At 50.3% G+C, this 217982-nt stretch overlaps 10 protein-coding genes, 1 long non-coding RNA gene and 6 other non-coding genes across 33 annotated transcripts; 12 read left to right on the forward strand and 5 right to left on the reverse strand.

Moving 5' to 3' along the window:
* Positions 1-6754: 6754 nt before the first annotated feature.
* LOC122374398 lies at positions 6755-11844 on the forward strand. The gene is made up of 4 exons (XR_006255210.1): positions 6755-6894; positions 7120-7272; positions 10013-10143; positions 10568-11844. It is a non-coding gene; the product is annotated as an uncharacterized LOC122374398 (long non-coding RNA).
* A 3880-nt stretch (positions 11845-15724) lies between these two features.
* On the forward strand, positions 15725-30945 carry LOC122374307 (lysophospholipid acyltransferase 7-like). 2 transcript variants are annotated; one of them, XM_043352971.1, is made up of 9 exons: positions 15725-16227; positions 20607-20860; positions 21199-21322; positions 21636-21852; positions 22242-22396; positions 22852-23048; positions 24847-25029; positions 27440-27578; positions 28077-30945. In XM_043352971.1, the coding sequence occupies exons 2-9, from the start codon at positions 20622-20624 to the stop codon at positions 28281-28283; spliced, it is 1461 nt and encodes a 486-aa protein (XP_043208906.1). In that variant the 5' UTR covers positions 15725-16227; positions 20607-20621; the 3' UTR covers positions 28284-30945. The 2 variants fall into 2 exon arrangements, with proteins under 2 accessions (XP_043208906.1, XP_043208916.1); XM_043352981.1 differs by lacking the exon at positions 15725-16227 and adding an exon at positions 19068-19283.
* Positions 30946-31031: 86 nt separating this feature from the next.
* Positions 31032-43916, reverse strand: LOC122374324 (phospholipase ABHD3-like). 3 transcript variants are annotated; one of them, XM_043353016.1, is made up of 10 exons: positions 43613-43916; positions 41046-41080; positions 40581-40750; positions 39294-39412; positions 37880-37986; positions 37451-37563; positions 36825-37004; positions 36090-36147; positions 34666-34831; positions 31032-34095 (listed from the first exon to the last, which is right to left on the reverse strand). In XM_043353016.1, the coding sequence occupies exons 3-10, from the start codon at positions 40739-40741 to the stop codon at positions 33920-33922; spliced, it is 1080 nt and encodes a 359-aa protein (XP_043208951.1). In that variant the 5' UTR covers positions 40742-40750; positions 41046-41080; positions 43613-43916; the 3' UTR covers positions 31032-33919. The 3 variants fall into 3 exon arrangements, with proteins under 3 accessions (XP_043208951.1, XP_043208959.1, XP_043208942.1); XM_043353024.1 differs by lacking the exon at positions 41046-41080 and having other exon boundaries at positions 43613-43890; XM_043353007.1 differs by lacking the exon at positions 43613-43916 and having other exon boundaries at positions 41046-41415.
* On the forward strand, positions 41690-46495 carry LOC122374339 (protein-lysine N-methyltransferase EEF2KMT-like). The gene is made up of 8 exons (XM_043353031.1): positions 41690-41846; positions 42188-42337; positions 42733-42918; positions 43291-43384; positions 44515-44585; positions 44897-45176; positions 45563-45706; positions 46032-46495. Exons 1-8 carry the CDS (start codon positions 41769-41771, stop codon positions 46145-46147), a joined length of 1119 nt encoding a protein of 372 aa, XP_043208966.1. The 5' UTR covers positions 41690-41768; the 3' UTR covers positions 46148-46495.
* Positions 46496-46734: 239 nt separating this feature from the next.
* On the forward strand, positions 46735-71126 carry LOC122374245 (centrosomal protein of 95 kDa-like). 10 transcript variants are annotated; one of them, XM_043352895.1, is made up of 19 exons: positions 47002-47036; positions 47176-47251; positions 47500-47631; positions 47961-48161; positions 48639-48733; positions 49259-49323; positions 49693-50624; positions 50929-51164; positions 51558-51692; positions 52032-52280; positions 54601-54651; positions 55882-56076; positions 56953-57088; positions 58092-58196; positions 65213-65364; positions 69038-69153; positions 69447-69558; positions 69904-70226; positions 70588-71126. In XM_043352895.1, the coding sequence occupies exons 2-19, from the start codon at positions 47218-47220 to the stop codon at positions 70652-70654; spliced, it is 3336 nt and encodes a 1111-aa protein (XP_043208830.1). In that variant the 5' UTR covers positions 47002-47036; positions 47176-47217; the 3' UTR covers positions 70655-71126. The 10 variants fall into 10 exon arrangements, with proteins under 10 accessions (XP_043208853.1, XP_043208830.1, XP_043208809.1 ...); XM_043352874.1 differs by having other exon boundaries at positions 47002-47025; positions 54598-54651; XM_043352889.1 differs by having other exon boundaries at positions 47002-47025.
* On the forward strand, positions 48933-49005 carry Trnav-cac. The gene has a single exon. It is a non-coding gene; the product is annotated as a tRNA-Val (tRNA).
* On the forward strand, positions 56305-56377 carry Trnav-cac. Its single transcript has one exon. It is a non-coding gene; the product is annotated as a tRNA-Val (tRNA).
* On the forward strand, positions 57400-57472 carry Trnav-cac. Its single transcript has one exon. It is a non-coding gene; the product is annotated as a tRNA-Val (tRNA).
* Positions 71127-74486: 3360 nt separating the features above from the next.
* Positions 74487-155188, reverse strand: LOC122374406 (dynein beta chain, ciliary-like). Its single transcript, XM_043353139.1, has 93 exons — positions 155056-155188; positions 152847-153119; positions 152076-152242; positions 151644-151763; positions 151318-151394; positions 150958-151094; positions 150505-150657; positions 150002-150213; positions 149696-149793; positions 144603-144738; positions 144160-144297; positions 143656-143802; positions 143278-143388; positions 142317-142468; positions 140851-141040; positions 140405-140541; positions 139970-140088; positions 139628-139720; positions 139266-139368; positions 138879-138997; positions 138506-138660; positions 138022-138207; positions 137654-137736; positions 137047-137310; positions 136506-136728; positions 135759-135925; positions 133085-133250; positions 132739-132862; positions 130455-130603; positions 126296-126427; positions 125840-125953; positions 125578-125670; positions 125266-125397; positions 123960-124114; positions 123635-123706; positions 123332-123464; positions 122729-122854; positions 122225-122332; positions 121863-121963; positions 121466-121543; positions 114247-114382; positions 112806-112940; positions 112460-112579; positions 111990-112132; positions 111344-111545; positions 110557-110781; positions 109926-110136; positions 109478-109605; positions 108845-108993; positions 108430-108599; positions 108010-108122; positions 107543-107716; positions 106980-107172; positions 106575-106687; positions 106053-106246; positions 104508-104727; positions 104041-104202; positions 100837-100920; positions 100401-100516; positions 98216-98372; positions 97698-97886; positions 97275-97396; positions 96862-96979; positions 96309-96542; positions 95840-95966; positions 95401-95534; positions 94965-95093; positions 88765-88918; positions 88176-88318; positions 87669-87838; positions 86242-86380; positions 85810-85968; positions 85170-85363; positions 84631-84835; positions 84040-84204; positions 82386-82526; positions 81891-82061; positions 81480-81628; positions 81060-81227; positions 80654-80786; positions 80149-80292; positions 79807-79944; positions 79493-79582; positions 79101-79236; positions 78493-78668; positions 78058-78196; positions 77657-77760; positions 77334-77444; positions 77012-77083; positions 76488-76661; positions 75978-76126; positions 75520-75652; positions 74487-75232 (listed from the first exon to the last, which is right to left on the reverse strand). Exons 2-93 carry the CDS (start codon positions 153067-153069, stop codon positions 75071-75073), a joined length of 13410 nt encoding a protein of 4469 aa, XP_043209074.1. The 5' UTR covers positions 153070-153119; positions 155056-155188; the 3' UTR covers positions 74487-75070.
* Positions 119929-120001, forward strand: Trnav-cac. Its single transcript has one exon. It is a non-coding gene; the product is annotated as a tRNA-Val (tRNA).
* Positions 121680-121752, reverse strand: Trnav-cac. Its single transcript has one exon. It is a non-coding gene; the product is annotated as a tRNA-Val (tRNA).
* A 114-nt stretch (positions 155189-155302) lies between the features above and the next one.
* On the forward strand, positions 155303-174942 carry LOC122374416 (mitochondrial uncoupling protein 4-like). Of its 4 annotated transcripts, none has more exons than XM_043353183.1 (8): positions 155303-155539; positions 166790-166892; positions 167773-167837; positions 168675-168856; positions 170186-170308; positions 170669-170866; positions 171356-171448; positions 171920-174942. In XM_043353183.1, the coding sequence occupies exons 2-8, from the start codon at positions 166799-166801 to the stop codon at positions 172092-172094; spliced, it is 930 nt and encodes a 309-aa protein (XP_043209118.1). In that variant the 5' UTR covers positions 155303-155539; positions 166790-166798; the 3' UTR covers positions 172095-174942. The 4 variants fall into 4 exon arrangements, with proteins under 4 accessions (XP_043209118.1, XP_043209108.1, XP_043209085.1 ...); XM_043353173.1 differs by lacking the exon at positions 155303-155539 and adding an exon at positions 163119-163274; XM_043353150.1 differs by lacking the exon at positions 155303-155539 and adding an exon at positions 163611-163644.
* On the forward strand, positions 156781-157959 carry LOC122374422 (histone H1-like). Its single transcript, XM_043353192.1, has one exon. It carries the CDS (start codon positions 157049-157051, stop codon positions 157688-157690), a length of 642 nt encoding a protein of 213 aa, XP_043209127.1. The 5' UTR covers positions 156781-157048; the 3' UTR covers positions 157691-157959.
* Positions 170911-170984, forward strand: Trnai-aau. The gene has a single exon. It is a non-coding gene; the product is annotated as a tRNA-Ile (tRNA).
* A 3255-nt stretch (positions 174943-178197) lies between the features above and the next one.
* On the forward strand, positions 178198-180494 carry LOC122374433. Its single transcript, XM_043353201.1, has 4 exons — positions 178198-178347; positions 178660-178784; positions 179102-179265; positions 179611-180494. The coding sequence occupies exons 1-4, from the start codon at positions 178317-178319 to the stop codon at positions 180125-180127; spliced, it is 837 nt and encodes a 278-aa protein (XP_043209136.1). The 5' UTR covers positions 178198-178316; the 3' UTR covers positions 180128-180494.
* A 157-nt stretch (positions 180495-180651) lies between these two features.
* Positions 180652-193696, reverse strand: LOC122374441 (MBT domain-containing protein 1-like). Of its 2 annotated transcripts, none has more exons than XM_043353220.1 (7): positions 193505-193696; positions 189270-189484; positions 187282-187557; positions 185660-185887; positions 185146-185334; positions 184613-184765; positions 180652-182352 (listed from the first exon to the last, which is right to left on the reverse strand). In XM_043353220.1, the coding sequence occupies exons 2-7, from the start codon at positions 189438-189440 to the stop codon at positions 181171-181173; spliced, it is 2199 nt and encodes a 732-aa protein (XP_043209155.1). In that variant the 5' UTR covers positions 189441-189484; positions 193505-193696; the 3' UTR covers positions 180652-181170. The 2 variants fall into 2 exon arrangements, with proteins under 2 accessions (XP_043209155.1, XP_043209145.1); XM_043353210.1 differs by having other exon boundaries at positions 193495-193693.
* Positions 193697-198518: 4822 nt separating this feature from the next.
* LOC122374453 (major prion protein-like) lies at positions 198519-205636 on the reverse strand. Its single transcript, XM_043353229.1, has 7 exons — positions 205552-205636; positions 203082-203362; positions 202640-202794; positions 201307-201522; positions 200961-201092; positions 200619-200720; positions 198519-199133 (listed from the first exon to the last, which is right to left on the reverse strand). The coding sequence occupies exons 2-6, from the start codon at positions 203359-203361 to the stop codon at positions 200637-200639; spliced, it is 867 nt and encodes a 288-aa protein (XP_043209164.1). The 5' UTR covers position 203362; positions 205552-205636; the 3' UTR covers positions 198519-199133; positions 200619-200636.
* Between the last annotated feature and the right edge of the window lie 12346 nt (positions 205637-217982).

The following is a 217982-nucleotide window of genomic DNA, read 5'->3' on the forward strand; positions in this document are numbered from 1 at the left end:
AGCCAGGCAGTTTGTCAACCACCTCTCTCAAGGTTCTCGGGTGTTCGAGCTCACCTGCAACGTCCAAGTCAGTCATTGCGTGTTTGATTTCAGTCAGGTACAGGGTCAACCTATCTAACTCCTCTACGTCACCTGGAGGGATCCTGCCCCAGTCGTTCAGTCTTTGCACGTATGCATCGACCACCCTGTGTGAGCTGCCATACCTCTGATCTAACAGCTTTCGGGCCTCTGCATAACCACCCTCACTCAGATACATACAGCTCCTAACAATCTGTTTCGGTTTTCCCACAGTCAGCTGCTCAAGGTAGTGCAAGAGCTCGTCATCGTCAGTCGTGCGGGACACAATTCTAGCCTCAAATGACCTGATGAACAGTTTGTACTTCATGACGTTACCATCAAATTTCTCAATCTCAGTAGGTGGCAACAACATCCTCTGCATCTGTGAGTTCAGCACGGATGTCTCATCAGAACGGGGAGATCTCACCTGGTTGTCTGTCTGGATCCTCAATGAGTCAATCACTTCCTCACTTACCTCTCCACTGGGCAACTCAGCCAGCTTTAACTCTATATCTAACTGCTGACGTCTCATCTTAATCCTAAGTTCCTGTTCCTCAAGCTGTTCCATCTCTTTCAAATTCCTCAACTTTGCAATGAGCAACTTAGACGCTTCCGAGCCAGAACCTGACAGATTTTGAGACAAAGTATTGCTATCCAACTGACCTGCTGCCATCCTGACCCGTTCCTGATTTACATCTCCCTTTAACTCAGACATGTCCCTGTCTACACTATCATGCTCATCATCAACAGGCTTGACAACATTCCACAGCCTATCAACAAGCTCCGCCTTTTTACCCAAAGTCGAAAGCCCCCTAGAGCTGAGCTCCTCCACTAACTCTGAGGACTTGAGCTTGGAGAGCTCCTCCCTTGATGCCATTTAGCTACCTTACCCTAATAATGCATCACACAGACTAACAACAATAACACACACTAAACACACAAATGCGTGACACAGTAACACCTTAAAGCTAACCCCAACAGCCCCACTGATGTTCCCCTGAAGAGCACTCAAATTCCTTACTTGAGCCAAAGTTCACTGATACCACTGAGCCAGACTGAGTCTAATCCTGGCACACAGCCAACACAGGGAGAGCGAGTTGGCGGGAGTCCAAGTCCAAAGTTCAAGGCCAAACTGCCCCCGGTTCAAGGCCAAACTATCTATAAGAATCTTGGGCCAAACTACCCGCGAGCAGTAGGTACTCACAGGTCCAAACTCACAGAGGTGAGCCAAACCAAACCAAACCCACGGTCATACCAAACCAGACCCAGATCACTTACCGACTCTGCGCACGTTAGCTCACGCAGAAACTCAGCACGTTGAAACACGCGCAGAGGCCCGGCAGTCGGCACGTGTCGAGCTCTGCTGCAGGGCGAAACACTGTAGCCACTGCAGACCGTAGAAGCTGGTAGAAGCTGCGCGCGTCCGTAGGACAGCGCCGATAGCGCAGCCAGCGCGCGCAGAAACTGCGCGCGTCCGAAGATCCAGCCGGCGCGCAGAAACTGCGCGCTCCCGAAGATCCAGTCAGCGCGCACAGAAGCTGGCGCCGAGCAGCCGAAGACCAGCCAGCGAGCGCAGATGCCGCTCGCGCAGAGCCAGAAACTGGCGCGTGTAGAAACTGTAGCCGCCGACGACCTCAGGGCCCCGGATCTCGCGCCGACCGGTAGTGAAACGCGCTCTCCGCCTGTGCTGACCATATATTGCTCGTAGAGCAGCAAACAGAACGGAACAAAGCGTAGCGGTTTCTGGAATCGAAACAAAGGAAACTTAACATATGACCAAACGAACACCAACCAAACGAATACGCAGACACAACAAAGCAAAGAAAAACAAAATCGGCAAACAATCTCACAAACATGAACTAATTTCCGAGGTCAAAATCGCTCACTCACCTACACGGTGCGCCCTTGTGCACTCACGTCGAACGGCCGAACCAAGCCAAACACGACCAAACCAAACCGATGCGCGGCACGCTAACGCCGCCGCGACAGGCCAACCAAGAATGGGCGCTGCCCCGCCGGCCGCCCCTCCACTGACCCAGAAGGTGACGTGGCAGGTCAGCCGGCGCCGGGTCACGTGACCGTAGAGGTCACGGTCAGTAAATCGAACAAATCCAAATAACTTATGACCGCGGATCACAATACAAAACTAAATTACAAATCGATACCTAAAATAAACCAAAAGACACAAGGCACCAAATCAAAAAATAAACATATCAATAAATCGATAGCAAATGGACAACCGAAAATCACACCGCCATCTGTCAAGCGCCCAGACAACTAAAAGTTACCATCGCCAGGCGCCAACGGCGCCAACAACGTGGAAAAAGGTATTTTAATCCCATCGATGTGTGGGGATCTTTCAAGCGATGGTCGAGGTCCACGTTTGAAGACCATCATGACTGATTTTGGTGCTGACAAAAAGAATCCCCATTTTGTGCACCATTTAACGCAGTGATCAACCACTGTTTGCAATATAGAATCAGCCTGTTTGTAGTTTTTGTGGGATACCCATATTGCTATATCATCAGCAAAAAGCGAATAGCGGACAGAAAATGTTAGAACACGTGGCAGGAGTAGGAGCATATCGTTCAGGGCAATCAAGAACAGCGTAGGTGACAGCACGCTGCCTTGAGGGACGCCATGTTCCATTACAAAGTCGTCAGAAAGTGTCGCTTGGCAACGAACTTTGAAAGTTCGGGGTTTTAGGAAATTTTGAAGAAACGCAGCCAAATGGCCTCTGATTCCGATTGAGTGCAGCTTATAAATTATCGTCGAACTGTGTACCTTGTTGAAGGCTGACATTAGATCTAGGAAAATAGCAACAGTCGGTCGCCTATGTTCCCAGTTTACCTGGATGTCCGAGATAAGGCGAATGATATTGTCTGCCGTACTACGATTTTTCTGAAAACCGCTTTGACATATATCAATGCAATGGTTGCTCTCAAGGTAAAATCGCAGGCGCCTGTTAACCATTCTTTCGAAAATCTTGGAAACACAATTGGTTAGTGAGATTGGGCGATACGAATTTGCGTCGTGCTGGTCTTTGCCGGGTTTGAGGATAGGTATGATTATACTTTTAAGCCATTCATCCGGGAAGTTGTCCTCAGTCCATAGTTTGTTGAATGCTATCAGTAGTGTGGAAAGGTTAAGTTCGTTCAATTTTGTGAAAAAAGAATATGGAATGGAGTCTGGTCCTACCGAAGTTTTAGTGCTTGCCTTTGCTAGGGATAGTTTAAGTTCTCTTAGGGTAAAAGGAGCATTGTATGGTTCAGAGTTTGCAGAAGAAAAATCAAGATTTACTGTTCTATTAACGAGAGCTCGATGCACGCTCAAGGAGTAAATATCTGTAGATGATGTGTTGGCAAAGTGTTGGGCAAATATATTTGTGACGGTAACTGGGTCAGTTACGAATATATTGTTTGAAAGCAATTGCGGAAAAGCACCTGAATTAGTTCGTCGTGAGGCGAAAGCACGAACATGACTCCAAAGTTCGCTGAGCGGGGTAAAACGATTACATTTAGCGGCATAGTTTTGCCATGCCGCCTTCTTTTCTTTGTATATAGTTTCCGCACATTCCTTACGGGCAGCGGTATACAGTTGGGCATGTCTGGGACATATGCATCTCTGGAAGTTTCTGAAAGCTCTTTTTCTTATTGCTTTGGCTCTTTGGCATTTCCAGTTCCACCAGACAAGATTTTTAGATTCATTTGCAGTTCCAATCTTAATAGTTTTTTCTTTTAGCGTTTCACTGGCCGATTTCTTCATAGCCCCCATAAAATTGGAAATGGTCTGAGACAGGCCGTAGGGAGCATGTCTGTTGACCTTTGCGTTAAAGCCCGACCAATCCGCGTTATTTGTTTGCCATACCTTCAGTGTCGGTGCTGGTGACAGCGTGGTTGCACTGGTAAGCATGATGTGAATTGGATAATGGTCTGAAAACAGCGGATCCGATGTTACGGTCCATCTAAAGAGCGGTGCGATCCTCGGGGAAGAAATTGACAAATCAATTGCAGAGGTTGTGTGGTAGCTACTACTGACAAACGTTGGGTTGCCGTCGTTCATAGCTACAAGGGACTGGCGGTTTAGTGCAGCTTCAATTATCCTGCCTCTCGGCGATAAGTGTCGGCTGCCCCATAGTGGACTATGACCATTGAAATCGCCGAGCAGAAGGCAATTTTCTGGCATTTGCTCTAGAAGGTCATTCAGATTTTGCCGGTTTACAACAGTTGCATTTGGCGGCAAATACACTGAAACAACCAACAACTCGCGGTTTAGTAGTGAAACAGTAGCTGCTACAACATTTAGCGGGGAAGCTATGTTTGTTTTCCGTTGTGACACTGAGTTTGCTACATAAAGAGCTACGCCACCCTGTCTATTTGCTAGATTTATGTCCTGTCTGTACAAAGTATATCCAGCCACATTGTAATTGTAATGATCTGTGCTTTTAAAATGAGTTTCCTGAATCGCGGCTAGAAGGGGAGCTTCCTTTTGTATATACTGTTTAAATTCAGACAAATGGGATAGAAGTCCTCCTACATTCCATTGAAGCAAAAAATCCATTGCAGCAGCTATCTAGTTTGTTTGGCGCGCTATTCTGGGATGAAGGATCGTCTGGTCACGACCTGGGTACGAAGGCCCACATTTTTCCTCTCCTTTGTTGAGCGTGCTCGGAGGCGAGTTTTGGGGCCTTCTGCATGGAGGGTGAGCTGAGTGTCGGAATCGCTGTCATCAATGACTGATGGCGATCGCAGGACGGAAGACACGGCGACCATTTTGGGGGTCTCCTCGTCCTCGCTCGTCGTATTGGCATCATAGCATGTGTCGTCGTCGGAATCTGTAGCCCTGGTCCGGTGGAGTGGTGTAACTACGGAGACGCCAGTTGGGTTGCTGGGGGACATTTCACAGGTGCCTGGTGTTTGGGCCTGGTGTCGTGTCCCACCACTTTTGTGCGGGCCTGTTTCTCGCTGATCAACCACGGTGGGAGAGTCAGGGTGGACTGTCTTGGGTGTCGGTGTCGACCGGGCGCAGCCTACATCGATAGACCGAGCGAGTTCCGGCGTCGCGGCCGTGCGCTTCCGAGCATGGGTGCTTGGGTGGTCTGGCGGGCTCGTGTCTTTGCGGGCTGGTGGCGTCAGCTTTGCGTGACGTGCGACATGGGGCAGATCCCGAGGGGGTGGGAGCTCTGGCCACTCCTGTGGGCGGTTTGCAGCCTGGGATATCTGAGCCTGTGTTTGTCCCACATGGCGCGGTACTCCCTCGTGGTGGGAGGTGCTGGGCTGGGTCATGGGGGGTGACCCACCGTGGGTGCCAGCCACGTGTCCAGATCTGCGTTGTGTGGCCTCGCGGAGCTCCTGCACCTTTGCAACCCACACGGGACAGTTCTTGTCAGTCACTGGGTGCGGTCCATTGCATGCAGCACAGTGGGGAGGGGCGACACACCCTGTAGACGGATGCTCCTCTGAGCAACGTTTGCATATTTCAGCACGAGACCTACATGTGCCTTGTCCGTGTCCATAACGCTGGCACTTGCCACAGCGCCGAGGCAGCTGGTGAGATGGCCTGACTTCATAGCGCATGTACACTGCATAAAGGTGTTCAGGCAGCTGTGTGGCCGAAAACCTCACCTTGAGCAGTGGGTTCGGTCTGGAATTTTTTGAAGGGAGGCGTGTGACACTTGTGACACCCTGGTCACGGCTTTCCTCAAGTATGGTTTGAGGAGACTCCATTGAGAGCTCAGGGGCATAGACCATCCCCTCCACCTGGTTTAGGCGGTCTGCTGGAATCACAGAGATGTCCTCCCCCCTGAATGACCTCCAGGCTAGCAGAGCCTCGGTCTGGTACATGTCCCTCGTTTTGACAAGCAGAGAGCCGCTTCGAAGTGCAGAAACCTTAGCAGCTGCATAATGGATCACGTCCAGGAGCTCATCTCGAATTTTGTAAGGGCTGAAGTTCCGAAAGCTTTGGTTTTTTTCCTTAAATCTCACGAGGAGGTAAGCAGGTCCAGTGGGAAGGAACTGACCTTCGTCAGTAGCGGTAACCGCCTTGGAGAACATGGCTGGCATAGCTGGAGAGAACGACACCAAAAAGCGAGATGATCTTGTGAGGAAATTACAAGTCTTGCCAAACAGTAATCGACAAAAAATGAAGACGTGAAGAGGAGGGAAAGCAGACTCACCGTGGAATCTTGCTTTAACAGTGGGAAGCCGATCGGGCAGAGTGAGACGAATGAGACGAAAAGCTGTCGAGACTAAATCCACCAGAATTCAATTTTACGCAAAGACAAGGCTATTTTTGATAAAAAAAAGAAATGCTGAACAGGACGGGAACAGAATATCCCGTAAAAAACACCCTAGCACTTAAGGGAAACTGCAAAAAGTCTACCCCTAATCCATGCCCAATGTATATAAAAACACTACACGCCCTACGCCACGAACAAATCAACGTGCGTGCACGGTTCCGCAAAGCGGTGAGTCACGAACCGACTTTCCGTCAAATTTTAGCCTGAACCTAGCGGCCAAATTATCGTAGTTTTATAAGTAAATATTTTTCCTTTATAATATCGTATCAATTTGCAAACAAAATGGATTAATATTTATCTTAATAATTATCAATAGTCCAAAAAATTAAAAAATACCAAAAATATGAAAATTTTAAAAAATAGACTAGTGGATAAAAACAACACTAAACACCAACCTACAGCCATCAAGTACCTAAGACAGTAATGGCGCAGAGGTGTCAAAAGAAAAAAAAATAAAAACAAGGCCCTACAAAGTGAACAATTTTCGCCATATGAAAGCTTTTATTTTGTTTTATTTCTTTAGGGAAGTTGCTTGAGGGGTAAGGAATAGGCGCTCGGGCAAGAGGCCTTTGGCCCTATCCTCGAAATTAGCTTGCTTCAGCTTCCTTTCACTTTGGAGCACCGATCAGCTAGTGAGGATTGAGGAATACCTATCAATAACATATTCAAGGGTTTTTGTAATTTTCAAATGCAGCATTGTCCATTCTCCCTTATTTCATGTGACTGTATTTTGTTAATTGTTTCCATCATTGTTATGCACTCAGGCGATGGCTGTGTACCGAGGCCAGCATTTGACGACAGCCACTGCTAGTCTGCTGGTGTGTGCGCTGATGCTGTCAGTGCTGGTGGGATTAGAGTTCACCAGTCACCTGAATGCCAGAAGAAAAGAGGACAAGTTTATGTCATATTCTAAAGAGGTTAGTCCACGTTTGGGCGGGATATGAACACAGATTTGCTCTGGGCTGGATCTTCTGAGCTGCTCAAGCTGCTCTTCTGTTTGATGGTCCCAGCTATTATTATGTTATGTTGCATTGTTGGTTAGAATATATTTACCTGATAGTAGCTCATCTCATCTGGAAGAAACACTTCAGGGGCAGCATGAATGGATGTGCAATGTACCTACCAATTGACTAAGCAAACCAACACTCTAGCCTACTGGACTGTCAAAGCCAGCAGTTTCATCTGAGACCAACACAAAAGCTTAATTCTAAATGTACTTAGTTTGATTGGTATATGTCAAGTTTAGGTCCTAACTACAATTGTGACGCTGTTGATACAAATACGAAACAGCAAAAAATTTTGGTTTTAGGTTAGGTTAGGTTGTAGGTTTGTAGGTTTTAGGTTGTAGGTAGGTAGGTTTGTAGGTTAGGTTAGGTTAGGGTAGGTTTGTAGGTTGTAGGTTGGTAGGTTATAGGTAAGTAGGTAAGGTTAGGTCAGGTTTGATTATGTTTTTTTCTTTTATTTGCGAGACATATGAGTATCATTTTTGGATTCAGGATGTCAAATAATGTAAAAATATGAAAAGTTTATCAATGAAATCTTCTTAGGACTTAAACTTGACATTTACCGTTTGATTTACCTTATGAATGCTGTAAACAATAGTGCCACTATCTGAAACAAGCGTGTTGCAGATTGGGATTGAGTTTGTATCGCTGTCTAGTTGTTCTCGATGTCCGGACTGTCGGGAGAGGCCGTCGGTGGGGGCCTCTCCTTGGCTACACTGCGATGATGATTGATATTCGATGCACGGCCGGAAAGCGCACGCTTACTTGTGCCATACATGAGATAGACCGCTATGCCCACGGTTCGTTGGAAGGTCATCTCAGGCTCAAAAGAAACGATATATACCATTCGAAAGCTTACGGTGAGCTGAATCCAAAACTGTATTTTTTATCAAAATCGATCGATGGCCTTTTTTGAAAATTGCGTTTTTCTAAAAACTTCATAATCTTTTATTCAACGGGCTGTCCCGGACATTCTTGAAAACATAAACATGTATTTTTGAGTTCCAGTGAAAGCTGAACGCCAAAAGAACAATATTTAGCGAAGCAATATTTCCAAACATTAATATGCGTCTCCCACAGCCGAAAATAAGGCGCAATCACACAGCTCAGTGTCACGATGGACCAAAGTCAGCCACACAGAAGCGTGAAATGACCCTTATCGACTCGCAGATCCGGCGCTCTCGGCCCGCCTGACCGGCACGGAAAGAACGTTCGGCTCTCGTTTTACTAAACAAATGTCAAAGTTGTCAGTTTAACTGTCCACATCGCTATTAAAGCTATTCAGGATACCTGTGAAGAAAATTCATTGTTCTGTCATCTTCACATCATGCATTAATCTGCATCTGTTCATGTCTACTTTGCTCCATTGAGCTTGGTATCATGCCCATATAAGGAAAATTGGCCGCGCTGAAATGTCAGAGGCTGCACCGGCCTCAGCTCGGGTGGAGTGGGGGTAGCGCCCGGCGGGGCAGGGTAACCTTTGACCGGTCGCACGGCCGAGCAGCTGTCACCAGTACAGCCTCTGACAGTGAAACCCCGCTCACTTCCCCTGCGCGGGCACTGATCGCAGCTGGATGGAACAAAACATGCATAAGAAAAATGTAAATTAAAGCATGTTGTAAATCAAGCAGAACAATGAACTTTCTTCACAGGTATCCTGAGTAACTTTAATAGCGATGTGGACAGTTAAAGTGGCAAATATTACATTTGTTTAGTAGAACGAGAGCCGAACGTTCTTTCCGTGGCCAGTCAGGCGGGCCGAGAGCGCCGGGTCTGCGAGTCGATAAGGGTCATTTCACGCTTCTGTGTGGCTGACTTTGGTCCATCGTGACACTGAGATGTGTGATTGCGCCTTATTGTCGGCTGTGGGAGACGCATATTAATGTTTGGAAATATTGCTTCGCTAAATATTGTTCTTTTGGCGTTCAGCTTTCACTGGAACTCAAATGCATGTTTATGTTTTCAAGAATGTCCGGGACAGCCCGTTGAATAAAAGATTATTAAGTTTCTACAAAAACGCAATTTTCAAAAAAGGCCATCGATCGATTTTGATAAAAAATACATTTTTGGATTCAGCTCACCGTCAGCTTTCGAATGGTATATACCGTTTCTTTTGAGCCTGAGATGACCTTCCGACGAACCGTGTGCCCCGACAGATCGGAAGGGACAAAAAAAGGCGGTAACAAAACAAGTTTCACACTCAAAACGCATTCCGGAAGTGGACTAGGGGTGTTCACGGGCACCGCACACTGCTGCGTGCGGTGTGTGCGGAGCGTCCAGCAGGCGTGGGGGTAGGGGATGGGTAGGCGGCTCTGACGTCACGGCTGCGTGCGGTTGACGGTTCGCTGTGGCCAGTCCCGACCGGCCACAGCGGTCGCTGTGTGCGGTGACGGAAGGCTGACGTAGGGACGCAGTGGGCGGAGCTTGGAGGCTGTGTGCGGTCCGACCGCACACAGGGCCCGTGAACAGCCCTCTGAAAAAACCAGAAGCCATGAAAGCACATCAATACCGTCTACCAACACTTCGATAAAGAGGAAATAATAACGGTACTTAACATCATAAAAGAGCATCTCTAACTGCATAAAATCATAAGATCACAGCATACACCAGCTCTACCCAGTCGCATGACACAGGAAATTATTTCTGTCGTCAGGTGAAGGAGGTAAATGGCATGATGGAGAATCTCGAGGCCCGGTTCGAGATAACCAGTCTGGAGATCCAGGCGCTCCGAAATAGATCGCTACGGATGTCCGGCGAGCTTGGGGCACGCTCAGATGCGGAGAGGTAAGCTGATTGGGGCCTGATTAGGGTCGAGAATAGACCGGGCGATGTTGATTCAATAACGATCAATGATCAAAACAGATTGGGATATGGATGGTACATGTGATCTTGATGTCGATAGTGTCGGGTTTTATTGTGTGCTGGGTTTTGTTTTAACTTGATGCAAGTACCTTTTTATAGCTGTGAAATTTATCATTCTGCCTTGTTCAAGGTTTGCGACCATTGAATGGGCATGAGGCTGTCATTTTGGTGCGGACTAAGTAGGGTACTGTTTGGTGGACATAAGAATGAACGTGGACCAAGAACATGGAGAACGATTTTATATCGGCACCACATTATTGCGTTCATCGTCCACGCTGTCTGACATTTTCACGGTGACTATAAAAAGATATTTTATTATTGACGAATCCCTCCCCTCGCCCGGCAGATGACCCCTCGTCCATCATGCGTCTGTTGGTGCGTAGTTCTGCCGACCGACGATGACAGGTACCGGATGACGTCATTAGGCCTACATAAACACAACGACAGCTGTCCGCCACGTCCTTCCACGTCTCGTGAGGCCGCCAAACCGGTACCCTTGAGGTAGCAATGGTCGAGGTCAAACATTTGTCGTCTGGACGCTGAACTGGTCCCGTTGTGACGTAGATGGTGGACAAAGTTGGATGAATTAGCCACGCCGGCTCAGGATATATGGAATACGGTACTGTTAAATGACATCGAATATGTTGCAATCACCACAACTAAACACCGTTGTTTATGTTACTGGTGTGTTTCCAGGGGGAGTTGATTATATTTAAGTACTTATCGATATTTTGCTGTGTGTATTCGTGCTGTTTTGCGTTTGTTGTTTTGAGTTGTTAATTTATCGTGTTCATGTCTACGTGTTGTTTATAGCCGTTTGAGTTGATCACGTAGTCATTTTCAGATAAGGAAACAATGCTAATGTTTCGGCTGCAAGTTGTGTATAAAAGTCTGCGAGTGATGTTCATCTAACCAACGACACAGCCATAGGAGGGCCAACCATTGCCATCCATTGTTTTTCACTGCAGTGAGGAGTTCGTCTGAGATAACCTGCGCGGGGCAACAAGTATTTGGTAGACGCTCGGCGTTGTTCGATGTTACGACGTTGCTTTAGGGGTTCGTCCATACCGTGTTCGCTGTCTTTAATCAGCCGTCCAGCTGTGTTCCGATTGGGCGTCGACACTAGTGACGTCACGCGTTGTTTCTTTTTTCAGTTCACGTTAATATGTTGTTTTGGCGATAAGAATATCGAAATAGGACGAGTCGTAATAGTGTGTCTTCCATTTCAGAAATGTTGTCGCATGTAATGTTTAGCATTCCATGTTACTCGCTGTGGACGCTTGAAGCTCTGCTAGTAAATTGCCCTTTGATTTGTTGTAGCATGTCCGTCATTATTCGAGCTTAGATCAGTGTCTCCAGAGAAGTTACTGTTATGCTGGTGTCACGCAGTTTGCAGTGTACCTGTTTCTTACCAACTCAAATTGTACGATCGTTGTACGCAGCTTGAGTTCGATATAGCCATCGATTTCTTCCAAGGTCGTGTTCCACAGTTATCGAAAATTGATTAACGTACCAATATGAATTCGTGTGCTGTAGTCATCGTGCTTTCCAAGGTCTTCTTGTGTTTTAACTGTTGCAATAGCTTCATAGTGTCACTGATAGATAATATAAATACTGTTTTCATTATGTGTGTAAAGAATTGCCATGGAGGAAGGAGTACTGGAGTGGCAACTTCATGCTTTTTTGCGACAGACACCTTCCAGCTAGTACCGTTCATAGGTTCTTATCGAAAGCAGAACTACACCATTCAGCCAATCAGCGTTGCCAACCGTCCGTAATTCAACCAATGAGCGCGCTCGTAACCAGCTGACGAATAAAATGACAGACTACATCGAGCAATATCTAATTTTATAAGTTTATAAGTTTATATTTATAAGTTTATTATTATAAGTATAATAATAATATAAATAATATAAAATATTTATAAGTTTTAATGTCAATTTCAACGAGCCGGCGCCTGCCCGTTCTTCCCGTCCTCGTCTCCAGCTGTAGATGTACCGCCCTTCGCGCACCGGATTTGAGATTAATCTGTGAAAGTCGCTAGAACTTGAATGTAACCATGGTCTTCTCCGTTTAATTTCCTGCACGTTGATGTACAAAAATCACACGTAGCGCCCAAAATAATCTTCCTACGCCCTTTTCTCTAAACCGCTGCACGCCATAGCCCGCCATTATAAGCCGACCGCCGCGACCCGCCGATACCAAGGCCATCTATAGAAGGTACAGTCACTCTCCCGCCGACCAATCAGAGACAGATCCTGAGTGACGTCACCCCTGATGCTCGCAAGGGGTACTCCATTCCTTTCAACGTAAGAATGACTAATTTCATTTGAAGATTATTGATGGCACTCTACACATACCGCTCAGCCGTTGATGTCGATGGAAAGCCCAACTAATTTTCCAGCGACAAAAAAGAGCAGCAATATGCTAAGAAATGGCCGGTTTTGAAGATATAGACGATTTAAAAACCCTCTGCAGCAGCAGGAAAGCAACGTAAAAACGCATCGAGCTTATATTTTTACTTTGGATAATTCATTTTTCAGTAAGTTTTTAGATATGGTATAGATTTGAGTTACAACTTTATTACAATATTTTCATAACTTAAAACTTTATTTCAAAATAATATTTTCAAAAATGGCAGCTGTTGGCCAGTAGCTTGGGAGCGATTGTGGCGCACCGCGCCATTAATTGCCCTGAGGCCCCCTTATGATGTCATCAAAAGTGGAGTGACATGGGCCTGGCCGATACTAGCTGGGGCGTTTCGACCCGCTCCCGCTAGGTGGACCCTTTGAATTTTATTTGTAGGCGGAATTCTCCACATAAAAAATGATAATGACGTCACGGGGGCTTTACTCAAAACGACTCAAAACATCGGACCTACCTGTTTCTTATAGGTATCTTGAGGTACGGACCGTGTCTGTCGCTAACGGCCCATGGTAAAGGCATGGAGTTGCCACTCCAGTATTCTCTCCTCCATGGAATTGCCTTCCTTTTCATAGTAGCAACTCGCAACGCATTTTACCTGTTGGTGTCCTGCGTTTTGTTTGTGGAGGCATGGGCACGATATCGTGGGGATTCCAGAAGTGTGAGTTCGGTCCCTGATGCCCGACCCTTATCGAGCTATGATTCCGATAGGTTTTCGCCCGGCTGCTTTCTCGGGAAAAGCAGAAAACAAGTGCAGAACTCCCAGTGCTTGCGTCCTTTCAGAGCCTATTTTAAGGGAATTTGACTGGGGGGGCAACCTGGAAAATTGTCTCTAATAATCCATCAACCCTCGCCCGTATTGGTATTTTCCAGCTGCGAACGTATATAGGGGGGGGGGGGTCCGTTGGACCTTCCCCCTTGCCGTTTCGACCCTGCTCGAGCTAGAGCTTCGTGGAAAAAACGACCGTGTTGCCCGTGATGAAAGGAAGCCGATGATACCCAATTTTAACCCTCGCCGACCCTCGCCGACACAGGGGGGGGGGGGTTGATGCAACCCCCCTAAGGTTTTTTTCGCGAATAACTCGCGTAAAAAGCTGCCGATTGCAACGAAACTTTCAGTACCAGCTCGCATTTATCAATTTTACACCTACCCTGAAAATTGCATGTGACCCTGACCCAAATGACCTTTGACCTGTGACCTACTTTCCGAGACCATGTTTGGCCGGAATCACGATTCGGCGTATGTCGACTCGCATTAGCCGCGCTTTTGCAAGCTTTTCGTGCTTTCAAACGTTCAAACATGTGATTTGATGTTGCTCCCATGCATTAGGGTGGATGTCAAGGTCACCTGAAGGTCAGGTCAGGTCAGTGACCTTTGATGCCCTCGGTTCACTTTTTCGAGTTTTACATGTTTCTAGGCCAGTTTTTGGAGCTGAATTCGAATTTAGCAACCCGATGAACATTTACGAAGCCTAGTTTTAGTGCCTTTACATGTTACGAAGCTGTCAGAGGCGGTTGACACCTACTAGGAATACCCGGCAGGACCCCTACTGGAATTGACCTGACCTGACCTGACCCGACCTGGACTAAATGCATGAAGACATCATCTGTGATCAAAACTCACATGATATCATTCGGATCAGCACCCCGAAAAACCCCATAGCAGCCACACTTTACGACGTTCTAACAGGTCCCGATTTTCCCGATTTTCGGGTCATTGACCTGACCTGGAAGGTCATCCGATGACCTAGGACATTAAACTTGGATATCATCGGCTTCCTCTCGTGACGGGCAGCACGCTCGTTTTTTCCGCGAAGCTCTAGCTCGATCAGGGGCCAAACGCGAGGGGGGGGGGGGGTCGTACCAACCCCCCCCCTTGTGCCGTCGAAGGACGCAAAATGGCCTGTGCCGGCGAGTGTTAAGGTCCTAGGTCGTCATCACTTGACCTTCCAGGTCAGGTCAATGACCCAAAAGTCGGGAAAATCGAGACCTGTTAGAGCATCGTAAAGGGTGGCTGCTATGTTTTTTTCGGGGTGATGATCACGAATATCATGTTAGTTATGATTATAGATGATGTCTTCATGCATTTAGGCCAGGTCGGGTCAGGTCAGGTCAGGTCAACCAGTAAGGGTTTTGCCGGGTGTTCGTAGTAGGTGGCAACCGCCTCTGACAGCCTCGTAACATGTTACGAAGGCACCAAAACTACTTCGCAAACGGTCAAATGGTTGCTAAATTCGAATTTAGCTCCAAAAACTAGCCTAGAATCTTATAGAACTCGAAAATGTGAACCGAGGTCATCAAAGGTAAATGACCTGACCTGACCTTCCGGTGACCTTGACACCCACCCTAATGCATGGGAATTGGGAGCAACATCATATCCCATGTTTGAACGTTTGAAACCACGAAAAGACTGCAAACGAGCGGCTAATGCGAGGCGACATGCGCCGAATCGCAATCCCGGCCAAACATGGTGCCATGGTGCTAGGCCGCCGGTGCATCTGAAAGAACTGTGGGTGCCCCTGACAAGCCTGAAGTTCCAACGACAGGCCCGTGGTGCCCCTGACAGGCCAATGATGCCCTTGCGAGGCCGTTGGTGTCCCTGCTAGGCCGGTGGTGCCTCTGCTAGGCCGCTGGTGCCCCTAGGGGCACCAAGGCGAACCTTGATATCAAGGCGAACCTTGATACCAGTCAGTGAATGTGCGTTGCTGACCTTGCTGACTGCGTTAGAGCCCTGTTCGGCTCCGCGCAAAATATTTTGCAGCGTGTGACGGCACACTTGGATGACGTCAGCCACTGGCTCCGCCCACTCTCCGCCGGGCCGCCAGAGCCGAGGGCCGCGGCGGCCACGGCAGCCATTATTCGACGCGTGACGAACCGTGGCGCGGATGGACTGGTGGTTTTCGTTCAAAAACTGAATAAAATGCGCTCAAATGTGGTTAATAGCAATGTGCCACTGAAAAAAGTGATAATGATACTCAAAAAACAGCATTCAGACCGCTTACAATGTGAAATATAGGACGGTAAACTTTAATTCGCGCCACTTTCGCCTCCTGCAGCTCCTATTTTCTTGTTGCGCAAAACTGAAAGATTTTGCGCGAGCCTACGTCACACGTGTGACGTCATACGCCGAAGGGCGGAGCTTGGCACACGAGAGACCCCAACTGCGCATGCGTGGTGCAAAATTTTGCAATAGGATGCGCTGCCCGAACAGGGCTCCGGGTGCTATTGCAAGATAAACGCAAGGATAAACGTAAATTTGGTCTTTTATTGTGATGTAATGATCAAAATTTGAAGGTAGCTTTGTATCATCGCAAGGAATTGAAGCTGTTCTTGCTTTTGCAGTGAGGTTTCAGTTGGCTTATGGAAAACGTCCAGTTACGGCTGATAAACTTCAGGTCAACTTTCATCATTTTCCATTTTATATTTGGCTACAGCATCAATTAGATTATTGTTCTACAAGGTACTTGAAACTGCCCGAAAAGTCGCTGTAAGGTCCTGAGTATCAAAATAAAAGGAGCGAAAGCACATTGCTGCTTGCCACGGACGTTCAAGTTGAGCTGCGTATTTGAGTTTTCGTGAAAGGTCAGTAGCCGACCCTCATTTATACACAATATCTACATTGTACTATACCTACATTTTCAGTTTTGTGCTTTTGTTTTTTTGATTTTTAGTGTCTGTAATTTGGATAGGTTTTTATCATGGTATTGTATAAAATGTATCATGGTTTTTATCATGGTATCAAGCTTGCGTGGTATCGGTAACCCTGGCGTCACCGGTAGTGTTTTCGTTCAAGGCTAAGGTTTCTTGTATTAGCCTGCCGTGCCAAGCCGAAGCATGCTGTGACGTCACTGGGTAAGAGAAGATAACGTACCACGCCATCAGTATCGACTGAGACTCAGATAGACTCAGACAGACTCAAATTGACTTGACTGACTCAAACCGATTCAGATCGACTCAGTCCGACTCAGAACAACTCAAACTGACTCAGACCGACTCAACCAACTCAAATCGATTCTGGTTGACTCCGACAGACTCTGATTTCTGAACGACTCAGGCAGACTCAAACCGACTCAGGCTGACGCAACCGACTCAAACCGATTCAGATCGACTCAGACCGACTCAAACTAACTCAGATCGACTCAACCGACTCAAATCGCTTCCGATCGACTCAAATCGATTCCGATCGACTCAGAACGACTCAGACAGTCTCAGGCAGACCCAGACCGATTCAGATCGACTCAGACCGACTCAGTTAGACTCAGAACAACTCAAACTGACTCAGACCGACTTAACCGACTCAAATCGATTCCGATCGACTCAGACAGACTCAGAACGACTCAGACCAGGCAGATTCAAACCGACTCAGGCACACTCAAACAGACTCGACTGACTCAAACCGATTCAGGTCTGATGATTCAGGTCAAACCGATGTGTCTGTCTGAGTCTGTCTAAATGGGTTTGAGTCGGTTGAGTCGGTCTGTCAGTTTGAGTCGTTCTGGTCTAGCTGAGTCGGTCTGAGTCGATCTGAATTGGTTTGAGTCGGTCGAGTCAGTTTGAGTCTGTTTGAGTCTGCCTGAGGCTGTCTGAGTCGTTCCGAGTCTGTTTGAGTCGATCGGAATCGATTTGAGTCGGTTGATTCGGTCTGAGTCAGTTTGAGTTGTTCTGAGTCTATCTGAGTCGGTCTGAGTCGATCTGAATCGATTTGAGTCGGTCGAGTCAGTTTGAGTCTACCTGAGTCGGTTTGAGTCGTTCTAAGTCTGTCTGGTCGATCGGAATCGATTTGAGTCGGTTGATTCGGTCTGAGTCAGTTTGAGTCGTTCTGAGTCTATCTGAGTCGGTCTGAGTCGATCTGAATCGGTATGAGTCGGTCGAGTCAGTTAGAGTCTGCTTGAGTCGGTTTGAGTCGTTCTGAGTCTGTCCGAGTCGATCGGAATCGATTTGAGTCGGTTGATTCGGTCCGAGTCAGTTTGAGTCGTTCTGAGTCTATCTGAGTCGGTCTGAGTCGATCTGAATTGATTTGAGTCGTTCGAGTCAGTTTGAGTCTATCTGAGTCGGTTTGAGTCGTTCTAAGTCTGTCTGAGTCGATCGGAATCGATTTGAGTCGGTTGATTCGGTCTGAGTCAGTTTGAGTCGCTCTGAGTCTATCTGAGTCGGTCTGAGTCGATCTGAATCGGTTTGAGTCGGTCGAGTCAGTTTGAGTCTGCTTGAGTCGATCGGAATCGATTTGAGTCGGTTGATTCGGTCTTAGTCAGTTTGAGTTGTTCTGAGTCTATCTGAGTCGGTCTGAGTCGATCTGAATCGATTTGAGTCGGTCGAGTCAGTTTGAGTCTACCTGAGTCGGTACTTTGAGTCTACCTGAGTCGGTTTGAGTCGTTCTGAGTGTGTCTGAGTCGATCGGAATCGATTTGAGTCGGTTGAGTCAGTTTGAGTCGTTCTGAGTCGTTCTGAGTCGGTCTGAGTCGATTTGTATCGGTTTGAGTCGGTCGAGTCAGTTTGAGTATGCTTGAGTCGGTCTGAGTCTATCTGAGTCTCAGTCGATAGTCGATAGCGTGGTACGTTATCTTCTCTTACCCAGTGACGTCACAGCATGCTTCGGCTTGGCACGGCAGCCTAATACAGGAAACCTTAGCCTTGAACGAAAACACTACCGGTGACGCCAGGGTTACCGATACCGCTTGCGTCACCGTCGCCGCTAACCAGACTGTAGATGAAGTTAGAGTAAAAAACATAATCTAACCTGACCTAATTTTACCTACTAACCTACAAGCTACCACCAACCTTCCAACCTACACACCTAAAACCTACCAGCCTATAACCTTGACCTAACCTAGCTTCCTACCGCCGATGGTGATGCCAGTTATACCAATACCCCTATTATTTTCCCATTCCCAGGCTCATAGGCGGTGGAACGGGGGGGGGGGGTACCATCCCCCCTTTGATTTTGGCATTTTAACATTAGCCTTATGGGCGTTGCATGGAAAGAATGGGGCCGAAAGTTCAGCAGTCCCCACCCCCGGCCCCCCATTGAAGGTGTTCCGCCGTCACTGCCCAGGCTGCAAAGCTGAAGCAGGACAGCAAAATAGACAATCGACACCTGCCGGGGTGCCAATTACACACCGGCCCTCACCAACCAGGCTGGAAATATGCACCAGCCTGTCACCACCCTGCATGCACTGAATGTTAACAAGACTGATGATTTCTACTAGGAAGTTGGAGGAATCATTCTTTGTGATGAGAATTATGTAATGAATGGGCAATTACTCTTTAGTTAGTATACCCAAGATTCTTTATGATAGGTATACCCCACAGATGTTAGTAGTTAGTACCTAGTGTGGAAGAAGAGTCCATACCACAGTACCAATCCCCTGGAATCTGGTAAATCAACTCATTCCATCAACTGTAAACCCTCCCTGGCCTATTAGTGGTCTGGAGCACTTTAATTTCAGACTCTCATTACCAGCCCCCCCCCCCCCATCCCCATCACCATTTTTGGGGCTGTGGCATTATGCACTCCCACAGTCCTTCCCTTAAACCTCATTTAGATCCACTATGATGGTGTCTAAGTTAGTGTGAAGTGAGTGGAAAGTGGACAGGCTTCATAGCTCTGCGAATTGCTGCCTTGACCTCACATTCCATAGGTAACTCATTACAAGAGAAGTGCTTTATATTTTTAGCACTACTCAAAGATGCACAATACTTTGTCCATTTTGTTTCATTGTAGGTTCTTATTCAGGTAGGTAAGCACTACAGGAAATAAGGACTTTCGTACTGTTAATTTTTCAATCAATCTTCCTGTTGTGATTGTTTTCTGAATGGATTTCTCACCAAGCATATCAAGTTTCCCAGAATCACACAGCAGTATTGATTGTGACATTGTTTTGGCCTGTGTAATGTTGTTGTCAGGTCCACTGTGCAGCGTCCCTAGCCGGTACGTTCGTTGGCCAACCGAACCGTCACAGACGTGCCCGGGCCACTCCGTCACGAGCTATCGCCGCGAACGGTGCTGTCTCAGCTCCTAGTGCTAACATATACAGCCGACGAAACTAACAAGACTGACCTCGCATAATATTTGCGTGAGTCGACGGTTTTGTTTGCCGAAGTTATTCGCTGATGAGGCCACCGAAGTTGCTATCGAGCGCGTTGATAGGTTGAGCAAACGGGTAAATTTCCAGCGATTTTGGCGCCGGCCACTGGACGTGTCGGTGTATTTTTAGCTCGCCTGTTGGTGTTTCGCTGGACGCTCGTTTGGCACCTGTGGTCAGTATGTATCGTGTGTCGCCGGCGGGCGGTGATTGGCTCGTTTTGCGTCGGTGTTTTGTGGCCTTGGACGTCTGTCATGGTGTGTTAGGGTGATGTTGTTTGTCACGTGGCCTTTTTGCGAGTCAGCCAGTGTTGATAATAACGTTACGGTGTGCTTATTCCTGGCGAGTTATGTGACGAAAGACGGCCCCATCACTGTTTCTCATTATCTTTACGGTCAATGATGAGCTCTCGAAATTGCTCCCGATTCTTATCTTTTCCATACAGGCCTCGTACTGATTTTCCTCTCCCGACGGCGTCGCTCCGAAGAATCGTGGTCGCCGACTCGCTACCTGTCTGTCGAGTCACGTCGTATCTGTCGATTTTGTAAAATAGTCATTACTTCTGACGCTCTCCCCCATCCAGCTCTCTGCCTTGTCCGTGCTCTCTTCCGCGATTGACTGATGGTGCCCGACCGCCCTGGGTCCCTGTCCCCCTGTCTAACTCCCCACTCTCCCCCTCTCTCCACCAGCTCTCTGCCGCCGTCATGTCGGTGCTCTCTCCGTTGATCAACTGCTGTACCCCGGACCCGTCTATGTCTCATGCTGAAGTCCCTGACTCTCCCCTTCTGCCCCCAGCTCTCTGCCGCCACGATGTCCGTTCTCTCCCCTGTAATCGACTGGTGTACCGTGGTCCCCTCTGACTCTCCCTCTCGCCCCCAGCTCTCTGCCGCCAAGATGTCGGTGCTCTCCCCGGTAATTGACTGGTGGACCCCGGACGCCTCCTATGTCACCGCCCTGCTGGTCACGGCCGGCGCCGGGCCGGTGTTCCGCGGACTCGGCTCCGAGACGGCCCGCCGCTGGTTCGGTCTCTCCATGGGCCTCCTGCTGCTGGCCTGCACCTGCGGGAAGGGAGCCGTCCACCCGCTGGCGGCGGCGGTCGGCAATGTGGCCATACTGAAACTGGTCAGCGCCAGGTCAGCCAGGGCGGGCCGGGATGGATGGGAGGGGCCTTGGGCCGTCATTGGATGCTTGAGGATCGTTTTTTGTGTGATCGTTAATTTAATGTGTCGCGCGTTTGTGTATATTTTCGTTCATTCTATTTCTTTCATAATTTTATAAGTATATGCTGACTAATAAGTTGTAAGTCTCTTGACCAGATTTCTTATTAGGTACTCCAACTGGCAACTATGATTACAAACCTGTTTTCGAAGTCAGGTCCTTACCTACCAGCTTCTTCAAGTCCCCTTCACTCTTCTTCCCTTCTCCCTGGCTCTCTCGCCGCCGCTCGCCTAACCTGCGCGTCTCCCCGCAGACACGTCCACGCAGTGAGCTTCGCGTTCTGTTTCGCCTACCTGGCGCTGGTGCGGCTGCTGGATGCCTTCGTCCACGACGTGTCTCCGCTCATCAACGTCATACAGATGCTGCTCAGCCTCAAGGTTAGTGAAAGAACGTGCTGAAAACCGAGAGTGGGGAGACGCTTGGTTTTTGGGGAGTCTTGGTAGCTGTTAGGGCCTTAGTTGTCACGGGAAGATGTTATGCTGGTGATTTTCTTATGCTCTTAGTCGTGTAGTGTGATATGTGGTTGAATAAGTAAGGAAGCACGACCTTCTATATTTTTTGTAGTTTGTCACAGCATCCTCTTCCCGTTTCTTTCTCCAGACGAAATATAAATACAGCATCCTGTGTTTCTTGCTTTGTGAAGTGATACCACCAGCACACCTCACCTCATTTCTTCTCTCTTCACCCCAGTTGGTCGGCCTGGCGTTCGAGGTCCACAACAGCTGGAGGCTCCGTCAGAAGACTGCCACCCCTACCACCCCCTCCCCCACGGAGCCCAGCGGCGGTGAGGGGGACGCTCGGGACACCTCGGCTCGGGACAGGGCCGAGCTGGCCGTCACTGAGGTGACGGTGCCGACAGCCGCCGAGCAGCTCCAGTACGCCTTCTTCTATGTCGGCATGCTGACTGGTGAGACGGGATCGGGTGGTGGGATGGGACCCCATCCGATGGGATGGAGGGTTGGGATGTGATGGTTGGATTGTGGACTGGAAAGGGGCCGTGGACGGGGACGGGGATGGGAGATGATGTGATTTAATCTGGGGGAATGGTGGGGACGTTTGTTTCTCAGGCAGGGCAAGGTGGGATTTTAAATTGGGACTGGGCTGCAGTGATGGCAACCAAGCTGTTGTGTGTTGATTTTTAGGGCTAGGGGAAATTTAAAAGGAAGATGGACTGGGATGTTGATTGTCTGAGGAAGGACTTGCATGACCGCTTAATACGTAATCGCTATGTTACAGGAAATAGAATGGCGTACTTTGACACCACCCCATTCCGCCCCCGTCTCGGCCCGCCCACAGGTCCGTACTACACGTACGTCACGTTCCGTCACTGCATGGAGGGCACGTTTTGGCCGTGGGCCGACTGCGGCTGGGCGCCCGTGCTCCGCCGGGCCCGATTCCTGCCACTCTACATAGTACTGTTCCTGTTCCTGGGCTGGATGTGGCCCATCGCGGTGAGCCGGGCTTGATTGCGGACGCTCTATAATGGTGTTTTGGCAATCGTATGCACTGTAGACGGTAGTTAAAGTGATTGGAAAGTTGTTTGTTGGAAATGAGCTATCGATTCTGTTGAAATGTAACGTAGGCTCGCAGTGTTGGTCTTTTTACTGGAAAATCAGGAGGATATTTCTACCGAGGTGTAGGTTCTGTCGAAGAACTGCTTTCTTTGATATCTATCGATCAACAGCGTGCTCACGGGCGTTTGGGCGGGATCTAAATTGATGTATCTTCTAACACAAGTCAGATATTTCCACGATATCACATCGTATTGATGCACTTGTCACATTTTGCCCCAAGGTTTGCCCGTTCAACCGGCGTGACAGTCACCCTCCGGCTAGCTTGTTCGATTGATCGCTCTTCTAATCTCCAACATCCCCCCTTCCGCTTTCCCCTTCGCTCCCGGTTCCAGGACGCGTCTCGCGCCTCGTCCTGGCTGTACGGCGTGTGGTTCATCTACCCGGTGTTCACCCACTTCCGGATGCGGATGTACTTTGGGTTCATCCTGTCGGAGGTGGCGTGCATTACCCACGGCCTGGGCGCCTACCCGGCCGGCAGCCTGCCGCGGCCCGGCAAAGGACCCACCGACTACGGCAGACTGGTACAGATGTGAGTACTGAGTACACAGGCGGGGCAGGGGATGGGTGGTCAGCTGTGAAGGTAAACAGTGGGATCATTCAATGATAACACGTGCTGGACATTTGTCCTTACGTTAGCCCCGCTCTGCATAAACATCAACGGATGTACTCCCTACCCATCCAGTCAACCATTTTTTTTTTTTTAATGAAATGTTTGTAGCAGCCGTCAAGAGATGAAATGATAGGTGGCGTGATATGAACCTAATTACTCCGCTTCCGACCTTTCACTAGCGTGTGAGGCAGGAATTGCCTTCCGTGTCTTCATACTTTTCACTGTTTTGGTGGTTTAGCGTGTTTTTCTTTTTGCAAGCATGATATTCCTTCCATGAGACACTAAAGTACTGTCTCCACGTGTAAACATTTTCGGTTTTTACGCGTTTTAGCAAACGAGAGTTTTGCGCTTTTTTCGCTTTTTAACAGACGCTTTTGCGAGTTTTGCGAGTTTTTCGCTTTTTACGGTTTTAGTTTGTCAGTCTTTCAGAACAATTACAATTTCAGAACAATTTCAATTTCAGAGTAAGAACGTCTTTCTCCTCCCATCGTGCGCTGTATGCCGTGGCCCTCTTGTCCCACAGGGCAGGTATCTGGCGCACGGCTTCTATTAACCCCTCGATTTTCGCTGTAAAGATACTTATAGGGGTATCATCACGTTACCCTATTGTTATCACCGCTATGACATCAGTTAATTATCAATTATCTGAAATGATCTGATATCGTGATATCTGTTATCCATAGACTCACTATGTAATTATTTGACATCCACATCGTTGGAATAGCAACAGAAGTTATTGGTATGGTTGTCTGAGTACTTGCCATGATCGGCTTAATCAAATTGCGTTTCATCGCTTTCCACACTTTCCATTGCATCTATTTCACCGTAAAATGGTATTAATAGCAGAATGATTATCTCTTAAGCCTTCTCAAAAACCGGAAAACTTTCATTCGATCCAAATGTTTGGATAAAATCGCGCGTTTTTACAAATGAGAGTTTTGCGCTTTTTAAAAGTTTTACGAGTTTTGCATGACACAACTGACGCGTTTTACGAGTTTTGCAGTTTTTTAATTTTATGAAGCCACGCGTTTTTCGATTTTTGACAAATCTTCCGCCGTGGAGATGGCACCGTGTAATTCAATGGTACAGATCAACGCCGGATCATGAAAAACTCGCAAAACATCAAAAAAGCGTTAAAACGTCATTAAAAACGCGCAAAACATGTACCGTGGAGAACGACCTCATCATCAAAAAAGCGTTAAAACGTCATTAAAAACGCGCAAAACATGTACCGTGGAGAACGACCTTAAGAACACAGAACAACTCTGCAGTCGACTTTTGGCCTGTGGGTCATTAATTTCGGGTTCTCAAGGTGAAGCGGATGAGCTGTCTGTGACCACAACTGGAACGCAGAACTCCCCCCCCCCCCCCAGTGCCAGCAGCTGTTCCGACTGTGCCGCCATCTGTGTTGGAAGGGGAGGGGGGCACAGGTGCTCATCGCCATGCGCAAGGGAGAGGATAATAAATTAATGGTGGCGATATGATGACCTTTGATGACCATATAAAGACATCATGTGATATCGTATGTAAGTTTAATGAGCCGTGCATTTAAGGCGAATGCCTTGTGTATAGGCCGGATGTGCCACCACTTTATGACCAGACACAAGTGGCATATTTTCCATTGTGACAAGTAACAACAATCATCGTGGCTCACACTTCAGTCTGTTCCGAGACTGGTACGATGTACACTTTCTAAATCCCTTAATCTTCCCGGCAGCATGGATGACAAGAAAGAGCTGGCTACCGCCGAGTACGACTTCGAGACTGTACACAACATCCGCGAGGGGCGCGTCGAGCTGGACGTGACGATGACGTCGGTGCTCAAACAATGGAACACGACGGTACAGTACTGGCTGTACTACACCGTCTACCGGAGCACGCCGGGCACCAAGGTGTTCAGGTGAGACTGTGTACATACTGGCTGTACTGGTAACTGTGTACAGTACTGGCTGTACTACACCGTCTACCGGAGCACGCCGGGCACCAAGGTGTTCAGGTGACACTGTGTACATACTGGCTGTACTGGTAACTGTATACAGTACTGGCTGTACTACACCGTCTACCGGAGCACGCCGGGCACCAAGGTGTTCAGGTGAGACTGTGTACAGGTACTGGCTGTACTGGTAACTGTGTACAGTACTGGCTGTACTACACCGTCTACCGGAGCACACCAGGCACCAAGGTGTTCAGGTGACACTGTGTACATACTGGCTGTACTGGTAACTGTATACAGTACTGGCTGTACTACACCGTCTACCGGAGCACCCCGGGCACCAAGGTGTTCAGGTGAGACTGTGTACATACTGGCTGTACTGGTAACTGTGTACAGTACTGGCTGTACTACACCGTCTACCGGAGCACACCGGGCACCAAGGTGTTCAGGTGAGACTGTGTACATACTGGCTGTACTGGTAACTGTATACAGTACTGGCTGTACTACACCGTCTACCGGAGCACACCGGGCACCAAGGTGTTCAGGTGAGACTGTGTACATACTGGCTGTACTGGTAACTGTGTACATACTGGCTGTACTACACCGTATATCCCGCGAGTTGCTGGGGGGGGGGGCGTTAAACGCCCCCACTTTTTTCGCCGTGCCATAGCATAAAAACGGCGCGCCGCAGGCGCGCCAAATTTTGGGTACCTGTAGGGAATTGATTGAAGGTTATTGTGACGAAGTTTCAAAAAAATCGGTCGAAAATTTTTTGAGATATCGAGGTTTTAGTGACGTCATGATTTCTGAGTTTTCGACCAAAAACGGCATATGTTCAAAAAATCATATAAAATCACAGAATAATCATACAGACATGCCGTAAACGCCATTAGACTGCCAATACCATGATCAATCAAATGGCTATCTTCGATTATTGATTATCGTTCCGCATTTTCCATAATCTTGAACTGAATCTTGGCAATTTTTCGTGACTACTTCACGACCATGATACATGAATTTATTAAATTGAACTTTTTGAGCCAAACACGTACACATATGATAAAATGAATGTCACCATCGTGTTCTACGCCCCAAATTACCTATAAAACATGTGTCACAGGCTGCGAATATCAGTTTTGATTTTCGGGGATATGTGCCTACCCGGTTGACCTGACCTTGACCCTGACCTATGCTTGACTGATCCCTACATGGAGCTGACACTCTTGTAGGCCTTATAAGATGGATTGTGCACCGTTTTGACACAGTTTATGGCGAGAGGCGCCCATTGCGAAGTCCTGAAGTCCATGCTACTGAAAGCCCGATTTCAGGTGTTTGACCTGACCTTGACCCGACCTGTGACCTCAAAATTCAACTTTAAAGTACTCATCTGAAGCGTCTCGTCGCGCTCTTTCGTTTGCCGCCTCGTGCGTTTCGCTGCGCCTATTGGTTCTCGAGTTATCGGCTGGGGGCGTTTAACGCCCCCCCCCCCCAGCAAACGGTGATTGGCGAAATACCCCAGCAACTGCCGGGATATAGGAGCACGCCGGGCACCAAGGTGTTCAGGTGAGACTGTGTACCTGTACATACTGGCTGTCCTGGTAACTGTGTACAGTACTGGCTGTACTACACCGTCTACCGGAGCACGCCGGGCACCAAGGTGTTCAGGTGACACTGTGTACATACTGGCTGTACTGGTAACTGTATACAGTACTGGCTGTACTACACCGTCTACCGGAGCACACCGGGCACCAAGGTGTTCAGGTGAGACAGTGTACATACTGGCTGTACTGGTAACTGTGTACAGTACTGGCTGTACTACACCGTCTACCGGAGCACCCCGGGCACCAAGGTGTTCAGGTGAGACAGTGTACATACTGGCTGTACTGGTAACTGTGTACAGTACTGGCTGTACTACACCGTCTACCGGAGCACGCCGGGCACCAAGGTGTTCAGGTGAGAGACTGTGTACATACTGGCTGTACTGGTAACTGTGTACAGTACTGGCTGTACTACACCGTCTACCGGAGCACGCCGGGCACCAAGGTGTTCAGGTGAGACACTGGACCGTGGGCTGTACGTGGGATACTTTGTGGCATGACTTGACCTGAACGACTTGGCTTCGAGTAATGAGGTGACATTAACTAGTTACGGCCGGAGTCCCACTCAATCTCAACCGAGCTTGTTGACTCATAATGTCATTGTTATGTCATTTATGCATAATAAATTTACTTGAAGCGTATTTATGATCTTGCGAACGAAGAATTTGGATTTGTGATCGTACCTGCCCATGTCCCCCCCCCCTCCCGTTCGCCCCCTGTCGTCCATCTCATTCTTCATGCCATCGTTCTGACCCCTACCCTCCCTCGTCTCGTTCCAGGGCGTCGGTGACGATGCTGGTGTCGGCGTTCTGGCACGGTATCCACTCGGGCTACTACCTCTCCCTCCTGACCTGCCCACTCTATATGGTGGTGGAGGACCTCTGGGAGCGGCGACTCAGGAGGAGACTGCCAGAGTCGGTGAGTGGGAGGAGAGAGAGGGCGGAGGGAGGGAGAAGAGACACGCAGGGTCGTCGCAGGATCTGGTGGCGTAAGAGTTGTCTGCTAGGGGTGTGTGGAGTGAGTCTGTATCTGGAGAGCTCTGAGGTTGGGTAGTTGACGGTTAATTTAGGAGTTGAACATTGCTGGCTACTTTCTTACGAACATTTTATCAATTAACTTTGTTGGTTGATATTGTCATGTAAATCTCCATGCTACTTTTTGTGCATACCCCTGTCCCCTACAGTAGGATTGTTAAAAACGAATTTTGGAAAAGTACGTAGGCTCATGGCTTACGTGGTTAAGTTTTCTTTTCCGGGTCTAACGATGCCCTTTATAAGGAAAAATATTGAATGCTAGGGGCTCCCCAAACGGCTTGAAGCAGACCATGTTTCGCCCGGCGTGCAGTTGTCTACAGTTGTCAGTCTGCTGCAGTGTTCAGTCTCGGCCATCCCCCTAACCGTCTGTTCTGCCCGGCAGCGTCTGTGGCTGTACGACTGCGTCACCTGGTTCCTTCGGGTCAGCATGTTCAGCTACCTCTGCATGGGCTTCCTACTGCTGCGTGCCGACACCACGCTGGCCTACTGGCGCTCCGTGTACTTTGTCGGACACACGGCGGCGGCAGCGCTGTACGCGCTGGGCCTGGTGGTGCTGCCGCGGCCGCCCCGGCCGCCCAAACCCGAGTGAGACGCGGGAGGGATGGAGAGAGAGAATATGTTTGGAGAATATCGGAAAAGTGATGGTAATGAGACACGGAATATGAGGGGATGGGGGCTGCAAAAGGGGAACATTTGATTGCAGTGAGTAATGGAAGAACAAGGAAAGGGAACATCTCAGAAGAGATGGGGTAGGAGGCGTGCATGCACGGGAAAGGAGTGGTGAAGAGGTAGAAATGGAGAGTTGATGTAGAATGGAGGGGGAGGTGGGAAACTACGTACTGCCAATCATCAGGTCAAGGACTGGTGTCGGGAATGAACTGGGTGGAAATATGAAGTGGAATGGCCAAGATAGGTCGATCACATTGACTCGAGATGACTGACTAAAGCAGTTGAAGGAAACCGCGGACGGAAAGTTGATTGAACTAACCAAGCTGAGAAACACAAACGGTTGCTAACAGCTAGGTGCTGACTTCTGTAGCTATGGGGTATGATGTAAGGCCTCGACCGGTGCATATGCAGTTACAAGTTATCCCAACACTGTCTAGTTTGCCGGCACTGGTTGTTGTTTAGCCAACCACTAACCGTAGCCTGACTATAATAGTTCACAGGGATGTTGCGTTTACATTAACCTTCCTCGGGTGGCTCTGTAACTGACAAGCTGTTCACAGGCCGTCGTATACGCTGACCGTCTCGGATGGCTCTTAAACAGCTATAGTTCACAGGATTGCTGCGTATACGTTAACCCTCTCGGGTGGCTCTCCGTAACTGCCTAGGTGATACTCTGGACCACACTCGGGCTTTCCGAGCCGACTTCTGACCACAGAACTCGTAACTTCCGAGCGAACCGTCTCGCGACCGCCGCGTCTGTCGCTTTCTGCGGTGGCGAGGTTTTGTCGCCTGTCTTGTGGCGCTTTGTCGCCTGTCTTGTGGCGCTGCTTGGCGCAAAGTTTCAGCCAGTTGCCGCTAGGGGAGCCATCGTCGCCGAGGCGAGCGTTTGTGTGTGGTCCCAGGCACACGAGACCGGACTATGGATGTTCGCAGTAAGAATAGAGACCCACCAGGGGAATTGGTTAGTGGTTTAGATGGACCCGTGTTAACCTATGGCATAATGCGGCGAAACTAACCGTTGCTGGGTGTTCGCTAATATTCAGAGTTTGCAGTTAGCACTGTGCTGGCTACCAGTGTTGGATACGTCCAGTGCTAACAGCCGATATGACCTGTATCAGGATTAGATCAGTCTGCCTGGGGACAGTGGTAGACTACAGACTAACCTCTCGCTGAAAAGCGCGGGGCGATTCACTAAGCCAGTAGAGGGGCGGTCTCACGTATTCAATGTAAGATCGTACACTTCCCGGGCGCGTACATGGGGTGCGGGTGCGGCGTTCCGTCCGATTTTCACGCGCCGCGCGCACCCAGCTCCTGTTCAGGTTAGCCGCGTGCGCCCTCTTTTCGGTGTTGGTGTTCGTGTTGTCTGTATTTGTGAATACCGTAGGTGGTTAACTGGGGGAGCTGGCTGGGCATTAGGGAAGATAGTGGGTGTAAGGACGGACTGGGGGTAGTAGGCGGCGTGGTGGTGACGGTAATTGGACAGGGTATGACAGGGACCCACGACTTCACTAAAGTCGCGATGACGACAGCTCGGGAGGAGTTGACATTGGGTCGAGATGGTCTCATGAAGAGCGGAGAGTGTGACAAGGGTCTCGTAATGGGCTGATTTTGGGACAATGGTCTCCAAAGGGCCCGAAATAGGGAAGAGGGTCTTCTAGGTAGAGAGCTGAGATAGGCAAGAAGGTCTCCTATAGAGGGCTGGATGATGGCTGTTGTTGGCTGTACTTCTCACAATCCATTACAATAGACATCAGACTTTTTGTGTCAGTCGAGTCGGTTTTCTGGGTGATATTCCAGGTGGACGAGGTTTTTACTTTCATTGCTGGCATTACAGATAATCCCAATATTATTGTTATATGCCCTAATTGCTTTCATACCTGAAAACAAAGGTAGTTTAATGACAAAATTGTCGCCGTTTGGGGATATAGTAGAAATGAAGCACAGGGACTGATCATTATTTTGGGTTGTGAGACACTTGCCCCGGGGGATGGTCGTCCCATTTCATGGTAGCTCACCTGAATCATAATCTTGCCAATGCAATATGCAAAGCCTTTACACCGTCTGAATGTATAGTCCCGGTCCTGGGAGGTCGCTGCTGTGTAGCCCCGGGGCAATGACCTGACCTGGGGTTCGGGGCGGACGGGCGGGCCGCGCACTGGGGTGGCTCCATAGTCGGTCAGTGGTCGTTCTGTTACGTGTCTGTGCCAAGTTAACTTAACTCCGTAGATTGGGAGGGCGAGGATCGGCTGCGATCGCACTGCTCTTCGTTACCATAGCAACGCTACCGTGTGCTACCAGTGTTGTTGCTATAGCAACTGCGCCAGCGAGTCAGGGCGTGCACGTAAATTCTCTGAAGTTATGTGGTGAGCGGTGGGGACGGTCTACTGGCATGCTAACCCCTCATCAGCATTGGTCGTCACGTAAGCCGTGCCAGGGTGCTCTGTGCGGTCCTGCCGGTTATTTTGTGAGACTGCTGCTGGGTGTTGCCGGGCAGAGGTAGGGCCTGCTCGTGACAGGGAAGGACCGGCAAAGGGAACGTCGTGACGCTGCGTTATTCGGTGTGCAATATATGTTCGTTTGCATTTCGGCGTTTAGAGGGTGTATCAGTGTTTGAGAGGTTAGAAGATGAAGCGTCTGATCAAACATTGGCCGCAGAAAACACCCAGACATAGATGGAGAGTGTATTGCCGAGACAGACAGCGTAACATTGTAAAGACGTGCATAAGAAGGTAGTACCGAAGGGAGTGACGGACACACGAGTCAATACTGGTAAACAAAGTCCTTAGAGTGTATCAGCAACATTACTCCAGTAAAGGTACGGCTGAACGACTGCGGATGTGAAGGTCCTAAACTGGAATGCTACGCTACGTGCTGGTGCATATGCAATCAAATTCAATAGATAAGAGGTGATAATATTCTAGATAATCATTACCGGGGAAGATCGGAGGATCAAATAATATCTATGTGGAATGCCTAGCACGGAGGCATGGACAAGATAGGAACTACTGGGATGAAGCTAAGAAACAACGGATTCCACGAGCACTTTACCCGTTACTACGATTGACGGATCTAAACCGATCGCGGATGACTATTTGTTCTACAAATGTGGAAGCTAAAAGACCTACCTACCTACATAAACAATATTCATGAAGCCTATCTCTCGACAAATACTATCACTCATCTTGTCTAGACGCAATCGGGGACTGTTTATAAAGCACGCTACGCTCAATTTTACTTTACGGTGCAACGTACTTCATTAGCAATTTATTGGGCCAAGAATTATTATCCTTTTACTTGAGAATCGATGGAGCGTGATGTCATTTATAAACAGTCCCCGAAACATGTCAATAACCTATTTCTATCACTGAATACGGCCATACACTTTCAACAGTTTTCATTCACTCTCAGCATCATACGATAAACCCCATGACAGTCGAAATGGCCAAAGCATTGGGATCTGCATTTTTCACATACATACACAGCTGATTATAACACCGGTTCGTCAAACATTACACCCGAGTGTACCTCACGGCGGATTGAAACCCTGAACACCAGATTGAGCTGTGCAAGCCGAGAACAAGCCACGGGCCTCTAGGGACGATCCCGTCCCTGAGAATTGTCAGATACCAGCGCTTCACTTGTATAAACCGGCGATTGAAGGGCCCCGATCCGAAAAAGGGCCCACACAAGGTTGCCGATGTATTTTGTCAAGTCACACCTGACGATTATTTGACGAGCTTTCACCGAACTTGTTAATTATGTTCGAACTTATTTTACAAGGGCATCACTTCTTGATTGCACCCAGGCTCGGCCAGCGTTGGCAAAAAATGCGGTGATATTCGACAACTCAGACAAACTTATGAAATAATGGCACGCCGAAATACCCTTATCAACGAGGCAAGAATCGTCAAATCACTGCCGAACCACCATCTTTCCAGAAATCAATAATGAAGACGTCCAGCGCCTTCATGTCACTTGATGAACACAACTAGTCCGGGACACTCGTATATAGACTAGGTTATCACAGGACACTCTATCACCACACTCAAACGGATACTCAAAACAATCACTCGAAGACTAGTCTGGTGGATCTGACTGACTGCTACCGTCTGCGAGTCTGCCGCTCTTTGCCCGGTCATCAGTTCTCCGGTCATCGATACTACACTTGCCAGCGAAAGAAATTCTCAAACGAGCATGCAACGAAATCGGAAGATACGACACTACATTCTAGGAATCTAAGCATCTTGGCTTCGCTCTACCGCGGCGGAAAATGCCTTTCGCATGCAAGGCATGAGTGAGAAACTCGATCTAAAATGGCACTATCATGCAGATAAATGACAGAACAAGAAGGAATCAAAACCAGATCGAGATACCTGCTCTCGATCGGGTAGTAAATACTAATATTGGCAAAGGTTATTGCGGGCTTCCTACCAGTCTACCCGGCTACTGCTGAGGTGTTTCAGTCACAACCGACTACTGTATCTTCGTATCGGACAAGAGGCATGCTGCTATAGACAGCGGAGTATTTGAAGTATCAACCCACTCTGCAATCGTTCCTATAACCCCCACAACAGCAGCCGGGCAAAACCTGTAAATCCTAACGCGTCATCCTGCCTTCTATCAGCAGACCATCACCCTGACTCATCGTACAAACTAAACTCAAAGTCCGCGAGTAACCTGACTGCGGGGCATACCACGCGGGCGAACCCTGGCGTACCACGCGGGTGACCCCTGCCCTCGGCCGGCGGTGCCCGGTCCCAGGCCGCACCGCGGACCAAAGTCCACCGGCGGCGGCTATCGAGCGAGCCATTTCATCGCCGCCGTCCGCGGAACGTTCGATACGAGCCCGCCGGGCGACCGAAAAAGCCGCGGCGGCGGCGGCGGCGGCGGCGGGGTAGTCTGTGTAAATTTCCCCGCTGCCGGGGGCGCTGGGTGGGTGACAGAAGGTGCAAGGTCCGATGGCCCGACCAGATGACCAGACAGTTTGTTCAGCCAACGTGGTCTGGTGATTGTGGTGGACAGAGCGCATGCTTGGGCGTGGTTGGGGGAGAAGGAAATGAAGGTGTGGGAAAGAACAGTTGTCCTCAGCTGGTCTTGAGCGGTCAGAAATGCAGTTATAATACAAAGAGGAATGGTATTTGGATAAAAAGCGATGTAACTTAACTGCAGAGTTGAAACTGGAGAGAATCGGATGTGCTTAATGGAAAAGAGTAAAGACTACGGCAATGTGTCAAATCAATACTGGGAATTAGGATGACCGTTGGTGGCACGTGAACTACATGTGCAAATGCAACGTAAACAGTTCGAATAAACCAGACGCACTTGTAAAATAAACCATCAATCGAGACTAGAATTCCTACCTACGCTCCAACTCTCAACAAGCTGCTAACATCGACCTAAACTTTAACTGCGCCTACCTAAAACAATCTTTCCAATCACATACGTCCTAGAGCTCATCTCCAACATACCATCCTCCCTCCTAGCTTCACCCTCTCTGCCCCTTCACTCCCTCCTGTCGGTCTTTCACTCTCTCCCCTCAGCTGCCCGCCCTGCCGCCTACTGCTGTATCAGCTCCGGGTTGGCCAGCGCCGCCCGACAGTACTCGGCAAACACGCGGTCGATGTAGTTCTGTTTGAACGGCAGCATCCCCTCCATGAAGCCGATGTGGCCGCCGTGCGAGGTCATCACGATGGCCACGTGCGAGGTCTGCTTCACCTGCTCCAGGGGTACGCCTGGGGGCGGAAAGGGGGAGCGAGAGATGAGGTCGAGGGTGTGACAGCGAAGAAGTGACAGCGCTTCTGGTTGCCGAGCGGGATGCGATAAAGTCGAGCTACTGTGGCAAATTGGTGATTAACAGCTGTTAATTCATTCGAAACATTCGGTGCGTCGTCGACATGCAAGTGCCAGCTTAAAACCGGACTTTTGGACTTCATTTTTTCCGAGCATTACTCAGTCAGCAATATAACTTGCTGAGCATTGCTAACACACGCTTACAGCTGGTACCGAGTGCCTATCGCAGCAGAATGGCACATCGCAATGCTGATTTAGCGTTTATGACGGGTGCTCAACTGATAGGTACAAACAGGTTATCAAACCGATAAAACAATACAGACAGAGCCACTGTAAAACATGAAAGCCCCCTCTGCATGAAACCCTTGCTATATCGCGTCATATAAACATCGACTGTCCTGCACAGCTCAGTAGATCAAATCCCCGCTAGACAATCAAACACCATAAACCCTCGTTATCTCGACTTCCGCCATGTTACCCCGCGGCTCTAGGTGAAGGAATTCCCCTCTCACCGTTGAAGGGAATGAAGGGATCGTCGGCGGCGTTCAGACCCAGCAGGGGCACCTGGATGCGGTGCAGCTTGTCGTTCAGTGAGGCTGCCGTGTAGTAGTCCTCGACGTCACGGAAACCAAACTGTTTGACCACAAACGAGGCGTCGAACTCGCGGATCGTGCGGGACTGAAACGGGAGAATAATTGTGGACTGAGCGCAAAGCTGGAACGTGTTTATGGGTATATTCACTGAAATAACAAGCCACAATAGACTTGAAAATAAAAAAATCGCTAGAATCAAACGATCGAGAAAAAAAAGAGGATCGCGTGATCTTTGGGAAGATGGCAATCATGTGACATTGAACAAGATTGGGTGGAGATGGCGGAAGTTTTAACAGCGAACTTGATAACAGCTGTGGAGGACATGCGACAAGGGCGGTCACGGGATATCGTACGACGTAGGAATTATGTAAGAGCCCAAGAGGACATTTGACATAATCCTAACATGACAAATACCATACAAGCCACGCCCGTCGACATTGAGGCGTTCATGAACTGTAATAAGTTGTCAACTGTAAATAGATAATCGAACTATGAAAATACAGGTAACGAAAGAGGACACATAAACCAGTTTATTATTATATCTCGATAAGCGGACAATTTATTTATCTGGTTACGAGCGAGCGAGCGAGCTCATACTGAATTAAGGGAAAATCCTGAGTATGAGCGGCCGGCCGGCCGGCCGGCCGTGGGGACGCTCTTCAAAAGCTTATATCTTAGGAACGGGACATCCGATTGACAAGCGGTCTTCTTTACTGAATGTCACTTGGACGTAAAAGTTCTGTGGTGTGATGGCCACCATGCGTTCTTGCCAACCACCGCACGTGGCGCGTGGTAAAGTTGGGCATTTTTTTAAGAACCCCAAAATTGCAACCTCAATAACGGCACAACGGTTGGGCCGATTGAATTGAAACTCTGTACACAGTTAGGTCTCCATCAGATAATTCATCTGCATGCGTTAAGGTTGGGGTGCTACAGCACTTGCGCACGTGCAGGGGGCGCTCTTAGATCTCGAGAACGGCTGGGCCGATTGCGCTGAAATTTGGTACATACACGGTTGGGGACCAGTTAGTAGGGTGCCGTGCAAAAGTCAGTTTGGACCCCGCTTGCACGTGCGCACGTGCAGAATGCCGCTTCCAGATCTCAGGAACGGCTGGGCCGATTGCGTTCAAATTTGGCACACCGCTAGCGACCGGTTAGAAGGGTGCTTTGCACAAGCCCGTTGGAAGTACCCTCTCGCCCTTGCGCACGTGCAGGGCTCACTATCTCGCTCGCTCGTTCTTCGCCCAAAAGGCGTTTTACTGGTTTTTATCATCCTAATTTAATATCAGTCATGACACAACTCATTCCCTGTACCTCACAAACCACGTTCCCATGCACCGTACCTTGCAGACCTCCTTCCAGTTCCAGGGGGCGTTCTCGTGATTGATGACGTCCTCATGCCTGTAACAGAAATTGGAGAGGGAGTAGTTTAGTCTGACAGCGTGGTTGGGCAGAGGTCGGGGGCAACTTGTCCGGCCGCGGGTTAGTACCGCCGATAGCAGTTTTAGTACCACCACAGCTGTGAGCCCATCCGTTCGCGGCGCGGACGGATCGAGCGCGGACTCTGCGCTCGATATACAGAGACCAGCAGCTGGCGATAGTGATTGACGTAGGTTCACGCTGACAGACACGTCTAAACGGAGGGCTCGGGGATTTGACGGAGACGTAAACATACCGTCACTGCTTTGTGAAGAGTCGTCCGAAATAGTTACTGCCACGCGATCCATCACATTCAATATCAAAACTCTTAGGTCTTCAGATCTCTTAAGACAGTTGAATCGATAATGTCGATGGAAGTCGATACGACCTTCTCTCTCAACTCTGTTTTGGCACAATTCTTAATTGAATGTTCGGTAATCGACTTCATTAGTTGATATTTAAGTTGAAATTCGACTCAATTATTGGAATTTGACAAAAAAAAAACACCTATCACATGACTAATTGTACATGGCAAGGTGGTTACAAAATTGAGCGACAATCGGTCCTCCCAAAAAAGACATGCAAAACACAGCTACCTCCTATCGCCTCCCCTTCATCCCCCATCTCCCCCCCCCCTTCCGTCAGCTGGCGTTCCGTACATTTTCACCGAGTCGACGAGGCAGTCTGCCAGGTGTCTGTTGAGCATCAGGTTCAGGTGGGGCGTCTCCAGACTGGCGCAGCCCACGAATACGTTCCACGGCACGGAGATGATCATGGCGGCCAGTACCTTGTCGACGGCGGCGGACGACTGCTGCTGCAGATAGTTACCGACGATCATACTGAGGGAGCAAGAACGGGGTGATAATTGTCAAATGTTGCACTGGCCACTTGGGAAATATTTGAAATAATTATCAACGACTGTAAGGGGAAAAGACGTGGGCTTAATGATAGACCATGGTCTTTCTGTGGAAAGAATGGGTAATGCGGACTAATGGGTAATGTTCCGAAGGATACGTACTAACAAAGCTAGCATTGCTAATCTAGTAACGCCAAGGGTGATCGAGAAGTTATGCAGTGGGACTATCTGTCCTGCTTTCTGCTGCCCTCCAGGCTCCAACAGTTAAAAATGAAGCATATTACCCCTTATTGTTCAAACTGCCCGTCACTCTCCCCAATGTGACGGTCAAGGCAGAGTGAACAAAACACGCCCACACACTTCCGAGACTCCCACCTACTCATGACTCAACGGACCAGTCACGACTCAGCGACTCCCGCTCTGACTCACCCTCCCAGGGACACCCCTGTGAGCATGAGTCGGGCTCGGGGGAATGTCTTGTGAAGGTGGTCGATCACAAAGCCGAGGTCCTCGCTGTTGGCCGCACAGTAGGTCCGCGGCGTCTGAAACGGCGGCCAAAATACGGTGACAACCGCACTTTGCGTTCGGTAACTGGATTATGCTGACGTAAACAGTGAGAATGCAAAATGACACAAGCTTCAAACGTTTTGCGGAAGGCGCGAAAGTCGTTAGATAAATGAATCGATATTCGTGGTACGACTCAGGTGGAGCGTGATTTATCGTCCCCGAAAAATATGAAAATTGATTGTTAGTCCAAACACGCTTTCGGGTTTACTGTCCACAAACTTTCAAATATAGAATATCTTATTTGGTAATCCGATACCTACACGTCACACGACTATAGCCGCCGCCACTTACCTTCAGTTTCACGCCGCCGCGACCCCGCTGATTGAGCACCACACAGCTGGCGCCGATCTTCTCCGAGACGTGGATCAGACTCCGGATGTAGTCCGACTGACTGCTGCCTGTAAGGAAAGGTCAGGTCAGACAATATAGTCGGACTGACCAGTGACCACTGCCTGCGGAGAGATCACGTCGGGTCAGGTCGTCTTCGGCATACCCTGTCACCGTCGAGAGATTGGTATATGGAACTTGAGCAAATGACAAATAAGGGGCATAGATATGGACAATCAAGTGAGAAGCGCAAATCCAGCTCCATAATGCCAGCATGCCAATTGCCATGATCTCCGGCGGGGAGATAAGATGAAGTAAAACCCGGTTCGACCGGCACAAAAGCACATGATCATACCCATCCCAGCATATTATCCGAGTCTCAGTCCGTGTAAGGTATTAGGTACAAGGGCGTTGCTCCATGACATTACGTTTCTACTAGCAGTACCATCATGACTCGACGTCCCATCAATATCTCATGTCGCCCTCAAGCACCCGCGCACTTGGAAGTGCTGTCCTAGCGACCGCCGCACCCGCCTAGCAACGGCCGCGTACCTGAGAGATTACATCACCCCATTACCATGACCTCAGGCACTGCGATAGAGACGTCCGTTCGCGCGCAAAAACCCGTGGCGCCACCCGGGTGCAGGGTGACAAAAGCGCGCCGACAAATACACGTCATGATGACTCAGCAGATTGGGCGACGGAAACGGCGGAAATGTACTGATCGTGATCGGGGGGAGGGGGCGGGGCGGGGCGGGAGGCGGGATACTAGCCGGAGATCATATGAGCAGTCTAGTGGGGCGTGTGGAGATCATATGCGGTAACGAAAGATCACTCGGCAAATGAGAGGATATTTGGGAATATTTCCAGAAAAATCCGACCGACGAGGAATGTTTGGAAACCATCAGCTTTAACGACAGTGACTGACGGTAATTTATTGTCAATCACCGGAAAGAGGAAAAATCAAAATTATAGCACGACGGTAATTAGCCCTTCGTGATGAGCTGCGAGGAAAATCACTCACTAAATCCTACCAAATGTCCGTGAGAGGTGCGGTCTACAACATAACTCCATCCAAACAAGATGCAAATCTCGCACTAAAACAAAGCCATAACCAGTTTCATCCAGCTCTCGGCATAGCAACTCTGACAAACAAGTATCGCCCGCTGTAGCCTCAAGGACAGCCGCCCAGCTCTAAGCGGCTTTCCGCTCGTCCGAGCACAGATTTAGCGCTGGATAAATGCGACCGCACCCCTCCCCTACCCTCGCGTCTGGGTTGCGCAACGAACGGACCAGCTTCATCTTCAAGCTTCGGCGTTGGGTAAACACGACCGCACCCCCCCCCTTCCCTCGCGCCTCGATTGCGCAACGAACCTACCTGTGAGTCCGGGGACGAGCAGTACGATCGGATGGGGGTCGTCCTTCTTGGCTCCCTTGAATGAGGCGCGATGCCAGTCCAGAGCCACCACACCGCCGTCAGGAAGGTCCACCAGCTCTCTGAAGAGGAGTAGAGAGGAAGTTATGAGCAACGCTGGGTTGAGATGTCGGAGTTAGGCCATTTGCTCACGGGGTAGGGTTGGGTTACGGTGTGAACCTTTTCACGAGTTTTTGTCCATGGCTACAGTTTTTCGGCCGGGGCTTTTTTCTGCCATGAAGATCGACCGTGACTGTTTGCATTTTCTTGAGGTGGCAAAGTAGAGCGATATAATATCAGCCTAAAATAAAGGTACTGGAAGGTGAGGTGGTGCAGTATAGTTGCCGGATTAAAAAACGACATTTTAATGAATAAAAAGTATAACGGCGGATGGACCTTTCCGAAGAGGTGACTAATCTCGTAGCCATCCGACTGTTAGCTTCGCTAAAGCGCTGCAGATTGTCTGAACGAGCTCAATGGGTCCCGCTCACGAGCGCTGCTTTAGACGCCGCTATTTGAACGTCGTCAGGTCTTCGCAGCTCATTTTGCCAGAGTCATGGCACCTACACATCGGGATTGCTTCAGCCAGTCTTTCAATTTTCAACGACATGGGTATCGTCATCGTCTCACATAACCTTTTCTACAGATTTCTCCATGTAAGGGGCACATAACATACAGAAGCCAACAACGCGACACAGTATTTTTCGTATTAGCGCAAAAATCACGGCATATCGCGGCAAAATCCCTCACCATCGATACCGACTCACGGCAGCGCTAGCTACATTTTAATAGCACACCTTGCTTGACAGCCATACCTGGTCACCGCCTAGGTAAACCGCTGGAAACTACTCAGCCGATATTTCGCATCGCGTTGACCCTCCTGCAACGCCATTCACACGCCTGCAACGTCACGGTTCATATTAGATGCTTAAAAAGCACCAAACACCCCGGGTGTCGCTAAATTCAGTTCCTATGCCTGCGGATTTCGTGAGCTAATATTCCCGAGTGCAATGTCGGTAATGGATGTAATATGATCGGATCACATGTCAATCAGCAATTTTGCGGAGAGAAATCCTGGACCTAAGCTATATCCCACGGTCCTCTCGCCGATTATGGGATCGCGGTCTGACCAAATGTCAACAGGGATTACTCTCCACTTGGCTCATACCGTGTATAACGGAGTCCTATAGTTCTGAGCAGATCCCATTTCGGATCAATACTGTGCCTAGTCACCTTGGTGCCGCCACTGACCTCTGGTAGTCAATGTTGGGCAGCTGGCTCCTGAACAGGCTGCCGAGCACCGTCTGCAGGCGCGCCTCCAGGCACCAGGGAGTGGGCCAGTACTTCTCCTGCAGGACGCTCAGATGTGACGTCAGGAACTGGGCAAACTTGCTGTCCGGATTCACTGCCATCACTGGACGCTGAGGACGGAAGGAGGGAATCAACAAAAATGTTTTGCATGCCCTGTACCACCAAGCCTTGTGCTGAACCTGTGTCCCAAAGAGAAGATGCAGAGTGCAAGATAGAAATATTGGCTTTCAAAGCTCACTTCGATGAGACATACCCAAAATATCTCAGTTTTCCCCCCGGAGAGCTACCTACCTTCACAGCAGCTCTAATCGACCATTCCGAGCTTTGGCACTTGACAAATGACAGCAATAATGAAAAAACAAACAGTTGACAAACTCAGTGTAAGCATGGTACTTATTCGCTCACCTGAACACATTTAGATAAGTAGTAGGTGATGTAGCCTGCCACCGACAGCGCCATCCAGGTACCGCCGGGCACGCCGAAAAAGTAAGAGTAGAATAACGACATATCAGCAACCAAAAACAGAAACCGTGAGAAGCACAACGCCAAGCGGTGCTAGTTTAGGACTGTTCGCACACAGAACCCGAAATAAGAGTGCCAAACCAAGGAAAAGATCCAGCACCACGCGCCACGCGCCTACCGCGTGCACTCCCGCGAACAAAAAGGGACTCAGCCTTGAAAGGAATGTCGATCTCTAGGTCATCGATAATCATGCGCGTATATCACCACACCGCCCACTTTTCCAACTGCGGCTCGACTGTCACATCTGCGCCATAATTTTTAGTAATGCTAAGTTCATACAACGGATATTTGGTGTTTACAAATGACGTAACTCTTTCGTTTAGCACTTAAATTTTGAGTTTTTGGGTGGCATATGAATAATAAATATTCATCCAAATTTTGCTTATGTTAATTTTGACTCCCACCTACTCTATTGCATTTTTTGACAAGAGAGAACACAAAAGGTAGCTTTTAAAAACGCTTGAGGGACCTGCGAGTGTTCGTGATATGAACTTCATGTGAACCAAGCTATTTAAATCGATGAACATGGCTACTAAATTATAGATATTGTTGTGACCAGAATGTTTTGTTGTCAATTTGTTTTGTGTTTTTCAGAGGTGCAGTATCATGCATTCACTCCACGATGAGAAAGGAGTGGTGAAGTTGTTCTTTGAAAATTATTCAAGACAGGAAATTGTTGCAAAGGTGAGCATTACAAATCTGGAGCGAGACGTGTCATCAGTTCAAGGTTTGCATCATTTTATGACACCTGCATAACTAAGCCTTTCTGGCATGTCAATTACCAGAAAAGCCATGTGGCATGTCTTTTCTGGTAATTGGTATGATGTGATACCAATTACCATGATGCTGCCCATTGCTAATGACAGTAATTCATCATAATTTTGATTTCAAATAATAATTTTTAAGGTTTTGGACTGTCACATTGAGTAATTAGAGCTTCAAGTGTCTTATGGTATTTTTCTCATTGAAATCCCTCAGTTGCCAACAAAATATCTAAAACAAATGTATTATATACCTCATTCCAGGCTGCCAGTTCCGTGTCTGGCCTCTGTGACCAGGCATTCCATGATGGCGTGCTGCGGCTTCTGTACCACCTGTACTTCTCCCCACTGGCTCTCAGCTGCCCGCCACCTCCCAGCCTCCGCCTCCGGGTGCTCGGAGACCTTATCAAGGAGGTATTTACTGGATCAGTGTGCTGGGATGGGTGAGGCTACTATAAAGACTAAAATCCTTGTGTATGTTCTCAGAACATACACAAGGATTTTAGTTGCAATAAAACTTGATCAGGCTTCACAGAACATTGTTCTGTGAAGCCTGATCAAGTTTTATTGCATTGTCTCTGATGCTGACCATTCCTTTGACTTCAGTGTAAATAGCTTTAGTGATTGTCAAATGAATTCCTTGATAGCCCTTTCCAGTTGAACCAGTCTATAGTTACACCGCATTTGCTTGCCTTTCACAGAAGTCCTGTATTGTTCAACATCCCTTTCTCAGGCTGCAGATCCCTCATCAACATCCACCCCTAATGTCAACCCCAAATGCGTCCACCTCTTCTCCCCTGTGTTTTCAGCTGGAGACCACGGGCCAGGAGGTGCCAGAGCTGGCGTACCGGCTGCACGGCCAGCTCAGCTCGTCTCCGCGCGCCGCCAGCACCGACGGTCACGTGGTGTATCAGCTGACGCCGGTGGTGTCCGTGCCGGTGTGGGAGAACCGCTGCCTGCTGGCGGCGGATACCACCGGACTGAGGACCTGGCAGGTAATGATGGAGACGGGGTGCAAGGTGTGGGAGAGGTGGGGGCAAACGGACTGTAGCAGGTGACGCTGGGTACAGAGTTAGATGTGTGTGATGTGTGAGTGGTGTGGGGACGGAGAAGGTACAGAAAAGTGTATTACAGACGATAAGGACGAAACTAAGTCGAAAAAGTGCGTTACAGACGGTGGGTTACTAGCTTATTTCTTACGTATCTATTTCGTAGCCATTCTATATTTCTCCGAATGTCATTTAGCAACAGGGCTAGGAGATATGCGGCTACGTCGAACATCAACTTTTTGCAAGCATGTAGAAAAATAACGATAGTCATTTCTTTCCGTCTCGATTTCATCGCACCGTCTCTGTCTCCCTCACCAGGCGGGGAAGGCACTTCTGGACTGGTATATGCTCCGACCTGACGGACTGAAGGACCGGCGAGTGCTGGAACTGGGAGCCGGACTGGGACTCACAGGTCAGTGTACGACCTTATAAATCAGTACAGGACCTCACAGGTCAGGTTACGGTACTTGACCGTTCCTTCGCTGGACCGCCCCTTCACCCAACCGTTCCTGGCCGGACCGTTCCTCACCTGACTGCTTCTTTTATTTATTTATTTATTCGCATAATCACCAACAGGGTGCCAACCACTAATAAGTGAGGTCAGTTTGTCAAACTGTTTCTCACATGCTCATTCACTCACCTAAGAGCTTCTTTTCATAGCCTTTCTTCAGCTGCTGTTCTGCTGTGTGTGCCGATGTCCGTGCCCCCTCCCTCGGACTTGCTTCATCGCGTTGACGCTGCGTCGGGTTTGTGTACTGGAAGTCTTCATCTTCGACCCTTCGATGGTAAATTTTATCACTCGCCACTTTCCATTTCTATCCGACACAGTCCTGTTCCGCGACCGAGCGTCGTATACCCGTTCAGACACCCCGAACCCGGCTCCCGCTCCCGGTCCGCAGCTCGGTGTGGCCCCGGGCGGTGACGTGTCCTGCGGTACAGTCTGACTCCCAGGCGCTTAGGTGCTCGGCGGCGCAGTATCCAACGACCATACCACGCGGTGTTGGTGTATAAGGAAAACCAGCGGGAAGCTCCGACCGCGGTCGTGCTGGAACAGCAAAGCACAGCATAAGAACGTCTCACGCGATGCACAAACATCAAATAAAAATGTGTTTACGCTCTCTATTTTCATTCTCATTATCGTTGTCGTGCATTGAAAGCTGCCATGGAATCGCATGAAAGCCCTCCGTGCCCATGCCAACGACGGGGGCCGGATAGCATCGCTCCCGGGCCCTGTTTCTCCGGTGATAGCAGCTTCCACGGGGACGTCAACAAGCCTATTCCTCCAACACTACCAGAAGTGTGACGTCAGCTCGCGAAATGGAATAGCAGCGTGCTGCTATCACCGGTGAAATAGGGCCCCCGATAATGACCTGAATTTGTGTTGACCTGTCACCCCCCCCCCCCCCCCCCTGCTCTCCCGACTTCCGCTGATCCATCATGATTCGCAATAGTTCGTCGCGGTATGCTCCACTCTGAAACTTGTTTATATCGGTAGTGAGTGTGCCCCTCCCTGCCCTGCTGACCTTGTGCCTGTGTCCCCAGGTCTGGCACTGTGCCGACTCTGCCAGCCAAAGTCGTACAGCATCACCGATGGCCACCCGCTGGTCGTTCAGGTGAGCATCATGGTCTGAAGTCTGAACCCATCCTATCTTACGAATTGGTGGGATTTTGAGCTACTTGTCAGTCATCCGGTTCACCAATGATAGTGTGTCGAACGTTTAACGTGCCACGGGTAAAACAGACAACCAAATGTTGCCCCGGAAATAACGTGACTACAAACTGATCTTGGCTTCGGAATTTCATTGCAATCATTTATTTTAAAAAAAATGGATACCGGCCCTGCCTTCCTGACCTGGGTCATTGACTGTAGGACTGATGTAATGTGGTGTGATGATGTGACTGACTTACCTAATTGTCCTTACAGATGTTGAAATACAACGTCAACAAAACCCTCGAACTAGTCAAAGACAACCTCGTCATGGAAGACGATGCCGCCTGCGCCGAATTCGTCGCATCTGCGGCGGACCTTACCGACCTGCCGGAGGCGTCCGCGGGACCGCCGGAGGGAGGCGACACCAGCGACCCTGGCGGCGACCTGCGAACTACCCTGGACGGCACAGAGCTCACGGTCGGGAAACTCGACTGGTTCAAATTTACCGCCGAGGATGCGCGGAAACTGGATATTGACCTGGTTCTGACGGCAGGTGAGAATGGACGGGAGATCGGGTTGATGATGTCATTGTTCAGGCGGTGACGTCATCGCGAAATAAAGTGTGTTGAGATGGTACTTATATGAACGTTGTGTCTCGAAAATTGTAACGGCTGAATCGGTTCTATGAAGCGCGGTTGGGATACCATGCTAAGCTGAAGGAGAGATCACTAATTTAGCGGCCTTCGCCGTTATTCCTTTGAAATAACAATAATATGCACGACGGCGCAAAATCTGAGACGTCCGCTTAGTTCGTTTCGAGAGTATGTTACATCGTCACTTCATAAATCGTTACATTCGACGTTTTCCTGGCTGAACACTCCCCTTCCCCTCTCAGTATTGACCGTGCTGACCTGTCGACATCCCCTCCTTCTCTTCCAGACGTGACGTATAACCCTGAGCTGCACGAACCGCTGGTACGGACCCTGAGTCTGGTGCTGGACAATGTTCAGCCGGCGCCGCAGGTTCTGCTAGCGTTAACAGATAGAAACGAGGATACCACGGCCAGACTCATGAGGGAACTCGGTGAGTTGAGTGAGAGTTTACCGTCGTTGGTAGATCATTCAGCAAGGGAACAGTGATAGGTTCACTCCTTAGCGATCTTTTCTTCTGATGTTTTCTCCACTGCGTACCTAATATTTTTTTCGAATGATGATTGGTTCCACGAGATGATTTATATAGCCTAGAAATATATTCGTGTGATCAAAGTGTTTTAGGCTTTCTCGGAACGGTTCTATTGTCGCACAAATTCAAAGCTTAGCCGTTTGTGGTTTTCCATTTATGTTACTTGAGTTTTGTTCTCGGACTGTAAAATATACCAAATGTCTGACACCGGTCGCCCTACCCGCAGCGTCGCAGGGTCTGAAGCAGCGCCTTCTGGCCACCCCCGCCAACAACCAGTCGGCCTTCCAGATGGACGAGATGTCCAAGGTCAAAATGTTCGACATCACCCGACTCGAGGAGTAGCCGGAGAGCTGCTGGTGGAAGCGAAAGCGTCAAAGTTGTTCGATGTGATGATGCGGTGTGGTGCAATGTCGAAGTGCTCTAAAACTGTGCCTTGGTCAAAATATGGAAAGTTGTGCTGCTCGGTGCTCAACTCATACCTTGCTCAATGCTCACCGATGATGTTTTCTTGAGGTGACCCGCTAGTCATTTTTGGCTTATTTTCGAGCCCATTTACGCGCTGTTTTGTATTGAGACTTGTGCTGTGATGCCGACCGATGTTTTCTAAATGGATGACCTGCCGTGTGTTTCTACCCGTGCGTTTTTATCAACGCAGTTCTTATTGGAATGTGACAAATACAATGCCCTGTAGGAAGATCTTGCTGTTTAGTAGAAGGTGTTTGTTGTCGGCGAATGCAGCAATGCGACTACGCCGCGTCGATAGCGGCGTGTCTCACAAGTTAAATACGGTAACAGACGAACTTTACATGGTGATTTGCTTTGTTTAGAATTCCAGTAAAGAGTGGACCGCTCACCAGTACCTGCCTCACACATGAACGGTCTCGGCCTATCCCTGCTGCCGCCGAGGTGTCTGTGCCAGCGAGGGCCAAGGAGGTTGAGATCGCGCTGAGGCTAAGAGGGGATTCCGACTTCCCCGCTATTCGCCACCGTACAACATGTTCTTTTCAGTGCACTGGAAACTCCACGATTCCATCATTTAGTTGCGTGATTTGAATTAACAAGTAGCACCTGGCCCAGGACCCAGTTCCGCGATTGAGGTATCCTCCCATGGTGCTCACGTGGATCTGCGGATTTTTCCCAGATTTCCCTTTACAGCATTTGGTAGCAATAGCTACCAAATCGAGGCGCGTCGCTTCAAAAGGTAAACAAACAACAGACAGGTGCGCGAAAGGTGGCGTTTTTCTATATTCTTGCATATTATGGTATTTTGAATATTTATGTATGTGCGAACAACTGAATGAGTAATATCTACACAATGTGTCCCTTCAAAATAGTGTAATCTAATGCAGTGTTTCATGGTATTTTTGCAGGCATTACAGGAATAATTCTGTCATCTTTGATGAAATCCAATCATGAGTGAATCAACAAAGAAAATACGAAAGAAAGGTGAGTTGACAGTGTTTGCATTGTCAGACTGTAGTTTTGTGATGACGGCAACCTTGTGCTGCCAGCTGCATTGAAAGCTGCAGTGTTGACTGTTGTTTTGTTGTAAAATGTAAAAGAATATCATGCTAAATCTGTGAGTAAAACTATTTACTATGCCATTTGCAGTTACGCCAGGTCCCAGGTATATTAAAGTTACTTGAAATTGTGTTTTTAATGCAACTGCTATCAGCGATTCTGTCCTGCCTCAGACTGTGTTAAGCTGTCCAACAAGATCATAGAGCGGTGCAAGCTTCCGATCCCGCGAGTGACCAGCATTGATGGCATTCGCTCCAACCTGTTCACAAGCCTACTGCAGGTGCTTTACCACAGGCTGCCAGAAGGTGGGTAAGAGGGACAGGAGCTGCGCCTTCAGCTGGAGAGTTTGAGATTGTGGATTGCTCTTGCAATATAAACACGTTTTTTGAAACCCCACTTCTGGTCTCCCGTGAGCTTCCAGCAAGTTGGATGGAAACTTTCAAAAAAGGTAGTCACTCGATTTTTCTGAAGTTTGTCTTTCTTGGCAGCTCAAGCAATGCCAAAACAAGCTTACGAACACACATTCGATCAGGATCAGAGGCGATACTGACTGTTAAATAAGTTCATGAGCTGGCCATCAAAATTAACAATTTGGTAATCTATTACAAACTGTCAACGTATCTCCTTTTATCAGGTATTATCGACGACCCGGCGAGCACCGAGGATGAGATCGCGAACGTGCAGGCGATCATCAACCACCTGGCGCTGGACCTGATCCACATTGACCTGTCTCACATCTCTGGAACGGAGGTGATCGCCGGCGAGCCGCGCGCCATCTACAATCTGCTGGAGATCTTCTGCGGCCTGCACAAGTACCTCAGCTCCACGTCCATCGGTCAGTGCCCGAAACCGTGATGCTGAACTCTGAGCATAATAATCTCCCAATCACTGTCTCATTGCTGTATTTATCGGTAAAAGTCTCACAGTCTCATCGTGTGCGTCATGTCACGGCCCCTATAAGCCACACAGATACGCATCGGTACCGGTGCATACGATGTCGCTATTGATGAGCATCAGTACCGACACGTTAAAGGGCAGGCTGATATACGTATGTGCTGCTGGTTTGTTGTATCGTAACGGCGCTTAATACCCGACCAATCCAATGGTTTAATGCCCCTAGCAAGTAAAAGTCGAACCGTAATCTCTCAACGGTTAGATAGGGCGCGGTATTGCTATGGCTGGAAATGGTACATTAAGTTGCTGATGTGTCGTGTCGACTCACTAACATAAATTTTATCCATCTCGATTCTCGACATTTTTGGAGACGCACAACTGGGTAATCAGGAATAATTGGTTATTCTGACATTTACAGGCCGGTGGAACCTGGAGGAGAGTTTATCAGAAGCCAACAGTGAGCTGAGCAGCCAGCCGTCCTCTGAGGAATCGGCAGTCGGAGGACGGGACCAGGTGAGGACTGAGTCCTCACAGAGGACAGAATTGTGTCCTCCTCCCCCCGGCCACTGGGCATTTACCGTGTGAAATGTCTGGTCTGTCTGTCTGTCTGTCTGCATGCATATATGCATGTATGTATGTATGCGATGTATGCATGTATGTATGTATGTATGTATGTATGAATCTTTGTATGTCTGTCTTAAATGATGTCAGCGTTTCCGTAGTGTAGTGGTTATCACGTCCGCTTCACACGCGGAAGGTCCCCGGTTCGATCCCGGGCGGGAACAGCTTCTTGCTCATTTGGAAATTGTTTCGAGGCTGTCAGGGACCTACGTTAGCGGTTTTAACTACTTGGACGTTGACGGGTATAAGCATATGTAGATAATTTGCTGAACGATTTTCAGAAATCGTCCTTGTTTTTGCATTGAAATAGCTATTCATTCGGTCACACGTCCAACTCCAACAGGTGTGTATACGTTTTTACTGTCCCGACCCTTGCCATGCTAATTGCTAACAGCAGCTGGCGTGCGTGTGTGGCAGGACGCACCGCCGGTGGACGCGGACCCGCTTGGAGACCCGGCGGAACAGGACTCCTCGCCGCCTCTGTGAGTGCGAACGGGTGAGGGGAGTTATGGCAGGGGCAGCAGCACCTGCCGCGGGTGGAAGGAGTAGGTTTTAGGTTACGAGTTTACTCACTTTATCGGCCGGAATAGTGTTAGGAAAGGAGAGGATTATGCAGGCGTTTGAATTGTGATGGATCGATAAATGAACTCGTAAAGATGCTTGTGGTTAACATTCAGTCGAAATTGTCAATTGATGACTTAAGAAAAAGGCCCTCTTGCGTCGTAAATGTAAAAGTAAAAAGATGTTTTATCGTAAATGTAAAAGGAGGTATTTCTACTTTTTTTCTCACACCAGATTTAGAAGGCATCACCACCCTACCTCCTAACCCAGCTCTCCCCCCCCCCCCGCAGCACCCGTCCGTCGTCGTCGGTGGCCCGTGCCGGCTCGGCCGGCCGCGTGCCCTCCGTCCCGTCGGCCGGGGCCGTCTCCGCCGGCCGCTCCTCCTCTGCGGCCCGGGTGCGGTCCTCCGCCTCTGGTGTGGCCCGTGCGCCTTCCTCCGCCTCCGCGGGCCGGCCGGCCTCTGGCAGCGGCTCGGCGGCCCGTGTGCCGTCCTCCGGCTCGGCAGGACGGGTCCGGTCCGGCGGGTCGGTGGGGATGGCCGCCTCAGGAGTCGGATCGGTGGTCAGAGTAGCGTCCGGAGCTTCGGCGGGAAGAGTGGCGTCGAGTGGATCAGCTGGAAAAGTGCCCTCCAGTACCTCAGCTGGAAAAGTGCCCTCCAGTACCTCAGCTGGGAAGGTGCCCTCCAGTAGCTCAGCTGGAAAGATTGGCTCGGCTACAAGAGTTCCCTCCAGTGGATCTGCTGGGAAGGTGGCTTCGAGTACCTCCGCTGGAAGGGTGGCCTCCAGCGGCTCTGCCGGTAAGGTACCATCGGCCGGCTCCGTGCCTAGAGTTCCCTCGGGTGGTGCGTCTGTCACCAAAGTCGCCTCCACCACCTCTGCCGGCCGGGCGTCCGCGCACAGCTCTGCCACGCGCGTGCCCTCGTCAGGCTCAGGGCTGGGCCGTGTGCGCTCCAGCGGCTCTGGCTCTCGTCCTACTAGCTCTGGCCCGCTACCCACCAGCTCTATCAGTGCCGGAGGGGAGGCGGAGGCCTCTATGTTCCCCAGTAGTGAGTCGGCCACCGTCCCAGCCGAGAGGAGACGGTCTGCTAGTTCTGGTGGGGGATCCGGCGGAGCGGGAGCCGCCGGGAGCAGCGGAGCCGGAGCCGAGCCCGCCTCATCGCTGGAGGGACTCGAGGGGAAACCGTCCCAGGCGTCACGACACTCGCTGCAGCCGGAACTGGCCGGTAAGGAAAGGGGAAGGAGTGGGGCGATCGGCGCAGGTAGGGAATAGGGAGGAAGTGAGACTGAACGATAAACTTATATAAGGATTAAGCAACGTAGGTCTTTAGATGGCAGATGCCTTACTACGCGCACGAGTAGGACGACCAATTAATTGATAATAGCACGATAATAGCACCTTTTTGTAAATGAGCGAGTGAAAGGAACGCATTCTTTACACAAGCTCCCTCGCTCATTCATTCATTCATTCACTCACTCAGTCAGTCACTCTTACACTCTCACACTCCCCCCCCCCTCCTCCCCCCCCAGCGGTGGACACGGAGACCTCGGAGGACGACCCGTCGCCCATCCGCGCTCCCTCCGGCGCCGCGGCGGCAGCCGGCGGGGAGTTTGACGCCCTGGGCCGCTCGTCAGTCAGCCGACCCAGCGCCGGAGGACTGGGGGCGGCCGGCGGGGGCAGTGGGGCGGCCGTACAGCTGAGCGGCAGCATTGAACACCATCACTATCATCACTACGAGGGAGAGGAGAGTGGCGAGAGCGGGCAGGTGAGAGGGGAGAGAGCGGGAAGCAGGTGAGTGCGTGTTGAATAGTTGCAGAGATGGTATGTGGTTTACCCATCGATGTAGTCATCGTAGATTGCGTGTATACGCACCGTAGGATTGTTGTGCAGTTGTCGATAAGTTCAGCCTCCATGATGTGTGGTAGTTACTACCATACTGTATGACATTCACTTGTATATTTTAGACGAACTATCCAGTAGCTAGTTCATTTTCCACTCTGCTATTCGACAGTGCCATCGACTTACCATAACAGGCGCCCCTGTTTTGCGGCTGGCCATTTCCCGCCACATCCCATAGGCTCAGCAGCTCCGGTGCCAACTACAACTGAACCCCCCCCCCCCCGTGATGACCCCTCTCTACTTTGGTGACGGTCGTCAGCTGACGGAGCTGACAGCGGACACTGAGGAGGAGGAGGAGGAGCAGGGGTACGGCTCCGAGCCCGGGGAGGAGGCGCAGGGGTACGGCTCGGAGCCCCAGGAGGAAGAGGAGGACAGTCAGCTCACAGAGGAACCGGTTAGACACACATCGTGCTACACATGTGCATCATAACATTCACTCGAGAATGCGTGCCGATGAGCGCAATTGACAGTTCGAATCCCCGTAAAACGGAAAAATTATCCTGCGTGAAAACATGGACGGGGTTATAATAACGCTCACTGGTGCCGTCCTACCAGCTGATCACATCACTCTCCTTGTTACTACTTTCCAGCTTATCAGGCTGGATCTATGCATCGTCTGATCTCGATTTCCAGTTGTCCATAACGCCCAGCATTTTCTATTGACTCGTTATTGCGCTCGTTATCGCACACGCCGAGTGTTGAGTAACGCCTGCCTCCCCGCTGTCGCCGGCAGACGGCGGACAGTCCCGAGGAGACCCAGGGAGAGTCGGAGCCCGACTCCCAAACTCCCTGGGAGGCTGACGAGTCCCCAGAGGAGGAGGAGGACGGTCAGGAGGACACTGCGGGGGAGGAGGAGGACGCCGGAGGACACGGCGACGTCAGTCGGCAGCTCAGTGAGGAGATGGAACTGATGAGAGCGGCCGCGTCATCACCAGAGCCCCCGCCGCCGCCGCCCGTGCAGAGGGCCTCGGTCACACAGCAGGTAGGGAGAGGGGGATGGGGAGCTACGGAGAGGGGGGAGGGCTGGTGGATTCGCTTGAGGTAGGCAGGCAGCTTAAAGGGACCCTCCCACCTTAACATTAGTTTTGAGTTGAGATAGCCAAATTGGTGGCCATGGCCTGAAAATACCGGTTTGGGCATTCACAACATCGAAAAATGCTTTAATTCGAAGATATGGAATTTCAAACTTGCAGTTTTCGGATTCTAAGGGGCTAATGCATTGGTATGCCCCCTTAGAATTTGTGACGTCAGCGGAGATCTAACGATTTTTAAATCTTTTACTAAAACGTTTGGCAGCACGCGGTGGTATATGCTGCTTTGCGCGCAACAAATGCCGCACTTTCAAATAAAGTCGCTAGGAACAGCGGAGATCCCAAAAAGTAAACAAAAGTAAAAGTCTAATATCTTGAAAACCGGTGAATATTTTTCGATGAAATTTGGCAGATATTCATTTTTGCTCTTTCTGAACCGAGCGACATCACTTTCATGCCAATTCATTAACTTTTTTGAAGGTGGGAGGGTCCCTTTAAGGTTTAGTTAGGGACGGGACTGGATAGTTTTATTTTATTTTTGAGCCGATAAATGTATCTTGTATTGCTGGCGATTATAATGTGGGGGACTTGTTTATCACGTCAGATGAAAAATAACGAGGGAAGAAATATGTCGGTTGGGGCCAAGTTGTTTTGCCTTGTAGCTCTTCGGGTAGAAAGGTACTCAAGTGCGCAGAGATATTTGCGCGGCAGCATTTCCGTCGCATCTTTTTCTCGATTTGGTGGCAACGTTATAATCAGTGCACGCTCGTGCCTGCGTGTTTTATTATTTTTCGAGAGTGTCACCTTATGCTACGTCGGTTTGCGTCGAGATCGGGCGAATTTTGTCAAACTTTGAGTGTTTGGGCTCTTGGTTTGGGCTTTGGACGGGGTGGTTGGTGGGGTATGTGACATACGCATCTTTTAACTCGTTCATATTGAACTATCCAATGTCAAAGCTCTTAAACCTAGCACACGGTCATTCCAAGTATCAGTGACTTGTTTACGATAAATATTCCGACTGTCAACTGTGAAACAAAGTGTTTGGAATCGTCAAAGCTTCATGTGTTTCGTGCCGGCCTTTTCTGCAAGCGAAGACGTTTGTTGTGTCAATTGAGCTTCAGGGCATTTTAGCAGGTAGATTCGTAGTCTCGAAGCAACTTTCTACGGCGCTGTAGCGTAGCGTTGCTGCTAGCCTGTAGTTGGTTTGGATGTCCCTTGGTATGTCACCTTGGTGTGACTGCTTCAGAGGAGGGGATCTCGGGGTTTCAATCACGAGACCTCTTGTTTTTTGCCTTTTCGCCGTTTCCGCCACATTTCGTGAATTCACTTTAGTTGGTTCTGTTGCTTTATGTTAGCGTACCTTTTTGTGTTTGCTTTTTCATTTGAAGTTATTTTTTACCTTTTGTTTCCTTCTTGGACGTTTCCTAGTTTTATTGGTGCTTAAATTTCACGTGTTTCGTTGTCAAAAACGTTATCTTATTCATTTCTGTGCATTTACCTAAGCGGAAAGTTTTCTGCTCGGTTGGAATATTCTATCGGTAAGAAACTGCATTGAATTCTAAACCAATTTTATGACTGATGTGTCATTTACTTTATTTGTGACTGCTCTTTGATTCATAAAGAACTACGTTAGAATACTCAAAACTCCCGATATTTATATTGTGTTATCATTTATTGGAAGGCATTTATCCTTCGGTTCTTAAAGTAACCCTGAACTTCATGGCCCTGTTCATGAACCCCGGCGGTCGCTGCGGCCGCTGCGGTCGCTGCGGCCAGCCGGGTTGTTACGTCACAAAAAGGGGCGGGGCTCATGTAGTATGACGAATGTATGACGTCATCTTGCTGCGGCCGCTGCGATCTCTGCGGCCGCAATCCAGCGACCGCTGAGCCTCAAGAAAACTAATTGCACTGAACTTGGCGCACTGAAGTCAAATAGGCGCAGGCCGTGTTGTCATGGAGACGATTTTGTAAACAAATTATCTACCGGTGTGCTTCAGTTGTAAACAATTGTCGGAAACTATTTCGGCAGCAGACGCTGTTCATGGAACGCTGCTGCGGCCGAGTGAGTGATGACGTTTCATAAATGGGCGGAGCTTAGAGCCTGCGGCCGGCCGCAGCGGCCGCAGACTTCATGAACAGGGCCCATGTGTCTCAGCCAGCTATTTAATCGCGGCAATCGTCACAGCAGCTCATTTTGTCCGCTCCCACAGTCTCAGTCGCCACTGTATGACGATTGTGTCCTCCTCCCTCCCCCGTCCCTTCCTTCAGCAGCAGCGGAGTGTGAACACCTTCCGGAGGGCCTCTCGGGACACCGACTCAACGGTACGGCTAAATACGCCGTCGGACGGGGGCTAGTGGATAATGTGCTAGAGTAGCACTGTCTTTTTTACGCAGCCTTTTCCCGGAGTTTGTCTGTCTCACGATGGTTTAGAGAATTGCCGTTTAGTTGATAGTTAGGCTTGTTATGAGCGAGCGAGCGCAGCGAGCGAAGTGAGTCTTTTCAATATAACGGAAAAATCTCAGTATGAGCGGCCCGGCCCGGCCCGGCCCAGCCCGGCCCGGCCCGGCCCGGCCCGGCCCGGCCCGGCCTGTAACGCTTTTGAGAGGCGTATATCTCAGCAACCGCTGGACCGATTGGCCTGCGGTCTTTTTTGTTGGGTAGCCCCATCCCTTCTACACCGTAATTGACTACTTTTGATACATCTCAGTGACCGTCGTGGCACGTGCCACGTGAAAAGTCAAGGGTGTTCAAGCTGTTTTGCAAAAGTAGTGATTTTGAGAGGCTCATATCTCAGCAGCCGCTTGGGCGATTGACTTGCGGTAATTTTTGTAGGGTAGCAGCATCTCTTCTACCCAAAACAGGATACTCTCGATGCATGTGGGTCACCCCCAGTGCACGTGCAAAATACAACAATAAGAGGTGCCAAATTTGTTCCCATTTCAGTAACTCGGTAATTACTTGGGCGATTTCGCTGAAACTTGGCATACAAGTAGGCACCCACCAGGCAATGCATTCCCATGTGTTGCGGTTAGGGTGCTACTGCACGTGCGCACGTGCAGGGGGCGTTTCCAGATCTCGAGAACGGCTGGGCCGATTGCGTTCAAATTTGGGACACGGTTGGGGACCAGTTAGTAGGGTGCCGTGCAAAAGTCATTTTGGACCCGTTTGCACGTGCGCACGTGCAGAATGCCGCTTCCAGATCTCAGGAACAGCTGGGCCGATTGCGTTCAAATTTGGCACACCGCTAGCGACCGGTTAGAAGGGTGCTTTGCGCAAGCCCGTTGGAAGCACCCTCTCGCCCTTCCGCACGTGCAGGGCTCACTATCTCGCTCGCTCGTTCTTCGCCCAAAAAGGCGTTTTATTGGTTTATTCAATTCTTAATGAGCATGTTAAAATACCCATTTATCCTCGTAGTTCGCGTTCGTTGCATTTATCTCTAGTCTGCAAGCTACTGAATTGTTGGCACTTTTCGGTGCCACCTGTCATGACCATTTTTCTTTCTTACTTATTCGTGCATTCCTTAATCTCAGTCCGTACCACTCTTCTCTCAGGACGGTATGCGTCGCGCCACGGCGGACGCCGATCGGCCGAGTCGCCGCGAGCTCAGCGCTCCCGCCCGTCGGCCGTCGTCCTCTGACCGGCGTCGGAGGCGACGCAGCGACGACTTCAGTTCGGCCAGCGAGCCGGGCATGGGACGCCGCTCGGGCGCCCGGCTGCCCACCAGAAACGTCGAGACCATCGCTGAGGTGAGAGGGGAGGTGTGGTGAGGGGTGGATGAGTTGGGTTATAAATGTGGAATGTGATAGCTTATTGTGAGAGTGAGGCTGACTTTCTGTCTGTCGGTTTCCATCTGTCCGTCTGTCTGTCTGTTTGTCTGTCTTTTTGTTTGGATGTATGCGTGTATGCATGTATGTATGCATGTCTGTATGCATGCATGTTTGTCTGTTTGTATGTCTGTTTGGGCGGCTGTCAGCGTTTCCGTAGTGTAGTGGTTATCACGTCCGCTTCACACGCGGAAGGTCCCCGGTTCGATCCCGGGCGGGAACAGCTTCTTGCCCTGACTGAACCGTTCCTTGCTTCTTATCCCCTTCTCTGTGTTTTGTGGATCCGTGCCTTGTAACGGCTGTACCCCAACCCTGTCACAGCCTGGTCTGTCAGGGACTTTTTTTACCGGGGATACGTCATGAGGTAGAGTAAAAGCATTTCACAAACAGATTACAATGCTGAGTCTATGTGCTCGCAGATCCGTGTGACGGGCACGGTGGTTGTGTTCTGTATCTGTGTTCTGTGTTCCCAGATCCGTGCGAATTAAGCAGTGTTTGTGTACCTGATAATATGTTGTGTTTGCGACGGTGATTGTGCTCTGTAACAGGTTATGTGTTCTGTTTCCCAGATACGTGAGACGAACAGCTGTTTGTGTTATGTGACGGTGATTGTGTTCTGTATCTGTGTTCTGTGATCTACGTTCCCAGATCCGTGAGACGGACACAGTGTTGTGTATCTGACAGTATGTAGTTGTGGCTGTGTATTTGTAATCTGTAACAGTGCTCTGTGTTCTGTGTTCCCAGATCCGTGAGACGGACGCGGTGGTTGTGTTCTGTACCTGTGTTCTGTGTTCCCAGATCCGTGAGACGGACGCCGAGCGGGCCATCACGGAGACGACTCGGGAGCAGGCCGGCGACCAGCTGCACAAGGAGACGGTACGACGCGAGGTGCGCAGAAAGGTCTCCAGCGCGCCGGCCACCCGGTCCAGACAGAGTGAGTCGGGAGTCGGGAGTCAGAGGGAGTCAAACAGTGAGTCTGGGGTACGCAGAAAGGTGTCCACTGTCCAGCACGCCGGTAACGCGGTCCTGACAGAGTGAGTCGGGAGTCAGCCAGGGTCCAGAGAGTGAGACAGAGTGAGCCTGGAGTCGGAGGTCGGTACAGAGTCGGACAGAGTGCGTGGAGAGTCCGACCGGTCCCGGACCGAGTGCCGCAGAGCTGGACCTGTTTTATAATTATCAAAACCGGTCCGGGCACGACCATCTCAACTTCTCCGGGCCGAATACCGGTCGGCGTTTATTACAAGCGTTTCCGTAGTGTAGTGGTTATCACGTCCGCTTCACACGCGGAAGGTCCCCGGTTCGATCCCGGGCGGGAACAGCTCTTTGACCTGTCCTGGGCCATTCAAGGGGGTTTTGCAATTTTCATTTATGTGCCCTGCGTTTGGCTGTCCTTTACGCTGCATTTCACAATTTTCATTATCCTTATCCAGATAAGGCTGCATTCGTCAATGCCTTGGTTTGATTTTTTTTTTGTTTCTGGCCTCACTATCTCTAGCTCTGTTTTTTTTTTGGGGGGGGGGGCTAGGCCCTTTCGGTCCAATGCGACCATTTCAGAGCCGGGAGTATGATAGGATATAGGGGGAGACATTGGTCTGGGCAGGCATCCTAGTGAGTCACCGGGGCTGAGCCCGTCCAGAGGACAGGCCACCCAGCCCCAAGGTACTCACTGCACCCGGCTACGGGGTGCGCTCCCTCGGGAGCAGCGGTGCCGCTCCAAGGGAGCAGCCCGCATGAGGTAAAGGTGCCTGTCCAGCCCGGAGCGGGGTTGCGGCGTGGAGGAGAAGGATTTCAGTATCCTGAGGATGGAAGCACGGAACGGTGTACCGGCAGTGTCGTACACGAAGCAGGCCACGCGGCGATCGGTGTGCAGTGACGGCGTCACCGACACCTGTCCCATGCCCTTACACTCCCCCCCTCCCCCCCGTCCCGTTTGACAGTGTCGTACACGAAGCAGGCCACGCGGCGATCGGTGTGCAGTGACGGCGTCACCGACTGGCTGGAGTCGCAGGCCGACGACACCAGGCTACACGTCGACGGAAAAGGTAACTACAGTAACCGGTTGGCATTTTGGCTAGCATGAGGTAGTGAAGGAGTTGGGGGACACTGCTAGCAGCAGGAGCTACAGCTCTCCCGGCATACCTCATATACAGGGTTGGGCAGATAAATTGGGACAAAATACGTATTTGCATTTAAAACGCCGTAGCTTAGAAATTTGTAAACATAGGCATTTCAAATTTGGATCACATATTGTCACACCAATTTTACACATTTATCACTAAATATGGTCACCGTGGTCCACCTGCATCAGTCCTTGTCGGTGCCTGGACTGACTGCACGCGCGGCGAGATCTCCCGTCTGAAATGGCTCGTAATTGTAGCCGACTGGCACTGCTGAGGCTCGCCACAGTCACATGGGGACGTTCGTTAGACTCACCCGCAAAAACGCCCCAGCAACCAGAACTTGTGTGGGCTGAGGTTTAATGAGGAAGGGGGCATTTTCCCCTGGGTACAGTTTGCGGGATCCTCCGTTTCAGGAGATTTTGTATTTAATTTACTGTATGCCGGGGAGCTGACTCCTCGAAGAGCATCACCCCATGCAGGATGTTGCCTTCTTCCATCTTGTTGGTTCGAACTGCCGGAATAATGGTTAGGTACCCTTTAATGGCGAACCCCCTCCCGATTCCGTAAAATAAGGGGGCCCCACGTGACCGTCAGAAGTCACCCAGTGGAATGCCATCACCGATGTCTGCTGCATGTTTTTTTGGAACTAATATCACGTCTTCTGGGCTGGTTGCGATGTTACATGGTGTTTGCAGTTGTTCATATGCTCGGTTATGGGGACACCATCGTCAGAAATGACCTGCACGTGCTTGCTCGCTTCTCCAAGCCCTCCAAGAGGAAACAATCTTTTTAACGTCACAGCTGCTTCAACATCAATGTTAACAGGTTGATATGCATCAATGCATAAGAGTACATGTTTGAGGTGCTGGTATATCGCTTTCTCATGGCGCGGCTACCTTCCCTGTAAGCTCGCGCCACTGTTTTCGCGAGGATCCTCTGATTTAACTGAATTTTGCCTTTTAGCCCCCCTGGAAAACCGGGGGAGCGGCCGGTGTCAACGCAATAGGTATGTAATATTGAGTCAATATCATCTCTTCCTCCAACGTTTACGCCTGTTCGATACACACCACTTTCAGCCATTTGATGGAGCATAATTAGAATATTGGCATGCATGTTGTGGTGACGTAGCCCTTTGCCCTCTGAACTTTGTGCAGTAGACTAGGTGGCGCTGAGCTCGTTGCGCTCGTGGGCACGGTGCGGCCGTGCACCAGTCGGGCAGCGGCCCCCGCCGGATACCGATCACCAATACAGGACTACGTTATTCAGAACGCTGTGTGAGATCGCGGACCGAGATCGCGGACCCGGAAGCTGGAACGAACTCAGCCGCGGATACTAGCGGCGTAACAACTTGGCGACGAGGACGAGATTCGCTTAGTGGTGATCTCGGAAGGAAAAGTGGCGTTCTCACGGATTTGGCGTTCTGGTGGTGCGGCTGCGGCACCGGTGGCCGACGCGGATATACGTCACGGGGAAGTGACAGCGTCGGGACTCGGACAAACTCGTTTGGCGTGCTGGATGGTACAGTGCGCGGCGGTCGGCGCGGATATACATCACGGTGAAGTGACAGCGTCGGGCCGGGTGATCTTGCTTAGTGCTTAGTTCTGCTTAGTGCTTAGTATTTTTTTTTATACTGCTGCATAATTTTGTGCATTAACGCTGTAAGCTCTGCCGCTGCGTTTCGCTGTATCGTTGTTGAAAACATTTGTATTGCACCTCCGTGTTGGGTGAACAGTGGTGCGGGCGGCGACGGCGGCCGCTGGACTCTGAACTTTGGACTCTGCTCGGTGTGGCGTGACTGGTGAGTCAGCGCGGTCAGTGCAGTGTGCAGTGCCCGACCCCGGTGCAGGCTCGGGGCGGTGGCAAACATGGCGGCCGGACTGCCGAGCGTGGCTCCTTTTGCAAAGGGGATGGACTTTAGCCGGTGGCTGAAGGGTCTGGAATTCTACGCCGAGGCGATGGACATAACAGACGACCGGCGGCGGACTGCAGTCCTGCTCCATCTAATGGGGCCGGACATCCAGGACGTGTTCGACACACTGCCGGAGCCGGCTGCAACGGCTGCAACGTCACAATACGACACCGCTGTGGCTAAACTACGCCAGTATCTACAGCCGACGTCTAACCTTATGGCGGAACGTGTAACGTTCCACCGCACGAGCATGTACGCCGGCGAGTCATTCGACGCGTACCTGGCTCGTTTGCGGGCGGTGGCTGGGCGGTGCGGGTTCCCGGCGGCTGACCTCGACCGTGAGCTCCGGGACAGGAGCGTGGCCGGCGCGACTCCACAAATTCAGGAGCGACTGTTGCAGACGGTCGGAACCAAAGGAGACAACTTTTCACTGCAAGATCTGCAGGCTACGGCTCGTGCATACGAGCAAACGCAAATGCTAGTGACGCAGTTCCGTAACGCGTCTCTGAGCACGGACGGCGTCGGACGGTCAACTACCGCATTGGACGAGCGGCCAGAGGTCGATGTGGTGACCTCGGGGCCGGATCAGCTTAACGCTGTCCGGCCACAGCGCACGGCTGACGGTAACCGGAGCCGCCAGCGGCGCACGGTCCGCTGCTACCGCTGCGGTGCGGCGGGACATTTTCAGCGGGACTGTCAGGACAGCCGACGCCCGGATGAGTCAGCGCGTGCGGCACCAGCGTCACGGCGGCCGACGGGGCCGGGGCGCCGGGAATCTGACACTCGTGGGTCCGACGGGGTCAGACCGGCACCGGAGACGCGGCGGTGCTACCGCTGCAAGCAGATCGGACATCTGCGCAGTCAATGCCGACAGCAGACTGCCACGGCGGGCATGTGGGGGCTGGGGCAGATAAACGCTGTTAACCTAACGGAGGCGGTTAAAATGACTTTACCGGTGAACGGGGTGGCCATCAAAATGGTGGTGGACACCGGCAGCCCTATCACTGCTGTGGGGCGGGACACGGTCATCCCGCGGCTGCGACTGAGACCTACTCAGCTGCAGCTGTCGTCTTTCACTGGTCACCGGATCCCTCTCCGGGGTGAGGCAGACGTCTCTGTAAGGTTTCGCGGTCGGGACTATCGACTGCGACTGGTCGTGGTGGACCTGCCTGGCGATCGCCGTCTGCTAGGCCGCGACTGGCTGCGGGCTCTGGACATAAGTGTGGGCGGCGGAGAGACGGCGGTGATGGACGTCACTCCGGACCGAGGGACGGCGGACCTGGAGGCGGTCTGTAACAGGCACAAGTCGGTGTTTGACGGCACACCGGGGCGCATCAGTGGAGTAAAGGCGCACCTGACACTGAAACCGGATGCACGGCCGGTGTCACGGCCGGTGCGCTCGCCTCCATATGCACTGAAACCGGCCGTCGAGCAGGAGCTCGACCGCTGGGTGCAGGCCGGGATCGCGGAAAAAGTCGGTCCAAACGACGCGCCCGGCTGGGGAACACCACTGGTGACGGTGCCACGGGCTGATGGCGGTGTGCGTCTGTGCGGTGATTATCGACTAACGGTAAACCCGCAGCTGCAAATGGCGACGCATCCTACGCCATCCGCCGAGGACATCTTTGCGAGCGTCCGAGGACGGCGGTTCTGCAAACTGGACCTGAAAGACGCCTTCCTGCAGCTGGAGCTCGCGGAGGAATCGCGGGATATGACAACAGTCGTCACGCACCGAGGACGGTATCGGATGAAATCCCTACCGTTCGGCATATCGGCGTGCAGTTCGGTGTTTCAGGCCGCAATCGATCACATCCTGGATGGCATAGACGGGTGTGTGGCCTATCAAGACGATCTGCTGGTGACGGCGGCGAACATGACGGACCTGTGCGAGCGCTTGGATGAAGTGCTAACTCGGCTGGAAGCTCATGGAGTGAAGCTGAAACGGGAGAAGTGTCAACTTGGACTCGACGAGGTGCAGTACCTCGGCTGGCGCATCTCAGCACAGGGGCTGCGTCCAGTACAGGAGAAAGTTGACGCAGTGATCGACATGCCGGACCCTAAGGATGTGAAAAGTCTGCGCAGCATCTTGGGGAGCATCAACTACTACCAGCGGGTGCTTCCCAACCTCTCCACGGAACTAGCGCCGCTGTACGATCTCTTACAGAAGGGCGCCACGTGGAAATGGACTAATGTGCACAAAAACGCACTGGTCAGAGTGCGGAAACTGCTGGCAGGGGACACAGTCCTAAAGCGGTACGATGCAGAGGCGCCGCTCAAGCTCGTCACAGATAGCAGTGAAGTCGGCGTGGGAGCCGTGCTTCTGCAGCCTGACGAGGAAGGACTGGAGCGTCCGGTGATGTACGCCTCTCGGACACTCACAAAAACGGAAAGGAAGTATCCGATGGTAGAGAAGGAGGCGCTGGCGGTGTCTTTCGCCGTCAAGCGTTTCGGTCAGTTTCTCTACGGCCGGAGGTGGACCCTGGTCACGGACAACAGGGCGCTGTCGCGCATCTTGAGTCCGGAGCGTGAACTGCCAACGCTGGCTGCGGCCAGGCTACAGCGGTATGCGCTGCAGCTCGCGGCTTTCACCTACGATGTGGAGCTGCGTCCATCAGAAGATATGCACCTGGCGGACAGTCTGTCTCGTATGGCAGTGCCAGGCGGAGAGGTCGAGCCAACGGATGCTGAAGACGACAACAGCGGCGGCTCGTACCTGCTGTTCATGGACGGAGTAGCTCCGGTTCTGACGGCCAAACAACTCGCGGCGGCGACACGCCGCGATCGGGTACTGTCGCGCGTCCTGACGTACGTGCACAGTGGGTGGCCCGGACAGGTGGAGCAGGAGCTGGCCCCGTTCCGTCAGAGGCGGGATGAGCTCTCCACGGACCTGGGATGTCTGCTCTGGGGTGGCAGGACGGTGGTTCCCCACTGCCTTCGGCAACAGGTGCTGGCAGAGCTGCACCAAGGTCACCTGGGCAGCGCCAAAATGAAAGGTGTGGCGCGCCGATACGTATGGTGGCCGGGCATGGACGCCGAGCTGGAGGCCCTGGCGCGTGACTGCGCGGCTTGCATGGAAAAGCGCGGGGCACCACCGCGTGCTGAACTTCACCCTTGGGAACCGACGGACAGCTGCTGGTTCAGGGTTCACATCGACTTCGCTGGACCCTTCCAGGGCTCTTTCTTTCTGATAGTGTATGACAGCTACTCGCGCTGGGTGGAGGCAGTGCCGATGCGTGAGACCAGCACGGAAAGCACTGTGCGTGTTCTGCGCGAAATGTTCGCCAGGTTTGGATTGCCGGTCCAGGTGGTCAGCGACAATGGACCCCAGCTGACCGCCACTGCGTTCTCCCAGTTCCTGAACTCGAATGGGATTCGGCACATCAGGACAGCGCCGTGGCATCCAAGTAGCAACGGGGCGGCGGAACGCGCAGTTCAAACCGTAAAGAATGGCTTGAAAGCTGCACTCAAGGACGGAGGAACGCTTTCTCAGCGCCTACAGCGGTTCTTGCTGGCATACCGGGTGGCGCCACACGCGACCACGGGGAGGTCTCCAGCGGAAATGATGTTGGGACGGAACGTGCGAACCAACCTGGACCTCCTAAAGCCGGATGTGCAAGTGCGGCAGCGCGAGGAAAAACTTCGCCAGTGGCAGGCCGGTAGGCCAGGTCACAACAGGCAGTTCTCGATCGGAGACCACGTCTGGACACGGGCCTACGGTGGACCGTCCAAGTGGCGGCGGGGCGTCATCACCGCCCGGACGGGCCCGCTGTCGTTCGAAGTGGACGTGGGGAGCGCGATCTGGTCGCGGCACGCCGACCAGCTGCGTCTGGCGGGCACCCAACAGGCTGCTGCAGCGTCCGATGGCGCGGAGGAAATCAGCCGGCAGCCGACGGTGGCAGCACCGAACCGTACTGGACAGGTTCCGGTGGCACCCACAGGGATTGGCGAACCACCGGTGACCATCAGACCGGGGGTCATCGTCGGGACAGGTGTGACCGGCGGGTCGGAAACGACGGTCAGGTCACCGGCCACAGACGGACCAGAGGCGACGGGCAATGATGCTGTGACAGCACCTGCTACCGCTACCGGTGGCAGCTCCGAGGAAGCGCAGGTAGCTGCAGGCGGCGACGCTGGTGCCGAGGAGGCGCAGGTCAGCAGAGGTGGCGGTGTGACCTCATCGGCGACAGGAACAGGAGCTGGATCAGCAACTGGAAGCATCGCTCAGCGTGTTTCCGTCAGGCAGCGGAAGCAGCCGCGTCGCCTCATAGCCGAAATGTGACGGCGACACAAAGTCGTGTTCGAAGCGACTGGCTTTGCTTTGAAATAGTTTTAGACGGATGTTAAGTCTTATTTCGGCCAGTTTTTGTGTTGTCTGCTTCGCCACGACTGTCATTCCTGTTGAGGGGGGTAGTGTGTGGTGACGTAGCCCTTTGCCCTCTGAACTTTGTGCAGTAGACTAGGTGGCGCTGAGCTCGTTGCGCTCGTGGGCACGGTGCGGCCGTGCAGCAGTCGGGCAGCGGCCCCCGCCGGATACCGATCACCAATACAGGACTACGTTATTCAGAACGCTGTGTGAGATCGCGGACCGAGATCGCGGACCCGGAAGCTGGAACGAACTCAGCCGCGGATACTAGCGGCGTAACACATGTGGGCGCGGACTAAGTTGATAGTGGCTTGCTTAAGGCCACGTTCTGTGACCAGCCGACTTAAAATTACAACGCAACCTGCATAACATGGAAAAATATTCATTAGCCTATATTTATGTTCAAAAATTATCTTTATCACTAAAAAAAATAGTCGTTTTAGAGGAAGTTGAAATTTGTCCCAATTTATCTGCCCAACCCTGTAGATGTGTTTAGCACACCCCCATTGTCATTGCGATGTCATGATTCAAGAGAGATGGACTTGTTGAAGACCTCCTGAGAGCCTCACATGTCTGACGTGTGCCCCCTCCTCTGTCACTCGTGCAGCTGATGCTGATATGTCTAATTATCCTCACGGCTTAACCCTCCTTGCTCACATCTTTCAGAGGCTGACGTGTTTGAGTACCTGCGCCGCGAGTTTCCGTACGTGCACGTGTCTGCTGAGACGAAGCGCCGACTACTCGCCCAGTACCGACATCAGATGAAGTACATCATGAGCCTCGTCGAACCCGTCGAGTCGCGCAAAATCAAAATACGGGTACGTGGCGATTTAAATGGCGAATAGCTTTACGGTTTGAGGAGTGAACGGTCGTACCGTGGGACTGCGGTTAAGCTGTACAAGGGCTCGCTGTATTATTGGTTACAAATATTGGAGGCTAAAAAGGATATGATTGAGGTTAAACTTCGCGTAAGAGCTGCTTAGGGTAGAGATTGCTCGAATTTTTGTCATAGAAGTTGAAGTTGAAGCTGTCCATGGAAAGAGGCCCCTTGCAAAGGGCCTGCGACTTCCTCACTTTCACTTTTACTTTCTCTCCACGATATTCCTTCGTTTGGATGCTTTTCAACTTTGTGGCTGATTTTGACGATGCATCAGGCAAGCTAATTCATTGCTTGAACTGAGACGTTGCCCAAAGCTGATCGATTTCTTTCTTAAATTCGATAAGGGTTGGGGCAGTAACCACTCTTTCTGGAAGAGCATTCCAGTCATTTAAAACCCTCAGCGTCACAAAGTTGCGTCTTTCTCTTTGCAAAGTTGTGTCATGAATAAATTATTTACTTTTGTGTTGTTCGATACATAGAGATCTTATATACATAGAGATGACATGCACTTAAAATCGTGGCGATTCAGTGGGTCTTTTTAAGCAACTTATTTTCAGCCAGTAGCGTGCCAATATGGCTGAGGCATTGTTAGTCTGAAGAAATTATTACGTAGCGAGCGAAGCAAGCGTAGTCTTTCGTAGATTAACGGAAATATCTGAGTATGAGCGGCCGGCCGGCCGTGGTTACGCTTTTGCGAGGCTTATATCTCAGCAACCACTTGACCGATTTACATTCGATGATTTTTCTAGGGTAGCTTCATTCCTTCTACCAAGTATTGGACTATTCTCGATGCATGTGGGTGACCGCTTATGCACGTGCCACGTGCAAAACGAAGAGGTGTCAGTTTTGCAATTGTTGCAATATCTTGGTAACTACTTGGCCGATTGCGCTGAAAGTTGGTATGTAGGTAGGCACCCACTACGCAATGCATATCCATGTGTCACAGTTGGGGTGCTGCTGCACGTGCGCACGTGCAGGGGTCGATTCCAGATCTCGAGAACGGCTGAACCGATTGTGCTGAAATTTGGTACATGGTTAGGGACCAGTTAGTAGGGTGCCGTGCAAAAGTCAGTTGTGAACCATTTTGCACGTGTGCACGTGCAGGGTGCCGCTTCCAGATCTCGAGAACGGCTAGGTCGATTGTGCCCAAATTTGGCACATCGCTAGGGACCGGTTAGTAGGGTGCAGTGCACAAGTTAGTTGGAGGTGTCCCTTGCAAATTCGCTTGTCCAAGGCCCACCCTCTCGCTCGCTCCGTTGGTCGCCCCAAAAGGCGTTTTACTGGTTAAAAATATTGCTGATCTTTCCTGGCTGATTTCATTCCTGAGGTAAGCAATGTAATTTGTAGCATGATTTCATTTTGTGTTTTTATTGAATTCCTTAAAAGCTCGCCTAAAAGCATTCTCTCTCATTCAGGCTCTCATCAACCCGGCAGGCGGTGGACCTCCCGGCCACCTTCCGCGCGGTGGGGGGGGGGGCATTTTTGCCCCCCTCCCGTATCTCCGAAACTACCGGACGGATCCGTAACATTCAAACGATGTTCGATAGCCCTGTCAAATTTGTCGATGGAACTCCAATTTCATTGACCTCGGGGTCACCGATGACGTCACAGGTCAGGTCAAAGATAAAATGTTTCGCGTACGTTAAAAATAGGGCGTACGTTGCCTAGTATATATGTTGCTATTAGAGATCACTGATAATACCATGTCAGGTCACAGGTCAGGTCACCAAGGGTCAGCACATGAACCAACTTTACTATTTACTAGGGTTGTGCGATGCATGTTTTATGGCCCCCTTGACATGGTCCCCCCCAAAAAAAGGTTACAGGTCTAAGGTCATTTGGGTCAGGTTCATGGAATTTTCAGGGTAGGTTCCTTGAGATTTGGTCAAGTTTGGCGCTTTCGGTCAACCGTCGTGAAAACGGCTCTTCTGAACCTTTCTGAGCACGGTGCAAGCTCAAATATACATATGTTGCATGTTCCCATTCAATGACACATTAACCCTCGCCGGACCTATTGGTTTTCTACATACGCGCCGGCCGGGGGGGGGGAGGGGGGTTGGTTGGTTGGTACGATTTCCCTCGCCGTTTCGCCCCTGATGAAGCTAGAGCGTCGCGGAAAAAACAAGCGTGTGCGCCGTTACAAGACGCAGGTACTGGTACCCGATTTTAAGGTCTCTTGAGGTCAGGTCAAGTGACCAAGGGCCAGGGTTCAGTTTTTCATAACTTCGCAAAAAAACGGTCGGAGAGCCGCGATTTTGGCATCATCGTGTTCGCCTCGCTCAGGCGCGTCGAATGGTATACTTTTTGTTCGGGTGAGGTCAACTTGAGGTGTTGACCTCGGGTCAAGGGCAGGTCAGCTCCCCCAGATCACGAAGCTGGTTGACAGAGGTCATGTTACATATTACTCGAATCGGCAGGTCTTCCTTGAGTTTATTGGTGGCTTTCCCGACTTGCTAACTCAATTTGATGGGGAGTTATTGATGAAAAACTCTAATGACCCAAGTATATAACTGCAATGAAAACCGTAAGCCTCACGCTAATAATTATATTACCTAAAAATAGGGCCAAGAAAATAAGACATGCTGGGCAAACTGACAAACTGACTTTTTTCAAACCGTCTTACGGTTTTCATTGCAGTTATATATGTAATCATGAGCCTCAAAACCGCGCTTTCTTTAATCAATGATCCAAGTGACCATAAATGACGCCACGCAATGTCAACAATGCAAAAGTGAAGCATCGGACCTTGCAAGGCGTGAAAGAAATCACGATTCCATGTGCTGGAGACAGTTTGAGATAGTTCTCGGCGCTAACATAGCAGTTTTCATTTTTTCCCCATTGACTTATACCTAATGGTGAGGTCACGTGGCCGACCTGACCTCATGTGATTTTTAGGGAAAATCCGAGATATATGTACAAGTTGTGAGACCTCTGGATGATACTACATCCTGTAAGTTTCATCTCCCTGTGAAAGTTCCTCTGGCACTGACGGCGTTGCGAAGTTGCGACATCTGAGGACTGTGCAGAGGTTCACATATGACGTCACAGGTCAGTGACCTGACCTGACCTGAAAATGCGGTTGGTGTCACAAGATGCGACTTGGATCAAAGGTCAGCTATGCCAAGTTTCAGCTCTCTATCGCCTGCGTGTTCGGAGCTATCGTGAAAAAAAACTATAGGGAGGCGGCACCCGCCCCCCCCCCCCGTCGGACGGCGAGGGTTAATGATACATGCAGTACCTGATACGAGCATAAGGTTAAAACATGCCTAATATCATTTCAATAATAACGCTCGAAAGCGTCACAGCTAGACAAAAAAGAAAAACTGTACTTAAAAATAAACGGATGTGAACACAATCTCCTTGACCGAATCCTTATAAAATGCAAGTCACGGGCCATGGCACCCCAGAAAACCTTGCTTAAAAAGACCCACTGAATCGCCACGAAATCAAGTGCTTTAACATAGGCGTGTCATCTCTATGTATATAAGATCTCTATGGTTCGATAATCCTGAACGGATCGTGTGACCTCCCGGTATTACCTTGTATGTTTCATGTGATACGCCTTTGACCTCTATGTGACCTCTGAGTGATCTGTATGACCTCCGCCGCAGCGTCAGGACGTGCTGAAGCGGCAGGCGCTGATGACGGACATCATGCGGCAGCAGAAGGCACATGACGACAGGTTCAAAAAGCTATCGGACGGAAAACGGCGAGAGGCCAAAATCAGGTGGGCTGGATGTGATGGATTAGAACCATGGTGCAGGGTCAGCGCTGATGGTTGTTTTTTGTTTGGTGCCATTTCAGTTGGTGCCAAGACAGTAATACTTTGTAGCTAGCATGGCTTCGCGATGGCTGAAGCATGAATCATTGGTGAAAAGTGCGAATATTTTTCGTGATGATTTGTTTACTTAATTGTGCCGTCATGAAATGAATCTAAGTGGGAGCTCCATATGCCGCCCAACTTCGGTGCGATGGCGCCTGCGGACTAGTCTGACGCTAGCTATGCGTTTGTGCTCACAGGAACATGCCTCGGGACAGCAAGATCTCGTGTCTGCGCGCCCAGCGGTACGTCAGCTCGTTCCAGCAGCAGTTCCAGTCGCGGTCCGCCTTCAACAAGAGCAAGGAGGAGCTGGTGAGAGGGGCAGGGGATGGTGGGAGAGGGTTGGACGGGGAACTGGTGGAAGGAGGGGACAGGCACGTGTGTGAACATGAGAGGAGGGGAGAATACTTGAATGGGAAGGGTTAGATAGGTCGCAACCCTGGTTGTAAAGGTTTATGTAAGCCGGAGCTCCGTTGCCAGAAGATCCTTTGGAAGTTCTCACTGCGCAATTTTGTGTAAACTTTTTGGCAAGCCTTTTAGCACCGCAAAACATTCTCTATGACGACTCGTTCTGTCTGTTAGCTGCTCATCAGCTGATATCACAGTTGGTCACCCGATCTGACGTCCTCGTCTGCCCATCCTCGTTTCCGCGTGCAGCTGCTGCGGGCCGTGTTTGAAGAGATGCTGGAGATCCAGCGGAGCCGTCTCCGCGCCGTCCGACGCCTCGAAAAGGAGTCCATCGACGAGTTCTACGACGCCAACGGCTACACGGCCGACCTGAACCGCGTGCACCAGTACTACGAGGCCAATTTCCGCGAGCTGGCAGAGCTGCTGGCCAAGGAGCGGTCCGATCTGATGCGGACGCAGAAGCAGCAGAAGAAGCTCAATGACAGGATCAAGAGGGAGTTCAGGGAGTACATGGAGGCGGACGTGCGCAGTCTGAACGACAAGATCGTCAACAGCTGGCAGCCGCAGTTCAGGTAACGTGAACGGGGGGAGGGAGAGGGTGGAAATACTGGGGATAAGGGGGTGGGAGAGGAAGGTCAATGATACTTACGTCGCTTCGTTGTGGCCGTGCTTATAGATCTGCAACTACCTCCAGCTTGCAGCGAGGTGTAAACTAGGCTACATCGCTTGCCTTTTCCCAAATGGGAATCACCTTGCCGCTCACGACGACGTAAACTTACCGAAACTAAGCCATTTGGTGGATTGTAACCCACGCCATTGCCACTACCCACAAGCATCATGTGAGGTGGCAGCTGCGCTCGCTATTGATGACTTCATTTCAGCCATCAGTCGCTGCAATGTGGGTGACAAACTCCCTACTCCGTCCGTTTTCAGGGAGCTGGACGCCGACAGAGTCCGCAGCGATCTCTATGAGGCCAACTGGAAGTTCTGCGTGCAATAGCGCCGCCCGATCGCCACCGTCGTCCCTTGTTAGTTGTTAGTCTGTCTCCCGTTGATACGAACGACCCTCGACTCTGCCCTCTCCCAGGGCTCTCATCTCCCTATGTATGTTAGTACGATGTTTGGCCGGGCGGTGGGCGGGCGGCGGGACCCGTAACTAGCCCCCGCCGCCCCAGCCGTCGCCAGCGTTCGTGATCTCCAAATCACCCCGGCTCGGCCGGGGGTGCGCGACTGCAGCGCCGCCACCGCGCGGCGGCCGCATCAGGAAACACAGTGTCTTAGTTGTCTGTAACAGTCGCTCCGAGTTGTCGTGCGCTGGGGACCCACTGTTTTATACCAGAGTAGCATTGCCCAAGGGATGCATTCCGGCGAGACAAGTGGTCATATTCGGTGTTCAGAAGTATTGTCCCGTTATCAGTTGAAGTATTTTAATGTTTTTGTTACGTGGAATAAATCGTTTCCTGATGCACAAATCTGTTTTCCTCTTGCGGGTCGTAGAACGAGATTTTGAACGCCGTCAAGTCGGGTTTAACTGTTGCATGGAGCAAGTAGAGGAAAACTTAATTTTATAGCGTTACATTGGTTCCGGATGCAGAGGCGGATCCAGCTCAGAGTTTGGGGGGGGGGGGCAAACCATAACAATTTCTTTTCATGCCTCGTCCATAGGCGTAATGTTAAAATTATGCCGTTTGGGAGGGGCAAATGCCCATTTTGCCCCCCCCCCTGGATCCGCCACTGTCCGGATGCATGTTGCATGTTGGGACAACTTTTTGTAACTGATATGATAATATCATAATCTGGTCGATTCTGTGGATTGGTCGTTTTTCTTTTTCAACCTGTGTTGTTGAAACAATAACTTAACTGTATGGTTGAGAATCAAAATATCGCCCTCATTGTCTTCATCATCTTTTGAGGTCGCTTCATGCGATGCGCCGAAAATCGTTAGCACGTTTGACGTCATCCCAGCTGTATTGCCATCCTGTTTCTGAAGATGTACTGCCAACGAACAGCATGGTAGGAAATCCGCTCTGTCAAAAGCCATAATTGATGAGCTGTTATAATGTAGGTCGGTCTTCATTTACCAGTTCTTGCTCAAAGCTGGAGGACTTACGATCAACATTTCAGACTCAGCTGTCGGATATCGTGTCGATTTGCTGCGATAAATGGATAGAGAATCTGGACGGTGCGCACTTGCTGATGGTTCCCTGAGGGGCATAGAGGGTAATCGGGGCCATCCAAACGGCAAGATTGATAATACCGCCAGGCGTAATTCCACCCTATAATCACCGCTAGGCCGTTGACCTGTGTAAGTTTGAAAAATGATTGAAGATGGAAAATAATCCAGGTCACCCAGACAGGCAACATTAACTATTCCTTTGCGCGCATTATATGGACACGTGGGTTGTTTGAGCCGACACCAACATAACTAGTTTCAGGTTCCTGTCCCGTTTGCTAGTGTGCCCGATGCGGACAAAATAGGCAAGCGTTCATGAGCGCGGACCAGACCCGTTGGGGAGTTCACACGGGTCACTTGGAAGGCGCCTTGTCCAAAGTGGTGTTTTACTTCGACAAGCGCAGCCTGAGGAGCGACTGCAGTAGAATGAATCTCGAAACGGTTTGCTAAATCGTGCCTTATACAGGCAGTCGGTGAATGGTTTGCTTCGATCTCGTAGAGAATTACTTTGGCTGTCTTTAAACTCCTAGCCGGTCAGGCTGCCTCCGTGCTCTGTCCCACCAAACACTCGTCCTCACACCTAACCATTAAACACGCCTTACCCTCCCTCTCGGTCCTCTGCCGTGCCCGTCTCGGTCGTCGCCTCGGTCATCGCGACATGTCTGTGTGCCGTGGCGGCCCCCGCCGCGGTCCGCCGCTCTGCCTGACTCTACTGCTGATGGTCACCTGGTCACGGTCCGTGGTCAGTTCAGACATCTACTCCACGGCCGGCCGGCGTGTGCTGAGTGGCGTGCAGCCGGCCGACCCGCCCGTCTCTGATCTGGCCTCGCCCAGTCTGGTGGCCTGCCTGCACGCCTGCGTGGCTCGGCGCGGCACGACGCCGGCCTGCGGGGCGGCCTACCAGCACGGCGGACGGTGTCGTCTGTACCGCTACCCCGCCTGCCAGGCCGGAGGTGGGGGCCTGCAGATGAGTCCCGCGCCGGGACACTACGTGGAGCCCCAGCTGCTCTCGCCACTCTGTCCCACGGACGACCTCTGCTCCCCGCTCTGTCCTCCCACCGGGCGAATCCTGAACGGACACCCGATACCGGAATCTACCGACGTGTGGACGGGCGGAGACATCTGGACGCATGTCTGGAAACGGCTCGCCGAAGGACAGTGCCGGGTCAAGCTCGCGGCTGCGGGTACTCCATCCGGCCAACTGACAATTAACCTGGCCACCGCAGCTAGCACGGCGAACAGCACGCTAATGTTCATCGCATCATACGACTACAGCATTATCTACCCGGTGGGGGCATTGGAAGATTCAGTCACATCCATCGTCGGACTGCAGGCCGACCGTCAAGTCACCCCGCTCGAAGTCAGCTGGTGCGACGGTCAACTGACGCTGTCTGTGGCTGGCGAGCAGGTGGTGTCCCTCTCCAGGGCGGTCCCAACCCTGCCGTATCTTCTGCTGCAATCCGTCGGCCCGGCTCTGTGGCGGCTGGGGCCCGAGCTCACCGATCCGTGGCTGGTCCAGCCGGACGGCTGGTCCCAGCAGCGCGGCTACACGCTGGCTCCGGTCAGCGCCATTTGGAGGAGATTCCCCGAGTCGACCAGCGCCAGCGTCCTGTTCCGCTGCTCCAGTGACACCGCCTGCCACGTCTTCTTCCGGGAGAGCTTCGATAACGCATTTCAAGCCGTCGTAAGGCTGGCTCCCGGCAGGAACTCGAAGGTCGGCCTGGCAAATGAGACCCACGCCGTGTGGCAGGAGCCCTGGGACGCCGACTGGGCCGATGGCTCTCAGCCACACCGCTTCAGAGTCGAGTTCAACGCCGGATCGCTGGGTATCTACTCCGCAGCCCCCACCAATGGCACGATGCTCCACGTCCGCGAGGAGACCCTGACGACGCATCCCTGGTCCAACCGTGTGCCGACCTCGGTGCAGTACGTGGGTTTGGGCAGTGAATTCACTTCGGCCACCTTCTGGGTGTTCGAGCACGACCAGCAGTGGGGCTTCGAGCACGGCTTCACCGCCGGCGCCGGACTCTTCACCGCTGAGGAACTGGAGAACGCCTCGGGTGCTGCTTGATATTTTTTTCTCGGAAAGGTTAGCTGGTTAGAAAAAGATTGTTTCCAACATTTATCATTGTCGAAGAATGCACAAGCGAGCGCGTTGGTACAATAGAGCGCAACTGACGGACATTGAGCCGAACATTATAATTACATTTAAGTAAATAAATAATTAATAAACAGTTAAATTTAGCTCAAAAAGCCCCTATTGCAGTTGCGGTGACCGTTGGCATTCCTTTTTGGCACCCATCTTGACAAAGCTCCCTACACCCTAGCCAGCCACCCCAAGCACGCCAATTTTTTTTCCCATGCCCGTTAGTCGCCGACGGAGCGGCGATGTTTGAGCCGATCGACGAGATAAACGGTGCATTGTCGATCAATCCTATCATGCATCGTAAGGGGTGACATAGGCAGCACTTTGGACCTGGCACCTGTTTCTGAATAGTTGCCATTAAAATTAGCAACCGTGTGTAAAATAGAGGCTGGACTTCACCTAGAATTCGTGTTGCAGTCAGGCCGAACCATGCATCCCCGTCTCGTTGCAATCTTCTTTCTTTATTTTACGTGTTGGCGATGCCGTTGAGTTCGAATTCGAGAGAATTATCAATTGTTCGAGATCAAATATATTTCTCAATTATTTGATATGTATATTATAGGTAGGTGGGTTTCATTCGTAACAAGCGACATTCTACAAAAATATGGTCATGCTAAGAATGCCAATATGATATGTTTCAATACCGGAAATTTGAAGCTCGATGACAATGGGATAACAATGCTACAAGATGGACGGGGGAGTAACGTGGACGGAACGTTGTATCTAACATGACTTCATTGTCCCCAATCGTGTTTTTTTTTTCTCGGGATCGAATAGGAACAAAGACAAACGTTAAACATTTTTTAACAGCATAGGGTGGGGTGGATAAAGGGCATGCCTCCCGGTAAATGTAACAGACGTGCCGTCACTCAGCACAACTTGCCATTTTTCTATCGTCTCCTCTATAAGCCATTTTCGTCACGGCTTGCGACTAGCTGACATTCAATTTAGCCCACCGCAATCACACGATTCTGATATCACAGACACGCGAAAACCGTCCCACAAAGAAATTGGGAAGCTGACTAGACGGTCGGACGTTGACTAGACGTTGAGTATGTATAGTTGACTAAGCGCTGACTAAAGGTTGACCGGAGTGCCTAAATCTGCAGCAGCAGGGCGACTCCGGCCAGGACCCACTTGCTGGCCTTCTCCTTCGTTTTCAGGTTGAACGTCCAGACGAAGGTGGGTCCGCGCATCCGCGTCTTATAGACGGGACACTCGTACACGTTCCGGGTGTCCTGCTTGTCCTGGGTCATGGCCTGGAACAGACAGTGCTGTCAGTCACCGAACAGCAGAGCGACACGCACACTGATAATCTACAGAGGCTACGATGAACGACATAAGTGATAAGTCACAAAAAAACATTTATCCGTTTCCAGTTTCCATTTCGTAGTCATAACAGTTTTCCCGAAATTTATTGATCCAAACTCCCTCCCCTCCCTCCCCCCCCCAAAAAAATGTGTTGGCGTTTTTACCCTGAACTGTGTCTACGTTTCTACACCCACAAACGTTTTCACCACAGCATGCGAGCCGGATGAGCATTTACCTTGATAAATATGACCGGCATCATGGGGTAGAGCTCCTTGAGCTTGGAGTCGACGATGGATCCGGCGCCCGTGTCCCAGCGGGCGCCCTCCATGAACAGACCGTGCACGTAGGCGCCCTCGCGGGGCGCCGAACTGCAGGAAGGGGGGGGGGGGGGCGGTCATACCGATACAGAGTTGTTAGGCCAGCTGAGACAGAATCATCGGCTGGTGGACACTGGACAATCAACTACACATGACGGAGTACATAATAACCGGGGCTAAAACGACAAAACCACAACAATAAATTATGAACGTTGTTTTGATGTCATATTGTCAAAATATTCCCTACCCCCTAGTCTCGACCCCCTAGTCTCCCTAAAGTCTCACTCACTCACTCACTCACTCACTCACTCACTCACTCACTCACTCACTCACTCACTCACTCACTCACTCCCTTCCTCCTCCCCCAGCCACTCACGAGAAGTCCTCCTTGTTCTTCTTAGTGACGTCGCACTGCAGACACATTCTGTCCAGCGGCCACTCGTTCTTTCTGGCCGTGCTCTGCATGATAGCCGTGAGGAACGACTGCGGGTTGAAGAAGCCCGCCAGCCACACAGAGGCCGGCAGCTGCAACACAGACACAAACAAGGGGTGTCACACAGGCCCGGCCGGTTGGCGTATTATTATGCACACCGCAAGAACGTCTCGGTGTGAATCTAGGACTGCATACATACTTACCCTGCATGGGAACCTTGCATACAGTCATGAATATATTGCAAATCAATCAATACCACTAAAACATGAACCACAGATAACAGTAGTATTAACAGTAGTACTACTGTTATCTGTGCATGAACAGAAAATCTTCATAACCCAGAGATCAAACACATAGCCCGCATCCTTCCATAAAGTCTCCATTCCACGACTACCGCACCTCACACCGTTCTCACTCCAGCCTCCCTCCTGCACCACATGCCCTCGCACGCACCTGGAAATCCGAGGTCCAGTTCTCGAGCTCCCGGACCCTGAGCAGCAGATCCGAGTACCACACTGTCAGGCCGTGCATGGACGCGTAGGCGCGCTTGGTCCACGAGGCGGGCACCGTGTCCATGAACAGGGAGTTACTGAGGTCCTCCATCTCGGCAGTGATGGTCAGCTCGCCCTGGAACAGGTAAGAGACTTTGTGAGACGGACAGGCCGGGATCGAAGGACGAACGGGCCGACGGTGTTGACACAGGCCGAACGAGACGGCATGGCCGACACTAACGCGTGACAGAGAAGCCAGAAAAGGACCATGGAACTAAACGATTATCGCATGACGTATCGACGTACACGTCTCACAGACTTAAAACATATTCTGCTCACTGTAGGAAACACGCCATGTCAAGCCTTTGAGCCTACTAAAAGAGGTAAGGGATTCAAAGCCAAGACCCCCGGCTACGGGTAACATCACATCGATAAGGCCTCCACGATATGTCCCCAACTGGACATACCCCGAGTGGGCCCACCTACCTTGAGCCCGAGGTCGAGCTCCTTCAGAGAACGTCGGATCTCCCCAGTCAACATGTTCATCCGCTCACACTCCTGAAAACAGCAACGAGAGCGTTAGGCCTTCGTCTCAGGACCACGACTTCAATAAACAGCGGCAGAAAAACACAAAGTAGGAGCGGGTAGAGATTCTCTACCCGGCTTCTGTGTTTCTGAAACACCAAACTTATCAACAGGCATTCCGTCACCTGGCATTACTTGTAACAACGTTTCGTGCGTGGCTTATGCGAGGGAGTTTCGCGCACGCTATTCGCAGCTGCGACAGGAGCTAGGAGCTGGCTCTCACCTGGAATGCGACGACCACGTAGGGCGTGCGGTCCTCGACCTTGCCCATGATCTCGGCCATGTTGAACTCGTCGGGCAGCTTGTCCACGATGTCGTCCAGGATCTGCTTCACCTGCAGCACATCCAGAAGGAGGGTGACGGGACTGTCCAGTAAGGAACTCGGAGCACTGGTGGGATAGGATCGGTGGCTCACGCTGATGATGACTAGATTAAATTGCACACAAGATAGTTAAGTGTTGAGCTAAATGTACATCCTATATAGAAACGTATGCTTGTGAGCCTGAGTTACCCCTCCTCTTCCCTCCCCCTCCACCGGATTCCCACCTTTTCCTCTCGTGTGACGGTGACTCCGGCGCCTCCCCCCGAGTCGCGCGGCTGGAGCTCAAACACCGTCCGAAACAGGTTATCAGAGGTGGCCGTCAGAAATCCTGCCAAATCGCAGCGGACCGTCAGCGGTCAGACGGGAGAGATCAGCGCGTTAGGGAAGTTGGGGGCGGATTAAAGGGGAATATGTGGATGGGCAATCCTCGATCATTTGGATTTGGAGCTTGTGTACCCGCTACCCTTATTAGGGTGTCGGTTGCGGACATGCTGATCGTATAAGTTCGGGCCGTTTCACATGCAGCTGCATGCACCTCGCACTTTTAAGTAACATCTTAGCCTGCACTCCTTGTAAAATGTCTATGATTTCAACGTTCCAATGCCTTATTTAAGTAGGTGCGTACCGATTTCGGCGTTGGGGTGCAGTCCGTACAGGTAGGGCGACTCGGGCGGCAGATTCTCGTCAATATAGCCGTGGTAGCCCTTGAAGTCCGAGTTGGGCGGACTCGGGAAACCGGGAGCGAAGAACAGGTCGCCTTCCAGCTGAAACATGGTGAAAGCGCCGGGTCAGCCGATGGCATTCACATATCAGCAGCAGCTGCGGTCGCCACTGAACGTAACAATGGGCCTAATACAAACTCGTCGGAGCTCCATCGCTGGCTAGACGATGTTGGAGCCATCCAGTCATGGAGTGTTGCCCGTCCATCACTAATCTACCAAACACTTCCCTTCCCGCCTCGGCTGTATAGCGTTAAGAGGACAGCCACCTTGACCTAGCGTGACCACCGCCCCTTAATTTCGCTCCCTGACAATCCTCCCCCCTCCCGCCAGGTCCGTACCTGATCAGGGTGCATGTAGACCTCCAGATAGGTCTTGCAGAGCCGTCGGTCCCAGTCGTCAGTGATGTGTCCTCCGTACATGATCTCCCCGAAGAGATACCGCAGGTCCTCCCACGGCACCTTGCTGTTGGCCTCCAGGTAGTTGTACAACACGTTGACGCTGATCGTCAGGTCGCCTGGGGGCAGAGGAAGCGGTACTCAGTGGGGGTAGTAATGTTGGTACATACTCAGGGAAACTTCTATTGGTAGCGTAAAATTATACGCGCATCTAATATCAGCCGCAGTGAGAGGCGGCGGCACGGCGGTCGGATTTGAGTCCTGCGGTGCAGTCTACGTTTCAGGCGTTCAGTAACTAACGCCATCTATGGACGAGATTGTCTAATCACTAAACGGCACAAAACTGCGTAGTACGTGGCCTCGGGCATGCATGCTAGCCCAGCGGAAAACCTGAAACCCGCTGGCTGTAGGTTACATCCACCTCGATAAACAAGTCACGCTCATAACATTTAACAATCATCCGTTTGCTTATCCCAGACGATAAAATCACACAAACTAAGTAAAAAATAACTCGGTGCCAGCGCGGCCCCAGGCCGTCCGTAATCACCCACCGACGTTAAATGGATAGTTTCTGTTCCATCCCTGCGGTCCGAACTTCCTCCTCTCGGCCACCACGGCGTGGAAGTAGCACAGCGAGAACAGGATCGACTTGAACTCGGCCTCCTTGGAGCACATCTCCAGTGTGTCCTGTGAAAGGGGAGGGAGGGAGGAACCTGCATGTCAACCACAATGCATGCTTTGACACTTCTCGCCGACAACAGTGCTTTATGTAGTTCATACTCAGCTGTGGACCACGACTCCAAGGAAGATCCACAATGTAAGAGTCTTGTCAGGCGGCGTTCACTTAGCACCACGACGGTAAATCACAATGACCTAGTAGGGCAGCCCCGGTTACAAAACAACAAAATGCGGTGGCTCAGCTGCGTATAAGTATTCCCCTTACCTGGTTGAAGTTGTCCAGCGCCTTGTGCAAGTTGGCAAACATCCCAGTCGGCGGCTCGTTGGTGATCTTAATGGCCGACTCCAGAATACCCTGACAACACACAACACACCATCAGTAAACCATGGTCAACTGGAATTTAGATTGAATTACAACTGGTTGAAATGCTAGCAGGAGGATGGACCGTGGGCCGTAGCATATTCGACATATATCGTATCACGTTCTCATCACACAGAACAGATAATCAAAAATAGGCGGTACAGCTGGAGACATCAACTGACACGGCGACAATACGACCATCGCGCGCCATCCGTCACCTGCGGTATGATGTGTGCGTCGGGCGTGGCGGCCGGCTCTGCCGACATGAACACGCGGTACTTTCTGTGTCCGTTCAGGCTGTTGGTCTCCATGCGCTTCTCCAGACGCGGGAGCCAGTTCTTCACCAGGTGGATGTTCTGTGGAAGCAAGAACAGTAAAGAAGGCGAAGTAATTAGTAATCTTACAGCCTAAGACATGGCTGGTCAATATTACCGTAGTCCATGATGCCCACGTCCAGTCCTCTCTCCTTGCTCGTGTTCTCTCTCTCTCTCTCTCTCTCTCTCTCTCTCTCTCTCTCTCTCTCTCTCTCTCTCTCTCTCCCTTTCTCCCTCCCCTCTGACCTGCAGGATGACCCAGTGGCCGTGTTTGGCGGCCACCTCCAGCGCCTCCTCAGCCACCACCTCCTGACCCTGGCCCAGCGATACGCTGTGGAAGTTGCGGTTGTCGAACGTGAACTTGAGCTTACGGCCGAGCTTCTCCACGTCCTGGGGGAGAGCGAGGAGCGTGTCAAACTTGTAACACGTCCAGCCCAAGCAGGGCACACGAACAAATGCAAGTAGCCAGCCGGAGTGATTAAGGTGAGCTTCAGGGGTCCCTCACCACCAAAACCATACAGGTCTCTGTCTCTCGTAATCTCCAGCCGTCGTTCGCATCCGATAGCCTTGCGAGCGATCCTAACCTTTGCACTACAATCCACGGTGCTATGATGGCTATACGGTCTCAGGGCATCACATCCTAGCCAGTGACAGCTCTTTAGACTGTAACCCGGTCAGTCAACGGCTGCCATCAGCAGCCCGTCTGCTTCTGCTCTTATGACCCAACCGTCCCCCACTGACACAATCCTACCTTCAGCGGGTCGACGCCGGGCGACAGAATGAAGAAGATGGGTGTGGACGGCCCGGACTCCTCGAACGACTTGGCAAACTCCACGCTGCGGCCCTCGATGTACTTGAAGCCCAGACGCTCCTCGATGAAACACCTGACGCAATGACGAGCGGGAAGAAAGAATAAAAGTCCACGACGTGTCACGCAACAAATCATTAGAACGATATTTCTGATTATCCAACCATCGAAGTCGCGACTGACTCGCAGAATGATGCTCCGCCCATGTAATCATGTAATGCATTCCACTCTTCAAACTTACCATCCTTCCACACAGATTAAACACCTGTGCAGGCCAAACACCCCACACCAGTCCGAGCCCCAGCCGTCTACCCGTTCCCTCCCTCCTCGCCATATCTCCCCACCTCACCTGACGGCGTACGTCATCCGATCGGGACGGAGCGCGCGCATCATACACAGACGCTGCAGCGCCGTTTTGTTCTTCCACTCCTGCGGGAACTTCTCCTTCTCGGGCAGCTCGGACTCACAGAACTTCTTCCAGCGCTTCGCCGAGCCCTCGATGTCGCGGTCCAGGTTTCTAGCGCACACAGGATTGTCGAAATTATCAAAAAGATATCATATTTATTCTCAACTCAGATAGCTCATTGCTTTTTCAGGCGACCACTCAAGACCTATAAATATTCCGGAAGGTCTCCATGAACAAAAACTAAACGAGCGCCCCCAGTATACCTATTAGTTGCCCCGATTCTCGACAAACTACAGTGCGGAAACTCTCGCAGAATCATTAGACTATCAGACATCAGCGGGCAATCGCGGTCGCGTTACTGACTTGAACTCATCCATGCTGCTCAGCGACTTGATGGCGCCCCAGAGCACGTTGGTGAGGAAGTCCACGGGCGACGTGACGTTCGGCGTGATGGGGAACCGCAGCAGAAAGTCCAGCTCCGGGAACTGGATCTCCTTACTCGTCAGCAGAATCTGAGAAGGGAAGAACAGGGCAACGAGTCAGCGGGAGACGTTAATGTCGGTAAATATTCGCAAATCACGCAGTATGAGGTGATAAGCTGTGCTTTTTGCGGTTGTAGCATTCTGCAAGGCAGTCGGGTTCACACATTTTTTAAAAAGAAAATAGCATAGGAGCTTTACGTCGTAACCTAAACATGCTCCTAATAAAAGGCCAGGTCAGCGCCAGCACACCAAGCCATCCCTCCAGCACTTGAGACCACAGCTTATAACTCGCCTGGAAAGCCATCTGTGCGGTGAAGATGAGCTTGTCGCACTCGAAGAGGCCGCGTGTCGTGTACATGAAGACGCTGTAGGTGACGCTGTCGATGAGGTTCTCCACGCGGTCCTTGACCTCCTCGGCCGGCACGGCGTCTGTCATCGCCTTGTGGAACACCACGCTGAACGCCTGCACATCGAAGGGGCGGATAGGTCAGACACCAGTCAATGGAAATTGCAGCCACAGAAAGGGAACTGCTCGAAACCCCGAAGTTAATGTTGGAGATTGCATGCAAAAATAGTGTCAGAAAAACTTAGATTACCTGCAGTCTTTGCTGCAAAGAATAGGGACTGGTGTATTGCACTGCACCACCAGTTAAATCCCAGGACATATTTTATGATCGCGCTCGATGCGTAACGAAACTAAAGGTATTATTACTGTTAGCCACCTTCCAACACACTCGATTGTTCCCATAACACCACAAGTTGTTCGCGCAGCATCGCCCTCCCATACCTTGAGCGAGAACTGGTAGATGGGGTTGATTTTGTGCAGGTCGTTGAGGATAAAGTAGAGCAGCGAGGCGCGTGTGGCCGCCGGCCGGTACAGCTCACGGGCCTCGTCAATCTTGATGGACGTCTCACGGCCCTCTATCACCTGCAGCGAGACGGAACGGCTCGGGGTCATAGATCTGTCAAATGCACGGCTAGCATCAGGATGTAAGTCTGGACTAATCCAGCATATTTTTAAGCCTTGCCGTGATTTAAACATGACAGCCGTAGGGTCCATTTTTCGCAAACTACGTTAACCCGCGCCCCGCTGGGGGTCCTGGATTTCCACGCCCTGCTAGGGGGGGGGGGTGTTTGAACACCCCCCCCTTGTAACTCGGCTCCTGGGCCACGTAGCGATACGCGGAAGGCGGCGTTCGAAAGAGCGTCAAAAATAATGACGAAATCACTTCGGTCAAATTTTTGGTCAGGTCAAAGGTCAGGTCACTAGAGGTCATTGAAGGCAAAATTTCGCCAATTTCCAGGTCCAATGTCGAAAATTTCCAAGAAGCAAACGCATAACTCGGGAACCAATAGAGCTACAGCGCCGTGGAAAAGCGCATTCGATAGCCCTATTAACGCCCTTTCTGAGTAATTGTCTCAGATTTGACCTAACGTCAACGGTTTTGCCTGCAGGGGGCAAAAACTGCAAAAATAGCCGATTTTTTTCGGAAACAGTTTTTCTGCAATAACTTTTGACCCAAGCCTTGTACGAGCTTACTTTCACCAGCATCGTGTTCCTCTCGTCAAGACGCATCGAATGAACTATAACTTGACCTTGAAAGGTCAACTTGAAAATTTGACCTCAGAAAATTTGACCTCAGGTCAAGGTCATGACCTGACCGGAAAGGGTCATGTTGCATATCAGTCGATCCGTATCGTCGTATCGTCGAGCTGAACACATCTAAGGCGTTTTTATCGCTCTAGCATGCCTCTATCAAAAGTTATTTGCGAAAAACTGTTAAATACCATTCGTGACCTAAGATGACCTCAGGGCATAAACAAGGGTCACGGACACCATTTTCATGTTCAGTGTGTCTAAACCACTTGTAATTCAGTGTTTGGGAGTGTTTATAATGTCTTTCATCCAAAAGAGGCGCATTTCAATTTTCTCCCATTGACTTATAATGGGGAGGTCGCAAAATTGACCTGACCTTAGGTCATCGATATCAAAATTCTGAGATATACGTTTTGTACATGCTATTGCTCTTAGCAATCGCTGAAAGTTTCAAAGTGATCGGTCACTCGGTGTAGCTAGGACAGACATTGAAACTTTTTATGAGGTGAGGTCATTTCAAGTGACCTGGTGACCTGACCTTGAATGACCTTGGTCTGAAATTTTCACAACATGTATAGAATTGATGTATGATAAGGTGTACCAAAAACGGCGGCGCTCCGCGCCGCCGTTTTTGAGATATTCGTGAAAAACCACAAGGAGGGGTGTTCAAACACCCCCCCAGCAGGGCGCGGGTTAAAGTACCAGTTTCTTTGTTTGCGCATCTACACATTAACCAGGACCAGGAGTCTTTGGTCCTACATTCGTCATACCTTAGCTGATTTCTTCATATTTCCCTCTCCCTCTCCGAATATCGTCGCCGCTATAGTGTCCGCGCCAGACTGACCTTATCCTGGACCTCGGCGGCGGTGGCCTTGGTGTACTCAAGGTTCTCCACCAGCTCCGTGTCTCCCAGGAAGTTACCGCCCGCAGACGACAGGCGAGACAGCAGGTTGTCCTCCAGCTTCTTCAGCAGGATCTTGAACTCGTTCTGCTGCTTCGTCAGGTTGTACTGAAAGAAAAGGCAGGCGCAATGGTTTATGAACGTTCGACTTTATTTTGGAGGTCGGGTCGCAAACACAGGTTTCATGGATTTGTGACTGGGTATACTCGGCTAAAGCACCTCAGAGCCTTCACTGCTTTCCTCTCGACAAAGGTGAGGTTTTTTAAGGTTTTCCTAAAGGTTTTCTAATGGTGAGGAGTTCTCGACAAAATAGGGTCGAGAATTCTCGTATCTTGAATTCTGGTATCGAGAATTCTTCACCATTATGTGGGTCCGTTATGGCTATGAAAAAAAAAAATCCAAACGGTTATTAACTACCTCGGCATACAATCTTTCTATCCACCAGCTTCGTCCCTCTCTCTCCCCATCTGCCTCCCTGGCCTCCCCTCTCCCCCTCTCTCCTCTCTTTTTTCCTCTCTCGCTCCCGTGCCGCACCTTTTGTTCCTCGAGGTCGGGCCGCTCTGCCTTGACCACCTCAGCCAGCAGCTGGTCCTCCAGGCCGTCCCGCGTCACGGTGAAGTTGATCAGCGTCGTCTGCGCCTGCATCTCGGGCTTGTAGTGCGGGTTGGCCAGCTTGGTGTGCAGGATCAGACGGAAGTTGGGACTGTACTCCACCTCCTTGTCGCCCAGCTTGATCGCTCTGAAAGGACAGGGGCGACAACGTAATGCAAATTATAATTAATTGACTGACATGATAGTTCCACTGGCAAAAGGAAGAAAATCTTTCGAGAGTATCCGTTTAATTCTTTCGAAAAAACGAATATTTCCACAATAATAGCGAAATTACTTCCAGAGTAACATCTTAAAACTCCTTACAAAAGCTGCAACAGTGTTCTTCCTAGCCCCGTCGTAAGTTTGCATCCAATCTTCCATTACCATCCAAGCCCCCTCCTCCCACTGACTCTCCTCAAAAGCACCCGTCCACAACTCTGACTAACTCCAAGTCACCCATCTCCCTCCCACTTCTCACTCACGTCCCCTTCCTGATGAGGTTCCTGGCCAGCAGAGGGTCCAGCACGGGGTCGACCGACTCGCCAATGTTCTCAATGAGTACCACCGATCCGCCGGAGATGGCCTGTTCGACAACGTCCATATAGCCGCGCTGGCCCAGTCGGATCACCTGCAGGTCGGCGCCGTAACGCGTCTTGATCCACTTGATGCCCTGCAGCTGTGGGGGGAGGAGAGGGAGGAATGGTAAACGGTGGAAGGCGGACAGGGCCCTAGTGTGGATACCAAGATGGCACGGACACGGGGTATGTATGTACCTAAAACGAGAGTTTAACAGAGGAGAGGTTAGTCATCCACGGGTTTCCACGAATTCTGAATACCTAGCGATCAACCAAACGCTTTCTCCAGATACTCCATTGGATAGATCAACGAAAAAAAAAAAATTATTGACCTGCCACCGATTCTCCATACCTAATTATCTGGACACACCCTGAGCTTTTCTTCCGATACCTCCCTACATTGTGTGAACCCACCTGAATGCATCCCACCGTCAGTATATAGTCACGTTCTGGGGTCGGTCCTCATGTGCGGGCCGATCACGACCTTTGCTCGTGTCGGTCCCTACCTGCGGGTCGATCATGACCTTTTCTCGAGTCGTCCCCTTACCTGCGGGTCGATCATGAGCGGCCATCGGTCCGAGTTGGTCAGTATGGTGGCGTTCTCGGCCGACATCCGGTCGTTGGGCAGACCCTCGTTATTCCAGGTAGCTATCTGAGCCTCGTCCGTCAGTAGCGACAGAGGGTCCAGCTCCGGAGTGGTGGCGATCTGGGACAGACAGAGACGGGTAGAGAGGTCAGATTGTGGGTATACACGGCTGGTAGCCTAGGTGGAGACAGGAGAGGCCAAAGAGTGGTGGGGAGGCCAAAGCGTATAAAATATAGCACCAGAAGTATTCTGAGAAAGACAGTCTTCCGCGATGGGACGAGTCGCGGGACGTTTATGTTGACTAGAAGAAAAAATTACCCCACAAACTTTACCGGCATAGTTTCTCGCCACGACTTCCGCTGACCCAAGTCTAACCTAGCGATGACACGTTACCTCGAGTTTGTTGATGCGCGGGAACCACATTTTGTCGAGCAGCTCGGTGCGGTACTGTTTGGTGAAGCAGCCCACGTACGAGATGAAGGCCGTCACCAGCAGCACGTCGCCGGGAATGGTCGTCTCCTGCTCACGGAACCTGGCCGAGGGAGCGAGGGGAGGTCGGTAGTCGCGGGCCGGCAGCAAGAGTCGGAAACAAGGCCGTGAAACCGAGTTTGAATATCAACTGGCTCGGGGCTCCGCTTGATAAGTTGGATTTTGTTCATGCACAGCGGATATTAACACGCGCACTGCAGCGGGTCTGAGCCGAACACGAACTGCAGGGGGGGGGTTGAAAACAACCCCCCCTGAGATCTCGAAAACGGTGTAACGTAGCGACAAACGGTAAACGGCGTTAGATAGGTGGAGATGTTATTTAGAGGAAATACTAGGTCATTTTTGTCTCAGGTCAAAAGCGAGGTCACCAGAGGTCACCGAAGACAAAATGTTACGATTTTCACAACAGGAATTTCGCGGTAGTTTTTCTTGAATAATTTGTCTTGCACACAAGATACAGGATCGATTCGAACGCCATCGTTCTTAGAAAAACACGATAAACGTCAAACGGAGTCTCTATCTCTATTCAATCTCAAGTTATTGAAGAAAAACCGCTGGTGACCTCAGGTGACCTAAGATGATCTGGAGATCACCTTCCAAAGGTCACAAGTGATATGTTTCGGTGAAATCACCAACAGGGAACTGTAATACTATGATCCTGAGCGTATTGAAGTCATAGGATGGCATTCAGAGTAAGTTGAAATTTCTCCCATTGACTTATAATGGGCCGGTCGCAAAAATGACCTGACCTTAGGTCATCGATATAAAAATTCCGAGATATACAAGTTGTAGCTCGTGATGACTTTACTATTTCCTGAGGGTTTCAAGATCATATCTCAACAACTGTTGGCTTGGTGGGATTGCAAACTTCGAAATTTACGTTTCGAGGTAGGGTCACTTGACCTGACCTGGTGACCTGACCATAGGTCACCTGGGGTCAAAAATTATACTCAAGGTGTGCAAAAGTTGGGAGAACAGGTATGAAAAATTTGGCGGCGCGCAACGGCGCGATTTGCGAAAAATCACAGGAGGGGGTTGAAAACACCCCCCCCCCCCCTGCAGTGCCCGTGTTAAGAAATCGTCAATTCAATAGCGTGTTTCGTTGAAAACACTTTCTCCTCGCCTAACTGCAGCCACAATTAATGCACGCTGATGGTCGTCTCCGAAACATAACGCACTAGTAACACATTCGGATACCACGCAGGAGCTGCCGCATTCTGTATCTTCACCACACGACCTACAAGAGCGAACCCTTCCTTTCTAAAACTGACACCACCCTTCTAAAAATCCAAAATCGTGCGAACCCTCATCTCACCACCACGACCACTCACTTGGCGACGCTCTCTGCCCATCGGACGTTCTCGGAGGCCAGACCGCCCACCAGCCGGTTGGCCAGGTCAATGACGTACGCCGTGGCGTCGGCCTCCTTCTGACACTTGATCTTGTCCGAGGTGGCCTCCTCAAAGTCGGCAGTCAGCTTGCCCAGCGTCTCCTCCAGGGCCTGGAAGGGAAGTGGGAGAGGGGTAGGGTATAATGGAGAGCGAAATGTTAGACGAAAGAGCCAGACATATATTTTCGTTACGTTGCTTGTCTCCTGGTGACACCATGTTATCAGAACGGTCTGGACTCTGGTGAATGGTGAAAAACGGACGCAGTTAATAAAAAGCAAACTTTGACTTATCAAACATTGGATTTCAAACGAGATGAGATTCAGTGACGAACAACTTCACACTTCCGAAATAGACGAGACTGAGTCACGCAGCAACCAAATTCAACCAAACGATACATTCGACACCCGGGCGCTTTCTGACCCCCGGGCCGGCCCCTCCCCAACTGACCATGACTCTGTCCTTGATCTGTGCCAGCTTCTCCTGGGCGGCCGCCAGCTCGGCGTTGGCCGCCTCCAGAGCCAGTCGCTTGGGCTCCACCTCGCAGTACACCTCGTAGAACTTGATGATGTTGATCACCCAGGCGCACAGACCTAGGCGAAGGGCGGGGAGGGAAAGGTTGTCAATCACGCGTTGGAACCAGATAGTTGCGGAAACCACAAAGCTGAAATATGCGTACTGCTTAATTCTGTTTAAAGTTAATTCCTCCCGCCCCTCTTGCTCAGTCCCCATAACCTGTCCTTAATGCTCTCCTCATTATCTTCCTTTTTTTGCTCGGCTGCTCGTCCCAAATCATCTGCAGCTCTCCAGTCAGTCCTCCTTAGTATTTTTCCTCTAATGGTCGTTGACCCTACTCGGTCGTCTTACCCAAAAATCAGTCACATCCCTAAACGTCCTTACTCTTCCAGCCCTTCCCTAGTCTTTTTCAGTTATCCACTCCCGTCTCCAATCCTGCCTTTCTTCTCATATCCCCTGCCCCTCCCTAACCACCCCCCCCCCCCACTTCCTTCTCCTCCCCCTCCTAAGCTCAGCACTATACCGGCGGCGGCCAGCGACTTGGAGCGTATGAAGTCGGCGTTGAACTGCGGGTCGGCCAGGTACGGCCTGATGGCCTTCAGACACTCGGCGTGGATGTTCTCCTTGTCGTACGTCTTCAGCTCGTCCAGGAAGCTGTCCACCTTCGCCATCATCACCTGGAGGGGGTCGCAGGGTAAGGACAGGGGAGAACAGGGTGAACGCTTGTGTCGTTGGTGTCGCGAATGCCGTAAAATGTGTCGGGTGTCATACACGCCAATGTGATTTGAGAGCCGACAGCAGCGGTTAATCCACGAATGGCTTTATTCTACAAAAAGCATGGCTAAGCGATAATTATTATTATTATTATTGTTTATTCAGCATCGTCATGCGACAAAAAGATACATACCCCCCCCCCCCCACCCCACCCACCCACACACACAGTTAATCAGCACTCAGGAGGTTAGTAGTCTTAACAGGCGCCGCGAGGCCTGACAGTTGCTTGCCAAAACCATCTTCAAACTGTCTATAAGACCGCTTTCTTGGAGTGGTGCCCGGACTATGTCGTGATCGACGTACCCAGCAGCGATGTGCATGATAGCGCCGAAATTCCCACCACACAGATTATATACGTGGCCAATAAACGACCCATCCAACTGCTCGGGGTACGTAGCAAGTCTGGCCAGTCCAGTGACGTAGGCTTGGCGAAGACGGTGGTCAGCGCGGAAAGCATTACGGAATGCGCGGAGGGCATCACCTCGCAGCACCTCACCGATGCGAGGCACCCCAGCAGCAATCAAAAGAGCCGTATGGTGCGCAGAACGCGGCAGACCCAGCGCTGCCTTGATCAGCGAAGCCTGTCGCGAGTCTAGACGCTCAATGTCGGCGGAGCTGAGGGGAGCCGTCTCACAGCCGAAGATCAGTGCCGGCAGCACTACTGTCTTCCAGAGGAAGATTTTGTCAGCAGCAGTCAGGCGGTTGGTGAAATTGCCCAGGGGTGTGAGGCCATAGAATGATGCACAAGCGCGCCTGATGCGCTGAGCCACGTGGCTGTCTGTGCTGAGGTTGTCATCAAGCACCGTACCGAGGTGCTCGGTCGTCTGCCGGATCTGCAGCTGCTGTCCTGACAGTGTCCACCTCGGTGTGCTCGTGAATAGTTCCTGTCCAAATATAATACAATGGCTCTTGGTTTTTCCCGGTTCAGGGTGAACGAAGTCGAGGCGCCAAGTAGCCGCGAATTCTCCCACCATCTGAAGCATTGCACCGAGGTCACGCGCGTTCGCAGATATAAGGAGAATATCGTCAGCGTAGCAGATAGCGGGTACGTGCTGGCTGTGTAGATATGCTCCACGACCGCTGCGATCTAGGACCTCAATAAGAGGTAAGAGGAAGATGTTTGCAAGGGTTGGCGATAAGATGGCCCCTTGTCTGGTGCCCCTGCAGACCAGGAACGCTTCAGATGTGGCGCCACCAAAAGTCACCCTTGCAGAGAGGTGGCGGTACCAGGTGACCATGAGGCACCAGCAGTAGTCGCTAAGATAGTCTTCCAGACGGAAGAACAGACCGTCATGCCATATTCGGTCAAAGCATTTCCTCGCGTCAAGGTTTGCGACAAAAACAGGAAGACCCCTGGCTCGATTCTGCTGTATGGTCTCTCCAGCCAACAGAGACGCTTGCATGGTGCCCCGATTGAAGATAAAACCAAACTGCAGATGATGAGGTTCAAATGAGGCGTTCAGTTCGTCTAGCACTAGCAGCTCGAGCAGCTTAGATGCGCAGGTTGTGATTGAAATCGGTCGATAGTTGTCCAAGCAGTTAGGGTCCGATTGAGATTTCTTCAACACGGGTACAATAACGCTGTCAGCGAAGGTAGCTGGCACGCTACACGTGGACAGGCAGACAGAGAGAAGGTGCGCCAGAGCTGACAGGAGACAAGGCGACTGCCCATAGAGAAGGTGCTCCGCCGTGATGCCGTCTATACCAGGTGCCTTCCCACGCTGTAACCGGTGAATGAGGCCTGCTACTTGTCCAGCTGAAACCGTTCTTTCGGATGCATCGTTACGGATTCTCCTTAGTCGAGAATCTACATGTTTAGCAATTTGGAGCTGGTCCAGAGTCAGTTGCCTGTGACTATCTTGGTGCACAGTCTGGAAGTGGGTGCGGAAGTCGGCGGCGGATAGATCAGAGGCCGACTTGAGTCCATTACGCCGTATCTGTTGCACACGTCGCCAGAAGGCTGTCAGATTTTTGTCACGGCGGAGCAGTCGGAGAGTGTGGGCCTCGCTCTCGATCCGCGTCACTGCTGCACGTCTGCGGGCGTGACGGTAAGCAGATCTTGCAGCCTGATAGCACTGTGCCACTGCTGAGAGGGTAGGACGGCCACAGTTTACCCATATCTGATGCCAGAAACGAGTGCGATCCCGCGCCACTGCCACATCAGGCGACCACCAGGGCTTCGGGGGACGTCGCGACTTGGAGCATCCGGCGATTCGCGCAGCGGTATGTATGCATCGTGTAATTGCTTCGTCAATCTCATCCGGGGTGGCACCGTTGGTGAGCTGACAAGCACCAATAAGCTCGTCCAGAGAAGACAAATATATCTGCAGTTTTTCTGGACAACTCCAATCTAGTACTTCTGAATGGATGGAACCCATATTTAGTGGAGGGCTGGAGACATCGAGACTGGTGCCAGCTGAGGCAGACGGCAGCACCACGCTGCAAAGGACCGGAAGATGTGGGCTCAGGTTGTCCACACAGGGGGCTACGATGCGACAATCATGAACTTGAGGCACCAGACATTGCGGTACAGCGATGTGATCGATGTGCGATTGGCCGTCAGCTCGAGCATAGGTGTACGCCACTGGTTGCGAGAACCGGAACTCGGCGACTGTCAGTCCGTGGTCGTCCAATAAGTCTTGCATTAGAAGACTCAGCGGAGAGAAACCCCGAAGACGGTGCCAGCCCGGTGGGCGCAGTTCTGGTGACAGTGGTGGCAGAGCACAGTTAAAATCGCCTACAAGCACCACTGGAGCTGAGGGTCTTAGCGAAGAGAATAATGCATCAAGCTTCCCCGTCAGGATTGTGTACTCTTCAAAATTTACGGCAGATGAATTCCAGTACGGCATGTAGCAGCCAATTATCGTTATAAGAGGATGGCTCAGCTCCACAATCGTAACTCCACAGATACGAGAATCATTACACTCTACAGCGCGAAATGTGCGCCCCGCTTGACGGCGGCAAACAAAAGCCACGCCACCGTGGGGTCTGCCATCTCCAGTCCCTGGTGGTAGTTCCATGGCGAATTCTTGAAATACCTGAAATTCTTCGGAACTTAGAGAGGAGAGTGCATGCTCCAGATAAGCACCCTGGGCACGGGCTAGCCAGGTTTCGCATAAAAATAAGATATCACATTCAGGTATTAGACAGTCGGCGATATACTGCGCTCCTGCGAGAAATCCTTCGCAGTTATAAGTGCCCAGAGTGAGGCTCATGTTCAGAGTTACTTTTGCGTCCACAGAATTACGGCACTCCGCTCTGTCATGCTTCACAGCGGTGGCAGCAGGACAGGGATGGCCCCCAGGAGTAGCCATCTGGGCGCTATTCCCAGGAGGTGGCCTCTCGTGCGCACTGATAGGGCCACCCACGGTATCCGGATCCGTCACATTGCGAAGCAGTCGCCCTCCAGCCGTTGCCACCGTGTGTGGCGCCTCCTCTGACGTGACGGGAGGCAGCTGGAACCCAGGGAGCGCCGGCGTCCTGTTCGCTGCCTCGACTAGGGGCGCCTGGGCGGTGAGAGGCGGCTGTTGCCCAGTGTCCGTCTCCATCACGGCGCTGATAGGTTGACACCCATTCATTGTCATCTTGGTGTCCATGGTATCTAGCTGGCACGAATGGTCCATAACGGCGCGGCCTTTCCTCTTCCCAGCCACCGTCACCATGTGTGGCGTTACTTCCGTCGCCGCCGACAGCGTCGACCGCGCTAGATGTACCGACGCCGTGAGTGCAGTCTCTGTTCGGGGCTCTGGAGCGCTGTGAGGTGACTGCTTCCCGGCGGGTCTCATCTTCGTCCCGGCGTTGGGCGGCCGCCGTCCAGGCAGTGTCACAGTGTTCAATGCCTCTGACCACATCACTGTAACGGCGCGGGGCCGTCGCCTGCCAGTTAGCATTGCCATGTTCAGTTCTTTTTGCAGCACTCCGGGTCGTCTGTGATCTTCCAGATGAGGCCGCAGGACGGCGAAAACGCTGTCCTCGGCGCCCAGTGTTCACAGGGTGAGGTAAAAGACGCACAACCAGGCCAGTCGGCCAGCTGGACGGGTCCAATATACGATCGGTGTCCTCAGCATCAACCTCAATCTTGAACGCCTTGCTTACAGAGGCAGCAGGACCGCGGCGTGACACCCTTTGGAAATCATGGAGATTGCGAACAACCGTCCAGACCAGACTCCGCACGTCACTGTCAGCAACATCCACACGGAAGCCCTCCAGGATGAACTTCTCCTTCCGAGATTCTTGACGAGGCGGCTCCTGAATCAGAGCCGATGGGGGACCAGAGCCGGTCACCATGCCCTGTCGCCGTGTCGGGCCGCCTGGAGCCGCGGCAGACGTGTCGCTGGTCGGTGCCGCAGTCGGCACTGCTGCTTGACTGTGGTTCGCGGGCTGCGCTGTCCTACGCTCAGACACGGTATGCGTGTTCTGCTGCTCTGGCTCACTGTCTGAATCGCCGACCCGCCAATGCAGGGCACCAGCGATCGCCTCACCCAGGGCACGCAGATCCAAGTTGGCGGCAATCTCGCGGGCGGCGGTGCGGTCAGAGTGAGCCTCTTCAGTTACAGCAGTAGCATCATTAGCAGCGGACCTCGCATCGCTGTCGTGTCGCCCCGGCTGCACCTGTAATCCAGGGGTGACTGGCCGGCGTGGCTGTGGGCCCTCACGGGCTAGTAGCCCCTCTACAAGGACCTTCAACTGATCAATCGTGTCATCTCTAGCAGCACATTCTCTGCGGAGACCAGTTATTTCCAGTTCCAGCTGTTTCAGACGAGTTTTGTAAGCATCCTGGGTAGCTTGACGAGCGTGAAGCTCCCTAATTTCGTTCTCCATTCGCAGCTGGGTGGATATGATCGCCTCGAGTGACGAAGTTATCGCGCTGGGGCACGACATAGCAGAGTCCGAGGGCGCGCTCCGGGTGGGACCGGGGGGTGGCAGGGGATTGCGACCCGCTGGCTTCAGAGTGGCAGCATTAGCACGCTGTGTCAGCATGCCTTGAGCCGCCGAGTAGCCCAAGGTCCAGCAGTCATCCGCTAGGCCAGCCAAGTTGCCGGTAACACGGCGGCAGAGAGGACGGCCGGCGACAGCCGGGATGACCGCAGACAGCGCAGCATGCAGCAGTTCTCGGAGCTCTCTCAGGTCGGGTTCGTCCATGGATGCCATGATACAGCACACCGCGGCTGGGTCGTAGCGCCCACTGAAAATGCAATCCGACTCAGCGATTAGACGCTTCTTGTCGGCTGACGTCGCACTAGTGGGGATCAGCTGGTCCAGGGTCGGCGCCCTTGCGCTCGTCATCACCCTGTCGTGGGATGCTTTGTCGTCATTCTCACCGGTATGCGTAGAGTTAGTCGCACTCGTCAGCTGTTCGGGGGTCGCGGTAGGCTGATTGGTGAGAGGAGAGGTAGGACAAAAAATGCTCTTCGGTACAGTTTCTTCAGCGTCCGTAATCGTTGATGCCACGATTTTCGCCTTGCTTATCCTGCTCCGTTTGGTCTTTCTCGCCACAACCCATTCTCCCACTGTTTGATCGTAGCCACTAACCGAGGTGTCAGAGTCTGACATTATTGGCTATAAGGATCTCTCTTCAGAATTAGCACGAGACTTACTACTAGAAATCTAGAGCAGAACTAACGCGGTGGTGAGTCTAAAATTTCAAAACTGGGTCAAAATAATCAATTTTTTAAAGCCTATAATTCAATTATTTCACCATTCAACTCAACTGCAAATACCACCAAAATATTCTACGTTAAATTAAGATTCGTTTCATGCTTATCTCAGAGTCATTATGCGGGTCCATTACGCCAAAATAGGCAGTAAACTAGAGCACTGCTAAACACGTCTGCTCATTCCAAACTATTTCTCCAAACTGTCCAATGTGTCCAATGTGTCCAATGTTCTAACTGCCGACCATGAACCTCCACACATAAATTGCACTATCTCCCGATAGCAGGTACGCACCTTGCAGGCCTTCCAGGATCTGTCCTTGGGCACCTTTCCGCCGGGGGCGAGCAGCACCATGACGGCGGCGGTGACGTTCACCACGGCGGGAGGAGGCGAGCCGAACGACTTCAGCTCCGTCAGGTTATTCTGAAAACCGAGACGGAAGGACGTTGTCAGGGGTCAAACTAAAAACTCTATATGAAGGACAGCACGCATAATAGCGCCCTCTTGAAGGTTGGTTTAGGGCGAGTGCAGGTTGGCTTATATTAATATCAATATTTGTTATAATTGGGATCGTATAAGGCAATGAGTGTTGCGATTATTTATAACCTGTTGCGCCGGCACCAAACTAGATTGCTTTTTTCTAGTTGAATTTACGCAAATGAAAACCACTCCTGTCCGTCCTCTATCCGTCCTCCCGCCCTCAGTCTGCGCTTTGTTTCAGCTCTCTCACCTTGTTGAGTGTGTCGAGGGCCTCTTTGGCGGCGTCCAGCGCCGGCTGGGCCTTCATCAGGTCGGCCTCGCACTCGCGCTGCTTCTTCCCCACCTCTATGGTGATGACGTTCACCTTCTTCTCCTCCTCGTCGGCTGGACAGGAGATGACGAAAACCGTGACGGGGGAAGGACAGGTTAGAATATATCGCACAACAAGCAGTTGCGTATCAGAAAAAATTGGACACACGACTATCGGTGCCTGAGTAAGGAGAATGGTAAGCATGACTTACAAAGGACAAGAATGTTGCAGATTATCTCGTCGCAAAGCTGGGTGAGTTAAGCTCATGAGTCACACGGGTCATAAAAATTTATAGCGAAATAGCGACAACAGCTGCACCGACCAGCTTATTGACCGGAGCATCGTCTGTGCTAAATCAGCCGGGAAGGCCGCACATTACCGATGTTTTTCTCCTTGGTGACAGTCTCTGTCTCCCTGCCGACGATCTGGATCAGTTTGTCGGCCGCCTCGTTCTTGGATTTGAGTTCCACCTCCTGGGAGGCCAGCTTGGCCTTCAGGTCGTCCACCTGGTAAAGAACGACAAAGAGTCACCGAAACGATACCAGTCAGGTAGTTTACAATACATAGAAGTCAAGACAACTAACGAATTGAGACTCTGTCTATCATATCAATTATTGATGTGAAGGCTAGTCAGTGGAGCGGCAAAAAAGAAAGGCTTGGAGTTTAGACATTACCCTGAGATTCATCTCAGGTAGTGTTGTGCCGCGCTACCAAAGAGCCTCGCCCATCTTCACAGACCTCCTGTACAGACCCCAACAACCACAAGTCGACCTGCAGACCATGACAGGACTGCCAAATCCCGTCTATGACCGTCATGTCATCATCACGACCCCACGGCCCACACCCACCTGCGAGCTGGTGTTTTTCAGTTTCTCCAGTCCGTTTTCCAGCCGACTGATCTTGGACGTCAGGTCCTCGACGTTGAAGCGCAGCAGCTTGCTGTACAGCGCGATCTGCTCGAGGAACGACTTGGGCGTGGTGTAGTTGTATCGCTTGTCGTTCTGAAGGTACACCTTGGACATCTCGTTGACGGACATGTGCACGTAGGACATGAACTGGGCTGCCCGGGCAGATAGGTCCTCCTGTCGGGGGAGAAACGACGTCAGACATGGACTGCAAAGAAAGGCTGAACATGGTGAGTTGGAGAGCCAGGTAGACGGATAGATGTCAGCAAGGGATGGCATCTGCGCATAAAGTATCGGTGAAGAACACGTCGATTCCTACGTCTAACCATAAAAAGTAAGTGAATCGATAAGTCAAAGCTCAGCATGCCATCAAAGCCGGACACAACACAGTCCCACTTATTTGCCTTTAACCACCGTGATCCGATGCCCTACCAACACCTAGAACACAAAGAGGTCATGACTTATACAATTTGACTGAAGGCAGTGTCTCACTCACCGGCAGCTCCTTGACCTCGCTGAGGAAGCGCTGCGACACGGACACCAGCGCCTCTTCCGGCCACTCGTGGAACCAGTCGATGTTGGTGCAGTTAATCAGCGCCGGGAACTTACGGGCCCTGACGGTAAAAGGCACCCACACAACAGCGTGAGGACCAGTCTAAGCAAGTTCGACGTTCAATCGTGTATGCAATTGTATCATGGCAGGCTGGTCAAGATACCTCGAGTGGAATTGGAGACTCGAGGACAACCTCGACAGCAAATCAACATGCAAAACCCCATATTGGGGTAACACCCGTTGGTGATAGAGGAATAAATGAAATGAAATAAAATATGCTTCACCCAGTGCAACTGATCAAAGACCCTTACTTAGTTTAGTACTTAGTCTGTCCGAGGGGGTCGGTAGTTACTGACCTGACCCGGAGCGTGGTGCCCACCGGTGAGAAGCACAGCACCACCTTCAGCATGCGGCGCACCTTGTCGATGAAGAAGCGCCAGCAGTTGTCGCGCGTGTCCTGAAGACCTGCAGCCTTCACCTGGGAAGGAAGAGGGAATGACAGTGTCATGTTTAAGACAGTCGTGGCACAACAAAGAGGCTTTTGCCAGATGGAAAAAAAAACTACAAAAATATCAAACATTCGTAGCTACATCCAAAGTTCATATCTTCCTAGCCTCGTACCCTTTCAAAATTCATGACGTCATCCCGAGAACAATGGCCTTCCCAGCCTGAAGCCTCATATATTTGTCTCACCTCAGCTTTCTTCTCATGCTAGTGTTCTCCGAATCTATACCACAACTCAGTACATTCACCAGCCATTGCCTGAAGCCTACACTGACCTCGTTTCTGACGGCTCCGATGATGTTCTCGACCTCGTCGTCGGGAAACAGGTCGGGGATCTCGCCGCTGGCCAGCAGGTCGTTGATGAGCACCAGGAACTTCTCCTCCGCCACCTGGCTGTCCGTCATCAGGAACACGGTGCCGACGTTCTTCAGGCCCGACTTCTGGTACAGCGCAGCCAGGTCCGCCTGCCGAGAGATCGGGGACAGGGGTTAGTGGAGGGATGAGAGGCTGGAGGGGAACGTATGGAAATGAGGTGGAAAGGTATGATACAGCACTTAGGTGTCATTGAATTTATGTAGGCATTAGACGGTTCAGTCTTGTAGGGAACAGTCAACAACAAAACATCTGCTTCGCGCCCGGAACACAACACCATTCCGACGGACTACTCATGGCTTCTCCGTGTCCCATTGTGATCCTCTACCTAGCAAACATCTTACAAAAAAAAAAAAAAAAAATACCTCCGCCCCTTCAGTGTCACTACCAAGTGCTCGTACCGGCCTCCGCGTGGACCCACCTTGAGGTCGGGTATGCCGTATCCCTTTTTCAGCGTGACCTGGAACACCTCCAGTCCGGAGATGAAGGCCGCCAGTCGGGAGAGTGACTGTTTGCCGCTGCCGCCGACTCCCACTAACAGCGCGTTACCGCGCGGAGACTCCAGGATACGGTTGATTCTGCGGTGAAATAGTGGTCAGACGATCAGCTGCAGTACAGGGTCAGGGATGAACCGGTAACATAATTAGATTAGGTCCAAAATATGACATATACATTTGAAGGAATTATTTTCGGTGCAGCTGAGCCACGCGAACTTTGTTCCACATGTTCCACACGATGTTTCGAGCCAACGCACAGTGGGGATTTTTCCGATCTAGCACGTATTTATTCGTAGAGGGCAAATCATAGGTAGAATTGTAGCCAGATTGTGCACAGATGTTGGCTGGTGTGTCCTGGTGAGAATTTTACCTGTAAATGTGCATAATCAACATAGTATGGGGGTTCCATTGGACCCCCCGCTCAGCCGTTTGGCCCCTGATCAAGCTAGAGCTTCGCGGAAAAGTCAAGCGTGCTGCCTATGACGAAATTAGGCCGAATATATCCAATTTCAAAGTCCAAGGTCATAAGCTGACTTTCCAAGTCAGTTTAATGACCCAACTAAAGTTGGGAAATCGAGACCTCTTGAAACTTCGCAAAGTTAGGGTGTTACGGGGTATTTTGGGGTGCTGATCACGAATTTCATGTTAGTTTTGATCACCGACGATGTCTTTATGCATTTAGGCCAGGTCGGGTCAGGTCAGGTTAGATCAATTAGTAGGCGTCCTGCCGGCCATCCATAGAAGTGTCACCTACTACTGATAGCTTCGTAACATGGAACGAAGGCACTAGAACTACTTCGTAAATATTCAAATGGCTGCTAAAATCGAAATCAGCACCAAAAACTACCCTAGAAACAAGTAAAACTCGAAAAAGTGAACCAAGGTCATCAAAAGGTCAATGACCTTGACTTGACCTTCACGTGACCTTGACACCCACCATTATGCATGGCACCAACATCATTTCACATATTTGAACGTTTAAAACCACAAAAAGACTGGAAACCGCGGATAATGTGAGCTGGCATACGCCGAATCGCCATTCCGGCCAAACATGGTCTCGAGAAATATGCCACAGGTCAAAGGTCAGTTGGGTCAGAGTCATGAAATTTTTAGGTTAGATGTAAAATTGATGATCTCGAGGGTACCGAAAGTTTCGGCGCGATCGGCCGCTTTTTGCGCGAGTAATTTGCGGAAAACCATGGGGTTTTATCCGGCCCCTTCCCTCTCCCCCTCCCCACAAGTGCGATGGTTAATAAGGTTACGGTATGTATAATTTACGCTTGTCATCCTATTCCTAATGAATGTGTCTCAGAAAATATGCATCATATAAATCACGAAGTAAAATTATTCGCCTATGTCCGGAACATACCTATATCGTGCTGTTTGCCCTAGCGCTCCTCGAGTGGGGTGTTAAGATACTCTAATGTGAATATTCCGTGTTCAGGCAAGTTTCGGCAGCCAAACTAGGCGTTGTCTTGTGCAGAAGAAAGTGGCGAATTCGATAGGATATATTTCGGAGTGGAAAAGTGTGGAGAACATTGTTGATTTCCTACATTTATTTAGAATACCATTCTTTCAATATGGTGTCTGTAAGGGTTTTTTGTAAAGGGCATTTTTGTGACCTTAGTAAGGTTGTGGCATACTTTCTGTTTGCCATTCCATTCCTAATAAAGGTGCCTTTCAGACGATATGCAACTTTAAGACCTCACAAGATTAAAACCAACAGGACAGGACAATGAAATTGAGCTATACTTTCGGGCCTTGCTGAGCCCATTGAGTAATCACGCATGAGTGTGAACTTTGGGCGCATTTTTCCTAGTTTTGCTGTGGACATACAGATAAAACAATGCCATATATGACAAATTCAGACATTTCTTAGCCCTACTGACACAAAAAATAAACAAAATTCCAAAAAATATTTTTTGAATTAATAGGCGCTAGATCGGAAAAATCCCCACTGTGCAACGTTGAAAGGCGATCAGGAGGATATTTTGCGCTGCTGTGGCGCTACAAGAGTAATGAAGCGGAAGCTGGTGCGCTGTGTGTAACGATGATGCGTTTCACTGCAAGGCATTGTGTTACGTAGTCGGTATGCCGTCAGTTACGCACCTGCAGACGTGCATCATGGCGTCCTCGAAGAGCACCAGGTTCATTGCGGCGTTGATCTCGTTGTACGACTCGAGACCCTCCTTCAGCAGCCGGCTCAGCATCGGCCAGCCGTTTATCTGGGATGGACGTCGGCGATTTAAGCAAGGACATTTGAATTATCTACATACATATTCAAGGCAGTCTCCAAAAGAACCACACTACCCCGAACTGGGAGAACGATTTAATTATACAATTCTGCAGTCCACACAAATAAATATCCCATTATTGCCGGCAATTATATTTGCACTAATACGTAGATTATTTATCACGATGCACAGTTTAATTGCTATATTTCGTCTAGTCTAAAGGGATCAGGATCCTTTTAATCCATGAAAGCTACCATCACTTAGAACGGGTTTTCCATGATGCTAGTCAATGCAATGACCGTTTGCCGTACCTCGTTGTACTTGGGGTCTCCGATTCCCTTGGCGAAGTGGCACCAGATGTTGGGTTTGGCCATCACCACCGACTCGTCCATGTCCTGGGTCAGTCGGCAGTCAGACACACCGTGTCAGTGACATGACACTCGCATGATATAAGGTGTCAGTGATGACACACATAACATGATGACATTACTGTGACAACACGTCACGGCAGACAGCCGCGGCCGCGGTTAACTTTTCGAAATTCGAAAGGAGCTCATGTTTGAACGGGATGACTCCAGAAAGTAAGTAGCGAATAATTACACCTCGAGTAACGACAGATTACATAACAAACAGAAAAGACTATGTAAAAACATAGCGACGTGAACGGGTTAATATTCTTTGCAAGTGTTATAACATGGTAAACTGTTGAAGCCAGCTGGCCATGAATTCTGCCAGTATTTACATAAACTGGTTTTGTATTACTTACGGTAGTACTTACGGTACCAAAGAGTCATACTGTATGGCTATCAAGTTATGAACTCGTTTGGCCTTTACTTACGGCACTTAACGGCACCGTCCGTACCTATGTGCTACCGTTCAGTTGATGCATGTTAACGTGTTAGGTGAAAATACGATAGCACTAAACTGTACCACGTTTCGGTGTAACATGATGCATGTCTAACTGCTTGCCGCATTTAAGTCATTTTTCACCAAACAACATCGAGCGAGCAGTTTAAATCCACGCCCCATCGACCATTAGTGCTGAATGTAGTGCGGTGCACTGACATTAACTACACCCACTAGTTAGTTTGCTATCATTACGCATGCTGTACTGATCCTAGTTATGCTGTTGACACAAGACGCACACACGCAAAGTGCACACACACTGCAAGTTACCCGGTAATCCAGTGTAATGGGCCATTTTATTTAGCGACTTCACTCGCATCCTACGCCGAAGCAGTGAGTGTGATTTTGCTAGAAAGGTTCGAACCGATTTTAAAAGTGTTCCGGACGCAAACATTTCTCTGCAGTGCGGGTGGGTGACGGTTCCATATTTTCTGCGCATTGTATTATCGTGTGAAGATCTGATGTTTCAGCTAGATGACGTCAGACTAAACGGTAAGAATTTAGACATCAAGGATAATAAGTAATTCACAGCTTCTTGCTTCACTCGGGATAACTAACATAAAGCTCATGCCTGGAAAAAGGTCCATAACCAACGCACTCAAGCGAAGGTTTGAGAAAAAAAAAACTGGGAATGAAGCATATCGCCACATCCCAACAGACATCAGGTATCCGTTCACAATGCCACATGCAAATCGAGCATCCAAGTCAAGTTGCCATTGCCGGACCTCACTCCACCAACAGTGCTGTATGCGTGACCAAGACAAAGATTATGTGAGGGAGAACAGAGGGCGGGTGAAGAGGTGTGTTCGCAAGATCAGGGGGTGCCGCAGGGGGGGGGGGGGGCACTCCGGAGGGTGCTACTTGCAGAGCTGGCGCTGAGTGCCCGCGGGGAGCGCGGTGAGGCACTCGGAGTGCCGGTCACTCCCTCGACACTCAGCAGAGACACGGCCGAAAACTGTAAGAGCAGGCGACCGGCCGGGACACTGTGACTAGCGGGTCCTTTATGTAACCTCAATGACCCAGTCACATGTCGTGCCCTCGGAAGCCAGGTTTACATTCACATAGAGGGAGTCATTCCACATAGGGACAGCCCTCGGCGACCGGCGCCAGCCAGGGCCGGTGGGAAGCGAGCTTTACATTGAGCCGTCGTCGGACACACATTTAGGCCAATGCTGCATTGAGCGGGTGGTTAGTACTCTCGGTCTATCACATACAGACGTTTATGTTCACGCACATACACATAGGGCATGCTTTAACATGGGCCAAACACGCAAATATGAATGTGACGCCTGTGTCACGGTTGGCGTCTTACTATTCACTATTGAAAAAGTAGGGACTATTCACATCGCTATAAAACTTGCCATGGTCATTTATCACAGGCCACATTGATCAACGAAGACCCGTATACATGTAGGTATAGCTGCAGCTGCATTCAAATATACAGATATGCGTTGGAAACCTTAATGATGCCTCATGGTTTGGAATGCGTGTGTGCATTACAAAGTTTGCATATGCGTCACCGCGTTGGCACATTAGGTTACATAACCCTTTAGCGGCTTCACACCGTCATAGACGGAGCAAAATGATGAATGTAATGTCGTTTAATGCAGCTTGTGTACCATTAGGAAGTTTAGTTGGTTACTTTAACTACGCTTAACGCACTATGTTAATTGTATGTATATGTTTTACATAGTGCTATGTTTATGTTTATGACCCAGCTTGCACGCTATGATGAACGAAGAACAACGTTATCAAAGTGAAACTATGACATTAATATAGCAATTTTACGCAAAGTTTATCGTTGACAATCAAGCATAAGCTGTTTGCTTTCAAGTCACTACTTCAGTGAAAGTTACCACTTACTCGCCCCATAAACGAAACGCCAGCGTGCAAGCTAGGTCGTATAAGGCGCCTCGATCGGTTTAAATGTTTGTCTTTTATCATAGGTACATCGAAAGCCGATGTCTTACGACTCTTTCGCCTTCGGTGTCCTGAAATTACGGCGGTCAAAGGTGTTAACATTCCAACGCAGGTTAACACAAACAAGCAACAATGTTATGGCGTAACTTCCTTCTTCTCATAAAAAGCGCATCAAGTCACATCGCCACGAAACGTTGTGCAACAAACCATACAGTCGTTGCTATTACTTTTTTATGACGCATAAACACATTGACGGTCATTTCACAAGGCTGATTTTACGAACGTGGGTGACAGTCAGGCTGACACGTAGTATAGTAAGCATTTATAATAAATGGCCAGACACGGCTTCTCCTGATCAAACACCCAATCAGCTATATGCAAAGACGCTCTAAAACCGGACACAGACATACCGAACCTCTCACAGCAGTGTCTAATGTGCATGGGGGAAGGGGGAGATCCATCCTCACCATCATCAATCCCACGGGGCGGCCCGACCATGATCACCACCGTCACCTGACTCACTGCACTTTGATTTGTCACCATCATCACTTTATCGTCATGACCAACGTGAGTACGCTAATCATTAGCCGACATCATCAATCAAGTATTCACAAACAGACAACAATCATGACCACCACTTCCACCCCTTCTCCACCAGTTTAACCCAAGAATGTGCGCCCACCACCTACCTCGAATCCCTTTTTGACGATGTCGGTGAGTATCTTCTGGAAGGAGGTGTTGTCCTCGTCGTCGACCAGTTTGTCGCCGTACACACGGTCTGATTCGTGCAGCCACACACGGACCAGGTCCATGGGCGTCTTAACCGACTCGCTGTTACAGAACAACAGGCCCTGGCCGAGTGGGGCGGAGGGATATCAAGCGACTGAGAATTCGACCTGCGGCCCTTGCAGCATTAATTAAACATAATATTGAAAAGGTGTGCTTTAAAAAGTAGTGATTTTGACGGACATTGAATAGCATGTGACAGGTGACAGGTGACAGGTGTGCAGAGCAACGAAGAGGAACTTGGTGCTTTCTTACCGAAAATCACCTGACAAATCCATCCCACTCTCAATGCTTCCCATGATCATTCCCACATGAATGTTGTTTACATCGGCTCCCCACAGCTGGCAGACAGCCCCTCCTTCTACCACACCTGGAAGATGTTGCTGAGGTCCCGCAGGTTGAACACATAGTGGAACTTGATGGCGGTGGGCAGGAAGCTCTGCGACACCTTCTGGTGCAGCGTGAACGCCGACTGCACGATGCTGTTGCACATCTTGACGATGGGGTGGGCGAACTTGTTGAGCGGGCTGCTCAGGTGCTGGTGCAGGATCGAGTTGTAGATGGTGTACAGAGACTCGGCGCCCGGAAAACTGACGGACGAGGACGCAGCGCAGAGCGGCGTCAGTCGACAGACGAGTAAATCAACAGTTTTGTACCTGCACTGTCTAACGAGAAATATACCTACAAGAGAATAATCGGTAGCGGGAAAGCGATAACGTTTGTAAAAGGGTACAATTTTACAAGGCCTGGGTTGGGTAAGATGAGTTCTTGAAACATTAGAAACGTAATAGCGAAAAATAGGCGATGCAAACCATGCAAGATGGAATCATGTAACGCATACGTATAAAAGGGTCGATTTTAGCGTTGGCTTTCTATGTAATTAGGCATGCATAGCCGGCGTGTCACAATCGCTTTATTGTGGATTTCACTTAATAAGAGGTGAAGAAGGCCTGCAAGCGCGTAATTTCTCTTGGGAGCCAAGTGATTCTACGCACGTTTAGATCCGCCGATTCGTGAGCGGACTGGATTGTTCTCGGGTTTTTATCGATGTATCATTTTCTTGACCAGTGTAAGCATGTACTATTTCAAGTATCGGAGGCTTTAGCTGTATGATGTTTGTGTAAATCTGAAACATTCAGTAAAATGTAGGAATGCCTTTTTTAAAACGGTGTAGTCAATACTTCTTACCTTCTCTTGGACTGCTTATTCCGCTCTACAACTAGTTTTATATATCAACTACATTCAAAACGTCTCAGGACGCTGTCGCTAAATGTCTATGTGGTGGTTACGTCTGGTTTAGTCACTTTTAGCACTTGCTTGGCAGTAATTTCCTCACCGATCGTTGGGTGAGCCCAGCGGACTCCTGAGAGGCGCAGAGATCATACAGGCAGGTCTGTACATTGCGCAATCACTGGGGTAGAGTCAAAGAGACATTCGTACAAGGTGAGAATAGACAGGGTTTTGTACAGCTGTCACTGAGTGTCCCGTACAGGAAAAGATCATACGCGTCAGTAAATTGCACTAAGTCACTGGGAGTCCCATGCACAGCGTGACAAGTATGGGCGGAGATCATATAAATAGGCGAGAAGCATTTACAGCGAGTGGATTCTTTCTGGTATCGGAATCACATTCAAATGCAGGAGCGAATAAGTTTTGTCGACCTCAATAATGAAACAAAATAATAGACTTCCTCATAATAAGTCAAATATCACTACTTAAGCCAAATATTGCGATTAAATATTTAAAAATATCGATGAGTATTAAATCGGCATAGCGCTAGCAGCAATCAACTACCTTCCAGACATAAATCTCCACGAAATCGTCCAACCGCTTCCTTCCTTTCCTCTCCTCCACAAAATCCCTCATCGATTCCCGAATCCTCTCCCATCCACCCCACCACCGCAGCCAGTCTCACCTGGTAGCGAACACGGCAAAGTGTCTCTGCAGTCGCGGGTTGATGGTGAAGCTGCCGGCCGTCGGGTTCATGGCCGCCACGTACTGCACGTTGTGTATCTCCTTTAGGGAGAGCTTGGTGCGGTCGTACCAGTGGCCGTAATCCAGGTGTTGACGCAGCATTGTGTGCGGCTGGACTGTGTCGTACAGATCCACCTGGGGAGGGAGGACAGGGGACAAATCACACTCCTCCAATCGACCCCTGACCCAGGCTCGACGATCGCCTTTTTCCTACGTGGATAGCAGCTCCTAAGGAGCATGGCGGTTCACACTGTAATAGGGCGATCGTTTGCGAGGTTGGGAGATCTGCCTATGCCCCGGCGACGCACCACGGTGCCCGCCCAGACCAATATCTCCCTCGGATTCCTAGTATCATCCCGGGTCTGCAAAGGTCTTGCTGGATCGAAACTGTAAAATCCCACAAAACAAACAAACTAGCCCTGATCGTTATTGCCCTTGTCACAGCTGGTCAAAATATCCTCACCTCCGGCATGTTCATGTCGTCCACGAAGTAGACCATCTTCTTGCTGCCGGGCGGTCCGTAGTTTCTGCCGGCCTTCTTCTCCAGCGGCCGCTCCAGCACTCGCTGCAGCATCTCTGTTGGTAGGTAGGAGACGTGGTGTAAGTACTGTGTACAGCCGGGACGGGCGCGGCTACGGTAGTGTGGTGGGGCTGGGCGATACGGCTGGATGAGGTAAAAATAAATGTCTCGGAAATCTCTTATCTCTCAGAAAAGCATCTCTCAAAAATCTCTAAAAAAAAAAAACGCACAAAGGAAAATAATTGCGTACCACACTCACGATTTAGAAATGATAAAAGTGACCTTCATTCAAAGCAGACACTGCACAAAATCTCACTCTCTGTGGTCTATCCCAGCGTGACATCTCACCGGATGTGGTGTAGAAGTTGAACGGCACTCGTGTCACCATGTAATCCTCGGAGAGCTGACTCAGTTTGTCGTTGATGAGCACCGTTTTACCGGAGCCCGGCGGGCCGACCAGCATCACCGGGTGCCGCTTCTCCATCAGTTTGTCCATGAAGAACCGCAGGCGGGTCGTCTCAGGCGTCGGTACTTGTACGGCCTGATGAAGAGGTGGTACCGAGGATTCAGTCGGAGAACCTCGGGGAAAGTCGGCAGCATAAGTTGCATTCATCGACTTCTGATGGCCTGCTCATTCATTTAGTCAATGAGTTGTTAAAAAGCATGCGAGCAATGCTTCGACTCTGTTCAAGGACATGAGCCGACATAAGACATTAAGCCCGATTCGTGTGCATTCGTTCCAACGCACGACCCTGACAGCCATGTCACTTGCTGTCCTGTCTCGACCTTGGTGTATGGACTGCATGGTAGTCATAACTATCAACATGGCCTATTTCCCACCTGACTTATAATCCACCGAAAACACAACATCCCGTCTCAGTCGGCTCCATACCACCACCTCCCGTCCTGACCTGGAGCGGCATGTCGGGGTCCAGCTCGAACGAGGACACGTTGGCCGACCACGGCATGAACTTCTGCGACTCCTTGTCGATGTAGTAGTCGAACACGGTGCCCTGAGCGGGGAACTTGACCGACTTGAACTCGTTCATCCACCAGCGAGAGAACTCGGTACGGTAGTCGCCCACCTGGGTACGGGGTGGGTAAAGGAGAAGGGAAGGTCAGAAACGGAACGGTGGCATAGCTGGGTCAGACATGGATGGACATCACTACACTCTGTTCACGGTCCCAGAGCCGCGGTAGGAAAATAATGTAACAATAAAACCGAGCGAAAGCTTGTCCAGGTAACCCGTCAAAGTCAGTATTTACGGTAGCTCGCTCGAATGTCAGTGCATGAAGACAATTAGTGTATCAGACGTTCACCATTATAATTATACACCGCTGTATCCTGTGTTTTGCGATTGTATACTTATAGCCGTACCTGGTCCTGGAACATGCTGGCTCCGAAGGCCCAGACGCAGCAGAAGCAGAAGTAGAGCTCGTATAGCTCCTTGGGAGAGTCGGCCGGCACTCGGTCCGGCGTCAGCATACAGTCTGTGAGGGGGGGGGGAGGATGCAAACAAACGATCCGTAATTTGCTTGATTTTTAATTTGATGCTTGCATATTTAGTAATTGGCATTGCATATTTCGAGCAGAGATTAGAAATTGTCAGCGCTTCAAAATGAGCTGGATTACTTGAAGGACTTCAAGGTGTCATCAAACGTAAAGTCGACTAAAAGATATTAAAGTTCCTACATAAGTGCGATATATTTTCCATAGATCACATTAAACATGAGCCAACACAGCAGCCTAAAGTGAATCCGACGTTCACAGAGGCGTCCCGAGGAGTCCCGTCCTTACCGAGCAGATTGCAGAGCATCTGAATGTGCGATATCTCCGGGATGGGGGTGATCTTCTTGAGGCGCGTGCGCAGCACCTCCAGACAGGCCGGCACGTATTTGTCAAAGAGGATCATCAGGTTGGCCTTCTCCGACTGGATGTCGCGCGTCTCGATCCAGCTGCTCACGAAGCTGCAATAGAAAAACGAAGACCGACCACTCATAATTCCGTGAAAGGAACGAATGGACAGTCATGATAAAAATTGAGGTACAGCTGAACATGTAATACCATCATTTCTCTCTTCCCGTCCTTCTGACTGTCTCATTCTTCCGCTCTCCCAGACTGTCAGTCGCGTATCACCTCACGCCCTCTCTTCCTCCTCCTCTTCATATAGTCCCTCCCTCTCTTTCCTCCCTCCCTCTCTCCCACCACTCACGGGTTCCATCCGAGGTCCTGCGGGTTCAGGTAGAGTATACCGGCCCGCGACACGGTGGCCGGAGTAGCGTGTTTCAGAGTGGCGATCTCAAACAGCAGCCGCATCGTCGGGGTGAGGGCGATACGCTCGTTGGAGGCCAGCGTCAGCACCTGGAGGACGGTGACATACAAAGGCCACGGTTAGGGGAGGGCTCTGATAGTGACAGTATAATACAGTACAGCACAGGCGAGCGAAACTACAAAAAGCAGCAGGATATGGGAGGGACGCGATCCGCCGTGACTGGACCTAAAATTGCAATGTAAATAGATAAAGCAGCAGGCTGTCTGGGAAATACCAGTCAATGAATGCATACAGTGCTCAACAGGCTGCTGGCGGCTACGTATTTACATGAGCTGACTTAACCACCAATAACTAAAAAAATCACTTTGATATGTCATTCAAAGTTCGCCTTCTACCCCATCATTCACCAGTGCCCCAGCGAGATCTTAAAAAAAAAAAAACAGAACCATAACGGCATATTTTAGCGGCGCATGACGTAGTCATTTACAGGTGATGCCACTACGCCACGTTACCACGATCCCTTCCAACAGTGAACACCCAGCAGCCCCCGCCCCCGGCCACTCTCATCCTGACCTTGTTGTCGTCCATGACGGTGTTGAGCGACTCGATCCACATGGGGTCGATGTCTCCGTCCAGTACAATCCACCGCGGGCCGTCCGTCGTCAAATTAGCCATGTCGCGCATCAGAGTCGACAGAAGACCTAAAGACACGGCGGGGAGGTATGGGGTTAGACTGACGAGCATGACAGGTCCGGTGGGGCTGTGAGGTGATGCCACTAGGACAACGAGGTTATTGAGTGATGCGCTGGTCAGTATGATCGGAAGGTGGTGAAAAAGGCCACGTCATGCATTTATGATACGATTCTGGACCCCCGAAATGATGGCAGAGCTGGAATACTTGTTCCCTATGACACCTAAATAAAAACCAGTTTCTACACAAATAATTTCCCCAGTTTTACCCCAAAGCCCTCGCCCCTCCCCTTAAGTCACCCCTCCGCCCAGACCCCGTTTCGTCACCCACCGTCCTTCCACTCTCGCGTGGCCGGGTTGATGATGCCGAACAGCTCGTCGTTGGTCACCGCCTTGGGGTTGAGGTCGTTGAAGTAGGGCCGCCGCTTCAGGTTCTGGTGGGTGCGGAAGAGCGTCTTCCACACCATGGTCTTGCCGGTGCCGGCGTTGCCGATGATGAACACCGAGTGTCGCACGTCCAGCAGCTCCTGTAGCTGCACCACCTGGAGATCGGGGATAAGGTGTCAGATGGAGGAGAAACGGGTAGAAGACGGGTGATCGGAGACGGAGAGAAAACGGAAGGAGAGAGGAAGGGCTGTATAAATTTGCCGTGTAAAGGCAAAAACTACCCGGACCTCACATAGCAGTTTTTGCCTTTGCACAGCAGATAATGAGCTTGTCATACGCTCAAACCTTAACGTTAAAAAAATACAAGAAATCGATTTATCGGTATAGCTCTGCTAAAACTCATTGTTTAGGATAATTGAACTACCGGCACATATCAAACGTGCTGTCATAAAGGGCGAGCAAAACAGGTGTAGAGCACCTCAAGCAGCTCGTATTCTACAAGGTACTTACGATAAGTCCAAGCTATAGTCTCTCGCATACGCAGTCCCACTTAACCCCACCCCTCCCACCCTCACCTTGAGGGTGAATCCGTCTTCCGGCTGCAGCTTGAGATCAATACACGCTTTTTTAATTGACTTCTCAAAGTCCATGTCTCGTTTTCGCGGCACATCCAGAGCGGGGAACAGGTCAAAGATCAGACCCATGAAGACGGGCACGTCGTCCGTCACGATTTTGGGCACGTTGAAGTCTCGGAGGGCCCTCATCAGGACCTGGTCCTCCGGTCGACCGCGGTCACTCCGCTGAGAAATGCATGGATGAGTGAATGAATACGTGTATTATGTATGAATGAATACGTGTATTATGTATGGTACAAACACGCAAATGGTCAGAATGGACGCACTATGAATAAAGCCAAAGCTAGACGTACGCAATGAACGGACCGTTAATCCATCAGCTTTCGTCTATAGGCAAAGGGAACTACCGTCTTTCAGAATAATCAATGGATAATTGGATGGCCTAACGGCATCACTGAAAAAAAAAATAAATAAGTGAACGGACCGAGACGAGCAAGTGGTGGGTCGCATTCGTTATGGATCATTACCGAGGTTAGCAGCCGCTTATTTTTCAAAAGCGTCACAAACACACGTGACCTGTCATAACCGTAAAAATTAGGGACCCAATTTGAGTACACAAGGTCTGCATTAGCACACGCTACAAACAGCGTGTCTTAAAACTCGTCACAAAAACAAATAGCTCCATTTAAGAGCTTACTGCGTCTCTGTACCTTCTAAATTGAATACATTAGGTACAACAACAACAACAACAAAACGTCCCCGCCTGGACGGTCCTGACTGTCCCTACCTTGAGCGAGCCGGCCACCACCAGCACCGACTTGACGGCGCGCAGCCCCCAGTCGTAGTGGTCCTGTTTGGACAGCAGCTCCTTGCACAGCGTGTAGAGCGTGATGAACTTCCTGGCCAGCAGGCGAGAGTCCACGAACCCCTCCGACACCAGCATGATCTCGCAGATGAGTTCTATGTCGGGTACGACCATGGCGCAGGGCCTGGCGGTGGTGGGGACGGGGTATGGTTACGACCTACCGTCACTGCTGAGAGGTGTACTCTATGGAAATTGAAGATAATAAAAAAGCGGGTAGTAAATTCTGGCTGAAATTGATACGGTTTTTAAGTGCAGCGAGCCTATTTGGCCTAGTAATTTGAACTTAAGTTTACGATCACTAAAAAGGCATAAGCGAATAATGAAAATGATCATAGCGATAGGCCAACAGACTCTTCAAAAACAATTAACGACAAACAACACTTAAAGTTACTGAGCTAAGTAGCCACAATTAAGTGCTTAAACTTATACAGAAAAACAGTCCCTCCCCCGTCAACTCCACTATCACGCGTGTAAGTCATACACCTCCCGACCAGTTGCTGCACTGCTGCCCCTCCTGCCGTCCGTCTCCAAACTCACACCTCCCAGACATCCACCCGCCGGTCCTCACCTGAACAGTGCCTTCAGGTTCTCGGGTAGCTCCGTCCGTCCCGCGTAGCCGGGGTTCATTGTGATGAAGATGCCCACACTGGGCACGCAGACGATCTCGTCTCCAAGGAAGTTGAACCGGTCCTTCTTGTCACGAATGGCGTCCTGGTGAGACAGAGAGGCCGGACAGTGGGATCGAATGAGGGACTGCCGTGGTGCGCATTTATACTCGTACAGACAAATGCATTTGATAAGGAATTTCTTACAAGCCATTCAAAGCAATATTCTTTTTTTATATCCCGCATGTCGCATCCGAAAAATTACATCTGCGAACCATAAAGAATTTTACCGACACAAAACTTTTCACGACTTGACATTCCCTTGTTTTTTTTTCAGACGAATCTATTTCAAAGAATGTCCACCTGATTGCACGCATCCTCTCCCCAGTCCCCACAGTTCGTTCTTCAATCCCTCACCCCCTTTCGTGCGTACCTGGACCGACTTGACCTGAACAGCCACCACGGAGAGCACCTCCACAGAGATGCGGTTGAACTCGTCGAAGCAGCCCCAGGCGCCCGTCTGAGCCAGGCCCTTGTAGATGTTGCCGCACGACTGCCGGTCAAAGGACAGTAACAGTGATTGATAAATTGGTGACGATGTCGGGCGTCGGCACAGAAGTCGGTCAAGAAAAGTGAGTCAGCACGAACTTATCACAAGGAAAGACGTTCTAAACACTATAAGGCCATACGTTTGGTCGCCACAAAAAAATAGCGACCGAAGTATTGTGATTTTAACCCCACCGGTCCGCTGTCATTTAAACATAATTTAAGTCGCCCACCTTGTAGTCCATCTGTTCGGAGCAGTTGAACACGTAGACCATGATGCCCAGCGCCTTGCCCAGGTCCTTGGTGGTCTCCGTTTTGCCAGTTCCGGCCGGGCCGGCCGGAGCGCCGCCCATTATCAGATGAAGTGACTGGACGCACAGACACACACACACACGGTGATCATTGCGGGAGGGGCGGAAGGCGAGGGCACCGCAGGCTGCATATTTTACCCTGGGCTGCACAGCACACAGCAGCCGGACAATAAATGCAAACGTTGTTGGCCATTCTACTTGTTTTAGTGCAGCTCAGGGTAGCCTCAACTGCAGCCTATAGCGACGTCTTCCACAGTTCACAGCACTACCCGTAATGTGAATGCTTTTAACTAACAAACTAACACCGATAAAAAAATGCACCAACAAAAAACGCCCAACACTCCCTCCCTTTCCACATCCTCTCATACTCCGCATCAGTCAACCTTCTTCTCACCATCCCACTGGCGTCTCACCTCTCACCTGTGTGAGAGTGATGTAGCAGCGGCGTGATGACCCCTCTTACCCCTTTTCACCTGTGTGAGAGTGATGTAGCAGCGGTCCGTGAGTGGCGTCTTACCTCCTACGGTGAGCGGCGTCTCACTCCTATTTTTCACTTACACCTTAAACAGTTGCCGACCGGATGACACCCATTGTTTGGTCACCCACGCCATAGTATGCATCATGGGTGCGCCGAAATGACCAAAAGTCCCAATTTCCGGTGTGCAGGGTCATTTTCAACGGCACGTGGCACGTGGTTCTGGACTTTTCCGGCCACTTTGCGACATACCCATGGGTAGTGCACCGAATGGTGGTTGATCCGCATGTAAGAAAATGGGGGGTCGTTTGGATCGTTTTCGAGCAATCTGCCGTGGAACGCATTTTTTCATTTTCCCCATTGGCTTAACACGGGAATTTTTAAAGTCACGTGGCACGTGCACCAGATGGTCCGCGGAGGGGAGACCCATACCAGAACGTAGATCACCTGGCCCACTAGAAATCCTGAAAAAATCAGAATTTTTGGACCAGCCGTTTTCAAGAGCATCAAGTTGTACTGATCTCAGGCAGCTTTTGCCAAATTTGCTACTGCTACTTTGCTATTTTGCTATTTTGCTTATTTGCTATTTTGCTACTTCAGCTCCGTGTGAGTGATGAAGCAGCGATGAGATGACCCACCTCACCCCCTCTCTCACCTGTGTGTGAGAGTGATGTAGCAGCGGTCGGTGAGCGGCGTCTAACCTCCTGCGGTGAGCGGCGTCTCACCCCTCTCACCTGTGTGAGAGTGATGTAGCAGCGGTCGGTGAGCGGCGTCTCACCTCCTGCGGTGAGCGGCGTCTCACCCCTCTCACCTGTGTGAGAGTGATGTAGCAGCGGTCGGTGAGCGGCGTCTTACCTCCTACGGTGAGCGGCGTCTCACCCCTCTCACCTGTGTGAGAGTGATGTAGCAGCGGTCCGTGAGCGGCGTGATGACCAGTCGCGGCGTGTTGCCCAGATACTCGTGGCTGTAGCGCAGCTGGGCGTCGCATATGTTGGCGTAACAGTCCTTCATCTCCTCGTCCCACCTGGAGAGAGGAGACAGGGGAGAGAGAGGGGGAGGGGGGGGGCAAAATAAGTTACCGTGTCAATTTATCATTAAGAAGTGCAATTTATGCACCGTGATACCTTTCGTCTGTCCCTCCAACCATCAAAGTAATCCTTAATTCCTTTCGTCATCTATTTGGCGACGACAAATATGGATAAAAACGTCGAATTAGCTCTTCCATTACTAATTTCTGCATTTATCGGCTCCATACTTAGGCCTAGTGAGTGACTGCCGCACTCTCCGACGGCTTTCCCAGGCGTGGAACAGGCACCGCAGTGCGAACTCAGCGTGATGATTGACAATCTTAGGTCGGTTTGCGGAACCGGCAGTCTCTACATCTGACACACAATGACGGCCATATAATATTGAAAAACACCTCTTGAAACGTAAATAATGTATTCACAGAACCGGAAACAGCAGTCAGAAACTTTCCCAGGATTGCATATATCTACAACAGATTCAACAAAATCTTACCAGCAATGTTGTACTAACTTTCTGACAATTATCACAGGTTCATTATCAAAACAAGACAGTAACAATGAATCTTCATGCAACAGATACAGCCAAAGTATCTGAACTTAAAATATGTAGCTTTCTTTTCCTTTAAACCTTTAAAACGTTGCACCTTCAAAGCCGTATTTAAGCAATTTTAAACGTTACCGTTTTAATTGAAAGAAACTCAACAAACGCAAAATACACCGGACTAACGGAGCGGCGCGAATTGTTTTGTTTTTGTTTTGTTGGGTTAGGCCCTTTCGGTCCAATGAGACCATTTCAGAGCCGGGAGGATGATAGGATATAGGGGGAGACATTGGTCTGGGCAGGCACCCTAGTGAGTCGCCGGGGCTGAGCCCGTCCAGAGGACAGGCCACCCAGCCCCAAGGCACTCACTGCACCCGGCTACGGGGTGCGCTCCCTCGGGAGCAGCGGTGCCGCTCCAAGGGAGCAGCCCGCATGAGATAAAGTTGCCTGTCCAGCCCGGAGGGGGGTTGCGGCGTGGAGGAGAAGGATTTCAGCATCCTGAGGATGGAAACACGGAACGGTGTAGAGCGGCGCGAAGCATAACACTCAAAATTCAGAAGGAGGAGGTTGGTGTGTATTTCCCCAAACGTTTCGAAACTCCTCAGCGGTGAAGAGTCCGGCGCCGGCGGTGAAGCCGTGCTCGAAGCCCCACTGCTGGTCGTGCTCGTACACCCAGAAGGTGGCCGACGTGACGTCACTGCCCAGACCCACGTACTGCACCGAGGTCGGCACACGGCTGAACCAATGGTGAGTCGTCAGGGGCCACTGAGTGTGGGACGCTCCGTTGTCGGTGGGGTTTTCAGCGAGGACGGTCACCCAGCCGCTGGTGAACTCGACTCTGAAGCGGTGCGGCTCGGAGCCGTTGGACCAGCCGGCGTCCCAGGGCTCCTGCCACGCGGCGTGGGTCTCATTCGCCAGGCCGGCCTTCGAGTTCCTGCCGGGAGCCAGCCTTACGACGGCCTGGAATGCATTATCAAAGCTCTCGCGGAAGAAGACTCGACACGCGGTGTCACTGGAGCAGCGGAACAGGACGCTGGCGCCGGTCGACTCGGGGAATCTCCTCCAAATGGCGCTGACCGGGGCCAGCGTGTAGCCGCGCTGCTGGGACCAGCCGTCCGGCTGGACCAGCCACGGATCAGTGAGCTCGGGCCCCAGCCGCCACAGAGCCGGGCCGATGGATTGCAGCAGCACATACGGCATGTTCGGTGGTATCGGATGCGTGTGGGCCAGAGCCAGGGAGCCTGCCGAGTACAGTCGCAGCTCTCCGGTACACCAGGAAATCTCCAGCGGAGTCATCTGACGACCATTATCCAGGCCAGCAGCGCCTGACACGATGCTGTTTTCTCCGGGGACTGACAGATAAGTCTCCTGATAGCCGATGACGAATGTTGCCAAAAAGGAGCTGGTACCGTTGGCTGCGCTGGCCAGAACGATCGACAAAAAGCCCGGCGATGGTACGGCCACAGCCGCGAGCTTGATGCGACACTGTCCGTCAGCGAGCCGTTTCCAGACTTGCGTCCAGATGTCTCCGCCCGTCCACACGTCGGTAAATTCCGGTATCGGGTGTCCGTTCAGGATTCGCCCGGTGGGAGGACAGAGCGGGGAGCAGAGGTCGTCCGTGGGACAGAGTGGAGAGAGCAGCTGGGGCTCCACGTAGTGGCCCGACGCGGGACTCATCTGCAGGCCCCCACCTCCGGCCTGGCAGGCGGGGTAGCGGTACAGACGACACCGTCCGCCGTGCTGGTAGGCCGCCCCGCAGGCCGGCGTCGTGCCGCGCCGAGCCACGCAGGCGTGCAGGCAGGCCACCAGACTGGGCGAGGCCAGGTCAGAGACGGGCGGGTCGGCCGGCTGCACGCCACTCAGCACACGCCGGCCGGCCGTGGAGTGGATGTCTGAATTGACCACGGACCGTGACCAGGTGACCATCAGCAGTAGAATCAGGCAGAGCGGCGGACCGCGGCGGGGGCCGCCACGGCACACAGACATGCCGCGATGGCCGAGGCGACCGCGGAGCATCGTGGGGTTGATGAGACAGAGGACAGAGGGAGGCTAGATAGAGAGCAGCAGCGGTGACTCGTGCGCGCCCGTGACTCGTTGGATATTCGGTAAGGGATTCAGCGCAGGCAGCCAACTGTCAGGGCCAGGGTGGTGACTCCTGAGCGCTTGCCAGCTCTGTCGGACGACAGGTCCAGGTCCTTCCCAAATTCACCAAAAGTCCTCCGACCGGCCAGTACGCGTTCTATGCAGATCTCAGGCAAACAGAGGCCGCGATCATCTGTCAAGAACGATCTACCCTGGACAGGGTCTACGTTAGCTCTGGCCTGCACCGATCGAGCACCATCCATGCCATTCTGGAAGGCGCTATGCAGCCCAAAGACCCTCTCTAAGCCGGTCGTTAACATGTTCAGCCGTGTTAATTTCGCGTTTGCTCTATGATGAGGTTTCGGCTGAATCCGCATGCTGAAAAGTGATGATAAGGTATTCATAATTGGTTGTGCTGGCTATTCACAGTAGCAACTATTACTTTGTCACGCCGTAAGTACATGAGAGTAGGTGTTATAGGCTCACCGCTACGGCTGAGATTACATATGTTAGTCCGAGCAGACTACCCCACGCTAATTCAGTACCCAAAGGAACCGTAGCAGGCCATCTTCTTATATGTATAGAGCCGCCAACTCTGTGGCTTATTCGCTATCATCAAAAACACATTAGCCATCTTAAATGCAATCTTTGTGGAACACGACAGCGCAACTTCGAATGAAGGTCCAGTGTCCGCCGTTTGGTACACGGTATCATTTTACTCATGCTGTATGTAAATAACCGACCGTTAAGTGTGTCACGGTGTGGATTACGCACGCAGAGGCAGACCCTCCGTCACCGTTTGCACACCCACTACGCTGCTACCGTGACAAGCTTGATGGTATTAGGTCGTTCAATAGGCAACGAACAATCCGTCATAACTTCTTTATTTCTTTATTTAACACTTTCAAACTTTCACAGATTATAGATCAAATGTTTCTTAATGTAGCCTTTGCCTCAAACCAGTCGCCGCCCGCCTGCACACACTTCTCCCAGCGTTCCGGCCAACGCCGGAATTCCGCCCGGAAAAACGCGTTTTCCGTCTTTTTCACCCAGTTCTTGACAGCCCACCTGACTTTAGCGTCGGTCTCGAAGTGTTCACCACGGAGGCCATCCTTCAGGGGACCAAAGAGGTGAAAATCTGAAGGAGCCAGGTTCGGACTGTAGGGCGGCTGGGGCATGATATTCAGCCCTGTCTCGCGATCTCCTCGCGTGTGGCGTGAGACATGTGCGGACGAGCGTTGTCATGGTGTCATCCTGGTGGGCTTTCTTGAACCTGGGCGGACTATGGACAGCGGGCCGCTACATCACAGTCCTGCAGGAGACTGAGAAAAGCAATCCTGAAGAAGAGGCGCGGCTCGGATGTCAACAACATCACCATACACCATGACAACGCCCGACGACCAAATATCCTGACGTCATTTGTGGCCAACTTATCATAGCCTCTGGGAAAATTTTTGGTCACAATGTGTAAAATTGATGCCCGGAGGGGTCCTGAAAGTTTGGTGGCGATATCTCCAGCCGTTTAGGAGATATCGATCGAAAAGGACAGGGGGGCGTTTCGCCCCCCCCCCCTACGGGGCGCGGGTTAACCCTCGCCCCGTTGGGGGGGCCATTTTGCCCCCCCCCCCTGTGGTTTTTCCTGAAAAGCAAGAAAACGGCGGCGCGCAGCGCCGCCAAATTTTCAGTACCTTCCCAGTTCCCGGGCATCAATTTGACACCTTCACACCAAATTTCAAGTCTGAGGTCACCTTAGGTCAGGAGTTATTGAGGTCAAACTGAGGTCATGTTCGAGCAAAAATGAGCAAAAAACATGCAATCTTGAAACGCTCACCAAATCTACAGTTATCAAGCAGTTTCAAAGTTCTTTGGGTCTAGTAGACAAAAAGCGGCGCTACAAAACTGCAATCTCGGATTTTCAAAATTTTGGGTTTTTGACCCCAAAAAAAAATTCGAAAAATTGATTTTTTTTGAAAAACTAAAAAAAAATCCAAAATTTTTCTGAATTTCGAAAAAACGGAATATATGTGATAGTCCCTGCGCTCTTCTATATACATACCAAATTTCAGATCGATATCTCGTTTTTTGGCCAAGTTATAGCGAAAAACTATTCAAAAATGATGACGTCAAATTTTTGAACTCAATTTTTAGCGATTCTAGACCACGTACGGCAAAACAAAGACCACCATTGAACTCCCCGTGACGAGCTGCATCGATTCGATACCCATTTTATGCAAAAATATTAACTTTGAAATTTGACCTAATTTGACCTGACCTTGACCTGACCTTGACCAAAACGTGACCTAAGCTGGCCCCAAAGGCTGCCTGACCCACATAATCGCATTTGTCATGTAAAATGGACCATAAAACATGTATCACACGACACTTTCATATTGTGACCCCCCAGTGACCTGACCTCTGTGACCTGACCTGGTATCAGTGACCTCAAATAGCAAAATATGTGTTTGAAGAACATTTCCCCATCGATGATTTTCAATGAAATGCATTTTACTCGATTTAACAACGCACTTCTTGAAATGCCTGTAAACGGTGAAAATTGGACCTTTGACCTGACCTGTGACGTCATCGGTTTGACCTAGGTCAATAAAATTGGGTCACAAGGTAGTTCCCTGATAGGGCTATCCAACACCATTTGCGGCTTGTCGCTAGGTTGCGTGGTTCTCGAGATCTTAGGGGGGGGGCCAAAATGCCCCCCCCCCAACGGGGCGCGTTGCTCGGCAGAGCCCAACGGGGCGCGGGTTAAAACATAGGTAAAAGTCAGAAAATGCAACTGATACCAAGGCTCTGAAGAGGTCAGCCAACAGATGCCACTCGGCGTCTCACGTCTTGGGTAACAATAAAGCTATAACAAGTCAAATGATACACATTTATTTGTTTGTATGTCTGTCTGCCGAAGACATCATCGTTTGCGTAGTGTAGTGGTTATCACGTCCGCTTCACACGCGGAAGGTCCCCGGTTCGATCCCGGGCGGGAACACTCTTTTGCTCTGGGTCAACATGTTACTCGCTTGTATGTATACCATCTGTATACTCATGAATCAATTCAGAGGGTGGTTGTGGCTTCCGGATCATTGCACCAGTGTTTTGTTTCCATTCCTGTAACATCCACATTGATAAGTACACTGTTGAACCACCGGACGACTTACTAAACTGAATGTGTACAGTTTTGCGCCACACCCATGATCCACCGTCGACGCTTGGACAAACTCGATTCGAGCTACCGCATTCCCTCTGAGGCTACAGTCACGACTCTGGGCGCTTCACACCTGGAAGCTATACTGCGCCGCAGGGCACGGCTTGTTTACGATTCCACCGGTAGATGGCACCAGTAGTGAGCGCCTGAAATCATGCTGTGCCGCCGTACACGACAAAGCGCTATTCAACTAAAACGTAGTTCACAATTGCCCGTAAGGTCTGCCGGTGACGGGCCCGACACCGTCAAAACGGCCGAATCTGACGGAGCGACGGCCGTCAGGTCGACGGGCATGTGTGAGCCGGCAGCGTTTGACGGCCGGCAACAGCTGACTGCGCCGGCGCCGGACCTGACGGCCGTCGCTTTGGAAAGTTCAGCAATGTTCAACTTTTGACGGTGACGGGCCCGTCGGTTTGAATGTCTGCGTGTTGGAGGAAGAGGAAAAGGAACCTTCTCATGCAGCATGAAGCTTAAATGCATTTTCAAGAGCATTTATACCATTTTTTATCCATTTGTTGAGATGAAAGTGTTTATTACGGCACGATATCTTGAGATTCGATCCCTGATTTAAGTCAGCGAACCGCTGCGTCTTTCATTAAAATAAAACTGCAGCATTATTTGACATAAAAATGTAAATGCGTGGTATTTAATTTCTGTAATTCAAAGAATATATTTAACTTCTCGGGTATTATTGTCACAAACATAACAATTCTCTTTACCTAAACCAGTGTTGATGTTTACATATGTGTGCCGCTCTCCGCTTTCCCCTGAGTCGTTGGCGGACCCGAACCCGCCATCCAGCCCCCCCCCCACTTCCCCTCCATTCCTGACCACTCCTCTGCCGCCTGCCCATCCTGTCCCACCCCGTTCTCCGTCCGTTCATCCGCAAATCCCATACCCCACTCGCCGGCCTGAGCTGTGTCCCGCTAACTGATCTGTGTCGGAGCTGGGCCTGACAACTGAATGCGCCCTGATTCCCTCTCCCCTTCATCGTTCTCACGGACTGCTCCCTTCCCACCCCGCCAGACACAGCCATTTCCCTGCCGCCCGCCCCACAGCAGTGCCGCTCTCGACTGACCTATGTATGTCGGAGCTGGGCCTGCCAGCTGAACGCCTGGCTGCTCTCCACTTCATCACACCTCGCAGACCGCTCCCTCTCCACCCCGCCAGCCATAACCAGTTCCCTGGCGACCCGCCCACCCCACCAGCAGCTGAGCTGCCGAGCTGTGCCCCGCTCTCCAGACTGACCTGTGCCGGAGCTGGGCCTGCCAGCTGAACGCCTGGCTGCTCTCCACCTTGGCAGCGATCAGTTTGCCAACCACGTCACTGCCGGAGGGAACACACAGTCGTCAGACGTATGTCAAGGTAATTACACAGATTACAGAGAGCTTGTGATGTGTATGATAAAAAACCGGCTCCAAGACACAAGATTGACTGAAGGCGTGAGGAAAGAGAAAACGCATGTTCCCGCCCGGGATCGAACCGGGGACCTTCCGCGTGTGAAGCGGACGTGATAACCACTACACTACGGAAACAGCTGGAAGATATGGAAACGTACATGCAGACAGACATACAAACAATGACTATAACCCCGCCGCTGACAGACGTTTTCCAAGCGCCTTCCAGTCTGGACGAGTTCTCTTACCGGGAGTGGACGTCGATGGTGCAGATGGTGGTGACCTTCTGACGCTCCTGTTTGGTCAGGTCTCCGACCAGCAGCGTGATCAGAGAGTTCAGCTGGTTTATCTGAAACACAGCCGGTTGGAATGTATGTCGAACGTGTACGTCTACTGATTCCGCGCAAGAAATTCTCACTGATCCCGTGTGCTAATCAAAGAGAAATGTTTTTTCTTCTGTTAAACGTGCTTGCCACTGCCAAAGCAGCATTGCAAATATCTTAGTTGTTTTTTTTTTCGAGGTGACGTCGATTCGTGGGGCAATTGCCTTATTTCACTGCCAATCAAACACGTTAGGCAATGACATTGAATTCCCACTGGGCCGCCCCACCTGTTTCTTGTTATAGTCCTTGAGGGCGTTCTCGTATCCCTCCTCGAGCCGGCCGAAGCTGATGTTGACCTCGGTGGTCCACCAGATCTGAGTACCGGCCAGTGACACCTGCGAAGCGTGTAACGAGGGTAACACCGGGGTTACACTCGAGGAGGGGTGAGAAGAGGGATTAAGACACCCGAAATGGGCGAACATGCATCCAAGGCTGTAGGCAATAAAAAGGACGGTGATACTATACCTTCAAAAGAGGTTATGCCTAACAAATTATTGCACAAGGAGAGCAAAGGAAACGGACATTTACTGAGCCTTTACCGAAGAAATTGTGGACACAGTAACTTCTATCGCAGTTTATCCTTATGATTGCGAAAAAAAATCATACACGAGCATCGATCGCCGCTTAGTCTCACACCCATCCAGCTCCCCTGGTCCTCCTCTTACCCACCTGCGCCGGATAGTCGAACAGCCACTGCTCCCTGGGTTTGTCTTTATACCTCCCCTACCCACCTGAGCCGGATAGTCGAAGAGCCACTGCTCCCTGGGTTTGTCCTCGTATGTGACCACCGCCTCTGTCATGTAGTAGCGCACCGTGCACCGCATCCGGTCCAACAGCTTGTTGAGCCACTGCTCCACCTAAGACGTCAACGGGAGGGGTCAAGGTCAAGCCAGTTCATTGAGGCATGGTAGGACCTCGTGAGGTATGTTCGGTAGGGCAGCTGTTGAGCCACTGGTCTACCAGCTGAGAGGTCGACTAGGCGTCAGTGGGGTCAGTTACAAGGGAAGGATAGCGAAGTGGTGTCACCGGTAAAAGTGCGTAGGCATTTATTTTAACTAATTCATAATTATTGAAGCTGGATGTGACGTAGTTGCAGGCATGCTAGTGAAATGAGCTGGAATAAAACTCGCGCAAGCTGTTTCACAATTCCATCGATGAAAACAAAGGACGAGGAAAAATGGATAGCTATTCTGACGAAAAAAGCATGCTGAATATGAAGGCGCGCCATGTGACATCACATGCCTCATAACCACGCCCCATGACGTCACCAACAACCATCCCATGACGTCACCGCTATGACGTCATCGCTATGACGTCCCCCGCGGGTCACTGACCGGTCCGACGCAGTCGATGGCCTGGTCGAACTCGACGTACTCTCCGTCCTTGGCCCACATCCCCATCGCAACAGTGCTGCCGCTCTCCTTGAACTTCAGCTTGGCCATCGAGTCAAACAGCTTGGTCAGGTGCCTGAAGGAGGCGGGCGGGAGGTTATGTTAGGTCAAGGGATATATAGGGCCCCAGCCATTCGAACAGCTTGGTCACGTGCCTACGGGAGGATGGGGCGCCTCCAGCGCATCCAACCTCCTTCACCCAGCCTCATTGATTAAATTCGGCGGTGAGTCACTATGCCGACTTACTTGGCGACCAGCTCCGGCTGGTTTCCGTTGCTCAGAATGTCCAGCAGATCAGCCGACGAGACGAAATAGAACCTGGCGAAAGACAGCATTGATCAGCAGCTGAACGCTTTAGTCACATTCATAAAAACTGCGGATATCAGTAGGTACACACACCCACGAGAAAAAAGCAGCCCAAAAAGCAAGAACAAAGCAGCAGCTTCTCCCAAAAACCGGGTCGAGTAAGCGTGAGAGACGTATCTTCCTTCCAGCAGCCACCAAATCAAAACACAGCCACATCAATTATCCATCCCATCCTCGCAATGCTCCAGCCACCGCTCCCACCGACCTGGGGAAGGCGAGCCGCTTGGTCTCTAGGTACTCTGCCAGCGCCTTCTCGCAGAGAGTCAGCTGTCCCTGGAGCGCCTCCAGCCGCTCGTACAGACCCTCCTGGTTGGTGGCGCCCACCACGTTCGACGTCACGTTGATGTCCTTCACCAGAACCTCACCGAGGAAAGGGGCAGAAATTACTCAGGTGGGATGTGACGCTTTGTGTTTGTCTTCATTGCGGAGACCTCCAAATTGAGATATTTAATATCCAGCTTAACCCTCGCCCATGTAGGGGGGGGGTTGGTGCAACCCCCCCCCCCCTGAGGTTTTTCGGAAATAGTGCAAAAACGGCGGCGCACAGCGCCGCCAAATTTTGGGTACCTTATGGGGCAAACCTTGCGCATCTTTTGATAAAAAAATTTGACCGGGTCATGTCAGGTCACGGAGTTATGACGTCACAAAGGGAACAGCCTCCGGCCGGATTTTCACAAACTGAGTGCCAACGCCCGAGGTTTCCTGCCGGTGGTACGGACATCGGTTGATGGATCGTGATGAAACTTCCCATGCATGTTGGGGCAAGTATTGGCTATCATATGGTATAAGAAACTTGACCGGGTCAGGTCAGGTCACGGAGCTATGACGTCACAAGAGGAACAGCGTCCGGTACTATTTTTGAAAAGCGCCCGAACCACTATTTTGCTAATTCTTGTCACCTCAATGGGAATATGCAGCAATATTAGCTTCTATAGGGAGCAAATGGACCTCCCAAATCCAAAAATACAATCAGATTTCAAAAATTTAAATTTTGATTTTTCGAATTTCTGCCGCCGACTGTGACCTTGCCGACTTCCGGCGCTCCCAACGCGCCATTTTTAAAGCTAGGGAAACGAAATACATACCAAACGATAGAGAATTGATCAAGGAACACGATAGTGAAGGTTTCAAGTCGATATCTCCCACCATTTTGCCGCAATCGCCGCGGAAAATTTGAAAAAGTCTATTTTTCCGAAAATTTGACCTTTGACCGGTCAAAAGTAGGTCAAATGTTGACCTAGGACCAAAAAATATACCACCAATCGCGAGATCTCGGCGAGAGCAATCCGTTGGTCTTTTCCGCTAAGCTCTACGACGCTCCGTTTTCAAACGCCAAGGGGGGGGGTCGCACCAACCCCCCCCCCCTGCATGGGCGAAGGTGGCAGATCGCCGTTTACGGGCGAGGGTTAAAATAAAAAATATAACTAAATATAATCACTAAATCACTACCACCATATGGCGCTTACAAACACTCCTCCTTCCCTCGACTTCGTATCCCATCCACGACTCACCTTGAACTTGGTGTCGATCTCGTCGAAGCGTTTCGAGTCCTCGGGCAGCTGCTGCCTGATGTCCTCTGAGCCGATAAAGATGCTCTCCAGGTGACTCCAGGTACGCTGCACTTCGAACCAGATCGAGATCACCTGCCCAGCGAGGCGAGCGGGAGGATATATTCAAAGGACATCGGCATGGAAATATCGCTGGAAAAAAAATCGACTCAGACGTATCACAGGTAGACCTCGGCCGTGATGTTTTGGCACATTCCGACGAACAATGGAAGCGGGAGATACTATATTTCAGCATTCAGACAGCGATGACGGTACCTGATCGGCCATGCTCAGTTTCTTCTGCCACGTGGATACTTCCTCCAGGAAGAAGCTGATGTATTTAGATGTCATCAGATTCTGCAGTTGGACCTGTAGACACACCACAAAATAACACATCAGCATAAACAGAGCGGTTTATTTCACAAACGATCAGATGACGTCAGCCAGTGGTCTTCTAAAACGTCCCGTCCTCACCAGCTAGTTGTCCTCATATGCCTTCACCTCCCTCACTATCCCTATATAGCATTGCAAACCTCACCTGGTTATCCTCGAGCGTCTCGATGAGCTCCTCGGAGGCCCTGAGCAGCATCAGCCCCGTCCGGTCGTGTTTGTCGTGTTCAAACTCCATGATCGTCCAGGTGGCATCCAGCTCCTACACGTGGCCGGCGGGTGGGAGAGACGGACACGGAGACGAGTGGTGAGAATATAAAGTATTGTACAGTGTGTTCCGAATAAAGTCTAGAAGAAATTAATAAAAGAAAGTTCAAGAAATACATTCAAGCTTTCAGCAAATTTCTATCAAAATAAAAGAAAAACATCGTAAATGGTTAATCATTTTGGTTCCGAATAAGTAATAAGTCAAATAAACAGTCAGGGCGACTGTCGAATTTTTTATGCAATCACAATGCCAGGCTACGACAAATGCTCCGACACGACCCTAATCCACTCACTGAGGCTCGCCCCACTTCTCCACATCCACCCAGCTGTCACCTACCTTGAGAACCTTCTCCATGGACATTTCTTTGACGGCCTTGTCGACGATGTTCTTCACCTCGTCCTCGAACTCGTGCAGGTTGAGGGCCAGCAGGTCGGCCAGCGTGGTGTTCTCGTCCATCACAAACTTCACCTGAGAGAGTCACACATCGAGGCGGACCGGACGGCGAGGGAGGGGAAGAGTGGTTAAAGAAGGTGATGGGGAGGGGTTGGTGCGCCAGCAGGTCGGCCAGCGTAGTGTTCTCGTCCATCACAAACTTCACCTGAGAGAGTCACACATCGAGGCGGACGCCGAGGGAGGGGAAGAGTGGTTAGAGAAGGTGATGGGGAGGGGTTGGTGCGCCAGCAGGTCGGCCAGCGTAGTGTTCTCGTCCATCACAAACTTCACCTGAGAGAGTCACACATCGAGGCGGACGCCGAGGGAGGGGAAGAGTGGTTAGAGAAGGTGATGGGGGGGGGGGGGGTGCGCCAGCAGGTCGGCCAGCGTGGTGTTCATTACAAACTTCACCTGTGTGGGGGGTCACTAGACGGAGGAGGAGGGGGAGTTGTTAGAGGGGGTGGGGGGTGGTAAGGGGAGGTGGGAAGGGGTTAGAAAGGGGCGGAGCCTCCGCCCTTTTCTCCACCGCAGAGGTATGGCATTTTCATGGAGTTGCGGGGTGTCGTCACTGTTTTGGAATTAGAAGGGGTACGAATACGGTGGGGATGGGGTAGCTAGCGGGCTGGCAAGTAATGTTCGTCCAAAGTTTTCTTGAATCACGAAGATCCAGAGGTTACAGGTTTCCGTGAAAAAAATATTCAGCACATGTTAACGTTTCCTGAGTTCCAGCCGGTTACACTCATCGGGCATACATGAACGGCTAACAGATTTATTACAAAATATTTCCGAAATACTCTTCACCATCAAATGCGCGCACAAGTTGTGTATGGCCAACTTTTATGTCTAAATACATAAATACGTATATCGCTTCGCATATGCAGACCTCCAAACTGACGCACTTCAGTCGACATTGACAAAACACATAAGGCACCAATAAAATAGGCACATAAAGAACGAAGACAAGTCTATAAAAACAGGCAACCGATAACAGACATGCTTTTGCTAATTTACGCACATGCCTATAGGACAATCAACCACATTCACGTGCGGAGAACATTCATACGAACATGCTGCTATGATGGAGCCAACAAGCGCGGCGGGTAAACCAATCGCATTTGAGTATGTGCCTGTAAAACGTCAGATGAAAACTCCCAATAGCTAGATCGTACTACAGGATTCAATCTTGCAAGATAAGGCGAAACCATGCGAATGACTCGTTTGTTGCAGAGAAGGTAGCTACGTCGATGACAGACAAGTTGGTAGGTGCTGGAACCGGTTCACTGCTCGATCAATGGCTATGCCATGACTGATGACGATAATCATTTGTAAATTATGGTACAGTTGTACATCTCTTCACCTGGCAGGATCATCGGCGTAATAAATATATTCATAAACACGTCGGGTGTCCTGGATCCGGTGTGGAAGCACATAAGAGTATTGGACACTTCCAGCGGCCTACTGAAGGGCCACCGAAGAGGGAAATATCCCGGAGATCGAACTGAAAAATGTCGACGGAATCCCAGACAAATTGCCTGGTAGCTGTAGCAGGACTTAAAAAAAGACGGATCGGCAGATTGAACAAAGAACCAGCAGCCAGAACTGATGAGTCACGATGGACAGTCTGGAATGGGATACTCCAAATGACCTCAATGCTTGAACTCCAAATGACATCAATGACACGGTGCTTTAAAGCTCAGACTGACGACTCACAGACTACCTGTGACGGCTCTGTGAGTCGTCAGCCCATGTTGGGGGCTCAAGTTTCCATCGTTCAGTCCCAGACGGAGACAGTCCATCTAACCCAGACTGTCCACCAGTCAGTCTCAGACTGTCCATCTGTCCGCTCAGTCCACCCCCTCTGACCGCCAGGACCCGTCACCTGCGACCCGGTAGGCCAGTCACGAGGAGGCGGTCTCCGGTGCTGCGGCACCAGCCAGCGGGACCGACCGCGCAACAGCCGACTGCGGGCCGCCCAGCGGGCCAGTCGGCGGGCCCTCCCCGCCGGCCCGGTCACCTGTCACGGCGGGAACCGGCCTTTACTTACTACAGGGTGGGGTTAGTGGGAATAAGCCTTTATTGCGGGGTAGGGGCAAAGGGAATCAGTCTTTACTGCACGGTAAAGGGTAGGCGGGAAACGGCTTTAGATACATTGGTTTAGGACAGTCGGAGAAAGCCTTTGCGGGGTGTAGGGAGGTAGACACGAGACTAGTGTATAGGGTAAGTCAGCAGAGGGAACCAGCCTTTACTACACGGGTAGAGGGTCACGGAGACGAAGCATTTACCGCAGGGTGTAAAGCCCGGGCTTCACTACAGGTTCCAGAGCTGCGTGACCCGGCCTTCGCTGCAGGTATCGGACCACGGAAACCAAACTATGGACAGCGGGGTTTACCGAGGCTGCGTGGCTGTGGAGGGTGTGGAAAGGTCCAGGGCGGTGAGGCTGTCGATGTGAGGCCAGCTGGTTACAAAGTCAGCGGTGATTTTGCCAGTTCGGTTGCCGCTGGGTTTGCTGTGTAGGTTAGTCGTGCAGGAACGCAGCGGCCGTGGCGATCTCTCGGGCTCTCGGGCTCAGTCGAAGCATCGATTAGTTGAGCCTCAGACCAGCTGTGCTAAGGGTAGGTAGGTCGGCCATTCCGTGGCTGTGTCTTCATCAGCGGTCACCGCCGGGTCTGCCGGTTCCTTCCACCCTCCATCCGTCTGTCCGTCACTCCGTCCTGAGACCGGAGCGTCTTTACAGCCCGGACCGACCATACAGCCGTCACACGGCCATCCTGTCCACCCCGGCCTCAGAACGGGGCGGGGACAGAACAGGACGGGGTGGGGAGGGTCTCTCCAACTTACATCATCCCCGCCCTCAGCCAGTCGACTCAGCGCGGCCGCCACGCCCGACACGCTGGCCCCGCCCACCGGACCGCCCACCGCCGAAGCTCCGCCCCTCTCCTCCTCCGCCGGGGCCGGGGCCGGGGCGGGGGCGGGGGCGGGGGCGGGGGCGGGCTTTCGGCCGCGGCGGGCTCTGGCGCCCATTCTTCTGGCGGCGAGTCGGGCCGCCCCGGAACCGCCGCCGACGCCGGACGGCTGGTCGGGCGGTTGCTGCGGAGATAATGTGCTGAACGCTGGCTCAGGAGTATAGCTTGGAGTTGGAGCTGGATGAGGTTGAGCGAGGAGTCTGGAAGTTCTCATTAGCATACGCGGAAGCCTTGTCAAAAGTTCCAGCATCTTACGTTCGGTCTAACGGCTGTAGGTTTCGTATCACAAAGACACAGGATCATCGGAAGTTCAGGGGGCTTAGGATCAATCTGTCAAACAATCAACACCAATCTAGCCACAAATGAGCAACAGGTCAGCCAACAGACACACAAACACAGACACATAAATCGACACATATCACAGTCAGCGCATGCACTAGGCGACACTCCCACAAAGCAGTTGCCAGAGAGCCACACATATTTTATCCTACGGCCAGTCAGCTGTTAATCTAAACACCCGACTGCAACAATCAGCAGCAACAACCGGAGTGGAAACCCTCAAGCCAAATGTTAGTCACCACACGTGAGACATACTCCTTACCAGGAACATGCGACGCATGAACGTTTGTCTCTGTGACGACGAACGAAAAGCGCCAACAGTGCCGGACGGTTAGGACAGAACACACACGGAGACGGCGAACACGGTCACCAACCAATCAGCACGCGTTTATGGCCGGACGGTTCACAGTTTAGAACACGGAACACTGAGCGGCGCGCTATCGTACAGATATGCATGCTCGCCTAATGATTAGTGACTTTGCCCGCCGGTGGACAGTTGACACGCTCTAGGTTCCGCTTCCAGCAAATTAGCATATTTTACGGATCAAATAAACCGAGTCAGACCATCTGAATATTATGTTTGGTAATGCTGACCTTTTGTTCTTCACTTTCGTGGATTTTTTTAGATCTCTATGCCATCACCACCCAGATCCACCCTGCCGCTCCAATTAACCGGGATGGAAACCTCCTAACCCACACCAGTATCATACTACCCAGTCTCACCACCCCTGTCAGCTCACACCTCCCACCCGTTGCCCTACCTTAGTGGCGACCATCAGTTGCTTCCAGTGCCGGGTGCGGATGGCCGGGTTCTGCAGCTCGGAGACGGCCTTTAGCGAGGTCAGCATGTTCTTCACGGTGGCCTCCAGCTCCAGGTAGGTGTCCCAGGCGCGTACCTCCTTGTCCATGCCTTGTGTCCGGTCACACGGGGTCAGCGCAGGGGATGGGGTAGAAGGAGACAGGGGCGCAGACCCAGCACAGCAGCCTACCTAGGGTGGGTTCAGTACATATAGGCCGGTGGGCTATGTAACGACAGCATGGCTTCAAATCATAGCCAAGTAAACAGAGTATTTACGATGCAATCAGAGGAAACAGACTTATATACCATCACATGTAGCGAAAAGTAAATATCGACCGTCATAGTAAGTGCGTATACCTAGTACCTACACGATCCAATCTTATGAAACATGTGCCAATGCACATAATCAATGGACTAATCATTCAGATTATTAGTCGATCTACTTTCAACAGCTGCAACGTTAGACTGTTGTAATTATAAGTGCGCTATAGCCCGTCGAGGGGGCCTTGGTCGACGTTATACTCCAAACTGGTCAGCAGTTATGGAACTCAGCACATACCTACATATCGAACTGTTCTTGTGGAGTATCTAAGTCTATTATAATCACTAATCAGCAACCATCTCCCGCGAATGTAGGAGGTGAAAAAGATGCCAGGTGAGCTTGCAGGCTATCTAAATACGGGGTGATCGCATGGAGGTTGTTGAAATCCTTACCAGGGAATTCCGAATCATCAACCATACAATCCGCAAAGACTGCAAAACGTCATACATTATGGTACAGATCGTCTTGCGATCAGAAGTACATTTACTAACTACACAAAAGCAGATTGAGAGTAAAAAAACGCTGTTCGCTTTAAGAACAGTTCTAGACCAAAAGTTGCAGAATAAATAACGTAAAACTTTAAACATAAGCAAGGTGACGATACAATTTGTACAGAAAATCCGAGCGTAGGATCACAAACCGTAAAAAAACTTCTAAAACTAAGCAAAAAAGACGATTATGTTAAAAATGTTCCTCGAGTATTATACAAAGAGCACGAACAGCAGCAGGTCGCCCTATTCATGGTGCACACGTCTTACACTAAATCATCAAGTAAATATAAATGCCCACACCTTAGAATAAGCAGATATAATGTTTATGTACAAAGGAACGCACATATAATTCTTATGTACAAAGGACACAAGGATGTTGCATTGGCAGATACTTTGCCCACACAAGTGTAGGTTGGTGTGCGCTTTCTGTGTAGCATGTAACACACACCCTAAAAGCGTGCTGAAATATAGCTGATTTGACCGTGGATTTAGTCGTTTCCACTATCTACAATTCGCAAATGTAGCGACACGACTTGTAGCGAAGCTTCTAAGACACTGCTGAGCAAATGACCAAATGTTATTTGCCAAATATACAATGAAGTTGTGTTGAATGAAAGTTTTGGCCGATTTTTGCGTCCAATATATACAAAATAAGATAATATATGCGGCGGCGTGAATTTTCTACATAATGGCCATGACCGAGCCCGATTAGCTACCGACTGAAAGTAGAGCTAAATTCCTACTGCACTAGAAAATATACAAATACTACCTACGTACCCATTTCTGGAAAAGGAAAACGAGCACAAAATGTTCATGGCGTTGCACGGTGTGAGAAGATCTGTCGACGTCACAAAAAATACTTTGGGAGCATTATCGTTCGGGTACCGAAGTTAAGGGTATTTATAATTAGTATACACATAAGTATGCTTTTAGGCACGTCAATTTAGCTAGCATTAAAAACTATAAAAAAACTTATAACACCTGCATAACAAAACTTGTGCGGTGACCTTTAGGTACATAAAACACCACAGGCACACCTTGTCCTCATCTCGAAATTAAACAGGCCAGCATCAGACTAAAACGTTTAAGCAGACAAATGACAATTGCATCGTTTAAATTTCGAACATGGACACAATTAATGAATACAAAGAACACGTCATATTCACTTCTCAATAACTTTACGAAGATATTTTGTGTTACAAGAAAGATTGACATGCAAATGAGAAAAACGATTCGTCAAATTATCGCAAAACGGAAGACAGATGACCATTTGATACGACGCTGACCGATTTTATTTCGAGACGAGATCAGGTGCACGTAGCAAAAATAGGTTAGTCGCACGGCGCGGTGCTCCAAATCCAAAACAGCAAACAACACTGGGATAGCCCAACGACAAAACACCAACCCCGCGACTGAGTCCACAGGGGACCTACCTCGAATGTCCTTGGAGAACTTTTTGCACTCGATGTCCATGTTTTCGACGTTGATTTCCTTCCACGGGGTGCCCTTCCAGTCCTCGATGCTGTCCCGCACGATAAACACCTGATCCCAGAGGTGCTGCGGACACAAACACGGGGCCGAGCATGATTCGGTATTGACTGTACAAAGCGACTTGCACTCTGCTATCAGGAAAGCGGTAATAATGCAGGAATTGGTACAGTGCGAGGGATTAATTTGTTTAGGAGACGATTATTTACACTAATATAAGTTTTTATTTTGACCTCGTAACAATATTCTAAAACAGCTTATAAGACATACAACCCCGCACCGGTCGCCTACCTTGGCGAGTCGGACTTCTTTCCTGCACATTTTCAGCTGTTTGAAGTCGGGAATCTGGACCTCGAACAGGGCGGCCGAGGCCGAGATCTTAGCCAGCTCCGTCTCCATGGCGTGAATGGCCAGGTGGGTGCTGTCCAGGATCTCGTACGGCGTCGAACAGTCGTACCTGGCGAGGCAGGGGGGAAGGGAGTGGGTGAGGAAGCTGGTCCTCTGAAATTTTATTTGCATTTTGGTGTTATACGATAGGCAAAATATTAGTGGCCGTTAAGAAAGATGATGTTGGGTATTTGGGACAAAATGTTTGATTGTCGGCTCCTTTGGCGTGGCATTGCTTGGTTCTTGGCATGGGCTACTTACCACAGAAAAACAAGTAACTGGCAAGAAGCTTTTATAGAAGTACTGCATTATTCTGCTATGATGTGCTCCCATATTTTGACTATCTGGAGTTCATACCTACTCTAAAACCTATAGATTGGCAGACAGGAGTGCCAAGGGCTTTTATGGCACCTATTCACATTTACTATTCATTTTTTACTATCTGCCCTTCAACCTTCACGGGCCCTGAGCCAGCGGCACTGCAACCAGCCACGGAGCAGTTCATGGCTGCAACTGGCATCGAGACTGTTCCAGAACGCCCGGCGGCCAGCCTCCAAAAGACCTGGGACGACATCGCGTCAACTGTCATCGCTAACCGCCTGATCGCCGGAGCCAATCAGATACATCGCGCTCGTCTCGGTGCTGCTTGTATGCCGCATACTGCAGCCTGGCTGCAAGCACCTCCAATCCCCAGCCTGGGACTGTACATTGATGATGAGACCATTCGTATAGCGGTAGCCCTCCGACTAGGCCTGCCCATCTGTGAGCCCCACCAATGCAAGCTATGTGGATGCCCTGTGGACAGGCTGGGACACCACGGCCTATCATGCAAGAAGAGCGCCGGTCGCTTCCCACGGCACGCAGCCCTAAATGACGTCATTAAACGAGCACTGGCAAGCGCTGGCGTACCATCGGTCTTAGAACCTGTGGGGCTAGACAGAGGAGATGGAAGGCGCCCCGACGGACTGACAACGTTCCCCTTCAGTGCCGGTCGAAGCCTCACATGGGACGCCACATGCGTTGACACGTTTGCTGAGTCACACGTGGTGAAGTCTGCAGTGGATCCCGGCGCAGCTGCAGCCGCCGCCGAGAACCTGAAGCGCATGCGCTACGCCAGTCTTGCAGACCGCTACATCTTCACTCCAGTAGCAGTGGAGACTACCGGCGTAGTCGGAGAAGCAGGGTCAAAGCTGCTCCGGGATATCGGCGGTCGGATTTCTGCGGCGACTAAGGACCCCAGAGAAGTGTCCTGGCTTCTACAAAGAGTCTCGATAGCAATCATCCGGGGAAACTCCGCCGCCATCCTCGCCACAGCCCCTCCTGAAGCTGGTCCCCATCACGTTGGGTGTGTCGCAGGACGCGCGTCTGGCCCGGCAGAAGAGTCGGACTCAGCCGTAGACGCAGAAGTAGCTCCACCAGCTTCTTCATCAAAATCCAGCGTATTTGGCCAGCTCATCGAGAATGGGAGAAAGCTAGCCCCAAGCGACTTCGAGGTTCCATGGGGCGAAATATTTGGTGCAAAACCAAAGCACTAACGGCATATGAGTGGTAGTGTCTAGTGTGTCATCAAACGTACAAGGAACTGTAATAACTATGGAACCATGAAATGATCAATAATCATACACTAAAGAGCTTTTACAAGTAACTCAAAAAATGGCGTTGGTATTATGCAACTATTTTCAAACTACTTTAAAATCATTTGCTTATGGCACAAGTCTAAAAAAAAAATACATGTCAACGCACAGGACTGGAAGAAGCTTTTTGTTTTGTTTTCATAGATCGTTTATCCACAATGCCTCAAGCAGATATTTTTACATCATTAAATACAGCAGCTATGTTGCAGTATGTCCAGATCTGATAAGCACGTCACTACAACTATTGCCGTAGAAACAAAGCGTTACGAACAGAAACCCACAAACACATACAAACACATACTGGTGAGAGACGAGACACGGTGTTCGCTGGTGGAGTAGAAGCATGTGTTTACAATAAGTGTAGATAGACACGGACAGACACTCAATGCACAGACAGAAACACACAGACGGATACAGACAGACAGACAGACATACAGACGGGCACAACAGATGGACATACAGACAGACACACAGACGGTCACACACAGACGCAGATTTCCACAAAGCGGCCAGTACTAATTACGGTACCGTGTGGCCGCCTTTCCCGACTTTGTGAACTGCAGCGGACGCGTGTCACTGAAATGCCCACAGCAGTCAGCAGAGGGTGAACTTCACCGCCGTCATTACACTCGTAGCTAAATGGACCAGAGATTTTCAGCCATTTTCTGTTATCAAGAGCGAGTGCGGTAAAATGCCACGGACGAAAGCGGAAAATTATCCTGTCGTTCCGGTCAACTTTATCAAATATGTCGCGATTCATGCCTTAAAGGTGAGCAAACTATCCCTTTTGAACTTAAGTTCAGTTAAAAGTTCGTAAAAATCAGGCAGCTTCGTCACGGGTCCCGCTCAAATATTGGTCTGTCAATTGTAATTCCCAGGCACCTCCATCGTTCCTTTCCAAGAAAGACCCCCTCCCCGTCCCCACCGGTCTGGCCGACACCCACCTGAAGACGAGCAGCTTCCTGAAGGCCTCCCTGTACTCGTGCTGTCGCAGCTCGAAGCTGGCGATGCTGCGCCTCACGTTGGCCACTTCATTGGCCTGCAGCGGCGCCACCTGCTGCTTGGCCTGTATGCCGAGCTTCACTGTGTTCCGCCACTTCTCCGGTAACTCCTGGTGGTGGGAGGGAGGGGGAGGGGAGGGTCAGATCAGATGACTCGAGGCGGGACGAGGGAGGGCAAGGGGCGGGGCTCAGACGCCAGGGCAGGAGGGAGTGGAGATCGAATGACACGACCGAGACAGGACAGAGTGGAAAGAGGGGCGGGGAAAGGAGAGTGACGCCGTTCGGTGACAGGAGCGGGGTCGTGTGGCCGGGACGGAGGTAGGGGCGGGGCGAGGTGAAGGGTGAGGAGTGCGGATCCAGAAGTGGTGCCGAGCGAAGATAAACGCGGCTGTTGGTCACTTGGTTCGTCAGTGAGTAGTGAGAACCGGCAAAGAAGAAGCGCAGACCATACGGAGAGACGGTTCGCGGAGAAAACATTCGCGTGGTATAGCGCAACAGCGGAACGGTAAGTAATCACGCTTCGAAAGTGTTAAGAAAAATGAACATGAGACAGTCTAACTGCCCGACTGACGAGACGTCATCAAATGTGACACAACCTGGAACGACCGCCCCCCCCCCCCCACACACACACACACTTATGCTCATCTCCCTTCCCTCCGACACCAGCCGTATTTTTCCGTCCCCACCGACCTGCAGCTGGAGGTGAATCTCCTCGGCCATCTCGACATCATACGTCTTGAGCAGCTCGATGGTCTGTTTGAGCGGCTCGAACATGGTGTTGGTGGCCTCTGTGCGCTCCTTGACGGCCATCAGGTGGGCCATCATGGTGACCAGGCCCTGGTAGTCGCCCTCCTGCACCTGGTTCAGCAGGCCCGCGTCCGTCACCGTGATAAAGTCCGCCAGACCCTGCAGGCTGTGGAAGGGGGACGGGGAAAGGCAGGAGGTTAGAGTGACCAAAGACTTGTATTCAAACGAGTATATCGCGGGTATAACATTCGCTCGGAGTCTTCAACGGTCTTCAGAGTCTTTCACGCATGCTTCATCCAATGCTAAGTGATAGTAGAGTGTTATACGTGTACGGGGTGAAAATAATTCGAGCCGGCAAGATCTTAGTGCCGTTATAAGACAGCCTGTGATACTGGAGGTGTCGTTTCGAACAAGCAAAAATTATGTCAGTCGTCTTCACATTTTCAACTGCAACCACACAGTACCCTGCCCTCTCCTTACTCACCTATTCGTCACATGGTCGATGAGATACTGTTTGAACAGCAGGCTCCATCGTTTTATCGTGTTGAGAAGGGCCGCCTTGAACGGCTTACAGTCGAGTCTGAACCAGGTATCGAAGGTAACCACTGGCTCGACTTGTTCCATCTCCAGATAGAGCTTCTCGTAGCTGTCGATCTGTTCTTTGAACTGGTCCAGGGTGGGCGCGGCCTCGGGAATACCGTCCTCACCGAACTGTTCGATCTCGTCCGGCGTGATCTGGTGGCCGTACCTGAAGGACGCAGAATACAGTGGTAGAAAAGAGCGTGAGAGGAATAATTTAGGGTGGGTAGGAAGAACGTGGTAGATTGGAGTGTATTACAGGGAGCGCAGTGGACAAAAGGTGGGTAAGTGGGTGTGGTGGATGGGGCTGATGGTGAAAAGCGGAACAGCGTCGGGCGGTCGGAGCCAGTACGGATATAGACTTACGATTTCCAGAGAATCCATGCATATTCCACAAGTTACAAACGAGGCACAGCAGCTCACATCATCGACTCAACAACAACTCAGACTCCCAAAGGCCTTAACACTAGGTTCCCATTTGCAGTTGTCTCGGTCGCTGAGCAGGGACTCACTTGAGGAACTGTTCCATAAACTCAGCCCGGTCGTCGGTCCACAGGTAGCTGTGCTGGTCCAAAGAGTTGCGGTAGTTCTTGGCCTGAGCAGACACACGGAACGATGGGTTAGGCGGGCGCACCGCAAATAAAATGAAAAACACTTAACACACTCATACTTTTAAGCAGCTGGTAATTGTGACCGTGCCAATTTATATGTAGTTCAGCAGCTTTGGCCAATGGCAACTTCAGTTGACAAACCCAAATTGTCATGGCCCTTCCCTCACCTCATTCGGCTGATTGACGATTTTCATTTCACTTCCGTAGCTTACTTCTATCTTTCCCTTTGGCAAACTCCAAACACTGGAATCCCCTCGCTCCTGACATACCTGGCTGATGACGCTGTGAATGTTATTCATCAGCAGGTTGCGCATCTCTCGCAGCCGCTCGTTCTCCTCCAGCTCCTCCAGGTAGGACTTTTGGTGCACCTTGCGCGACAGCTTCTTCATCAGCGTGGACATGTTGAAGATGTCGGACACGATGCCCTCGGTGATGTCCAGGAAGCCGTTCTCGTCCTGCAGAGACCGGAGAGACTTAAGAGCATGGACAGTGGACACGCTGGTAGTTTGCTAAAAACGTCGGACGTCGGACGGAGGACAAAATATCTCCGCTGTCCCTGAGCTCGTTGGCGTGACATACGCTAATTTCTATACAATAACCGTTATTTCAACATCAATGTAAACAGGATGGCAGCAGCAGGTCGACAGCTCCGTCTTCAAATCCGGCTGAGTGGACTGTCATTAGTAGGTTGAGCAGAAGATCTTTATCCGATTATACTCAATGGATTTTATTGTGGAATGAGTCGGAGCTGACCTGATAGTCGAGTGACGGTTTGAAGAGGACGTTGGGCTCGATGAGCTCGAGTCGCGCCTCCATCAGTGGCTGGGTGTTGATCTTGGGGTCGGTGTTGTCCAGTAGGTAGCCCATGCTGCACTGCACCACCTTGGCAAACTCGTCCACCACAATACCTGACGCACGGTGGAGGGATGTAGCTCAGATTACGCTAAAAAAGCACGGCTGACAATATAGCATCAAGTAGAGGATCGTATCGGTTAATGTGCTTTGAAGGCAAGTGAAGATGCTTGCGCTATAATTCATGAACATCGCCCAAAGTCTTTTACGATATATAATAAGCGATCTTACTTTATTCTCGTAATCACTAGCCAGCCGGTCGCCACCGCCTTACCGTCGACATAGTGTACGTAGTGCCTCCAGGCGCGCGACTTTCCGTCGGCCTTCAGGTAAATCTTGTTCTCCCGCACCAGTCGGTGGATCTTCTCACCAGCCTTGGTGATGGCAGCGTACCTGTAGCGAGTGACGGTCGGTGGGTGTGATAGATAAATACGAGAGAAGGGTTGGTGAATAAGGGAGAATCTCAGTGAAAAGCAGTGATGTCGAACTTTATTTACCGGTGACCTGCAAGGGTAGTGAAAGAAGCTCCTAAGAAAAAAGGATTTTCATTACACTTGGCCAAAATTAAAGCAAGAAAGACGAACTCGAACATAGTCTCGGCCTTCATTCATCATAACTTGTGATCGACCCTATAATTAGCTCGATATTGATTAAATCTCACGTTTTCTTGAGTCTCTCCTCCTTCTCCTCGAGGTTGAGCAGTGTGTTCTGTCGATCCTCCTTCCGCTCAAACAGAGGCTTCGAGGCGAAACCGAGCAGCATCTCTGAAAACCAACGGACAGATGTAAATCTAAATACCGCCAGCACATGCTGTTATATTTACAAACGAGGCATTTCATGCTTTTTAATGTATCATTGTATTCTGTACTGTCAACCCAGCTGCATCTGGTATGTACCATGGGTTAACCTTGGCAAGAGTCGGTACGACTTTAGCTGCACTGGTCACTGTTTTCTCTCGCTGCGCTATACAACGCGTTTCCAGCCACGTTCATGGTAAGAGAAAAGCCATAAAATGCGACATACCTCGTATGACCTCCAGGTTTCTCTGCGACTTGGATACCCGGTTGGACAGGTCCATCACGAGGTCTCGTGTCTCCTGAATGTAATCCCAGGCGTCTGGAGCACATGAGAACACATTAGACTGAGTCTGTCTGCAATGAATAATTAGTCGGGTTATCACAGACCAAAGTATCATGAATGGTGAGCGACAACTCTCTTCTGCTGGATAGCAGTTGTCCCATCTTTATGAGCGGTATAAAACCCACTGAGCATGGTGTCTCATCCAGCACAACTTTGTCAGCAACTAGCCAACTAGCCACTCATTCCCCGGACCTCCCTCCCCACGCTCGCCCCTACCGCACTCACCGTCACTAGTCCAGCAGAGTTCGTCGACGGCCTTGGCCAGCTGCTCGTCGATGGCCTTCACCTGGTTCTCGATCAGCTTGAACTCGACCCGCTGCGTGTTACGGCGCAGGTTGTTGTATCTGTCACATACAGCGAAATGTGTCGTTACAGCGGGATGTGGAGTTACAAGGTGGTCAACTGAAAGCTGAAGCACAGCTCTGTGAGTTGTTCAGATTGCTATAAAAAAGATTTCCTCAACTAGCCAACACCACCAAGCATATGAACACTTCTTCACAAAATTACTATCGAGCTCAGCAATGTGTCACTTTTTAAACTGTACACAAGTGTATTAATTGGAGACTCTTTGTTTCTCATCACTGACTGAAGCCTCCGTACATCAGCTCTCCAACAACTGCGGCCGTCCGGCCATCCCAGGCCGTCCCGCGCGCCACTCACGAGATACAGATGAGCTCGAGGTTGGAGACAAACTGTCTGTACATCATGGCGTTGTCGTCCATCCTGCCGGCCTCCTCCGGTATGTCGTCCCGCTCCAGCTGCCGCAGGTACTTGACCTCGCGAAGGATACTCACCAGCTGGACGGGCGCGGGGGAGAAGTGGACTTTTAGTAGGGACCTTACGAACTTCTCAAAAAGCTATATTGGCTTGTCAAGGGGTTCTATGAACTCCTGAAAGGGTTGTATGGACTCTCGAGACTCCACAACTCCGGGATCGCGATGAAGCCAGGGGCAAGTGCTACAAGTATAGTGGCAGCGCATCGGGATCAGTAAAATGTTAACGCATTGATCAGTCAGTGATAAATTATTCACCCTGTTTTTACCGACCCCATCGTCAAACTCATTAGCCGTCACCCGGCCTCCTGGATCCAATATCCCTTCACCTACCTGCAGGTCGAAGTTGACCTCGACCACGTTCTCGCTCCTAGTGATGAGCGGCAGCTGCAGTTTACTGAGGATCAGCTCCGTGACGCCAGCCTGCCAGTCGTCATAGACGGCACGCTCCCGTTCGGCCAAGAGTGTTACGAGGTCGTCGTACTTGGTGTACAGGTGCTGGGCCGAGTCGCACTCGATCACACTGTCAGGGGACAGGGGAGCAGGGACAGGGAGGGTGTTATGTGATGGATGTCCGCGGTTTCGATAGGACGAATAAAGTAGACACATCAAAGCCTGGAGAGTGAAGCATTTTTTTTCACAAAATGGTAATAGATTTAATGTCAAACATTGGTACAAAAATAATGCAGACCATCCGAGACTAAATGATATAATAAAAGTAAAAATAGCGATTTAGTTTGAGCAATACTTCACAGCGTGACAAAGGACGGGTAGAAAACAAAACATTGATTTTGATTTGCATGCAACTGAGAGGTCATTTCGCTCAGCTCGCACAGAATTAATATCGTGTGAAGGAAAGTGGCTTGATATTCACATGGAAAATAAATAACAATTGGACCTTAGAATTATACACTCGCATCCTCAATGAGCATCTGTTATGAGGACATTTCGATAAATATAGGCGTGGTTGTAAAGGCATAACGCTAATAGGCTTCGTAGCACAATGATGGATTGGTGCGGCATATTCAATTTAAACCGAACGATATAGGTAATGTTTGCAAATATGTACACACATTTCTTCAATGGCGTCGAAATCACTTCACTGGTCGACTCGAGTTAAAAAAAAAAAAGAAGGTTGGGTAGAAATAATTTTTTACAGCAGATGATGAAAATGTTTCCACCATTACCTATGAGGAAGTTTTGTGTAGTATGCTACATAATAATTGCACATGGTGAGGGAGAATCAGATGGTCAAAATACATAAATACACAGCCTGGGCAGCTGGGTCGTTGCTGCTCCTTGTTTACCGTTGAGGAAGCAGCGGCTTTCCAATCTGCCTGTGGTCAGTCAGTAAATCTCAGCACGTAAGTCGATATTCTTGCTACGTTGCCAGTCGTCACCGACTCACCCTCATTAACATTCACATGACAAAGTTTCGGGGAACCAACTGATCACAGCCTATCAAAATACACATCTTTCTGCTTCAGATTTCCTGCTACACAAATACAGAACAGACGCATTAATTGAGGCGCTTTCAGTAACAGCCGGGTGTCTTATTGCGCCCACATCCAAACATCAAAAACAGCTGATCAATCAATAGTACGGCAAAATCACCTTACAAAATGGGAATTCCAGGCTAAGCATCACTCTGAGCCCAGTCAACATTTTATCCCTTCCACCCACAGACCGTAACCACTACAGTCTCGTCTACCCAAAAAGCATCCCTCTCCCTCCCCTCCGGCCTCCCCCCCCCCCCCCCCCCAGCTACCTCTCGTCCCTCCCGCCCACTCATGACTCACGGGTGCTCCAGTCCTCGGAAGTTGCTGATGGTGTTATCCACCCGTCCTCGCAGCTCGGACATCCACTTCAGCAGGCCGGCCACCGGCGGCATGTTGTGTCCCAGCTGCACCGAGCCGGCCTCGGCCAGCGCCATCTGACGGTCGTACACCACCTGTACGGACCGTATGCGGCGTTAGTACGGCGTGGGATTGTACGGACGGAAAGGGTTCAGCCAGGTTGACACTTGTACGATTTTATGGCACGCCGACTCGAGTCGTGCAGTGCGCAAACTAGCCGTAAACTGACATGAGCTATGCGTAAACTCGTCGCGACTGCGCACGATGTCGGGACGGAAACTTCGAAATGTTTAAAATTTTGTTAACGACTAAATTTTACGACCGTGGCCTCGTTTCATAAAGCGAGTCCGTAACTTACGCCGGTTTTTGGGCTTGTATTGCAAGCGCATGTGAAGCGATAAATGTATTTCCCCTTCTCCCTTCTGTTCTTGCTTGCAAGATAAATAAATTCAACGATTCAAACTATCGTCATCGCTTAACATGCACTTGCAATACAAGACCAAAAACCGGCGTAAGTTACGGACTCGCTTTATGAAACTGGGTCCGTGTCGCAAACTATTCACAAACTGTTCGTGAACTCGTTCCGGGTCGATGCGGGGAATGTGTGCCAATGCGTGACAAAGCGCGCCATGCCACGACTTTCTCGAACTGCCACGAAGAGCTTGCGAACACCCCACGTCGCATTCACGAATAGTTCATGACATGTTCACGAATCGGTGGGCATCGCAACTCGTCAACAGCCTTTCATTAACAATTTTCACCTTTGCCTCGTCCAGCTCGGTGTACCGTGTAATTGTGTATCATCTGAAGCAACAGCGTGTCATGCTTAGTGTCAGTGTGTACTGTGTGCTGGGTGTCAGGGTTAACCATGGTGTCAGGGTGTCACGTCTTATGATGTCTTTACCTTGGCCTCGTCCAGCTCGGTGTGTATCATCTGTAGCAGCAGCGTGTACTTGGAGTCAAAGTTCTCCCGTATGACGGGCCGCTCCAGCAGCGTCCCGCACATCGTGATCAGCTGTAACGAAATGCAGACACGGGACTTAAGATGAAAAGAATACATCCCACGAGGAAAGAATAGGAAACAAAAGCAATCAAATACCTGGGGTACTTGACCTGGTTGCTTGAATGGTTGTGAACAATTACCTAAAAAGATCAAATATCGTTGCAGTCATTATTCTTAAATGCCATCACAGATATCATATATTACCATTACATATTTTGACACACGGTCACATACACAATTCATCACTATTCGGAGCACCGTCACATTTTTGTCCAATACCTTGAAGGCCGACTCGCTGCAGACGCAGTCGTCGTAGGCCTGGCAGACGCAGGTGGCCATGCGCCGGTCCAGGTCCAGCACCCGGGCCGTGAACTGTTCGTAGTCGGCTACAAACGACTCGTCGTCCGGGTCCAGACAGTCGTAACTCTGACGATGAACGGGCGAGATGAGGGGTTGAATATGTAGAAATAACTGTGATGAGGGATGTAGGCCTAGCGAGAAGAGTGCGAACTAACTAGTTCGGTAAGATACGGGTAAGACTTCGATAGCTTGCTTTGGCAAGTCTATCGAAAAAAGTCAAACTGTTCGAATAAAATTAGCTTGAAGTGGGAAATCGCGATCCTTCCTTGAAATGAGACGTTGAATAAAACGTATTTGAAGAAATATTTCTAAGAGACGAGGGCTTATAGCTAAATGACTTTTGAAAGCCTCATGTAGCCATCTATCTAATATCCTCGCCAGCGGCACAGCATGCACCGCCCAGTCCTCCCTTTAGCCACTCACCACTCCGGCGAAGTGGGCGTAGTGTTCGTTGAACTGGTTGAAGACGACCACCACCTCTGAGCTGAGCGCCTTGCCGCGGATACCACCCACCTCCACCTTCTCCAGCTTCAGAAACTCCAGAGACGTCTCGAAAAACTCCTATAAGGAGGCAGGAGGGCGGATCATGAATCGGTGAAATTAAGTTCAGCCGTCACAGACGGCTCATCGAAGAGAAAAGAATCATGCTCTCGAGGTGATTTTAGATGCCTCCTAAGTTCTTAGACTTCGTTCTAAGCTAACTGAGATGTCTGAGCTGTCCTTTGATTTCTGAGAAGCACCGACTAATAACTGATATATTGAAAAGCCGACACATTAGAGCACATACCCCCCCCCCCCCCACTCCTTCTTCTCTCCTCTTCACACCTCCCTGGCCCAACCTCTCCCCCGTTACCACACATTCTCACCTTGATGGTTTCCAGCCGCTTCACGAACCGGTTGAAGCGGGAGAACACCAGCTCCGGCTGGAACTCCCACAGCTTGACGTGCTCGGCAGACGGGAAAAACTTGGGCAGCTTCTCCTTGTACTCCTCGTATACTTGTCTGCCGATCGGGGGCAAGGTGTGACCGGTGAGATGTTGAACGTCAACACAAGATACATACATATGCGAGATTAGTATCCAGATGATGCTCAGTTGATCTAGCTCAGTTGGTTAGAGCGTTGGACTCCGCGTGGTGAGAGCACGCGTTCCCGGTTATGACAGTCCGTGTTCGAAGCGCGACGGGCGCTCGACATTTCTGGGCCTCCTGACAGGTATGATTGCGGTTGGTGGCAGGCCGTAGCCAGGCGAAGTCAGCGAGGGGACCGGCCGTGCGCGGCTTTGTGCGCACGTTAAACTTTGGACTCTAAATTCTGCCATAGAATCGGAATTGCGCGATCGGAGGGTAGAGGGCAGGGTCATCGCAACAAGCTTCGCTTAGCGGTGGCTCTGTCCTTGTGAATCCTTCCCATCAAAAGGTTCGGACTAAATTCATAAAAAATGATGTTTTACTTCGACTGTATAAAGGCAATATTGGTACGCCTGCACTTAAATGACACTAAGAAACATATTAGTGCGAAGTCTGACTAGCGACGCATGACGGTTTAACCCGCGCCCCGTAGGGCTACCGGCGGACCCTACCACCCGTAGGGGGGGGGGGCCGTTTCGGCCCCCCCTAAGATCTCGGAAAGTTACCGGCCGATTTTCAAAATTCGAACGGCGTTCGATAGCCCCACCCGGGAACTACCTTGTGACCAAATTTCATTGACCTAGGTCAAACCGATGACGTCACAGGTCAGGTCAAAGGTCAGATTTTCACCGTTCACAGGCATTTCAAGAAATGTGTTGTGAAATCGAGTTAATTGGTAATTTATTGAAAGCCATCGATGGTACATTGTTCGTCAAACACATACTTTGCTATCTGAGGTCACTGATACCAGGTCAGGTCACAGCGAGGTCAGGTCACCGGGGCCACAATATGAAAGTGTCGTGTGATACATGTTTTATGGTCCATTTTACATGACAAATGCGATTATGTGGGTTAGGCAGCCTTTGGGGCCAGCCTACTATGCATTTCAGACCCCATGAGACCCTAATTTTCGGCGATAATTTCTTCAATTTTTGTCCAATTAGCTTGAAATTTTGGCAGACGATATTTCAGCTCAAGCGCCAATTTTTGTCAATATGGTCTCTTAACAAAATATCAAAATTTAGAGCACTTGTCGTTGGCTCGTAATGTTAATCAGTTTTTGCACCCGGATAGAGGCTCGCTCGCTACCGCACCGGATTGGATAGGAGCGCTGGCCAATCACGTTGCGCCGGGCCCAACTAAACTCCGCCCACTGGCCGTGACCGCGATGGGTCTATGCCGCTTCAGTCGGTGTCAGCACCGCGGAGAGGTCGGAGCGGGACCACATACTGGAGACAAGTGAAGCTGGCAAAGTTGTTTCGGGACGAAAGCCAAAAAATTATCCGTTTGAGGGCATTTGGTATCCTCTTCAACTTATTTTGGTATCTAAACGTCGAACCAGCTCAGAATATTCAGAATGATCAGAATCAGGGTAGGATCTATTGGAACGGAACCGGCCGTAGAAGGAAAGATGGAGAGACTCTTGGACTCTGAGCATTTATTTAAGCCGGAGTTGCACCTATCTCATCGTCAGGTTGGGTCAGGTCACTAGCCGATTACCTATAAGATCATGTGTAAGCCTCTGCTTGACCCAAAAATATTGATATATTTGGCAGTGCCTATAAACGTTTCTGAGGAAGGCGCAGAAAGCAACCAAGTAGGATGAAGAGTCTCGGGCACGGCCGATTGCCTGGGGCATCGCTCCAGCGAAACGACCGTATTCGTGATTCGTGAAGCGGTGCGGGGCGCCGGGTGGGGCAGCAGCGTAATGTGTCGTATGGTAGAAATGGCCTTTATCGCGGTGTCATGTGTGTGTTATATTGTTAAGAAGTGCACAAAATGAAATAGCAATGTGGCAGGCAGACGTTGGGCACTACACGAGAACGATCATCAATAAACTCGTATCTTTTTTGTAAAACTTAAGTAACAGTAGGTATGTCCTCAATGGTGAGAAAACTATCTCTAGGCTTTTACTTTCCATGTTTGCATTTCAACACACAAGCTCTGGGGGCAAAGTTAGTCTGGCGACCTCCTTAACCTAAGTCGATGATGAAATGGATTAGTCCTGAAGGTGTTCAATGCTTAGTTGCACCGGGATGATATAAATCGATCACGCCGGCATACATTCCTAATCAAATTTCATATATCAAATACATAAATTGCATCATGTTAATGGTGATTCTGTTTTGCAATTTTGACGTAGTCTGACGCGATATATAATCTTACGCAATCATTTGAAATCAACAGCGTTTTTTATGCGCGTTTTTTCACAAGCCCCGAATCTTGTGTGGAAATATACATTTCTTGTGACTGAACAAGGTGTACGTACATTTGTGATAGATACGATTAGTCGAGGGCTTCAGCTGGTGCGTTAATTATACGCGCTATTTAGCTCATTCGATGAAATTACGGCTGCAACGACAACTGCACGGCAGCTACGGCCCATGCGAGCCGCCCCGGTGCGACAGCTACTGCCCCGCCCGCTCCACGCAGCCGACTGACCGGCCAAGGTCACTACCCCGTCCGCCGGGAGGGCGGAGCTTAATGGTCACGTGTTTGTGACGTCACACCTACGCACGGATAGCCTCTGCTCCACTGACGGATTTACGGAGCCGATTTTAACATTACGAGGCAACGACAAGTACCCTAAAATTTGATATTTTATTAAGAGACCATATTGGCGAAAATTGGCGCTTGAGCTGAAATGTGCATTGTGAAAATTTGAAGCGAATTGGACAAATAGTAAATAAATTATCGCCGAAAATCAGGGTCTCATGGGGTCTGAAAAGCATAGTACAGGGTGTCCCAGAATTACCCGGACATTGTTAATTAGCGTATAAAATAAGGCAAACATGATTGCGCTTTTTTTCTTTTTATTGTCCTATATAGTCAACTAGGGTGGCTGTGAAGTAGCACATGCAATAGATGCGCTTGTTACAAGATCAGCCGACAATGATTGAAAATGCCAGCCATTGCTGGTCTCAGTTGTTTTACGGCTCTCCCGAAACTGGGTGAAGGCCTGTTTTCTTTGACCTGTTGCCGGAGGATAATACGATCATATAAGATAAACTTAACATCAAAGTGTTCCCAGGTCATAAGGCATTATCCCCCAAAACAAAAATTGCTGCCTACACCACTTTTGCCGCGTTTTTTACATCTGAAGTGGAGAAACTCCATGTCTGAACATGGCAGGACCTTTGGCTTCCAACAGATTTGGTTTCCAAAACAAACCCGTTCATGGCCATTTGGCTTACGGCATCCAGTTTTTTTAGTGGTAGAATATTACCGCAGTAGTACTCTGTGCTAACGGTTGTCTTTGGGCCATCATATCAAGCCCAATGAGTGCACGGTGGCTCAAAATGTCTCACAATTTGATTTTCGACGGGTGCCTGGCCGTCTCTGCTGTTGGGGCGTTGTAGTCATCTGACGTTCACACACGCCTTTTTCGGGCGGTTCAAATGACAGAATACCTTCGTTAGACCACAAAGTGTGTGCTTCAATTTAATTTTTGGTTGTATATATTATATTTTTGGGGTGAATTGTAGTGATTTTCGCTGCTTTTCCCGTAGTTTTCGCATATTTTTCAGGCGAGGGACCCCAAGGCCCAAATTCCAAAATTTTGCGAAGATAGTGGTGGAAAGTAGACTGATGTTCTTTAGATAATCCTGATCTATCGTTTAGCTAGTTTTTAGCTAGATCAGTGTCCAGTGACGTTTGTTGTCCATGACAAGCAACCACCCGTTTGACAACTGGTGCATGGCCCTTTTTGGCCGAGCCCAAGCTTGTCAATCAGGTTTATCTCTTGCTCTCTCTGGCTTCGTTAGCTGATATAATTGCGCTTTGCTCAATCCTAACTGCTTGCAGATGAGCTGCTGAAGCTCTCCAGCAAAAACCATGCCGAAAGTCCGTTTACAAAGTTGAAAACGGGAGTTGATTCACCATGGTTGCCTATTAGTGGCTTAAGCTGAAAACGGAAAAGTACTACTCTTACTTGACTCTGGATAATACTTGACTCGAGTCGTTACCGGTCACCAAAAGCACACAGTCCCCAAGCTCGATAGCTAAGGGATATCTTATAAAAGTATGATGCTTGTATATCATTAGAATCGAGCGCAATCGTACTTTTAGCCAGAAAATAAATGTCCGGGTAATTCTGGGACACCCTGTAGGTCACGTTTTGGTGAAGGTCAGGTCAAGGTCAGGTCAAATAAGGTCAAATTTCAAAGTTGATATTTTTGCATAAAATGGGTATCTATTCGATGCAGCTCGTCACGGGGAGTCTAATGGTGGTCTTTGTTTTGCTCTACGAGGTCTAAAACTGCCAAAAATTGAGTTTGAAAATTTGACGTCATCAATTTTGAACAGTTTTTTCGCTATAACTTGGCCAAAAAACGAGGTATCGATTTAAAATTCGGTATGTAGATAGAAGACGGTAGGTACTATCACATATATTCCGTTTTTTTTTTTTGAAACTCAAAAAACTTTTTGGATTTTTTGGCTAATATATCTAAAAAAAATGTTTTTTTTGATTTTGGGGGTTCAAAACTCAAAAATTTCAAAAATCCGAGATAGCAGTTTTGTAGCCCTGTCAATTCTACACCTTTTATGTCCTGATCATTTTTCTGTATCTTCAAAGCTGTAGGCCTGACAGGTCTTCTCGCGAAGGTCTTTATTCGGTCGAAAATGACAGAACATGACGTCATTCTGACGTCATTTGTGGCCAACCTATCATAGCCTCTGGAAAAAAATTTGGTCACAATGTGTAAAATGGATGCCCGGAGGGGTCCTGAAAGTTTGGTGGCGATATCTGAAGCGGTTTAGGAGATATCGACCGAAAAGGACAGGGGGGCCGTTTCGGCCCCCCCCCCCTACGGGGCGCGGGTTAACTCACCTGAACAGTTTGGACATTCGCAGTGAGGTGTAGACTCCCTGTATCGCTTCCTCGGCCTCCGTTTGGAATATCGATCCCGGATCGAGGAAATTCCGGACCTAAAACAGAAACGAAGGCCTTCGATACTTTCAACAGCGTCGATACTCAATAAATTCAGCAGACCTCCTTACAAGAAATACATGCTTTCAACAACAGCACCACACAGTATCAGCATCAGCCTCAACGTAGCAGCGTTACCAGCAACAGCATAACCACCATCACCATAATTCACCATACCCACAAATCATCACCTTCTCCTACACGTACCGTCTGTATGAACATGTTGCAGATCTCCTGCAGCAGCACAATGATCCGCCCGGGCGTGCTATAGTAGCGCGAGTTGGCCCACACCAGACACACAGTGTGGATCAGGGGGCGGAGCAGCACGTCCACGTCTGTCAGATCGGCCGACTCGAACGCCTCGATCTGGGGCACCAGCGGCTTCAGGTGCAGACAGATGTCCTGGGACTCGGTCAGCGCTGTCGGCAGCGACAGGGACGGCCGAATAGGTATTAGTAACAAGCCAAGACTCAAGGCGTGCGTAAAATGAAAGCAGCTTGAGCCCAGACCTTTCAGCGTATGAATGTGCGCATAAAAATCACGGTCATGAGCTGTTATAAGGGCTCATAGGTAATTTATCAACAGCCTTGGACCTACGTATACGTCAAAACCTACCACCAAAAAAAAAAAAAAACTCTCCTTCGACATGCCCTCTGATGACTCTCCCCATCTCCTATCTCCCCGTCCATCACCCTCATCCCACTCCCTACCGGAGACGACGTTTCTGAACATGGCCTTGAAGGCGGGGAAGTAGGCGGAGCGCGACTGTTCCAGGATGATGGCCATCTTTTTGACGTCACCCTCCTTCATCTGGTCGTAGATACACTCGAGGTTCTCCGAGCGGCTGTTCCAGAACTGGATCTCTGCGGACGAGAGAGGTGGGGGATGTGTGAGAAAGGGACTTTTAATATGAATTGTAGCGACTGCCTCCGAGACGCCAAGATCGCCATCATATATGTCAGGGCCGAGATTGTGTCATTATGCAGCCCGGCGGCATTTTTATCCTAGAACTCGCATGTTGCACTGACCGTTCAAGCATGATTCTTCTCTCATTATCTTTTCGTCTTTCCATTCCTCCCTCTTCCCTGTCTTTTTCCCATTTTTACTAATCGATCACCTACCTTCATCGTTTCGCGCGTCACACTCGCTATGTCCCAACTCACCGACCATCGGTCCGGGACTCTGGCCACCGACCAGTGCCGCCGCCGAGTCGCGCTTCAGCACCTCGTCCACCTGCGTGTTCCACTTGATCACCATCGACTCGATGGAGCCCTTCAGCTCCACGTCCACCAGCTCGCCGCTGGAGGACAGGACGGGGACGAGGAGCAGAGTAGTGGTGACGTGTGAGGGTATATTTATGGTCGTCTTATAACCGATGCATTGTATAATTAGGTACGATGTCAATGGTCCGAGACGCTAGACGGAGTTTTTTTTGCGTTCTTCAGCTGTACGTATAAATGAGTGAAAGTATGGTATTTTACGGAAGCAATGCATCTGCATATTATTTTCGCAATTGGCCTTACTTTTCTAGAGCGCGTCTCTCGGCCTCTGCCACGTGGTCTCGGTTGATCGGCATCGGCAGCAGCGTCTTTCCTTTGATCTGGCACAAACAAACGCATCAAATTACACATCACAGGCTAAACACGGAAAAAATGGCACAATGATAACAGCCGGGTTTTCACTGAATGTCTATAATTATCGTCTCTCACAAGATTTACTCGTAAGCACGCAGCGAACCTTTGCAACCATGATATTTTGCGATCAGTGAACAAAAGAATGCATGGTCTACGAACCTTGAACGACTAAAACGTCTCCAGCCACTAGAATTACATCACGTTCCCACACGGACCTGTCCGACCATCCTGTAGATGGTGCCTTTCAGCTCGTTGATGTGCTTCTCCACGTCCTGACAGACCACCTTGGGCCAGCCCTTCTGATTCTCCGGGTTCGTCAGCAGCGGAACCATCACCTGTACGACGATTAACAAAAATGCAATAATTTCTTTGCGTTTTCTCCACGTCGTATATACATTCCTTCTTCACATATGAACTCAAGTGACACAGAAAATTAACTAAGTGACGCATAAAATAAATGCTGACCAAGTTTCCCTTTACTGTTCTGGGACGAGCTGAAAAAGCCCGAAAGGAAAGGCGCAAAGGTCGAAGAAGTCAAAGCTTACGAGAGCAAATCAGACAAGTTTTGAGGGTACAGCAAATAATTATGGTTTTTTCAAAAGGCCCAAACGAGATGACCCGATCCTACCACCACCGAGGACACTCACGTTTTCCACCAGCACGGACAGCTGCTCGAGCGGGTTGTTGGAGAGATCGCCGAAGATCAGCGCCTCGTGAATGTCCTTCCTGGGCAGTGGTTTCTTCTCACGTTTGAGGAAGTAGATACTCTTGGCTTTCGGTGCCGCCGGAAACTCGTTAATAGGGACCAGACCGCCTGAGGCACGGCGTGGTGCAACGTCAATGGTTCGTCATATGTTTTCGCGCGTGGAACGTAAACTTTTATGGAAATGCGTCGCACCCAGCACTTAATAAAGCAATAATCCCTTCTCGTGTTCTTTCAAATTGCAGCAAGTACCGATAAGTAAATAAAATGCTACTTCGTTGTTAGAAATATTTTGTTTCGCCGAATGTCTACGCTAAAAATGGCGTGCCTAATTGCCTTATTGTTTGCTAATGCGACAAAAAAAAAAAAATCTAGCAGGACCCATGAGGACTCTGCCCAAATCCACTCATCCCGTTTCGTCATTGTCTGGACACGGAAGAAAGCTAGCCATTTCTCCGTCTCTCTCGCTTGCCTTCTCTCTCATTCCCTTCCTTCCTTCTTCCTTATCCCTCTCTCTCTCTCTCTCTCTCTCTCTCTCTCTCTCTCTCTCTCTCTCTCTCTCTCTCTCTCTCTCTCTCTCTCTCTCTCTCTCTCTCTCTCTCTCTTTCTCTCTCTCTCCCTCCCTCTCTCTCTCCCTCTCTCTCTCCCTCCCTCTCTCTCTCTTTCTCTCTCTCTCTCCTCCATCTCATCCTCTCCTCCCCATCGCCGCACTCACCTGCGCTGGTCTGGGTGATCACCAGAAGCTCCTGCTGGTCCTTGTCAATAAAATCCATTATAATGGCACGCGTGTCCGTCGAGGACATCATCTTCTGCCACTTCTCCAGCTTGACGCGCAGGCTCTTGCTGATATAGTCGGAGAGGAAGTCGAGGCGCGGGTCGACGTCCTCGGCGGACGCCGACGCCGACGCGGCCGGATGGTCCGGGTCGTCGCCGCCCATCGTAACGGCAGCGACGCCGACCGTGTGCTGCTCTCAGCGCCCGGTTATCGCTGACGTGGTGTGAGACCGAGAGGCGTTAAATTGGGGAACGGTAGGATAAAAACTGTAAAAATCATGTAGGTATTCAAATAACTGAAATAGGCTGCTTGTCTGTATAATTCGCAAACAAATTATTATATATTTATATATATTTATTATATATTTTCATGTTTTAATGAGGTATTTGAGACGGATTCACATTAGCACAATCCTGCACTTCTTATAAGACGTTTTATATAAGAAGTGCGGATGCCGGATGGAATGGTATAGCTTTTCTCGGAACCAGCACCGTCTGTCCGATAGGTATTGGGCACTAAAACCTCTTCACAGCACCACTCAATATTTTACCAATTTACCCCCGACAACCCGCCTCCACACCACCTGATCACCCCCTTCACACGTCCGAACCTGCCACTGTTCTTTCTCACCGAGTATAGGTATGCTCCGGCACAAACCGACCTCAGCGCCCGAACACGACGAGCTGGGCCGGCTCGGCGGCCCGACCCGCCCAGCCAGCCCAGACCTGCGACTATTGACCAAACGAGCCCCGCCTCGGGCGACGCACTCGGTGGTACAGAAGACATCCGCTGTCTTTGGGTAGCGGAAGGTGCGGCATTTGTAAATTCACGGGTGTGATACCTGTTCAATAGCTTGGCTAAGTTATGTTTACCTTTCGTAAAATGAAGCACGCTGGCTAATCGTAGATAATCGAGTGTTAAAACCTGGCGTAAATAAAAAACAAGGAAGAGCATTCCAGGTGACTTTTTATGAATTTAAAACGCTATAATAGTACACTACTTATTATAATTTCATTTTATTTCGTATCGTAACCTAGTGATCCGACTTTTCCACACCCGAGGTCGAAATTTTAGCACAGCATAACGACACGCCAGCGAGTTAAATGCACAGCGAGTTCAATTGAATCCCACCCTGTTACATGCAAATTTGGGCATGTTGTTGTTTGTCATGCAAAACATGGCAATGGTGTCGACGAGACGCACCGGCTAGGGTGACAAATCAGCACTAGCCCGAACTGAACACTGAACAGGACCTGCATTTCTTGCTACAGAATTTATATATCTGCACATGTGACAGGACAAAACTGCAATAAAAGATCAAAATCTTCCCTGGTAGACCCCGTTATGCCTCCTGTGCATCACTTTTTTCTTGACAATAGTTCACCAGCATCAGATATCAGTACAGTACCAGAATGCACCCGCTCCGCTCCACGCAAATTCTGCGTGCCACACCACGGTAGATCCGTACCGCACGTCGCAGCGACGTATTGCCCCACACCCATGAAATCTCGTCGAGATTGTCATACTTTGCAGTCTGGACCTGCAGCCTTGGTCTGGACGACACGGTGTATTTCGTGTCGCACCGTTACGCTGTTGCTTGAGCTATGACTTATGAGGAAAATGTTTAGATCAGGAGATTTGCCGATGTGATCCATTGTTCGATCGTTCATAAAGAAGCTCCATCGTTACGGCTCCGCACATGCCGTCACTCGTCAGACGTCATCCCATATCCGTACCCAAGATTCTTACAGATATCCGTACCAACGCGTTTTTAGGTTTGCATGCATATTACCGGCACAACCTTTTGATTTGCAAACCGACGGAACGGGTCAGCGAAAGTTGTATCGCTTTCTCGGTCCGTATAGGTAAACCTAGGGCCTTGGGTAAACCGACAGCCGACAGGAAAGGATATGCATAACATTGTAATGCATTATTTGTCGTCACGTAATATAAAAATGCCTTTTCCTAGTGGATGTCAATGCCCAACGATAGTTATATATAACAGCACAAGCTACAAACTACTTGAAACATCAAAAAGACTTGCAAGATGCCACTATATGGCTTTGCTCCACAGTCCAAGCATGAAACATCCAAGAGTTCATTTTTGTTTTGAACCTATTTTATAAATCTCTAAAAGGAATTCACTTACCTTTTAGTCAGAACGACAGCATCCTTCGGTGCACATATTGTCGCTATTCTATATCCTCGGATAATCAAAGATTACAATTATTTTAGCAAAACCTAATCGCATTTCACCGCAAACCAGACGCCGCCGCATAATTGAATCAGCTGTGAATATGGCTGCTTCCGAGTTTCGGTTGCCATAGTTACAGAACGTTGCCATGGCGACGAGGTGCTGCCAAATAGAAGATTTTTTTCTGTTTGACAGGTAAACGTTTGAAATGCATTGTAGGCATGTAAATGGTGTAAATGTACCATTATGACGATCATAAATAATAACAATTGTCCTGCATGATTCGATGAGGAGTGGATAGAGATATTGAATTGGAGGTGCAGTGATGCATGTCAAATCCATCATCTAAACTTGAATTTCTTTCATAGAATTATTCATACCGTTGATCAAAATGAGTGAAGAAATGGAAGCTATATAGGAAGCTTTAAACATTCCAAATGTAAGTATGCTTTAGAGGTGATGTGAACGGGCAATGCATTTATGCATAAAGTGCATACCTATTTAGTAATCACACCGCTGCAGACCCTCGCGCGTAAAACCAGCCGGCCGGCCTGGCCGCCTGGGCTTCCCTCCTGGCCCCCGGGCCCCGACCACCGAGCCGTCTGTGGGGGGCCACGTGAAGGGGAGATGTTTGGCTTGCCGCCGGAGGAACTAATGCAAGCGATTGGAGGAAACACAAGTTCCCATGTGCAGGTCTGACTAAGCTTTTGGTGTGTTGAGATAAGACGGCTTTGCGATACAGCATCCCTGCTATAATCCAGCTGTACCGCTAAGCACACACCATCCTGCTTATCTGACGAGTCACGAATCGAGCTCAAATATGACCGTATTTGGGCAAAAGATCTGAGTGCATGCTCTTTATTCGCTGTACGTACATACAACAGAAGTTCACTTTCGGTGTGAACTATCATTCGTTGGTCGTTAAATGCCACGACGAGCCCTTCTATGCATCACCTTTATTCGTAGCTCGGTTTGCTTGCAGGAAGTGTGTGTCGGGCCAGTCTTTATATTTTCGATGGGATAGAAATTCACCTGATAAAACTACAAACATTGATCAACAGACTATAAAGTTGTCCCAAATGAAAGCGATGACCCAGCTTCATATAGTTATGCAATTTGTTTATCTCTGGATATCATGAGTTGTTCATAAGCTTCAAACATTCATCGTGCTTCGGCGGCGACATACGTCACGGAATCGACTCGCGGCGGCCGACGCAGGCTGAAGGCAACGGTGAATGTCTGAGGCTGCTGAGCGTTTGCGTGACATTCAACCAGGAACAAACCGGTATCAAGCGATAGGGCTCATCGATACCTTGCTATTGATGTAATATGTTCGGTGGTAAAACTTGTCACCTTTGTTTTATTCGCTGTATTCACTTTGGACGGGCTCCAACAGAAAACGCGGAAATCGGCTCGAATGTGCTTGTGAGAGGGCCAACTTAAACTCGTATACGGAAAGACTGACGAGGGGTAACATGACGATACTCGGCGATTTTGTAGCTGAATATTTGTTGTTTCGAATGGTGTTGCATATTTTTGTTCTCAGTCTGTCTTGGTTCCAAAATTCGACGTTATCTCCAATGTTATGATTTTTCAGACACTAGCAATAATCTGTTTAAGCCTTTGCAAATGCTTTGCTAATGAGCCGACGTCTTATAAACTTATTCTGCACGTGCCTCAATATTCTGTCAATCGACACAGGGACCCAGATTTCGTTCATATGGCGTTGATAATACTAAATGAGCGATTTTTCGTAATCAGAAGCACAGTTGCCGGCTCGCGGCTCGCGGCTGGCGGCCGACCGCCCACCGCAGTCGGGGCGGCCCGACAGCCGTCCGCGCCGAGGTTATAAAAGCCTGTCCTCGGCCGCGCCGGACGTAAACGTAAGCCAGCCGCCGTGGTGAGTGGATCACGCTCCGTCTGTGTCGTATCGCTCAGCAAACCAGTCATGTCTGACGACGCTCCTGCTGCGACTACTGCTGCTGCTGCTGCTGCACCCGCTGCAGCGCCAGCGAAGAAAGGCCGCAAGCCCAAGGAGGGAGGTGCCGCCAAGAAGAAGGCGTCCAAGCCGACCCACCCGCCTACGCTGGAGATGATCACTAAGGCGATCGCTCACGAGACGGACCCTAAAGGTGTCTCAGTGATGGCTATCAAGAAGTACATCCTGGCGGAGTACAAGGTGCAGCCGGTGATGCTGCGTCACATGCTGCGGCGTGCCTTCGACGCTGGACTGGCTGCCGGTAAGCTGACTCGACCCAAGGGCCAGAGCGAGTCTCACCTCCTGTCTGGACGCTACCGGCTGGCCGGAAAGGAGCCCAAGGCGAAGAAGGTGGAGGTCTCTCCCAAGCCGAAGAAAGCGCCCAAAGTCAAGTCCCCTGCCAAGAAGCCGGCAGCAGCAAAGAAGCCCAAGGCGAAGACCCCGAAGAAGAAACCAGCAGCTGCCGCGGCAAAGAAGGCCAAGTCGCCGAAGAAGGCCAAGTCGCCGAAGAAGGCCAAGTCACCGAAGAAGGTGAAGACGCCCAAGAAGCCTGCTGTGAAGAAAGCTCTCGCCAAAAAGAAGACCCCCAAGAAGGCAGCGAAAAAGGCGTAAATCGGTGTTTTATTTTGTGTCGCTCAAGTGTACAAAGACCAGTGTAAATACCATTGTATGCTATCTGCCACCAGTCATACATTTTGTTCGTGCGTCAAACGTGCTGTTACATTTGTGCGAAAGATCTCGCCCGAGCCGCTGGTGCGGTTGCTTCGCGTGCTGTGAATCATGTCAAAATGCGCTCGTGAACGGTGAAAGACAAAGCCAGTTGCCCGTCTTTCTCCAGCTCAAGCTGTTCTAATGATAATAAAGAATAGCGTGTTGTACTATTTTCTTGTATTTGGGACAGGGAATACGGACACGGGAATGGGCGAGAGGTACATAAGTTTAATTATAACAAGTGAGATAAAGGTTGTATTTGGTGGGCGGGAGAATACGAATGGATGGTGGTCATCAGGGTACAGAGTCGCATCCGAACGAGAAGACGTCGCACACGCAACTCCTTAGAGATGAGGATGAATGATCCAGAAAACTAAGAAGTGCATTTATTGCATCGTAACTTCGCATTATGTGGTCGTGCATCACCAGTAAAAGCGATTGAAAAAGATTAAACGGTTAAAGATATGCCTATCGGTACCGCCATTTGTCCGAGTAGTAAAGTAATCTTGATTTGTCCCAGTTCCCGGGAAATTACTCGTAAAGGTATATATTTATTTGTTTATTTCACGGGTCGACATACATAGACGTTTCCGCATTCGACATAAATGTACGCGAATCCTGCAAAGAAGCGAAAACTTAGATTTTAATTATGCACTTTAAAAATGTTTTAAATATAATGTTTACGTTTTAATGTTATTTTTTTTTTGAAAATGTTAATTTTTTTCTATGAGTAGGTTTTTTACTCCAGATTAAAATAAGACTCGTGAAACGAGCACGTAATATAAGTAAGCAAATAGCTGTTTTAGGTATAAATTAAGTTACAAGTAGGCAACTAAATGCATTTCCTATTTCTCTTCGCTTAGCTACTTTTTAGCTCACCTTCACATATCTTTTTTATCTTTTAGGGCCTTGGTTTTTATCTGCATCCAATTTCAGCTATCGTTGAGTCTTTCATCCATCCTCCGGGTGCGAACTATTACACAACGGATAGGATACATGTGCTCCATTCATCGTGCGATTATCCCGGACACTCGGCTTTAGCTGAATGCCGCCGTCTACATCTTTCCACTTTTTTCTTGTTTAATGAGTTAATTGGGTTAACACCAAGCTGTTGTGTGTTTCGGCAAGTATGTTAAAATAAACAAATAAAGAGGTACATATAATAGGTACCTACATTAAATTACGCATATAGAGATAACTCAAGATCTATATCGTGAAACAGCATCACTAAAGCGAAACTATCGCCTGCACGATAACCTTACTGTTGATCGAGCATAGCCCGAAAATAAAATATGTGCGGACTTATTTAAAGGGACCCTCCCACCTTAACATTAGATTTGAGTTGAGATAGCCAAAATGGGGTCCCTGGCTCACAATTACCGGTTTCGGCACTCACAACATCGAGAAATGCCTTAAATCGGAAATATTGAATTTCAAAATTGCAGCATTTTGATTCAGAGGGGCTAATGCATAGGAATACCCCTCTGAATGTGTGACGTCAGCGCAGATATCTAACGATTTTTAAATGTTTGACTAAAACGTTTTGTAGCACGCGGTGGTATATGCTGCGTTGCGCGCAACAAATGCCGCACTTTTAAATAAAGCCGCTAGGAACAGCGGAGATCCCAAAAAGTAAACAAAAGTAAAAGTCTATATCTTGAAAACCGGTGAATATTTTTCAATGAAATTTGGTAGATATTCGTTTTCGCTCTTTCTGAACCGAGCGACATCACCTTCATGCCAATTCATAAACTTTTTTGAAGGTGGGAGGGTCCCTTTAAGAACCTTTAGCGTGCTATACTCAACTCAACCAACTCAAAATTCACCGGAGTTTAGCGGGACTCAGCCGAACTTAGCCTAGCTCAACTGTTGTCAGGGTGAAGACCCCTGAGCCACGTCGACTGGCCGTCGTTCCATTATCTCCGCCGTTTTCGGGGAGGATCTGCGGGATCTCTCGGCGAGGCGTGACTATGATCCCGGGACCGACCAGGTGACGCTGACGGCCACAGAACTCGCTCCCGCCTCTCCACACGTCTTCCTTTCCGTCCTTGAGGCCTTTTGTGATTCCTCCGAAGCCGCTGAGGGACATCGGGTATCTGCCGTCTCGGGTGTGAAGATCATCGCGGTCGTCGGAACTTCCGTTCGGGTTCTTCATGGCGCCGGTCGCGTTTCTGGCCACCACCTTCTCCAGCAGATGCTGAAGGGCCTCCACGACGGTGAGCGCCGATACGCCGAGCAGGAGGCCCAGGTTTCCGCCAAAGTCGGCCAGAAAAGAGGTCCAGGTCATCGCGGGGTGCTCCGTTGTGCTCACGACGTTTCTGCGTCGGAACAGTAGCAGGGTTCGCAGCTCAAAGTCGCTGAAGCGGGCGTCGCGTCGCGGTGTGACATCCAGGTTCACAGAGGTCGTGGTACACGTGGCACGTGGACAGTCGCAGTCGTCGATGACCTCGTGGAAGCGACGGTGGAACGTGGTGAACTCTTGGAGGGTGTCACAAGGTTGCAGAGGGACCATTCCAGAACCCGAACTGGAGGCTGTCTGGATGTCGGAGAGAAGGTCCAGCAGGAAGAACGGCGCGCAGTTGACCTCTCGCACGGCTCGCTCCATCCGACAGCGCTCTGGACAGCTCCAGACGTCGGCAGCCTCGGAGCAGGGCGCGTCGGGTCGGTTGAGGCGGCGGTACTCGCCCCAGCTGACCGAGACCACCGCCTCGGCCACGCTGGGCCGCAGGTTGTACTGCGTCACGACCACCGGCACGTCCAGGTAGCGGGCCGAGCGAGGAAGCTCACCAGGGTGGAACATGACAGCGGCCGTGTTGGAGATTTTCCGCAGAGCCACGTTCAGCTGGTGAGAGGAGGCGTGACGCGTCTTCTGGACAGAGGAGAGTGGGTGGCAGTACGTCATGTACATTCCGCGGTCGTTGACATCCAGTCTGTTCGGGATCGTGTAGTGGATTTCGTCGCTGAGTCCGGCCAGGATTGGTGTCTCCTCATCCTCGTCAATGCTGTCAAAGTAGAGGATCGTCTGCTGAGCGTCCGGCCGCAGGCTGTTGAACAGGTCCCGCGGGGAGACGCTCTCGTTCCATGCCTCGTGCGGGATGAAGAACGAGTTACAGAAGCTGATTTTCGGGTTCGGCGGGCCGTTCAGGTATTGAGTAGTCGTAATTAGCTCGCCGGCGATGAACTCGGCGATTTCTAGGCTCACCAGACAGACGAGTCCTGCTGCGCAGGTAAGCTTCAGCGCCACAAAGACTGTCTTCAGCAGAAGCTGAAGGCACTTTGTGACGCCCGAGTTCATGTTCATGTCGCCACGTCGGACGTTCAGAGGCGACTGGGAGGGTGCGTGGTCAGTTGGATGTTTTAAAAGAACGGTTATCGATTGCTGGTACAGGGCATCGTCCTACCGCAAGAACAAGGCGCCATCAACGGGTGCAAAACAGTCAATTTAAAAGACAAGTGGCCTGCGACGCCAGGTCAGCGATACTGCTATATGGCACGCCACTTTGCTCATTTGCCTCTGCCAGTTAATGGGCCAGGATGATTGCTGCGGTACAACAACACCTTCACGAGCCTGCATGACAGCCCCCCCCCCAACCCCACCCCACCCCACTCTCACCCCTTTTGGTGAGAATTGTGAAGCCGTGCGACGTTCACCAATATCATCCGCAGCCATTCATCAGCTCAACTCGTCTAAAGCGGATGCCTCATCGGCCGACTCAATGTTAAACAATAATGCTGTCGAGCCTGCATATGAAGGTCACTAATTCAAAGCTTGTTAGTTGAATTTAGCAAACAAGTTAACGTGTGCGTCGTTCGTTAGCTGTCGCCGACAGCCTGCAATGGTGAATAGGGTGATGAGCATGACGACATATAAGCAAAGGCCGTTAGCCATTAGCACGTTGCAATGGGAATAGCCCCGAGCCCAACGCTCGATTCTTAACTTTGAACTGAACAGACGTTTGCTTCGAAAAGCGAAACGGGTTGGTAGGTAACTATTGCACCAACCTGTTCAATCAAAATAAATTAAAATATTCAGCATGCTTTAACCCAAACAAATGTTGGATTTCATGCTTCGTTATTTGTTATCGGCCTGCGGCCATGTAATGCGCCTAGGTTCCTATATAGTATATAATAGGTAGGTCGTTGTAACTTGTAGAATTCGTTTTCACAATGCTTCTTTTGTTAGCCAAGATCGTTTTGTTTGGAGCCGAAACAACTATGTAAGGAAAGCTTTATATTGCCCGGTACTTACTACTTAATACTTTCAACGTTTCGGTTCTGGCCACAGCGTTACCCCGAACCCGTCCCGGGACGATGGTGGGCAGGGCTGCGGAGTCGGAGTCGGAGTCGGAGTCGGAGTCGGTCGGAGTCGACAGTTGTGACCGGAGTCGGAGTCGGAGTCGGAGTCGATTTTAGAAACCCGAGCCGGAGTCGGAGTCGGAGTCACCGAAAATCTGTCGACTCCGCAGCCCTGCTAGGTCTGCGGAGTCGGAGTCGGGAGTTGGAGTCGCTCGGAGTCGACAATTCTGCCCGGAGTCGGAGTCGGAGTCGGAGCTCAGAGCTGGTTTTTGAAAGTCGGTGTCGGTGTCGGAGTCGCCGAAAATCCATCGACTCCGCAGCCCTGATGGTGGGTGTGTATAAATTGCCGCGCTCTCTTATGCGGAATAGAAACATAGAAAGAATAACCTCTCCTAAAAATGTGTACCTGATATAATTATACATTCTGCCCTCGCGCCCTTTTTAGCCAGAGACGGACATAAGTGCACATAGATTAAATTACCGTGCCTATCTGCTTACTTGGCGCCTTACAATACAAGTCATATTGCTTTCATTTCAAATTTTGGGCCCTTGCATCATGAGTAGCAAGTAGCAACTAGCAACTAGCAAAAGAAAGATAATAGTATTTAAGCTATTTCGGTCCTATGAGTAATGACATCAGAAAGACTAATATATAACCACGCTTCTGGAGTTTTAGACGGACATCTACTACCTAGTGAACCTATAGATACGGATAAACCTACTTGGTTGACGATGCGGTACGCATACAGTCGTAAACTTGCACAAATGTTTAGGTATACTTCATTTTCTGCTTTGAAAAATGAGAATTGTTATAGTTTGAGTAAAGATACAAATATTGATACCCAGGGAACTCAGTTTTGCGTTATTGATAATTATTTCATTATATGTTTCATTTTGATGTTTTACATAAATCGCTGCAAACTAATTTTGCAGTACTTTATGAAGATAGAAATCGGCGACAAAAAAGGCGCAAATGTGACAACAGATGACGCCAACTTCCGTTAGTTTTTCGCACTGTTTTTCGTCGATTTATTTGTATTGGTCGATTTCTTCTCATACTTTTTATTCTTTCAGTAATTGTAATCAGTCGTCGCCCGTGTGCATAGGTCGAAAGGGATTTGAATTTTAACTCCTATGCGTACTTGCATTGCCGGCACTGTATATATCTTTACTGAGGGAATAGACTGAGGTGAGAAGATTGCTCATTTTGAAGCTAATTGCCACCTAATTGCATGCCAGGTCGCTTACCCGGCCATCTCTCTAATTTGTCTGACTGGTAGGTTTGAAAATTGTCTACTTGAAAGATATTTAATTTCATATTTAATTGAAAGATATCTAGCTTGTCGTGTCGCCTGTGTGCATAGGTCGAAACTCGAAAAGGATTTGAATTTTACCTCCTATGCGTACTTGCATTGCCTGCACTGTTTATGTCCTTATATTCTTTACTGAGGGAATAGAATGAGGTGAAAATATTACTTATTTTGAAGCTAATGCAAGATCAGTTGCCAGGTCACCTTTTGGCCATCTCTTTCATCTTTCATCTCCATCAGTAAAACATGGTGGTGTATACTGCTTTGTGCGCAGCATCTGCAGCACTTTAGGATGCCAAATTATTGCTTTCAAATGACATTAAACAAAAGTTAAAGTGTAATGTCTTGAAATCCAGTGAATATTTTTCTGGTGGCTTTAATGTTTCTGAACCACGGCGCATCACTTTTATGCCAATGCATTAACCACGGTGACTATAAATAACTTTTTAATTAACTTTTTTGGCATTAACTTTTTTGAAGGTGGGTTTTGCCCCTTCTAAGAACAAAAATTTGACTCTTGCAATTGAACATTTTTGCTACATAAAATGAGGTTCAAAATCTATGATGAGTTCAATACCTTCAAGCTTTTATCATCCTGTATTGTTTATTTTTCATCCTTATTTTCTCTGATCTCCTAGCTAATGGCTATAAGAGTATGAGCATTATTTTACCACTCTTTCCTAACCTTGCTCTGACTGTCAACTACATCGCCACTTTCAACCTTAGCTGACATGTTTCCATTTGCTTAGGTGTTATTCTGAACTATCTATTGTAAATGTAGAGTACATGAAATATTAGCTGTTCTTGTTATTGCTAGCAATTAGCATTGTAGTTGGGTAGTCTTTGAAGTTTGAGTAGGTCTTGCACCTCAGTTTGCATGGCTAATGATACGGTGACAGGCTGTTGCCAATGAGTTGGGCCTCAGTGGATGGCTCAATGTATTATGTTACAACTTACAAGCATACTATCTGTAAAACACATATCTGTATTTTTTAGGACAACTGCATTCCATGAATTATGTTTTCAATCCAGTACACACCAAATATGGTGGCTTCAATGTAGTTGCACACATGCAGTTTGAGTAGTATGTGCAAAGAAGTTCCATTCACAACTTACAGGCCACTCATCTTTAAGAAAAAGTAATATTTTATGAGAAAACTTAAAATTTCATTTGTATTTTTGGTGCATACATTAAATAGGTGCTCTGACTATATGACTATGTACTCAATTTTATCTTTTGTATGGCCTAATTTTAATTATGTTTGAAATGTAATATTTTGAAGTCAGCCCTAGGACCCTAAATCATGTGAAAAGAATGTTCAAAATACTGGACCATAGTGCTTTGACATTTTGTCTGATCATCGATCTATAGTACATATAGCTTATTAACAAAACGAAAGTCACTCAAGTCAGGTTTTCTATTGGAATCTTTAGGTTCCTTGATATGGTAGGTGAACCTGAAACCTAAACTTCACATTCTAATGCACTCTCTTTATAACGCATAACATATTTTTTGCTCCCAACTCGCAGCACATCTCTCTCTCTCTCTCTCTCTCTCTCTCTCTCTCTCTCTCTCTCTCTCTCTCTCTCTCTCTCTCTCTCTCTCTCTCTCTCTCTCTCTCTCTCTCTCTCTCTCTCTCTCTCTCCTCTCTCTCTCTCCCTCCCTCCCTCTCTCTCTCTCTCTCTCTCTCTCTCTCTCCCACTCTCTGCCTTCTCCTTTGGCTCTGTAACCGGCCGCGACTTTAAATCCCGGGAGTGGCAGCATTTGGCTCGTCACCTCGCTCATGTGGTGGCTCGTGACGGCTCCGTCATACCACGCGCCGTGACGGCTGCGGGATGCTACGTGCCGTGACGGGTGCGTCATTCCACGTGCCGAGTCTGTCCTGTCCGTGCCGCCTGTCCGTAAGCTGTGCCACGGTGACCATCCGTTCCCGCTATCCGTGCCACCGTGGGCTGAGCACGGCTCATGACATCTCTGGATATCGCCAGCCAGGGCCGTGGCGAGTTTATCGTAAACAAAGGGCGCCTATCACAACATGGCCGCTGGCGACGGACGCCGCGGCCGGGACGGTGACGGGCTGATCTGCGGTCAGATTGAGGTCAAACTGGCAACAGACAACTGTCAGACGGCCGTCAGACTGCTGTCAGTGAGAGCCAAGGGGTGCGTGGGGGTTTAACTAGCCAAGCCCTGGTTAGATGAAGGTGACTGAGATAAGAGTTTTATGTGACAGAAGTGACGAGCATTTGTCAAACTGTGTTCATGTCGAGTTGTTCGTTGTTTTGTTGTCAGCAACTTACTGGGGAATGTCTGGCATATCGACGTAGTCGTACTGTGTAATCATTCGCATCGTGGCATTTTCTTGGTAGTAATTGCCCGTTTCTCTGCATGCTTTCGCAGCATTAAAGTAGTCCGAACTTCTAATTTTCTTGTGACCTAGGTTCAGGACCATCGACAATGTAATGCCAGTCATTGCCACTCAGAAGCTGCGCCTCGACATTTTAGCAAAATAATAGAGTCGGTGCCAGGTCAAGGATGACTGATCGACGTCAATAGCTAGTGGTCCCGATGGCAACGATGATGGTTAGGGGAAAAGACACGCGAATCGCATGTTAGATGTTACATTTCTCCGCACAAATTTGTTCCAGACGTCTTATTTCCGTCCATTTGAAGGCGATTGTTACAGCTCATTCAGCCCCAATGTGCTGCCCGTGTTAAATTAGTGTGCTGTTTAGTTGCATTTCTGGCAGAAGTTTTTGATACGTTAGGTATGTGTTTTGCACTGTTTGTTCTACAATGAGCAGTTAACTTGAGTAGGTATTCCGAGTATTCATTTGCGACCCTGTTTAAATGATTCCACGAGAACATCACGTGGACTCCAAAAATCAAGAGATTATTTCATCAGCCTTGAGCCTTCACCTCGCAAGGGCAACTTTCTATTTATATTCTGATTGCTGTTGATTGATATCCTTTTCCCGGTTATGAAATGATTGTCCTCTGAGTTGCATGCTCGAAAAATACTTAAACAGAATATTTATCCATGCTTTTATCATTCTGAACAAAGCACGCCAAACAGAAGACCCCTTGCCCTTGTCATTTAAAATATTCGACACATCTCATCGCTACTCGGAGCTGTTCTTCGAAAGGTCTTCGAAAGGTATCCGTGGCTTTCACCCTGGCGCCCAGTTTTCTTCTTTTTAAAATGATTACTTAAGGTCACCGAAAAGAAGTCATCACGCTCTGGTCTATAGCTCAGTGTACGTGTTTAAATGATCTTTGTCGAATTTCGTTAGCATGGATTAGATAGTACTGGCTAACTACTAGCTAACCCATGCCTTTACCGCTAACGCTATTGACTTTAGAATGAAACAGTGACCGGCCCCGTTCTGTTTCCAGGCTGCCGAGATGGCCGTCACTAAGATAGTGGATGTCGGCACTGCGGATGCCGTCTGGTTCAAATACCTCCTCTCCTGTATAGCAGCGTCCTGCGCGGAGTTCGGTAAGTCGAGCCCCGACACATGTGTCTAGGCCACACTCCAGCCTGACGGCCAGTGGGCCGCTGGGAGAGTCGCTTCACCTCTGTATATGAACCACGGTGGCGAGCGATTTTTCGTAGGGTAAGGTAGTTTTATCGCTTTTGGCTTCGGGAAGGGTGTACAGAATACCTTTTGCATAGGAGCGGAAAAAAACGTCATCGAGACTTTCATCCCAGTAACCTGTAAATTGACTTTATTTGAAAACAAATGTTTGAATGCTGGAGAGTGAAGTGCAATATCTATGCTATTGTTTCAGGTTTCAAGCAGTCACTTGAGACTTGAGCGAGAGATACACTTGTCTCTACTTGTCGTATAAGTAAGGTGTAGTTTTGAAACCTATGAGAGTTTTACCAGACGTGCCACACGCGTTGTTCATAGCAAATAACGAACTTCAAATAGATTAATCGAAGCCGAAGATCGGCATCGTTTCGAAGAAGATAAGTAAATTACTTTCACGGCAAAAGTCGCTTACGTCAAGTTATTTCAAAACGATTTATGTAATCAACACATTCCTAGGAAACAAATATCCTTGTCTTGTGAAGTGAGTCCTCAACACCTCTTTAGCGTGCCGCCGGCGCGTGTGACTTCCTCGCCCCTAGCTGACCGAGGCGGCTATATGTGTCAACGATTCATTGCCGACACGACCTCATGCTTGGCCTTTTTCTCCGTGCTTGGCCTTTTCCTTTTTCTCCTCGATACCGATCTGCGCTCTGCTTGTTTCTCGTTTGGTCCGCCGGTGGCGGCCGATGCGCTGTTGCGAGTGTCTTTGCTGGCTCGTTGGCTGGGCCGTCGCGTTGTTGCGAGTGTTTGGCGATGGTGAGTGTGTCACTGGCTCATTTTCAGCGACCTACCCGCTGGATCTGACAAAGACCCGGCTGCAGATTCAGGGCGAGTCGGCCGATAGCAAGGTAAGGCTACGGCCCGCCCCACCCCTGTGAACACTGCTGTGAAAAGCTGTTGGAAGTGTAGGCCCCTGTGTGTTTGTGGTCCTGAAAGCTCATGTACTCGTGTTGTGTGTGTGGGGTTTGTGTCTAGTTTATGGTTATGTGGTTTAGAAGTACAATTTGTGGGAATTGTGATGGATATTTGGATGGCGTTTTAGAGACATTCGAGTGCAAAGGTTAGGTGTCGTCAAATTAACGAAATGATGTGCTGGAACATAATAATGATTTGCGTGTCGTTGCGTGGTCCCATTACCTACCATTCGTTTGTGAATACCGTATGTACAATATTGTACATATGTGCGAAGCTAGCCAGTCTTCTCGAGAAGGACGTTGCCAACATGGAAATCGATGAAATGCTTTAACGCTAGTTTGTTCGCGAACACACATTTCCTTCCCTTCTCCTGCCTCGGACACAGTTGTCATGTTTGGTAGATGTTTCAAACACTGTTTCGTCTCTCGTCTTAGTTCCTTGTGATCAGTTGAGTTGTTCTCCCCTCATTATAATATGAAGCCTTCAAAATTTCTTCGCGATCCTACGCCATGCTCGATGGTTGTTTGTCGACGCTTTCGGTGCCGTGGTGGACGATGTTAAATATATGTGGCGACTCAGTGTGTGAACTTTCGCAAGTTTACTATCGGAACGGAAACCGTCTTCTGTCTTTTCATGCCGATGTCGTATCGTGTCCGTCATCTCTACGCTAACTGTGACTACACTGACTAAAAGTGCTGTCTTCTGTTGCAAGTGTCCTGCTGTCCGCTGACTCCATTTTCTGACTGCCCCTGCCGCCCGCTCCCCGGCAGGTGCCGTACCGCGGTCTGTTCAGGACCGGTCTCGGAGTGGTTCGAGAGGAGGGTATACTCTGTCTGTGGCAGGGTATTACCCCCGCCGTCTTCCGACATGTCATCTACACCGGTGTGAGGATGAACGGATACGAGTGGATGAGAAACCAAGTCCGTGAGGAGGGCGCCTCGCTGCCCGTGTGGTAAGACGACAGGGGGGTCGGGGGGGGGGGGGGGGTGGAGAGGGGAAGAAGCCTAGAGTTTTCTTTTTGCCTTGCGAACTGTGATGTTTAAAAAAATTGTATTGGCTGTTGTCATTTTATTCGAAGTGAGTAAGACGCCGGCGGTCGTTGTTTCTAGCTTCAGCCAGCTGGGAAGGTGTGTGCGACATTGGGAACCGTTTGAAGGAACTCTATGTTACCATTACGTAACAAAAGAAGATGGGACCGCCTGATGGTGGAATGGATTCACATGTCATATAGCTGATCATGAACGTTTCTTGTGGCTGGTGACTCTACTGAATGTGACTCTCTGTCCCAGGCAGGCGGCGTTAGGGGGCCTGCTGGCTGGAGGTACCGGATTACTGTACTGATGTATCTGTACCTGTGTCTGTACTTATGTGTCGGTGTCTGACTCTATCCCAGGCAGGCGGCATTAGGGGGCCTGCTGGCTAGAGGTACCGGATTAGTGTACTGATGTGCCTTTGTCTGTGTCTATCCCAGGCAGGCGGCATTAGGGGGCCTGCTGGCTGGAGGTACCGGATTACTGTACTGATGTGCCTTTGTCTGTGTCTATCCCAGGCAGGCGGCGTTAGGGGGCCTGCTGGCTGGAGGTACCGGATTACTGTACTGATGTATCTGTACCTGTGTCTGTACTTATGTGTCGGTGTCTGACTCTATCCCAGGCAGGCGGCATTAGGGGGCCTGCTGGCTAGAGGTACCGGATTAGTGTACTGATGTGCCTTTGTCTGTGTCTATCCCAGGCAGGCGGCATTAGGGGGCCTGCTGGCTGGAGGTACCGGATTACTGTACTGATGTGCCTTTGTCTGTGTCTATCCCAGGCAGGCGGCGTTAGGGGGTCTGCTGGCTGGAGGTACCGGATTACTGTACTGATGTATCTGTACCTGTGTCTGTACTTATGTGTCGGTGTCTGACTCTATCCCAGGCAGGCGGCATTAGGGGGCCTGCTGGCTAGAGGTACCGGATTAGTGTACTGATGTGCCTTTGTCTGTGTCTATCCCAGGCAGGCGGCATTAGGGGGCCTGCTGGCTGGAGGTACCGGATTACTGTACTGATGTGCCTTTGTCTGTGTCTATCCCAGGCAGGCGGCGTTAGGGGGTCTGCTGGCTGGAGGTACCGGATTACTGTACTGATGTGTCTGTATCTGCGTCTATACTTATGTGTCTTTGTCTGTGTCTATCCCAGGCAGGCGGCGTTAGGGGGCCTGCTGGCTGGAGGTACCGGATTACTGTACTGGTGTGTCTGTATCTGTGTCTGTCTGTACTTATGTGTCTTTGTCTGTGTCTATCCCAGGCAGGCGGCGTTAGGGGGCCTGCTGGCTGGAGGTACCGGACAGCTACTCGCCTCGCCGGCTGACCTCGTCAAAGTTCAGATGCAGATGGAGGGACGGCGGCGACTGCTCGGACAAAAGCCCAGGTGAGACAACTCTGATGTCATGGTCCCGCCACCTCAGAACGGTGGGATTGTGACTAAAAGTAAATGGAAAATGCGAGCTATTAACACTGGTGTTTTGTGCTCGATTTAGTGATGGCAGGATATATTGTGTTTGTGTTGAGAAGAACCACACTGACTATATGCTCTAAAAGGTGTAAGGTTTAGAATTTAGAAAACACTGAACTGGGGTGTCAATAGCAAGTCCCTTGCTGCTGTTAGGCTCTGTATCTTGGTGCACGACGTGGTGGCTTGTATACCTTATCACACCAACCATCATGCTTTCACTCAGTGAGTCTCCAGAGTGTTAAGTGCTCATTCTCACACTCCTACTGTCTTTTACAGAGTGCTGAGTGCGCGGCACGCGTTCCAGCGTATTATCAGCGAGGGCGGTGTCCGCAGCTTATGGAAGGGCTGTGTTCCCAACGTACAGCGCTCGGCACTCGTCAACCTCGGCGATCTCACCACCTATGACTCTGTCAAGGGCCGTCTGGTCAGAAATACGTCACTGGGGGACAACCATCTGACGCATTTTCTGGCTAGGTGAGCTTTGGTGGTCATGCTAGAGGAGGGTTCGGTGTGCCGCCGGCCGGTTAGCTCAGTTGGTTAGAGCGTCGTGCTAATAACGCGAATGTCGTGGGTTCGACCCCCACACTGGCCATTCGTTTCGACCTCGCGTCGACGTTTTCAATCTCTGGCCCCTGGCTTTGTGAAACGGTCCAAGAGGCTGCTACTTAGTTTTATTGTGTGAACCGTTTATTTGTGATCGATCGGGGCGTTAGACGCACCTTAGGCGTGTCTGGTGTTGCTAGACAAGCTTTGATTTCGTGAACGCAATATTTATATCAAACGGAGCAGTCTCAAGTCATACCAAAATTGATTTTTATCCCACTTGCCACCGTTTTACAGCTGTGTTCAGATTCAGATTCAGATTCTTTATTCCGGTGAGGCTAATGTGTACTTCTAATCGCTGATGTGTTTCGCCATGATTCCCGCGCCACCCTTCTGACGTGTTTCCGCTTTGTCCGACAGCGCGTGCTCGGGTCTGGTCTCTGCGACACTGGGCACGCCGGCCGACGTGGTCAAGACCCGTGTCATGAACCAACCCACCGACCATCATGGGAGGTGAGTGCGTGTCACAATTCACAGAGGTCAACTGCGGAGGCGAGAGTTACGGGGATTAGTGTCACATATCCGAACACTACAGGGATATTGTGTGCGAGTCATGACAGGAGTCAACCAGGAATATTATAGTCTGTTCTATATCAAGCTTGCAGTCGGAGTTTCTTCGGCAGATCGCTCCTCCGTTCAAGAATTTGCGTCTTAAAATGTAAGAGCTGTATATACAGAAATCACGCACTGCTTTCAGCAGGGCACTTCGGCTGCAAACTTGAAACGGAACAGAGTATAGAACTGCAGTGCACAAAGTCACACAGCCGATCACAAATGAGTTTTCTTGCACTCTTGGTTACTGTCACTCCTGTTCCGGTACTTTTTTAGTTCCCATGAGTTCTTATTTTTGTTTACGCCTACGTACGCCCTCGTCCAGTGTTGGTGTCTTCCGATGCTGACCTGCGTCCTTTCTCCGCCCCCCAGGGGTCTTCTGTACCGGAACTCGATCGACTGTTTCATCCACCTGGTGCGTTCCGAGGGCCTCCTGGCCATGTACAAAGGCTTCCTGCCCTGCTGGATGCGCATGGCCCCCTGGAGCCTCACCTTCTGGTTCACCTATGAGAACATGCGGAAGTTCTTCGGCACGCCCACCTTCTAGCAGAACGCTCATGACGTATGGACGGAGAGCCAGGACCATAGAGGACGCTGGAGAAGCGAACCGGTGATAAGAGAGGATGAGGGGATGGCAGGGAGTGGCAGATAAGTGAGTGAGTGATGCAATGAAGAAAGAAAGGCGGCTGGTGGAAGGACAGTATGACACAGACGCCATTTGGCCAGGGTCTTGTGGTGTCATCTGGTGTTGAGAGCGGGAGGCTTTGTCCCTTAGCGAGAGGCTTGGAGGTCAGTCTGTAGCCGACGAGAGTTCCTCGCACCGCCAAACCAGCAGGAAGGCCAACAGGAGCAGAGACCAGTGAGGGATGTGAGGGAGACGCGAAGTTTCAGAGGTAGAGATTGCAGGGACGAGAGATCAGCGGACGTTCTGACTGGCAAGGAGCCTGTGTTTGCGTTCGATGGCACATTACGCACATATCCAGTTATCAGCAGGCGACCAAGAACTGAGAGCCGAGCAGGAGCACTTCGCCGTCGTGTTGTTCGCTATTCTGGGCGGTGGTTTATCGTTGTGAACGAGAGGTCAGGTCAGCTCAGGTCAGCCTGAGGTCAGGTCAGTCTAGACGAAAGTCGGCCAGAAAACGGGAAGGGCAAACTGGAAGGCGAAAGTAAGCCCCCGGGCAGAAAATTGCCCTGAAGCCAGTCTTATGCCAGAAGAGGCTATGCTCTTGGAACGATCGTTAGTGGATGGTGACCGGTTGGGTGTGGTTATGGATCTTATTGTGAGCCGCTGTGACAAACTCACACGCACGGCACGACCATTTGAGATCTTATCCACGGACCATGTACTGTTTATTCATATCGATTGATGTCAGTACATTGGGACTTATTCGCGTGTGATCAATTCACCGGAAAGAATTCGGTGCTGTGTGATAGTCGGTGGGGTTGGCGAAAAGCTCGTGCATAATTGGATTCGCGACCTCGCGTAGGAAGTTGGACGCTGGTGAGCGAAATGGCCAGAGCAGAGAGCACTTTTTGTAGTGTATTGAATGCGACATGACTTTTGAACTTGGGACTCAATCGGTCATGCTTTTGGGGCTGATAACCATTTTTCTGTAGTTCCTCACATCAGTTATTTTGTGTAGCTCTCACATTGCCTATTTTTCTGTGGTTCTTCAAATTAGTGTTGTACAGACCCCCTGTTGACTGAAGGCGCCCCATTATCAATTATTAAGTGCATATGGAATTAACGAGCTCCATCCCATTAATTCCAATAGGGCTGCTGACAAATGACCATTAAGTAGAGGCTATAGAGTATGCTCATTTAAGTTTGACCTTAGCACTAATGTCAATCGATCTACGAAAGTTTATGGTCATAACTAACCCGACTGTTGTTGTGAACGATAATGTATGCGAAGCGAGGACCTTGACACGATTTTTGATTAGGTGCTGACGCGATCAACTCGATTCGTGGCCATCAATTCTAGTTGGCCATTCTTTCATTGTTTGTAGCTTGTGTTTTTTGGCATTTAATCTTCGGTATGAAGTTTAATTCAATAGTTTCAGTTGTCTTTTCAAAGTATCAAGTATCGCAACACGGACCCACCTATTGATGTGTGAATGCATGACGTGTCGATGGCTCTTATAGAGTCTTTAAAGCCCGGTGTGATTGATGACGCAAGAAATTGAGAAAAGTTAACGTCACTGAGTTGGATGTTCGTATGTAATTGATGTTGGCATCGAACTGCCGTTTGAAAGCGCTGCCGTTTAACCGAAGTGGATAGGGCCGGGGTTCGCCTCACTAACACTAACCCTATGGTGTGGATAGATAGGACAGTATTACACTCACTTAGCTCAAGTTTAGCTCTCAGGGTAGATCGCCGAAAGGAACACTCGCTGGCGTGGGGGGGATGGGAACTCACGGCGTCCCGCTCGGCTCCTTGGACTTTTCACCGGAGTAAAGGTGCCTCTGGTGGAAGGAAACTCACTCGAGAAGGGGCGCGGATATCAGGTGGGAACGGTTGGGTGTGATGTCCGTGAAAATTTAGCGAGATGTAACCGTGATATCACCATAGTTTCTTACGCATATTTGCCGGTGTTTGGTGTAAGTGTCGTGGTGGTGGGCCCTTTGCCGGTGTTAGGATGAATGTTTTGCTGTTACGACTTACGGCGAACTCTGATGTAATGTGAGGCGGTGGCATGACTTGAAATTCGAGTAACGCACACGTCGACACGTATGGAGAGGTGTTGTTCACTAGTTATGTAGTCGTTCATTGAATGGTATTAAAAATGGAACCTGTGTAAATGAAATCCGTACTGCGTACGCACAGTGAATGTGCTTTAGTTGCGATATGTGTTAGCGTTCTTTTATTTCACCTTACTAAATTACACCAGTGATTAATCTATAAAGTTGCGCCTGTTGGGAGTCGAACCCGGGACCACCGTTGTGGATGTGCGCCCTCTTACGTGCCATGTTACTCCCGAATGCCCCCTTAGCATGGGGCTTTGCGACTCGGTCGCCCCCCGCGCCCCGGATCGTCCGTTGATGTCTTGTGCCGTGACTTCAGCCCTCAGCGGAGCACAATTTCTCGTCGATCCTGTGAAATAATGCAGATCTAGTGAGGCCGTGACACTTGCGGTTGTCGCATGTCGGTGTGTCGCCCGGAATAATATGTATTTTGTGGTACTGAGCGTCTACATTAGTAGGGGAAGGGTAGCCATGTATTAGTATGAATGTCGTGGGGAGCGCACGCCCCAGTGATGTAAATTAGTGGAGAGAGATACCAGTGAGGTATGGGATCTGAAAATCGTGCTGTTTTATAGCACGCTATTGATGGCGCCGCGAAAATGCATGGCTGTTGTTCGAACATGGTGCAATAAATTGTGGTGTGATAGGATGACTCGTGTTTTACTGTTGACTGCTGCGGAATAACGGACATCGACATCGATGTCAATGCGGTCTAAATTTCGTTTAATCGTGGCGAAAACATGGATCACCTCGGGTGTCACGCACAGTATGAATATGCACGTCGGGAGATGGCGAGAAATTCGAACAAAAATCACATTACGTGCTGTGAAAGAAACCCGTCGACTCAGTGTGCCTCGTCAGTGAGGTGGGCTCAGCGGGGTCTTGTTTGGTCGATGTCCGTCCTGTCTCCCCTCTCTCTGTCCAACTCCTCCCTTACTCTGTCTGGGGTTAGTCGCTTGCCGGTACGGTACTAGAGCAGCTTGTACCAGAGCCTGGTGTCTGTCGGAGGCGGCAACCCGAGTTAGGAGTGAGTCAGTGAGTTCAATTGTGAGCACGATGAGTGAGAACGATAATCACCTAACCATCGAGTGTCTCCACGCGGGAATATACGAGCTTCATCTCTCCTGGCGGCCGAAGTCGCCGGAAACTGAACCGGTGCCCGATCAAGAACGCAAGAATGTGGAACCCACGTCGGGGAAAGACGCTGAGAATGCTGAGATCCAACCCTCAAGAACCGCTACTGATACCACCAAAGCGCAAACTTTAGAACCGAAAATCCTGTCCGCATCCACCAAGACGAACCACCAATACGACCAAGCTGAGGCCAACCCAACAGTCATCGATCAAACAATACCAAACGAGCAGCCCCTCACCCCTGAAAACCTTTCCCCACCCGCCTCTCACCCTCCCCGCCCGTTGTACGCCCTGGAGATGTTCGAAGCGCCGCCGGTAGCTGGCTGGACACGATGCTACTATGGCGCAGGGACGAATTGTTGGCTCAATAAGTTGAAGCCGAACGTCCCCCATAGGGTCAGAGTGAGGAGTGAGGCGGGAGTGAGTCAGGTGAGGAGCGAGGACGGGATGGGAGGAACGGGAGCGGCGAAGCCGGCATTGTCTTGGTGAGAGCATGGCTTAGGGGACACAGCCTCACAGGGACGGAGGTGCAAACTTGTGTTTTTGTCAGATAGGAGGGAGCAGGCTTCGATGATCGGGGTATATGGTTCGTTGATACGGCAGGTCTTCCGGTGAGCATGATTATGTTGCGCGGATTGTGATAGTGAATACGGTGCACTACATGAGTCAGTGCTATGGATTAGTACCTAGATTTTGAGCTTGTAACGCGACCAGCAATGACTCAGGCGAAATGTGCGTCTATTTCTCTCCCGATAACCACCCCTCTACATCCCCCCCCCCACCTCGGCTCTCCCTCAGACGTTCACCTTCAGCACGCTCCCGGCGCCCGTCTCCGTCTCCGATCTCCACCGGGCCGTCCTGCTGGACCGTGTGGAGCGCGTGGAGACGATTCTGACGCGCCGGCCGCGTGCCGTCAGCGCCGTCAGCGCGTACGGCCTCAGCGCGCTGATGGTGGCGGCGCGCGAGGGGTTCCGATCCATGAGCTCCCTTCTGCTGCGGCGAGGAGCCGATGTGAACCAGAGCAGTCAGGGGGCCGGCAAAACAGCGCTCATGTTCGCCAGCTTCGCGGTAAGAACAGCCGGGAGGCACTCTGGAGTTGAAAGCTTGATGCATCGTTCCTGTTAGGCTGAAAAGTTTGAAAGCGTAGGAACAGAAATGGATCAGTACAATAACTTAGGAAGGCCCTCTTAGCGATCCAATGGCTGATGACGTTTTAATTGCTAACTTAGAAACCCAGTGCACGTTTCAAGATTACGCATCTCCCTCCCCTCACCAATTATACTCTTCTTCCTCTCGACCTCCTCTCACCCTCCCACCTCTACCTCTCCCGCAGGGTCATCTAGACATCGTCGACTTGCTGCTCTCCGCCGGCGCCTCTGTGACCTCCCAGGACCGCTCAGGACGGTCCGCGCTGCACCACGCGGCCGATGGGGGCAGCGCTGCCGTGGTTCGTCGCCTGGTGGCCGCTGGAGCACCGCTGGAGCAGGCCGATTCCGAGGGCTGGAGTCCGCTGATGAGAGCTGTGATGTTAGGAGGTGAGAGGGAGGGGAGAAGAGGGAGGGAGGAGAGAGAGAGAGAGAGATGGAGAGAGAAAAGGAGGAGGAGATGGAGGGAGGGTGAGAAATAAAGAGAAGACAAGCGTTTAATCGACGCGGTGCACGGTATTAATAAAATGGGACGATGCGTTCACTTTGATAAATAGCTTTCCAGTTATCTGATATGCACCCGTCGTCAACCGATCGCTAGCTCCAGCCTCCAGCTCCTGATGAATGAGCCCCAACTAAGCACTCCTCGTCGGCCTCACCAGGCCCAGTCAGTAACTTGGTTTCTACCACTCCCTTTCCGTAGGTCCGGTCAGCACCCTGGTCGAGATGGGCGCTCGGTCGGACGGTTCAGACGGCCGCGGTCGCCAGCTGCGCCGCCTGTCACCCTGTCCGCTGCGCAGTGCCGAGCTGCTCAGTGTGTGGCGCCGCAGCGCCCTGGTGCTGCCTCCGTGGCGACGCAGCAGCTCTCAGCAACCGGAGTGCAGTTCTCAGCAACCGGCGGCTAGCAGCTCCCAGCAACCGGCGCAAAACAGATCACAGCAACCGGCGCGGAGGGACTCTCAGCAGCCAGTGCGGAAGGACTCTCAGCAACCGGCGGTTAGCAGCTCGCAGCAACCGGCGCGGAGCAGCTCCCAGCAACCGGTGCGGAGGGACTCACAGCAAATGGCACGCAAGGACTCAAAGAAGTTAGTGCGAGGTGACTCAAAGCAACTAGTGCGGAGGGACTCCCAAAAACCGGTGCGGAGCGACTCACAGAAACTAATGCGGAAGGACTCCCAACAACCGTCGGTATCGGCCGGAGAGCCAGAAAGCTAGGAAGTAGGGAGAAAAGCAAGAGGTGGCGGCTCTTGAGGGCTCCGGTAGTGAAAATCACTTGAAGGTGAGCTTTTCTAGGTAGTTGGTAAGCATTAGTGAGGAAGGGAGTCAAGAAGGTATGTTAGTGGTGGTAGGTGAGCGCTCTGATGTTACTGAGCATCGCATACTGAGGTCTGCTTGGATGGGCGAGATACTCAACTCGTGACAACATAGTGCACACTGCACACATTTCGATAAAATCGGCCTACCAACACCAACTCCGCGGCATCAGTCGATCAGTCAGTTTCCCTTCATCTACCTGTCAAACCCTCAAAATTGACATGTTTTCTAACCGCCCCGAACTCACAACTGTCATTCATTGACGTGTCTGTAGCACGTAAAAATCGATTTTACGTCAAATTTAGTGTGCGACTCAGCGCGGTTGGTTAGGTAATCGTTCGCAGTGGAGAGCTTGGGGTGGGACGGTCTGTGTTGTTTTCGCTTTTCAAAAAGAACGAGTATTGAGAGTGGATTGTGGACAGCGTGGGACATGGCCAAGACGATAGGCGAAATGACTGCAGGTAACTAATAGTGATTGGGTTCCTAGGATGGGGAGGGAGGTTTCTGTCGGTAGGGGTACGAAGAGATGGAGAAGGCTTGGAGAGCGGGGGAGAGAAGAAAGTGGGAGCGGGAAGAGATATGCGTATCATTACGATATGCGTATCAGATGCAAACAGATCGCTAAAATGTTAGTTATCCATCTTTAGACAAAAAAGGCGGAGAGAAAAATATGTCACTTCTATCTGCTAGCAGTGAATACGCGAAATGGTAAAACATCTTATTGGCTGCTAGGGATCGCCATCATCTAACCGTCTAACTCTTTGTTTCCGCAGGCCTGCCTGTGGTGACGCTGCCTCCCTCCGACAAGGGGAAGCTGATCGACGAGAGGCGAGAGTCGCGCTGCCTCTCACTGAAATGGTGTCTGCTCACCGCCTGCTGCTCACTGCTCGCTGTTCAGGTTTGTGGGGTGCCGGCGTCTAATGAAGGGGTAGCATCTGTTACTTAAGGCAATATACCTGCAATGTAGGTGGTTCTATTGACTACTGTGTAAAATTGTAGAACCTGAGCGTAGTGAATTGCCTGAAATCGACATGCAAGCTGGATAATACCGATGTCATTTAATATCATCATATTAGTTTCTGCAAGGGCTGAGAAGTGTGAGGCACTGTGAGAAGCTGAGGCATTACACAGCGAGTTTCAAATCAAACTTTGTGTCTGTGAATCTTGAATGATGACAGCGAATATCGATTATGCCAATGCCGTCATTGTCCCCAGTTGCTGGCAGTGCTGGTCACCGTCCTCCTGAACTGGGGAAGCGCGCTGGACGGTAGTGACGTCACTACCACCACCAGTCTGCCTCTGAGGACCCAGATCCCTGCACCTGATGGGAGCACCGTCACCCCTACACCGGACCCCGGCCGGGTGGGAAACGGCGCTGGGTAGGTCGAAACGACGGATGAGTAACTAATACACCCGTGATGAACACCAGCTTGACTGTGGTCCGCGCACATTAGAATCCACTTATCTCTTCAATAAGGGTTACCGACTATCAGGAATTTCTCCAGAAGAATACCAGCTATAGTAAGTGGCTCGCAGGAGTGATGGATTTCCTGTGATTTGACAGTAGCGTACATTGAATTTTCCCCCAAGTGATACGAACGAGCCACGATATGAAAAGGAATGTGATATAAATGTGTGATATAAATGTTCCAGCACCCGTTAGGTGGAGAGTCGACCTAAAGGGTAAGAAACTGATGTTCTTTATCCCGTGTGTGTTTTCACAGTGAAGGCAACACCACCTCTCGCGGCCGACTTCTGCTGGTACTACTGGCCGGCCATCAGCACCGCACTGACGACACAGAGAGTCCTCAGCGACCCCTGCCTACCAGTCCAGCTCGGTACATGAGCGACAACTCAACCAGTCAGCACACCCCTCACGGAAAACCCAGCGACACTAGGGAGGATAACGCCCTACCGAGGGGCGCTCTACTCAAATGGTACAGAGTGATGAGTCATGGACGTCAGAACGGGAATGAGACATCGACAGACACGGCAAGAGAGAGGTCTCGAGAGCTACTGGCGCTTCTGAGGAGGCTACACGGGCTACATCATATCACCAGTCGCAACATGCACAGACAGGCTACAGATGACGTCACAAGGGGTGCGGAGGCAGCTACAAATGACGTAACAGGGGGTACGACAGCGGATCGGAGCAGGCGGGAGGCAGGCGAGGAGCTGAAAAAGGCCAAACGATCTGCGAAGGTGTGGCCGCGCAGGCTGGAAAATATCGGAACACACTGAGAGGACTTTGAAAGGACTTTTTGGGGAAGGATTGTGTGTCAAAATGTTTGAGTGCTACAGCGATTGGAGTGCTCTGTTGGGTCTCGTGTGCACCTGTCATGTGTCGCTGCGGCAATGCGCAAGACTTTTCATAAATGTAGTTTACTATCTCCTGTACCGCCCTCCCGCCTGCCGCGTTTCGGGCGTAGTCGCGGTAAAGGTCATGATTCCTAGTCGGAAGGTAATACTGTCCAACTGAACACAAGAAGTTTGTGGTATTTCGCTGCGGATGAGCGAAATGTTGACGCGTGTTAAGTGGAGAAGATAACGTGCGTGCAATGCTGTGACACTTTGATACATGCTAAATATACTACGATAAACAACCGCGGAATAGATTGGCTTACGAAGAGTGGATTTAACCGAACTCAGATTTCGCGATGCCCGTATCAATTATATCACCATGGAATGTGCCATGATGGAAGACCATCGAACCACTAAGGCTAGACTAGCACTTATCCGACCTTTAAACCAGTGAAAGACCTGTGTTGAAAAAGTGCGTGTCTCTGTATTGAAATGCCCCGCAAAGCGCCGAGAACACTCGCCAAGCATAACACAGTGGGTAAATGACTTTAATGGCGAGATCGCAAGGCAATGGCATGATACCTGTGCTACAAACACATGAACAAAGTGTATGGCAACGTGAAACCCAACGGCTGTGCCCACTGAGAAGTATCTGAGCTTTGCTATTAACGTTGGCAAGTCTTCACACACAAACTGCATGACACACAAATCCGTATTGGCCCTGAACGAAACGAAACACCCTGTTTCGAAAGCTCAATTAACACACAACTCTGGTTCAACACTTCAGGAACCCACAGCCTTCGCAGGTAACATTTGCAAACCTCGCGAAGCGCAATGACGTTCGAAAACGCCAGACTAAACGCACCGCGAAGTATCGTAATACTACGGCCTTCCCTTACAACAAACGGGACAAATCTTTGTGGGGTGTGGGGTCACCCTGTGGCTGCACTTTCTCTCGTGAAGTCAAACAAAACATGGTCATCTTATGTTTCCATCGGCTGCTCAGTGGATACCGACGGATCCTGGGAACCCTCTGAGCTCTGGGCGTCCCCCTGGGATCCCTGGGGGTGTGGGGCATCCCTAGCCTCAGGGGCCCCCTGTTCACATACCTCCATCGGCTGAGCCTCAGCCTGAGGAGTCACCGCCTCCGTCTGGGGTTTAGAAACCTGAGGTGGCTCAGCGATCTCTTCTGACCTCCCTTCGGCCGCCTCAGTGTGCGGCTCCGCGGCTGGTTCTGGGACTGTACCGGCCCCTGCTGTGGAGACAGAAGGCTGGACTGACTCCGGCGGAGGAGCGGGCCCGCCACCTGGCTCCGGAGTGGGTACCACGCTCCCCTCCGACCTCCGACCGGACGTGGGTGTCGGGGTGAACTCCAGACGCAGCTCCGGCTCCGGAGTCTCCCCGGGAAGACTCCGGACGGTGGAGTCATCCCTCCCCGCCGCGGACTCCGCCACTGACTCTCCGTCACCGACTGTTGACTCCAGCTCTGACTCTGCCTCGTGTGACTCGCTGAGATCCTCGCCACCGCCGGAGCGCCGGCCGGGGGTGCGCGGGGTGCGGCCTCCAGCGCCGCGCGGGCCCCGCGGCCGACCCCGCCGCTTCTTCGGTCCCGGCTTCTTGAGAATCTTATCAGGCGGGCGCGGCGGCTCTAGGGGATACCCCACCAGCTTACACCATCCCACCGGGAACAGATCGGGACTCTCCACATCCGCCCACTGATCGAACTGCTCCTCCCAGCCGTCAAAATGGATCCTAAGCAGCCGTCCCACCACCTGCCCCACCGTGGCAGCGCACACCAGCTGCGGGTCCATCAGATCCACCGCCTCCAGCTTGTGGCCGGGCTGGAAGCCGTGAGACAGCGGCGGCCGGTGGAAGAGATGAGCCGGCGCCGCACTGGCGCCCTCCGCGCGCAGGTACACCTCCCAGAAGAACCCCTGCCCCTCCATGTACCGGTAGCTGTGCGGAGGGGTCAGGGGGATCCCCACAGTGCGGCAGAAGCCCGGCGGGAAGATGTAGGGCGAGGAGGCGTGGTAACAGAACCAGTCCGACTCCGGCTCCGTCTCCAGTTGTACCATGATGAAGTGGTTTTGGAGCGTGTCGCGCACTGTGGCCACCCCGATCGAGCCGAGGTTCAGCGGGTCCAGAGCCTCCAGCTTCATACCGAGCTGGGGGAGAGGGGGACCGGGGGTCAGACGAAAATCCGTTATGATCGACAGGTTTGACGAACGGCCAAAGCGGGTTTTGACATTGAAACAGTGTTCCTTGTCAACAAATATCGCTGCAACAAAATATTGATAATACACATGTACTGGACACCGAAATGTGTTGATATAAAATACAACTAGCTTAACCCTCGCCGGCACAGGGGGGGGGGGGGGGTTGATGCAACCCCCCCTAAGGTTTTTCGCGAATAACTCGCGTAAAAAGCGGCCGATCGCGATGAAACTTTCAGTACCCTCGCATTGATCAATTTTACACCTACCCTGAAAATTTCATGACCCTGACCCTAATGACCTTTGACCTGTGACCTCTTTTATGTGACCATGTTTGGCCGAAATCGCGGTTCGGCGCATGTCGGCTCGCATTAGCCGCGCGTTTGCAAGCTTTTCGTGGTTTCAAACGTTCAAACATGTGATTTGATGTTGCTCCCATGCATTAGGGTGGGTGTCAAGGTCACCTGAAGGTCAGGTCAGGCCATTGACCTTTGGTGACCTCGGGTGACCTCGGTTCACTTTTTCGAGTTTTACATGTTTCTAGCAGGGATGCGGAGCCGGAGCCGGAGTCGGAGCCGGAGCCGCCGGAGCCGGCATATTTTGCCCGGAGCCGGAGCCGGAGCCGGAGCCGTGAAACAATATAGCCCGGAGCCGGAGCCGGAGCCGGAGCCGCCAAAAAAGGGGGCGACTCCGGCTCCTTTTTATTTTTTGAAGAGAAAAAAAATAATTGACCTAGTTCGGTTTGACAGTACAAGGCAGTAAAACATATGGTACTTACGTCATGGGCCATCAAGTGAATGAAAAAATCCGAATATCCCCAGTATCCCACAGTACGCAAACAACTTCCTGTTTGCTCTTCCCCCCCCCCCACGTCTACTGCATCCCCAGAACATGAGGACCAGTCATCAGGTGACAGCCATCGTTTTCAAACCAGTGCAGTGGACTGCGACTCCCAGCACCGTCTCATCCCACACACCCCCCACCCCTCACCCCCCAATGCAGCCGAGACGGGTGTCAGCTTACGATGGTTCACTGAACTCCGATTCGCGGCGACTGCGTTTCCAATGCCATCGCTTCCTAGCCCTTTGTTCTGCCAGTTTTCTCCGAGGTGCGTTTGCGCGGGGACGCGGTGAGCCGGTCATGGCAAAGAGTAACGCGTATAACCAATCCAATTTTTCTTCCACCCGTATTTAATTGATTGCGTAGGGGATGTACTGAGTCGGAGCCGGAGCCGCCGGAGCCGGAGCCGCCGGAGCCGGACCATTTTACTCGGAGCCGGAGCCGGAGCCGGAGCCGCCATAACATTTCACCCGGAGCCGGAGCCGGAGCCGGAGCCGATTTTTTTCTCCGGAGCCGGAGCCGGAGCCGGAGCCGTCTGAAATTTCCACGGCTCCGCATCCCTGGTTTCTAGGCTAGTTTTTGGAGCTGAATTCGAATTTAGCAACCATTTGAACATTTACGAAGTAGTTTTGGTGCCTTCGTAACATGTTACGAAGCTGTCCGAGGCGGTTGACACGTATTACGAATACCCGTCACAACCCCTACCGGTTGACTTGACCTGACCTGACCCGACCTGGTCTAAATGCTTAAAGACATCATCTATGATCAAAACTAACACGATATTCGTGATCAGCACCCCGGAAAACCACATAGCAGCCACACTTTACGACTTTCTAACAGGTCCCGATTTTCCCGGTTTTCGGGTCATTGACCTGACCTGGCAGGTCACCCGATGACCTAGGACCTTAAAATTGGGTATCATCGGCTTCCTCTCGTGACGGGCAACACGCTCGTTTTTTCCGCGAAGCTCTAGCTCGATCAGGGGCCAAACGCGAGGAGGGGTCGTACCAACCCCCCCCCCCCCCTTGTGCCGTCGAAGGACTCAAAATGGCCTGTGCCGGCGAGGGTTAATACAATTATACAATTATACAATAAGCTTATACAATTAGCTTTATTTCATCGTGTAAGTCCAGACTGACAGGTAGGCGAAAGCACTGGGGCAGAACAATTGACGGCTACAGCGATCCCACATTCTGGTCTATGGGGCAAACTGCAGAGGGCCCAAACTCCTTACCTAAACCCACGAATAAAAATAACCAAAATGACAAATTCCAAGTAACGTTCTCCCACTATATAAGACATGTAACCCCCTTCCCTCCAAAGTAATCCATCCCTTTCCTCATAAGCAATCCCACCTTCCCGATTCACCTACCTTGAACCCCTCGTGAGTGACGGCCGGCGGCGCGGGCAGGTAGTCCTCGGTGGCGTCCGTGGGCAGGAAGCGGCCCGACTCGCAGCGCGCCAGGTAGTCGTCCGGCGCCTGGATACGGTGTCCGACGGCGCGCGACCAGCCCACCGGGTGCACCTGACGGGGGTAACGGCAGGGGGGGGGGTTATTTGTTTGTTTGTTTAAGATTCGCCAGCGGGCTTGCACCCAACGGCAGGCAAAGTCAGACAGTAAAATCAGGTTAGAGGGGGTGGACGTGTGTGGGGTGAGAGGTCTACCTAATTTTCACTGAAAACCAGCTACAGTTTAGGTCAACTCAGTCCTCAGAGCCCAAGCAAAGCACAGACAAGTTTACAATACAAAATAAAAAAAAAACATGCGCTATGCATTTATACTGTCTCCTCAGTCTAATTACTACATTGCTACGTAGCATTGACAGCAGATCTACCCCTGATCTCTATCCTTGACCAGATCATCCCCCACACCTCCCCTACTCTCTCCCCGCTCTCTGCACTCACCAGCGGTGAGTTCTCGTGACACCAGAACCCCCCGTCGTCCGGATGGGCGTCCAGATAGTGCACATGCAGCCTCCGTCCGATCTGACGCGTGATACGCGCCGCACGCATCTGACTGATGCAGCTCTTGTCGACCACTTCTATGGTCTGTCCGACTGAGAGTTGAGAGCCGCGGCTGAGACTGGACATCACCTGAGAAATGTGATGTTCATATAAATTGAGATTGAGTGATAGACAGTGAGGGGCAGTAGTGAGGGACAGGGTATGGTGGGAGGGGAGGGTAACAGCAACGCAACATAAAGGAGGATATGAAACAAAAAAGCCAGTAAATGGACGACTTGAACGAAAAGTGACATAAAACCCGAACCAGTGAAGTGAGGGAACAAAGTCCACGTTCCCAAAGCATGATTACGAACAGCAGGACATCAAATCAACGCAAAATTGTCAATGCTGAATGACACAAACCCCTCTTTTGACTCCCTACAAACCCCTTTCCCCCACACTCCCCCTGACCTACCTTCCTATAGAAGGAGGGCGGCAGTGTCCGTGATCCGGTCAGCACTCCTACCAGCCGCCGCTGCCAGTCGGCGGCAGGCCCGGCCGGCGGCGGCGGTGTCAGCGGCAGGCCGCGCGAGGCGCACCAGCCGACCGGCTTCACCTCCGGCGAGCAGATCTCCAGCCACCGGTCCAGACTGGAGTCGGAGCCCAGACCCTCGGGACGGAACAGGCCGCGGTAGCCCTGCACCTGGGGAGCGGAGCGGGGGAAGTGTTAAGATGATTGGAGGGAGGGAGCAGCTGGGCACGACGGGAGATGGTTGGGTGGGAGTGTGTGGCAGATCTAGTGCTGGTTCTGCAGATATCAAACAGGTGATATGAAAAGTGGTTTTGGTAGGTAACTACTTGTAGTTTGTGATAGCAGGATAAGATACAAAATCGTTTTATGAAATGGGCAGCTTCACATGGTCTTAGTACCATAAATCTAGAATGAAAGTGTCATACATGTTTTCCCATACCTACAGGGTCTTTCATAATGAATGTTATTTTTAAAACGCGAAGTTGAAGGTGTTCGTAAATAATTAAGCCATAAATTTTGTATTTACCTCATTGCAAATTTCTTGGAATTTCTGTTGATGTAATCAAAACTGCCACACTTCACCAAACTTCCCTTTTGTGCGGACATGAAATGCCTCCCCCTACAATACGGGTCAGCTCTTTTTTCACGTAGGCGTTTTGGGTGGTCTTGGGAAACGGCTCACTGAAGCGCACGGCTGTCCACCGTAAGATTCGGGGACACTTTTAAAAGAAGCACAATGTCCGCTCTAAAATTATCACAGACTTGTGAACAGATTCCAGCATGTCACGATTGACTGAAAGGAACAAAACGCACGAAAGGTCATGTTTTGGGCTGCCGTGGTCGACGGGCGTGTCTTCGTCCACTGGTTCGCTTCTGGCTTATCAGTGACCGGGCCAGCTTATCTGAGGCTGCTCAGTGCTCATTGCTCAAGGAAGGATTCTGGCCTCATGTGCCTGGCGGGGTTCAAAGACAAGGCCGCTGGTTTCAGCAGGACGGCGCTGAAGTGAGTTTCAAGTGACAACGGCGGCTGGGCGCCAGTGCAGTGGTTGGATGCAACTTTGACAAACGAGTGATCAGCCGTCTCACTGAGCGGCCATGGCCAGCTTAGAGCCCTGATCTCTCGCCGATGTATTTCTGATTTTGGACAGTCGTCTTGGAGACCCCAAGCAGAGACCCTTCCAGTGACCCTCATAGAGCTACTGGTTACAGTGGAAAGGTTTGCTGCAAGGCGGTGCGCGGAGGATGTGAAGCGCGTGGTGCACCATTTGCGTCCGCGGGCCGAAATCTGTGTCCGAAAGCGAGGCGACACAGTTAAAAATCGATGAAGGGTACCTAAATGCGAGTCATGTGTACATAATTTCCCATGATTTGTTATTTCATTCGGGTATTGACAAAAACTTTGTGATGTATATCACCTGAGCTATGGCTATTTTAAAAATGACATTCATTATGAAAGACCCTGTAGTCAAACTGTTGCTCACTGAAGCATCACACAACAATGCCTCATCCCCAGTTCCCTACCCTAATCACAACCATCTCCCATCCCTCCCACCCCCCTTCCTTACCTGCAGCAGTGTGGCCACCCAGTAGGTCGTCGGAGCACCCTTCCCGACGCCCTTCTGCGCCACTTCTGCCTTCAGACCGGCGCACACATTGCGCCACGTTTGGCTGAGAGGCGCGTGTCTGAAACACTCGACCGGCGCCGCCTCGAACGTGGCTTTGCGCATCAGGTGATCCCAGCAGAAGGAGCTGGCCAGCTCCTGTGCTGTGAAGGCGGAGTTGGCGGCCGGTGGCGGCGGCGGGCTGCGCGGGTTACGCTGATATGGCCGCGATGAGCAGTGCTGGTGGCATGGGAGAGGGAGAGAAGGAGGGGGAGAGAGAGAGAGAGAGAGAGAGAGAGAGAGAGAGAGAGAGAGAGAGAGAGAGAGAGAGAGAGAGAGAGAGAGAGAGAGAGAGAGAGAGAGAGAGAGAGAGAGAGAGAGAGAGAGAGAGAGAGAGAGAGAGAGAGAGAGAGAGATGAGAAAAGAGAAATTAAGATGAGTAAGATAATAATACAGGGTGGAAAGTAATTACGCGAACATGTATTTTCTTACAATTTCGCCCGTCAGTGGAGATTTTGTATGAGCGCGGGCTGTTATGGAACATGACTGGTCGTGTTTGTTGTCGCCTCATCTAACAAAAGTGACCTTACTTTGAAAAATGACTTGGAAGGTCTACAACACCTCTCGGCTTCGAGTGGTGCTGACGCCATACGCTGCTCAAGACCAAAATGGGCAAAGAGCTCAATTTAAAGTTGCCAGGGAAAGCGTTTGTGATTATTTTGGCTGGATTGGTGCGGAAGGGACTCGGAACGGTCTCGGCACCAGCATTACTCAATTACACGTTTGGTTGAAGCATAATAAAACTTAAGAGGACTTAAAAAGCAAAGCCGTTGGCGGCAGTAAAACCTCGGCGAATTCAGGCGCCGAATGGGTGGTCACCATTTCCGCGACCAAACGACAACAGTCGACCCGAAAACAGGCAAAATGGTTTACTTTGGCCGGGTACCCGATCTAAGATATCACGATTCATACATAAGTCCGTGAAAATTCGAAAATCAAGCCGTACAAACAATCGAGATGGCCAAAATTCATGAATTAACAGCAGGATTGTCAATTTAAGTTTTCTAAAGACCGCCAAACCTGAACAGAGGAGGACAGGCAGCTGGCTTTGTGGTTGGGTGAGATATCTTCGAAGCTATTTCATCCGTCAAACCTGCAGAACAACGCGTTGGGGGCTGCTGATGCGTCCGACGTCCCGCCCGTCCCAACCTTCAAACATCCGGCAAAGGAACACACATCAGCGTGTTATGAGCGCCCCGATGGTGTCAGAATTGCATGTAGTGACCAACAAGGCCACCAAAAATAAAGTATACAACTAGTGGAACATCCTTCCAGACGAGTCTCTTTATCTAATCCATCAATGCACCAAAAGGGGCAAAATGATTCAGCGCACTTTTGTGCCCGACGCAAAGAAACTCTTCTTCATGATTGATAAAGTCCTTCCTCTCACGGCCAAAAAGACGCAAGACTGGTGCTTTGAGAACCCGTTCTTCTTCTGGGCATATAATGGTCAATCTGGGAATAGCCCAGACCTCAATTTGATCAAAAATATCCAGGCGACTCTTCAGGAGAGCGTCTAAGAGCTGCTAGTAGCCACCAACATCGATTGCCTCACCAGACAGCTCCAGGAGGCGTGGACTAAGCTTTGCCCAACAGTGCTTGACATGCTCATGTCAATTATGCCTGAACGCCTTTGTCAGTGTATCGCACATAAATAGGAATATGTGAAAAGATGAAATTTTCATGTCACCGCCGCTTTTTCCATTGCTATAAGACGAAAAAGTATGTTCGCGTAATTATTTTCCACCCTGTAGAGAATAAGGATCTGACACCAACTATTCAATCATAATGGAAATGCACTTTGTACCTTTCTACTGAAAATGAACAAAAATATTTTCTAATGTATGGAAGGAAAACCAATACAGAAACAAAGAAGAGTTACACCAACAAACCTTTATCTTCTTCACTGGTGGAGCAGAAGGTTTAGGCTCAGCCGGCTTAGGTGCCTCCTTTGCCGGGCCATCCTTGTCGCCGCCAGCATCTCCGGAGCCGTTTGGTGGTGGATCCTTCGAGGAGCTACCCTCCCCTGTCTCGGTCCCACCGGTACTGACCGGCGGGTCCATTGTCTTGAGACCACGCAGGTCACACTAACTTTCTCAGCTTCTATCTGTAAAGGATGAGAACGTCAGTAAATACTCAATACTGATGTCATTCATAAAATGAGATGCATAAGCATTTTTAACCCTTGCACTTATAGGGGGCTCCACAGACCCTCCCTCCCCCTATTTTTTTTTTTTAACTCGCACAAAAAGCAGCCGATCGCGCCCAAACTTTCAGTAACCTGGAGTTAGTCATTTTCACCTACTCTGAAACTTCATGACCCTGAATGAAATGACATTTGACCTATGACCCATTTCTCAAAGCCACGTCAGGCCGGAATCGTGATTCAGTACCTGTCAGCGAACATTATTCAAGCATTTCCTGACGTTTTGTGGTTATAAATATTCAAACGTGTGAAATGATGTTTTTCCCATGCATTATGCAGGGTGTCAAGCTCATGTGAAGGTCAGGTCAAGGTCAGTCACCTTACATGACTTTGGTTCATTTTTTCAAGTTTTACATGTAACATATGAGATTGACATAAGATGTAATATTACAAGCAGGGGTGCGGAGCCAGAGCTGGACCCGGAGCCGCCGGAGCCGGCACATTTTGCCTGGAGCCATTTGTTATCCATTTGCTATCAGGGCTCCAAAAAACGTATCAGGCATTCAAATTCACACAAAAACGAGCCAATGTCAATGTTGCGTAAACCAGGCCAGGCGCCATTTTAACTCAAAATACTGAAAAATTTGAGTATTTTTGCAGGAATTTTGAGCGGCAATTGGTGGAGAACCCTGCCGGAAAACCCGACGGCATTAAAAAAATTTAGACCGAACCTTTTGAATGGAAGGATTCACCTTTCACAAGGAGTAAGAACAGAGCCCCCACTAAGCACAGCTTGTTGCGTTGACCCTGCCCTCTACCCTCCGATCGCGCAATTCCGGCTCTATGGCAGAATTTAGAGTCCAAAGTTTAACGTGCGCACATAGCCGCGCAAGGCCGGTCCCCTTACTGACTTCGCCTGGGTACGGCCTGCCACCAACCGCAACCATACCTGTCAGGAGGCCCATAAATGTCAAGCACCCGTCGCGCTTCGAACCCGGACTGTTATAACCGGGAACGCGTGCTCTCACCACGCGGAGTCCAACGCTCTACCGACTGAGCTACGGGACTGAGTATGTGCATTTTGGCGTTATGTGCACTCCCCAGGGATGCGGAGCCGTGGAAATTTCAGACGGCTCCGGCTCCGGAGAAAAAAAAAATCGGCTCCGGCTCCAGCTCCGGGTGAAATGCCATGGCGGCTCCAGCTCCGGCTCCGGCTCCGAGTAAAATGGTCCGGCTTCGGCGGCTCCGGCTCCAATACTCAGTACATCCCCTATGCAATTAAATACGGGTGGAAGAAAAAAGACGATGGGATTGGTGCACGTTGCTTCTATATTTGCATAACAGGACTTTTTTCATATTTTGAATAGCGCATGTTTTACTGCCTTGAACTATTAAACCGAACTAGGTCAATAATTTTTTCCTCTTCACAAAATAGGAGCCGGAGTCGCCCCTTTTTTACGGCTCCGGCTCAGGGCTATATTGTTCCACGGCTCCGGCTCCGGGCAAAATATGCCGGCCTCGGCGGCTCCGCACCCCTGGGCCACTCCCGCCTGACAACCAGAACCAAGGTGGACGACCTCATCACCTGGAATGGGGATATGGCATGCACGGACGCATCTACATCCAGGGCTCTGGCCGAAGCCTACAGCCGTGTGTACTGCTGGGATGAAGACCCGGCTGACGTTCCAGCTATGAATCTCCAGTATGGAGGTCCAACGTTGGAGGAGCTGCGGGTGAGTGTGACACCAGAGCAAGTGGAGGGCAAACTTTTTTTATAAATTTAGCCCGAATGGTTGAATGGGTGAATTTGAGGAATCAGGGCCCGCACTAAGCATAGCTTGTTGTGCTGACCCTGACCCCACCACCCGATCGCGCAATTCCAGTTGTATGGCAGAATTTTGTCCGAACATTTAACGTGCCCTCACGACTGGACACGGCCCCCTCCGCTCTCTCACGTTACCTGGCTTCTGTGCGGCCCCTGCCACAGACACGCACGCCATTACACGTAGGAGCTAAATGTGGCCGCCCACACCGAGGCTTGAACCGGGCTCTCACTACCGGCTAAGCGTCAAATTCCGGCATTTTACTCCACTCGGCCACAGAGGGGACTTCGCGACCTACGTCCGGCAGCATCACCAGGCCCTGACGCGGTCCATCCCAAGGTATTGCGCGAGCTGGCTGCCCCGTGTGGTCCCTTGGATGGCCATGCAAGAAACTGTTTCCTTATCCACGGGTGGGCCAAAAGGTATTCGTTAAAGGGACCCTCCCACCTTAACATAAGATTTGAGTTGAGATAGCCAAAATGGGGTCCCTGGCTCACAATTACCGGTTTCGGCACTCACAACATCGAGAAATGCCTTAAATCGGAAATATTGAATTTCAAAATTGCAGCATTTTGATTCAGAGGGGCTAATGCTTAGGAATACCCCTCTGAATGTGTGACGTCAGCGCAAATATCTAACGATTTTTAAATGTTTGACTAAAACGTTTTGTAGCACGCGGTGGTATATGCTATTTGCGCGCAACATCTGCCGCAAACGCCGCACTTCTAAAATAAAGTCGCTAGAAACAGCGGAGATCCCAAAAAAGTAAACAAAAGTAAAAACTAATATCTTGAAAACCGGTGAATATTTTTCGGTGAAATTTGGTAGATATTCGTTTTCGCTCTTCCTGAACCGAGCGACATCACTTTCATGCCAATTCATGAACTTTTTTGAAGGTGGGAGGGTCCCTTTAAGCATGCTTCACACTGTTTTTTTTTTCTTTTAACGAAGGAGAGGTGCTATACCCAGAGCAGAGATGCTCTCTAATCAAACCAAACCAAACCAATCCTAACCAAACTTAGCCTTACCTACAACCTGCAACCTAGCCTACCAGCTTAAACCCAAAGCCAACAACCTAGCCTACAGCAAGAGCACCTCTCCTTGGTAGCAAAAAACAAATGTGATGCCTGCTTTACTACTACTGGCAAAAACCAGTAGGTCAGGTAAGATTAGGTTATTCTAGTTTTTACTTGGCCATATTTTTTTCAATCTATTTCTTCTCTCTAGTGTACAGACTTCTGGAGCGTTTTACAACATTACAATACAGTCGCACGTCACACACAGCTCATAAACATCGAAATGACATCAGATGTGTAATTTCGTTGTACGAAAAATGGTTGGTATAGTTGTGATAAATCAAAATGATGGTCCATTTCAGCATTTTCATGACAATTATGGTTTCCACCTTATTTAACATGGAGAAGTAGATTATGACTACCTATAGAAAATGTGTGTTTTGATAGGCAAAGGTTTTAAATATCAGGTATGGAAAAAGACCAAGGTCATTCAGTTACAGACAAAACCAATTTGAAACCCAAATCATGATATAAGCATACAGTAATGAACAGAAATTGAAGAAAAATTATGCCACTTCACGTTGTTGTTGTTGTTGTTATGGGTTAGGGCGCGTAGCAACTTGGCTCTATGCCACTTCACCAAACATTCAACTTTTTTTTTTTTTAGTGGCCTTATATATCCTCGGCCAGAGGGGTGTTCACGGGCACCGCACACTGCTGCGTGCGGTGTGTGCGGTACGTCCAGCAGGCGTGGGGGTAGGGGATGGGTAGGCGGCTCTGACGTCACGGCTGCGTGCGGTGGACGGTCCGCTGCGGCCAGTCCCGACCGGCCACAGCGGTCGCTGTGTGCGGTGACGCAAGGCTGACGTAGGGACGCAGTGGGCGGAGCTTGGAGGCTGTGTGCGGTCCGACCGCACACAGGGTCCGTGAACAGCCCTCTGGCGAGGAGGAGGCTATCCGGCTCGTGAAGCGAGACCGGTGGCCACTTTTTAAGGCAGAATAGGGAAACCCACGCAAATGTAATTTTTCAAATGAGTGGAATTATTAGTAATATAGGCCAAAACACCTTATTATATTACATGTGCGTGGGGAAAACCCTATTATTTACGTTACGAGGTTTTTGGGTCCTTACCTCCACTAACCTTGTCTGGATTGTGATGTAGTTGATGTCGGTTGATCTCGTCGGTTGATGTAGTTTCAGGCCTGGACTGATACCACGCTTGACGCCCCAGCTGTATGCTATTCTGTTCAATAGCACAGTTCTCACGAAAAACCAGACGATATGATGGTAATAAGTGTTGCCTAGCAACAAAAAAATTAACTAGCAGGCTGCCTAGCAACAGGAGGCTGAAATCATTCCAAAGGAAGTTTTTGAACAGTAACAGTTATTTGTGACAGAACTTGCTGATGGAATACGTTTGTGGTTTGGTCTAAATTTAGCCAAGATGTAATATTGGTAATCATAAATCATTTGGTAATCATGAACATAACACAGGTTTAAAAATATAATTATGATATTTTTTATAAATAAATGCAAGCAATTTTCGAGAATTTCCCCCGAAAAAACAACAGCTGGGTTTCGAGAAAGAAGCTTAACCTTGAACTAGCCTAAATCAAAGGATGACAAAAAGCCAAGACTCAGCCAAGACTTGCGGGAAAGCGGCAGCTAATTACTTACTAACGTCAGCCACAAATGTCATTATTGTGGCCCGGTTTTCATGGATTTTTTTTTTATAATTTATTTGTATGCATTCTGCGTATGTGTCTCCTCGGATACCGAAAAGCAGGATAAGGGATTAATACACTGAACTCTATAAGGCACTAAAGCGTGCCACCCGGGACGCTTGAGCCTGACGGCTACGCGCGTCGCGCCCTTGTCCACAAAAAAGTGGCACCCGAGCCCAGAGCCACCCATCCATCCATTCGGAATAAATTTATTAAAAAAAGGCATTAGCTACTGCAACACAATAAACAAACGCGAGTCGCAAGTGCAATTATCAAGTGCTATTTTTCTATAGGCCATTGTAGTCTCCCGCTTAGATGCCGCGGCACTGGTGTTAGGCCACCATGCGGTGATGAAGTCTCCCGCCAAAGTCCCGGTATTGGTGCTAGGTACCTATGCGGTGATGCAGTCACTCACAATGAGGTCCGTACGCTGGTGTTAGGCCCCCATGCGGTAATGAAGTCTCCCGCTCAGTTGCCGGCATTGGTGTTGGCTTTCATGTGGCGATGCAGTCTCCTGCTCAGCGCTTCTCTATAGGCTTGGATGTTAGGCTTCTACTCGTAGGTAGGTACATAAGTAGGTACATGGTGATGCAGTCGCTCACCATTATCTGTCAGCACTGGTTCGATTTGTCAAATTCTTGCGATCGCCACCACCTGTCTTTACACATCGTCTTATGACTGATAAACCTCCACAAGGTTATAGTAATTCGAAATTGCGCTTAGTTGTAACTTATATTATTGTCAAATGGAAAGACTTAGGGACTCGATGGTTTTGACTCATGTCTTCCAACAAGGAAGCACGACTCGGGTCCCGATTTAAATGTTGATGTCTAAGTGTTCAATTCATTTTACAATTGCAGCAAAACGGCATCATCAATGCATACGTCGACCATCGAAGTTAAACATATGTATGTGCAAGTTGCCCGTTATAAACGGCAACCATCATCATTCAATCAGTTTTCAAGTCTGCATGTCAAGCATAGCATTTGCAGGATTTATGTTTTCATCATATGTACACACTGTAAAATCGGATAGTTTTGCGGTTACCATGGTCAACGTTTATTGAAAACATTTCGCGTTTCTAAACTGTGAACATGAAATCAACCACTGCCCTAGCGAGATTTGCAAAACTTAGCGCCATTTTTCTCTCGCGAGCTTTCAGTGCAGCTGTGTAACTTCGTGCCCGGTGGTTTATGTCTAAAATGCGCCAGCATCACCACAGACCACAAATTAGCGATCCCGATCGTTTTTCGTTGGGCGCAGTTGAGTTTGGTCAGATGCTGTTGTAAGTTGAGCAACGTGCATTGAGAAATTTGTCCAGTTAAGTTCCAGTTATCCAGTACAGATGGCCCAGTGGTGGCTGTCTCTCAAATAAAAATACAACTGTTTAATCGGTAAATGTTTGGGAAGAAATAAAATTTTACGTCTTTTCTATAAACGGTATTTTCACTTTCGTACCGACCCGTGCCAGCAGAGTAACTACTGTTGCCACAAGCTAAGCCAAGAGTCTAAGCAAATTATGTTGGCTCATCACATCACCCTACAAATACTCACCGCTTACCTCGGTTACGAAATTAACCGTAACCCTGCATCTCTGTTCCAACAAAGGAAAACAACAGATTATGTTAATTGAATGCATGACATGTATCTCACAGGTAATGACATGCTGATTCAGGAAGGACGCTCTCTGACGCTCGTAAGTGACACCTCCACCTCTGCATGAGTTGTAAGTGTGATGCATACTGGTATCACGTTAATCCGGTTTGCGACAAAACAACACCTTTCACTCTGCGCAACCAAATGATGTTCGATGTGATCACTAGAACTTGTTGCGAGTTTTGGCATTTACCGGTCAGTCTTGTAGGTTTTCTCAGAACTACCCCGAAGCAGGGCTGCGGAGTCGGAGTCGGTCGGAGTCGACAGTGGTGACCGGAGTCGGAGTCGGAGTCGGAGTCGATTTTAGAAACCCGAGCCGGAGTCGGAGTCGGAGTCACCGAAAATCTGTCGACTCCGCAGCCCTGCTAGGTCTGCGGAGTCGGAGTCGGGAGTTGGAGTCGGTCGGAGTCGACAATTCTGCCCGGAGTCGGAGTCGGAGTCGGAGCTGGTTTTTGAAAGCCGGAGTCGGAGTCGGAGTCGGAGTCGCCGAAAATCCATCGACTCCGCAGCCCTGCCCCGAAGTGACTTTCGCCAAAGTTAATACATAATCTGACCGTTGATGACCTTTGGAGCCCAAGCTCCTCACCCGTGATCAAAACATCCGAGACAATAGTAGGTAAATAGTTTGCAAATATCCACCTAATTGGTCATTGACGCATTTTTGCATTTATCTTTATTCGTGCGACGAATCAGTACGACCGGAAATATGCAAAGCATATCTTTTTTAGGTAATTTAGAGATACTTATTGCAGGTAGCACTCGTTGCGCTTGCCGTAATGGTCACTTCAGTGTGCAATAGATCACATAAAAATCCACCGCGCCCGCCTTGATGAGTGTTGGTGAACTCCGCTCACAGATCATAAATTAGTCAGCGTCTTGCAGTTACATAAAACAGCCGTGTCGGTTACATCATTTCATCACACCGGCCGGTCAGCAGCTCTTTTCCTGGCAGGCTGACCGGCCGAGCCTGAGCCTCCCAGCGTCACAACTTTCACTCGAGCACAGGACGATCGACAGTTTGACCGTCCCCTGGGGCATTCGGGCCTCCTCCCAGCATTAGTGAGAGCGGAATCGGCCGGGGGACCAGGCCGGACCCGGGGCCTCCTTCGCATCTTCAGCGCGGAACACAGACCTGTGACCGGTTCCTGGGGCCCGAGGGAGTCCGGGACACGTCAGTCCTTTCGCTTTCAGAGTGTGGGTATGGAGGAGGGATGGGATGATGATGATCGATCTGGTCGTTCTGGTCACACTAGTGCTGGAGGGTGTGGATTGGATGTAATGAAGGAGAGAGGAAGAGCAAAACGGGTTTTCTTAGCGGAACTGTAAGGGAATTGGATTAGACGGTCAGATGAGAAAACCGGCTTACTGACTTGAGATAAGTGTTACTTTTAGCAGGTTCGCTGCACAGCAAAGGCAAAACTTTAGATCTGTGATGTAACGCCTAAACAAAGATGAATCGTCCTGGACCCCAGAGCTCATGTCCGGCTGCTTCGCTTTGGCGAAAAACACGCGGACTTGTAGCAAAGTATGAAGAAAGCATTTTATAGGCAGATATAGCTTACAGTTGAAAAAGTACCTACACGATGAAATAAACTGCTAAGGAACTGTAAAGCGTTTCTTTATCACGAGTCACGACAGCCGTTTATGACTCCGTACCATGCGTTAAAATCATAGAATTATCACGGTAACATTGTTTTGACAAATGGGACGTTTTTGGGGTCTATTTTATTCCGAGAATATCTTGACGTACCTCCGGGATATTTCATTTTCATTGGCACCCTTTACGACCCATATCAGCAGCCAAACGCATCACGTCTTCTTCAAAAGCTCTGACTGGCATTTCTTCTGCCCTAATGATGTCCGTAGTGCCCAGCATCTGTGGTTCGTATGACTAACTAGCATGGTCAGCGAAAGGAGATGAATGCTAAGCTGTAGAAATTTGGCAGCTGGGACATACGCGTCACCTGTGGCAGATGCTTTCAATGACCGGCCAAATCCCTTTAGACGGGATGGAGAAAATGGTGACAGGTTTCGGTGTCACTCCGTTAGGTTCGTGGCATGGCTATGGAACTCAGCACATTAACGAGACGTTTTAAGGCCATGTAGTCGGGAACTTAAAAACTTTAGATTATCCATTGAGCAAGTTTTGGAATAAGTAAACACAAAATTTAGTTTATAATTATTTACACTTCTCCGTTTACGGTGAAACGAAAGTGGCGTTAAACAGCTCAATGTGAACAGTAACCGCTGTTTCACCAGGCTATGTTCTAACGAGTCACGGAGAGCTGCTCTACAAACTGCAAGTCATTCGCCACGGCCGACCTACTTTGAATACCACCGACTGAAAGCGAACAAAATCGAGCTGAGTACCGTCGGGCCATCAACCACACTGCTGCCGACTCACAGTCCGACTTACACCTCTAATGGCAATTCACGGTCCGACTTACACCTCTAATGGCAACTCACGGTCTGACTTACACCTCTAATGGCAACTCACGGTCTGACTTACACCTCTAATGGCAACTCACGGTTCATACAATTCACGGTGAGACCACGGACACAGCCGAGTGTGACTGAGTGGTCACGAAGTTCTCTCCCTCAGTGAAACCGAGACGACGTTTCAACGCTTCGCGCTCATCGCCGTGAGAAAGTTTTTCACCTCGGGGTGAATAGAAATTTGAGATGAGTTGTGGCGGCGAGTTTTGTTTCGTGAACTCGTGAAGATTCGTGATGCTGACGATTTAATGTTTGCTGATGATTGTTAAAACACTGGCGTTGACATATTTGTAGTTTATTTATAAAAGTCGGCATCCCGTCATGCATTGGTCATTCATTCATTCAGAACGGAACAACGCTGCGGCAGACTTGAGCACTCACTCCAAACAACGGGGGAACATCGTTACCGGGGGGCAGCGTGGGGGGGGGGGGGGGGTACATTTTCACCGTGGGGTCCATGGAATCATGGAGCCAGCGCCGACGCACAAACTGTGGCAGTCAGGACGCGTGTGAAAGACTTGAAAGACAGACTGTCGACGGCCTCCCAGTTTCGCACCGGGTCGATTTGGGTCAGGGCTTCTGATATTTACTATCTTAAGGCAACCAGCGATGATCTAAGTCACGATCTCAAGATGTCATTGCTTAGCCGCAGCCCTTGTTAACCCTCTTCGACCAGGTGATTGGATGGTTGGAGCCGCCGCCTCAACAACAAGCACACGATTCTCGCGCACTGTAGAATGATGTTCGCGGTGAAAAAAACTAAAACAAGTATCTAGAGTTACACGTATGAGCGATTGACCCACAGATGTGCCGGTGGCGTGGCCCGGGTCAGGTCAGGTCGGCTCGGGTCAAGTCGTATTTCCGATGGTTGTTCAGAGCTTGTCCCGCCGTGATCTGAAAAGAAGCGAAAATCGTCACAATTGTAAACCCTGTATAATCATCCTCTATCTACACAAGAGTGGGAGGGAGACAGCCATGGATGGAAATATGCACCTCTAATGGCATGTGTGACAACTGACAAACGTATTCCATGTCTCCAGCTCCAGTGATAAGGGGCGCCGGACCGGCAATCATGTCATTATATCCAGCCGTGTCACACGAAACTCCCGTTTATGTTCCCGTTACGTCATGTGGAAAATCGTCCGAGTTTGACCGGACAGGAGAGAGTCTAGGCGCGCCATCACTGCCCGGTGGCATGTGGAAATGAATAGGATGTCGGTTTCTACGGCCTTGAGCTGCCCCTCCCTGCCCGTGATTACCTACCCCCCCCCCCCTCCGTCCGTCCCCCCCCCCCGTAGCTCAGAGATGAGGAGAAAGTAGTCCGTCGGTCCCGGACATTGGCAAAGCTCCAAAAAAGAGGTGGCACTGTGCCAACCATTATGACGTTTTGTAGCAAGCGACGAGCGACGTTTTTGGCGTTGCGTATAGTTGCCAAACAAAAGGAATTTCGGCAAGTCATCAACTGTGGAAAATGAGCGAGTGCAACACAATGACGGAGTGTAACGCTGCTTCAGAGGGCAAATACGCGGGCACAAATGACGGCAAGAAACTGAATGTGGTTTCGTAGGAAAACAAAAACAGGGCAAGCCGGTATTTCAACTAGCCACTGCAGTAATGAATATTTGCTTTGGACAATTAAATGGTTATGCCTTTGAAGCATAATCTAGCCTTTGCGGCTCGTCACGTTTGGCGGGGTTTCAGTATGTTTTCAGTACATCGTCATTAGTGTTATCAACCTTTATGCACTTAAATCACGGAGTTATTTAGTTTTACTTATGCACTAACTGATAGTGATAGAGCTACGGTGAATCGCTTAATAACCAATTAGCATATTTGTCCTAATAGCGATTCTTCTCTCATGATCTCTGTCTCTACCCAATCTCTCCTCCCCTCATCTCTTCTCTCCTCATCCCATGCCTCCCTCCCCATCATCCCGCGGCCACCGACTCAGGAAAGTGACACCGGCGCTCCGGGGAGGGCAGGGGAGGGGAGGGGAGGAGGGTGAAAGTCGACCGCGGGCTGAGGCGTGACCGCCAGACTGCCCCAGGCGACACGGCGGCCGGGCAGACATAGGAGAGGGTCGACGTCCTGCTAATGGCTGTATGGAAGCTGAGTGAGGAGCGATGAGTTTGACTGAGAGGGAAGACAGGGGATGTATAGTCGGTTATGGATTATAGATGTGTAGGTAGATATTGGACAAGATGAATAAAGTAGCTAATAGAGTTACCTAAGTATTGCATAGTATTGCATATCAGCCATTAAGCCTATAGTGACTAGTTAGCTCTTAGAATCCCGATGTCCATAAGAATGGCTGTCATCTCGCTTAACTATGCATCGTGCATCAATGTAACCGTCATCTATAGACACACTTCAGCTCACCTTTTCGGATGTGCCCGTTTACTTTTTGCCGTAGCCGTCATCGTGGTAGCTGGGGTAGGTCGGCTTGGGGCACACGGTCACGTACTGCGGCTTGTTCTGGGTCTGCCGGGGAGGAGAAAAATAATAAACGGTCAGACGTGAGATTATGTAAAAGGCTTGGGTTAAAAAGAAGACAAACATATAGCATGATTTGGATCATCGTGCATCAGTTGACATCACGTCTTTTCTTCCATTACCGGTTAGGCTCGACATAAACTCACACTTCCCATGCTAATAACCGAGGTCATGGGTTCGAATCCTGTTAGCTCCCGGTGTTTCCGCTCGTCTCCGCTGCTAACTCACCTTGGTGACGGTGACGTACTGGTGCTCGGTGTTGGTGTGCGTCACGTATTTGTACTCGGGGTACGCCTCCGTGACAGTGTGCGTCACGTAGTGGGGCACAGGCTCCGTCTCCGTCACGTACTCGTAGTTGACCTGGTGGAACAGAGATGGCGTTAGGTGCGCGATGACCTTCGGCTGAGTATACAGATAGGGTTACAATATGGCTATGTGAAGTTACATGAGAGCCTGGAAGCTACATGAAAAGTGATCTTTCATGTCAATAAAAGGATAAGCTTTTATCATATTTAGGATAACAATGTTATAAATAATTGACAGTTAAACGATATCAGCAGAAATGTGTTCGTACCTTGGTCTGGGTGACGTACGAGTACTCGGGGTACTTCTCGGTGTGGTACGCCGTCTTGGTGACGTAGTACGGCTCCTGGACGGTCTCCGTGTAGTACTTGCTGGCCACCTCGGTCTCCGTGTAGTAGGCCTTCTCCGTCTTGGTGTAGTAGGCCGTCTCGGTGAAGTACTGGTGCTCGGTGACGTACTGGGTGTCGTACAGCACCTTGGTGGTGACCTGAGGGGAGGGGCGCCGTCAGCTGACTGAGTGGGGTGAAGGTGACGGGTTCGAGACCCGGTGAGGTATGTTCTCTTCCTTTGGTCGGTAAGAAGTTATTACTAAAGGCGATATTTAAAAAGGCATGTCATTTTTTCCAAATGATGTCATCAGCCATGTCAGTGACAAGTGACGATAAAATGAAAACGCATTTCACGACCTTTTGAAAAGGCAGCGTGTGTAGCCAGGCAATTCAGTTGTCATTTTCCTCCATCACGACAAACCGATTATGAGGGTGATTTGCGGAACCGGCAAGCGAGCGAACGACACGGTGTAAAGTTATGAATGCCTTTCGCAATCCCCCTTCATGACCGACCACTATAGGAGCTGCCCCAAAACTCGCATTCCATTTCAAGACTACGCGTCGCCAGTGATTACATCTCGGGCGCCACGCGAGAGAGAAAGTGGTCATCTCTCAGCTCTGTCTCGCTAAATGGTCTCCCCGTGGGGATGAATGCGACAGGCGGTCCGTTTCTAACAAACGGCTCCGTGCGCGGCGCGGTGCCCGGGTTTCCGTCCTGATTTATGAGGTCCACGGGCTGTTACGTCATCCGAGTGGCAGCAGCCACCGACGATCGCTGGAGTTTCACAATGGACCGCCCGCGGTCATTGGACGGGATTCCTTCATGGAGAGAAAATCTGTCTTCATTCGGTCAGTTTCTCCCGATGAGAAATCCTCGTTTGACCGAAAGTGAGGCTGTCCGTGAGGGTATCTTATATGGAATAATTTGCTCTTCCTGCATCAATATTGTTTTAGGATGAACGATTGATGATCTTCATAACTGGTTCCTGGATAACATTGGCGGGCAAGTTTCTATGAGAGATAGGAAGCTGATGGTTTCAAAACAGAGAGTTTATGTAGCTGATGGTGTAACGAATCAGCAGCGCATCTATGCTGCGCTTTCCGAACTAATTCTTCATGCATACCGACCTTCATAAGAACTATTCAAACGCGTTCGGATGGCAGCGGTCAACGTGCGCAGGAATCGGGCACGACTCGAGTATGTAGCATGTTTTGCCTCGCGGTCCATCACGGTACTGAAGCTGTACCTCACTCGGTACCTGACGCGGTACTGACCTTGACGTCGGGCGCGATGTAGCTGGTGACGTACTGGGTCTGGTACACGGTACTCGGGTAGTACAGCGTCTCAGTGATCTGCTGGTACAGCGTCGTCGGCTTCACAGCCGTGTACGTGTTGTACGCCGTCTCGTAGCCGATCTTGGTGGAGGCCACTGAAAAATGAGAGCGGGGGTTAGTTACACCGATCTTGGAGAGAAATAAACAGAGAGCTTATCTTTGTGAAATGCATGTTATTGGACTGAGCAAGCAAAAAATTGTCTTAAATTCTGATAGCATATTATGATGGTGATGGTTGGAAATTTTTGTTGTAACGGATAATAAAACAGCGCAAAAAGGCGATGATAATAGGTAGGTAATGAATCTGCACTCTGGGTAGTGATTGTTAAAATTACGCAGAAAACACCCAGCGAGTCTTCACTTCTCTTCCCGCCTTTCTTACCGGTGACGTAGTGGGTCTCAGGCTTGCAGCCGTACCCCTTAGCGGGGGCGCCGTAGGTGGGGGCCGGGGCGCCGTAGGAGGGCTCCAGGGCGGGCGCCGCGTACCCTCCGCCGCCGCCGCTGCTGTGTCCGTGTCCTCCGCCGCCGCCGCTGCTGTGACCGTGTCCTCCGCCGCCGTGTCCGTGTCCGCCGCCCCCGTGTCCGTGTCCGCCGCCGTCGGGCTTGGGCACGGCCTGGACACAGGCCAGCGCCAGCAGAACGATACAGGCCGACTTCACCATCCTGTGGGGGAGAAAAGAATGAAGGTTATATGGCGGTAAACAAAGAGGGACAGACATTTCGATTCATTCATTCATACTTTTCTCATTCATTGCACCTGGTATTATTAGGTATGTTTAATTGATAATTGATTAGGTCATCGATCATAATTTGAAGACATGTTCACAAGTACAAGAGAGAAAAATTAGGATACCTATGTGCTATTGTTTACATAATTATCATTGTTGTCTACCGAAAAGGGTTAACGCTCGGAATATGAAAAACGCTCCTGATGGGTATCGAACCGAGGATCATTGGGTTTGTTTGCCAGCTGACCGCGTCGCTAGTGGTTTGGTCACCCGTCATTGACCGTGTCACAACACGTGTCGGTTACCGTCACGCGTGTCTAACCGTCACGGAATGTGACGGGTGATTACATGGTTGATGTGGGAGTCGATGTCCCCGCCCTCTCGAGTTTCGAATTTCGGTGTAGTTTGGATAGAGAGTGACCGTGGGAAGGCCATGGGAGCACCTGTCCCGGGAGGGGAGGGAGCCACTTATAGTGACCAGTGACCATAAAATAATTAGGTGTGGGATGGTGGATTAGCTGTTCGATGCATAATATGATTCTTGTTTCATGTGAATATTTGATCCTTGCGATTGAAATACGGTTAAGGCAATGGAAGCTACAATTCCGAAATAAATATTCATGAGCAATAATTCAGATTGTCACTGTCGTGGGGTGCAAACTGGATTTCTGATTTTATACCGCCTTTCAAAATAACCTCGCAATAATCTTTCAACATCTCGGTTAATTTCGCCTCACATCTGCCAATTCCTCTCACTTCCCCAACTAGCCCGTCCGGTTTGCAAAGGCTGCCAATCTAGCCAGCGGCCGCGAAAACGCCCAGAAGCTGTCGGTCTGCTTTCGCTTTTCACTGGACCATTGCAAGCAGCCTGGGTGACGGGACGGCTACGGGAGAGCAGCCCGCGTGGATCAGCGCCCGACGAAAGTGGGCAGGGACCGCCGGGGCCTGGCACGGTGCCAAATACCCTCAGGGGTGGTCATGAGGAGAGGAGGCGCGTTTCACCTCGCCTGAACGGGAGATAATGGGGGCGTAATCGACCGCGGAAGACGATGCCCATGGTGTAACGGCGAGAAATACGAGCAGCACGAAATACGTTCTTCAAAGTTACGATCTTTTGGGCTTCTCAAAAACCTTTTTCATTACTGGGTGCAGAGAAAGTAATCGGTAGTTACTATCGAACATTGAATTTTACTTGAAATAATTCCTATTTCTTTAGAGGTTCGAGGAATCAGAGTTGTCTCCAGATTAAAAATTCACATGTTAATTTCACGAAACCGAATTGAAGTAAAGTTGATCAAAATAGCCACTAGACGGTAATGCATCCTGGCCTGCTTGACAGTCACGGGTCATATAAAGGTCGACCAACTAGCCGTGCTCGGTGGCCATTCGTTGCACCTAAATATTGGACCGATGCCGTGTGCCATTGGTCAGCCGACCGACATGTGTTTTAGAAGTCATAGCACGAGTTATGACAAAATAACGATCATGCTCGTCATCAGTTCCGTTATAATTTCTCAATTATAGGTATCTATCGGCAAAAGGGTAATGTTTTTACTGTCCCTGCTCAATGTGAAGTTCATTTACGTTTTATTTTTTGTTAGTGTGTACAATTACAAGCTATCTTTTGAAGACGGAATGGGAAATGTCGTATTACTGATCAACATAATAATGTATCGATTACTTCGGAATTTTCTTAGATGCAGCTTGGCCAACTTTAATGGCTTGGTGAGGCAGCACCTTTTATTCAAAAAATTTTTAAGTGAATAAAAATTAGCAGGATTCGGTAAAAATTTAATAAGAAATTAAACGAGATGGCGCTATTAAAGAATCGAGTGCTCCTTTTTGTCACGGAGCGTCGTCATCATGGTCAATTTTGATAGGAAATACATTTTTTTAATTTCTTTTCGGAATCACTGAAAGTATCCTGGTTTTAGCGCACCACTTTTCACGGTGGCTATCGCATCCCTGTTTCAACGCACGAATTATATCGTGTGGTCAGCCCGCGCTCGGGAGTTTTTCACGATCACTGCACTAAGTCACCATCACTGCACCACAGCCACTTCGGGGGCACCTCCGCCGTCGAATCGCTCCTCTGCCCTCCCACCGCAGACCGCCGCTGCTCACCTGACAATCCGAATGTGGAACACACACTGCTTCTGAGCGCCGTGGCGGCAGCTTAAATACGCCCCCACCGCCCGCCGCCGGTGACGCCTTCGATGACGCCGCCGCCGCCGCTGCCGCCGCCGCGCGATCGTCCACTTTCGCTGTCCGACGAGGGACGCTGGCCGGCGCGGCTGGGGCAGAGAGGTGGCTGTGGGGCGCGGGCCCCCTCCGGGACGCAGCCAAGATCCGGTACTGGTTAGTAGGACTGGCGCCGGATGTCCTCCATAGGTCAAGTTGTGACATCAAGGGGACGTGATGTGTGTTTGTGGGGGGGGGGGGGGGGGGGAGTCGTGTGGTGTGTCAGAGGAATTGCATAGTCATCATTAGATGTGTGTGCTGGGAGTGCGTTAGTTTGCACAAAATGTTTGGTGTTTGGACATGACACCAGCGCAAGCTAATGTAACGACGACCGGGAGACCAAAGCTGTATCCAGAGCTACTCGTAGAAGAAGAAGATAATTTACACCCTCTTGAAATGACTCGAGACGCGAAAAACTGGATGTGTTTTCGGAAATACGGAAAGAAAGACAAATTTGAATCGGTCCGATTCGTTTGACGATCAGCGACCAGTCGAGCAAATCTAGCCGCTGGACGTGCGTTTGTTGACGTATTTTGTCCGTTGGTGTTATTAATTAATCCAAAGTCACTCTTGCCGAGGAGAAACCAGGAGAAACAGATAAAAGTACGAGATAAAAGTACGGCTCTGCGAAATATAGGTAAGACTAGTGAATACCCTCCAACAGTGGAAATGTTGGCCTTTACTCCACTCGCAGAGCCGAGCCAAGCGATTTGGTGCTACTGTCCTGTGACTCACTGCAGTCTCGGTTATTGGTGTTACTGACCTGTAATACTCGTACACTGCATTCTCGGTTATTGGTGTAAATGTCCAGTGGTTCACTGCAATCTCGGTTATTGGCGTTAATGTCCTGTGATATTGCAGTCTCAACAAGTGGTGTGACTGTCCTGTGACACGCTGCAGTCTTGGTCATTAATGTTAGTTTCCTGTAACATATTGCGGTCCCGGCAATTTGCATTACTGTCCTGTGGTACATTGCAGTCTCTGCAGGTGTTACTGGGCTGTGATATATTGCAGTCCCGGTTATTGGTGTTTCTGACTTAGTTGACTTACTGCAGTCTCGGTTATTGGTATTACTGCCCTGTGATACACTGAAGTCTGTGTTGTTGGTGCTATTGTCCTTTGATGCAGTCTCGGTTATTAGTGTCACTGTCCTGTGATACACTGCAGTCTCGGTTATTGGTGCTACTGTCTCGTGAAGTATTGCAGTCTCCGTTAGTGATACTTCTGTCCTGTGGCTCACTGCAGTCTCGATTGTTAGTGTTAGTCTCTACTAATTGCAGTCTCAGTAATTGGTGCTACCGTCGTGTGATACACTGCAGTCTCCGTTATTGGTGTTAATGTCCTGTGACGTATCGCAGTCTCGGTTACCGTCATGTGAGCTGTCGCATTCACTCGCGCTGTGTTCTGCCAATTGACGCCTCTACTGAATGTAATCACCTGTCCAGCCCCAAAGAGGGCCTCTCCGCCCATATCATCCTGCTGTAACCACCCTCCGCCCAGCGGGGAGAAAGGAGCCCGACCCCGTGACTACCGACCATCGCACCCGGTACTTCCCGTTGACACGACCTGGGGCGGACGGCAGCACCGCCGTGACATTCACTGGGCAAGCTGCCATTTGGCCCACATTTATCGTGTGTGTTACATATTTCAGCTAGCCATGATGTTGCAAATGTGTGTTTAAATACATAGCTAGATCAGTCAGTGACAACACGCATGCTGGTTTTCTTTTTCCTGGCCCGAGTGAAGTCAGGAAGCTATATTTCCTCTCGCTGGATTAAGTTCCGCTTCACTATGCCAGTATGTGTGGCGGTGACTGCCGCGTGTGTCTGTCACTGTAATGTGTGTCTTATGCTCAGGGGTATCCTCCATCAATGTCGCACTTTGCATTTTGCAGCGGTCAACGTGCATGCATTGTGACGCTGCACACCAAGCAGAGATGCACGGAGCCTGCACCGAACCTTGCACTGAGCAGTTGCTCCGAACATTGCTCAGAACATTGCATCTCTCATTGTGTGGTGTGTTGCAGCTTGCAGAGTGCCATTACATCGAGGAATTTACTGAAGGTGAAGGTAACTGATGAATTGTGATAAGTTTAGCTTTGCTCAAAATGCAGCATATGACACTATGAAAAGAGACCGAAACAATGAGTTGCAGACAGTTTATGCAACTCGTTGCAGTAATATCACGCATAACGTCGACTGTGGCGTTTGACTAAACGACATTCACCTGGACTTCTGCACTGCAACCATGATGCTGTCAGTGCCGTGTTACAGTAACTCTGCATTGTGTCAGATAGATTGTCAAGCTGTCAGTATGTCAGTCCGATAGCGATCTTTGCAGCGAGTGATGAATCTGTGATTCGTGTGATTCAGCGGGCTGTATTAAGCAGCGTCTTGGACAATACATACCATTGGGAGCAAGGTCTCTATCTAGCGCAGGGTAAAGAGATGTTTCTTCAGCTATATGGTCAACTGGAATGAAAATGCTAAGAACCCCAAAACACTGTTTTGATATATAACTCATGTTTTTATTTTGCTTCAGCGCTTTCGATACTCAAATTTAGAATACAGTGCTTCAGAGCCAACTCGATTTGCATTCGTCTGAACTACAGGCGATCACTTTCTCGAACCTTATTATGCATGCTTTGATGGAACACAATCACAAAAACTTTGGCAGGCAGCCACGTTATTTACACATGAATGTTTGACTGATGTGCCGATTAACATACCCACGTCTCTAACAAATAACTACAGGGCCATTAGACCATGTTTTATTACGCGAACAATCAAACAATGCGTGCCTTCGACAGAGGCTTTCCACATTACATAAGGTAGTGACCACTGACTAATGAGATATGACCCTTCGGCGCTCACGCATGACATCTTCTGACGAACTACGGGGATGATCTATGATCTGCAGTTCCTAATTGTCGGCAAAAAAACATGGCTATCGCTGACGCCCCATCAGAGACGCCCACCTCTGAGGGCGTCCATCGGGGTCGTCCACTATTTACCCCGTTTACATGAGTCATTCAGCCTTAACGGATAAGTATATCCGATTAGCCAGGGAACGGATAAATGCGTTTCGGTGGCTCCGTATACATGAGCGCTATCGGAAAAATCCGTTTACGGAACGGATTAATCCGTTAACGCGGCAGCCCCCAAAATACGGATATTTTGCGTATTTTTACATATGTGACGCAGCGCCCAGCGGCGCGGCGGCGCACCTTTCCGAGGCGCCCCACGGAGGGAGTTCGACCCGCGGCGCCCTTTCACCGGTCCTTGGGTAACCATGAGTTCTTCCGCTCCGGGCAAGTCGGATGGAACGCTGGAGCCGTTCTGGTTTAATGGGATGGGGTATACAGAGAGCGAGAGGTCAGGAAGATAGAGCTGATCGCGGGCCGAATACCTGAAGAGGTGGGATTGTTCCTTACGGTCTCGTTGGGATAAAAAACAAAAGAACGTCGCTCTGGAGAAATTTCACAAGCACAAAAAACACGACTAAAATTCCTTGCGCAATATGTATGTTTTACGTTGAGGATGCTTGAAAACATTGCCATCATGCACCAAGCAGTACCGTTTCTCCACATTTCATACACACACTCAGTGCACGATGTTGTTATTTCATTCTGCTATACTCAAGCCATTAACCCTCGCCCGTATAGGGGGGGGGGGGTCGAACGGACCCCCCACCATGGTTTTTGCGAATAACTCGCGTAAAAAGCGGCCGATCGCGACGAAACTTTCAGTACCCTCGCGTTAATCAATTTTACACCTACCCTGAAAATTTCATGACCCTGACCCCAATGACCTTTGACCTGTGACCTACTTTTCGAGACCATGTTTGGCCGGAATCGCGATTCGGCGTATGTCTTTTATTTATTTATTTATTTATTTATTTATTTATTTATTTGTTACGACCCCCCCCCTGGCGTTTCGAAACGGAAGGTCGTAGAGCTTAGCGGAAAAAACCAACGGATTGCTCTCAACGAGATCTCGCGATTGGTGGTATATTTTTTGGTCCTAGGTCAACATTTGACCTACTTTTGACCGGTCAAAGTTCAAATTTTCGGAAAAATAGACTTTTTTCAACTTTCGGCGGCGATTGCGGCAAAACGGTGGGAGATATCGACTTGAAACCTTCACTATCGTGTTCCTTGATCAATTCTCTATCGTTTGGTATGTATTTCGTTTCCCTAGCTCTAAAAATGGCGCGTTGGGGGCGCCGGAAGTCGGCAAGGTCACAGTCGGCGGCAGAAATTCGAAAAATCAAAATTTAATTTTTTGAAATCTGATTGTATTTTTGGATTTGGGAGGTCCATTTGCTCCCTATAGAAGCTAATATTGCTGCATATTCCCATTGAGGTGACAAGAATTAGCAAAATAGTGGTTCGGGCGCTTTTCAAAAATAGTACCGGACGCTGTTCCTCTTGTGACGTCATAGCTCCATGACCTGACCTGACCCGGTCAAATTTCTTATACCATATGATAGCCAATACTTGCCCCAACATGCATGGGAAGTTTCATCACGATCCATCAACCGATGTCCGTACCACCGGCAGGAAACCTCGGGCGTTGGCACTCAGTTTGTGAAAATCCGGCCGGAGGCTGTACCTCTTATGACGTCATAACTCCGTGACCTGACATGACCCGATCAATTTTTTTTTTCGGCAAAAGATGCGCAAAGGTTGCCCCAGAGGGTATTGAAAATTTCAGCCCGCTACGACAAGCCGTTTAGCGTGCACTTCGAAAAAACCTCAGGGGGGGGTTGATACAACCCCCCCCCCCCTAGGCGTTCTAGGGTTAAAACATGGGTAGGAAACTTGTCAAAAAATCACAGATAGCATCACAGTCATACCTGCACGCTCACATGCACACATAAAAGCTACGACAGAACAAGTGCCTTAGCAGCGCGCTTTAAGCCCCGCGAGTCTAGCTCCATGGCCCCCACCGGCAACCGGCTCAGCAGCGACACTGCTCGGTAACCAAACGAGCGTTGGCCGGTCACTGTGCGCGTGGCAGGGGGTCGTAGGCGTGAATCCGATCGTGTCACACGCTCACAGGTTCGCTCACACACATGTCGGCTCGCATTAGCCGCGCGTTGCAGTCTTTTCGTGGTTTCAAGCGTTCAAACATGTGATATGATGTTGCCCCCATGCATTAGGGTGGGTGTCAAGGTCACCTGAAGGTCAGGTCAGGTCATTGACCTTTGGTGACCTCGATTCACTTTTTCGAGTTTTACATGTTTCTAGGCCAGTTTTTGGAGCTGAATTCGAATTTAGCAACCATATGAACATTACGAAGTAGTTTTGGTGCCTTCGTAACATGTTACGAAGCTGTCAGAGGCGGTTGACACCTACTAGGAATACCCGGCAGGACCCCTACTGGTTGACCTGACCTGACCTGACCCGACCTGGACTAAATGCATAAAGACATCATCTGTGATCAAACCTAACATGATATTCGTGATCAGCGCCCCGAAAACCCCCATAACAGCCACACTTTACGACGTTCTAACAGGTCCCGGATTGTCCGACTTTTGGGTCATTGACCTGACCTGCAAGGTCAACCAATGACCTAGGACCTTAAAATTAGGTATCATCGGCTTCCTCTCGTCACGGGCAACACGCTCGTTTTTTCCGCGAAGCTCTAGCTCGATCAGGGGCGAAACGGCAAGGAAGGGGGTCCAACGGACCCCCCTTATACGTTCGCGGCTGGAAAAACACCAATACGGGCGAGGGTTAATGGTGACATTTATTTGTGCATATGAAACCGGCTCTTTTGCATAGAATATGTGATCGATGCAGCTAACCACTGATGTTAGGTCGTAGGTGCACGCTTCGTGTAGCAGTAATGAATGCCTCCTGATATAAGCCCGGACCCAATGATTTGCATTTTAAGTCTACTGTGACGTCTGAATCAACGCCGCCTTCACACCGCTTTGACGGCTCCATTTGTACACTGCGTAAGCAGCTTTCGCCTTTCGTTGCTCAAAAATCCGATTACATAATGTTGTGAGCGTGCAATGCATAGATGTCGGAACGTTTCATACAGACCCAGCATAAATAAAGGTAACTTTATTTTTAAACAGTCAGAAGCCGAGCGAATAGTCTCAATGTGGAGGAACAGACTAAAAGATATCATAAGTGAAAAATGTTGATAGCCACATTACTTTTCAGATAAGCCGACACCCGAGGCTGCCTATTAAACGCACTACCGGTCCTCTATGGTAGTGCCGTCACCGTGCGGATAGGGCCTTTCCGTGCGGTTCAGGCATGGTGGGCGTGATAAGTTAATCGTACAGACCGGCAAGCAGACGGGATTACCAGAAGGAAGGCATTGACTGACGCGATTAGACGGTCTGAGAGAACGGGTTACGGGACCAGTGTGAATGGACGTGCCGGTGAGGATGGTTAGGTACAATAGCAGGCTGGCTTATTCGGTTCTATTTTGTAAGCGGAGGCATGGCTTATTTATTTTGTCAATGAAACGGAAGAGGCAGCATCCTAAGTGACTGGGTGAGTATGAAAAGAAGTAGCAGCAAGATACAGTCAAGACTGTAAAAAGAGTGAGCGGCATGTTCGACCAGACCAGTGTTTAGGAGGCGATGCATGTAGCAGCATGGCCATCTAGCTATGACTGTAAAGAGAGTAGCGGGCTGCACGTTTAGATAAGCAAGCGAAAAAGCGAGAGAAGAAAAGCACTAGGCGGAGCGAGGTCTCTGAGATGAAACACAGTGACCGACTCGACCATCCGAGCACCGTAGAGGAGAGGCGGTCGGGAGAAACGGTCACGGTTGGCGCGCGGAGCCTGGCCGGCAGCCGGACCGGGACGGGCCGGGACGAACGGACTCGGTCCGATCAGATACAGGGAGATGGTGCGGCGGGCACGTTTCACCGAGCGCTCGCTCTCTGTGGTAGAAAGGTCGGCTGCGCGTGCTGCGTGACTTGTGGTTTTTACAGGAGTTGTATGCGAGATGTATACGGTCAATATTGCTAAGCAGTATCGCAAAACATCAACAGCAAACAAACGCTCAATCGTATCAGAGCTGAGTTTTTAGCAGGCACCGTTCCAAAGCCACATAGGCATACAGGTTGACATTAGAGTGGGTTACTAGCAAATGGGGTGAAAGGAGCGTTTTACGCAAAATGGACCATTCACGCTAATGAGCATAACTCATTTCTCGTCGTGATTTGAACAAGTGTCTTCCTAAGCGCATGGTGACACTCAGGCATTGCGTGCTGATTACGGAGCGAGCGAAGCGAGCGTAGTCTTTCCTTAGATTAACGGAAATTTCTGAGTATGAGCGCCGGCCGTGGTCACGATTCTGCGATGCTTATATCTCAGCAACCACTTGACCGATTTACACGCGGTAATTTTTGTAGGGTAGCTTCATTCCTTCTACCAAGTATTGGACTATTCCCGATGCATGTGGGTGACCTCTTATGCACGTGCCAACTGCCACGTGCAAAACGAAGAGGTGTCACTTTTGTAATTGTTGCAATATCTCGGTAACTACTTGGCCGATTGCGATGAAACTTGGCATGTAGGTAGGCACCCACTAGGCAATGCATATCCATGTGCCAGAGTTGGGGTGCTGTTGCACGTGCGCACGTGCAGGGGTCGATTCCAGATCTCGAGAACGGCTGGACCGATGGCGCTCAAATTTGGTACATGGCTAGGGACCGGTTAGTAGGGTGCCGTGCAAAAGTCAGTTGGGACCCATTTTGCACGTGCGCACGTGCAGGGTGCCGCTTCCAGATCTCGAGAACGGCTGGGCCGATTGTGTTAGAACCGTCAATTTAGTTATCGTCTTTTCGCCCGCTTGTGTCGGCTCGGCCGCCCGTATTTCTCCTCGGCCGACGCGCGGCCGCTGTATTGCGGCACAGCATCTCTCGCTGGAGCGGGGCTGTGCGGCGCGGACTCGTGCAGTGATTGGTCGGCTGCTGACCACGTGATTGTGAGGTGAGGTCGGGTGAGGGCGCGCCGGCGGAGGGCAGTCGGGCAATGTCTGTTGTCGCGGCTGGTGCGTTGGGACCTCGAATGTTATATGCGTTTGCTGGGGACGTCGGCAGACTCGTCTGAGAGGCTTGCTGTCGGCTTACTCGGCGACGCATGTGCATTCGAGGGTCTAAATCTGGGACTGAGTCTGTCCGGCTCGGTTCCACATACGCTTTTTGGACCCAACCACCGTTAGCACAGCGCCGTGAATATGTTAGCCTTACTAGTCTGAGCGGCCTGTTTGGTGAGCATATTCACGGAGCTGTTCGTAACATTTGAGCGTGCCTTGCAATGTCGCTATTTCATACGGCAACGCGCCTATTCAGGGAGGATATTCACGGGTTGGGGAGCCATGAACTAGGCTCTCATTTCATAAAGTAGGTTTCTCTTGGTTTAGGTGCCGCTTTTGTACTGGGCCGAGTCGGAGCCCTGTCCTGCCATGGTTGTCAATTTTGTGGATAATCAAAAATACATCCGCCTGGTGTATTTATACCTTCTTTAACTTGGAATCGCAACATAGTCCACCGGGGCCGGATCATTTATTCAGTGGAGGACACAGTCCCCATGGCTACCGGACATTTAATTTGTTGAGTCCACTGGGTAAATTGATGGTTTGTTTTGAACATACAGTCCACTTTGTACTTTGATTCAGTTCCCATTTCACTCAAACATGGAGGAGCTACTGGCTGCTAGGTCGCGTCTCCGCACAAAGGCTACTAAAGCGTGCAATGATCTCCGGGCATACAGGGAAGGAGATCGGAAAGCGCTAGACCCGGACCAGCTTGCCCTAAAACTGCATCATGTGGAGAAGATCCATGCTGAGTTGCAGGGCTTGCAGGTCCAGCTGGACAAACAGGGTCAAGCCGATGAGACAAATCATGTTCAGACTCTTGAGGATGAGGCTTTCCTCGGTTCTCGCCTTTTGACTCGCCTCGAGAAGGCAGAGGAGGCCCAGTTCAGGGCAGAGTCGATGAAGGCAGCTGGTAGCGCCGATTTGAAATCATCTCTCACCGTGGCGATTCCCACATTCGATGGTGATGTGATGAGATGGCCCGAGTTCTGGGAACTGTTTTCGATTGCTGTGCACGACAACCAGTACTATGCCAACGTGCAGAAATTCGTGGTCTTAACCCGCGCCGTGCTGGGGGGGGGGGGGGGCGTTTTTACGCCCCCCCTCAGGTTTTTCGCGAATATCTCAAAAACGGCGGCGCGCAGCGCCGCCGTTTTTGGTACACGTGTTCCTACATCATTTCCGCACATGTTGTGAAAATTTCAGACCTAGGCCGTTCAAGGTCAGGTCACCAGGTCACGTCAAGTGACCTTACCTCAGAAAAAGTTCAAAGGCTCGCTATAGCTACACCGACTGAACGATCACTTTGAAACTTTCAGCGATTGATATGAGTAACAGTATGTATAAAATGTTTATCTCGGATTTTTGATATCTGTGACCTAAGGTCAGGTCAATTTTGCGACCTCTCCATTATAAGTCAATGGGAGAAAATTGAAATGCGCCTCTTTTGGACGAATATCGTTCAAAACGCTCTCAAACATCGGTTCATAGGTAAACATGACACACTGAATAGGAAAAATGCACCTGTGACCCCTCTGTGTGCCCCTGAGGTCATCTCAGGTCATGAACGGTCGCCAGCAGTTTTTTGGCTATAACTTTTGATCGAAACGTGCTAGAGCGGTGAAAACACGTCAGATGTGTTCAGCTCGACGATACGGATCGACTGATATGCAACATGACCCTTTTCGGTCAGGTCATGACCTTGACCTGAGGTCAAATTTTCAAAATGACCTTTCAAGGTCAACAAATAGTTCATTCGACGCGTCTCGACGAGAGGAACACGATGCTGGCAAAAGTAATGTCATGGCGCTTATGAGTCAAAAGTTATTGACGAAAAAACGTTTTTCGTAAAAACGGCTATTTTTGGAGTTTTTGCCCTCTGGAGGCTAAACCGTTGACCTGAGGTCAAATCTGAGAACATTACTCAGAAAGGTCTGTAAAAGGGCTATCGAATGCGCTTTTCCGCGGCGCTGTAGCTCTATCGGTTCCCGAGATAGCCGTTGGCAGTTTCCAAAATGTTGAAATAGTCAACATTTTACCTTTGGTGACCTCTGGTGACCTGACCTTTGACCTGACCCAAAAAATGACCGAAGTGTTTTCGTCCTTATTTTTGACGCTCTTTCGATTGCCGCTTACCGCGTGTCGCTACGTGGCCCAGGAGCCGAGTTAGACGGGGGGGGGCGTGAAAACGCCCCCCCCCCAGCACTCGGCGGAAAGTTCAGGCCACCAGCACGGCGCGGGTTAAAGTCGCATCTTGCCGGAGCGGCATTGAGGGCCATCCAGGGCATCCCAGTCACGGGTGATGGGTATGTGCAGGCGGTGTCAGCTCTGAAAGCGCGATTTGACCTCGAGAATGTGCGACGGGAGACTCTCTTGAAGGAGCTGATGAACATGTCATCAGTCCGCCACGGTGACTTGAAGGTCATGCGATCCTTCATAGATCACCTGTCTGCGCACACGAGAGCTCTCAGCACTCTGGGTGTCTCCTCAGAGAGCCTATCCAGCCTGCTGCTGCCCATGGTGAAGGGCAATATCCCGGAAGACTGGCGTCTGGAGTGGGCCCGGCGATCGAGTCACCACTTTGATGACTTTCTGGTGTTTTTGAAGGAGGAAATTCGGGTCAGAGAGCTTGCTAGGGGCCCGAATAGTGAATGCTCTGCTGTTGACCCACCAGCAACGTTCTCGGTGACCACCAGAGACCTCGACTCTGAACACCTGGCCAGGGAATGTCTGGGCAGTCCGTGTGCTGAGCGTGGCCGCCAGCATCACTCGCTGCTGCATGATGCGGAGCTTGGAACGCAGCATTCACCCTCAGCAGTTTCTGAGTTGAGCCCTGATGCTGAACCACTCCAGCCTCCTGAGCCTCCTGCTCCGGGTACTTGTGCAGAGGCTCAGACACACGGTGTTGAGCTGTCCAGTCGTCACCGATACAATGTCAGCTCTACAGAAAAGAGCTTCTTGCAGACCTCTGCTGTTGTGGCTGCAGGTCCCAATGGTCTGAAACCGACATGCGGTCCCCTTGTTGGAGGATATCACGCCTCCGAACTTGACATGAGGAGCACAGACATGCTGTGCTCACCACCCCCAACTGCTCAGCCGCCTCGGTTGCCGTCTGAGATCCAGACGGCTGATGATTTCCGGGGCGGTGAGGTTGACGTCCTCGTAGCGGCTGATGACGTGCATCAGGTCGTCCTACAGGATCAGTTGGAGGCTGATGGGCTGAGAGCCATCGATACTATTTTTGACTATGGGCTGAAAGGTGGAGACAATGATGGTCCCCACACGAGCCAGTGCCCTTCTAGTCGGCCCGATGCTGCTGACTGGGACGCGAGCCCAACTGGCATTCATGACAAGGAGATGTGCGACTCACACTCCAACCCGCAGCTGATGAGTGAGAAGCTCCACGAGCCGCCCCCGATCTGGGGCTCTGACGAGAGGCCGACATATGGCCGCCGCTCCCGGCCGTCGTGGTGCCGTGAGGCGCCCTCGATCGTCGGCCTCCGACCCATCCCGTCGGTGCAGAGGAAGCACCCCGGCGGGATCTGGCGGTGGCATCGGTGGCGCCGTCGGGGGTGAACCCACCGCAACGCGCCCCAGTGAGGTTCATCCCCGAGGCTGTCCCATGGTGGGGAGGCTTTTGGCAGTGATTCGTGGGGCTGAAAAGACTGATTTACCAGAAGGCGATGCCCTGAGGCAGCCAAAGTGACCCCCGAGGCTGGTGTATTATTAGTTAAGTTAGGTTAAGGATGGGTAAAAGGGGACAATTTGTGAGGGCAAATTCAGTCTGGCGACTGAATCTGTAGCCATTTGGCAGTGGCTCTGTTGCCATGATTGCCTTGCTTAGTGACTTTGTTTCCCCTCTATTTACGGAGTGTTTGTTTCTTTCCTATTTTCAGTGTTTCCCACCGATCGCGTGTCCAGTGCTGCTGGACCCGCGTGGCTGCCGCGCCGTACTGGGATCCGCCGGTGCTGCAACTGGGCGTGCCGCGTTTTTCGGCGCGACGGGGTGACCGCGTCTCCTCCCGAGGGATACGCCCGGTGCTGCTGGGCCGTCGGTGCTGCGTCTGGAGGTGCCGAGCTTTTCGGCGCGTCGGAGTGATGACCTCTCCGCTCGAAGGATGCCCGAGCGGGCGCCGACGCCTCGGAGCGCCGATCGGGATGTCGCGGACGGTGATCGTGTCGTCGCGGCTAAGAGGACCACGCGTGTGAAGCGGTTCTCTCTAGAGTGATTTTGCGTGAAAAAA

Source organism: Amphibalanus amphitrite, unplaced genomic scaffold, assembly GCF_019059575.1.
Source record: "Amphibalanus amphitrite isolate SeventyFive unplaced genomic scaffold, NRLGWU_Aamphi_draft 000039F_arrow, whole genome shotgun sequence".
Classification (NCBI taxonomy): Eukaryota; Metazoa; Arthropoda; class Thecostraca; order Balanomorpha; family Balanidae; genus Amphibalanus; species Amphibalanus amphitrite.

Coding starts and splice junctions, on each gene's coding strand:
- LOC122374307 (XM_043352971.1), top strand. CDS start 20,622: ATGTCGGTGCTCTCCCCGGTAATTGACTGGTGGACCCCGGACGCCTCC. Junction 21,323..21,635: donor AGATGCTGCTCAGCCTCAAG/GTTAGTGAAAGA, acceptor TCTTCACCCCAG/TTGGTCGGCCTGGCGTTCGA. Junction 22,397..22,851: donor GCTGGATGTGGCCCATCGCG/GTGAGCCGGGCT, acceptor TCCCGGTTCCAG/GACGCGTCTCGCGCCTCGTC.
- LOC122374324 (XM_043353007.1), bottom strand. CDS start 41,147: ATGTCGTTATTCTACTCTTACTTTTTCGGCGTGCCCGGCGGTACCTGG. Junction 36,148..36,824: donor CTCGTCGACTCGGTGAAAAT/GTACGGAACGCC, acceptor TTTCTGTTACAG/GCATGAGGACGTCATCAATC. Junction 34,096..34,665: donor TCCCTTCATTCCCTTCAACG/GTGAGAGGGGAA, acceptor TTCCGCCCCCAG/GCGTACCCCTGGAGCAGGTG.
- LOC122374339 (XM_043353031.1), top strand. CDS start 41,769: ATGCATTCACTCCACGATGAGAAAGGAGTGGTGAAGTTGTTCTTTGAA. Junction 42,338..42,732: donor TCGGAGACCTTATCAAGGAG/GTATTTACTGGA, acceptor CTGTGTTTTCAG/CTGGAGACCACGGGCCAGGA. Junction 43,385..44,514: donor AGCCGGACTGGGACTCACAG/GTCAGTGTACGA, acceptor CTGTGTCCCCAG/GTCTGGCACTGTGCCGACTC.
- LOC122374245 (XM_043352874.1), top strand. CDS start 47,218: ATGAGTGAATCAACAAAGAAAATACGAAAGAAAG. Junction 48,162..48,638: donor CCTCAGCTCCACGTCCATCG/GTCAGTGCCCGA, acceptor TGACATTTACAG/GCCGGTGGAACCTGGAGGAG. Junction 70,227..70,587: donor AGCTGGCAGCCGCAGTTCAG/GTAACGTGAACG, acceptor GTCCGTTTTCAG/GGAGCTGGACGCCGACAGAG.
- LOC122374406 (XM_043353139.1), bottom strand. CDS start 153,069: ATGGGCGGCGACGACCCGGACCATCCGGCCGCGTCGGCGTCGGCGTCC. Junction 150,214..150,504: donor GTTCAGAAACGTCGTCTCCG/GTAGGGAGTGGG, acceptor CGCTGCCGACAG/CGCTGACCGAGTCCCAGGAC. Junction 88,919..94,964: donor GATCCTGGAAGGCCTGCAAG/GTGCGTACCTGC, acceptor GACCCCCTCCAG/GTGATGATGGCGAAGGTGGA.
- LOC122374422 (XM_043353192.1), top strand. CDS start 157,049: ATGTCTGACGACGCTCCTGCTGCGACTACTGCTGCTGCTGCTGCTGCA.
- LOC122374416 (XM_043353150.1), top strand. Junction 167,838..168,674: donor GCGAGTCGGCCGATAGCAAG/GTAAGGCTACGG, acceptor GCTCCCCGGCAG/GTGCCGTACCGCGGTCTGTT. Junction 171,449..171,919: donor CCCACCGACCATCATGGGAG/GTGAGTGCGTGT, acceptor TCCGCCCCCCAG/GGGTCTTCTGTACCGGAACT.
- LOC122374433 (XM_043353201.1), top strand. CDS start 178,317: ATGGCCAAGACGATAGGCGAAATGACTGCAG. Junction 178,785..179,101: donor GCTCACTGCTCGCTGTTCAG/GTTTGTGGGGTG, acceptor CATTGTCCCCAG/TTGCTGGCAGTGCTGGTCAC. Junction 179,266..179,610: donor CGGGTGGGAAACGGCGCTGG/GTAGGTCGAAAC, acceptor GTGTTTTCACAG/TGAAGGCAACACCACCTCTC.
- LOC122374441 (XM_043353220.1), bottom strand. CDS start 189,440: ATGGACCCGCCGGTCAGTACCGGTGGGACCGAGACAGGGGAGGGTAGC. Junction 187,558..189,269: donor CACCAGTGAAGAAGATAAAG/GTTTGTTGGTGT, acceptor CCATGCCACCAG/CACTGCTCATCGCGGCCATA. Junction 185,888..187,281: donor GGGTGGCCACACTGCTGCAG/GTAAGGAAGGGG, acceptor TCCGCTCCCCAG/GTGCAGGGCTACCGCGGCCT.
- LOC122374453 (XM_043353229.1), bottom strand. CDS start 203,361: ATGGTGAAGTCGGCCTGTATCGTTCTGCTGGCGCTGGCCTGTGTCCAG. Junction 201,093..201,306: donor CGTACGTCACCCAGACCAAG/GTACGAACACAT, acceptor CTGTTCCACCAG/GTCAACTACGAGTACGTGAC. Junction 200,721..200,960: donor AGTACGTCACCGTCACCAAG/GTGAGTTAGCAG, acceptor CCTCCCCGGCAG/ACCCAGAACAAGCCGCAGTA.